The sequence below is a fragment of the Dermochelys coriacea genome, chromosome 9 (assembly GCF_009764565.3).
Source record: "Dermochelys coriacea isolate rDerCor1 chromosome 9, rDerCor1.pri.v4, whole genome shotgun sequence".
Taxonomy (NCBI): domain Eukaryota; kingdom Metazoa; phylum Chordata; order Testudines; family Dermochelyidae; genus Dermochelys; species Dermochelys coriacea.
The window spans coordinates 35,988,904-36,277,261 of NC_050076.1; the positions used below are offsets into that span (position 1 = coordinate 35,988,904).

The 288,358-nt window shown below is 41.0% G+C and overlaps 4 long non-coding RNA genes across 5 annotated transcripts; 3 read left to right on the plus strand and 1 right to left on the minus strand.

Moving 5' to 3' along the window:
* Nucleotides 1–270: 270 nt before the first annotated feature.
* Nucleotides 271–48,019, plus strand: LOC119861525. Its single transcript, XR_005294923.1, has 4 exons — nucleotides 271–365; nucleotides 38,247–38,358; nucleotides 41,832–41,924; nucleotides 45,627–48,019. It is a non-coding gene; the product is annotated as an uncharacterized LOC119861525 (long non-coding RNA).
* An 18,025-nt stretch (nucleotides 48,020–66,044) lies between these two features.
* Nucleotides 66,045–220,676, plus strand: LOC119860968. 2 transcript variants are annotated; one of them, XR_006274224.1, is made up of 5 exons: nucleotides 66,045–66,481; nucleotides 67,968–68,159; nucleotides 69,835–70,146; nucleotides 87,334–87,461; nucleotides 220,118–220,676. It is a non-coding gene; the product is annotated as an uncharacterized LOC119860968 (long non-coding RNA). The 2 variants fall into 2 exon arrangements; XR_006274223.1 differs by lacking the exons at nucleotides 69,835–70,146; nucleotides 220,118–220,676 and having other exon boundaries at nucleotides 87,334–87,561.
* LOC122455766 lies at nucleotides 115,560–124,393 on the minus strand. Its single transcript, XR_006274225.1, has 3 exons — nucleotides 124,303–124,393; nucleotides 122,208–122,211; nucleotides 115,560–115,571 (listed from the first exon to the last, which is right to left on the minus strand). It is a non-coding gene; the product is annotated as an uncharacterized LOC122455766 (long non-coding RNA).
* LOC122455767 lies at nucleotides 195,633–213,447 on the plus strand. Its single transcript, XR_006274226.1, has 3 exons — nucleotides 195,633–195,716; nucleotides 197,815–197,880; nucleotides 212,445–213,447. It is a non-coding gene; the product is annotated as an uncharacterized LOC122455767 (long non-coding RNA).
* Nucleotides 220,677–288,358: the final 67,682 nt, after the last annotated feature.

Genomic DNA, 288,358 nt, shown 5'->3' on the forward strand with positions numbered 1-288,358 from the left:
GGTTCTCTGCTAAATGGCCTCTCTTCATAATAACAGTACACTAGAGAGTTTCCCCACTGAAAGTAGGAGAAGCAGGCCTGAAACACCCTGCTACTCCCAAGGACCCTGAGCTTATTTCCCCTACCTGTAGTTCTGATGGCCCTGACAACAAAGGTAGACTGGACGCTTTGAAAGGGAATTGTGCCAGGCCATCTGGGCCTAATTAACAGCCGCCCAGTGGACCTGAGAGGGCAGCTGGTCTCTATAAAGAGCCAGAGAGAAACAGGAGGAGGAAGCTATGGCAGAGTGAGGCTACAAGAGGGTTAGGAGGTGCTTGCAGGCTTCAGAAGAGCCAGTTGCTTTAGAGACCAAGAGACTCCTATCAGGTATGGCTGATAATGGCTTGTCAAAGCAGGGAAGAACCAGAAAGGGGAGGACTCACCAGGACTGAGTTTGTTTTGAATTCTACTAATTAGAGCCAGAAGGGGAATGTGTTAAAGATTCTGGATTAATGGAATTTACTTAGAATCCTGAATAGGGGAAACCAAGGCAGGGTGCTGCAGAGCCACTCCTGGCAATAAGGCTGGGCTCAGGAGGCAGCTGACCCTGTTAGATCACCCAACAAGCTATAGATCAAAGATTGAGAATGAGACAGCATAACTACAAAGCTTCTTGATTTCCCTTTGGAAAGCTACTGCATCTTCTATGGATATTTTATTTTAATCAGATTATTTAAATTAAATAATTATTATTAATTAATAATAATAATAATTAATTAATTTAATTAATTTTAATTTAATTTTTATTTAATTTATATGTGTTTTGTGTAATTGTATGATTCCTTCATCATATTAATGCCTTGGGCGGGGGGGGGAATCTGTTTTTTTCATAGCTGTAAGTTTGTATGAATTTTTTTTTCTTTGGGTGAAAAATAAATCTTCCAGAAAATGCATTTTTGAGGTGTTGGGGAAGGACCAAAATTATGATTGGGGTTTTTTTTGTTTGTTTCCCTGCAAGTTCAATCAGAATGGTTCATTTTGGGGAAAAAAAAGGTGTTTTATCCTTCTCAAAATAAAAATATTTTGACTTTTGTTTTAAAATTTAGTTAATTAAAAACAAATGGCAAAAAACCCACCCAAAACATAATGAAAAACATAGTGGTGGGGGGGAATTTCTAATGAAACGTTTTTGTTTGACCCAAAATGATTATTTTTCAGGGTGTGTTTTTTTTGGGGGGGGGGGAGGCAGGAAACTGAACCCTCCTCCCAAACTTTGATTAAAATGTAACAGATTTTTTTTCTTCAGTTTTTTCGATTCATCCCTCAACTTGAAAAATTAGCTATTAGCTCAGCTCAAATCAGGTGTTAAACCCCACTGTCCAAGCAGCTTCCTTTGCTAGTTACATGCTAAACATAGACATGCTAAATCTCATTACATTACCAATGTCCTTTCATTGTCAGAACGAGGGACAGATCTGCGCTTACCCTTTACAAACAAATCTTTCTTATTCAACTTCTGTAGCAAGGAAAGTTAATCTGATCAGCTAACGCTGTGTCTCCTGGCCTCTATGCTGTTTCCAACAGCACTGTGGCAAGCAGGAAACTTCAGCTGTGCATTGCCTTCCTGTCAAGGGGCCACTGAGAGGGGATTCAGAAGACATTTTTTTTTTTCTCTGCTATCCATGTGAATGTTGGGTCTCTTGCTGAATTCCATGTCAGGCTCATATGTTACTCTCCATGAAATTGCTGAGTTACTGGTCTGACAGGGAACAGAATTCCATCTGTGTCCTGCTAGGGTTATGAAATTGTGCTGAGAAGTTGGATGATGTACAATCGCAGACATTAAGCCAGCCTATACTTGTTCAAAACATACCCAAGATTACTTTTGTAAAGTTTGATGCATGGCTTCTACGTTCTCAATCTTGGCTCTGTATAACTCACTGATGTTTAAGGGAACACATGATTTTAAAGGGAACCTGCATCATAATACATCAGTGATAAGGCTTGCTACACTTGCCATGAAACACATAGTAGATTTTTAAGTGTAATGCCAATTAATAATTTGCCACACATGGTACTGAAAACTAGCCCCTTGATATTATTTAACATTTGTTTTTGTTATGTTTTTAGGAATGAATTTACATATAGAGTTATGTAATGAAAATTGTGAAGAGATGGTAAATTGAGCTTATCAGGATTCAAAAAGGGTTAAATATTTATAAGGATAACTGGGAAATCAAGAATTCTATTAGGTAGGATTAAAAACAAAAGGGATATAAATCCTCATGCTTCAGGGGATAAATGATGGAGTTTAGGAAGGAATTTTCCCTACATGTAATTACTCCAATTGCCTGCTACAAGGATTCTTGTACCTAAACACATGATACTGGTTGCAGCTGGAGACTAAACTTGATGGACCATTGATCTGATCCGGGATGGCAATTCTTTTGTCATAACGAACAATATTTTGTTCTGTAGACTTATTACTTCACTGCAAGGTAAGAAGCACTTATAATACCTTGCGACTCATATAGCACTCCTCATGTGTAGCTCTCAAAGCACTTTACAATCTTATTATCCCCATTTTACAGGTAGAGAAATTAAGAAAGAGAAGCTTATTGTCCTGGGTTATTGAGAACTGAGAATGAAAAAGCAGGCTCGGTCCAATGCCTTATTCCCTGGACCAAACTACCTTTCCTACCCAGAAGCTTCTATTAAAACGCCAATTAGTTTCCCCCTGAACTTCCTTCCCCCCAAATCAATGGATCTGTTGTCTTGCATGTCATGAATCTGAGGGGGCAGCAAAAACAATCCATTATCTTTAGGGAAAAATCACTACACTGGCAAACTTCCAGCATGAGCAAGTGGTAAGGCTGCCAGTTGCTAGGCAGATGGGGCAATAGAAATGCCCAGACAGAAATTATATGCAGTGTTGCTGTAGCCGTGTTGGTCCCAGGAAAGTAGAGACAAGGTGGGAGAGGTAATATTTTTTTCATTGGGCCAACTTCTGTTGGTGAGAGGGACAAGCTTTCTGGCATACACAGAGCTCTGCTTCGGGTCTGGCTCTGTGTAAGCTTGAAAGCGTGTCTCTCTCGCCAAAGAAGTTGGTCCAGTAAAAAAATAATTGCCTCACTCACCTTGTCTTTTGAGACAGAAACTGACTTTGTTCCTAAAAAAGGAAATCTTAACTCATCTCTTTGTATCAATCACCCAGATCAGGGGTGTTTGTGCAGCAGAGGCTGGGGGCGTAGGGCTCCAAGGGCTGGCCCTGAGTTAGCACAGGGAGATTTTTTCCCATGTACAAGAGTGTTTTTGTTGTTGTTGCTCTGTCATGATGATGGCAGTACCTGGGTGATGAACTTGGTATAGAGTCAAAGCAGAGGGAAGACTTTTTTTTTTTTCTTTTCCATTTCCCTTTCAATAACCTAACAAGGCATCTGCTAAGAGCTCCCTGGGGTTTCTTTTACACAGAGCCAATATTGCTAAAAGCCATATTACCTTCTAAACACATAATATACTTAATGTGAATCATTTTATTTCTTTGAATGTGAGCCACACATAAGCAATAAACACTTGCATTTGCTGTATAGTAAAGACAAACTACCAACACTGCTTATCAAGCCTCCCTCCCCCTTAAAATGATCAAACACGGGGCCTGATCCTCAGTCAGCAAGCTGGCTTGAGCTGTGCTCACAGCAGGAACTGAGGAAAGTAATCTTAAGCCTTCGTGAGCTTTAGCACGTGTATAACTGATCCATGGCTACTACTGCTGGCTATGGGGCACATGGCTCACTGCTTTCCCCTGCATGTGGTTTTGATTATATGGATGTAAGTAGTGTGCACCCACCGACCACATAGCTCCTTTTGTGTGGATCACATTTACTGTCCTTCCTTCCACATTTATCTGCTGTGATCCACCATGGAAGTAAGTTCTGAAGTGTGCTGAGAATATGTGGTAGTCCCTCCTTTGTGGGTTCTTTAGTCCTCCTCATAGCAGAAACAATATTTCTGCTTTAGGCCTTTACTCAACTTTCTGAATAACCTCAAGATTGGACGCAGTGAAAATATTTTTATAAGATTTAAATGTAACTGGGTTTTTTTTATTAATTTCTGAGAGCTTTCAGTGAAGGAATTTAATTACCAAGGACCAATGATTGCTGGTGATGGTACCCTCCTGAGTGATGCCTGGCATGGTACTAAAGCAACCTGGCACAAATGGTGGGACCTAACCCCAGTTCTTTGTGACAAAAAGATAGAGGTGTATAAAACTGTAATTTGACCCATTGTAATGTACAGACCAGAAACTAGCAACAAGAAAGGAGATCAGTATGCTCTCTACCAAGAAATGAAGTTGAGATTGTCAAATGGTTGGATGCTCCACGATAGGAAATGAAATGAGATTGTAAGGGGCCTAATACAGGTTGCTCCAAATGAAAACAAGTTGAGGGAAGGTAGGCTACATTGGTATTGGCTTGTCCAGCAGAGACTGGAGTTGTGATCAATAGGATGGCTTTCAGTGAGCATGGATGGAAGATGACCCAGGGGATCCCAAAGACTTGGTACATGGACCAAATATCAGTGGACCTCAGAGAGATCAGTCTGCATGACAGCCTGGAGTACACTCAAGAGTTTTAGAAGAAGGCTATAAAAGTTGCTGATCCAGAACAGAGGAATGGCGAAGAAGAAGACGACGACAACTTAACTTCTGTACCTATGAACACCATAGAACTGGCAGTGAAATTGAACCCTGAAGTTCTGCATTTAATTACAGGTTAGACGTAATTTTAAGCATCTAGAATGGGAACTTTCTCACCCTCGTTCAGCAGTGATGTAAAACCTGGCTGTGAAAGATTCCTTTAGTGAAGAGTGAGAAGCTGAATAAGCCATACCCACTGATCGCTACTTGTCAGTTCCATCTCTGATCCCTCACTATCTTATATTCCAAATAAATGCATTCATTCCAAAAAAAATGGAAGCACAGCATAGCACCTTGCTAATGCTTAAAAAGGCTCTTAGTCTAGTTGTAATCAGTTCCTGTGAATAGTGTGGTTTCTGTATTTTCTCATATGTACACAAGTTCCCCTTTCACAGTCTCTTTACTAGAAAGATGCACCCATCCCATAACCTCTCTTAAGGCAACTTGTAAAATATTACAATCTAAAAATATGATAGGTCTGTGTGTCTGTCTCGGAATAAAAATACTAGGATCTTTCCTCAGAATCAAACTTTCTCATCTGGTGCGCACTGATGAAATAATCAACCTTGAAGCCAGGTGAAATTTGCCTGGACTGCCTTCTGTTACAAACCTGAAAAGTGAGCCAGGTTTGCAAGGCTTGCCAAGGTTTGTAAACCTTTTTGATGAGCTTGAGGTTGAGTGAACCTGTACTGGATGTAGGGTGCTTTGGATTTGTGACTTCAGGTGGCAGGGATGCAAATCAGCTGAGTGCCACATGGCTTCCTTCTGAAACCATGAAAACTCAATGGCTTTGGGGACATCTTGCTCTTAGATTTGGCTTTCCCTGTGATTAGGGTTGTGAATGAAAATGGACACCCACAACCCCCCATTTTTACTCACAACTGCTGCAAACCACAGCAGAATTTTGCACAGGGAGGTCATGTGGCTGAAGTGAAGATGGCTGGAATGTCCAAAATTAGCTTTGTGCCTTTGTTCCTTCATGTTAGAAGTGTAGCCTCTTTGTGATTACAGTGAAGAGTGCATCCATTGGTCCCATTTCTGGCTGCTAGTAGGCTGGGCCTACACCTAAAATATAGATCAACCTAGCTATGTCACTGAGGGCTGTAGAAAATTTCACACCCTGTGTGACCTAGTTAGGTTGACCTAACCCCCATTGTAGATGCAGCTAGGTTGATGGAAGAAGTCTGCTGTCAGTTTCGCTACCATCTCTTGGAGAAGTGAATTTACAACAGAGATGGAGGGCGGGATTGGGTGGGGGAAACACCTTCCATTGCTGTAGGAAGCCTCTGTGCTACCACAGCACAGCTGCAGTAGCTGTTGTAGTGTAGCCATACCCATAGTCTAGTACAGAAGTGTTTAATTTTAGATTTGCTTTTCAAATATCCTCCATGCAAATCCAATGAAAGGGGTAGGAAGAATAGATGGCTACCAAGGGCACTACAGTCCTGTCCCACCCCTCCACAGATGGCCACAGTGGCTGAGCAGTGCTGCAGAGATCTACCTTGACCCCAAAGCAGGTGAATGCGCCACATCTGCATTGAACTAACAACCCTTCCCACACTGCAAAACCAACCGGAAATTAAGTGGTGATTCGCTCTGCCCTTTATACAGTCATCAAAGAGTCTGTCATTAGACCAGAGCTGGCCATTTTGTTGGTGTGAGGAGACAGTCTGCCATCTCTCCATTTATGACAGTTAAGTGAGCAGCTCTGACTCAAACACGCAGGGAGCAGGGGTGTTTGAATAGAGGTGCCATTTTTACATGGTTATTTTTGGGACCATCATTGTACTTCACTGTGTAACACAGAAAAGCAAAAGGAAATAAATATGTTGACAGGGAAAAGGAAAGTCACTCTTCTCCTGCCAAGGAAAACAAAGAAAAGAGGCAGTTAGACAACTCTACCTTATGTTTTTAAAAAAAAAAAGAGAGAGAAATGTGAAGGGCTATAGTGCACCTGTGCATTTTACCCATTTATTGTAAGTGTTTCTAGAACTATAATTCATTGGCAAAAGTCTGTGTTCAGTGACCATCACACTCCAGCTCTAGCGTGGGGATCTAGTGTTAGTGCTCTCGCTTGTCACATAATCATGAAGGGATCCTGGCTGACTTAAGGCCTGTCACACTTGCCCTCTGCTCCCACTGCATCTTTCTCTGTTATAGTTGTGTGTCCTAGTTTCTCTAGTTATAAAAACAGAATTTTTTTTATGCTGTGTTTTCAGATCCTACAGGGAAGCTTTGCACAAGTGTGGAGTGATGCCTCTATGACAGAGTGGCTCCTGCAGGAGTCATGCAGTCTGACGAAAGTAGGACTAGTGGTGGAGGGTAAAAGATCTGCATGGAGAGCCCAGCTAGGGGGGTCTCCTCCTTGGCTCAGTGCTTAGATATGAGTTCGATAGACTGATTGTCCCCACTTCCCCACCCTGGATCTATGTGGGTTGTGAGGCTGCATCCTCCCCCTAAAGCCAACAAAACAGTTTCCCCATAGGCAGCTTTTCAAGACACTGTACAAGATTCACTTCTGTATTTACTGCTTCATTACCCCCCCTCAGGTGGCTATTTGTGTGGAATGGACAGTTTGACCCTGAGGGACTGATCTTATGCTCATTGATGTAAACAGTGCAGGATCAAGTCCTAAGTGACTTGCCAGAGTCTGCAGCAGAGCTGGGAGCAGAACTTAGAAGTCCTATCTCGGTCTTCTGTTCCTCCTGCAGCAGAACAGTTCACACTGTCCAGTGGGTAGAAGTTTTATTTCTTGCATTCCAAATTAATTGTTCAATACCTGTTTATTTAACAACAAAACTATGTGGTTTGTTTCCCCCCGGAAAGGGGCAAAACAAACTTTACAAGGCTGATTATGAACTTCCATCCATGATACTAAAGCTAAGTACGTTACTATTTGCCAACTATCTGCATATGTGAACAGTTGAAGGATGTTGGCATTTTCTTTTAAGCAAAGATAACATGGTGAGAGTTTTTGGTGCTGGTGCCTTAGTAGGTCATAACCATCTCCTTCCATCAAAAACATGATGGTAGCAAGTATGTTGATTTATCTCTTGAGGGTAAATTCAATGTGGGGTGGTGGTGCCATCTCCCTGTTTTTTCTGTACAAGTTACTTAGAGCTAAGTGTGTTCTCTCTAAGTCCTCTATATTAGATGAATAGCATGTCGCTCAAAGGAGTGCTCAGGCTCAGTCCACTTCCCATTTCTAACTCAAAACAGTTAGAAATGAGCATAATTAGCACAAATTTAATTTTCACTTATAACCATAGGTTAAGTAAAAAGGACAGGTGGTGATAAACTGTGTGTGTGTGTGTGTGTGTGTATGTATGTGTGTGTATACACACACTTGTTACACAGGAACACTTCGTTTATAAGAAAAAAACAAATTTTATTGGTCTCTGGTGCTTAATTAAATCTTTGCTGTCAAAAAATATTATGAACTGATTTAAGGTGAAATTGCAGCTCTATTGTAATCACTTGGAGCTTTGTTGTTGACTTCAGCAGGACCAAGATTTCACCCTCAGTGACTGTAATCTCTCTAAAGATTTCCCTGTGGTGTACACTTGAATGAATTGGGCTTCCTCCAACTATCAACTTTTTTTTCTCTTTAGCATTATCAGGAAGGAGTTTTGTGAACTTTGAATTCCATCCCCTCTATTTCTTCCATTATGAGCCCAAGAAACCAAATCTTTTTCATCATATGTGGACCGTAAATCCCATGGTATCTCTGAGAAAAGGGCCTGGACCCAAACCCCAAGATCTGAACACTTTGAAGGTTGGTGGATTTGAAACCTTGATGTGAATAAGAAATTCTGCAATATTAGGGTTGTTTGCGCGGAGCAGCTCCGGAGCAGTGGAGCTGCAGGTTTTTGCCTGGAGCTGGAACAAAGCTGGAGCACAGCTCCAAAGCCCTGTTTGCATTTGCTCTTTGTAGAGAGAGGTTCATCTGCAAATTAGAGCTGGCTGACAAAAAAATGTCAAAACAATTTTCTGCCAGAAAATACCACTTCAGCAAAACCTACTGTTTTGTGAAATATAGGGGTTTTTTTCCTTCCAGTTTTTAAAATGTCAAAACTACTCATTTAGAAATCTTCAGAATGAAAAGGGTTTTTTTTTAAAAACTTTGTTTCAAAATGAACTTTATATTGAAAAATAAAGGGATTGAAATAGAAATGAAGAAACACTTTCAATTTTTTTTGAAATAAAACATTTCAATTGACACCAAATTTTTGTTTTCAGAATCTTGTTTTGTGTAAAATTTTGATAATCCTGGCTTTTTTGTATCCCTATTTAGAAGAATTTCTGTCTCTCTTTTCCCCACCGCCAACAAAATCTCAAAATTTTGCACAGAATGGAAAATCTGCTTTCTAACTAGCTGTGCTGTCAATCTAAACCTGTGTTTGGGCTTTGGGTATTTGGTTAGGGCCTATCCCTACCTCATCCTCCCTATATTGGCTCTAGCATCTCATCCTTCAGAAATGGGCACCTTTATCCTATCCATGCAAAACTAACTGGCTGAAGAATGTACTGACACTTTGTATACAGAAAGTGTTACCTTTTCTTTTTTTAGTCCGTGTAGCCTGTGATGTGAAAACATCTAAAGTTAATATCTTATTTATTCAGTACTTATGATTCAAGTAAAGGGAGTAGTGAGAGGCATGATAAGAGATTGGATTGTTTGTAGAACTTAACTCTGAATTTCCTGGCTCTTAAACACTCGATTTTTCAAAAATAACTGCAATTTTATTTTTAGAGTAATTACTATTTACTCAAAACTGTATTTCTAAATTTCTGTTATGAGAATTTTATATGAAAGGCGCCATGTATTCCACCATTCTGCAATTCTGTTGTTCACAACATATCTACCCTTTACTGCAGGATCATGTTCTAGTTTTAGGGCTTGTCTATGGCACAGCAGCAACGTTGCAGTGCTTCTCCTGTTGGCTTAGGTAGTCCACCTCCCTGAGAAGTGGTAGGTAGGTCGATGGAAGAATTATTTTGTGATCTAGCATGGTCTACTCTGGGGGTCAGGTCAGATTAACTATGCTCCTCAAGGGTTTGGATTTCTCACACCCCTGAGTGATGTATTTAAGCTGACTTAATTTTCTTGTGTAGACGTGGCCCAAGGTGTGTGATGGATTACAGACTACTATACAGTGGAGAACAATGTATTTCAGATAATAACAAAGGGTAGTCTGGGTCAATATATCTTAAATTAGGAAACACCATAAAAAATTTTTGTAGTTTCTTCCATAAAAACTCCTGCATATCATTTTAGAGTTGTAAACAATACCGTTAATCAGTAAGCAGAGAATAAAGAACATAGGAGTCGTAGACATATATGGGAGGAGCAATGGGGCAGGGGAGGAGATGTAGGGTTATGGAAAGTCTGTTCTCCATTTTAAGAGCTGCAGAGGAGAAAGCTCTTGCACCGGCAGTGGTGAGTTTGAAAGAATGGACATGGAAGAAGCCAGTGCTATGGGAGCAACAAAGAGGTTGTAGCAAGTCAATGGAAACCTTAGGGCTGTCTAGGTACTGCTGTAAGGAGGGACTGGCTCAGAGCTAGCTCATCTCGCATGGACCTTTTGGGAGGGACTGTACATGATGGCACAGCCTGTTCACAAGAGTGCGTAGCCTGCTCCGTCAGAAAATGAGGCAATCCCTGTCCAGAAAAGAAGCTTCATGTAACCATATTACAAGTGGAAGATGTATCTGAGGGGAAAAAGCATGTGTAAATTAAAGTCTCTCAGGGGCATGTCTAATCTGAGCTGTAGCCAGTTACGCAGCAACAGCTATCGCTATTATATGTGTATTAGCACAATCTTCTTGGCAACATCCCAGAGATCTGAGAGGTGGAATGCAAAATACTTTCGTGCATTGCTCTGATGATTGTGAGCATGGATTCAAATAGCTAAACAGCTTCCTGTAGCTGGTTTTAAGCATTTCTTTAATTTTTGTGACAAATCTCCATTATCATTTTATTTTTCTGTTTTTAAAATACAGATTCATCTTTTATAGTCATGAACATTAAGTGCCCTCTAATGAAGTGTTTAGAAAGAACCTTAGTAATAATTAAAAAATGTAATGGATGTAGAGTTAAAAAACAAACAAACCCAGAATAAACTAAGCTAAAATCCTGTTGGCTTTTCAGGTATCCATGCACCTCCAGAATACAATCTTTAATATGATTTACCCCTTGTTCTGGGTGAAATAAGTTGGACTTCTCCATTCCACACTTCTGGGAACATGCTCACCCACTGGCTCAAGGTGAGCTGAGGGTGTTGCCAAATCACAGTGAGATGAGGAACAATTTGAGGAAGGAGAATAAATGGACAGCAGTTTCCTGTTTACTTACAACTTTGGGCTTGTCTACACGTCACGTCAGTCAGTCTGTGCAACAAGCCAAAGCATAAAGCTACAGCACTGTAACCTGCCACACACTAACTGGCCATGTGGACCCTGCTGCGATGCACTATAGGTTCTGTAGTAGGCTTTGACAGCAGAACGTTGAAGCATGCTATGGAACTTCTAGTGCACAGTAGCAGTGCCTGCATGGCCAAGTTAGTGTACTGCAGGTTCATGCCCTGGCTTGCTGCTCACTAAGTCAGTGTGGACAAGCTTTGTTGGCAAAACAAATGCCATTTTGTGGCTGCCTGCTGTAGGGATGCACAAGACAAAAGGTACATGGCTTTCTACCTTCCTCCTCTCCACACTCCTGATTCAGCCACAATTATAGTTGTGAGCATCTGAAAATCAGGTCATCAGTGTCTAAAGCTGATTAATCAAAAACTGAGTTGGCCAAAATCAAAGGCCATTAATGAAAATTTGGGCCCAAAAAACATGACCCAAGTCTTAAAAAATCATCTGCAGAAATGAGAATGGGGAAATGGGTTCAACTCAGAACTCTGGATCTTAAAGCCAGTGAACTTTCTATCATAGGTCCATATGCTGAGAGTCTTGGCTTCAAAACCTTCTCTGGTCCCCAGAAAATACCCTCTCCTATTATTAAAAAAAAAATAAAAAAAAAAATAAAAAGGAGGGAGAGAATTAGTTGATTAGAGAACCTGTGGTAGGGAGTTAAGGATGAGAAGTTCTAACTCTTGTAATTCTTTGAGTGACAATCATTGCTGACCACTCCCTTTTCCTTCACCTCATCCTGATGTGCTTTTTCACTCCATCCCATACTCTTCTAACTGATTGACTAGCTTGACTCTTCTGATTCAGCCAGCTCCCTCTTGCAAAATATTTCTGAAATCCCACCAGCTACTTGAAGCATTCCTCCTATAATGACCACATGCCACATCGTGCCTGATTCACTGGCTTTACATCAGTCAAATTCTACTAATTTCATTGGATTTGCACCTGATTTATACCCCTGTAATCAAGAGGAGAATCAGGCCTGCTCTGTTTGGCATAGGTGCTGGAACAATGGATGCTGGGGGTGCTGCTGTATCCCCTGGCTTGAAATAATAACAACCGAAATACATGGTTTCTGCCTTCAATACCCCCACTATAAAAATTGTTCCAGCACCACTGCTGTTGGGTCTACATTGTACCCACTTGTTAGTTTAGACTGTACGCTGTTTTCAGCATAGACTTGTTACATGTTCTTTGGCATGCTTTACCTCCTGTACAGCTCCATGTGTCATAATGCTATCTAGATAAATTAAAACCTGTTTTTAAGGATAATGAGCTGTATTCTGTCCCCATTCACATCTATGTAGTCCCATTGACTGGAATGGAACTGGTGTAGCTGAGGGCTGAATTGGGCTCAAGTTGTGAAAGAACTGGGCCTGAACACATTTAAATTTATTCAGGTGGCAAAATGTACCTCTGATTAAGCAAACTGAAGAGCTATCTGTGGTCAGGGCATAAGAACAGCCAGACTGGGTCAGACCAAAGGTCTGTCTAGCCCAGTATCCTGTCTTCTGACAGTGGCCAATACCAGGTTCCCCAGAGGGAATGAACAGAGCAGGGGATCCTCAAGTGATCCCATCCTCTGTCACCCATTCCCAGCTTCTGGCAAACGGAGGCTAAGGACACCAATAGAGACTCAAGGACTTCTAAAGAATGATGCAAAAGGTGTGGAGCATTTGCTTTTTAACAGGGTTAAATCTGGATTACTCAAAATGAGATCCTTACCAATACAATAAAGGAAACTCGAGCACAAGCTGCTAGGTCTTGAGGAGAATGTAGATTGCCTTGTTCTACTTGGTGGAACAGCCCCCTGACCCAAAACATGTCATTCCATCTGTCAGCATCTAGGCACTAGAGGGGAAGAAAAATGAATGCTATGGCTTTAGAGGAGTTACTTTTAGAAACATTTACATAGCAGCTAATCTGTACCTTATATTGAAAGATAAACAGTGGTGGTGTTTTGTTTTTTTTTTTTTTTTTTTAAACCTTCCACCAGGGTTAGGTTATTTCTTAAATCAAAAGAGGCTAAATAAAACGAGCTGTTATGGAAATCTTTACCTTAGTTTCTATTTTTACTACCATGATATTTAATCACCAAATGGGGTAGAATAACCAAGTTAGTAAATTTAAATCCATCATGGGCCAGACATGTTTTAGGCCAGGGTGGGGAAACCTTTTTTCTATCGGGGCCACCGACCTACAGAAAAAAATCAGTCATGGGCCACACAGCCTGGATGGGGGGTGCAGAGGCTTGGGGCTTCCCCTAGGCTCTGGGGTGGGGCTGAGGGGTCTGGAGTGTGGGAGCAGGCTCAGGGCTGGGGCAGAAGGATTGGGCTCTGGGAGGAGGTTTGGGGTTCAGGCTCTGGGAGGGAGTTTGGGTGCAGAAGGGGGCTCGGGTTGTGGCAGAGGGTTGGGGTGGGGGTGTAGGGTCTGGGAGGGAGTTAGGGTGTGAGAGGAAGTTCCGAGCTGGGGCAGGTGGGTTCGAGGGTGTGGGCTCTGGCTGAGCAGTGCTTACCTCAGGCAGCTCCCAGTTGGCAGTGCAGTGGGCTAAGGCAGGCTCCCTGCCTGCCTTGGCTCCGCCCTGCTCCCAGAAGTGGCCACCATGTCTGGCCCCTAAGCAGTGGGGTCAGGAGGCTCTGTGTGTTGTGTGCTGCCTGTGCCCACAGGCACTGCCCCTGCAGCTCCCATTGCCGTGGTTTCTGGCCAATGGGAGCTGTGGAGGGAGTGCTGGGGGCAGCACGCAGAGTTTCCCTGATCACCTCCATGCCTAGGAGCTGCAGGGACATGCCAGTAGCTTCTGGGGGCTGCATGGAGCTGACCGAACTGTCTTTCCCCTGATGGACGTATTTTCCTTGGGCAGAGGACAGTGAAGGGACCTCTCTTGGGCCTGGGGGTTGAGGAGCTAGCTGAGTGCACTCTTAGTCCCCAACTTCTATTTCTGTATGCAAGAACATGTGCCGTGTGGGAGAGAAGTTGGGGAACATGTGCTAAGGGGAAGTCCAGAGCAGCAACAGCCTGAGCCTGAGAAGGAAGAGTGAGTGGCTCCTTGTAGGGGTTGAGTGGACTCCGTGTAGCACAGAGCAGCTAGTGGGTGTCTCCATGGGCATCTGGGGACAGCTGGGCTCCCTGTAGCACAGAGCAGTGAGTGGGTGTCCCCATGAGGGTCAGGAGGACTGCCTGCACTCTCACTGCACAACAGAGCGAGAGCCCGTGTGACTGGGGGGCAGCCCAGTGTGGCAGCATGTACAAAGCATGCTAGGGCAGGATGACTGGCTGTGCTCGTCTTGCCACAGAGTTGTGTGGCTCCTCCTGGGGAGGCAGTGGGTGGGGGGCAGGGGGAGTGGCTGGCTGCGTTCTTCCCACCATGACAGAGCTGGGGCAGCACGGGGACATTCCCAGAGTTTGGAATTTCTTGTCTGGGATTCCACAGGTCCTACAGCCCAGACACTAGGCACTTTGCAGCACCCCATAGGCACTCTGCAGGCTATACCAGGCAGCAGCCAGCCCAGTGTGGGTCTCCCAAACAGGCAGAACGTTACAGAACAAACATCCTTGCTCCTGTTAAGAGAAGGAACTTAGGGACGGGCCAAAGCTCATTGAGAGAACTCCTTGTATGAGAAGGGAGCATGCAATATAGTGAGCACCTCTGCGTGTAACTAAGACAAGAATCTGGTCTAAGATGTCAAATAGAGTTGCCTGATTGTAAAGGAAGAATAATAATTTTAATATACATTTTATCCCCCAGTTTCCTTTCTTTACTTGTATGAGAATTTTCCATAAAGATACCCTTTGGTAACACAGCCTCACTCATAGGGGTATATATACACTTTTCCTTTCCTCCAAATGAACCAGAAATCATGAGAGGATTATTTTCCATAGAAACTTAAACATGTGCTTAATTTAATGGAAAGTTAAGTGCTCTGCTGAATAGAGGCCATATTGTACACTAACAGTTTCAGCAGCTATTGCTTCTGAACAGGACCTACCTACCAGCGAGGAAAAACAATAGAGGATTTCCACTGGAAGTGTTTCTTAAACAGATAACCACTCCTTGATACCAACAGATCATACAGCCATAAATTCTGAGCACTAAAAACCTAGACAGATGTTTAAGGTGGACAATTAATGAAACAGATGTAAATGTTATTGAACTTGGGTTTTATTGTTTAGGATGAAATACCCTATTTTTCAAGCAAATGTACAAGCTCTGTAGTCTATTAAATGTATCTCTTTCAAAGCCCAAATGGCTATTTTTCTAAAAGAATAGTACAACATATTCATCAACATCATATTACAGAAAAGAATGAGAGGTTCACCTAACATCTGCTGCAGATATTAGCGCTGGAAAGAACTGAGCCGATCAGCCCTATAATATTTCCTTTGTACTGCTCTGAAGTACAGCATCAGGCTTCCAAAAGTATATCTGTGAAATATAACTATCTCCTTTGTGGAGTGAGTAGGCACTCTCCAAAGTTTCAAGTAACTAATTGCACTTGTTGTATCAAACAAAGCCTGGAGTTGAAACTATTTCTGAAGTGGGAACTGGTAGGTTTGTTTTTATAGAGGTGAGTAAAATATTGATAAGGGAAAGATAAAACTACTTGAAAACATTGTGATATTACAGTTCATTATGAACTCAAAAATAGTCCCACTTGCATGAAAAATCTGGCAAAGATATGCAAGCACTCTAAGCCAAAATGGCCTCTTTTGTGGAAATGGACCCATATCTGACAGAAAATTCTTCTATTTTGAGTGAAAACAGAACAACTAGCCTGCAAAAACAGGTAGATTTTCATCAAAAACAGACCAGAAGTGGCATTTAACTATCCTTGTTTAAATGTAAGTTTCATTTGCTTGATATTTTGCCCAAAGCAGATTGTGGTAGAGTGCAAATACACATAATGAAATGGCAGATTTCTGAGTGCATAAATCCTTGCAAAATTATTCTGAGTAGCTGGATGCTTCAGATTTCTGGTATCAGATTACACACTACACAACAACCTACTCCTGGACTTCTCAAAGGAAGGAACAGTTGGAGTTTCAATCAGTTTGTGTAACTATAGCACACGAGAATGAAATGTTATTTCATAAGAGTGGTGCTGAAGATGTTCCAAAGTGCTGTCAGTGGGGTGACATTGTATCTTTATTTGCCTGATCTGGATCTTTCATTTAGTGTCTCCTAAATTTAAGATCCATACTTGGACTCAGAACCTAAGAGATTAAAGGATTTCCTGAGCTCCCTGAACAGTTTTATTAGTCAGATGACAGCAGAAAATAATTCTGGTTTTATTTAACTTTATATTCTCCCCCCCCAAAAAATCTCCAATGCTGTGTGTTCTTGAGTTAATAATTCTGTAATGAAAGAGTACCAGCCACTTCACTTCTGATCTGAATTGTACACTCTAATATGATAAGACTGATTTTAATTTGTGTATTGGTAATAACTCTGCCTATATAAACCTTCCCTTGGAAGTCTGCTACAATAATTTAACAGGTTTCAGAGTAGCAGCCGTGTTAGTCTGTATTCGCAAAAAGAAAAGGAGTACTTGTGGCACCTTAGAGACTAACAAATTTATTAGAGCATAAGCTTTCGTGAGCTACAGCTCACTTCATCGGATGCATTTGGTGGAAAAAACAGAGGAGAGATTTATATACACACACACAGAGAACATGAAACAATGGGTTTATCATACACACTGTAAGGAGAGTGATCACTTAAGATAAGCCATCACCCACAGCAGGGGGGGGAAAGGAGGAAAACCTTCCATGGTGACAAGCAGGTAGGCTAATTCCAGCAGTTAACAAGAATATCAGAGGAACAGTGGGGGGTGGGGTGGGGGGGAGAAATACCATGGGGAAATAGTTTTACTTTGTGTAATGACTCATCCATTCCCAGTCTCTATTCAAGCCTAAGTTAATTGTATCCAGTTTGCAAATTAATTCCAATTCAGCAGTCTCTCGTTGGAGTCTGTTTTTGAAGCTTTTTTGTTGAAGGATAGCCACTCTTAGGTCTGTGATCGAGTGACCAGAGAGATTGAAGTGTTCTCCAACTGGTTTTTGAATGTTATAATTCTTGATGTCTGATTTGTGTCCATTCATTCTTTTACGTAGAGACTGTCCAGTTTGGCCAATGTACATGGCAGAGGGGCATTGCTGGCACATGATGGCATATATCACATTGGTAGATGCGCAGGTGAACGAGCCTCTGATAATGTGGCTGATGTGATTAGGCCCTATGATGGTATCCCCTGAATAGATATGTGGACAGAGTTGGCAACGGGCTTTGTTGCAAGGATAGGTTCCTGGGTTAGTGGTTCTGTTGTGTGGTGTGTGGTTGCTGGTGAGTATTTGCTTCAGATTGGGGGGCTGTCTGTAAGCAAGGACTGGTCTATCTCCCAAGATCTGAGAGAGCGATTTCAACAATTTCCATCCCACCATCAACCTCAGCCTGGACCAGTCCACACAAGAGATCCACTTCCTGGATACTACGGTGCTAATAAGCGATGGTCACATAAACACCACCCTATATCGGAAACCTACTGACCGCTATTCCTACCTACATGCCTCTAGCTTTCATCCAGATCATACCACTCGATCCATTGTCTACAGCCAAGCGCTACGATATAACCGCATTTGCTCCAACCCCTCAGACAGAGACAAACACCTACAAGATCTCTATCATGCATTCCTACAACTACAATACCCACCTGCTGAAGTGAAGAAACAGATTGACAGAGCCAGAAGAGTACCCAGAAGTCACCTACTACAGGACAGGCCCAACAAAGAAAACAACAGAACGCCACTAGCCATCACCTTCAGCCCCCAACTAAAACCTCTCCAACGCATCATCAAGGATCTACAACCTATCCTGAAGGACGAGCCATCGCTCTCTCAGATCTTGGGAGATAGACCAGTCCTTGCTTACAGACAGCCCCCCAATATGAAGCAAATACTCACCAGCAACCACACACCACACAACAGAACCACTAACCCAGGAACCTATCCTTGCAACAAAGCCCGTTGCCAACTCTGTCCACATATCTATTCAGGGGATACCATCATAGGGCCTAATCACATCAGCCACAGTATCAGAGGCTCGTTCACCTGCGCATCTACCAATGTGATATATGCCATCATGTGCCAGCAATGCCCCTCTGCCATGTACATTGGCCAAACTGGACAGTCTCTACGTAAAAGAATGAATGGACACAAATCAGACGTCAAGAATTATAACATTCAAAAACCAGTTGGAGAACACTTCAATCTCTCTGGCCACTCGATCACAGACCTAAGAGTGGCTATACTTCAACAAAAAAGCTTCAAAAACAGACTCCAACGAGAGACTGCTGAATTGGAATTAATTTGCAAACTGGATACAATTAACTTAGGCTTGAATAGAGACTGGGAATGGATGAGTCATTACACAAAGTAAAACTATTTCCCCATGGTATTTCTCCCCCCCACCCCACCCCCCACTGTTCCTCTGATATTCTTGTTAACTGCTGGAATTAGCCTACCTGCTTGTCACTATGGAAGGTTTTCCTCCTTTTCCCCCCCCTGCTGTGGGTGATGGCTTATCTTAAGTGATCACTCTCCTTACAGTGTGTATGATAAACCCATTGTTTCATGTTCTCTGTGTGTGTGTATATAAATCTCTCCTCTGTTTTTTCCACCAAATGCATCCGATGAAGTGAGCTGTAGCTCACGAAAGCTTATGCTCTAATAAATTTGTTAGTCTCTAAGGTGCCACAAGTACTCCTTTTTCTTTTTGCGAATAATTTAACAGAGAATGTCAATAGACCCCATCAAATTTTTACTTCTAATATAAAATTATGGATTTTGAATGGATATCTTATTTGGGTGTTATTACTGGAAAAATCCCATAAATTAAAATCAGACCCTAAGTCCCTAAAAGCCCTTGAAGACTATATAACATGCAGGCCTGAAGAAGTCATCAAAGCTTTCAAGTAAAGGGATACCTCAGTTACAGAGTACAAAGTTTAAGCCATGTTTGTTTGCCAGTTCAAGGGAGATTTTAGAAGCTACCAAAGACTTGTTTCATTCTGGCACAGTGAGTACAATCTCAAGTATGTATAAGAGCCCAGAGTGAATAGACAAATTTAAAATGCAGGTTCAAATGGGAAGATTCCTCTTAAAATAAAGATAACCAATATCCTGCTGTGAGGCTATTCTAGATTAGAAAAATGAGTGGTGTAAATTAACATATTGTAAAACACCACATACCATCTAATGTAGAAAAACCCAGTGATATTTAAAAACATATTACCTGGTTGTGGTTTATACTAGGAGGGGTTTTTCACAGTTTAAACAAACCATTAAATGACCTTCCACTTCCAACAGGTGACATTCATTTTCATCCATTTCATTTTCGGTGACACTCATTATTTTTGTTGCACAAGTCTTATGCTGTTTTTTTTTCTTTTTTCCTTTTGAACAGAAGCTGCTATATATACAGAAGCCAAGATTTCTGAATATATGTGGGCCCCTCCTGCTGACTTCAATGGGAGCCATGCTTGTGCAGCTGACGGCAGATTTTGGCCTTAAAAAGGGGGTGGGGGGCGCAGCAGCATGTTGACATATCTGTAGGCAGAATGTCTCTGTATCCTAATGCACCTCTGCACAGCCTTCAAGTAAAATCCTAGGGCCTGATCCAAAAGCCCATTGAAGTAAATGGAGAATCTCCCATTGATGCCAGTGGGCTTTGAATCAAGGCATTAGGCTCAGATTCTCAAAGGTATTTAGGTGCTTAACTCACCCCCATTGATTTCAATGGCAGATGCCTGAATATCTGGACCCTAGTGATCAGCCTGCTGCAAATATGAGCAACAAGGGGAATGAAGAAGAATCCCTTTGATCACTAAAATAACCTCTCTGTTTACATGGGCCTATATTCATCATAGGTGCCAACTCTATGGGAGCACCCACTGCCAGCCCCCAATCAGCTCCTCCCCTCCCCCCACATCTCCTCCCACCCGCTGGCAGGCCATGTTAATCAGCAGCTCCCCTCCCTCCCCATGCTTCCCACCCACAGTAGTAAGCTGCTTTGTGCATGCAGGAGGCAGTGGTGGGGGAGCAGTGAGGGCACAGTGTGCTTGGGGGAGGGCAAGGAATGGGGCAAGAAGAGGCAGGGTGGGGTTGGAGCAGGTGGTGGGAAGAGGTGGAGTGGGAGGGGCCTGGGGCAGAGCTGGGAAAGTCGGCACCTGTGGTGATCATTTGAATGGAATCAGAAAATTTTTTTCAAAGTTCTGTGATGCAACTAAAGTGGAGCTAACTGTGCAGGACTGATGATGATAATGCCAACAAATGCAGGCCTGAATTCACTCCTTCCTTTAAAGAAAACAAGAGTTTGCCACATTTCCTCTTAAGAAACAGAGTGAAGGTTCAGAAATAGATATGTGCCTTAATCTAAACCTCGGATCCAAATGCCCCATGTTTTAGGACGTCCTTCAAAGGGAGGGAGGGGGGAATCTGGGGATGGAGGTGTGGAGGAGCTTGTATATTTTATACCAATTATTGCCAAGTGAACATACTGGTCAATCTAAATTGCTTTGTTAAAGTTTCATCACCAGAAATGTTTTACTGGCAGTGAGATTACATTTTTGGAAGTAACACTTTCTAGAGCTTGGCAAGGAAACAGGACTGAGGCAATTTAATACCCACCCATTTTGGAGAATGTAAAAACATTCAACCAACTGAGTTTGAGTGTTTTCTGGCTTCTTTCAAACACTGTTGGTATTTTACCCCTCACATAAGGAAGGGATCAGACCGAATGAGGACTGTCTGCCCTTATCCCTGAATCTTTTCCAGTTTTTAGATCCCAACTCAAACCAATTATTGTCAGATTCTGAAATACCTGGATAAGAATTTCTGAAATTCTGATGACTGGAAGTGCAAACCCTCCACCGCTGCAAGACAAAGGGAGTTCTGCCATGGAAGTCCATTGGCGAAAATGCTCAGGCAAGTTTCAGAACCATATCTGAATTGGGAGGTTTGACTTGCACTCATCAGACTTGCTTAAGTATCAAGCACTGTGTGTGTGCAGTTCCAAGGATTGTACTCCTGTGTAAGCATGGAGGACCCAGATTTTATTTGGTCCAAAACACTCAAATATTTTCATTTTAAAGCAAAGGAAATGCTACTTAGGACTGAAATTGAATTGCAGGATGGATGGATTACTCTAAATCAGTCTAATCAGAGGACATGATTTTCCCCTCCCCCATCCCCAAATTGTTTAGGAGAGGGACAGGGGCTATTCAGCTTCAAGCTCTGTAGGAAAAATCCAGACTTAACTGCAAATATATTTCAAATAATTTGGGGACCTATTCCACTCCCCACTGTGATCCAGTGTAATGACTCTAATGGGCTTTACTCTGGAGTCCCCATGTTTACTCCAGCTGCACTCCATCCCATGATAGCAATATTGACATACCTAGAGAGGGATGCAAGGGAGTAAATTAAACTCTTGCTCTTAGAGGTGCATGTTTGAGGCATATTGCCAGGGCAGAGTGAGGAAGCTTTCATTGCTATCAGCTGGTTAGTACCCAGTCTATGGTCAATAGAGAATGTCTGTCTCAGGAGTTCAGTGCTTTTTGTGACCCCTAAATTTTCTCAAAAAAAAAAGTGACTACCTCCTAACTCCATATAATCTTAAGAAGTTCTGTTAACCAGGGTAGCCTTTTAAGTGGCATATTTGTTTGTACTGAGATGTGCTAATTTAAATGATTCTGCTACACAGCAGTGGGATGATTTAACTTCCATGAATATGTGTGGAGGTTGTGTTACACATTTCTCCCCTTTGCCCATGCACAGAGGATATGAGCTGTTATAGTTAATAGCTACAGAAGCTTGGCTCTTTATCTCAGGCTATAGCATGCTTTTTAAGTCTTGAGGTCCCTGACTCAGTCCCCAGTGTGTCACCCAAGATGGTGGTTGTCACAATAGCAATCACATTGAGTTGTCCACATCCATGCACAATTTTCTCATGTTAGCCAACAAAACCCACATATAATATGGTAGGACAACAATAACAGTCCAGTAGTCTCTCACCAGGACTTTTAAGCATTTGCTATGTATCATGAGGAGCTGAATTTTGAAGTGGTCCATCACATTAAAATTCTGCTTTACAAGACTTGCATTCTGAGTAAGTATCCTGATTTTTTTTTCTCTTACATCTGGTAAGCATTTGAATGCAAAATAAAGACTTGTTTAAATTATGGGCATGGATTAGCACCTACATGGAATTAGGTCAAATGTAGGTACTTATTATTTGTGTAGGGATTTTTTTTTCCACAAGATCTCAAATATTTAAATGATTGCTGGCATGTGCAAGGAGCTACATACTCAGAACATGGTTAGAAAGTAAGCCATCTGACATGGGAGTGGTTTAAAGGAATCAGCTTGCTGTGTAGCAGAGGCAAGAGTCTATGCAGGCTGTAAAGAAAGTAGGTCTCAGTTTTGTTTATAGTACCCACAGATAGAAGACTTGACTTGAACAAACAGGATTCATGGCTAGGACTGGGTGATATTTTTCATTCAAAACCTTTTTTGCCGAAAAATGCAGATTTGGGTCAACCAAACAATTAGTTTAATTGCCAAATTGTGTGTGTGGTGGCTTTTTTTTTTTATAGAAATGTTTTGTTTTAGCTTGTTAGAGATGAAACATTTTATTTGATTCAAATCATTTTTGTTTTGAATTTTACTGCAATGTTATGTATACGTAAACAAGGGTAAGCTCCCAAAACAATATGAAACATTTTGATCCAACTAAAACCTGTGTTTTTCAACTTTTTAGGTTGGTTTTTTTTTTTTTTTTTTTTGGTTCAACCACTGAACCACTAGTTGTCTGCAAAGCTCTGTTCGTGACTACATATCTAAATAAAGACTGAAGAACAGTCTTGTAACTGGCACTATAAAAATCAAATAGATGGGAATTGAAGTTCAGAAGGAAAGATACAAATTATGGCCTTGGTTTGACATAAGGTAAAACCTTGGCAGGGAACAGAAAACTGCTGTATGATTCTTCTGTGCCATTCCTTCAAGCCAGAATCCCACAAACCCCATAATCTTTGAGGATCAGCCATGACTGTCCTCCTGGAAGCCATCATGATACTGCCTTCAGACTACCATGGGTTCCCCCTTTTCCATTCTGGAAGTGTAACACCATTTGGTTTGGAACTGTATCTTCTACACAGTTCAAAGGTATCTGGATCTAAACCCTAGCTGTAATTTGCAGATATGTAACTTGGAACAGAATTTAGGAACTCTCCAAGTGTACTGGGAGCCCATTTGCATGTGCTTGTCTGCTGCTGCTGCCTACAAATGGAAGTAGTAACAAATACAGTGGCTTCCTTCTTTCCATTCTGTGGAAAGATTTATTTATTTATTTATTTATTTATTTATTTATTTATTTATTTATGGGGGGGGGGAGTTACTGATTTGCAGCATTAACTCGTGCTACTTAACTTAGTTTATCATTATCTCTAACAAATAAATAACACATATTGGTATTGTTTGCCTTTTGCCATTTACCTTATTGGATTTCCCATTGTATCTCCAGTCACATTTGCCTCCAGCTCTGCTACGATGCTTGTAGTAGATTTCCCTCTGATTTGGCTGCAATTCTCATATTCTTGAGGCTCCTGTTTCACAAATAAGGTGATGCTGGCAGTAGATTTTATGCTGTTTTCAAGTAATATTTTATTCTGTGTACATTCCAACAAGTCTGGCCAAGAATATTTCCTATGTGAAATCCCCTGCTACTTTATCCACACCGTCTGCTTGCTTACTCCTACTGCTTTTATTTCTTTATTTATATCTACTGCTTTTTGAACTACTCTGTGGATTGTATCTAGTTTCTCACTAGCTATTAATAAACATCACTAATGTTTTCCATATATCCTCATAGCCTTCTTTCATGGACCATACTAAATTATATTGCCTCAAGAATCTCAGTAGCTTTGAACATCAGCTACCTCTTACTGATCCTAATGACATGGGCCAAACCTTGTGATGTGCGAGGGTCTTCCACACCCATTGCCAGGATCAGGCATTCTTTATCATGCAAGAGGTACTCAATATGTTTCAGGGTCAGCCCCACAGAAATTAAAGAAAATGATTTGTGAGGCTACAATTGCTAATATCTGTGTGTGGCATTTAAAAACCCCCCAAACCAAAATAACGCTTTGCAAAACATGATGGTTTGAATATTGTGGCTCTTCCAATAATAATTAATTAATTAATACTCTGTTTGATGATGTTCTGTTTTTTTTTTTTTTTTTTTTTTTCACCTGAACTCCTTGGTGTCTTTGCTGCTTTGGACTGTTTCCACAATGAATTCCTTAGGCAACAATGATGACCGAAAAGAGGTACTCACTAGAGCGATCAGAAAGTGCAATTTTCATTCTGCAGAAAATTCTACAGACATTTCAAAATTATTTTCATTCTAAATCAGAATGAAAAGCCAATTTTTTTAAAAAAATCCTGTTTCTTTTTTAGAAACTTTGAATTGCTTCATTTTGCTAATGTCAAAACATTGTTATAAACTATATTTAAATCAATATTTTATTTCATAATGAAATAAATTGAAATAAGTTGAAAAAACACTTAGCACACTAAAATGAAGTACTGTGATACTGTCAAAATGATTCATTTTGACTTTTTTCCTACATCAAAAACTTAATTAAAATCCACAGATTTTTGTGAAATGTTTTGGTTTTGACAACTGCATTTTCTGACAGAATATTGCGATGTTGAAATGTGTTTTTTGACTACTTCTAGAAATTACTGGTAAGTGGTTTTTTTCTTTTTTCATTTAAATGGCATATATTTGGGTATGAACCCTTCCAACCAGTAGAAAGTCAGGGACGATACCTCACCATTTGCATTAGTCCTGCTAAATGCTGGTCAGGAGGGTTTTCTGTAGGTTATGCTATTACACATTTCTGTTTGTAAATTGAATAATGTTAAAGGAAAAAAATTCTCACCTCCAGCCAAATGAATGGTGAAGTCAGTTTTCATGAATGCATTTAATTCCCCCTACCCCCAAAAAATCTACTCAACTTTATGCTCAGGAACATAGGAATTACCTACCCTGGGCCAGTGGCTAAAGTACTACCCTAGGACTTGGGAGACCTGGGTTCAGAAGTGCTGGAACAATTTTTATAGTTGGGGGCACAAAAGCAGAAACCATATATTTGGTTGTTATTACTACTTCAAGCCAGGGGGTACTGCTGCCCCAGAAGCCCTAGTTTCAGTACCCCTGCCAGGGTTCTCCTTCCTGTATTACCTTGGGCAAGTCACTTAGCCTCTCTGTTTCAGTTCCCCATCTGTAGAATGGGGATTATAGCACTAAATTACCACACAGGGGTGTTGTGAGGAAAATACATTAAAGATTGTGAGATTCTTGCATCCTATGGAAGATCTTGCATCCTATGCCACCATTCTTCATCCTATGGTGACAGGAGCCATAGACAGACTAGTCACTCATCTAGTCCAGTAGCTTCTCTAGCCACAGTCTTTAACCAGCTCAAGATGCTTCAGAGTACTATGCAAGAAACGTTATTATAGTAGACAAGTGTGGAATAACATGCCCACAGTGGGAGTTTCTTCCTAACTCCTCAGTTAATGGTTGGTTAAAATAAAAATTTACTTTTAAACTTCATCTAAAGTAACCATGGCTGTTCCCATTATCCATCTAAAATATCTAATCTTAAAAAGCTCTTGGCCTCAAAGATAATTTGCTACAGAAAGTTCCACAGGTTAATTACACATTGTGTTTAAAAAAGTGTTTTATCAGTTTTAAATTTCAGTTTAAGTGAATATCCTCTTGTTCTATTATGGGAGTAGCAAATAGAAACATCTAACTTGCTTACTCTTTTTTTTTTTTGTTTGTTCATGTCTCCAGTCTCAAATTTTTTTTTTTTTTAAAAAGGCGTGCTCATGTCTTTTGCTGCACAAACAATCTTTGCATTGTAAAAACCTATAGGAACTTGAGAAATGGTGACTTCCACATATGAAAAGAATTCATGAAAATGTGGGATTTTGCTGGGAAGGATTTCCATGGCAAAAGTGGTATTCACTGGCAGCAAAGGGAACATTTGAATCTGGATTAAATTAGAAAATATTCATGGAAATGTTAATGGTCACAATGCTTGTGACTCTAAAACTGGTAGTTTTACACTACTTTCTTTAGAATTGGAAGGGAAAAGGTCTCCCTATCTGGCACTATTCCTTTTCTCTTTATACTTGCTTGGATGTACACTACAAAGTTGACTGTTATGGTCAACCTCTGAAGTGCCAAATGGCATGCCCAGATATTTCCTTAATTTGTTCAGTTTCCTCATCTGAGTTTGGGCATTTCCCAGTAGCATTTCTACAACCATTTAATTGGTCTCTCTTGTATATCTGACAGTTCTTTCCATCAGTTCAAACTTCCTGCTTTCATTATTGCTCATGGTCAGTAACAGTACACTCTACCTGCATCTCACTTCCTAAATTTTCTTAGGAACATACAGACCATCCAGGCAGGGGCAGTGAGTTGTATGGGCCCGTGGTGCCCGGGCTCCAGCAATATTCTGGGCCCGTGGTGCCCGGGCTCCACCAACATTTGGGGCTGGGTCTCTCCCCCAGCCCCACCTACCACCCCCACGCACCTCCCCCAAGTGTCCCAGCCTCTCCCCTGCAGCTCCACTCTGCTGGTTCCTGGCATCAACTGCTGCCACAGGGTCCTAGTACCCCCCCGTCCACTAGTGGCACGGCAGGCTGCCCTTCCCCTTCAGACTCTTTCATTTTCCAGCAGGACCCTCCACCAGCACAGGCGCCCCCCTTCCCTCCGCCTGCAGTCACTGCTCCTGCCCCATGCTGGGCAAGGGACAGCCCCTTCCCTCACCCCCAGTGAGGCTACAGTGAGGGGCAGCAGCAGGGGAGGAGGCACACATGTGATGGCAGCCCCCCACCCCCAGCCAGCACCCACAACAGAGAAGGTGAGGGACCTTCCTGGATGTGAGAGGGGCCCTAGGAGCACGTGCAATGACAGTAGTGCGGGGTGAGTGTGCTGCTGGGTGGGAGAGGGGGGCCCCCTCCCCCAGAGTTCACTGTTGCTGGCAGGGAGAGGGCTGGGGGGAGTCCTCTCTGGCCCCAGGTCAGCCAGCCTGCACCCCAGACCTCCACCCCCCACCCAAACTCCCTCCCAGAGCCTTAAGCAGGTGAGGGGCAGCGTTTGGGGGGGAGGGGGTTCTGGGCACCACCAAAATTTCTACAAACCTGCCACTCCTGCATCCACTTTTTTTTTTTACACAACCCCTCGCATGTATCATTTTTATTCTGTGCTCCATCCCTTCACCCACAAAACCCGCAACCATACCATATAGCCCCAAATCCACTAATCCTCCCACTTGCACCTATATCTTCTTTCCCTTCTCTAGCACTTCCTATAGGTTCCTTAAGGTGTCTCCATACTGGCAAGTTGTTTGCAGCTGCAGTAGCAAAGATAGCTGATGAGAGTATCCTGCAGCCTCTAACTGGAGGGTGGGCTCCCTCTGGTGATAAGCTGGATGGTTGATTGGGAAATGAGTCCCATAAGACTTTCAAGGCAGGCTTCCACTGATTGGTGAAGGTCTCCCCTACTTTGTGAGCATGTTCGTCTGGTGTGAGAATGAGTCTCCTTGGCTTCTATAGGGACTAGTATAGGAGCAGCTCTCTTAGCTTGGGATATGTGGGGGGGTGCAGCTGAAGGAGAAACAGAGCTCCAGGCTCACTCCCAGTCCTAGTTGCTTGTTCCCTCAAACCTCAATGCTCAGTTTGCACTAGAATGTACTAGTTTGCAGCAGTTTACACTTTCAAAGCTCTCTTTAGAAAGGATAATGTTAGAGAGATTTCCCAAGGCCTTATGACTCTTAGTCCCATTGAATGTCAATAGAAGGGGGGCACTTAGCTGACATTTGTTGCTTTTGAAACTCTCCCCAGAGACTTCTAAGTGAAAGGTGGGATTTTTTTCAGTCCTGAGTCCTAGAGGCCAGCTCTGTTAACGCAGTGACCATGCAAGCCCCCTCCTGTTGACAATGATCTAGTCAAAGAATTTTATCAAACCTCTGTGGAGAGGAAAGAGGATTCATTGCAATGAGGATAGAAAGGTTCGCTGACTAGCTACATCTAAATGCTGTACTGTGCTACTACTCCTTTAAATTAACTTGGCAAAGATATATGATCACTATTAGGTCAAAATTATGTGAAGCAGCTGTAGTGACAGATAGTTAACCTTATCTTTTCTGTTGCTGACATTAACCCTACTTATAATTGGGGCTGCTGGAATGTTGCTATTCCCCCAAATTGGTAATTTTGTCAGCACTTTTATTACCCAAGAGTCTATTTTTAAAAATATTTAGAATTTGGTATCTGCATTTTTATGACAGTTTGGTGGTGATGATCCTCAAAAGAAGGGTGTTAAAGTGAAGAAGTTAGAGGGTTAGCCCCATTTTAGACGGAGAAACTCCCAGCACAGAGGTAGAGACAAAACTTTTAAAACATTGGTGTCTAAAGTCAGGCACTGCCATTGATTCTCAATGGGATTTATGCACCATTTTGGCATTTTTGAAAATCCTACTGCTAATTAATATTTAGGCACATAAGTGTCTTGATCTTCAGAGATGCTGATACGTGCAAGTTTTGGCCTTCGTGACTTGCCCATGGTGTCATAGTGAATCAGAGTGTCATGGATGGAACCTGTGAATCTAGAAAGCTAGTCCCACCTTGAACTACTAGTTGTTTTCTGTAGTGATATTGTAAAGGCTGACATGCAAGGAAGGAGGCTATCCTTTTCATACTTCTAGCTGAGAGATGTCATGGGAGAGCCTATTCTTATGAGACTTCTGGCCCAGTTCTTCAAGATATTAGGGTGATAATCTAGAGTACTAATTAGTAAGCAATGTTTTGGATAAACATCCAATCATTTGCACGTTTATCTGAAGCTCTGAGCTTGTCCACTACTGAGAACCATAGCCTGGATTGTGTCCACGCACAGAAAGGCCCCTTCAAATCTGAGCTGCCCTCGTGTGTGAAGAAGTGAGTGTCTGCTTCCTCTGAGACACTGTCTGCCTGGCACTGGACCCCATGGAGGGAACTCTATAGGTCTAGAGATCCATGCATGCAGAGGCGGCAGGGCTGAAGGAGTGGGGATAGGCATCACTTTCCCCCCCCCCCCCATCAGCTTCATAGGTATTACCCTGGGACTATAATCAGCATTCCTGAGCATTAACTTTTTGGTTGAGGCCCTGCCACTCCATAAAGGGAGAATCTACTGGCAGCAGTAAGCTGGGGAGTTCCCAGCAGCATGACTCCAGTGTAGATGCTCCAGAGCTGGGAAGGGTGAGAGGGATCAGTGAGCCAGTGCAGGGGCTCAGGGCCTCCAACTGGATGGCCTAATATCTCCAGGTTCTAGGGACTGAACCTCTTGCTTATTTCATGGGGTGGCAAAGCACCTCCCTCAGTGGAAACATACCAGGGATTTCCCCTCCCCCCCCCCCCATTTTCTGGATGTTCAGTGCTGGGGTTTGGACCCAGCTGTGCATATAAGATTCCCCTCCCCCCAGCAATCCTCCAAAGCAGCAAAAAGGATTCAGGGCAGTCTCTGCTTGGATGAAGACAAATAGAAGATGATGTAATATAATTTTACATAAAGAGAAGAAAAACATTTTGTGAGCCTGTCTAGAGACAAATAATTGTCCAATGTTTGAGACTAAGGGTAAAAAAAACCCACCCATAGTCTGCAATGCTAAATTAGTTTAGAAAAATGAAAGCTGTGAAGAAGCATAAAGTGTTAACTGGATTTAATTTGGAACTGCGCCACACACCTGTTCTTCTAAATATAAGTGAATCTGCAACATGACCCGTTACCAGTAAGAGGTGGGTAAGGCATTGAAAGCTCACAGTCTTGGCTCTGCCTTGTTGGCTCTCAATCTGTGAAAGCAGATGAGCTGCAGAAGAGTAAAGCCTGTGAGAATACTTTTTGGCATTACTTCCTGGTGGTCACAGTGACCTTAGATATTTCACTTTTCAAATGTGTACAGTCAGCTCCAATGGCTCGTTGATCCAACCTAAACCCTTTGACCTGGCTCTGCTGTTCTGGTTTGTCCTGGTCTAGTTGTTCTGTGGGTTTAAATTTACCAGAATTTGCTTACTATATGCAAATAAATTCTAATAGTGATATGTAATATTTATGGTGATGGCTTTGGAAGTGGTTCTTATTTATCACACTTATGCTGACAACAACTTTCACTTGGAGCAAAACTCTGCCAAGCAGACTACTTCCAGATCTTATCCACAAAGTGAAGGAGGTGTCTCACAAAAGCTCATTTAAACAACTTCACACCATCCCCCTCAATAGGATTGAGTCTACATAATCCACACACCTCTTGATTTAAACACTGAATCTCAATACATCGCTGCTTAGAGAGTGACCGTTGCCATCAAAGTACTTCTAATTAGCTTTTTATTTAAATGAGTGCAGGCACTAATGTTTTATAAGTGGGGGCATGCTTTCCAATTTCAACATGAAGAAAAACTATAGTAGGCTCTTGTTAATTCTAGATGTGCCTCTTAACTATCTTTTATATCTCACTATCCTTAAATATCTTTCTCTGTGCATCCAATGAAGTGATCTGTAGCTCACGAAAGCTTATGCTCAAATCAATTTGTTAGTCTCTAAGGTGCCACACGTCCTCCTTTTCTTTTTGCAGATACAGACTAACACGGCTGCTACTCTGAAACCTTTCTCTTTTCTGCTATTGATATTCTAAAAATATTTATTACCTATTCCACTTTACTCTTATCCTTTTTCATTGGATGCCCTGACAATCTGGTATTTAAATTTCTGTTGGTGAAGCAATGTTATCTCACAGCAGAGATGCTACAATGGTGAGTATTCATACACCACCAGGCACAATGGCTAGCAGACTCTCTTTTTTTTTTTTTTTTTTTTTTTTTTTTCTTTCCCCAGGGCACTAATTTGAAGAAGCAACCCACCCTCAGACGGTAGGTGGTGGTGGTGATGATGATGATATAGCAGCTTGGATGCTACTTGCTATTTAATGGCATCGTTGGCATGGAAATCATGTCTTCAGTCCAACTAGATGTATATATGACATTGGTTACGGGATTAAAAATTATATTCCTAATTACTTTCACAGCATTTTTGAAATAGATGCATGTATTATATAAATATCAGGACTTTCAGCTGGGAGATGATTTATATCTTCCAAAGTTGCAATAATTTCTTAGTGAAATATGAGCAATCCTTAAAATGTATTTTATTTTTAAATATTTTTTTCTTTTATCTGTGTGTGTGTGTGTGTGTGTGTGTGTGTGTGTGTGTGTGTGTTTGGAATTTCACTGTTAAAAGTAGTGAGGGAATGGCAGCCCTAACCAGAAGTGCCAGGTATGATGCAAGGAGCAACAGTTTGAGGTTCCGCTCCCATGCCTTTGCCAAAACACCACAGCTCTAGTATTGAACACCCTTGCTACTCTAATTGTGGACATCTAAACCAAGACCTGGCACACAACAATGAACTTTGCCAAACACTCTACATTGTGGTGATTTTATGACATAGAGAAATTCCATTAGAGATTAACTTTTTTTTAGAATATCAAACTCATATCTGACTGAAACCAGGTATAAATTCTAGTTTTGAGATATGAATACAACTTCTGCACTTTCTATTCTCATTTATGTTGATGCAATATTTATTGTAGTAAACTGGTCATCAAGGAGTTACTGGGGTTTTTCAGGGTATTATGGGTTGAAGCTCTACTCCAGCCCTTCATTTCCTCTTGTGTTAATGTGTGTTTTCTCCCACTCTGTACCTAGTTGAATAAAGCATCGTCCCCTGCAGTACTAGAAGTTTAGTGTTTTCTTCCACTCTGAATGATCCCTGTACAAAACCTCTGACATCAAAGGGCCAACACCTATGTAATTGAGAGCAGAATTTGGCCCATAGCCTTGTTCCATATTATGTAAATGACAAACTCCTGTTGTCATCAGGCAAAACTCTGACTGTACTGCACAATAGATAGAAGAAAAGTTAAGCAGTAAAAGCGAGAGCTCTTCTTTCTAAAATCCTGTTGCTTATTTCTCCTCTATATATTAACCAAATAAAACCTACTAATATGAAAGTATTTTGACTCTACACTTCATTCCAGAAAGGAAGTATTTTTTTGACTTCCCAAAATATATGTGCAAGAGGTGCCAGTCTGTTAATATTTTCTCTAGCATTGGTTTGAGTGTTTTGGTGTCCTCTTTACCAATCTGTGCTGCACTATCCATGGAAAAAGAAAAGGAGTACTTGTGGCACCTTAGAGACTAACAAATTTATTTGAGCATAAGCTTTCGTGAGCTACAGCTCACTTCATCGGATGCATTTGGTGGAAAAAGCAGAGGAGAGATTTATATACACAGAGAACATGAAATAATGGGTGTTACCATACACACTGTAAGGAGAGTGATCACTTAAGATAAGCTATTACCAGCGGGGGGGAAGGAACCTTTTGTAGCAATAATCAAGGTGGGCCATTTCCAGCAGTTGACAAGAACGTCTGAGGAACAGTGGGGGGTGGGGGAGAATGACCCATCCACTCCCAGTCTCTATTCAAGCCTAAGTTAAATTGTATCCAGTCTGCAAGTTAATTCCAATTCAGCAGTCTCTCATTGGAGTCTGTTTTTGAAGCTTTTTTGTTGAATAGCCACTCTTAGGTCTAAAATCCAGTGACCAGAGAGATTGAAGTGTTCTCCGACTGGTTTTTGAATGTTATAATTCTTGATGTCTGATTTGTGTCCATTTATTCTTTTACAAAGAGACTGTCCAGTTTGACCAATGTACATGGCAGAGGGGCATTGCTGGCACATGATGGCATATATCACATTGGTAGATGCGCAGGTGAACGAACCTCTGATAGCGTGGCTGATGTGATTAGGCCCTATGATGGTGTCCCCTGAATAGATATGTGGACAGAGTTGGCAATGGGCTTTGTTGCAAGGATAGGTTCCCGGGTTAGTGGTTCTGTTGTGTGGTATGTGGTTGCTGGTGAGTATTTGCTTCAGGCTGGGGGGCTATCTGTAAGCAAGGGATTATCACTACAAAAGGTTTTCTTCCCCCCCCCCCCCCCCCCCGCCCGCATCCCCGCTCTCCTGCTGGTAATAGCTCATCTTAAGTGATCACTCTCCTTACAGTGTGTATGATTTCAGAGTAGCAGCCATGTTAGTCTGTATTCACAAAAAGAAAGAGTACTTGTGGCACCTTAGAGAGACTAACAAATTATTTATAAATTATCAGATGCATTCGATGAAGTGAGCTGTAGCTCACGAAAGCTTATGCTCAAATAAATTTGTTAGTCTCTAAGGTGCCACAAGTACTCCTTTTCTTTTTGCAAATACAGACCAACATGGCTGTTACTCTGAAAACTAACAGGAGTGTAGTTTGTAAGACACGAGATGTAATTGTCCCACTCTACTCAACACTGGTGAGGCCTCAGCTGGAGTACTGTGTGTCCAATTCTGGGCATCACACTTTAGGAAAGATGGACAACCTGGAGAGAGTGTCCAGAGGAGAGCAAGAAAAATTATACAAGATTTAGACAACCTGACCTATGAGGAAAATTTTTTTTTTTTAAAGTAGACATCTTGAATCCTAAGAAAAGACAACTGAGGACAGACCAGATAAATCTTCAAATATGATAAGGGCTGTTTTAAAAGATTAGCTGTCATCAGTTGTTCTCTGTGTCTATCCAAGGTAGGACAAGAAGTAAGGGTATTAAGCTGCAGCAATCGAAACTTAGGTTATATATTTGGAAAAAACTAACAATAAAGGGCAGATAAGCGCTGAAATGGGCTTCCAGGGGAAGTTGTGGAGGTTTTTAAGAAGAGGTTGGTCAAAAACCTGTCGGGGATAGTCTAGGTTTACTTAGTTGTGGCTCAGCACAGGGGTCTTGACTTAATGACTTCTTGAGGTCTCTTTCAGTCTTACATTTCCATGATTTTATACGTGGAATTTAGAGGCTTTCAGTGGATAGCCAAATGTTCACAAAGATTGCAGTGATCATAAGATCTAAAGTTATCATATTAAAATAGAAACTGAGACAGGACCTATGCATAACAATTGGATATAAGACATAAAAGAAATCAAGACAACTGAAATATTTCTCACTGTCCATCATTATAATAGATCTTCAGTTTAAACAGTTACTCCATGGATATTGACAGGTTCCAGAGTAGCAGCCATGTTAGTCTGTGTCCGCAAAAAGAAAAGGAGTACTTGTGGCACCTTAGAGACTAACACATTTATTTGAGCATAAGCTTTCGTGAGCTACAGTTGACTTCATCGGATGAATGTTAGTATGCCCCAACGTATTAGTCTTTTTTGAAACTGCATCACATCATTGACTTATATTCAATTTATGATCCACTATCACCCCCAGATCTTTTTCAGCAGTACTGCCATCTAGCTAGTTACTCTCCATTTTATAGTTGTGCATTGATTTTTTTTTCCTTCCTAAGTGAAGTACTTCACACCTATGTTTACTGAATTTCATTTTATTGATTTCTCCCTCCAATTTGTGACTGTCATTTTGAATTCTTATCCTGTCCTCCAAAGTGCTTGCAACCCTTCTGTAAGGGACTGCGGAAGACTTTGTTACGGCCTAGCCAGGGAACTTCTGCTTTCTCGAGCAGAGAGGTTACTGTGGGACATAGCTGCTTTGTTGTTGTAGGAGAGAGTTCTTGAAGGACACAGCTGCTTTGCATGGCCCTTCGCCAGGTAGTAGAAAGCCCCCCTTTAAGAAGCACCTAACTTTATATTCATGAGCTGTTTTTGTGTAATGCTTATGAATGCTGACTGTCTGCCCCTCTGTCGGACTCTGTCCCAGGCAAAGCTCCGGTGTGCTAGGTTCCCCGCCTCTGTGACTGCAACGCTTGGAGTCCCCGTTGCAGGTGGGTCACTAACCTTCAATAAAGCCAATAACTCACAGCTGTCTGTAAATCTCATTTTTCTCAGAGTACTCCTGCCAGGCCTGTGGTGCTTTGAGCACCTTGGCCCAGAACATCTTCCCAGCATGGTGTCATCTGCAAATTTTATAACCATACTCTCTACTCCATTATGCAAAATGTTCAATAGTTTTAGTTATGAGGAATACTGCTGCTACTAATAGCAGTCTGTGTTTTATTTATTTTTTTAAATTTAGGAGTACTAAGACTCAGTAGATTTGTAAATATTATATTTAATATTATTTTATGGTAGTGCCCAGGGGCCCCAACTATGAATTCAGGGCCCTAGCATGTTAAGTATTGTAGAAATACCTAACAATAAAATGGTCAACTTCAACAGATAATAGTCTGGGAGTTGCCATTTGTGCTTAATTTCTTCTAATGATAGACATAGAAGGATGGACTCTGATCTCAATTATGCTGGTGTAAATCTGCAGTGGTTCCATTGAAGTCAAAGGAGTTACTGCAAATTTACAACAATATAATTTAGACTCTGAGCTATATTGCCTTTATTTTTGCTCATTGAGCTTTTGTCCATTTAATTTTTCCAATATCCTGATTTAGGGCATGATCCCACAGCATGCTTAGTGCCCTCAACTCCCATCAAAATAAATAATTTGTTCATGGACCTGTCAACAACAGGGTCTACTCCCATGTGCAGGTACTTCTCTCCAAAGGGAAGAATAGCCAAATTGACTACCTTTTTGGTTTTTAAACATTGCTTATTATAGTACTGTAGTCCTTATAGACATCTGTTCAGAACCATGTTACAGGGGACTCTATGTATATGTGTTTGTGCGTGCGTGCATAATATATCTCAAATGGAGTCAGTTTTTGGCCCTCAGCTATTCCCATTCTGGACCAAATTCTGCTCTGCACTACACAAATGTAACTCATCTGAACTAATTGGATTTATAGGTAAGAATCCATAGCATAATTCATCTCTCCTTACCTCTACCCAGCATGCATTCTCAAGGTTTAAGTGCAAATACATTAAAGTTATGAGTTGTGATTTTTTTTGAGTAATAATCTGATTTTTGAATACTAATCTCAATAGATCACCTGCATAACATTTTAATTTGAGTTTTATTTGGCCTGTCCCACAAGCAATTGTAAATAGCTCTTTCAAATAAATATACTTTTTTTTTTCAAGCTTATGCCAGTGTAGAAGTCCATCCTTACATTCTCCAGTCTTCACCCATTTTACTAGAATGCTTTGGGTAACACTGGTTTTATCCAATTCAAACACCTGACAATCTTAGCTCAAGGTACTTTGCATCTCCATGTGGCAAGCTAAGATCTTGGTATGATTTTTTTTTTAATCTTTTCTCCCCAAGTCTGTAAAGGCTTGAAGGAAACAGAATTAAGGAGTATTTCCTGAGAGCACAGTTGCTCTGAGAGATGCTTGGGATTTTCCCTGAGAATGTGGCAACCCAGTAAAAGTTGATGTCACTTGAAGCAGCCTAACAACTGACTCTGGCAATTCTGCAGAACAAGGCAGGTTAGTTAAGTAGAACAGTCTACACTGCAGAACAGAGCTCACCAAAGCTTGCCTCTTCCTTCCATATTCAATGGAAACAATAAAAACGCCATCTGTTTTACTTCAGATTCTGGTGCTGAATCCCTACCAGGAAAATGTGCTCAAGCTCTCTCGTTTGCAGAGAACCTCGGCAAAATTTGAACCAGTGCAGAGTCTGAATCTGAAGTGCTGCCCAAAATATGAGAGGGACAGGGTGTGGAACATGCTTTTAGAAGTTCTAAAAGAGCAACACTGTGATGTGGAAAATACAGAACCCAAACCACCAAAAAAGAAAATGAACCCTCTGCTGGTGGCATCTGACTCAGATGATGAAAATGAACGTGTTGTTTCATTCCACTGCTTTGGATTGTTATCAAGCAGAACCCATCATCAGCCTGGAAGCATGTCTTCTGGAATGGTGGTTGAAGCATGAAGGGACATATGAATCTTTAGTGCATCTGCGCACAAATATCTTGCAACAACAGTGCCATGCAAATGCCTGCTCTCAATTTCAGGTGACATTGTAAACAAGAAGCAGGCAGCATTATCTCCTGAAAATTATAACCAACCTTGTTTGTCTGAGTAATTGGCTGACCAAGAAGTAGGACTGAGTGGACTTTGTTTAGTTTTTGAATGCAGTTTTTTTTGTACATAATTCTACATTTGTAAGTTTAACTTTCATGATACAGAGATTGCATTACAGTACTTGTATGAGGTGAATTGAAAAATACATTTTGTTTTTTACAGTGCAAATATTTGTAATAAATATAAAGTGAACATTGTACACTTTATTCTGTGTAACTGAAATTAATATACAGGTATTTGAAAATGTAGTAAAAATCCCAAAATATTTAAAATAAATGGTATTCTGTTGTTTAACAGCACGATTAATAGCGATTCATTTTTTCAATCGCTTCACAGCCCTAATATAAAAACGCACTAAAAGATTCTGGTGACAGCATGGTAACCATGAGAATGAATTTCAAGTAGTTTGTGATATTAGCAGAGATCTGAGGGATGTGCATCACTTTACTCAGTGTTCCATTTTGTTTTTATATTGTAACAAATCCCTGGTTGCTTAAGAGGTGGTTGTTTCCACTAGAGGTGTTGCTAGCAAATAATTTATTCCAATCATTTAACACCCCCCTTTTTTATTCTTGCTGTACTCACAAAAAGACTTCATATTTTATAATTTTTTAAATGTATGATGCAAACAAATTTCACCCAATGGATTGCTCACAAACTATTGAACACAATGGGACTATTCACAAAAGTAGACAATCACTCTGTACCACGTTTTTGCAAGATCAGACACTGTTGTGCAGAATACAACTGGATGTGAAGCTTTGTGTAGCTTTGTATAAAAGAGGCATTATAAAAACAGGCCCGAATTCTTTTCCTATTGAAGTAAGTGGAAGTTTTGCCATGTCTTCCATGGTAACAGGATCAGGACCAGAAATTTATATTTCTCTCAAGCATTCATCTCTTTTCAGGTTTCCAGTAAGAAATACAGTGAAGTGTTTACCAGAGATTTCAACTCTGGAAAACCATCCTCCTCTTAACCTTGTGAACTCATCATTTGCCTTTCAGGAATGGATTATGATAAATGGACAGTGAAACGCCTATGCCACAGACTGAAAATTTCAAAGGGCTGTAAGCAAGGCATCCAGCAGAGCTGCTGAGTAGAGTGGCATAAGACTGGGTCAGTTCCGTTCCTATTGGTTTAATCAGAGTCTCTTCGGTGATTTTTTGTTCATACCAGATGAGTGTGGTGTGTTTTTTTTTTTTTTTTTTTGGGTTTTTTTGGGTCTCTTCCACTAACTCAGTTAATGTCAAAGACAAAACTTAAAAGGCAATTGTCAAATTTGTTTCAGTTCTGTCATTGCCCTTGGGTTCATGAGCTCTGACACAACGAAAAAGCTAAAACTTCAGTGTGACTGGATGTCTCCAAAAAAAAAAAAAAAAAAATCACAAAGACCAAACTGGGCTAGGAAACTGAAAGGTCCTTTGTTTTGGTGCAGCAAAATGTTTCCTTTTGTGGATCAATGAAACACATTTGGATCTGAAAATATCTATCTGAACCTCCTGCCATGTCATAAATAAAGTTTGCAAAAAGAAAAGGAGTACTTGTGGCACCTTAGAGACTAACAAATTTATTAGAGCATAAGCTTTCGTGAGCTACAGCTCACTTCATCGGATGCATTTGGTGGAAAAAACAGAGGGGAGATTGATATATACATACAGAGAACATGAAACAATGGGTTTATCATACACACTGTAAGGAGAGCGATCACTTAAGATAAGCCATCACCAGCAGCGGGGGGGGGGAGGAAAACCTTTCATGGGGCCAAGCAAAGTAGGCTATTTCCAGCAGTTAACAAGAATATCTGAGGAACAGTGGGGGGTGGGGTGGGGTGGGGGGGAGAAATAACATGGGGAAATAGTTTTACTTTATGTAATGACTCATCCATTCCCAGTCTCTATTCAAGCCTAAGTTAATTGTATCCAGTCTGCAAATTAATTCCAATTCAGCAGTCTCTCGTTGGAGTCTGTTTTTGAAGCTTTTTTGTTGAAGGATAGCCACCCTCAGGTCTGTAATCGAGTGACCAGAGAGATGGAAGTGTTCTCCAACTGGTTTTTGAATGTTATAATTCTTGACGTCTGATTTGTGTCCATTCATTCTTTTACGTAGAGACTGTCCAGTTTGACTAATGTACATGGCAGAGGGGCATTGCTGGCACATGATGGCATATATCACATTGGTAGATGCGCAGGTGAACGCGCCTCTGATAGTGTGGCTGATGTGATTAGGCCCTATGATGGTGTCCCCTGAATAGATATGTGGACAGAGTTGGCAACGGGCTTTGTTGCAAGGATAGGTTCCTGGGTTAGTGGTTCTGTTGTGTGGTGTGTGGTTGCTGGTGAGTATTTGCTTCAGGTTGGGGGGCTGTCTGTAAGCAAGCACTGGCCTGTCTCCCAAGATCTGTGAGAGTGATGGGTCGTCCTTCAGGATAGGTTGTAGATCCTTGATGATGCGTTGGAGAGGTTTTAGTTGGGGGCTGAAGGTGATGGCTAGTGGCGTTCTGTTATTTTCTTTGTTGGGCCTGTCCTGTAGTAGGTGACTTCTGGGTACTCTTCTGGCTCTGTCAATCTGTTTCTTCACTTCAGCAGGTGGGTATTGTAGTTGTAGGAATGCATGATAGAGATCTTGTAGGTGTTTGTCTCTGTCTGAGGGGTTGGAGCAAATGTGGTTATATCGTAGAGCTTGGCTGTAGACAATGGATCATGTGGTATGATCTGGATGAACTTTGTGACTTTGTCCTCACCCATAACTATTTCACATTTGGGGACAATGTATACCTTCAAATCAGCGGCACTGCGATGGGTACCCACATGGCCCCACAGTATGCCAACATTTTTATGGATGACTTAGAACAACACTTCCTCAGCTCTCATCTCCTAATGCCCCTATGCTACTTGCGCTACATTGATGACATCTTCATCATCTGGACCCATGGAAAAGAAGCCCTTGAGGAATTCCACCATGATTTCAACAATTTCCATCCCACCATCAACCTCAGCCTGGACCAGTCCACACAAGAGATCCACTTCCTGGACACTACGGTGCTAATAAGCGATGGTCACATAAACACCACCCTATATCGGAAACCTACTGACCGCTATTCCTACCTACATGCCTCTAGCTTTCATCCAGATCATACCACACGATGTGGATGAAATTGGAATTGGAATTAATTTGCAAACTGGATCCAATTAACTTAGGCTTGAATAGAGACTGGGAATGGATGAATCGTTACACAAAGTAAAACTATTTCCCCATGTTGTTTCTCCCCCCCACCCCATCCCCCACTGTTCCTCAGATATTCTTGTTAACTGCTGGAAATAGCCTACCTTGCTTGTCACCATGAAAGGTTTTCCTCCTTCCCCTCCCCCCTGCTGCTGGTGATGGCTTATCTTAAGTGATCACTCTCCTTACAGTGTGTATGATAAACCCATTGTTTCATGTTCTCTGTGTGTGTATATAAATCTCTCCTCTGTTTTTTCCACCAAATGCATCCGATGAAGTGAGCTGTAGCTCACGAAAGCTTATGCTCAAATAAATTTGTTAGTCTCTAAGGTGCCACAAGTACTCCTTTTCTTTTTGCGAATACAGACTAACACAGCTGCTACTCTGAAACCTATAAATAAAATTGACATCAAATTTAGTGCTGGAGAATGGGTTCCCCCTTTAGCTCCTGGAAACCCTGGCTGGCAGGCCCTCTTTGTGAACTGAGCAGCACTCACAGTCCACCAGGGTACCTCTGCCACATATCTTTATTATTGTTTATGCTCCAGGTGCATCACAGCAGAGCAGCAGTTATATACAGCCCCCTTCCTGCTCCTTGGCTTTTATATTGCTTGCTTGCTTCCCAGAGCTATCCAGCTGGTGAACTAATTACCTCAGTAGCTCATCAATCTCCCTACAGGTGCAAATGATCTCTTCCACCCTTCCAAATCCAAACTACCTAAATCCCTCCTACTGTAACTATACCCAGTGCCCTGGGTGTTTTAAGTGACCAGGGTGCTGGCTTCCAAAGGGCTCAATTTATAGCTGCTAACAGCGCCCTGCATGGTACCTTTCATGTGATTTGTGGTTTTGAAAGAACTAAGCTTTCTACAGGACTATGCTGACATCATGAGCCCAACTGGCAAAAGTTTTTCAGAGTCTTGTTAAGTAAGGTATACAGGATCTAAGAGACTTCCATAACATCTGAGAATGGGAGGCTTTTGCAATTGAATAGAACAGGGTTGCTTTCTCTTAGGACCACATGGAACAGTTTTAGCAATTGGGACAGGGACTATTTATTTGTTTTTGTTGGGGAAAGGAATTCCTAGGGGTTTGATCAGTAGAATTAGGGCAGGGAGGGGTTTGTGACTGAGAAGTAGTTGGACCTTTACAACTCTTCCCTTCCCCTCAAAATTGAAGTGGTGGTCTAGGTGGGCTATTGAGTAGACAGGGGATCCATCTTAGGAAGCGGTGTGATCAATACAGTCACCCTAAAGATCAGAGCACTGAACAGCCACACAGTTGATATGCTTAGAGGCAACCTTGAATACAAAGTAATATTCGGCATCCCTCTGTCCCCATCACATGCTCTGTCTAAATTTTTTTAGAATGGAAAAGATGAGTGAGGAAGGCTTGATTTTGCACGTGGGTCTCTGCAAAACGGAAAGACATAGTCCGTACTACAAAGAATTTATTACCAGGTCAGCAAAATTTATTATATTTGTTTTTTGTTTTCTAAATCCAGTTACTTATAATATGCTTTTTCCCATAGTTTTGGAGTTTTAGGTTATATTTTCAACAAAGTAGACAGATTTATGTCAAAATCACCTTAGACATCATGATGAGAAACATAGTCCTCTGTTTAGGTATATTTATTCAGGAAAGATTCAGTGGTCACTAGAGGTGGTTAAAATTTTTCAACCAAAGAATTTTCCTGCTGAAAAATGGGATTTTGTCAAAAATGAAATTTTTCATGGGGAAAACTTTTTTTTTTTTTTTAAATTTTTAAAAATTCTTCTACAGGAAATCTTGGATTGAAATGAAAAACATCATTTTGTTTCAAACTGAGCTTTTTGTTTGTTTTTAAAAACTAAAGGAAAATTTCAGTTTGAATCTCTACAAAACAAGTAAGCTTTATTTTGTTTCAATCAGAAACATTTCCAGCTGAAGATCTGGCCCATTCTAGCCTGCAGATTTTGGATTATATATGTATGAATGAATGAACAGTCAGACTTAAACTCCCTCTCAATATTTAGGTGCCAAAGTTCATTCCATATGTCCATGAAGAGGTAATTTTCCTGTAGTTGCGATAGTCACAGATTTCACTTACAACCTTAATGTCACAATAATGTGGCTGTTCTTAAATACACAGTTCCTTGACTGTTAAGAATTGTTTGGAATCACTAGCAGTTCACCTAAAGCAAAACAAACTAAAACAATGATATTTTTAAATTGACGTATCCCATGAGTAAAACGGAGCTATCTTTTCTCTTTTACTAGAACATGCCAAGGGACCTGGTTGGCTCAGGGAATTGTTAATAGGCTATCCTCCATCTCGGGGTCACCAGGTTGAATTCAGCCCAGCTTAATAGTGTCTAAAAATTGTACCATATGAAGGCTTTTTTGGTGGCATATGTGAAATAAGTTGGTGGTCTCAGTCTTGTTCTTATTGGACAGATTTCCACATTGTAGAAACTACATTCACGATTGGCATCTTGCTGGTGCTTTCATCAGAGGCAAGGGATGAAGGGATAGGAGAATGAATCGCCTGCCTTCTTCTAGAGGTGGTCCTTCTGGGTCAGCTGTCTGACATTGGTGAGGCAGTGGTGTGGAGCTCCCCTTGCCAACTGCCCACGCTGTACCTGTTCTCTGAACTTCTGTTTCCAAGGCCCTCCAATCAAACTCTTGTCACGAGGACTAAATTCACTTGAAGTAGAAACTCCTTTCTCATGTGGGAATATTGCAGTTACAAGAATCCAGGAGGCTGAATAGTTAAAGAAAATTACAAAGCTGTTGACAAGACTACTGATTTTGTTCTCTTCCAGATCATGGCTGGTTGGCTCGCCCCCTCTCTCCGAATAACAATATCATGATATAGACATTCCTATCCAGTTAGATTCAGCTCCATCTATAGAGAAAAAGCAAAGACAGTAGCATCAGCAATTAGACAGCTTTCTGTTTGTCAGTCTGCTGGTATTTTTAGGAAGCTGATGGAATTTGGCTTGTCACATAATGGCTGACTCTATGCCAGGTGTCAGGTCCCCTGACCAGCAGCCCAAGTCACTTCACCAACTGTCACCCTCCCTGGCAGAGAGCTGAATGCACTGGAGTTAGCAACTTGATGAAGAACTAACAGCCTCTGCAAGCATCCTCTAATTAAACAGCTATATAGACAACATCTGTGAAAAATTCATCAATCACAGAATGTTTGTTATTGGAATTAAAACACCTCATAACTAATGCATAGATTTACATTGATTATGCAGGAAGGAACAGACTGTTCCAGTTGACTTGCCTGGGCATTTAGAACATCTCTCTTGCTTGCACTACAACCCTTCTGCCTCCTGATTGTGAATTAAAGTTAAAGGGCTGGTCAGCTCCTCTGTGGAAAGTCAGGGCCTACGTTTGTATTGATGAGGGTGGCAAACTCAAATATAAAAAGCAAACCGTATAGACAATATGGTAAAATATATCCCGGAAGTTTCAATAACTGAATGCAATCTTTCCATCATATGAACAATGGGCCTGATTCTAATTTCACAAACACCAATTCAAATTGGAGGTAACTCAGTTGAAGTCAGTGGAGTTCTACTGGGGTAAAGGTGAGAAACAGGACTATAATATCTTTCTTCATTTCAATTTTGCCTGCCTATAATGCCATCACTGTCATCTAAAAATATTTTTATGGACTTTGAATAGGCTTCTGCTCCCCTACAATATATACTATAAATGAGCTACGACAGGAAGATAGCTAGACATACAGGGCAAGATTTCCTGAAGACCATTATTGGTAAATATACAAAAATGCACACTTTTGCATGTGAAGTCAATTCAATAGTGCATGTAATTGTAACCACTGTGTATTTGCTGAGTTAAAAGCAACTTGGCCACCTTAGTGCACAATTACAGGGACTTGTGCAATGTGAATGCAGAAACAGTTCTGAAAATTATAACCACCAGAATATAGCTGGTTTGGTTTGGCTCATTCAGGATGGATTTTATCTGTGTGCACAGGGCCAGAACAAGGCCTATACTCCACTTAGGCTGGCAAAACGTGGTGCATTGCAGTGTGCCAACCGTCTCCACAGGGCTGAATTTCACCTTTTAATTAATTAACTTCAATTGAAAAAAATATAATACAACATCCCTTTCCTCTGAAGCATTAAAAGAGGGGGAGATAATAGACAAAGATTTGAATCTAAAGTCTTGAACCTGCAATGAGCTCTTCATGGCCAGACCTCTGCGCCCATGCTGAGGTATTTCCAATGTCAGGGCCAGCTAGCATAAGGATATATCCTTTCCTTAAGTTATGAGGGGAAAAGGTATGAGTCATTCATGAATGGCACTGATGGAATTTTTTTAATGTAACAGTAGAAACAGATATTTTTAAAAGGGGGTTTGTAAGGGAGAAATGATTAAATTTAAATTAGTGTGTGGTTTTTTTTTAAGATTATTTTGTCTGGGTTTTGGTGAGATCATGTTCTCAAGATGTGATAAAGTGTGATGTTTGTGTTGGGCTGTACTGTGATTTCATTTAATGTGGTCGCCCAGCAGAAATGTGAATGTCTGCAGAGGAGGTTTATGATGGGTCTTTAAATTTACAAAACTAAAAATGAGTAGTAAAAAAGATATGTTGTAGAGATCAGAGTTTTATGTTCCTGCCAGGTGGGTTTGCCAGTAAAGACAGTTCATAGCTGTGTGCTAAACTGTGGTTTTTATATTAAATAAACTCTTCAGACAGATTTGAGGATTTCTTATAGTATAGGGATACTTGATGAACTACTTACACTTCCCAAAATATTATTTGGGCAGCTATAGATCTTAATAACCTGAGGGTGTACAAATACACAGAGAATTGTTGTGGTAAATTTTTCTTTAATACACAAATGTCTGAGACTGAATGATCATAATGGTCCCTTCTGACCTTAGTATCTATGAATCTATAAGATGTTTTAGATAAAAGGTTTCAGCATAAATGTCATGGTCCCCTGACGTGGCCAAGGCCTTTTTGATGCAGCTAAGGGATGAAGAATACATAAATCTGACCCCTAGTGCAGTGGAGAATCTGGGCCTATATCTTACCAGAATTCATCAGGACTAGAAGAATTTAAGGAATAAGGTTTAAGCAGATTTATGCATTTCATACAGCAAAGTCTAACACCTTTTCAACTTTCTTTTGACAGGAATTTTTTTGCATAATGAGCATAGCTCAGACCTCTGTGAACCACCTGTCTGCTGAGGAAATAAAGGGCCCTTTCCAATAGAGCCAGTAGTTCAGAAGTTCTTCTCAATCAACATTTTTTCACCCCTCTCAAAAGCTTGATCCTGAAATTACTATTGACCTCTGTATGACCAACACTGGGCCCATTTTTTTATGCTGGTGAAAAGCTTAACTGGGCTTTTTACTGTACTTTTGGATTCCACTGCCTCTCCTATGACTCCAGCCATGCTGATATGGGGTGATATTGGAATGGTCAGAGCACAATCTATCGCCAGTTCTCCTCCTTCATGGTGGAGGACAAGGTAAGAATAACAAAGGCAGTGACATGCATAGTGAGACAACATGTAAAATGCCTATAAGTTAAGCTTAGTGATCTTAGTGACAAATCCTGCTGGCCAAACTTCCTTTTATATCAATGGGACTTTGGACTGAGTAAGGACTGCAGAATCTGGCCCCAGGTCAGCATTTTTTTTATTATGTATGTTTCACCATTTCTTAGCTGATTAGCCACTCTGTTTTTTTTCCTAGAGATTCCCATGCTCCTCCTTACTCTTCACTAGACATTAGTTCTGATAACCATAGGATATTTCTTGACTCGGATAAATGTGTGTCTCATTGCAGTATTTGCAATATTTCTTCTATTTAAGTATAACAATTACTGCACATACAGTGGTAAAGTTAACTACCACAGGCTTTAAATGTTTGTTTGCTGTATTATGGAAGTCTCCCGTGTTCATATATTGTAAGGCCCTTCTGCCAGGTACAGAAAGCTGCAACAGAGTTTTCGCATATGAATAGCTATTCATATGCAGCAAAGGAGGATGTAATTCACTTTTAGCTATGGAATGGCTGATTGCACAACCTGTAATAAACCAGCTACCCTGTTTCAAATTGGTCCCAGGATCTGAGGAGGTAAGAAAGATGTTTAATTCTTTTTGCACACACAGAACTTTCTCAGATCAATTAATCCATTCCTCCCCTTTATTCATTCGTTTGTTTACTTTATTCAGTTGTTTGTTTCACCAGATGTTTGCTTCTCTAGATTCTTCAGATTCATAACACTATTTTATTCATAAATTTGCATTTACTTTTTCACACTGAAAGTACAAGATGGTAATTGCTTACAGACCCTCAGAACTTTATTTCTAGCCCCATTACCATCTAGGCTTCTTAAATAAAGTATAGAAAATTGTATTTTTAAAAGCTAACCTATTGTGTATGATTTTACATATATTAATGCAAAATTGATAATATAGTTCAAACAAATTGTGAGACAATTGTAAATTGTATATGTTTCTAGTAATAAGGCTGGTTTTTATAGCATTGTAAAGGTACCCAATGTTTTGTAACCTGAGTTATATGCCAACTGCAATTGAAATAACAAAATCCGCTTTAATTCACCCCTTTAGTTACTTTGGTTCAAATCTGAATGTGGCCCATCTTCTTTCTGATTCATTGTGTCCTGTTCTGTTATAACATTGTTTCTTTACAATTTACGATATGTCAAAATAGGACACTATGAATCAGAAATAACATGCAAGTTAGCCCTGAAATAACTAAAGGTGTGAATTAAAAGCAATGTAGTTACGTTGTTTCCAGTTTGTGGGTCTACAAGCCCTTAGAGTAAGACACATCCCTTGCCTTGACTGCTTTTCATCTATCTGGACTAGACAAAAGTACAAATAATAAAACAAAAAAGCCCAGAACAACAACCATTACCACTACCAAATGCAAAATCTAGACACACTCACAAGTCAATGAGTAATCGGTGAGGAGCGATTATTGGTGAGAGCAAAGAAGGAAGATTTTCGTTGAAGAAGTAGATTTTAGGGAAGGATTTGAAAGAGGAGAGAGAGAGGAGTGGTGCACCAGAACTGGGTGACTCTACTGGGCGTAGAGAATAGCTTGATAGAAGTAGAGTGTTAAAAATGACCAAAACAAAGTAAAGGGAGAAGTAAGGCAGGAGGCTGGGGGGCAAAGGGGAGTAGAAAGGGGGAAGGGAGTAGGGAATTAGGGGGAAATACAGTTAGATGAATGTAGCCCAATGGTAAAGTAGGAAACTAGGTATTGGGATAGAAAGTGTAAAGTTGTTTTAGCTTGATATAACTATAAAGAAATTCTGTTTTACATGATCTTTTTAGCTTAAATTTTAAATACATTCTGGCATTAGATGATCTAAGAAATAAGTATCTGCTTTTTAACACACTGATGAATGCAACTGTTTTCATCATCTGCAACCTTTTCAGATTTGATCACTAGACCAACTTTATTGATCCACTTGTTAAAATCTAACTGATTAAGTCCCCCCCCACCCAATTTTCCTGGATTATCTTTAATAAAGTGAATAAACCATTATCTACGAGTCTCTTCAATGGTATTTCCTTATAGACTTTAAGACCAGAGGATTTGATGATGATCAGGCCGCTAGTTATGCCATCAGCTATTTTGGCCAGTTTTTTAATGAAGAAACACATCTGTGATCTCAAAAGGTTTATTGAGGGGGGGCCATCTTATGGGGGTTAGAGGGCTTCCTTGTATGCATTCATATATTATTTTGGAACTACTGAAATGCCATGTTATTGACAGGGTTCTATTTGCTTTTAACACCAGGTACTTGGCCTTTTGTTTTTCTATGAAAAACCAGTGCATTTGCAGGAAATTTTCAGTGCATATAGTCTGAGTGAATCTTGATTTCAAGAGAGTCTGTTAGTTTGAGTTCTAATATACATACATAAAATGTTCCTTAGGTTAGCCGTGTACAGGATCTGTTTTTTATATATATGACACAAGCTTTTGAAGAAGTTCCCAGTTCACTCTAGAGAGCAATAATTACTCTTTTGTTGAAGAAATGCTCTCTCAGTGAGGGAAAGTCTATTTATTGGCTACTCTTCACATTACCCCTTTTCATTAAGGTACCAGGAAGAGTCATATTGGATAAGCTGATCCAATACACTGGAATAGCAGGTCTGGTCTAGCTCCTAATGAACCCAACTGGAATCTTTTCATTGACTTAATTAGGAGTTGGGTCAAGCCCTTAATTTTGTGTATTTAAAAAAAAATACAAAAAACCTGTTAAATTCTGCTGTTGGCATATCAGGGTAGATCCAGAGGTACCCTGTTGACATCAGCAGAGTTACACTGAGGTGGATCTAGAGTAACTGAAATGCAGAATTTGGCCCTGTGTATTTCACAAATTTCAGTATTGCATTAGTCTGGTCAAAGTCACCAAAATGGCATTAGGGACATCCATTGATTTGCCTCTATGGTGCTCGTATGCTCTCTAGTCTAGTACAGAGATATTTATACTGTTTTGCCTCCATGGAGCTATTTAAAGTTGATGTGACCATGCGTCTCCTTCTTCCCTCCTCCCCCTCCCTGCAGCAGGGCACCTTACCTTTAATTATTTCTCATATATCCCTCATGGGAGTTCAGCAGTTCTAACAATTTCTGTTTGGCCAACTGCTAATTTTTTATTTCATACTCTGAGATCCCCTGCATTTAAGGTGTTACAACAACTTACATGTCTCTGACTGAGCGAAGCTCTGGAGGCTTGTAAGATTGAAACACACCAGCCTGTCCATTAGCAATGCCTGCTGGCATATGTGCATGTTAGCAAATGTAAGAGGATGGGGGAGTCCTGGAGTGGCCCTTCATCAGAAGGTGGTGGATACTCATCCAAAACATAACCCACATCCTGGGCTGATGTTCACCCATGTCTGGCATATTTGGTACTCTACTAGAGAACTACACTACAGGCACTATTTCCCCTCTGGGAGGAGGAGAGCAAATAAACTGCATGCAACCGATGTTAGTCACATCAGTTAATGCAGTACTGGAACGCGCTCAGAAACTGTGGTGATGAGGGTGGTACAAGAATCTATACAGAATAGAATAGAATTTTCTGAAAAATCAATTATGATTGAAATTAAATTTCTAAATTCCATTCCTTTTATATGATTTCAAGCCTGTCTATTTACTTTTAAAATAATATTTGATAACAAAGGCATTGCCCCTCCCAGGACTATGAGGGATGATCATGCTTGTTCATTTAAGGTTTATGTTAATACCGTATCATCCCACCTTCTTTTCATCATCTTAAAAATATTGTAATGGGAACAATTTAATGTGCAAATAGTATGTTTATGACTTTTAAGATTGGTTACTACAACTTTGCTTGCTGGCCCTCTTGACAAGCTTTTATAGCATGTGCAGATGGTACAAAACCCTGCTGTCAGGATGCTGCTGCTATTCATACTCCATTGTCTCAACATATTAGGGCAGTTTGCAATTGCTTCAGAATCTTCTTGTTAATCAATGTATTGATGAGAATATTGCTTCTTTACTTAGTAGTCTCCAAATGTCCATTCTCCTCCCTGACAAATGGAATTGCTCTCTTTTGGGCCTGAGCCAAACTACCCCAAAACAATCCCTGGACTTTATCAATTGCACTAATAGTTATACACTTTCTTGCCTTGTATCAGTGTTCCTAACTAGAGGTCTGCCTGTACTTTAGGAATTACAATGGTAAATCAACATTTGATGAGACTTTTAATATGAAATCTACACCCAATTATTTTTTTTGTCTCCCAGCTCTTGGTTAGATGGTTAACTAGCTTTAGCAGTGTTTCTCTTAAGCAGCCCTGACAGCGCACAACATTTAAACTTATTCAGTCAGTTCCTCATAATATTTAGTTCTTAAGTTTTTTATTTTAAAGATATTTTAAGAAAGTTCCATCATACATGATAGAAACTGGAAATGAAATAATAAACAAATTTAAATGGTAACACATACATAAGTATATTTTGCTGCCTAAACCCAATTTTAAAAAGAATGGCTATTGTAATAGACTGGAAAGACAAAAGAATATAACTCTTAAACCTATTGCTATTGAAATGTAGGCCTACATTTTCAAAGGCAGATCTCCTGTTATATACACACACGAATGTGTCTGCTTTTTGCAAGAACAAGCAAATGCACATAAATTAAAAAGTTTCTAACATCTGTGCAAGAGTATATTAGAATTTGCACCCACAAAATCCATTGTTTTTGCATGTTTCTGTGTAAAGTAGCCATACAGGCATTCATATAGTGTCTCACCCATATAATTTCTTTTGTAAGGAGAAAGATGCTGTTTCTGATCTCACGCTAATATAAATCTAACATATCTCAGTGAAGTTGTGGATCAGAATCCGGTTCAATGGCTTCCATGACTCTTTCCGCTCTGGTCAGGTGGGAAATGATTACTTTTTATTGCCATTTCCGTCACTTTCTGGGTAAAAGAAAATAGATAGCTTTTAAACTTAATTCTTCTATGATGGAAAGGCCCATTGCATGGGTGACACTATGTATTTTTTTTCTCAATTTCCCTTCTAATCAGGGAAAAAAATAGATTCAGTGACTTGGTTCCTAAATTGGGTCATATCTGAAGACTTTAAATAATTTACAAGGTGTTTTTTTTTCCACTGAGCTAAAGTTTTAAATATTTCTGCCTTAAGACATCAAGTACAGTGATAATTTAATACAATACTATTTACCCTCAGTTTCTCATACACTGGAATCTCTTAATTCATCACTGGAATGTAACCGTATCTGAGATTAAACATTTACTTAATCAACAAATGGACTATTCTTCATTTGCTAGGGACCTGAGGAGCCATGTCATAATAGATAGAGATGCCAGTCCCTTGGGAAGTTTGGAGAAGAGTGTTGATGATTACACTCCAATAGGTTACCCTTTTCCACCTTGATTTTGACCATTTTTAGAGATGATCTGAATGGTCAGGTGGATTTTTTCCCCCCTCATTTCGTAAAAAAGACATTGGCATGACCATGACAGAGAACTTCACATCATTCATTGTGCCTTTCTTTAGCATTTTTTATAAAATCTACTGCTTCCTGATGAAGCTGAATGATATCGGATCTCATGATCTGTTTGTTCAGGAGGTGTTTCCGCCTTCTGGCTCTTCTACCGTTAAAGGCATACTGTGTTTGGACTGTTTCTTGCTGCCTAGGCTTACCAGCATGGCAGGCAACAGCTGAGTGGCTCTTCTCTTAACCACTCTCTTGTAGTTACTGGGAATTACCTTTCAAAGCCATTTGTGAGGATAATGTTCTAATAAATCAAAGGCTGGATAAAGCCAGCTGGTCAACATGTAGCTTTGGGATACTGAAAATAGAGTTTGCAAAGCATGGTCATGCTTACTAATATAGCTGGAAAGTAGCAGTAAGCTAAACCTATTCTTTATACCGGAAATGTTTTGGTGAAAACACTCTGTTTGATAGTTATACTTTTAGTTAGATTTGTCCCCTTTTACTTGTATGTGTCACCAAGATAATGCCACAAAAATGGAACACAATCTATATTAATTTCCCTTTGTGTAGTTATCAAGTCTTATTCTGAATTAACTTTATTGACTTAATGAAGTTACTCAATTTTTGACTGACATAAGTGAGAAAAGAATATGCATATTGTATACGGCTCGAAGGAAAGAGAAAATGTAAAAAAACACCTACACATGGCCCAGATTTAAATTTCTTTCTGTTAACAGCAATTACTCATAGTGTCTAGCTAACCTTGTGTGCTGAAGAACTAGGCTGTGATGTCACAATCAGAAGGCACTTTCTGGAATGGTTCTAGGGAGACATTCAGTCAATGTTACCCATGCCACACCCAGTATAGTACCTTCATGGATATGTACAAGTTACAAAGGAAAAACATAAGAATAATGGAAGAAATAAAGTAGAGGGCAGTATCAAACTTCTCTGGGTTTAATTGCAAGTTAAACAGTTTCGTACAGTTCATCTTAAAAAGTTCTTACATTCTTAACACAAGGGAGAAAGGGTGCTGTATTTATTGGAGCTGGTGATGGAAGGGAATGGATGGGGTAAACCAGGAGGAGAGAACCAAAGCCTGAGCCTGCCCAAATCCTACAGCCCCAGGCAAGAGGGCCTAAGTCTGAGCCCTACTTCCCCGGACAGTGGGGGACTTGCCCTTGGACTTCAGCTTTGGCCCCAAGCAGTGTGGCTCGGGCTTCAGCCCTGGGCCCTGGCAAATCTAAGCCAGCCCTGGTGACCCCATTAAAATGGGGTTGTGACCTACGTTGGGGCCCTGACCCACAATCTGAGAACTGCTGCTCTAGCAGATTGCATGTGCAGCACTTCCATTCCCTACCAGGCCATACACTCATGGATCAAAACGTAGGGGTCCTCTGCATGGCAATGGGTTCCATTGCTGGTACTACAGGACTACAGCTAGATCCCAGTAGTGTTGTGGTTTAAGATTGAGAGATCACTCAGCAAAGTCAGTATAGGCTGCTGTTGATATCTCCACCATGTGGAAAAGTGACTTTCACTCACTCAGGGAGGTGCTTTAACTTTCACTCAAACTAATGAAGTTTACTTAGGTTAGTCAGACTGCTCAACAGAGCTAGAGGTGAGAGAGAACTGAATTAGCAGAAAGAAAAGGAGTACTTGTGGCACCTTAGAGACTAACAAATTTATTAGAGCATAAGCTTTCGTGAGCTACAGCTCACTTCATGCTTATGCTCTAATAAATTTGTTAGTCTCTAAGGTGCCACAAGTACTCCTTTTCTTTTTGCGAATACAGACTAACACGGCTGCTACTCTGAAACCTGAATTAGCAGAGTCCATCTGAGCAGGTGGAGGTTTAGCCCCTGGCTAGTGATTGAAAGGTAAAGTGCTCTTTGCCTTAAATAGTGAATAGTTTTATCTTCCATTTAAAAACTGTATAGACCAATCCATCAGGCTCTTTGACAGAGAAATTAAATTGGATTGCAGCATTCCAAGGAGCCCATGTTATAGTCCCACTAGGCAGTAAGAAATCACAGAGATTTCCTTCTACTAGGTTTCCTTCTGCCTTTTTACAAGAATAACAGAGTCTAAAGTTAGCCTACGTGTATTGTTCACCACTGACCACAACAGAGATTTGGGAGCCTTTTGGGAAGATTCAGTGCTCCTCACTTAAACAAACAAACACACAAACAAACAAACCAACCCTAATAAAATCTTAGGCAGGAACTTTATTTTCTTGCCCATAGAACCACGTGGTTCTCCAAGCCCTTTGTATCGTCCCCTTAAAAGCATTTTACCTTTAAACCCAAGAACAGCACAAGGACCTGCTTCACCACTTCATTTTGCAGTATATAATATAAACATTGTCTTTGGTTTCCCTGCACGTAGGTTTCTCTTGTTTCCTATTGTGCATGTGTGCGTGTGCGCACATGTGCCTGTGTGTTTAAAAAAAAAATAGCTTCCATTAAAATCAGTAACAGTTTCTGATATGCCATGGCAGCAGGGGAATAAGACCCTGAGATTTACTTTGAGTTGAGGATCTGACCCCAAAATTCAAATAAAAACTCATTTAAAACCATTTCAAGTGTCCTATGCATTTCAGTGTCTGTGTACCATGCCAAATATCGTTTGATTTGGAGTGGAATCGAAGTGAACATCCATGATTTGAACACCTCTGAACTGGGTGAAGTTCAGATACAGAACCAAATCCAGTCTTTGCATTTGTCCCTTATCTCATTTATGGGAGCTTCAGGAAAGTTCAGACCCATGTCTAATCTCAATGCGAAGCTAAAGTTGGCTTGAAAATAGGCCCAGGCTTGTTTGCAAACTTTATGAACCTCAGCTAACCTTTCAATGAACCTGAGTTCCAAGTTTGTAGCAGAACCTGAGACCAGGACAGTTTTACATGGTTTCAGGTTCCTTGCAAAACTGTCCTTTTAAAATTGAAAATTAATGTCAGTTGTATGCACAGTATTGTTTGTGTGTGCTTAGGTATGGATGATTAAATAACAAAGCCTTTATTGTTTGCGATTACAAGCGTTTTAGCAAAGGGGAATTAATTTCCTTTGTTAAATATTCATAAATTCTTACACAATTGTAGCATTTGAATAGATTGTTCTATTCCACAGCCATATTTTAATGGACAAAGAGGAAGGTCTTTGAATGGAAAAATAACTGTCTATTTTAATGTTACTGTTACAACTTTGGAGTTAAGTCATAGCTCTGTTGATACCATCTTTAAATGTACGTTAACTGTAGCTTTTAGGTACAGATTCGAATTAATAAAACTGAAAAATTAAATAAAGGGGACAGTTTACTAGATGAGAAAAGGTTAACTATGTTTAATGGAGTGCAACATCTTGATCTGTTTTCAAAGCGATGTTCCTTCTTAGGGCATGGCTACACTTACAAATGTAGAATGGTTTGAGTTAAACCTGCCTTTGGAGAGCACAGTAGGGAAAGCGCTGCAGTCTGTCCACACTGACACCTGCAAGTGCACTGGCATAGCCACATTTGCAGCACTTGCAGCAGCATTGGGAGCGGTGCATTATGGGCAGCTATCCCACAGAGCACCTTTTCCCATTCTGGCACTGTGGCTTGTGGGAAGGGGGCAGGAAGTGCGGGGCATTCTGGGTCCTGTCCCAATGCCCCATGATGCATGGGTTTGCATCCCAGCAATCCTTGTGCTTCTGACCACATTTGGCGCCATCTTTCAATATTTTTTGTACTGCGCTGTCTTCCCTTTCGGACTGTGGAAATGGAGCCCAAACTGCTGAGCAGTATCCTGACAATCTCGCCAGCATGTCATGTTTGGCAGTAGAGTTATTCCTTATGATCCAAAGTGACAGTGAGGGCTCCAACGATGATATCGATTCTAGTAACGCATATGACACAAGTTTGCTTGTGGCATTCATGGACATGCTCACCACTGTGGAACACCGCTTTTGGGCGTGGGAAACAAGCACTGAGTGGTGCGATCACATCATTGTGCAAGTCTGGGATGATGAGCGGTGGCTGGAGAACTTTTGGGTGAGAAAAGCCACTTTCATGGGACTGTGTGAGGAGCTTGTCCCCACCCTGCGGCACTAGGACACAAGATTGAGAGCTGCCCTGCTGGTGGAGAAGTGGGTGGCTATTGCAATCTGGAAGCTGGCAACTCCAGACAGCTACCGATTTGGTTGATAACCAGTTTGGAGTGGGAAAGTCGATCGTTGGAATTGTGTTGATGCAAGTTTGCAGGGCCATTAATCACATCCCATAGAAGAACCATGACTCTGGGTAACGTGCATGATATTGTGGATGGCTTTACACAAATGGGTTTCCCTAACTGTGGAGGGGATATAGATGGCGCACACGTTCCAATTCTGGTACCAGCCCACCTAGCCTCTGAGTACGTTAATTGGAAGGGGTATTTTTCTATGGTTCTCTGGGCACTTGTGGATCATCGTGGGTGTTTCATTGACATTAACTCAGGCTGGCCCGGAAAGGTGCATGACGCATGCATCTTTCAGAACACTGGCCTGTTCAGGAAGATGCAAGCTGGGACTTTTTTCCCAGACCAGAAGATCACCGTCGGGGAAGTTGAAATGCCCATTGTGATCCTTGGAGACCTAGCTTACCCTTTAGTGCCGTGGCTCATGAAACCCTACACAGGGAGCCTTGACAGCAGCAAGGAGTGGTTCAACAACAGGCTAAGCCGGTACAGAATGACTGTGGAGTGTGCTTTTGGCCATTTAAAGGGCCGCTGGCGCTCTCTGTATGGGAAGCTGGACTTGGTCAATGACAGGATCCCTGCAGTTATATCAGTGTGCTGTACCCTTCATAACATTTGTGAAGGAAAAGGTGAATGATTCACTCAGGCATGGAACTTGGAGGTTCAACACCTGGAGGCTGAATTTGAACAGGCTGAAAGCAGGGCTATTAGAGAGGCCCAGCGCGGGGCTGCAAGGATTAGGAACATCTTGAGGGAGCAATTTGAGTCTGAAAGCTACCAGTAATGTCTGATGTCCTGCACAGGAGTGAAGTCCAGTGGTTCCAATGTTAGTAGGAAAGTTATCGTACTCAGCCTTCCTGTCTGGAGTGTTGTGCAATGAGTGTTGCACCTCAGGATGGCTATACTGCATAGTGATGGGGGCTGAGTGCAGTGGGTGAGGGTCATAGTTTTCAAGGCTGGGTGGTGAAGCTACAGATGTTGGAGGCAGCTGGTGGCAGATGTTGGGGAAAAGTGGGTTGGAGGTGACATGAGGGCATAAGGAAAAGAGTTTTGGGACAAGGACTGCAGCGGGGGTTGGGCACGGCAGTGCTCTGCCTGCATGGCTATGAGCACCTGGATTGAGTCTGCTTGGCACTCCATTATGCTTATCAATCTGTGCTTTGCTGCTGGAGCACCGTGCTTTTGTGCCAGTGCTCCTCATTCTGCTGGCGAATCCTCCTTTCACTGTCCTGTCACTCCTGCACTTTTTGATTTTCATTACTTGAATGCTGCATTACTTCATGCAACGTGTCTTCCTTGCTTCTTTCTGATTCTTTGGAGTCTCTTGGCCCGTGATAACATGGACCACTGAGATCTGAAGGTTGCATCTGTAAAGGCAAAATGCAAAGCTTAATGGAGGCAGCATTGTTCACACCAGACAGAGCAATGATTCCCCCATACTTAAGGGGACGGACAGTCTACACAATAGCATAATTTGCCCATCCCAAAGCAAGTGCACATAACCCACGGGAGCCCCAAAATGGTGAGTAAGCACAGGGAAAAGCATGACTGACTGATTGATTGTTTCACGGCTGTACTGTCCTCTGGGTGTCTGTGCCTTGGGGAGAGCCAACAGTGGGCGGGGGGCCCCTATATTGAACAGTGTCCTCACATTTTCCACAGGAGTTCATCCTGGAAGACATCTCGCTGCTGAGGGTGATCTGGGAAGCAAGGGAGGTTCTTCTAGTGCAATGCGAATTCTGCCCTGGCCCATATGCAGCTTGCCTGTGTGCAGCAATGGTCCCCCACCCCTCCCAGCACAGTGGCACGGACATGTTAGCCTTACTGGGACAAGGACCACTGTGGTTCTCCTGAGAAACCTGCAGAAGCGCATTGCCCAAGTTCTGGATGAGACCTTTGAAGAGATCACTGTGATTACCACAATGTGAGAGAGCACATCAACACCCTATTCTGCATGTAGGCATGAATGCAGCCCTAACCCTCCTCGCCCCACGAGCCCACACCAAATAACTTTCTTCCCAAAATAAAAGCCGCTTACTGGGAACCTCCTCTGGTGTTTGTCCTTCCCCAAGCACTGGCCGCCGCGCCTGGTCACCTTCCTCCTGGCTTGAGAACAACTCCTGGCTGCATGCATCTAGGAATTCCAGGGTGTCTTCCTCCTTCTCGCTCCCGCTTTGCTCTTCCTCCTCCTGCCTTGTTGAACTGGGCTTTGAAGTGTCCATGGTGGTATTCGGAGTGGAGGTGGGGTCACCCCCAAGTATCGTGTCCAACTCTTTGTAGAAACGGCAGGTCACGGGGCAATACCGGAGCGGCTGTTTGCCTCGTGGGCTTTGCGGTAGGCATTCTGCAGCTCCTTCACTTTAACCCTGTACTGCAGTGTGTCCTGGTCATGGCCCCCTTTCCATCATATCCCTTGATATCTGCCCGAAGGTATCATAATTCCTATGGCTGGAGCACAGCTGGGACTGGACAGCTTCTTCCCCCCAAACACTGATGAGGTCCAGCACCTGGCCATTGCTCCATACTGGGGATCACCTGGTGCATGGAGGCATGGTCATGTGGAAAGATTCATTGAGAGCACTCCATACCTGGCTGAGCAACAGGAAGGGGATTTTCAAAATTCCCAGATAATTTAAAGGGTGGGTCTGATGGTTGGTCACCTGAGGGCAGGGCAGTAGAGTTCAAAGTGATGACCAGAATGGCTAGAACAGGCACTGTGGGACACTTTTGGAGGCTGATCAGAGTGCTTTAACAGACCAGGGAGCACACACCAGGATCGTGGCACTCCAGCGGGGGCGCATCAAACGTTATTCCACTCACGAAGGTAGAGTACCAGGAGCGCTCTAGCCGCAGAGTTGGAGCGCTCTACATGCCTTGCCAGTGTGGACAGGTAGTGAACTAGTGTGCCCAGGGCTCCTTTAATGCGCTCTAACTCTCAAGTGTAGCCAAGCCCTTAGTAAGCAATATGGTTAAAAATGTTTATCTTAGTGGCTTCTGCCTTACACATCATACATTTACCTTCAGGGATTCAAAAACTAAATAAACCTTAACACACAGGATGGAAAAATGAGGTTTTTTTTTTTTGTAAATGGTTTAGGAGCTGTTTGTTTATTTAACAAGCTGGTGCCCTGATTTTGCCACTCTCACACTTTGACAAAAACCCTCGCAGGCATTCAAGTTGCAATAAAAGAAACAATTAGAAGGAAAGATTTGACTCAATACTCAAAACTCATAGATCTGCTGCTGATGTGGGTTTTAATATTTAATGAAATATACACAAATTCCAGAGCTAGACTGATCATCGAGGCTAATGTGGGACATTTTGATATAATAAAACAAAAGGGGGGGGGGAATAAGAATACAAGGTGTGCTATGAAATGATTTGCAGTGATGGGAATTATCATACACTGAAACTCACTTTAGGGTAAAATTGTCCACTGTGCAGAATCTCAGAACAAGGTCTATGCTCTAAAGTTCCAGTAGGATGAAGTGGAACTTAAATAGTGCTTAGGTGTTAGTGCGCAGAGGTGAATTTCATTGTTGGATAAGCAGCTGCTTAAGAACAGGTCTCTTAACTCACTCTGCTTGGGGAGTTAGCCTGTGCCTCATTCTAGGAAATTGATGGGCGTTCTGGGTGGAACTGGAATGAAGAATCAGACCTCTATTGTGGCTTTAAACCTTCTGTAAAAGCCTTGAAAAGTAATATTGCATAACAGGGTGCTAAAATATTAAACTTTATTGCTAGAGGTGATTGGAAAAACCCACATTTTGTTATGGAAAATTTTATGAGGGAAAAATTCCCTCTTTGTCAACCAAAACATTTAGCCTTTTCTTCAGGAATTATTGTAACTAAACAAAGGTTTTTGTTTAGATCTAAAATGTCACTTTATTTAGGATTTTAAAAATTGAAAAATTGAGCTTTTCCATTTTTGCATTGTGGATTTTTGTTCCCCCTTCCCCCTCTTTTCTCTCTTTTTATTCCTCTTTTCTATCCCCCCTTCTTTTTTTTGGCTAATGCCAGCCCTGGTGACCCCATTAAAAAGGGGTCGCTACCCACTTTGGGGCCAAAAAGGTAGCAAAAAGACAACTTTTCCCCCATCCTCCTTGGTCCGGGACCTATGATAATGTAACTAGACACAAGGATCAGAACCATTGTTTCTGAATGTGCCATTTCTTCACCTATTTGTCCTTTGCTTCCCCATACCATTCTCTCTCTCTCTCTCTGGTTTAAACTTTCCTGCTTTGGTTTACCTTACTAACTATGGTAGATTACTTTGTACTACATTATGATTGAAGAGAGGATGACTTTTTTTTTGAACAATTTCTTTTGCCCAGCAGGGTGACTCAGATTAGGATGACTGATATCCTCCTAATATACTTAAAATCTTTGGAATAATTGATCTGAAACTTGAGCTGTGTCCCTTTCTTCATTCTGATTAGATCTTAGCACAGGAATAAATTTGGGTTTATTGGAGGACTAAGCCTGAATATACTAGTCCATCTGGGACCCGATCCAGCAAAACAGGCTGTAAATGAGGCCGTAAGAGGCAGGATACCCCTAGATGGCTAGGTAAACTTGACGCTTATGAAGCAACTGTACTGAGGGATGGCTAGTCCTGATGCACAACCTAGGATGAAGGAGGTTTGATCTGTAACTGGGAGCTGCCAAGCTGTTTAGGAGTATGGGAGCATCATGTATGTTAACTCTCTCTGTTCCCCTCTCTCATTCCTGCCTACAGCGTAGAAGATGCTTTTGCAGTGATGTTTATCTTGATTTAATACTAAATGAAATGTCAATGGAAATACTGATATACAGGAGCTTAACAACATGTATAAATATTTGCAGGATTGGAGCCTGAATCAGTTCGCTAGTCCGGTTATTCATCGGGCTGGTTGTTGATGATATCAGACTCTTATTTTGACAGTTAATTGTTAAACATTCTCCATGGTCTGAAAATAGGTTTTTAAACCATTAATTCTCAGTCTTATTTAACTCTTTTCCTTTAAGTTCATTCATTGTGATGTTCTTAAAAAATATATGCTCTATGAACTCCACTGAATACATAACACTGGATATTACCTTCCTCTCTCAAGTGGGTGCTGGAGCTTTGTTTTGTCTTGGAGATATTATTTGGGCCTTTTTATTTATGAGTAGTTCAAAAACAAAAAGAAATGCTCTGAATGACGACATGGCTACAGCTACATTGCATACATAGGGAAAAGATTTGTTTCTAGTGAAATCCTGGGTGGAGCAGTTAATATTAAGTGTTTTATGGCTGCAGAAATAATCTGTGAGGTGCATGTATTCCTGTGCTGAGGTAAAATTCTCTTATAGAGACTTCTTCAGTGGGGAAAAAAATTATATTCATTGATCCTCATGGTATCAATTTGACAGCAGTAAAGATACAGTTATTTTCCCTCACCCCTCTTCCCTCCTCCATTTGTCCCATAAGACAAAAGCTATTGAGGTGGAACTAATATGTATTGAAGGGGAGGTCATGTTAGTAAAAGCTTGTGAGTTGACTGAGCATGCCTGTGTCCTTTGGTACCCCATGTTGTTGAGGGGTTGCTCAATAAACTGAAGAGGAGGGTTGGAGTTCAGTTGGTATTTAGCACAAATGACATCATATCACCTACAAGCTATATTTACACAGTGATGCCAAGAGCTTGGATACTAAGCAAGTATTGATGTGTATCCCTCCCATGCACTAAATTTACACACTGTGACTGACAGTGCCGTTAATAACATACTTTGGATCCACTAGTATCAAAATGTTTTGTTTAGAATTATTTAGCAAATGCACATACATTCTGGCACTTAATTTCCTAATACATTTCATAATATTCATTTAGTGGAAAGGTTTCAGAATATAGTTTCTCCATGACAAGCATTCTTCATCAAGATTCCCATACTGTGATTCCTTTCCTTCATTGCATACGTTAGGGCACTGGTTCTCAACCTATGTAAGGGGTACATGAAAGACTCAGTCTAAAAGTTGACTGAGCAGAATTCAACTATATATACAGATAATAGATTCCCAAAGGGGTCCACACCTCTGTTTGAAATTTCCAAAGCGGTCCGCAAATGAAAAAAGGTTGAAAACCACTGCAGTAGGGGATGTCTGTATTGTGTATTTGTGGAGAGGTAGAAGGAGGGAGGGGGTAAAAGAATGGAATCATATGAAATAGAATTGTGTTGCCAGGCAGTATGGCTAATCTGTGTACTTCATTTTTAAAAAAACCAAAAAACAACCTGGAACAGTTTGTCTAAAGGAAGGTGCTGCCTGTAGGCAGCTTCAATTTATGTGCTGACAAGTTAGGCAGGAGTTTGCTAGGATAATTACTCTGCTATTCAACAATAGCAAGCAATTACCGTAGCACCCTTGCTATCACATGCCATACGCCCAGCCCCAGCCATTAAACAAGAAACCCAAACACCATTCCTCTCAGTAAACGTTTTCATATTCCTCTAAGGACTGCCACATCCACTCCACACATTCCTTCTGCTTGAGCCATTATGTTGACAGCCTCTTTTATTTTTAATATGCTCTCCCAACAACAACAACAAGAAAGCAATGCAGCGTTGTTTAGGCTATTTTCCAGGAGATGCTGGAGAGCAGGGGCTCACTCCACCCCAAGAATAGGTGACAATGAAGAGTGTGCAGTGTATGATTTTTATGGTATTTGAATCATGTTTAGCCAGCTTACAAGAGTGCATACAGACAAGAAAGATTACCTTAATTAAAGCCTGATCTTGAAAGGTGCTAAGAACCTGCAATTCTCATTGACGCCAATTGTTCCGGATCATGTCATTAGACTGGGGCATATTAGTACATTAGTGGTGGCTAAATACCAGGTGTTCATTTTTGTTTTTAAGGTAGTTTTTTTTGGTTTGTTTGCATGTAAGTGCTAGTCATGTCTATTCATCTGCCAGGGCTTAAAGGGAAAATAAAAATCAATTTAATGCCTAGTGTGAATTTTTTTCTTTTGACTTCATAAAAACAGTTTCATAACATTCCCATTCATGAAGTTACATTAATAGTTTCTATAAGAAAAAAGAGATACTCTATGCCTATCCATGCATAAATCCTGCCAAGAGAGATAAGCGTACCTACATTTATTTATATTATTGTGACCTCTTTCTTTTTCTCTGTCTCTCTCTCTCTCTCTTGTGACTTCTAAAATCACAACCCATACCAAAAAGTGCAGCAGAATCCACATATAGAAAGCCCCTGAACATTTCAAAAAGTTGGTCATGGCCTAACTCCTCAGCTTCTGAAATTGTACGTCTTTTCAGTAGGGTTGGAAAAACTGGAAAAAATTAGAACCTCTGTAGATTCATTGGCAAACCTGAACCTTCATTAAGGTTGGGATGGAAACCTCTTCCTTCCTGATTTCCAGCCTGTCTAACCTATTGCTATATCACACACATCCTATTTCAGGGCTCACCAGGTCAAGTTTCTGCTATGGTTGGCTGAGTGTTCTCTTCCAATCTGATGACCTCTGAGGGCAGAAGTACATAATACATTCCGGTGTGTTTCTAATCCAAAGAAGCTCAGAGTAAGTGAGGTTTGAAGTCAGCAGCTGGCCCCATCAGAGACTAACAGATTTGCTGAGAACCTGTGAAGGACTTGGCAGGAGATCAACAAAGATACCGCAGGGCTTTCGGAAGCCAGAAATGGAATTTTTTGGGTTGTAAGCATTTTTGATGCAAGGGTATCAAAGCCTTTTAAAAGGGTGGGCAAATAGTGCCCTATGTTTAGCAGATGGTGAAACTGAAGCACAAGGAAGTGAATTAACTTGGCTTTGGGGATAGATAGTCAATGTCAGAGCCAAGAAAAGAAGCAGGACTATTTTATGAATTGTGCTGGAAGGAGGGACGGATAGAAAGGAACAAAATTAAGTCTAGGGATAGGGAAAGGATTTAGCTGCTTTGAGAGGTGGGAAGGAAAAAGATGGGGGAAGATGATAGAAGATTCAGATAAACTATAGATAAGTATTTGGATGAAATCCTGGCCCTATTGAAGTCTGGGTAAAAACTCTCATTAACTTCAATGAGGCCAGGATATCAACCTTGGACATCCTGAGAAATAATATCAGTGAAGCCTTCTAACCTTTTGAGGTCTATGGTAGCAGGAGTTTCTAGTGTGCTATATGAAACCACAGTTTTACAGCAAGTATCACCAAGCACATACTAGTGATGTGCCTTTGAATTTGAAAGTTGTATAAGGTTTTAATTGAAAGATGCAGGTGCTGGAAATCCTAGCAGGCTATTTTCCTGATCCAGCATAATTTATACGCACCACATATGCTTGACAACTATACGTATTTGGAAGATCTCAGGTCAATTTGCAGTGAACCTTGTGTTTGATCCATTGTGCCAATATGTTTCTCCTCCCACATCAAAGCATTAGTGAAAATAGTACTCTCCAGAGAGCCCAGCCAGCATCAGGATCTTACTGATGCGAAATTGTGGCATTTAAAGAGCCAGCTTCAGCAGGAGCAAAAAGGAAGCAGATTCTTATCTAATTTGCACATTGAACGTGACACAGAGATTAACAGTCATAATGAGGAATGCCTGCATAAAAAATTCCTGCCCTTGATGATAGATTTGATGCAGTGTTCCATCAATTCAACATAAATTATTCCTGAGATATTCCCTCTGCATTTACCTTATTAGTAATCTCAATTATGTCTCACTGTTCCTAGGACCTAATTAAATTATATCCCTTTCTGATTACTTTATCAGGCCCAGTTTTTATGGATTATTGACAGTTCTCTGTTAACTAGCTGCTTTGTTTTTTTGGCAGGCTGCCAGTGGAGGGGAAAAGCAGCTGTTCCTTGAAATGGGAATAATAAAAAATGCCAACTGATAGTCTTTCTGACTTTTGCAGAACTGAAAGAGGCTGTTAGCAGTTCTTGGAATTCTTCAGTTGTTTGCATATTTGTGTTCCAAGAGAAATAATGTGGGAGGCAAGATACCACTGAAAACATAATACAGTGGGTACAATCGGAAATACCAGAGCCAAGGGAAAAAAATCTAAAATGCAAACCAGCAGGAAAATACATGGATGACAAGACATCTCCTGTAGATAGGTGGGTCTATTCCTAGTCAGGAGACAGTGAGGCTTGTTTTTTAAGGCTATCACAGTGGGCCAAATCCTGGGCTTCTTACTCAGAGCCACATTCTGCCATCCTTACATGTGCTGAGTAGCAGCTTGTTCAGCGAATAGTCACTTTAAACAGTTGTTCCTACCTCTCTTACCCTTCACTAATTTAGAAACCCATAAAGAGTCACTCGCCGATCTGTGCTTCCCCCATGTCCCCTCACCCCCCAAACCAGCTATATTTGGCAGATACATTTCAGCCTGAACATGGCTTTTAACTCCCTAAATGAGTTCAAGGATTGGGAGGGCCTAGAGATGACATAGGGCACTGGAGGAGAACAACAGCTTCATTAAGGGATTGTTGCTGACAGTGTCTCAGCCCCCATGCAGGAAGCCAGTCAGTCCCCTCAGCCCCCACAAACCTATCTTTCTCAAGAGTCCAGAAAAACCAGATGTGGAGACCCAGAGTTGAGAGACATAGCAGGGCAGCCAGTGCAATAGGGAGAAGAATCAGCTGCTATGGGTGACAGTCTGACAGCTCTTATATCTAGGAGCCCAGTCCCAGCAACTGGGAGGCCCTAAAAGGTGGCCTTTTTGCCTATGATCTAGTTCAGCTAAAAGGTGGGTGAGAGGAAGCCTCCTAGTCTTGCCAACAAGAACAGTGAATGTGTAGATCAGCACTCCTTCTGCTGGGAAGGGGGTGGGGTTTGTAGAACCTGGTGCTTGTAGTATTGGACACCAGCTACTCCCAGTCTATCCCACTGGCATTAGCAGAAAGGAAGGGACAGGAACTTCCATTGTTTATCAGCAACTTTGGACTAGTTGAAAATGGGTATGTATGGAGGCAAGATTGCTGCTTCGGTGAGGGGCAGGGAGAAGAGGTGCAGTCACAAGAGGAGCATAGAGATATTTTCCCTCCCTTCCTGAAGAGCTCCCAGATGAGAGCATTCCCTCTCAGATCCCATCAGCAGGATCATCTCTTTCTTACCCTTCCCACTCTCCCGGTAGCAACTCTTCCCTCCCGACCCTTACTCATCATGCAAATATCTCTTCTCTCTCCCACCAATTTCCCTGGCAACAGCACCTTCTCTCCCCCTTCCACTGGTGATAGAAGCTCTACAGTTGGGAGAAGTCATTTTCTTTAACAGCACCACTGCCATGGGATAAAAAACCAAGTATAACCCACTCATTAGCAAAGGGATAGGGTTTTCTGTGCTTCAGCTGCACTTGCAGTTGGTGGCCTATCATCCCCAGCTGAACTGGCTCTCATTTACTGGCTGGTGTTTATTTCTCCCCAGTTGCTAAAACTGAGCTCTCCCCATTTCCTTTCCTTCCTCCCAGCTTGCAGGAGCCTGGAATGTATTTTGTCAGGCATGTTGTATGAGAGTAGTCCTTACAAGACACTTGGAAGCATATAACCTGTAGCTGCCTCTTCTCTCCTATATCATTAGGACTGAAGGCTCTCCCTGATCTCACTCTCTGTAAGAAAGTTAGCACCCTTAAAACCAACATTCAAACTAAAATTTGAACTTTAGTATCTTGAAAGCTAAAAACTGAGTGTGAACACTTCAACAGAATTGTTCTATTTCACGATAAGAGGAATTATTCTCTTGTGCTTTGAAGATGTAGTAATGAATTCTGAAATGCAAGAAGACACAAATGAGATACTATGAAAGCTTAACTTGGTATGTTTCCATTTTTTGATTCCTTTTGATGTGTGGGATAAGATTCATTTGTACTGAAATAGGAAATCCAAAGGAAAAGCTGGAGTGTTCAGGGATCTAAAGGAACACTGTCTCTGTCAAAGAGGTTGGTAAAGTGGAGGAAATGTTAACTAGATTTAGATACACAGAATGCAGTATCAAACCCATTCGTATTGCATCGTTAGCTTTGTTTTAATGATTGGCCAGAGACACCAGAAATTTAGAATAGCATTTAGACTTCCCTACGGTTTGGTGTGTGTCTAGATCTGGGATTTTTGCATAGCCCATCATAAAGTCATAAAAGGGCCAGTTGCAAAGTTTTGAACTGGATTTGGCATGAAGTTTCCATATGTGTATGGAAAGGACAGGGAAAGGGGAGTTTGAATGCGGGGGTTGGTTTGAGCTCCACATTAGTTAACTCATTTTTTAAAAAAATCCCATGCTTCTGATCTACCTGGTTGGGAGAGAGGGGGAAGCAAGTAATGGAGGAAACAGAAGGGAGAGGGAAGACAGTAGGGAAAAGCCAAAATGGGAGTGAGAAAAGGGTGAAACGAGGCTTACAGGAATTCAAAAAACTTCATATCAGAGGTAGGCCCATATCCGAACATTCCATACTTGGATATCTGGGTGTTGGAACCTGATCTGGATTCCAGATATTGCATCTGATTCCTATTTGTGTAATCACGCAACCCCAAAGCCCAGTTTTTAATGTCCCAAAACACTGGGTGGATGGGTGGGTGCTGAAATCTGGGTTTAGTTTGTAGCTGTGGCCCATATCTAACTCACAATGTCCTACAATATGTTCACACTGGATGCAAGTGAGCTGTGTTCCTGGCTTAGAATGGCAAAGATGTCAGGTCTTACTCAGGCAGTTACGTGTTTCTGTGCTATAGTTTTTCTAGCTTTGGATGCTAAAGATGGTGGGTTCAAGTCCAACCTAGGTCATCTTGTAGTGTCTAATTCAATTATGGTTACACAATAAAGAATATCAATTACAAATATGTTTATTTATTTTATTTAATTTTTATATCTGAGATTTTTGTGGAGTGTTGAATTAAAAAAGCTGTTTGGATGTGGTGTCGCAGTCTGGTTGTGAAAAGGCTTTATAGTGTAGATTTGTGCATTTGTTTTTCAGATAATACCATGGGTGGGTTCTGCATCTCTCCAGACAAACGGGTCACAGCTCACAGTCAAACTATTTTTATGAGTCCCCATTTGAACATACAATTGCCTGATATGCATGCTTAAGTACCTCTTGTACTTGCAAATAGAAGGTGCTCTCATGCAAATTTTATGGATACAATTTAGGAAGCCCATTTGAAATTTGGCCTTAACAGACATATTCTTCAGTCCTTAACTGATCAAAACTCCCATTGAAGACAAGTGGGAGTTTTGTCCAGTTAGGGCCTGAACTCACTCTCACTGATGTCAATGACACAATTCCCAATAACTTCCTGCTTCCAGTTAGGTTGTTCCTGCAAAATATCTACCAGCAGAGGCATGGAATCTCAACACTTATATTTCTGATCCTAGCTGGTTGACTCCAAGCTACCTGCAGGGGAAAAAGGAAGGGAATGATGAAGAGAAATGTTGCAGCTGCTGGAGGAAAAAGCTAGCTCTTGCCAACAACATAGACCAGTATCAGTCAGAACCATTCCAGGTATGAAAAATATTTTCCCCACTCTCCGTATCCTTCTTTAGCCCTGAAGTTGATTCACCAGCATCTTACATCTGCTACAGGGATTTGTTCTAATGCTCAGTTATTTTTATGCTATGACTTGATCACTTCATCCTCCCCAAGCTGGATCTCAGTGCAGCAGAGGGAGATCGTTGGCAGAAAATCGAACAGAAAGCTAAGAGGGAGCTTAAGGTGGAATTTTCTCCCCTCATGGTTCAATGTAGCCCACATTCATTGACCTCCAGGGCATGTCAGAAGGCCAACATGTTTTCTCAGGCTTTTGAGGAAGGAGTGGGGAGGAGACGAAGGTCTTGGAGAGTGTATTAATAGTCCAGTTTGGGATATTAATGATCTCACTGGATCAACAAAATTAACTGAAGAGCAGATCTACTTTTTCCATTGATCTCTTTTGTTTTATAATGCTTGTATCTATTTTCCTGCACTTAGAATATAGATACATTCATTTAAAAGAAGTCTAAACAAATGCATTAACTGTAAGTTAACTGATGTTATCCAAAGAGCACTGACCTAGTCCAATCTTCAGTTATGATTTTATTACTATATAAATCATTCACATAGCACCATAAATTCCCACCTAAATATAGATAAGACACATCATCTACCCTGAAGAGCTTAGTCTAAATAAGACAAATGCAAGAAAAGACAAAGGCTACCAGTTCAAAAGAAGGAGGTTGTGTGAGGAGAAGGACTCAGGAGGGATCATGTGGAGAGGTTGTGATTACAAGGAGGGATTTCAAAGTGGAGAATGAGGCTGCAGGAGGACAAGATGCCTGACTGAGGCAGCAGGAGAGCATTCACCAATCCAAAAGGAGTAATGAGAGAGACTGGGGTAGAGCATAGGGGAAATGAGAGCGAAGATACAGGTGGAAACAAGAGCATGTAGGGCCCTGTAGATGTGGAAGAGGGGATTGGATGTGATCTTGCAAGAGCTAGGAAAAAGAAAGTGGAGATGTGTTAAAAGGGAAGTAGAAGGCAAAGGTGAATTAGACAATTAAAAATAAATCAGCTTAGGTTTTTACTGCAAAGGATTCTCAAAGGACAAGAGAAAAACAGTACAGTTGCACACTGTGACTTGGTCACCACCTAATAGCCTTTAGCCTAATCAATAAACTCATGCTATACACGGACTATACATAGTGGCTCAGCAGATTTGCCCCAAATATATATTCTGTTCAAACACAGTTAATAACACCGTGTATTAATAAGAGAGCACTTACTGCAGCAAACTAGGTTTTTTGCAGATTTGATGACTCAGGAAATCAATAATGGAACACAGAGCTTTTCACATCTAGGCTATTGCTTCAGATTAGGTTCAGGTCAGTAGTGCCCACAAATCGTTACAGAATAACAACCCTTAGATGGCTCTACTGCATGTGAACTTAAGGTGGGTAAAGTCCAGCTACTGGTCGACAGGTATCTACATAACAAAAACCTGCACAATCACAACTGGTTCTTTTTTTGGCCATTGTATCAGAGGCCAAGAATTGGCTTGGCATGGAGTTTGAATCCTGCTGCCGGGGTGATGGAGCAGATGTTGTTGTTGCTCCTGCAGAAGGCTTTGATAAGTCACACCTTTATTTTTTTTAATATTTATTCAGTGCTGATTAAACTGAACTTTCGTCCTCATTTTCCTTAGATGTGGGCACTGTGATCCAGAGTTGCTGACCACAAAAAGGGCAGAGGCCTACCCTGTGTTGTATGAGATAAAGCCGGTAGAAGTGGGAGCAGGAAGCTTCTCCTTCCATGCTCCGCACATCCATGTGGGTGTGGGGCAGAATATACCCCTAATACCGTGAACTCTAGAAGAAGAGTGCAGCTACTATGCCTGTAACCTCACCACTGCCTCGAGAGCTGCAATCAATCTCATTTGAGGCATGGACTAGCTCCTGGCCTCCAGCCTTCCTGTGAGCATGCTGCAGTCAGTAGTAGCAGCAGAGGGTGGCACCAAGTAAGTCTATTTCCCTCAAGTGTTCCTTGACTCATCCTAGTCTGTATCACTCAGTTTGCTACAGGTCCGCTCACCCCACCACCCAGTATTGTACAGTTGGCAAATCAGAGCAGGATTTTGTCTTTGAACTCACCACACCCATTTTGGGAAATCGGATCTTGACATTATAATACCCGAAGGAGGTGAAGCCCAAAACACAGACTGGATCCTCACATGGTGTAAATATTGGAGATGCACAAATCTACACCACCTGAGGCATTGGCTGATTGTGTTTTTATCCTTTGGATTTATCTATTTGACTGACTAGTGGTTCTGTCTATCTATTGATTTTTAAAAAAAAAATCATAAAGACGCTACCATTATGATAATCTAATCTGAGCTCCTGCATGCCAAGGAATTTTACCAAGTGGTTCTGGTATCAAGCTCATAACTTTTGGGTGAACTAGAACACATCTTTTAGAAGGACATCCAGTCTCAATGTATCTGTGTAATTCATAATGCAGGGTGATTATAATAAAAGAACAAACCATATTTCAGGAGCTAGATTCATTGTATTTTAATGCATTTGACCCTAAATAGCAAAGCATAAAAATCAACAGAACTCTTAAATGTACACTGTAGTAAATTGTTTGCAAAGCACTACAGGATGACTATAAGAGAAAGCAGGGAAGAGTATGAAACCATATATTTTGATAGTTGGAAGTTCTTTGTGCAGGCACACTCCTACATTAAGGGAATATTTTTGGTTGTCCCCTGAAATGTGTATAATTTCAGATAAACCATGTTGATACAAAACTAGAACATAACGCCCATGGGCAGAAATATAAGCAAAGGCATTTACACTGTACCACAGCATTACTTAGTTGTCTCCAGCTGAACTATATTATAAATGAACTATCACAAAAATCTCTGGAGAGCTTCTGGTCAAAAAGTCAGCATGACAGAGAGAACTGCTTTTTCTTGGTTGTGTTGTAAATGTGACAAACATTTCACAGAAACTGCACTGAGAGAAAATTAATCACAAAACAATCTGTACCTGCAACACAAAAATACCACTGACACTGCAATGACAAGAAATGCTCATTATGGGAAGTTCTGAGAAGTTCTGAGTGCCCATAGAAGTCTATGGGCCTCATTCTCCATTGCCTGTCACCTTGTGTGGTCATTTATAGCAGTGCAATATATGGAAGGAGGATATGCTAATTTTGGTAACATTTGATATGTATTTTACATAGGAACAAATGACTACTGTGGGTTCAGGGCAATGGAAAGCCAGGCCCAATGAGAGCTTAGGTGCTCATCACCTGTCAGCATTGGTCCCAGTATTACCCAATTACCAAATGTCAGAATATTTTAAGAAAAATTGTTGAATGAGATCTGAACATTGCTATCTCAGAGGGAATCCCAACGTCTTCATTTCTCTGTGCCTTGATCTCTTCATCTGAAAAATAGTACTTCTGTGTATCCACAGGTGCATGTTATGCCAGGCTGTTATGAGGGATAATTCATTGGTGTTTGTGATGTGATCAGATATTACAGGGACTGGAAATGCCTGTAATAAGTTAATATATTGAGTAACATTTTTATCATATGATTCTAAAATATCATATAATTAGTAATATTTTTGCTACCAGTATTTCCCCCATTATTACTACAAGGTATTGTGCAATATTTGGCATGAAACAGTCATGGAGGAATTAACTATTAAGACACCAAAGAGCCTCTGCACAGAAGAAAACTTCCTTGCTAGGATAGCCATTAAGAATTGAGTTTGGTAGGCAGTTTGAGCATAATAATACCTAGTAGTGCAGTTGGGGTGAGTCAGACCTTCAGAGGAATAGAGCAGATAGGATTTAATATTTCCCTTGAAGAAAGAAGGTTACTTTGGGATTGGAGCAGGAGAAGGGAGTAATAGCAGAACCCTGAAGGATGGACTAGAACAAGGTTTGGTTAAGCACCTGAACATTACGAACTAGTAGAAGCTAAGCAGAACCTGAGCATGTGATGGGTCAGTGATAGTAGCAGTACAATAACTAAGGAGCCTGGCCTGTCAGGTTGTCTGTACATCAAGAGGGTGCTTCCCATCAAAAAGATCCACTCAGTCTCAGCTAGTCCATCCTTAGTAATTTGGCTGGATAAACACCTTGGCAACAATGTTAGCAAGAACTGTGCTATGTGGATACACACCTCAATGGGCTAGAGTGCTGTTGTCCCTGGAGTGGGTGCATTAGAATGCAGAAGCTGCACAAGGAGTCTTTTTTAGCACCAAACAAAGGGACTGCTCTGCTTCCTCCTAGCCCCCAAAAGAGGCAGGGAGGAGTGGAGGGGAGCTGTGGTTATGGATGCCCTTCTCCACTTTGACTAGCAGAGCTGACTGGCCTCAGAGAGGAGAGAAGGCTGCATTGATGTAGGATTATGTATTTGCTTTGCACACTGGAGGACGCAAGGAGACACAATCTTTCCTGAGTCTCAGCCTGATTGGGTGCTGCTCTGTGTTGCCCTGCTGTATATGTAATTTATACAATGGAGACCTCTCTGAAGTGAGTTAGATACATAGGGAACATACCTCTTTGGCAATAAACTCAATAGGGATCAGAGGGACAAATGGACTAACAATTGGACAGGGGATGTTGAACAAATGAGTATATATGAGAGAGAGAGATTGCTCTGTAAACCAAAGTGACACACTTAGCTCCCCAGAACTGACTCAGCACTTATCCAAGAGCTGACTATGGGGAAAGGGAGGCACTGTCCAGAGCAATGATGTAGTTGAATGCATACAGGTTGAGATTTACTGCTCAAACTAGCTTGCTGACTAAGTTAATTCTTTGTTCATTTAAAGGGAATCTATTTTATTCAGTTAATCCAAAGATTGAACCTAATCCTTCTCAAGTCACCTTGATATAAAGCTTCACTCAGTTTTTTAATTTATCATCTTTTTAGTTCTCTTCTAACTAGTAGGAGTTTCTGTATTTTAGCTGACGTGCATACAGTTCATGCATTGTAACCTCTTACTAAACTTTGGCAGCTAAACCAACACTTTTTTTTTTAACGAAAGAGTTGCTATACTACAGCAAACTATTGGTCTATCTAATCCTGTGTGCAGCCTTCTACAATGAACAGCAACTAACTGTTCATGGAAAGATGAACACTTCTCAAAATGCACTTCACCATTTGTACATTGTTACTCAAGGTATTGGGCAGGAAGAAGCAAATTTTCTGTTTCCTTCCTGATAAGCATTAGATACTGGCTGTACAGTCTGAAGCAAGAAGAGATTTTTTAATGTCTTATGACTGATTCACCATGCTTGCTCACATTGTGTAGTACCTTACTCCATAGTAATCCCATTGAAATCACAGGGACTCCTTGTGAAATAAGGTAATACTGAGGGTGACAAATAGAACTGGTCGGGGTTTTGTTTTTTGTTTTTTGGCATAGAGTATTTTTCCAATCCAAAAATTAAATTTAATTGAAACCAACCTTTTTTTCACAGGTAAATTGCAATTCCAATAAAAAGTTTTGATTTGATTTAGGAAATTTCAAACAACTTTTTCCTATTTTGTTTTATTTTGACTTAAAGATTTTCATTTTGTTTTTTAGAAACTTTAAAATTTGTTTTTCATTTTCACTTTTTGGATTTTAGTGTGTTTCCCCGCCCCTGCACATTACTTCCTCCCTTTTCCCAAAATGCAACATCTGGAAAATAGTAAGAAAGTGTGAGAAGATAGGGAAAATCTGGAACTGACAGTTGAAAGCTTGTCCTTTATTAGACTTGGACTATAGAACACAAGTGTAAGGTTAGTTATCACAGACATGTGATGGTTATCATGTTTTGACCTGTAAAGCTTTCTGGTAGTTACCATTAAAAAGTCAGCAGTTAACTTGATAACATCTGAAATATTCCACTTTGCCTTTATTCTTAAAATAGAAATAACAGCAGTGCCTTGTAATCTATGATGTGGCAATTATGGATAAATAATGAATTTTTAATGGTGACCTCTGGTTTTATAGACCAAAATCATGATCTTGAACTGAACCTGAAAACACATGGGTGGCCAGTACAGTCTAAGAACGGATATAATAAACTTGATACAAGAAAAACATTACTTACTCAGGTCACCTTACTTTGTGGTAGTTTAAGACTCCAAGTACTTTTTGTGGTATGCATTACAATGATTTCAGAAGGCAAAGTCTATATCTTAGAGGAAAGCACAAATGTCTAGCTAGGCATGGATGGAAAAACCCCCACTCTGGACTACTGATGCTACCTAAGAATCTGGGAACAACTGAGGACTCAGAAAGACCCCCATGTTGTGAACCTCAGTAATAATACTAGGTCCCTTATAAAGAACAAACATTATTCTAATCTTCTCTAGATGTTTCAGCTTAGTCTACCTTTTCTGGAAAAAGGAATGACAAAACACAAATTCATACACTCCTTCCTCACCGCAGTTTAAAATTCACTAGAATGGATTTTTTTTGCTTTTAGAAAGACCTAACTGTTTTGTGCTTCCTTCAAGTGGAAGTTTAATCCTCATGGTAATTTTTCAAGATTTCTTGATTATTGGGTTTGTTTTATGGCTGTTTTATGTAACAAAACTGATCTGATGAGAGAACTTTGCTAGTAAATAAAAGAGGTTAATATTAACCAATGCAGCAGATAATTTCTTATCCAGTTGCATGCATGATACTTTTTATTAACATCCTGCAGTACATGACACATTGTGGTTTGCCTTATATATAATATTGATTATTAAATGTATAATTGAAAAATGTAAGATGTCCTGTTGTTACAAGAAAGAAAGCTATTAAGTAAAAGTGTACTAAAATCTAGAGAAATCTTTGTGGACCTAAGTTATCTGTATGTCAGTGATTTTTCTAGAGAAATAAGGGGCTGCTAAATAGAAAGTAGTCTATTTTGCTGCAATTCTCTAAACCAGTCCTGCAAACATTTATTCTGATGAGTTGTGCTACAGAAGTTCAAAGGACAAATCAAATGAGTAAGGATTTGAAGGCTTGGCTGTTATCATTTGGTTGCAGTTTACATTCATACAAAATAACTTGTTTTCTGCAGTCTGTTAGCAAAGACTTCCATGAATTACTATTGTTTTCATATGGATAGCAAAATTCTCTGTCTGTTTTCCCAGTCATAAGGATGAAAAGTCTGACTGGAAAATGCAAACATGCTAATCTAACACAGAGGAATTTTCACAGAGGTGTAAATAATCTAGTTTTTGGCCATATGTGCTGCAATTTGGGAAAGGTAAAAACTCAGAGTGAAAATGTAGCGTGCTCTTTCTTCTGTCTGAAACTGTAGAAATAGACAGGCCTTGTGCTTTGACTCCTTATACATCATTGGTGCAAATCAGTTGCAGAAAGCATCAAGAAACATCAATACTGACATTGTTTCAGAGGCTTCTTGTGTGAGCAGAATTCAGAAATTTAATTGGTTACAAAACCTATTACACAGTGAGTGGCACTAAGTAATTACACTATAACTGCTGCACAACTGTTATAATTTTTCATGCAGCTATGTTACACGATAACTCTGATGCTAATGCTGATGTTGGGTTAGGCAGCTAAAGAGGGGATTATAATAGAGAAGTGCTAATAGTATGATGTTAGGAAGTTGGCTGCCAGGGAGCCAATGGAAATGGGAGTTTAGGAAAATAAAAAGAAAGATGGAGGAGGAAATTGGAAAAGAGAGAGGGGCAGAGAATGCTGTATCCTTTAACCTGGGGATGTTTTAACTGTTGTGCTGTTGTTGTTAGAGTCTTTAAATCCTTGGAGGGGGGATAGACTGAGAAGTCAAAGAAATCATGACTATGTGAAAAGAATGGGAAGCGACGGGTTTGGGAACAATCACTTCATTTGATGGCTGCAAGGAGTCTTCTCAAATGCATCTGCCAGGTTTGTTAGATTTCTCCAGTGGAAGCAAGTGGACATTTTTTCTGAAAAGAATAAATTGATATTCCTAAAAATACCAGATATTCTCTGGAGTAACATAAAAGAAAGCAAAGGACTCCAGATAGCGGTAGTAGGAATGAAGAGATAGTGATAGATAGTGGTGACATTTTTGTAGTGTCTGAAAATGAGGAAGGTCAAAAAGTTCCTGATCTGTATGAATGAGAGGCCTCCTTATCAGGCACATGGCAACATCCCTTTCATGGTAGATCTAGCTTCTTAAAGGGATATATATATATAGATATATATATAGCTATATAAATACATGCACATAGATAACTGAAAGTTGACAATAAGTTATTTACAGTCACATTAGTTTTATGTTACATCAGCACAATTATATATATATTAAATATATGTACGCGTATATACACTTTCTTAAGTGTTAGCCAACTTGTTTCATACTGCACTCACACATGCTCTCATAGATGGGAGTAGTGTCAGAGAATGGAATGGACAGTCTGTTAACCAAAGGACTCACAGCTGAAGCAAGACAGGCATATACTGGGAAGGCCAGAGGCTGCAGAGCAAATTGTGTAACTTACAGGGGCAGAAGTCCTGGAGGGGTCTGGTCCACACGAACTGCACACAGAGGTGTATTTGGCCTACTTCAGGGGCTGGAGTAGAGGGGGAGCGCCATGTACCCACAGGAACGCTCAAGAGGGAGGTTTCCTGAGCACAGGGGCTATAATTATTTAGCTGCACATGTTTAAGTGTTAGAGGCTCCTTATGTGCTCTTCCTCCCAAGTACACCAGCACATGGACATATCAGAATATAGCTCAAAATACAGGTAAATTGCAGTGAGGTAACAGTAAACTTTGTCAATGTCACACTTATACATATTCTTGCATTTGACCACGATCAGTTCAGCCATAACTAGGTTTCTAATTCTGCATGTGTAATAAAACTTAAAGAAAATGAGACATTTTAAAAAATCAAATTGACTTTTTGAAGACATCCCAACCAACAGATTATATTATCCAAATGAAATGAAATTTTATTATAAAGCCATAGTAGATGTTAAGTTAATCATTGCACACTACATTGGCTGAACATTTCAAATACAGAAGCATGAATTGGTTCATTAAAACCAACCAACCAAAGAATCTCCTAACTGGTTGGAAGATAATTTTAAAATGAAATCAAAAAGATTACAACACCATATGCATGTATATAGCACATTTCAGTTAAAGCTGGCAAAGTACTTTACCAGTTAGGGAGAAAATCCATCCCATAGAATCTAGCATGAGTTTTTCTGCTGGGCACTTGGGTTTCCCTAGCTGGAAGTGGTGAACGACATCTGTTCCCTAAATATATTCCCTCAGGAATATGAGGAATGCAAAGTCTGCTTTTTTCTATTTATGCGGGGAACCAGTTGGAGGTCTCACAGCACATTTATTTGTAATTTTTTACACCTTAACTGAAATGGCAGGATGCTGAATCTTTAATAAAGACTTCCTTTATCTGAAATGTTAATTAATCATTTGTAGTTATATGTGTATCAACAAAAGCAAATCTGTTCTCCTCTCAACTTTTACTTTCTTGGCTTTGGTCATGTCTTGGTCTTTGGTCTTGGCTTTAGTGATGTCACCATTCCACTACTTCTTTAGATATCAGAGCCTTCCAGGGTGGGCTGGCAAGGCTCGATTTTCAAGCAGACAAAGAAATTCTCAGGCCTTTTTCATATGCTGCAGAGAAGTATGAAAGGGCACAAACTCTTTTTAAAATCTCTTTTTCAGATTACCCTTTAAAATTAATGAGTTGTTGTGTCCTATTGCCCTGTGTGTCTAATTCATCAAGAGGTCTTGTTTTGAGGTGAGGTGTCTAAAGGGTTTCCATTTACTATTTATGTCCAGGTCTTTATACTTTTTAATCAAAATAACTTTTGTCTTGCTAAATCACAGTCCCATCTGTAGTGTAGCTGTCTGATAAGAGGCTTAGACTGGTGACTTATTCAGAAATTATTGCTGATTCTGCCTACTCTTTTCCCCTTTCTTAGTTGTTTTTTTCTTTAGGATGATGGTGGGATCTATTGTGCTTATAGGGCTGGTCACACTGACTGTGGTTAAGGCTGCCCAATACTTTCCATTAGAAGACCCTGTTTAAGTTACTTATAACTTCAGCCATTTGGACTGAAAATTTCATGCTGGGTTTCTTCCTCAGGCTGATTTTTTTTTTAAAGTTCCAGCTAAAGTGCTTCAGCCATTCCCAAGAACAAGATAAAGGGGAAATATGTTGTTTTGTTCACATCAAAAATTTCTTTCAGCTCTTTCGTTGGGAAGATCTAGCACCTCCATGCTTTGGATCAGGGACTTGAAAATTGGCAGGAGGGTTTTCCTGCTGTCGGGGATATGCCTTTTGCTGTTCCTGTGAAATATCACACAAATTTAGCCAAGTTATCAGCCAGTAAAAGCTTAAATTCAAATTTGCTCAGTAGAGATTTGTTAGAGTTTGGCAGCTAAGTTATCAAAAGATTCTGTCTGTGCTGGGCATGCTCCAGCCCAGGAATGCAAGGGCTGAGCAGAATTTTCCCTCCAGCTGCAACTTGTGGTTGCTGTGCGCTGCTGTGCCAGTAGTGAAAGCAGGGAGATTCTCTCCTGGACTCTTAGTGCTTCTCTTGTTGGATTCCCAGCAATGTGAAGGAGGAAGCATAACAAGAGCTGGCCTGGGATTGAGGTAGCATTGGAGGAAGTAGATTGGGACAAAGAGTCTGTTGGGGGAGTAGACTGGGAGTTGTGAGATGGGGAAGAACTGACATTATTTTAATGTAGTTTTTTGTGTGCAATAAAATGTAGATTTAAACATTTTCTTATAGCAGTTAGTATTCACAGATACAGTATTAATGTGTAACACAAATTTCTTAATCAGAAAAAATATGAGACAAATGCTGGTTCCATTGAAGTCAGTAGGAGTTTTTTCTTTGACTTCGGTGGGATCAAGATATGGCCTTATAGGTATAGATTTATAACCATCCAGTAGATGTTAGTTCTTGTTGAATGATAAATATTATATTTGTAGACTAGGAAATACTTTCACATACTTATGATAGTCGATATAATTGTTCTGAACTGGCTATTAGAAAATAGCTCTTTTTAATAGTTTTCGGTAGGTGGGTGAAATCACTTGGGATTGATGGGGTGGAATTCCATGACAAAAGCAGTCCTGTCACATGTTTTTGTCTGTACATTAATGAATACTACTCTTGGTAATTCAAAAGACTGCTTCATTTGTTGTATGACACAGAGTTTGAATGCTTGGCACTGGAGTTCTTCTTTCAGTTCTTTTAGTTGTTTCATCTATGCATTGTCATTACCACAGATGTATCTCATTCTAGCATCCTTAGCTGTATTGATAATAAATTGATATATTTTCTAATGTTATAATATAGGGCCAGATTTTGATTTCAGTTACACAGACCAAAGAGGCATTCCTTGCCTCAGAGAGCTTAGAGTGTAACTATAAGGTCCACATTTTGCTTTCATTTACACCAGTGTAAAGTCAGTTCAAGTCTGCCATAGTCAACTGAGTAAGTAAGAGCAAAGTTTTATGTGACTGCCTTAGAATTTGGTTTTATGCTGTTGTTTCATATATTTATTTTAAAATACTTAAAAATATTTCAGCTAGCCCAAAGGTTACAGCTGCAATCTAACAATAAATACTAGCTAATGAAAATACTATCACTATCGCTAACATATCTTCTGTTGGAACAGATATATGTATTAAATAGGGCATAGGATCTAATTTTCCACATTAAATGCTCCAATTTAGTGGCTTTCTGAGGAACTAACAAAAATGCTTCATGTCCACAAGAAGCTTCTCTGCTCTTAAAAGCACCATGGATGGAAGCAGTAGAATACCACAAAATTGTTAGTCTTGCTATTTAAATGAACGCAAAATAGCAACCAGTCTTTTAAGAACATAATTTATGGTATTTCACAATGAGAGTACATTGCTGTTCTTTGGGAAGTTATTCTTAGCTACATTATGACATACTTTGCATGTCATAACAAGGCACTTTTAAAGAGGAAAATGTTTCCAATAGCCTTTTGCAAGTTAGATGTTGTAAAAAAGTAGATGGATAAAATCAGAGAATGTTAGGTGACAAACAGTTTTAATGACCAGTTCTTAAAACAGTTATATTTATCATAATAGTTTTGGACTTTAATATATTTTTATTCAATTAATTTCAAAAGTATCAATTGAATATTTTTGACATATGCTTTTCTGCTGGTCAGATAATTTAGTGAAATTTTGTTTCTGTGAAATTATTATAATTAAATTTGCTCCATTATATATTTGACAAATATCTTTTCTGCTTTTTCATTGGCCCTAATTATCAGCCGAGTCTGCAGTTCCACAGAGTGTACTTGCTAATTTAGTCACTTCAGGAATGTACCTAACTTTTGACCAGGAAAACAGCAAATGCACACTAGAGTTTAGATATCATAACAGGTAGGGGTTGGCAACCTTTCAGAAGTGGTGTGTTGAGTCTTCATTGTAATTTTTTTAGACGTTTTTAGAAGGTCTCTTTCTATAAGTCTATATTATATAACTAAACTATTGTTGTATGTAAAGTAAATAAGGTTTTTAAAATGTTTAAGAAGCTTCATTTAAAATTAAATTAAAATGCAGATTTTATAAGTTTAGTGTGCCTTGCCCTTACTTTTCCTTGTTGAGTTTGCCAATGTCTGGCACATATTTTAAGCTGCACACAGGCTTCTGAGGACAGGTCTTCACTACCCGCCGGATCAGCGGGTTGTGATCGATCTATTGGGGATCGATTTATTGTTTGTCGTCTAGATGCGATAAATCGATCCCCAAATGTGCTCCCCATTGACTCTGGAACTCCAGCTCGTGAGAAGCGGAAGCGGAGTCGATGGGGGAGCAGTAGTGGTCGACTCACTGCCGTCCTCACGGCCAGATAAATAGACCTAAGATACGCCGACATCAGCTACGCTATTTGCGTGCCGAAGTTGCGTATCTGAGCTTGGCCCCCCTCCCCCCAGTGTAGACCAGGGCTGAATGATCAGTTGTTAACTGGCTCCGAGAGGGACAGAGGACAGACTTCATGTGTGAAAATACCTGTTCACACAGATATGTGGATCCAAATGCTGAGAGCATTTGCTTCAAACGCAATTTTCTTCAAACAGTTAAATTTCACTGGCAGGAACGTCCAGCAGGTCAGAATAGAGGCTCCATGATCTCTCTTGGTAACTTCAAGTGCAGTCCGCAGATCTCCAAACTTTGATGCCCACAATTCTGAGCTTTATAACTGAATGAGCTGCATTTTGAAATCTTCAACACCTATCCACTGAAATACAGACAAATCCAAGTAGCTTTCATTGAACTTTTCAGATTTAATTAGAAAAGAAAGCATTGGGCCAAATCGCTGGACATTTTGAAATCTGTCAGAAAATTCTGATTCCAGTTCTTGCTTGTGCATTCAAATCTCAACGTCAAATGCAGTGGGTTGTTCCACGTGGTGTGATAATGCTGTAAGCAGCAAATCAGGACTTAAAAATATCCCAGTACAGTGGCGCAAGAACAATTTTTAAGGTGGATGTGCTGAGCTGTGCCCCCTCTTGCCCCTGTCTGCACCCCAGTGGCTGGGGCTCAGGGTTGGCACTGGGCTGAGCGGGGCCGGTGGATGGAACCCCTGCTGGCAGGGGGCCAGCGGCCGGTACCTCAGGCCAGCAGTGGAGCCCCCAGGACCGGTGGCCAGGACCCGAGCAGTGTGAGTGCCACTGAAAATTGAAAATCAGCTTGCATGCTGCCTTTGGCAAGTGTGCCATAGGTTGCCTACCCCTGATCTAAGGCATGATTTGAACCTAAGCCTCCGTAGATGACAAGTTAGTGTATGAGTTCACTGGATCACCTTTGATTCTTGATAAGTATTGCCTCTGTGACTTTCTAGAATATCACTAAAGCTATTAACAAAATTACCCGTATTCAGCACAGGAAATATACATACGGGGGCTAGATTTTCCAAGTGCTCAGGATCTAGAATTGCCAATTTTTAGAAGAGCTGAACTCCCATTTAGGGAATGGCCAGATTTTCAAAACTGCTTATCTGTTTTGGATTCATTGATCCCAATAAGAAGATTGGATCTTGAACCCAAACCCTGAATCTTATTTTTATACTAATTTGAATCAAGTACCTTTTCTGTTTATGCTATACTACAGTAAACTTTGGATTCGGGTAGCACAAGTCACCTCCTATGTAGGACCAAGTCAATGGTGAATTATTCCATGTTCACACTGGTGTAGCACACAAGTAAGTTTTAAGCACTAATGGTTACTCTCTTTGGGGGAGATTTTCAAAAGGCACAAAGGTGACTTAGGCAGCCAAATATCACTAACAATATCAATGAGCCTTTGAAAATCTCCCCCCTAACTGTCAGTGATTGAATAGTATAAGAAAGTGCTCACAGCATTCGTTCAAATCTCAAACTCCTGTTCAAGGCAACTTTGTAGTGCCCCCATCATAATCAATATCCACCAACATCTGTTAGAATATGTTTTTGTCCACAAAGTTTAGAGAACAGCTGCTTTTCATTTCAATATGGAATGCTGAAAAGAGGATTCATGAATGAACAAGAGTGTTTTTATTGGTTATTCATTTGTTGCTGTTCAGTCTTCCCTTGTCTCCTGTTAAAAAATGTTCCTAAATCCACTCTGTAGCATGAAACTTCTGAGACTCATCTCCAGGAGCAGTACCAGGAGCTAGGCAGGATGTCTGTCATACTGTGTGCTGTACCTTCATAAATATGTGTGTGTTATAACCTCACCTTGACCTGCTGCCATGTGTGTACTCCCTGCTGACACAGTGGATAACTTTTTCTGTAGCAAATAAGACCTCACTGCTTAGTTCCCTTTTCACTCATCTGAGTAAACACAGACTATCATTCTACTTGACAGAAACAGACACTCCAGAACAGTTATGCATGTGGTTAAACAAGAGAGTTGGAAGAAATAAGCCAAAGATGGTGCTTTAATGGAATGTCATGAAGCAGTATCCCTCTTCAGCTCTTTAGTGAATATTTCTTGGATGATGGAGAGTCATTTTCATCAGTGTTTCTGAGAGTCTTCAGGCAGAGACACAAGTGTTTGGACATTTCTGAGTGCTATAGCGAGAAACATGGGGACATATTCCTGTAGTTTATTATGAGACAGGCTGTACATGTGCTGGTTTATGTCTTTAACAAGTAGCCAAAAAACTGTATAGCATCTTGGAGGGTCTCTCTCCCCAAAAGAGTATCCAAATCTGCTTGATGCTTTTAACAGCTAATATTTGCTTTTGACTTTAATCTTAATAGAGCTATAAGTGCATGGACTTTATCTCCCGCAAAAATTGCTCATTATCTCCCTATCTGCAGAGGCTGTTGAACAGAAATTAATCTATCTGCAGGAACATTTTTGCTAGATGGGGCTCTGATTTTTACAAATATAATGATGATAGAATCTGTATAACTAGGGTGGTTGGCTCCTTCTCAGCCTGTATGGGTTATTTTTTGGAGATCTACTGGAGCCATTGCAAATATGTTGTCTTTCTTGGGAACATGGAGATATGTAGACAGGGTCATTTCTGCATTGCATCCCAGATAACGTGATATATCTTCTGCTTATTTCAACACTACCCCTTTAATATCATGAGATTATGTAGCATATAACCCTCTAAAATTTTCAAAAGTACATATGAGTTTTAGGATACTAAATACCACTAAAAGTCAATGGGACTTGCATAGATTCATAGATACTAAAGTCAGAAGGGACCATTCTGATCATCTAGTCTGACCTCCTGCACAGTGCAGGCCACAGAATCTCACCCACCCACTCCTATGAAAAACCTCACCCATGTCTGAGCTATTGAAGTCCTTAAATCATGGTTTAAAGACTTCAAGGAGCAGAGAAGCCTCCCTCAAGTCAACCATGCCCCATGCTACAGAGGAAGGCGAAAAACCTCCAGGGCCTCTCCAGTCTGCCCTGGAGGAAAATTCCTTCCCGACCCCAAATATGGCAATCAGCTAAACCCTGAGCATATGGGCAAGATTCACCAGTCACATACTACAGAAAATTCTTTCCTGGGTAACTCAGATCCCACCCATCTAATATCCCATCTCAGGGGATTTGGCCTATTTACCCTGAATATTTAAAGATCAATTACTTACCAAAATCCCATTATCCCATCATACCATCTCCTCCATAAACTTATCAAGTAGAATCTTAAAATCAGATAGATCTTTTGCCCCCACTGCTTCCCTTGGAAGGCTATTCCAAAACTTCACTCCTCTGATGGTTAAAAACCTTCGTCTGATTTCAAGTCTAAACTTCCTGGTGGCCAGTTTATACCCATTTGTTCTTGTGTCCACATTGGTGCTGAGCTGAAATAATTCCTCTCCCTCTCCTGTATTTATCCCTCTGATATATTTATAGAGAGCAATCATATCTCCCCTCAACCTTCTTTTAGTTAGGCTAAACAAGCCAAGCTCCTTAAGTCTCCTTTCATAAAACAAGTTTTCCATTCCTCGGATCATCCTAGTAGCCCTTCTCTGTACCTGCTCCAGTTTGAATTCATCCTTTTTAAACATGGGAGACCAGAACTGCACACAGTATTCTAGGTGAGGTCTCACCAGTGCCCTACGGGCTCCTATGTCACTTGGGCCTAGATTCCAATGGGAGTTAGGCACCTAAAATCATTTGAGGATCTGGGACTTAGGCATTTATGAAAATTTTACCCTGTGGCTCTTTCATTTAGCAAAAAAACTTAAATAAAAATAAAAATGAAGCAAATCACAAAACTGAGAATTTCTCCCATTCTGTTTCTCATTTTAGGAATGGAAAACTTGGAAAGGAAGTACTCACTCTGGACTCTTACTTACTCTGATCTTTTTTTATATCACACAAATCCAGTCTTTATGTCATGCTCTTCAGTAAAGGTCCCAAACTATTGTTGTTCAGAAATGGAGGAATTCTTGAAGGGCCCTTTGCTCCTTCCATCTGTTTGTTTTAGTCACCTGTTGTCTTATACTTAGATTGCATGCTCTTTGGTGCATCGACCATCTCTTTGCTATGTGTGTGTACAGGGCCTAGTAACTGATGCTGGGGTTTCTAGAAGCTACAATGATACAAATAACTAAAAAAAAAGATAGCAGAAATAAAATTTAGCTAATATCAAACTCATCTGTTTTCATTAATATTTTGAAAGAGTGAAGATTTCATCTGTGTATTTTGTCTTTATGGCAAATAATTAATATCTGAGTGATGGGCTGTTTAATCCACTCCAACTTTGAAAGGGATAAAGTGGCTCAAAAGGGCCGATTAACCTGATAGGTTGCACCTGGGGGAGACTCAGGCTAGATTGACAAACCCTAGTTGCAGATGAAGCCCAGAAGGGAAGGAGCTGGGAGAGGATTATAAAGAGAAGAAGTTTGTAGGAGAAGGAGGCTGGATGGAGGGAGTCTGTAGTCACTCCTTGGGTACAGAGTTGGGTAGGTAGAAACTTAGTGGGGAGCAAAAGGCCTGAGATCTTGTTCCTGATGGAAGAGATTACCCAGAGACGTTATGGGGAAGAAAGCCTGTGAAAAAGTAGAGGAAGAAGAAGCCCAGGGAAAGAGCAGTGAGAGTTGAGACTGTGTAGGCCAGTGGTTCTCAAACTGTGGGTCAGGACCACTCAAGGGCTCACAAGGCTATTACATGGGGGGGGCGTGAGCTGTCAGCCTCTACCCCAAACCCCGCTTTGCCTCCAGCATTTATAATGGTGTTAAATATATAAAAATGTGTTTTTAAATTATAAGGGAGGGGGCGCACTCAGAAGCTTTCTATATGAAAGGGGTTACCGGTAAAAAAGTTTGAGAACCACTGGTGTAGACCTTGGCTGCTGATTATAGGTCTCTGGGCTGGAACCTAGAGCAGTAGGTGGGTGGGCCCAGATTTCTCTACTAGCCACTAGGCAGTGGTGCAGGACTGGTGAGGACTGCATCCAGAGGGTTGGTCTGGTGAGACAGTGATACTCCAGAAGGGGAGGGCTATATAATCTATGCAGTTCTTCATCCTCAGCTGGTGTAAATTGTAATAGTTCTGCGGAAGTTGATGCAATTGAGCCTATGTTTACCAAATAAGGACCTGTCTCTCTCTGACTTTTGCAAGTAATCTTTTTTTTAAATTTCCCTTTCTAGAAAATAATCTAATCTGAGGCATACAGCACACTTAAGTAGCCCCCAATAATAAACCAGTATTTATAAGCAAGTGAGATGGTGAGGAGAGGAGTCGAAATTCTGTCAGGAAACAGATTTCAGTTCACTCTTGCAATAGTTTATAATGCAAACAACTGTGAGGAAAAAATGATTTAAAAAAAACCTCAACCAATTCCGAAACATACCCTGAGAATGTCATTTTTATCTTAAGAAAAGCAACAAAGTTGATGTAACAATTTGCATGTGCTCATCATAACAATGGTGCCAGGAAATGTAATTTAATAAAACAGATAAATATGCAAGAATCCTTTTTGTGGTCAAAGTGAAAAAACAACTGTGGCATAAATGATAAATGCTTGAAGATATTTACAGTGAAAGACCTTAAAGCTTTTGCTAAGGTCAAAAATGCCTAAAGAAGGCATTCATGGCCAGATGGCCTAAGGCTGCAACTGTACATGGCAAGCTTAAATTACATACTGTATAGGGCATAATACATTTAGTATGCAGACTATTAAAGTGAACAGTCCTATACAACAAAAAAGAAAAGGAGTACTTGTGGCACCTTAGAGACTAACAAATTTATTTAAGCATAAGCTTCGTGAGCTACAGCTCACTTCTTCGGATGAAAAGTACTCCTTTTCTTCTTTGCGAATACAGACTAACACGGCTGCTACTCTGAGTCCTATACAACCTGATTTCTCTCTGTCTCCTCACTCCTGATATCATTGTGAGTTATGTGTAATCGGCCCATTTGTCATAAATTAGCTTCAGGTAAAACTGAAGAAAAGGGTCTTGCATAAGCAATCACAATGGGTCTTTACAACACATTATTAACATAATTTCAGGATGTGACCGATTATTTCCATCCCACTTAAAATTACTTTCAAAACACCTGCTTGTAACCTTTGCTATCTTTCTCAACTTCTTTAATAGAAAATATCTTTACCCAGGATGGGTGAAGCTCAGCAGTTGTGGTTTGGGCTTATCTAACCACAAAGTTACATTGATGCCGGATTTTTTTCTTGCAGGTTGCATGTTCAGGGTCATCCAGCACTGAATTTTTCAGGATGGAAGCACAGTACAATGAATTTTGTTTTGCAGTTTGAAGTCATGATGACGACATGATACCTTATCTGCTGAACTCTCAAAAGTTCAGGTTTGTGGCTAGATTCAAGTGGTCAAAAGAAGGTCTAGATGCCTGCCTGAGTGGGTGAGTTACACAGCTCCAATTTGTACTTCAATTGACATGGAATAGTAGGTAGCTTGAAAAAAAATCTATTTATAAAGATCGTACAATATGTAAATATCATAGCTAGTTTATATTAACTATATTGACCCACTTAAAAAACAATAGCTGGTTTATATTGACTATACATGTAAAACCCACTTTAAAATATTCTGATAATTCCTAGAAAACTTGACAGCCTTCACATTAATCATTATTCATTTTTTCTTTAAACGAGAAAGCTGATCTGCTACTGATATCCCTGATGATGTAGATTTTTTTACTAGACAATCAGACTGTCAAAGTTGTCATGGAAATACCCAGATCTCATGATTCATGTATTTGTCAAAGAAAGATCATCATCATCATCATCAGAATATTATTGATATAATGTGTGCTCTTTGTCTCCGTAGATGTTTGTCACAAGTCTCTTCATGTCAAAGGAATGAAAAAGAAAAATGTTGCTGTAAAATTGTGGTACAACATGTCGTTAGTGTCCTGTCTCAGTCTAGATGACCAATGATCATTAAGATAAGAAATGGAAGTTTAAAGGGCATGTACTCCAAGCAAAGAAACACACACAATTTTAAATGTTCCTGCATTTAAACAGTGTGATGATTTTGGAGATCTTAGCTGTTAAGAAGTAGTCTCTTGATCGTTTCCAATCTTAGGCTTATTTTAATCATAGACATTTTTATTCACTTTCCTTAGATTTGATTTGTTTTTTTCCTCCCAGTCTATGCATTTTTTATGCACAAACACTGAAAAATAACAAAGGGTCGAATCCATTGTTACCTATTGGTAAAAGATGTAGTAGGCTTTTACTCCTATTGTTACTATGTAGCAAAGTGATACCGTGTCCTACCTTTTCAGGATTCAGAGGCACATCTACAGTTGTGGACCCAAAAGCACTATTGAGCTGCTGAAAGCTCCTCCCTGTGGGCCTGAATTAGGTCATGATTGGGCCTCAAATTTGAAGAAGTTCATATTGACAACCAATTTACCCTCCTCTTTCTTTGTTTTCTGTAAAATAGGATTTAGATACTTTATTGTTAGAGCCCTGCATGGATACAAAAATTTGGATCTGCAGCTGATCTGCATCCACAATAATTAACTTGTATCCGACCTGAGACCCTCACTCCACCTTTTATATGTATCTGCATCTGCACCAGCACCCTATCTCGCTGTTAAAGCCCAGTGCGGATACAAGAATTTGGATCCGCATTTGATTCACGATGCGCAAAGATGGTAAACAACACAACCGCCTCTGCATCCGCAGATGCAGATATCCACAGCTATAAAGTGGATATTCATGGATGTGCAGGGCTCTACTTATCATCCTTTACAGTTGTTCTGTTTCTCTGATTTGTTTCTGTCAGAGCTCTTCACTAAATTTGCACGGGACATTTCAACTTCACAAAGTGCAGACACCATAAGAGCAAATTATTTGAGTACTAGAAGTGATATAGAATATTTGGATAAAGCTGGACCCATTACAAGATGCATCTGAAGTAACAAATCCTCAAGGGAAAATATTAACAAGATTTGCTCCACAAAAGATCCAGGAACAAGATCACTTGCATCCAGATTATCTTTTGGTACTTGTGAAATTGTGGTATAGTGATAGGACAACCCAGAAACATTTGTGGACTCCTCCACCTGGTTTGGTAATGGAGAATTTGGAGCTAAAATTTCAAATGTATGTCTGATTTCACAAGACACAATACTGGATTTAATTGCCAATAAATGAATCTCAAGCTTCTGAGTTTCAATTCAGATAAGCCCCCCAAATTCTGGATGTTTATCTGAACTATTCAAACTGCTTAGGGCTGCAGAGATGGACTAGATAGCTGCAAAGATCAATGGGCTGAGATTTTCTAAAGGAAGTAATGAATCTGGGTGCCTCCATTGTTTTTGGTCATCCAACTTGAGAAATCTTTGAGGGGATAGATTTTCATAGGGTAGGTACTTAGCTTTTTCAGTTAATCAAGCCTGTTTCAGGTATCTCAAGTTGAGGCACCTCTGTTCATTAGTGACTTTTAAAAATCTTGGCCCAAACTTTCTTGTTAGCAGTTTGTCCAGAAGGAAGTATCAGAAACTACAGCAACCTATCTTGTGTTATTCAGCCAAGTAATACCGAGATGGGTTTTGTTTTTGTTTTTGTTTTTTTTTGACTGAATTCAGAATGATTTTGGATATTTGGGTTTTGTTGAAATCTGGGCAATTGTTCAAGTTAGTTTTATTTTAGTTAAGCCAGTAGTCCCATACCTAATTCTAATCAAATACTTTTGTGATTGTTACTACATTTCCTTTCAGTTCTGCTCTAGAGAGGATTGCCATGTGAAATACTACCTGGAGTCCTGGTCTTAATTTTTTACTTCATTGTTCATATATATTAGTGATCAAGAGCAGATGTATTGAAAGCTCAGCCTACTGTCTTATCTCTGGCTGCTTTTGTTACAGTGCTGAGATGGGAGGATATAAGATTATTTCTCAACCCAATGAGTAATCATAGATAGGGATTTGTATCCTCACTTTTTTTTTTTTGGTTGAGATCCTTTTTTTCTGCATCTTTTTCAGTGCAGAGATTGGCCCCAGATGCTGGTTGTATGAGCTGGTGTGAATACCATATCTTACAATTAAAAGACAAGATCTAATTCCACTGTACAACCTAGCTACTTGTTATCACAGTTGTCTCTCCTTAATTAATTGTCATTCAGGGCAGGCACATTATATGCAAACAGATCATGACTTTCTGGAATTAGTTTGTTTTCCACAGTTATTCACTAATTCTTGGTCTGAAGTTGGCCAATGTGTGGTTTGTTGCAGCTATTTGATAATGAAATTTCATTGGTTTTGATTGGATGCACAGATCACATGGTATGAGCTGTTCCCCTGATTGTATGAGTATGATTCTGAGAATCATGAGGTTTCTGGTGAGAATACTTGCAATTACCTTTCCATGAATACTCTGCAGTGCTCACCTTAGAGCCACAAGTACTCCTTTTCTTTTTTGCGAATACAGACTAACACGGCTGCTACTCTGAAATCTTTTAGTTTGCCAGTAAGTTTGTTTTCTAAAATATCTGGGGGAAGCAAGCACAACGTTCTTTGACTGGGGAAGCAGGTTTTGCCCCTGTGCAGGAGAAGTGAGGGATTTGAACTCAAATTCTGTGGGATTATCAATACCAGTTTCAGGGCTCCACCAAAGGAAAAGGACCATCTGTGTGGGCATCTATGTCTCTGTACCAGCTGTCACATCTGCTCCCATCTCTCCAGTCACAGCTTCTTTGACTTGCTGACCCCGTTCAGCTCCACCGGAGCCACACTGCCAGAGACTCCTCAATCTTTAATATGAATTCCACAGCATGTTGCAGGCTTCACAGGAAAAGCAATAAAAAAGCTTTAACTTTCCTGCAGATTTCTAGCATTGCTGGGGAGTGTAAGGGAGTTCCTTCCCCTCTGGCCCTGCCTCACAAAGGGTCCTAGATTGCATGGAATCACAGGGAGTTCAGAATGGTTCTCCAGGAGGAAGCTGACCCCAGCTGTCCCTTATGACCTATGGGATGTCCATGTTCACAGGATCCCCTCCTTGCTCAGACCAAGGGGAATGATCAGGCACCATGTGCTTAAATGTTAACTCCTCAGTCATAAAGGTCATATACTATCCCACCACTGGAGGCAGCAAAGGGAACCTTGCTGCCAGATGACAGGAAGAAAGTGGGCGAATGATTGATTAGGCCATATGTATAGAATGTATTTGTGGGGGAAAGAGGCACCTCACGGGGCACTAATTAAATCTTCACTCCTACTGCTTGGAGAAGTGCTCAAATTGTGTGGGTGAGACTCACTTCCATGGGTGCTGGAGGATGTAACTTGCACCCCACTATACCTGCAAATAAGTGGGGGGCAATTGACAGTGCAGGCATTATTCCTCAGAAATTCTGCCTGGGGAGGGGCTTCTTCTAAATTTTCACCTTAGTTCTTTAGGGGCCCTTTTGACACTAACTTCTTGGGAAATGAACTAATTCAGTGCACCTTGGGTTTGACCTGGCCCCGGTCACCCCCAGGTCTCTCCCAGCAGAGTGGGGTTGCTGATAGCGTGTGCCATGCTGTACAAGACAGGAGCAATGCTGGTTTCTCTGGCAGGATCTAAGAGGGTGTTCCCCACCCTCTGTGTGCAAGAATTCAACTGGAATAAAGCTGCTTCCTTTTTCACTCCTCTGTGTAATTAACACCTTACTTTGCTTGGGGGCTTTCACCTCAGACTTCTGCAGTCTGTTGCCATAGTAATGTTTTGTTGCTGTTTGCCATTCCTAACTAGATAACCTTGGGAGGTTCCCATTACTTCACATTGTTTATGGCTGCCCAGAATTCAGTTAAATTGTTTCCCAAGATTTTCGTATCTGTTTACAGCTTTTGAGCTCTCTTGCAGCCTTGTCGGATGACATTCCATCTCAACTACTCCCTCGAGGTTCTCTAGTTTCCAGGCTACCTATAGTATTTGCTTTTCTTGGTCTCCTTATTCCTACTCAGGCAGCACATTGTATGGAATTGTCTTTATTTTCAGTCTCACAATAAGATGGATCCATTGGAACTTTGTTTCTGTTATCTCAGAAGGCTTATTCAGAAAGTGGAGCAAGATTTGTGCTCTAGGGCTAAAATGCTTCTTAGTCAAGTGTTTCGCAATCATCTGGTTGCCCCAAAGGTGTCATTCAGTTCATCGTTATCTCCTACAGAAAGCATTTGCTCTTTAGGGTGAAATTTACCCAGCAGGCCCCCAAAACAATGGACCCACAGCAGTTCCACAGTGCAGGGCTAGGGCAGATGTGGAACAAGCAGACTCTGTAGCCCTCACACATGGTGAAGCTAAGCTCCATACTAGCTCTGCCTGGGCCAAAGTGAAGGAGGGCTGTGGTAGGTGTGGTTAAGTTTGAGGGGAGACTACAATTGGCCATGAACCATAGGCGCTGATTTCCTCTGTTCCCGAGGGGGTGCTCAACCCCCACTCTGCCCTAGGCCCTGCCCCCACCCTGCCCCACCCCAGGCCCTGCCCCCACTCCACCCCTTTCCCCAATCCCCCACCTTGCCTCACCTCTTTCCGCCCTACCTCCTGCATGTCTCTGAACAGCTGATCTGCGGCGCGCGGGAAGGGAGGGGGAGGAACTGATGAACACGGCTACCGGTGGGCAGGAGGCACTGGGAGTAAGGGTGAGGCATTGATCCATGGGGCTGCTAGTGGGTGCTGAGCACCCACTTTTTTTTTTTCACCTATGCCATCAACCCTTGTGCAGTGAGATCATCTATCTCTTGAATCTCAGGGGATGGAGTAACGACTTTGGAGAGGCATCAGGGCTGCTCCATGCACTGCTCACTGTCCATGGGATGGATTCTTTCCCCTCATTTAGTCAGGCTTGGAAAGGAAAGGGTGAATTTCACCTTTGATGAGTGATCTCTTAGCAATGGTGCTGTTGTGCAGTGCTAATCATGGATGTCTGTTTTCCACCCACTGTTGGATTACTCGTGAGTATGCATGCAGCATTTACTTATACATTTTAACGTTTACATTAATTCTTTCCCCTATATTTACATCCTACAGTAATTACTTAAAGTGCCTGCATCTGGTTCTCCTCTCACATAAGTTTTACATTGGTGCAGCATCATTGATTTCAGTGGGGTTAATCTTGATTCTCACCAATGTGAAAACAGAAACAAGCCATTTGCTTTCAAGTGGTATTCACTTTGCACCGAGTTTTTTTTTAAAAGGATATACTGTATCATGATTATAACAGGTCCCTCTGTTTGTCAGTGACACTTCCCCCCACAAATTCAGCATTGCTTTTCCAGAAGCATTTTTCAAAGTACTAACAACAGCTTGTCCAGTTATTTGATAAGGTATCCCTTTAGAAGTCCTGTTGTCAATGTAAATTGAATGGTACTCAGGGAGCCTAATTCTTCCACTCTTACTCACATCATGTAGCACTTCATTGCTTGAGTACTCTCACTGAAAGCATAAGTAACAGTGGCAGAATCATGCCCTTGGTGTGTAAAACATGGCACAATGCCAATTCTTGTTTGGCACTTCTTAGTACTCAACAATATGGTGTCATGTCTTGCAAATCTTGCTCATGTGAGTAATCTGTACTCATTAGACTAGTAGCAATGAACTAGCTTTCTGAATACTTTGATGTCAGTCAGTGATGCAGGATTAACACCTATGTTTTGCCCTTTTTGTCATATGCCTTTTTCATTTCAAAGAATTACCATGCATTTGTCTTTTCAAATGGTCATACAAAATTAATGGCTTTAATCTAGTACTTAACATTGAAAATACACAGTAACTATTATTGATATAAACTTTAACAATCACATTGTCTAAGTTACATGAAGTTGGCACTTGGAAAATGGACGGTGACACACTGAAACTGTACTGGCTTTGTGTAGCATCACTTGGAATCTAGCCAGTAAATAATACACATCAAACTGTTTATGTTTAAGTGATAAACCATAACAACTCTGAAACAGCTGTATGGCCTGTCAGCACTCAAACATTTTCATGAGCATGTGGGCTCCTCTTGTGCATTTCTTGTAAAAGTAACCATAAAAGAAGGGAGTTAAATGCAAACAGATAAGCTCTAATAATGTTTGTCTGATTTTAAATTAACAAAAGCCAGGAAATTCAGAATTATGGAAGGTTCACTGTCATTAACATGGAGGCTAGCTAATTGAGCATACTGTATGTGGCATCTGAAATCATCCGCTTCTGCGATACCTATGGTATGCATAATGGATCGGGTAAGAGACAGAATTTCAGCCTCCAATTTGCACGGTCTGGCTTTTATCATGTTAATCCTTATTCTTGAGTTTATGTTAACATAGGTTTTGGTATTTAATTTCCCATTCTGAACTGCATGTGTATGTGGTAACTGTTACACACACGTGTGTCTTTGCAGATATGTTACACATACCGGCATAATTCATAATTTATAATAAATACAAAATGTTGTAAGAATGTGTCGAATAGGCTCATTATATATAAAAACATCTTAAACTACCAAGTACCATATAGCTAGAAGTAAAGTTTGTAAAGAAACTCCAAGTGACTCTGTACCTTCCTATGTGCTTTAGATGCGAGCTCTGAACTGGTGCTCTCCTAACAACTGTGGGTCAAATCCAGCTCCACTTAAGTCAATGGGAGTTTTTCTATTGACTTCAAAGAAGGGTGGATTGGTCCCTATGTGTAAGAAGCCAAGGCAGTGGGAGAGACAAAGCACAAACAGCAAATTCAGTATATCCACTGACTATAAAATTTGCTTTGAGCATTGTAATGGACTGTGTCCACGCCCTATCCTAGCAACTACACATCGGTTGCACCATACTGTTTATAACTAAGGGTATGTCTACACTGGCAGAGTTACAGTGGCACTCAGAGAACACTGAAGGGAAACTGCTGTTGTGTGTTCACACTGTGCAATAGCATGTTCACACTTGTGGCACTCAGAGAACACTGAAGGGAAACCGCTGTTGTGTGTTCACACTGTGCAATAGCATGTTCACACTTGTGGCACTTGCAGCGGTATTTGGAGCGGTGCACTCTGGGCAGCTATCCCACAGAGCATCTCTTCCTCTTCTGCTGCTAAGAGTCGTGGGAAAGTGGAGGCGGTCAAAGAACATCCTGGGTCCTGTCCCAAGGCCCTATGATGCATTGCTTCACATCCCAGCAATCCCTGTGCTTCCGTCTGCATTTGGCGCCATCTTTCAATGGTTTGTGTACTGCGCACTCTGCTCTGCCTCTTCGGTCTGCAGGAATGGATCATGCACAGTTGGCAAGTAGGCTGTTTGCTCTCATTAACACGTCATGAGTGGCAGTGGAGTTATTCCTTAAACTACAAAGGCAAGAGCAGTTCAACATTGATCTCACCATGCATAGTAGCTACGACATGAGATTGCTTGTGGCATTCACGGAGGTGCTGACCATAGTGGAACGTTGCTTTTGGGCTCGGGATACAACCACTGAGCGGTGGGATCAGATCATCAGTGGCTGCAGAACTTTTGGATGAGGAAAGCCACATTCAAGGGACTGTGTGATGAGCTCGCCCCAGGCCTGCGGCGCAAGGACACAAGAATGAGAGCTGCCTTACCGTTGGAGAAGCACATGGCGATTGCACTGTGGAAGCTGGCTACTCTGGAGTGCTACAGATCAGTCACTAACCAGTTCAGATTGCGAAAGTCGACCTTTGGACTCATGTTGATGGAAGTGTGCAGGACAATTAATTGCATCCTGTTCCGAAAGACCATGACTCTGGGCAATGTGTGTGACATTGTGGATGGCTTTGCACAAATGGGCTTCCCTAACTGCAGAGGGGGTGATAGGTGGCATGCATATTCCAATTCTGGCACCAGACAACCTAGCCACCAAGTACAATTAATTGGAAGGGGTATTTCTCAGTGGTTCTCCAGCCACTTGTGGGTCACCATGGGCATTTCACAGACATTAATGCAGGCTGGTCTGGAAAAACTCATGATGCTTTTTTCGGAACACTGGCCTGTTCAGGAAGCTGCAAGCAGGTACTTTCTTCCCAGACCAGAAGATCACCATAGGGGAAGTTAAAATGCCTGTTGTGGTTCTGGGAGACCCTGCCTACCCCTTAATGCTTAATACACGGGGAACCTTGACAGTAGCAAGGAGCCCTTCAACAACAGGCTGTGCAAGTGCAGAATGATTGCTGAGTTTGCTTTCAGCCATTTAAAGCCTCGCTGGCACTGCCTATATGGGAGGCTGGACCTGACAATATTCCTATGCTTATAGCCATGTGCTGTACACTCCATAATATTTGTGAAGGGAAGGATGAAAGCTTCATTCAAGGCTGGACTGCTGAGGCTCAGTGCCCAGAGGCTGAATTTGAACAGCCAGAGACCATGGCTATTAGAGGGGCACAGCGCAGGGCCATAAGGATCAGGGATACCCTGAGGCAGCAATTTGAAGCTGAAAGCCACTAATATTTGTTGGTATGCTTGGGAGTGCAGTGCTTGTAATGCTAGGAGGTGATTGTGATTGGTGCAGACGATGCACTATGAAGGTGTAAGAAAATTGCCTGTTGCTTTGCTGGGCTGTTTGCTTTCAATTAATGGAATAAAGATTGGTGTTGGTTTGAAAGCATTCTTTTATTAAAAAACAACAACCGGAGGAGAGAGACAAATGAAATAAAACATCAGCACTGAGGGGAAAGGGGGGAAGGAGGGTCCCGGGAGGAAGTGGGGTCCTGGATGGTTAAAGATTTGGGTAGGTCCAGGGATATCATCAAACCTTTTCCTTTGGAGTACAGTGCAGCGGGTGCTGTACTTCAGCAGGGCTAAACTGCAGAGGGACAGGTGCTGCGTGCAGTGGGTACTGGGAGTCCGCAGTGCAGGACTGTGATGGGGGAGGAGTGGAATGCCGTAGGTACAGACTGGAGCCAGGAGGTGGATAAGAGTGTGTTGGTGGTGTCTGGGGGGCACATGGGAAAGAGTTTTGTGACAACGGCTGCAGTGGAGGTTGGGTGTGGAGCTGCTCGATTAGCAGTGCTAGTAGCGCCTGGAGTGTGTCTGTTTGGTGCTCCATAACATTTAAGAGCAGCTCCATGGCTTCATTCTGGTGTGCCATGTTCTTCTTTCAGTCCCTCTTCTCGCTGTCCCACCACTCCTTCAATTCTTGTTTTTTGGCCGCGGAGTGCATAATGACATCATGCAGAAAGTTCTCTTTAGTTCTTTGTGGCCGCTTTCTAATTCTGTGCAGCCATTCAGCCGGCGATAACAAAGAGGGAGGCTGGGTTCCCAAGGTCATCTCTGTGAAGCCAAAATCCAACATTTTACAGAAACAGTATTGTTTCCAACACAGAGACCACTGATTCAGTGATTTAAAACGCATCCACTATTCACATACCTGTCACTAACTGTCTGACACCAGGCAAGCACACATGAGCCACAAAACCCCCAAAATGGTGAGTAACCACAGGAGCGGGGGAAATCAATATTCCATGACCATACTGTACACTGGGCACGTGGCTCCTGGGGAGGGCCAGAACTGTGTGTGTGTGTGCGCGCGCGGGGGGGGGCTTATAATCATTCCTGTCCCCACATTTTCCACAGGCTGTGTTCATTATGGAAGATATCTCGCTGCTGAGGGTGAGCAGGGAATCAAGGAAGGGTCTTTTCCAAGGCTTCTGCCCTGGCCTTATGCAGCTTGCCTCCCCATGATGGCCACATGGCAGGGGAAAGTTACCCTTAATGGGACAAGACACAAAGAAGTTCTGCCAAATAACCTGTGGCAGCGGGTTGCCCAGTATCTCCATGAGTTTCATGGAGATCTCTGAGGCAGATTCCTGTGAAGTGAGGGAATCAATCAACACCCTGTTCCACTGCTCAGACTAGGCATATGGTGCTACGTGCATCATATAGACACAAGCCTGCTTTCTGCAACCCTCCTGCCCCCAACAACTTGCTTCAGCAATTTCCAAAATCAAAGTCACTTACCAGGGGCCTCCTTTCCTGTTTGCACTTCACCAAGCTGATAGCTGTCACCAGCTAGCCTGCTCCGGGGTAGAAAAGAGGTCCTGGCTGCATGCATCTCTGACCTCTGAATTGTCCTCTGCCTCTGGGTCCCCCTCCACATCCTTGTCCAAAATTTCCTCCTCCTGGCTCTGTCTACTTTTGACGGGGATGCAAGCCAACGAAGTATCCACAGGGGCCTTTGCAGTGGAGGTGGAGTTTCCACCAAGTACTGCATCCAGCTCTTTGTAGAACCGGCAGCTCGTGGGCGCAGCACCGGAGTGGTGGTTTGCCTCCCGCGCCTTATGGTAGGTGTTCTGCAGCTCCTTCACTTTGACCCTGCACTGCAATGTGTTCCAGTCATAGCCCCTTTCTGTCATGCATCGTGAAATCTGTCCATAGATTTCATAATTCCTATGGCTGGAGCGCAGCTGGGACTGGACAGCCTCCTCTCCCCAAATGCTGATGAGGTCCAGCAGCTCGGCATTGCTCCAAGTGGCGGATCGCCTGGTGCATGGAGCAGGCATGGCCACCTGGAAAGATGGGCTGAGACCACTGCATGCATCACTGAGCAAAGAGGAAGGGGACTTTCAAAATGCCCAAGGAATTTAAGGGGTGGTCACCTGAGGGCAGGGCAGTAGAGTTCAAACCAATGACCAGAAAGGCAAGAACAGGTATTGTGGTACACCTCCCAGAGGTCAGTCGCAGCACTGTAATTGACCCAGGTGTCTACACTGGCACCACAGCACTGTAGCCCTGGCACAGAAAGCTGTACGCCTCTTGTCGGGGTGGGTTTTTTACAGCGCTGCAACTGTGCAGTTTCTGTGCACTAAGTGGCTTGGCAGTGCATACACCTTGGGAGTTACAACACAGAAAGCTGCTTTACTGCAGAGAAACTTGCCAGTGCAGACAAGACGTAAGAGGGATTCTATTGGTCAGACCACATAATTGGTTACTTGAGCTTGTACTCATTACTAAGCTTTAGCTCCTTGTTTCTATCCTTGTTCCTGCCATCATTTGGAATGTCAGGGCCAAAACCAGAATTATTCTGAGGTTTGGATACCTGTAGAAAGTGTTTATTTTTACAGTTCTTGCCAAAAGTTTCTGCCTTACTTATCGTGAATCCAAATACACACATACATGCTTGCTTATACAGTGCAGACTAAAAAAAGAGTGTTTTTCCCACTGTTGAAAGCATTGTGCTTATGCAGTAGCTTTTCAGAGACTCCTGTCTAAAAGATCTTAAAAATTAATGTTAAGGGTTAATTAATGCATTCGATGAAGTGAGCTGTAGCTCACGAAAGTTTATGCTCAACTAAATTTGTTAGTCTCTAAGGTGCCACAAGTACTCCTTTTCTTTAATGTTAATGTAAAAGGAAGGTGGCTGTGAATTCTGTGCATAGTTTAATGGAAACTCAAAACAATGTTTTGCACTAAAGTTCAAAGCTGACCTACAAAGGATTTTAATTAAAAAAATGAATATGGGCCCTTTTTTGCTATTTTATGACTTTATAAAGAAGGTCTGAAAGGTGTTTAAATATATTGTTTTGTTGTTTGTTTTTACGTTAGAAAATAGTCTGGTCTTCCTTGTTTTGCTGGGAGAAAGAGGGCATCTCCTGATATTTATTGAATTTTCCCAACCTAACTGAAGAGGTGGGAGGTTGAATCTTTGAGACAGTCTCTATGTTCATTACTTACCTAAGCTGTAAACTCTTTGGGACAAGGACTTTTATTCTTCATTCTGAGAGTGTACAACACCTAGCAAAATGGGATTCCAGACCCTGAGTGGGACCTCCACATGCTACCACAATTGAAATATTGATTATATAATGATAACAACAAAAAGTCTCTTTCCAATAGTACAAAGAGTTGACTTAGTCAACAGGGAGCTAGGTAGTTCAGAAGCAGCACTGCTAAGATTGCAATTCAGAGTCAGTATAAATATTTCTCCTGTTTGTATTGATACCAAATTAAATACTTTACTGTAAAAATAATTCTCACTTTAGCTTTTAGGCTTAATCTGAGTAATTTCCCAACTTGCTGTCAATATTAAAACAAGTGGCTCCCAGAAATATTTACTTTACTACAGAAGATTTAATGAGCTCCATCCACAGCAGAGAAATCATCCCAATCTTCCCTTCGGTGGGTGGAAGAATTTTAACACTGCTCCTGGGAGCCCACTTCATAGGGTTGCCAACCCTCAGGATTGGTCTGGAGTCTCCCGGAATCAGCATCAGTCTCCTGGTGACTATTGAAAGCAATCCCGGAGATTTTAAGAGGATATTTTAAGAAAATGACATTACATCATGTTGGGGGGGGGGAGGGGAGAAATATCCCTGAATAGCTTCAGTCAGAATTGGCAACCCTACCTCTTCGTCATGTCACTAAGCTAGATATGTGGAAGTGTTAGAGAGCTCAGATGCAGAATGTGGCATCCTAGAGGCAAAGTTTTTGAGATGCAGTAGTTGCTTTGAGTTTTATTTGAGGCTTTCTTGTTCAAAATGGCCTTTTCTGGCCCATACTTTTAAATATCTGTTTTCAGCAAAGTGGCTTTTTTTAAACTTAAAAGTTAGACTTGTTCATGGTATTTTAAAATATCTTTGGATGTGGCGGCTATGCAATTAAATTACCACTGTCACAGCAGCTCTTTGGTTCTGCAAAAAGGTGTTATATGTAAATATATTATACCATGACTTCTAACAGAAAGGCTATCCTGAATTTTTGAGAAGGGTAATGAGTATCCATAATTATGCTTATTCTGCTAGTGTTGTCTCAGGGTTCAAGCATTCATTATACATGCTGAATATCCACAGTTAGTGGTGGGCGAAATACAAGCCAGAATAAAACAGAAAGGATTCAATTTCAAATATCTGCAGGGGAAAATCCCATAGATCCCAAGCCATCAACCAATTTGTATACCACAAGGAATTTATATTCTTGCACAGAGTCAGAGTTGAGGTTACAATTAGGAGTTTCTATCCACACTGCTCTATCATTTCCCCAAAAAACTCCATTTCTGTTCTATTTTTAAATATTGCTATCCAAGATAAAGTATCCCACACCAATCCATGACATGCAGGAATGATGTATTTTTGAAAGGCTGTTATTGTGTCAGATTGCATTTCACTATAATGTACCTATATGTTTTAACGTCACTTTGGATGCTTTCCTAATTTGAATCAAACCTTTCGAGCTTTAATAAACTAATAAATATCAAGGAATGCTAGAAGTGTGCAGCTACCCAGCACAGCAGCATTGCCTCCTCTTTGGCAGTAGTTTTTGGTATCAAAAAGGGATTTTTTTGAGTGGTACGTCATCAATTGTTCAGCCTGATAGGTCAATTCATTCTGGGCCATTTGCCATTGAATTCAGTAAGAATACGATTGGAGTCTACATGCTTTGAGGAAAAAACTACAATTAACATTTTCAAATGTGGGTGTCTAAATCTAGGTGTAAGATCCTAAATAAATGGTTGGATTTTCAGAGGTCCTGAGTATGCTTGGCTCACGGTGAATGTGATGGGAGTTGTGGGTACCTAAGTCTTTTACTTATGTGCTTAAATGTGGATTTGTGCTTAATTTTAAAGATGCACAGGTTTGAAAATATTGATCTGTAGCCTATGTTACAGTGGCAGCATGCACTGAATCTCACTGACATTAAATCCCCCACATTTTCCTTTATCAAAAATCCATTGTGGTTATTATGTTCAATGAGTGGTGATGCATGAAAATGGTGTGCACTTAAAGATGGGAACCTGAATGTAGAGTGCATGGGGTTGCTTAATAAGGTAATTATTATGTCTGTAATGCAAATCTTACAACTCAATGTGGTTCACTATGGTCAAATTGTAGGATAATGTTTTTCGTGAACAGTCATCTGTACTCTCAAAAAGACAGAATTTGTGGCTGTAAAACTGTGGATACAAGTTTATAAACTAGGTTGAGGCTTCTTCGAATCCTTGGCTCTGAGATTGTAATGGGTGACCCAACTTTCTGACACATAATTTAAACATCATTTATTCACCTTGTATAAGCTACTACTGATCTGTAGCCGTAGCTCAGTGAGCACTCATTTGAATACATGCACAAGTGTAAAATCTAGCCTAAAAAGATGCTCTGAATACATGAAGTGTCAGCCTTTCATAGGAATTCTGGCATTAATCTTGCTATAGGAACTTAGTGCCCTGACTAAAGATAGGCTTTTCAGCCTACATCAAAGAAGTTGGCATCTGACAAAGAAGAGCTGATGTGATGAACAGTTGCATCTCTGAGCCAGTTTTGTGAAGCAGGCTTTATATTGAACAAGCCAGAATTACATTCAGAATGAGTTTGTTTGGAACCAAGTACTCTTCTAGCAACTCTGGTCTTCTCATGTGTTCCCAATACCATTCAGCCAGAATGATCCCCATGAGATCTAGGAAATCCATAAACAAAAGTTGTTGATATGCTATTATATCTCTCTAAACAAACTTAATTAGCTGAGGTTGTCTAAAGTGCATATATCAAGAGAGGCAGAAAAAATATACCAGGAGTAGGCTTCTGAGTCTGTTTTTGGAAGCATGGCTGCAATACAGCTATTAGGAAATGGCCATGTGATCCTACTCCATTGTTACCATGCCTGGTGTGGATCACAGCTGAGAGAGCCAATTTCATGTCAGACTGACAAAAACTGGGCAGACACTTCAACGCTGGCGGTTTATTCTATAATCCAATTTAACCAAACCAGTAACAAATGTGTGCTCCTGGATTGCTATACTAGGTTAATATGGAGCCACAGGCAGTCCCCTTACACCCTCTAGCCCAGGGATCAGCAACGTTTGGCACATGGCCCACCAGGGTAAGCCCCCTGGCAGGCCGGGCCGGTTTGTTTACCAGCTGCGTCTGCCAGTTTGGCCGATCGTGGTTCGCCGCTCCAGGCCAATGGGGGCTTCAGGAAGGGTGTCCAGCACATCCCTCAGCCTGCGCCGCTTCCCGCAGCCCCCATTGGCCTGGAGTGGTGAACCGCGGCCAGTGGGAGCCACAATCGGCCGAACTGGCGGACGCGGCAGGTAAACAAACCGGCCTGACCCGTCAGGGGGCTTATCGTGGTGGGCCACATGCCAAACATTGCTGATCCCTGCTCTAGCCCATATTACCACCCAGACAAACTGGACTGCTGTGATGAAAGGTTATTAAAACCAAAAATCACTACACATTAGGTTCTCCCGCCCCAGGGGCCTGGTGACTTACCCAGGCCAATGGATGCTCAGGACTTTCACCAAAAACAATGTTGTAACTAATTCTTAGTAAACTATCTAAAGAGTTCTTAACTAAGAAGAGAAGTGTGCCTTATTAAACCTTATTAAAAGGTTAAGGCAGATAAAACACATTACGGTTGGATCTGAGTATGTAGTAGGGATGTTAAATCTGCTAGTTTTCTATAAGTCTTTCTGGGTTGCCCAAGTAGTTTTGGGGACCTCAGTCCTTTTTGTTCAAAACTTCCCTGTTAGAATTCACAGTCCAGAGATGGGGTTGGAAAGAGATGGCCAGGGACCTTTGTTTTCCATTTTTATACCTTGACCTGTTTTGATGGAAAAATCCTGGCTGTGTTACAGGTCAGGCGGTTCCATGATGTACGTGCTCTGTCATCCATCCTTCATCTGAATTGCAGATTCTAGCTTTCACCTTTTCCTACCTGCTGTCCGAGGTGTCTTTGGGGATGATGTGCAGATGCCCTTGTTTACAACTCCTTTGTTATTTCTAAAGAACTAACCTATGGGTGTTTCTCAGACCCATAATATGTTTGAGTTACAAACATATAGCAACATTTCATGTTTTCTACACATGTTGATATACACATTGTAACAAGCAGATTACAGTTTTTTCTAGTGATACCTCACAAGGCATACTTTGCAAGGTAAATCACAATTTTGTACAAGTGGTGAGCATATTAGTGTAGATGGTCACCTTCCCCTTTAGACTGCATCACACCCATGATCCAAATTACTTCAGATTTTTCAAGCTTGTTTAGAGTCAGTTTTATTAGCACAGGGCCTAGTTCTGCCACCATTATTCACAATGAGTAGTTCTTTACTCCATAAATGAGGCCCATTTGAATCACGATGTCTACGGCTGAGGACAAGTAACGCCTCTTAGCCCCAGACTGAACTTTCTTGTGTGCACTCATAGAATCCCTGTACCAAAAAGATAAAATTTTCAAACTCTAGGAGAAGTCTCAGGCATCTCCTCTCCAGTCTGTACCCTACTTACTCCACCCCCTGGAGAACATTAAAACCACTATGGCCTCTGGACACAAGAAACAACAAGGGACAAAGAAGGTCTAAGTAGAAAGCCCCCCTCCTGGAATAGCTGATAATAGCTGTTAGTGACTGATCAACTCCCTGGCTGGAAAGGGAAATTAGCTATGCCTCAACCAGAAAGGGCACTATACAAATCCCTAGGAGTTGTCTAGAAATAAAGTAGCTCTGGCATTGATAACAGGCATTAAATTAGAGATGATGGATCGGTCAAAAGGAATGACTCAAATTGTGGCAGTTTCCATCCAGATCCAGTGATAAGGTTGAACCTATGGCCAGCTCTAAGGGAGCTCCTGTTGATACTGTGGGCAAAACCCAGAGACTGTTACTTCCAGGAAAACAGGTACCAGCCATCCAATATGACATCTGTCCATTGGCTGAAGTCCTCCAATATAAGAGCTCCAATGAGAGCTCAAAGAATTCAAATGCAAAATCCCCAGTCTAACCTAGGCACTACAACACGAGAAACAAATAGTTGGAACTGCAGCAGGATCATTTGCAATAGCGACTATTAAGAAAGACGTCTCCACAGTTAACCATACTGTGCATTGCAAATTAAATGAAAATATTGTTGCTTCTCCTCCACCTCTTCACTCTGCTCGAAGCTGATGGATCCCTAAGTACCCAGAAGATAGCAGCTGTGCCAAACAGGCTGATGGGATCATGCAGTTGGGTCTCAGTGATACATCTCAGATCTGTTTGGCCCTCCCATTCCCACTGATAAAACTGTCAAATGCATCAGCCTTATTTAAAACAGATCTAGTATTTCCCATCCAAAACCTCATGCAGAAGAAATCTGAATTACCTGTTCCCCCTAGGCTGTGAGACTATTTTCCAACCGCAGCCAAAGAAGCCTAAGATGAAGTAACTTGTGTCATTCCTAGCATTCTCTATGTGCACTCAGCCAACCAAGTATCTTCAAACTCACTAGCTCGGCTCCTTGTTTGGTTTCATCTGTCCCATAAACTCCCCTTATGTAGCCAGTTCTCAGTTCATACAAACAAAAGACCACACATAACAACAAAAGGCAGACACAGAAATGTTTTATATTTCACTTTGCATTTAAAATGAATTGTAGTGCATATAAACTCCTATTTAGTAGATGGATTTCTTATTGTGAGAAAAGTTTTATTGTGAGTAGTTTCTCAAGTTACACTGGGGAGTTTACATGTGTAAACTCATTGATTAAACTACCAGAAGCAGTGTCTGAAAAGACCTGAATGGTAGTTTTCTTAATTTTCTTTTGTACAGTTTAAAGCAAATGTGCAGTACATAAAAACTTCAGAACATACAGATGTACTTCAAGTATGACTGTGTATTCTTGGTCTAAGTAAAGTTACAAGAATCCTGTGTTAACAGCTCACTTTTTCTATAAGATTTTGATCACACTTAGTACACGTCACTCCAAACTGAAGTGACACAGAATATAAAATAAGTCTAGCATGACTTATAGGAGATGTATCAGTTTTAGTCAGCACTTGTAACTCAAGTTCTGGGGGTCACAACCTGTTCTCAACTGACTTGTTTACTACCTGTTTACTGATGGAGGAGGTCAGATTTCAAAACTACTGAACAGAGCAGTATCCATTTAATAGGGTAGACCTTCAATGATGGGGAGAAAAAAAATCACTCTGTGAATAATGTGTAAACTGATTAATAAGATTCTTCTCATAGGAAAATCAGAAATTTGCTAATACCTTTTCCACTTCATGTTCCATTCCTATTACAAAGTGAATTTATTTTCGGACAATGCATATTAAAAGCTAGGAAGACTATTCTTCAAAGTCTTTACCACTGCACTCTCCCACTCCCCTTTTTATTCAAGTATGTTGCCTTCAGTGAGAAGGTAGACACAGTATTCCCAGGGAAGATGACAGCCCTGGTTATTTGTGGATTGATTTGCAGGGCACAATAAAAAAAATTACTTGTACAGTATGTTAGGTTCCTAGTCAACAAAAACTAGTTTTGTCTCCTGCTGCACAGAGGCAATGAGAAATCACCCTGATCAATAAGCCACACATGATTTTTGATGAATCAAGCTGTAAGTGATGTGCTTGATCTCTGTTGGCCAAAGATTAGAACCTTAACGTTCTCCCACATTCAACATGCTATGGTGATAATTGAATGCCCCGAGCCTTTGGTTCACTGGGGACATTTTTTACTGCTCCCTCAGTGCAAACAAGCCCTAAAACTGGTGGATCTGGACATAGAAGGATTCCTCATGCACAGGGAAATCTTTGGTGATAGAGAGTTCTCATGGTACCTCCTATGATACACCAGTGCTGGGAGTTGGCAGGGTTCTTCAATGCCCTGGTGATCCCTGCCTGACAGAATGCTCCCTAGTGGGCCTTTGGCAGCTGGCAGTTTAGCTTTTACCTTTAAATTCACCCACTTCTCCTCCCTCTCTCATGCATCTTGAATCATGTGATCCAGTCAGTTCTTACAGATTTACTTTTGTTTTGGAATTTCAGTTGCAAAAATGTGTCAATTGTGTGTAGCATATGAGGACAAAGTACTGTTATAATGATGAATTTGCTTGAATGGCTCCTTCTGTTATAATTTCTATCCCTGAGCTGTTGCTTAATAATTTTAACATAAATGTTAGCTGCTTCTGGTTTCAGAGTACCTTTTTTCATTTGCTTTTTCATTTGCTGCAATAATATCAGACAATCTTTTTGGCTTATAAATATATTACATTACACGACAGCAACAATTTTATAGTATATAGTCAATGCAGGTCTTTTAACATACTGCTGGAGTCCTATAACTAACTACAAACAGAAAAAGCTTCAAAAAGAGACTCCAAGGAGAAACTGCTGAGCCTGAATTAATATGCAAACTAGATACCATTAACTTGGGTTTGAATAGAGACTGGGAGTGGCTGGGTCATTACACATACTGAATCTATTTCCCTGTGTTAAGTATCCTCACACCTTCTTGTCAACTGTCTAAATGGGCCATCTTGATTTTCACTACAAAAGTTTTTTTCTCCTGCTGATAATAGCTCATCTTAATTAATTAGCCTCTTACAGTTTGTATGGCAACTTCCACCTTCTCTGAATATGTGTGTATATATATATATATCTATATCTTCTTACTATATGTTCCATTCTATGCAAATGATGAAGTGGGCTGTTGCCCACGAAAGCTTATGCTCTAATAAATTTGTTAGTCTCTAAGGTGCCAAAAGTACTCCTGTTCTTTTTACACTCACTATGTTCGTGATCTACCAGATCTCTTCAGCTATCTGTCTGATGAATAAAGCTCAGAGTGGGAATCTGGTACTTGCTTCTACTTTTAACTTGTTTAAGTTCAGCTCTAGACACATTTAGGCCCTGATCCTGTGGGATCTGATCTGCATGAAGACTCTTATGCCTGTGCTCTGCATGGATACAGGGGTTGGCCCATGCAGAATGGGTTGCAGGATATGTGTCTTAGATTTCATCACTAGCTGTGTTTTGTTCAAACTTTTCACTAACTATGGACTCCAGAATCCCTGCCACTTAGCCTGCTAGCTAGGATTTTTTTCACCTTCTGACCTTTAAAGGTATGGTGTTGCAAGAGACAGGGTCAGGTCCTTTGATACCATCATCATGAGTGTGATATTGATAGAAAATAACAGATTTGTTGTTTCCTCTGTGATAATATTAATGGGTTCCAATCTGAACCATGAAAAGCACAGTGATAATCACCCTACTTATAAATGCTTCTATAATCATAAATTATTAGGAATAAAATATGTTTAATTATATGTCTTGGGGGAATGTGGGAAAACTGATGGCAGAGTGGGATGTTTTACAGGGTTTGGCTCCCGTGTATAAACTCCTTACTCAAACTGCTACACAGGGGCAGATTTTCCTCTGTATTATTCATTCAAGTATTGTATCTACCCTGCTGTACTCTGAAACAAATCTGACAAGAGTGCCTCAACTGCAGTACATAGAGACTAAATTACACTGTCAATCCTAAAAGCAACTACCTCAAGGTGAGACTTCATAGATAGGGCAGTGTGCACAAGAGACTTTTTCAAAAGATTTCATTGCCCTGGCACAGAAAAGTGCAGTTTATCAGTGCTCCTATGTGTGTGTAACTAGTCCTTTGGAAAATCTGTCCCATAGTCTCCTTTCTTTCTATTAAACATGAGTGAAGAAAAGTGGGTTATATTCTTTTTTTGATAAAAGCCATAGAATATTGAGCTTTTTAGAAAGATCCTTTCATTGTTAGTAATGCTGGCTATAGTCATAAAGATATGCACAAAGGAAGCACTTGCTCCAGCCAAAACCAGTACAGAATGGCAAAGTTTGCTAAAACTGTCCACTTTAGGCTTATCCACTCCCCCCTCAATAACAAAAGTGCACAACTTTTCTGTAGTTTGAAGTGTGCCATCATCAAAGATCCCTCACAGCACCATAGGCAGAAGCTGATCTCTGTTGGCAAGTTTATCACTTTCTTTAATATTTCATAGATCTTATAGTTTTGCAGTGTTTTGAGGGCAGTGTTGTTAGCCTACTTGACAGATTTCAAGAACCAGCAAGATTATGTCTCTAATCTATCTTGTAGGTTGTTTGTTGTTTTTCAGACTTCCACAGGGAAGGAGATATGAGTTTAGAGGATTCCTTGGGACAACCATTTTAAAATCTTAAGGGCATATCTTCACCTGATCTAAATTGTCATAGCTGCACTGAAGTCAATTGAGCTATGAAATGAGGATCTGTCTCCTGGAAACTTTCAAGAGAATGCCACTGTGAATAAGAGATATTTTAGTCTCCCTTATTCATACAAACCTTTCTCTCTCTCTCCCCTTTGATTTTCACCAAAGGTGCCAGTTAACTTATAAGTAGAGGGCATTGGACATTTTTATTCCCCAAAATAAAATTTCTACAAATACAAATAAAAGTGTCCTCCTAACATTTGAAGCTAGTTGTTGGCTAATGGCCTGAATCATCTCTGGATCTCTCTTATAAAGGGGTCTGGCTGAAAATTTTCCAGTGAAAATTTTTTCCACGAAAGAAATTGGGGTTTTGACTAAATTTGTTGTTGTTGTTTGTTGTTGCAAGTGTCTATTTTCTTCTGAAATTTTATATTTTTATTAGAAAATCAAAAACTCCCCAACTGAATATTTTTAGCTGAAAACTGAAAGATATTGTGGTTTTTGGCAGGCTAAAAATGTTTTGGTTTTCAAAAGTTTCCAGATGAAAATCTTTTGGTTTGCAACTGAAAAGTTTTGGATTTTGGTAATTTGAGGGTTTTCATTTTTTTTGACAAAAAGTAAAAAAAATTCTACTTAAAATTTTGATGAAAACAAAATATTCTTCCATAGGACTGTTATTGCATAATTGTACATGAAGAAGGTTTTATGTCACCCTCAGAAACTTCTTGTACTAGACATTATTAAAGACAGCTTAGCAAAGTAGATGGATCAGTGAGCTGATCAGGTATGGCATTTCCTCTGTCAGTAAGATTTCCATTAAAAGGAATGCAAATGTGTTATTCTTCTATAGCTCCTTCTGTATGAGGACTGAAAGAATATTGCAAACATTAGTAAATTAAGCCTTACAAAGTATTACAGATGAGAAAATTGAGTAACAAGAGGGCAAGTTACTTGGCCGAGGGCTACACAGGACATACGAGTCAAAGACAGGAATAGAACTCAGTTCTCACTCTTTGTTCTGAGTGTTAATCATAAGATATTCCTTCATCAGCACCTTTTTATGACAAGAATAAGCTCTCTTGTAAGCATTTTAAAGCACACAGGGCTATTTTTAAATTCCTTGCTTTTTCATAGAATAATGTAGTCTTATACATAATGTTTCCTTTTTATTCTTGCATTGTTATAGAAAGATTTTATAGCCCTTCTTGTTGGCCCATATTTAGCCCTTTTCGTTCAAGAATGAAATCTTTTTAGGTCTGCTAAGGTAAGTAATTTTATAATTCTTCATAGACTTGCTGCAAACTGTGTCAATTGACTCAAATCTCTTCTCAATCTATTCATTTAAATATTTTGTTTAATTTGAAGACTTCACATCGGGCATATTCTCCTTTTGATGTGAACTCACAAATCTTATTAATGCTGATGGAAATTAGAATAGGCCTGATAGAGAGAGACTATTGTGAAGAACTACAAGAAAAAAATCTTGTATTTTGACTAAGGAAGATAAAGATGCCTGTAAATTTGTCTTTCTGTTTGTGGGGGGATATTTTTCCTCCGTGAATTAGTTTTTCTATTTTGTTAGGTCAGGAAGACTTGGAAACAATTTAAGAAAGAAAGGAAAAAAAAAAGAGAAAGGGGGAGAGAGAGGTTGAAATTCATTTCTCCAGTTGTCATAAATGTTAGTAGTGCATTATTAGCACAAACAACAAAACATGAAATCTGATCTTTCCATTGCTTGTGCTAGCTTCTATTATTTTTAATTAAAAGGTATTGAACAAGAGGCTAGGAGGAATCATCAGTATCTCTCACCTTTTTTCTACTTATTGCTTGCAATGATTTCTGGAGTAAATACTAATGGGCTACTTGATAAATATGAACATTATTATGATTTTACTGTTCATTAATGGCCTGCTTGGTTCCAATGATAACATGTCAGTTTTTCCAATAGCAAAACATTCTTGATGTACCTTAAATATCTGGCATTGCATTTAAATATACTCAGTGTGGGTACGTGTACACTGCAATCACGAGGTGGGATTGCTGCTCATGCGACAAACCAGTTAGGTGTAAAATCTAGCTTGCTTGAGTACCAGAGTAGTAAAACCCATGGTAGTATGGTCTTCCCTGAACCCTGGGTAATCCACTGGGTGGCTAGTCCATACTGCTGCAGCTGCATTGCTTCAGTGCCTCAATTAGCTAGATTAAAGCTAGTTTGGGTATGTTTATAGGAGTGCCAGTCATACCTCTCAATTGCATGTAGACATACCCTGTGTAAATCAGGAGTTAGTTTGTTTCATTTACTTTCTACAAAGTCAGATATACACAGATTAAATGATACATGTGCATGGCGCTGTGGAATGTGCGTATACTCCTGTACTTTGAATCAAGGAATTTGGGTAGCACTGAGCTGTTTTCAAAGATTAGGTAAAATTTTTCAAAAGTGATGAATGATTTGGGGTGCCTCCTTTTTGTGGTGCCCAGCTGGAGGCCCCTGAAAGTAGTGAGCACCGACTCTCAGAAATCTGCTCTGTTTAGGCTGTCTCAAGTTGGGTGTTCAAAATCAGTAGTCACTTTTGAAAATAGTTTGTACTGACTTTGCTAGTGCTTTTTATGTAGTCTGTTGTAAAACTAGGCAAATATCTAGATGAGTTGATATACTGCCTGGAAGACCTCTGTGTATCCCCACAGTGTTGAGAACCATTGCTCTAGGTAAAGTTGTTCCAGTGCTTAACCACCCTTATAATTCAGAAGATTTTCCTAATGTACAACCTATATCTCTCTTGCTGCAATTTAAGCCCATTACTTCTTATTCTGTCCTCAGTGTTTAAGGAGAACAATCCTTCACCCTCCTTTTTATAACAACCTTTTATGTACTTGAACACTGTTATCATGTTCTCCCCCTCTAGCCTTCTCCAGACTAAACAACCCCCCTCCCCCCACACACACACTTTTTTCCAATCTTTCCTTGTAGGTCATGTTTTCTAGACTTTTTTCATCATTTTTATTGCTTTCTTCTGGACTTTCTCCAATTTGCCCCCAACTTTCCCAAAGTGTGGTGCCCAGAACTGGACATAGTACTCCAGTTGAGGCTTTATCAATGCTGAGTGGAGTGGAAGAATTACTTCTTGTGTCTTGCTTATAACACTCCTGCTAATACATTCCATAATAGTGTTTGCTTTTTTAGTAAAAGTATTACATTGTTGACTCATATTTAGTTAGTGATTCACTACAACCGCCAGCTCCTTTTCTGCAGTACTCCTTCCTAGGCAGTCAGTTCCCATTTTGTGTTTGTGCAATTGATAAGTCCTTCCTAAATATAGTATTTTGCATTTGTCCTTATTGAACTTCATCCTGTTTAATTCAGACCATTTCTATAGTTTACCAAGCTCATCTTGAATTCTAACTCTACACACAACGTGCTTGCAACTCCTCCCAGCTTGCTGTCATCTGCAAATTTTATAAGTGAACTCTCCTTGCCATTTATCAGACGGCTAGCCATGTTAGTGTGTATCCACAAAAAACAACGAGGAGTCTGGTGGCACCTTAAAGACTAACAGATTTATTTGGGCATAAGCTTTCGTGGGTAAAAAACCTACTTCTTCATTGAGTGAAAATTACAGATATATATATTGGCACATGAAGAGAAGGGAGTTACCTTACAAGTGGAGAACCAATGTTAAAGGCCAATTTAGTCAGGGTGGCTGTAGTCCACTCCCAATAATTGATGAAGAGGTGTCAATACCAAGAAAGGGAAAATTGTTTTTGTAGTGAGCCAGCCACTCCCAGTCCCAATTCAAGCCCAAATTGATGGTATTAAGTTTGCAAATGAATTGTAACTCAGCAGTTTCTCTTTGAAGTCTATTTTTGAAGTTTTTTTTGTTGAAGTATGGCTACTTTTAAATCTGTTATTGAGTGTCCAGGGAGATTAAAGTATTCTCCTATTGGCTTTTGTATGTTACCATTCCTGTTGTCTGTGTCCATTTATCTTTTTATGTTGAGACTGTTCGGTTTGGCCAATGTACATGGCAGAGGGGCATTGCTGGCACATGATGGCATATATCACATGAGTAGATAAGCAACTGAATGAGCTTCTGACGGGGTGGCTGGTGTGGTTGGGTCCTGTCCAACATGATAGTGTTGCTTGATTGCTAGTCCTTCCAGCTTGACTGTGAACCATTGATAACTACTCTGTGTCTGTAGTTTTACAACCAGTTGTGCTTCCACCTTATGGCCTCCTTTTCTAGGAAGAGGGGGGATGCTAATGTACTTCCTCTGTTTTCAGCCTTTGAAGCCACCCCGTGGGGAGGTGTGCATATATTAGTTCAAACTGGATTATCCAGGCACCACAGGCACAGAAAGGATTTTTGGATAAATAGCCTGGTTTTAAATTGGCTCTAGGCCTTCTCCTGAGCCAGCAAATGGACAGGACCGCTGATCCGTGGAGGGCCCCTATCCTTTGGGTAGAGTTGAAAGGATTGGATCTACTGAGCCTCATAAGACTGGGTGCTTGTTCTGAGCAGAAGCTGTGATGAACTTGTAACCACAAGGAATCCCCTGGGGTGGGGATTTGAAGGACTGCTCCTGCCAGAACCCATGTTAGAGTTGGTAAACTGATTAGCATGTGTGTAGGTTCATTTATTGTTTTTAATATATTTTCTCTGTAGTGGTATCACCTTAAGAATAAAATAGAAAGAACTGGGTGGTAATTTAACACTGTAACAATTACACATTGTGAAGGGTCAGGCCAGATGGCTACAGGAGATTGTTAGAAGGCAGATATATTAGTTCCAGATTAAGCAGGTCCATTTTCCCTGGGTAAGGTAACAGGGGAAGTTCTAGAGCAAGAAGGAACTTGCTGGAACAAATTCAGGCAGGCAGGCTAATTAGGACACCTGGAGCCAATTAATAAGCTGCTAGAATCAATTAGGGCAGGTTGGCTAATCAGGGCACCTGAGTTTAATAAGGACCTCACTTCAGTTCGTGGCATGTGTGCAAGGAGCTGGGAGCAAGAGGAAGGAGCTGAGACTGAGAAGATATACTGCTGGAGGACTGAGGAGTATAAGCATTATCAGACATCAGGAGGAACGTCCTATGGTGAGAATAAAGAAGGTGTTGGGAGGAGGCCATGGGGAAGTAGCCCAGGGAGTTGTAGCTGTTGCGCAGCTGTTCCAGGAGGCACTCTAGACAGTCACAGTGCACAGGGCCCTGGGCTGGAACCTGGAGTAGAGGGCGGGCCCAGGTTCCCCCCAAACCTCCCAACTCCTGATCAGACACAGGAGGAGTTGACCTGGACTGTGTGTCGCACCAGAGGGGAAGGTCTCTGGGCTGTTCCCCAACCCACATGGTGGATCAGCAGAAACTGTGGGGATTGTTCTTCCTTTTTCCCAGGCTGGCTAGTGATGAGGTTAGCTGAGTGAATGGCAGGGTTGAGCCACTAGCAAAAGTGGCCAAACTGAGGGTTGCTGTGAATCTCTGAGGCGAGCAAATCCGCCAATAAGTGCAGGACCCACAAAGGCAGAGGAGAAACTTTGTCACAACATGTTAACTGTCTATGAACAGAAAGCAAGGTGTGCTTGGGCAGTCCATTTCTGCTGGGGATAACATCCTGAAGACAGGGAACTGTGCAGCCTAGAAATATCCCAGTCAGATGGGAGTGAGACATGGGTCTCTAGCCAAAAAAGGCAACAGCTGGGAAAATGAAAGCCTGAGTGGGGGTGCCCTCGCTGGACCACCGATGGGAAATACAGGTGCGGTTGCCCTCAACTATGACAACAGGCTTGTGTAATTTTTCTTCGCTGGTGCAACTCCACTAGGTTAGACGATATCATGGGAACACAGTGATATTAATCCTGGTGTTTCTCTGCACTACAGCTTCCACTTAATAGCACCACTAGAGCTGTACTGGTGCAGAAACATGCAACAATTTTCTCCCTTTGATGGACCACATGTGGGCAGAGGTCACACTGGCTGCTCAACAGATTTTCTGGTAATAGTATCTGTTAGGATATAGATATTCAGGCCTGTTTGCAAAGGCCTATACTTTAAGAATTTAGGTGTATTCTTATCACTTAGCTAGTTATAGAGGTATAAAAGAGAATCAAAATCACTGTCTGCCTTTGTAAGGGCCTTCTCTCACTGTGACAGTCTGAGGCCCTGTTCTTTAGCTAAGGCCTTTGGCTAAGCAGTGGGAGCAGCCATAAACTGGGAAGTGTATGGTCACATCCTCACATTCCAAACTAGTCATATTGAAATAAGGCAATCTGGGGCTGTGATCCGATCTATCACCTCCAGAGAAAGGTAAGAGCCTAGAAGATATAAAAGGAAATTTAGTTTGATCGTTTTCTGTTTGGAAAGAACTTACTTATCAATAGACACAGCTGGGAAACCCTTATGTCTTTATAGATGTAGTTGTAAAATCCTCACTTCTGTATTGTTTTGTCATTATAGTTCCCACTTTGCTATTGTTTATTTGCATGGTCTCTGTCTGGTTCTGTGATTATTTCTGTCTGCTGTATAATTAATTTTGCTGGGTGTAAACTAATTAAGGTGGTGGGATATAATTGGTTAGCTAATCATGTTATAATATGTTTGGATTGGTTAAGTAAATTTCAGTAAAATGATTGGTTGCGGTATAGCTGAGAATATTACTATATAAATTAGAGGCAAACAGGAAGTAAGTTGGGATTCAAAAATGAGGAAAAAGGAACTTGGATTTAAGCTTGCTGGAAGTTCACCCCAATAAACATCAAATTATTTGCACCGTTGGACTTTGGGTATTGTTGCTCTCTGTTCATGAAAGAAGGACCAGGGAAGTGAGAGGGTGAGGGAATAAGCCCCCTAACAGTATCAGCAACAGATATTTAATAACAGCATTTGGCAAGCAAATGCCATTATCGCATTAGATGAATAGTGAGGATAGTATAATGGAAATTCAATTTAAACTACGGATATGCACACTTTGTTTAAGCCGCCAGCCTCTTTCATAGATGCAAAATATTTTGTTATTAGGAAACAATAGACCAAGTAATGCAGGCAAAACAAGCGGATACATGATAAAATCAGACCTGGGTTTTTAAAAATTAGATGAAATAGATGTCTGATATTTGGCCAGATATTGATCGTTTTTGTTGTGGGTCTCTGTGTCTTGTTCCTTGATCATATAAGCGGAACTAATTCATACAAATATGTTTGCTGTAAGTTAAATCAGAAAGCATTTTACAGCTAAGTTGGTGATAAGATACATAAGAGTCAGTGGGAATGGCAGCTTAATGACTTCCACTTTGATAACCCTGTTATTTTGCAGAGATATTTAATGGCAGTACTTTGAGTCCTGTCAGAGGCCAATTTAGCAGATTTATTAGTTTGAAGATGTTAAATATGTTAAATAATTATGCAAAACCTTTCAGTACAGATTAGAGGTTCAATGTAGGATTCCCTCCTAGCACTGATAGCAGCATGAGGAATCATACACTGTTTTGAACAAGTGTTACAATTCCCAGCAAATTCCGTGAATTCATGAGTGAAGCAGCAAAAATATCTTGTATCTGTTAATTTTGTTCCCTCACTTAGCCCACTGCAATGGTGTGTCTAAGGTTATGTAAGAAAAGGCAAACTTTACTTTAAAACAAGAACTTTTAATGAACATCCTGAAGATCAGAGTTTGACTGCAAAGTCAAGTCTTCCATTTAGATTCCGTATTTTCTGCTTCTTTGTCGTGTTCTTTGATGACTTGAGAGAAAAAGTTAGGGGAAAGTAGGCATGAGCGTCTCTAGTCTCAGAGGTCTCAGCCCTGTGGTCTTTTGCTTGAGAAATTGGCCTATTGTTTGCTAGATATTGAGCTAAGTTTGGTAACAAGAACCATATGTTTAAATCCTGAGGGCAAACAAAGGAGTAGTATGCCTAGTTACTATAGCTACATTTTGGTGTAACGTAGTTAACACTGCATTCACAACAAGGGTGTGGCTTAGCTTGTCCTGTGTACTACGGGCTCATTCCTACACAACCAAGCAGCTAAGTTGGTCACTAAGGTAGGGAAAAAGGGTGTGCTGCTCCATATACTGTACTTGGATAAAGTCTAGTGGGGTAGGTGTAATGAGTCCCAAAGGATTCTCCTGCCTGAGATACAGAAAATCATGAAATATACAGGAGCAGAACTATTCCCAGTGGGAGGCCACTCAGAAAATAACTACTGCAGCTCAGTTGTATATACCTCTGTGAACCCCAATCAGTGGGAGATAAGCATTTTTTTGAGACATAGGGCACAGCATAAAATGTTGGCAGTATCAATGAGCCCAAGTGACCATTCATAGTCAGGGCCACTGCCTGCAACCATTGTCACTATGAATATAGTCTTCAGACTCAACACGGTCATTTAGTCCACTTCAAACAAGTAATTTATCAGAAGTGTGCAACTGTAATTGCTTCCTACAGACACGAGCAGAGTGGCAGGAGAACCTCAAGATCACTGAATGAGGGCAACTTGTATCACTACCAATTTCTGCCATAGTCAGCCCCATTGTACAATGGTTTTTGGTGCACATGGAGTTTTGTCCATTATGTAAGGGAACTGTTGCCTCCTTACTAACATTCAGTGGGGGTGTTTTAGTTGCTAGCTCCCAGTACTCAAAGGGGAAGGGTCGATGGGGAATCAGGACCCTGAGACTGACAGTCCCCAGGAACAATGGGGAGAGGCCAATGCTCCAGGTCAACCTGAATGACAGGGCGGGCAGGCTAATCAGGGAGTCAGAAGGCCAGGGAGGTCCCATCCTCCATGTGAGCTGGAATTGCCTGGGTCAGACAGAGTGGGGCTGAGCTAAGGAGAAAGCAGGGGACCAAGCTGAGCTGGAGAGCAGAGCTGTGCCAGATCCAGAGGGACCAGAAAAGCAGCCCAGAGAGAGCAAACCCTGTGCTGGGAGTAGATCTGAAACCCCAAAGCCAGAGGCACAGTCCAGAGAAAGCAGACTTGCCCTGGGAGAAGAGCTGCAGCAACCAGAGCCAGAGGGTCCAGAAAAGCAGCCACAAAGCAGGTCAGTGCTGGGAGCAGAGTCACAGAAGCAGCCTGCAGAGCAGACCTGTCCTGGGAGCAGAGCTGTAGCAACCAGAGCCAGAGGGGACAGAGAAGCAGCCCAGGGAGCTGGAGGCAGAGCAGCAGCCATGCTGAGGCAGAGTGGGGCTGGGGCTGGGGCTGGAGCAGTCTGGAGCTGGGTGTCATGAGCAGCTCAGGAGAGCCGGGTGTCGTGAGCAGTGGGCCCAATTCAGGGAGACGCCTCAGCCAGGAGGCTCTGCAGGCCAGATTTGAAGGGGGATTGGTAACCCTGACAGGGTGGGGGCAACGCTGGGAAGAAGGGCCCTGCCACCTAGAGCCTGTGGCCATCACCAGAGCAAGTGGCCAACCCACAGCATCCCTGCAGTACAGCCAGGGCCTGAGAAGAAGGCCTGGGACTTACAAGGAACAGACTGTGAACTGCCCTGACATTCCGGAGACACTGATGTTCACTGTCACAGAGCAGGGTGATGTGTTTCCTTTAACCTTTCCCATTTCCCCTTATTCTTTTTAAAATTAATTGTTGATTAAATAACTGGCATTTGCTTCAAATTGTATGTAATAATCATTGGGTCAGAGAAGTGCCCAGTGCAGAGAGAGTAACCCGGAGTGGGGACACCATAGCCCTTGTCCTAGGTGACCACAGCAAGGGTGGGGGTCAAGCCCCCCAGGAATCCTGGTCCCAGCCTTGTTGGGGTTACGAGGACTCTGCCAGACAGGAGAGTGGAAGGGGAGTCCTCAAGGTCAGGGAAGCCACTGGGTAAAGGAAGTGGGAGCGAGGACTCTGATCCTTTTGCTAGCCCACTTCAACGGGTAGTGCAGAAGCCAGGAAAGTTCCCCACAATAGCGGGACTATTCCCCCGCTTACAATTAGGAGTACCTAAAAGGTACTTTATTTGGGCATGAGATGTATATTGCTCTTGCACCTTCATTGATTCTTAAATGTAGTCCGTATTTTTAACTTGTTACTCCTCTCCCTACCAAAGAACAGCTACCTGGCCACCATTTGGGAAGTCAGTATTCCCACCAGCAGCTATGCAAGCATCTGCTCCAACAACTGTTTCTGCCTCTGCATACCAGCTCTTGCTGCTGTTGCAGAATGGCTGCCTGCACAACTATCTATTAGGCTTGATTGTGCAGGAGGTACTGAATTGTCCATGAATTCATACTGCAGAGGCAGAGTTAGCTGATTTGCCTGTAGCACTGGCAGCTTACACAAGAGCAGAAATTGATATTTTGAATAGAAGAAATTTTGAATACAAGAATAAAGGCATTTTATTAATTCTTTTTAATATGGTGTAGCCACAGGGCAACATTTCATTGTATATAGAATGGTAATGATGTTACTTTAACTAGCCTTAAATAGCATTTCATCTGAAAAAAATATTGCAAACAAAGTGCTATGAGAGCAATACCTTTTATAGAGGAAAACTTTTAAAATGAAAAATGTAACTTAAAATGATTTAATCAGCTTAATCTAGGGCCTTTATGAGGAAAAAGATGTGGTTTTAAAAAGGTATTAGCTAACACCTGTTAAATACATGTGTTAAAATCAGGTAGAAAAGGCAATTGTAATTTTCATACATGTTAACTGGTCAAGGTGAACCTGAGGCTCTACCTTAAGCTTTAACTTGACCAATTTAGCACCTTAAAAGGCACTGTGCCTTGTTTACCATAGACTTTTAAAACGTGTTAGCGTTTGTTAGCTAACATACCAACGTCACCCCTTTAAATTCTAGTCTAGATGAGGCCAATCATGTTTTGTTAATCCCTTGCAAACAGGGACGGAGGTTGGATTGGATATAGAGAAGAGACTGATTAGGAGTGCTATAGGGGGCATTCAATGTAACTGAGCCTCTGTGAAGAGAATAGATAATATTAGTTGAAGAAATTACTAAATTTAAAGGAGAACAGTAAACAAAAGGATCTGAATTTAGAGAAGTACCAGTGAACAGTGAGAAGGAATGCATACAAAATGAAAGCAAGCCGAAGACACAACTCGCAGAACAGGTCAATGGTTATCTATCTGAAAGAGACAGAGAAGGCATTGGAGTGAAATGATATCAAGAAATAATGCAGAGGGACAATCAAAGGTGACCAAAGCAGCAGCGACTGCAGTACCATGTATTTCGGATGTTAGGTGTGAGATTCTGAGAGGCACAGCACAGAAATCTCAGGGGTGAGGTGGCTTTAAGCTTCTTTTGTGCCCTTTCAATCCTGGGATGCTCCAGCCCCTCTGGCATAATTGAGATAAACATAGAGACCTAAATTACAAAAACTGACTGGGATTGCCCTGTCTGGCTGCTGGGTCTTGCCCATGTGCTCGGAATCTAACTGATTTCTGTATGTGGGATTGGGAAGGAATTTTCCCCCTGGTCAAATTGGCAGAGACCCTTGGGTTTTTTCGTCTTTCTCTGCAGCATGGGGCACGGGTCACTTGCAGGTTTAAACTAGCGTAAATGGTGGATTCTCTATAACTTGAAGTCTTTAAATCAAGATTTGAGGACCTCAGTAACTCAGCCAGAGATTATGGGTCTACTACAGGGGTGGGTGGGTGTGGTTTTGTGGCTTCCAGTGTGCAGGAGGTCAGACTAGCTGATGGTCCCTTCTGGTCTTAAAGCCTATAAGTTTATTTGTAGTCTCCTGTCCCATATATTTAAGGCCAGTTCCTCAGTTGTTGTAAATCATGGTAGCTTCACTTACTTCATTGGGGCAACAATGATTTACCCCAGCTGAGAATCTGGTCCTAAATCCTCAGTGGTACCACACTATATTGCTTAGTTCCTTTGTAACTTATTTCTAGGTTCCTCAGAAGTGTTTGACATTTGCAATGTCGCATCAAATCCTGTACTGGAGAAAATGTCATTTAAGCCTGAATCTCCTAAATGGTGGTATGTTTTCCTGTGTCCTGCTGAGCCATAAAACCCTAAAAGAGTAGAAAAAAGAGAGTGGGCAGTAACCTCAGATGAGTTAGACACGCTTGCTTACAGTTACAGTCCACAACTTAAACTTATATCAACCAAGCAGAGAGGCCACATGACCTAGAATAAAATTAAAACATCAGTAACAGCACTCTATTTTAAAGCCTTCGACATATTACACAAATATGCTTCTATTTCACATTGCTTCTCTCAAGAAAAGCAATGAACAGTGGCATTAAAAAATATGAAAAGTTAATGTTTCAGCTACAAGGGCATTTTATTAGGCACTCCTCTTTTTCTGCCCATGCCATTAGCATATTAATGGCTGTGTATTTTAAGAACAGTAAAATAAGTGTCTCTGTACTGTATAAGATAATGTGAGAAATTAAAAACAGTGGGTTCTCTGTCTCTCTCAGGTAGTATGCAGTGTGTGACCTTATTTTGGGTCCATAGCTACTAAAATATTCCCTACTTGCAACATTGAAATTACCTTGAGTAACCCATCCTTACACAGAGCTATATTGCTAGCTTTCCAAATCATACAAATTACTCTGAAGTGAAAACCACAATGAAAATGTTCCAAAATCACATTCTTGGCCCAACACATTGTACCCATGGTTAATTGCCAGTTCCCTTTTCCTTGAGCTTTCAGGGTAATTTATAAAAATGTTGCTAGATGTCATACTGAACACTGGCACTAATGTTATTTCCTTCATATTCATTGCTAATCGCTACCAAGATAGTATCAGGAAGGAACAAATTAATGTCAATCTAATAGGAATTCTATAGATTCATTGGTTTCAGAGTAGCAGCCGTGTTAGTCTGTATTCATTCTCCACCTTAAGGAGAGGCCTGATATTATCATTTGTATTCCTCTTGTAGTAAATATTATGATCCAAGGCTTACATGAAGATATGCAGGAACCAAAAGAGATGGAAAACATTGCTATGTGATGTGCCACAGTGTCTTTTGTGCTACAATACTTCAAGGCCTTTGCTAATCATTTTAGGAATTCTAAGGTGCCTAATACCTTGGTATTTAAGTGCCTGGGGCTTCTATAGCCAAGGGATATCTATGCAAGACAACATAAGAATAATGAAAATAACTGCTGGTTTGTGATAGATGTATCTGAGGGCAGGGACTTGTGAGGAAAAACAAAAATCCTTAAACATCTGTAACGTGGCTAAGTGATGATAAAGAGCAGGACACCTCTTCTGCTTGTACTTTTGCTTAGTAGTACAATACTCTGTGTGTGGCCCCATGAAAGAGAAAATCTTGGTCTGTGTGAATGAGTGTGTTGGAATCTTGTCTCAGTCTTCTCTCAATATTTGAAAGGTGGGAAGCCAATACGGAGAGAAGCTAGGAGTGGTGGGATGAAATTAAGAATGGCTGTGTAACCAGGGAAACTTCCTGACAGTGAGACCTGCTAGGCTCAAAAGGAGGTGGTAGAATCCATATTGCTTAGGCCAGGTTGGGCAAACTTTTTGGCCTGAGGGCCACATCGGGTTTCTGAAACTGTATGGAGGGCCTGCATAGTGTATTAAATTGCTCCCCATAGGAATGTGCTACTTATGGTGTACGACTTATGGCTGCCAGTCCTGGTGTTCTGAGCAGCATGGTAAGGGGGCAGGGAGCGGGGGGGAGGGCGGGGGGGGGGCGCTGTTGGATAAGGGTCAGAAAATCCCAGAGGGCAGTCAGGGGACAGGGAGCAAGGGACAGTTGGATGGGGTGGAGGTTCGGGGAGGGGGGGCGGTCAGGGAACAGAGGGCATTGGATAGGGCATGGGAGTCCCTGGGGGCCTGTCAGGGGGCGGGGTTGTGGATAGGGTTCGGGGCAGTCAGGGGACAGGGAGCAGATGTGGTCCTGGGGTGGCAATTAAGGGCAGGGGGTCCCGGAAGGGGGCAGTCAGGGCACAAGGAGCAGGGAGGGTTAGATGGGTTTAGGGTTCTGAGGGAGGCAGTGAGGGGGCAGATAGGGGCGGGGGCCAGGCGCGGGCTGTTTAGGGAGGCCAGCCTTCCCTATATGGGTGCAGTGTATTAAATTGCTCCCCGTAGGAATGTGCTAATTACGACATACCATAAGTAGCATATTCCTACAGGGAGCAATTTAATGCACTACACCCACCAGCTCTCGCAGCCACACTGCCTGGCAGGAGCTCGCAACTCCGCCACCCAGAATGCTGGTGGCATGGTGAACTGAGGCTGCCGGGGAGAGGGGACAGCAGGCAAGGGATTAGGGGCTAGCCTCCCCAACCGGGAGCTCAGGGCCAAGCAGGATGGTCTGCGGGCCATAGTTTGCCCACCTCTGGCTTAGGCCATATAAAAGGAGACTGAATGATGCATGATAAAGAGCAATCTAGCATTGGCACAGGGCTGGAGAAAGGCTAGATGACTATAGAGAGATGCATCTCAAATTTCTATGGACCACACAGTGCTCAGGTGCGTCAGGGTTGCACAGTAGAAAAGTTGGTGCAAGAAGCCTCCATCTTCACAAAACATGAGCACAGGAAATGCTCTGTCTTTACTCTGTGGAGTAAAGGGGCTGAAGAGGAGGCTGATAGTGCTGGCTAGGTATATGGGAGTGGGGAGTATGCTGCAGCTTCTGATGGGTTGTAGCATTATCACATTCTCCATGAGCAGTGGAGAGCTGCGGGAAACATTTTGTCTCTGTTGTCCCTTCCAATATTTGGGCCTTGCTGGATTGTATGAGTATATGCTTTAGTACAGTCCTGTTTGTTTACATAGAATGTACACAAAGTCCTGTTTCCCTGAACATCATAGGAACAAAGAACAGCAGTAGGCAGTTTTCTTACTCACAGTTTCCAAACCTGCTTTTCCAGCCAGTCCTGTGTCCCAAGGAGCTCTACATCTGCTCCCTCTCAGAACTATGCTCACAACTGTTTCTCAAGGATTTTGCTTACTTTCTCTGGTTTCCTGTTTAATTCTGCCTCTGAAACCTACACAGACAAACAGAGCTGCAACCAATCAGTCAGTCCCAGGGGAAACCCCTTTTATTCTCCCTGAATTAGTTCTTGCTCAGGCCTTCCCAATGGTCCAGTGCCTTGGGTGGTGGCTTCTATTGCTTTAGCTATCTTACTCCATAAAGCTTAATTGCTTCCATTTTTTCTGTATGAATGGATCAATGCCCATCAGTTTTAACAAGGTCTGTGACTGCCTATAGATCAAAATACATGCTTTGTGGCAGCCATTCACATTTTCCAGCGTAACAAACTCTCGTGGGGTAGTTTAGGTTGGCACCGGTCCCTGTTTGGGACAGTGCTTATAGAGATGTAGTAGTTACTGCTCTGGCATGTGTTCTTTTAGTTTTCCTAGAACAGAGGTTTTCAAATGCCATTGCACCATGACCCCCTTCTGACAACAAAATTTACTACATGATCCCAGGAGGCGGGACCGAATCCTGAGGCTGTCCAAGTACTGCCACCCCAGGCGGAGGATGGGGGCAAAGTCAAAGCTCAAGCCCCACCACTCCAGGTGGGGGAGGAGGGGAAAAACCCAAGTGCTTCAGCCCCATCAGGGGGCCTGTAACCTGGGCCCTACCACTGAGGGCTGAGGCCCTCATGCTTTGGCCCTAAGCAATGGGACTCAGGCTTCAGCCCTGGCCCCAGCAAGTCTAATGCCAGCTGTGGCAACCCCATTAGAACAGGGTTGTGACCCACTTTTGGGGTCCTAACCCACTGTTTGAGAACCACTGTCCTAGAAGCACATTGGATGCTTCAGCCAGCCACAAAAGAATTTCTTTAGCAACACATTGTGATCGTGAAAGCCACAACCTAGCCCACAGCCTTTCTGAGCCATCTCCCTGTGATCACCTCTGATCCCAGTCTGATCAGGTGGCTGCACAATGCAGCAAGGTAGAACTTTTCAGAAGATGGTAAAATAAGTTAGGCTTACATTGGCACCAAAGGTGCCCATACTTTTAGTAGCTGATTATTATTAGTCATTATCTACTGTGGCAGTGCCCAGAGACCTCAATCAGGATTAGAGCCACATTGTGCTAAGTGCAATGCAAACACAGCGGGAAATGGTCCCTCTTACGTTAATAAATGTATAGCCATCCTCTTGGCGCACACAGGGGATTGACTAGTGTCCTCCATAACTAAAAGCACAAGTCTCCACAGCTTCACCTATAGAGCCAGGCTCAGTACGTGGGGGCTGTCATAGGCACTGACTCCGTGGGTGCTCCGGGACTGGAGCATTCACAGGGAAAAATTAGCTCTGCACCCACCGGCAGCCAAGCTCCCTGCTCTGCCCCACCTCCTCCTCACCTCCGCCTCTTCCCCGAGCATGCCACATCTCCTCTCCTCCCTCCCTCCTAGTGCTTGCTACCACCAAACAGCTGTAGCAAGCGTTGGGAGGGAGGGGGAGGAGCGGGAACGTGGTGCGCTCAGGGGAGGAGACAGGGCCAGGGCGGATTTGGGGAAGGAATTAATAGGGGCAGGGAGGGAGCGGAGTTGGGGCAGGGACTTTGGGGAAGGGGTGGAATGGGGGAGGAAAGGGGTGGAGTCGGGGTGGGGCCAGGAGCAGGGGGGGGTCGAGCACCCACTGGCGCCAGAGAAAGTCGGCATCTATGGGGGCTGTTACAGACTCATTGTAACTTGCACTCACTCTGGTGGGTCACACTTGCACTCTCAGAAAGGGTGTTTGCAGGGACCCCTTTACAATACAATTCCCATGCTTTGAAGCCAGACACATTTGACTCTATTCCTCTTCTCCCCCCCACCCCTGCATCTTTTATATGCATTACTGCTCCATGTAAAGACACCTCCCCCAGATGGGGAAGTGCGTGTTGCAAATGGTTAGATTTATTTACAGATTTCTCTCTATCGGCACTGCATACAAATACAGAAACATGCCAGGGAAGAGCAGAGCTAGCCTTGAAAGAAGAATAAAATCAAAAGAAATGCCACCAAGAAGTAACACCTAAGCCTGATGGGAAATCCACCTACTTACTCATCTCCCTATACTTTTCACCTTCCTCCTGCACAGCATATTTCTCTTCTTCTCGTGTGTCACTGACCCTGCCATCTCTTGCTTGTCATCCACCTGCCGCCCTCAGCTGCTAACTACCTTTGTGCCCACACTCATTTACATCCTCTCTCTTAACTGCTCACCCTCTTCTGGCTCCTTCCCCTCTAAATAAAAGCATGTTTTAGTTTCCTCAAACACTAACCGTGACCCCACCCATCTCTTGCTATTGTCATCCCTAAGTCATGAAGGATCAGATTGCAATATCTTCCCTCTGGGATAAGTGTTACATTAATCCTTGAAGTCTCATTGAACGCCAATGAAACTACTAGGAGTAGGCACACAACATGAGGGTATTGCAATCTGGTCCTTAGCTTGTAAATTCTTTGAGGTATGGAACATCCTTTCTAAGCACTATAGAACAAATACATATATTAATTATTACTATTACTAATATTAGAAAACTAAAATTGGGCTGAATCATAAAATGTAACTTCATCCCTATATAAGGCCATTAAATAGGTCATCTCTTTGCCCCAGCCTCTGTCTTTAAGAACTGAAGCAGCTAGTCAAGTCCACTCTAGTCAAGTCCATTGTTTGATCTTCCATTCACTCCCTGGGAGGAACAGATGAACCTTTAATTTTAACACTCAGTGCTTCAGTCCATTCTCCAGTCAATTCTAGGACTTTACTTCTGTCCCACAGCAATGATCCTTGAAGTGGTTGATAGCTGAAAAGCAGTGTTATTAAATATTCATTTTAATTCCAAATCACTGTTGCCTTTTGTTACAACCTTTTATTTGGCATTCACAAACATTCAGGTGTGTTTTGTTCATACAAATTTTGTGGGAAAGCCTGTTCTTCAGTAGAATAGCCATATTTGCATCAGAGCAAAGCATTTACATGTGAACAAGAATATTTGTTATTGGCTATTTAACAATTAATCTCTTGATTAAAAGACTTCAGTCACCTAGTCCAGAAGCCCACCATACTGTATGACTTAAGTGACTGCCTACACACCACAAATGGGATATAGTACAAGTGAACACTTCATGAACTTTCTGACTGAAATTTGTTCACACAGGGCCTGATCCAAAGCCCACTGAAGTCATTGGTAGTCTTGGGCTTTGGATCAGGCCCTTAAACAGTTCATTGCACTATCACAAATAGAAAATATATCCGTGATCAACAGTAGTCTGTTTGTAAACAATTTGCAAATAGAAAAAAGTCTTAATTTGTCAGCACATGTATTCACTGCCAATAATTTGACCAGCTCTACACATTACCTTAAATGACATTTCTTCCCTTTCTAGACTATATATTCTACTAGTTTCCTTGGCAACTGGCAACAAGAAGCATAATGTTCTATGGTACCAACCCATTAAGCACCCAACAGCATATGCTGTTTGTGATTCTGTGTATATATAGGGCTTTTTCCAATTGCTTTATCAAAAACCAGTTCTGCTAGCAGAGGGTGTATTTGTTTGTGGGAAATGTGTGTAGAGCAGCTCTGACCGATTCAGTGCTGTAGCATAGGAGATGTTAAATGGCCCTACTAAGCAGCAAGACGATGACATACTTGCAAACATAGAAAACCTAGTCCAAGTTATTGGTAGCCAGTGAAGCTTTTTTTAAATTTAATTTAAGAGCTATTTGCTTTGTGTAAAGTAGGTTTGTGAGTGAGTAATTAAGTGAACTGGAGAATAACTCAACTCAAGCATCACAAAGCACAATTCCCTCTGACAGATATCAAACCTATGCGGTAATCACTGAAGCTCAAAGAGTGGCTGATTGAATTCCCATGCCTTTTGACATCTAGTTTTCAAGTTCAAATATCTCATCTGGATTTATCTGTGTTTCCAAAGCCCTGTTTCATGTTTGCCTGAGAACTGCTCTAACTCCCTCTTGCTTTATTAGTTGCACTCCAGAGTGATAGCAGAGACACCTCGTCTGCATATGAGATTTAAGGTGCTGCTGTTCTTGCACTTTCTCAGGCCTCCCTTTTAAGGTAGCAAGTACCAGGCAGCTATCACTCCGGCTCAACACCACTCTCCTGTTTCCCACACTGAATATATATATATCTTTTGAGGGGGAAGTTGTGGGAGAACACATACTGCAGTCACCAATTGCATTTGTAAGCTGAGCCGTGACATTGTCAAGACATGGTTCTTTTCCTGGTATGAGACTTATGTTTCCCCTTCTCTCCTTTGCTTTTGAGGTCCACAGGCTCTGATACCAAGTACTAATGCTTGACCTGCAGGAGTCCTGGTTATGGGGTTCATGAACCTTTCCTTTCTGCTCACAGCATTAGACCTTTCCCAGGGGAGTTCTATGGCATAGCACCTCATAGCAAAATGTACAATGTCTGTGCATTCTTTATAAAATCTTCCGGTTTTCTTTATGGCGCTCTGCTGATCTGGGGATACTTCCTGGTGGGAAGGGATTGTTCTGATAAATTTCATGACAGCATTGAAATGTGTTGTTGTATCATTTCCTTTACATAAGTGGCCATATTTCACACTTCATCTTGCCAGTATCTTTCAATCAAAGGCCTAGTGCTCACTTTATGTGGAATGTCAGAAAGTCAGAAAACATAGTGCTGCCTATGGCAGATAAAGGCAAAGGAGACTCAAAGGTCATTGGTGATTAACAAAAGCTTTAAAAAAACAAACAAATATAACCTGAATGATATGAAGGGGTTTTGTTACACTATTCTTCACACTCCCTGTTCTCCCCCGCCACCCCCCGATAATGTGAACAGAAGGGAGCCAGGAAGATGGTAGATTCCTACCATGTGCAAAGAAGTGCAGAACATTAACTCAGCTTCATGTGTGTCCCATCTCTCAATCACACAAACTACTGCATGGAAGTTAGGAGCATAAATATCTTTGAAGATCAAGGCCTTGGTAATCTGCCCCATTTAAGTTAAACATCACCTGTTTTGGCATCACACAGGGAGCATGTGTCATGCTGTTGCAGCTTCCAAATTATCGTAGTTACCATGGCTTATTACCTATCACATATGCAGGGGTTTTCCTCCTCATGACTTGCCCCAAAGCACAGTGCCACTAGTTTTTGCACCTTGGCTATTACAATGAACTTGAGTGGTGCAATGACTTGAACTGGCAGCATTGGAGCTGGTTTACAAGAGATACCAGCAATCTGAGGACAACTGGTCTTTATTCTTGGTTTCTGACAAGCAGTAGGCCTAAATTTTTAAGAGGGATTAGTGATTTTTGAGTACCTCAATTTTTGAGAGGCAAGCTTGAGACACCTTAATGGGGTTTGATTTTGAGAACAGAGGCGCTTGCCACCTTCTGAAAAATCAGACCCATTTGTAGATGTGATTTCAGGTGCTCAAATTGACATGACTAACTTTAGAAAATTTAAGATAATGATGTATTTCCTGCTACAAAGGATATCTAGCAGCAGTGAAAAGCTCACGAAAGCTTATGCTCTAATAAATTTGTTAGTCTCTAAGGTGCCACAAATACTCGTTTTCTTTTTGCGAATACAGACTAACACAGCTGCTACTCTGAAACCTAGCAGTAGTGAATGCATATCCTCTTCACTCCTATATCACTGTTCCTTCATCCTGATACTCTGTATGATTTTTTTTTAAATTTTCCTGTCCGTTTTGGCTTATTGGGCTTTCCCTTGGGCCACAGTAGTTAATATTTTACACCTATAAACCTTGCAAAATCAATAGAATGTTTCAATCAACAAACAAATCAATGAATCTAACCTGATGGACACAGCTTAATCTGATGCCCCACAAGGAAAAACACTTCCTGGGATATCTGAAAGATAAAACCAAAACAGAATGATAGGAAAACTGCAAATGAAATGATCCCATCTGTACGTACCCCCATTATTTACCAAATGGATGTTGGTTGTATATTTGTTTGTTGCATTTTTTTTCAACCTGTAATCATCAAGTTAAGAATGAAAATATTCTGTCCACAGGGAGCTGGTCGATATTATGGGTTTTTTTTATACTTCTGTATGCATGATAAGACTCCTCTCAGTCAGCTTGCTTATCACCCTGAATGTTTCTTTTGAAGTAAGGAACAGGTAGCAGTGTGTGTTTGTAGTAAGTGCAACAAAAACATGCCAGCCAATTAGGGAGATTTCAACTGACTGGAAACCTGGATCCCTTTCCAGTACTTTGCAGATCTTGTTGTTTGGTTTTTTGTTTCGTTTTTTGGTCTGTTTGTAGGGGAAACTTTTTTATTTACCATTTATTTAATAGAATCATAGATATTAGAGACGAAATATATGTTCGGTCAACAAATCTCCGGCAATCATCCTTGAACCAAAGTAGTGAAATAGAAGTGATTTTTTTTTTTTTAAAAAAGGAAGCAATTTTGCAGTATGTCATGCGATTCAAATAACCAAATAGACTTCTCTGTGTAAACCTAACTCCCCATTACGTTGCCTGACATAGGCTATTCCTGCATCCAGTCTTGTGTATCTCACTTTGGGCCTAATTCTTCCAACTCTTACTCACATAAGTAGTCCTTCTTCACCAAGTAGTCCCATTGCTAAAGGTTTGAAGTGATATAAATCTTAGATTGTAAGCTTTTCAGGCCAAGGGCTGATGATAGAATTTTCAGGAAGTGTTAATAGTTTTGAGCATGCAATTTGAGATGCCTAGGGCCTTTTTTTTTTTTTTTTTAAAGAGGTGCTGAGCACCTACAGCTCCAGTTAAAGTCAATGAGAGCTACAAGTGTTTAGCACCTCTCAAAATAAGGACCTTAAATGTCTCCTGGGATCCCAAAATTAGTGACCATTTCTGAAAATGTTGGCCTGTATCTTTAACCTCTCTGCAGAGAACCATGCACATCTGTATTGCTTACTGCTATAAATGTTAATTGTTATTGATGATGATTGTGATAATAAATGGCACTCCATCCCCATACCAATATATGATAGTTCATTATTTTCTAATCTAGTACTTTGCCTAGTTTAATTTTGAATGTCCCATTCCATTTCAGGGACACAATCTAGGAGATTTCATTGTCAGGAGTTCCTTTCTTGATATTTAGACAAACTTTTCTTTTGTCTTCAATTTGTTCTGATACTTTGTCACGTTGAATCATTCTTTGCCATCCTTAGCATTACACTATTTAAATGTCTGACACAGTACAATACTCAGAGTAACTTAGAGCAGAATTTATACTACTGTATTTAAAAAAAAAAATGTACAAAGCCAACTGGTTATTTTTTTTGTTGCTCCCTTCAAAAAAAGCATCGTCCTTGCATTAAAGTGCCTTAAAAGAAACAAAATATTCCAGGAAGAGTCTCATCAGATCCTACTAATCTAAAGCAAAGCTTAAAAGTACTACCATTAACTTGGGATCATAGATTGCTTGTTGTTACATTAACTGGATCCTTAGCCAATGTTCTGTCGACTGGTAGGTTCAAATTTTGCCTAGGTTCTACTTGGTTGGTCTTGGGGGGGGGGGGGAGGGCAGGGATAAGTAATGGGCTTCTTGTGTCCTCTTCCTTTCAGTGCATCATTGTAAGACTTGGCAGACTTTTTTCCCATAAAGTCTATAGGCCAGATTCTCAGCTGGTATAAATCATTGTATCTCCACCAAAGTCAATAGAACTTTTAGGGTTCTTTGATTTGGCTTTATTACCATCCTACTGGAGGATGTAACGCAGTGCACAACTCTGCAGTGATAATATGGCATTGTCTTCAACAAAGCTCCACTATCACAGGCTCCTGGGAGATTTTATGTTTTGCAAATTCTCCTCCATCACAGTCATTTTTGGGTAGAACATCTGAGAGGGGCAGGCTTCTCAGAGGCTTGCACATCTGTTGTAGTAGATGCAGTTTGTTCACTGGCAAATCATCATGAGCTGTATTGGAAATTAGCTAAACATTCCACCTTTAGTAAGTGTTGAGTTACCATAGAAGAGGACACATTCTGCTTCAGACTTCTCACTCCCAAGCAATGCTTAAGGAGGCATATCAGCTCCTATTAGACATGGGCGGCTGTTCCTAAATGAAGATACTTTGTTGTGTGTTATGAGTGAATATGGGCCAGAGTCATTTTGGGAAGCATTTGGAGGTAGTTAGGAATTGTTCTTCACAATTAGAAACAACTGGTAACTGCAGTTATGACTTAAATTTCTTTTAAAAATTCTTTCAAACCACAAAGCTGTGTGTTGCTCAGTGATTTAATGCATTTGTACGTATAGAACTTTTCATGTAATGCTGTTCTCCATTGGTTTTGGCTGAGACCCAAGCCTCACATCTTCTGGTTGCAAGATTTCTTTCTCCAAACTCCATCATTTGCTGAGGACTCAGTGTAACATAACACTATCCCCATTTCCCAGCAGGCAGCACATTAAAGATCTGCATGTTGACCAGCTGCAAAGACAGGTGTTCTCCTTTTCTTTATGCTTCTCCTTTTACTTGCAGTTATAACTTCCCTACCAGTACTATCAGGTCTTGAAGGAAATGGGAGGACTATATAAACTTAAAAAAGGCTATTAATTCACATGCTATGGCAGGTTGGATTTTGGTTTGAAGCAGCATGCTCTTAACCCATTGAGTACCATGTTTCCCCAGGCACTCCGAGGGTCTGAGCCAAACTCCATACCCATCCCACAGTCCATACAACCAGGCAGGATATATCTGCAGCAGTCTACACATAATGCATCTTTCCTTCCATGCCATTTAGCAGCAGCAGCAGAGCTGTTCCACAGTGCTGTTGAAGTCTCAAGGTTGTGGTACCTAGGATGGTGGTTGTGCTCCTCTACACAAGGATGATAAATGGACACACGTGCGAGTGAGCACTTATGGAAGTATGTATGTGTGTGTCTGAGAGATATTTATACCATCTAGATCTCACACACAGCTCCTACCTAGAGTCTGATCCAAAGCCATCTGTAGTCATGGAAGTCTTTCCATTGAGTTCAATAGGCTTTGCCTCAGTCCTTGCTTCTGGTATGATGCTGGACTTTATGTTCTATACAAATATATAACAATGAAAAATGAGAACCAAGAATGCAAATACAAAACAAAAGTTCTATGATCATTTATTGCAGAAATCCTTCTCCTCCTGTCTCTGTCACTAATATGTGTTGTCATAACTCTGTTTTTTCTGTTAGATTGAGCTTCTCAGGCAGGACCACTTAGGTGTCTGTAAAACTTCATGTATGCCTGTGGTATTGTACAAATAGTCCATAATATTACTCTTTTGGAAACAGATTGTTCCTCAAAGGAAAGCAGCAGCTCTATGAAGAAAGGGGCAACTCAAACACAATTCTTGTCACCACAGAGATAAGGGTTATTCACTAACCCTTGAAAACAGCTAAGTCCCCTAATGTCCTACCCACCAATTGCCAACCTTCTACTGACTATTTGCCAGTCTACCTCCCTACTGTGGGCCTGTCTCATCCATTCAGTCCCACAGTTAAGTACCTCCTGGATATCTCACCATCAACTTCAATTTATAGCTAAAACTAAACTACTTATTTTAACTCCAAAGTCTCTGATAGCTATTTATTTATATTTCTAAAAATACTTTTACATTATTTCAAAACCACCGAGTTATGTAAACACCTGTTTTCATCACTTTATCTTCCTCCCTTTCCTTGTATTATATGTTATACTCATTTTTTGTGTCTTACATTGTCAGATCTTTGGACAGAGCTTGTTCCCTGTGTTCCCTCTAAGCTGTGCGGTTGGGTGGCCGCCCAGGAGAGATTCAAGCGCCACACAGATGATTAGTAGAGCACACACATCCAGCAGTGTGTGTTCAGGTGCCACTCCCTACTTTGCAGCCACGTTGCTCCTGCAGCTGCTCCAGGACCCTCCAGCTAGCTGTGCAGAGCAGGGAGAGAAGGGGGTGCTGATGTCAGGGTATCCCCCTTCCCCTGCCCCTGTACTCCATCTCCACAGAGCAGGGGAGAGGGGACAGCCTGCCTTAGGACTCGGAGTTACTGCAGTCTGAGATCTAAACAACTCCAGCCTCCAAACAGTGAGTGAGTGCCTTTCTTAAAGAGACAGTGCACGGTCTCTGAGACTTCCCCAGCAGCCAGCTTGCACTCTCTCTCTCCCCCCTCCCCCCATCCATGTATCCCATCTCTGCAGAGCAGGGGAGGGGAGACAAGGTCCAGGACAAAGTAGGAGACCTTTCAGTGAATGCCTTAAAGAGAGAGTGCATGGTGTCTTTCAGAAACTTCCCCAGCAGCCAGAACTCGCTCTCACTCACTCTGTCACACATATGCACTGTCTCTTTCACACTCACCTCCCAACACATACTTTGTGTTTGTTGTTGTTGTTACTTCTTGGTACTTCCTGCAATGCACATTTATTCTCTGTAATTTTATTCTTTCAAATTGTGTTATTTTAGTGTTTTGACTGGTCTATGCATTTCATAATTTTTTCTCTTACACTTAAATTTAACTATTTGAGTAGTGAGTTCTAAAATGCCTAACCTGTTCTTGCCTAACTGGGCCTAATTATCCCTATGGTAACTTTTTAAAAATATATATTATATCTAGGTTTTTTGTTTCTACCGGTAGCGCACATCCACACATACCTTGGTGCACATAACAAAATTTATTCTGCACATGGATGGAAAAAATTAGAGGGAACATTGTTTGTGCCATCCTGTTCGTTTGTACAGCACATAGAGCAATGGGACTATGAGAGTCCAGATTGATGATGATAATACTAGTCAGCACAGGCTGGAAAATCCACTTTGCCACTTTTGAAACTTTTTTTTACACTGAATTTTCTGCGTTCGCAGGGAGATGAACGTGGTGGTATATAATTCCGTTCCATCTCTTGATTCTACAGCTTTCCATTATTACTTTGTTTGGCTTGTTTCTAGTTAATCTACAGAAAATATATCGATTAAAAACTTAAATGATTTCTTACCCAGTAACTCACCAAGAGAAGGAATTATAATTCAAATAGTGTCAGGTGGCACTGATCTCACTTACTAAAATAAGTAAAACTACAGAAGTCCCACGTTTCATTGTGCGATCCCGAGGCACTGACTAAACTAAAAATTATGTGAAAAATGTATCTGCAAAAGAGAATAATAACTTCACCCATCAACTAATAAACCATACTAGTCCCACTCCATTCTATCAAAATAGTTTAGGCAACACCGATGATGATTATTAGGCAGTTTTATCAATTTTTTAAAAGTAAAACAAATAAATCACACAAATACCAATGGTGAGATAAATCCTGAAATTCTTACCACTGTTTTACTCTGTCCTTACTCAAGCAAACCCACAGTAAAGTTAGAGGGTGTTTTTCCTAAGGAAAGCTTAAGTAACATCTGAATAAGGACCTCAGGATCTGATTGAAATTGTGCAAAACATATTTACATACTAGCAACCAAGTGTTAATGCTAACCGGCAAGGTAATGCGAGACCTTTTGCTTTGCTAGTGATGACTGCTCATAGCCCAGCTGTGGCCATGCTTTGCTGTGTCTTTACTTTGTGAGTTATGAAAGGTCATTTCTAATTTATACAAATGTTTCTTAGCTCACACTGCCTAAAATTACACATATAGTGCCCAGTTCTACTTCCATTCTGGTCAACAACAGAATTCCCATTGACTTCAGTGGGAGAAAGTTAGAAGGAGGAGGATGGCAAGAGCCATTTTGAACGGGTTGTTATGTTATGCAGAGGCTCATGTTATGCAACACTGCTCAATAAGAGCTCAGACTCTGAATGAAGCACACTTCTGTTAGACCCCTTGGCTCTGCATGGTTACTGAATGTCACCGCAGGTGACTGTTGCATTAAATCTTGTGAGATTACTTTTTGTAAAAGAGAAAAGAATATAGCAAGATGGGGGTAAAATGAGTTTTCACAGAGCTTAAGTTGTGCAAAGGCTTGCTGGGGCCGAGTCCTGGCACCCGTAGGCTTGGCAGTTGATAGCCACCTCTGGGCTTGCCACGCCTGTTATGAAAGTAAAAAAATTGCTTGAGCCTCAGCACCTCTTTCATTACAGATTAAGCACGGGATTTGTATTATGTAGATCTGCCCCAAGTAGCTGTAATTTACAATCGTACTTATTGCAAATGGCTTTCCTGTGAATAGAGGAACCTAGTGCAGCGTTTCCCAAACTTTTTTGGCCACCGAACACTTGGTATATATTTACGGAACACTTCTAATATTTTGTAGTAGTTTGGTTTTCAAATAAAACATTGCTTTATTTATGCTCAAATATGTTTCAAATAAAACACAGCAAAAATACAAATTTAAAATAACTTGAACTAACAATTTCTAACTGGAAAGCGCATATAAAGTAGTACAAAAATCAAGCGCAAGACTTTTTTTTTTTTTTTTTTAATTACAATTCTTTCATGGAACACCTATTCACGTCGTGCGGAACACCAGTGTTCCGCTGAACACAGTTTGGGAAACGCTGACCAAGTGAATTTGTTCCCTGGGCTAAATTCCCTCCTTTTCTGCTCCCTTTGTGTGGTGGTAATTTTCTTAATCTTTCATATGCAATACAAGCCAGGCTGTAATGAGATTTTATGACAGTAGCATTATGAGCTTGTATACTTTTAAACCCAGACTCTGTTTTGGATTTAAAGCTTTGAGTAGATAAAACATTGGCGATGATCCCCACTGCTATGCACTTTACAGAGTCACCCACACCTGTGCACAGTAGATTAAAAGTCCAGCTCAATCAAAATGGCAGTGTTTGACACCCACTCCCTTTGCACTGATGTAAATAGCTACCCAATGGGCACAGCAGTGGAGAATCAAACCCTAAGGCCCTGATCCTCTTGTTGGGAGGTAGGTGTCTAAATACCTTTGAGGATCTGGACCCAGGTCTCTAATCTGAAAAGATGAAGGTCTCTAGTCATATGACTGACTGTATATATAGGTGATGGTGGCAGTAGTAGTGGGAAGTGGGTTAATTGAGTATGCTTGGTCATATTTCAGACAGCGCTGCATGATATTCTGAATGATTTTCAGTTAGACTCCATGAGGCTTAATCAATTCTTGCCTGGGTCATCGGGAATAACCACATTCAGATCTGATAAAATATAATGACATTTGTTATTGGATTATGACTATCTAATTTGATAGGTTTCAGAGTAGCAGCCATGTTAGTCTGTATTCGCAAAAAGAAAAGGAGTACTTGTGGCACCATAGGGACTAACAAATTTATTTGAGTATAAGCTTTCGTGGGCTACAGCCCACTTCATCGGATACATGCAGTGGAAAATACAGTGGGGAGATTTTATATACACAGAGAACATGAAACAATGGGTGTTACCATACACACTGTAATGAGAGTGATCACTTAAGGTGAGCTATTACCAGCAGGAGGGGGGGGGGTGGAGGCGGACCTTTTGTAGTGATAATCAAGGTGGGCCATTTCCAGCAGTTGACAGCAACATTCTCAAACTGGGGGATAGTTGGGGTCTGAATTCAGAAACAAATGTTGTAATTTGGGCCCATTTCTAGTTCTGTTATGCTTGATCAGCTACCAACACATTATTTTCCAACTTCAAGTGAAAACATTGTCTTAAAGAGAAACATGTTTGATGACTAAAATACTCGGATACCCAATGCAACACAAGTTGTCAACTGCTGGAAATGGCCCACCTTGATTATCACTACAAAAGGTTCCCCTCCCTCCCCCTTCCCCGCTCTCCTGCTGGTAATAGCTCACCTTACCTGATCACTCTCGTTACAGTGTGTATGGTAACACCCATTTTTTTCATGTTCTCTGTGTATATAAAATCTCCCCACTGTATTTTCCACTGCATGCATCCGATGAAGTGATCTAATTTGAAGCTCTCAATCTTTGATACTATTGCATGACTTCATTTACTAGCTGGAGCCATTTTGAACACAGTTATGTTCGCTCTTTCCCACTGGTCTGCTTTTAATAGCCAAACTGCAACTTGTTTGTTACATGTTAGCCTACTTCGGTGTTGCACTGGGTACTTAATATTTTAGTCAACAAACATCTTTCTCTTTAAGACCATGTTTTTACTTGAAGTTGGAAAATAACGAGTGTTGGTAGCTGATCAAGCATAACAGAACTAGAAATGGGCCCAAATTACGACGTTTGTTTCTGAATTCAGACCCCAACTATCCTCCAGTTTGAGAATGTTGCTGTCCATATCTCATGACTGTCCACCACATTATAGTGAAAGGGGATTGTTCTGAAGTTTGAATTTCCCCCAAATCTAGGGGTCTGATTATCCTATTTGGTGCATTTGATGTGAATAGTACATGTAGCACCTAATCAATCAATAACACAGAAAAAGATATTGTTTAATGATTTCCAGGAAGCACAGGGGGCACAGTGTGATGCCCAGGACTTGCTCACTTTTCTGGTAAGCTGTAGCAAAAGTGGCTGTGGCTTTCACAAAAAAAAAATAAATTAATTTAAAAAAAAAATCTCACTCTGTATCATTATAACCAAAAGCGACATATTAAGGGAACTGAGAGGGAGCAAGTTAAATCTGCCCATGGCATTTGTAACTTTTATTTTTGTTGCTCTGTACATGGGATTACAGTTGATATTGGTGCCAAAGAGGGGTCCCTTTGTTGGTCTTTGGATACCTATGGGATGATTAATGTAAGACGCACGTCATATGGATGTCTTCATGACAATACATGTCTACTGGAACTTGTATATTTTGGGTTGTGGGCCATTTGGTGTTCAGATCTGTGCAATTCAGTGTGAGGGCAGATTTGTCTCAGAATGGATCTCTTACAGCTATGATCCCTGTTTATTTCACTGTGTTGCTGAAGTTTTGATTGAATGTAAGTATACAGTGCCTTTCCAACAACATATTTGTGCTGTATGTTTGAGCTCTGGAGTATTGCTTTCTTCATTGTATGGTGAGGAGAACAATTCTCCAGAACTCACAAACAGATACAGCACAAATAATGCTGTGTATGCAACATTGTTTATTTAAATTGTTATGGGTTATTTTCTCTCGTGGGAATCCAAGCTGCTTTCCCATTCACTTGTACTGTCTGTCTATCTGGTTCTCTGATGCAATCAACTGTCACTGTCTCTGTGCTATGTATAACTCTCACAACTGAGCTGCTTGATATAGTAGGACATAAATAAAGTACTTTTGCAGAAATTGGGAAAACATTGCCTCTTCCTTATATGAATCATCCACCCCTAATGACACTACACCTACTGGTTGCTACTCTTTGCAGATTCAGGTGGATTTGATAAGATGCTGCTAAGATAGAATTTATACTTTTCTGTTCTGGAGTAAGTTTTGGAGAGTCTTTTCCAATCACACCCTTCTTTTACTTCAAAGGAGATGATAGAGCCTCTCCAGGGGAAATTTGTTTGGCCCTGTCCCAGCTCTATGTGTATATAATATGCATTTTGGAACACATAGCATTATACTTAACTGCTGAAATGTATCCGCCAAGGCAGAGCCCAGAATAAGATCATCATGAGATTATGGAGCCCAGAATGAGATTTTTTTTTTTTTACAGGATTTCTTATTAAAAATGAACAGAGGAATCACAGAATAATTTTGCTCTGGCCCTATGAGACCCCACTGATGTGAAAAGAAATATGCAATTCTCATGAAAAGTACTGGGTTAACTGTCCTCACAAAACAAGTAAAGCACAAGCAGCGACAGAAAACTTCCCTCTGCTGTCCTATGAGGAAGCCCAGGCTGTACCTCAATTCTGTTGTGGAAGGACCAGCTTGAGAGATGAAAAGGAAGTTCATTCTCCAGACCCATTTAGTTCTTGTTCTCTGCTGAGACTATCAGCAATTGTTATAAATGTTTTTGTGCTGTGCGTACTAGTCATTGGGACTGAGGCTCCAAAACTCACATTATGTAAGCAACTGGCACTGTGGTATTATTGGATCACTATAGAAGGACGTGTTATTTGAACAAATACCACTGAGTCCATGGAAAATTTTAAAATGTATTTAAACATCCAAAAACCATTTAGTGGGCCTGATCTCACCCCATTTCACTTCTCTGTAGACGAGAAGTATATTTACTCCCACTTTAAGATCCTTGCTGTAAACGAGAATGAGGCCAGCTGACCTTTAGATTCCTTTAAGGGGTTTTGTAAGAATGAATCACAAAGAATAGGAGTTTTCCAAACATTATTGCTGAGATATTTTTCTAAGCTGCTGTTCAAACAGCAAAGTAAATTATCACATTCAATTCAATCAATATTAAAACAGTTGTAAAAGTTTGAGTGAGACTATTAACATAGCAAGAAATTGTAGAGTTAATGTTTCCACACTGACTTTATTTAGCCTTGTTCTGCTATGTCTAGGTATCACAATGGAGATAAAGTCTGATACTCTTTTCATAACTATTCTTTCTCACTGAGTTGAAATCATTCACTCAAGGTTCTAAGGTATCCAGGATATTTCTCCAAGTCACATCATATTGCTTTTTCGGAAGATCCAGAGACACATGTGTTGATAGCTTTGGACTTGATTCTTTGTGGTGGCTAATTGGATGATGCAATACTACATACCAGTAAATTATTTATTTCATCCATATGGGCTGAGCATGTGGAGAGAGAGAATTACTTTGTGCACCATTTATTATGGCCCACATGCAATATGCAAAAACACTGAGTGTAGATAACATCATCTAGCATTTTGGAATGTCAGGCTAAGGACCATGTGTTCTTTCATGATTGTAATGCCGTTTTGCTGTATTTGTCTCCTATTCTAAGGAAATCTTGCCCTTTTTTGCTATTGAAAATAAGAACTAAATTAATGAATGCAGTACCAGCTTGAAAGAGAATCAATGCACATTTAAAAATATTCCCGACTCTTCTCATTACATAATTAGTCAGAAATGATAGCCCAGATGGAATTCCTGAGCTAATTTTTTACATTTCCCATTTCTTGATGGGTTCCTATTTGCATTGGCAATTAAAAGAGCCTTGTGGACCAAATATGTTGTCTATTTTTGGTTAGTTTTCCTTCTCACTGAACAAATAAAATGGATATAAAAATTTTAAAATTAAGAAAAAAAAATCTAGCTTTTTCAAGAACTCAGAAACCCATCACAGCTTCCCCCCCCCCCCATGTACCTATTTTAGGAACAGTAGTACTAGTAAAATCTAAACTAATCATTTTCTTTTTAAAGTTTCAAAAATTACACTTTTTCCCCATGGAAAACCAGATGCCATTGAGCAACTGGTGGAATAATGTGTCCATTTTCACTGAAAGGATTTATGAAAACTGTTTATATTTGCCAGACTTGGGTTCATCAGAATTTTCAGTGCTGTTTACTGGTGTGTTCAAAAGTAATGATATTATGAGTCAGTAAATACTTACTCATTTTGCTCTAAGCTACAAAAGGGTGGTTAGCAATTTGAAACTTGTACGGAGAATGACTGACTGACTCTTATCTCCAACCTGTTCCTAGAATACTGAATCAAATATGACCACTGATATTTAAAGAGATCTATTAGTGTATTAAAAGACCTGGGATAACACTTTAAAAATGCCTGAGGCCCAGATCCCCAAGGGTATTTCGTGCCTAAACTGCTACTGCAATCCATGGGAGTTAAATATATTTAAAAATCTGGGCCTACTGACTCAGCCGCTAAATCCCATTTTCAAAATTGACGTTGGCACTTTGGAGTCTAAGACCCACTGACTTTCAATGAAACTTAGACTCCTAAATGCTTAAATGATTTTTGAAAATGAGACTTGGACTACTAAATCACTCAAGCGATTTTTAAAATCTGATGAACACAAAAGAACCTGCTTGTTACCACCAGTTGTATCAGGAAATTAAAAATGTATTCCACTGAAACTGCCCACCTATTAACACCGGTTCCATTTAAATTTAGGGTGGGATTTTAAAAATAATTCAGTTTTGGCTTCTACTCTTCTTGAAGTACAGAGCTAAATATGTGATATATGCAAATCTTTAAGAGGTCTAATGCAATTGATTGAGAAAAAGAGGGCGGAATTAAAAAATATATATTTTGCTATTTTTTAAATGTTAAGATTTGAAATGTAATCAACACTTTGAATTTAATTTTTTTACTAGCTCTTTGATAAATTGGCTGAAAACCTCCAGATTTCACCCCCGTACTATTCTAATCTTTTATTATCTTTTGAATTCTGAAATTCAAAAAAAAATTCAAACCTGCTCTAATTTCTACTAAATATGTTGTCTGCAATCTTTCTCTGCGCAGGGCTTCAGTGTCGCTCTTGGGTTACAGAGTAGTTGGCAGTCAGTGGATTTGGTCATAACAGGAGATCCCCTGCTGCCATTCCTATAGAACTCCATCTTGGCTGCTGTAGTTGGAGGTGTGGCTGAGATCTGTTTGTGTCTTTACTATCCCTGGCATTCAGAATAGCTCCTTGAGCAAATTGGCGGCCTACATAAATTAAAGCAACTTTCAGGCAAAACTTAGTGAGATCAGTGGAAATCTGACCTAAATAAGGATTGCAGGATTTGTTTAATATCAGCTAAAGCAGTGTAATATGCAAAGTCAGCTGCTTAAAAAGAATGTATTAATACAGTACTTAGTTTTATGCTCTGTTCAAATAAAACTTTGATTTCTGAGGTTTTGGCTAGGGATCCTATGCCGGGCTTTTCCACCTCTACATTCAGGGATTCATAACTTGATTCAGGAACCAGAAGTTTCTTGGCACAGTTTCTGCTGAGATTAGGATCAGGATTTTCCTTGTTCCCCCAGCAGCTCAGCTAGCAAGGAACAAGAAGTCATGCCTTCTCCCCATGACCGTATGTGGAAGCAGGCCCACAATGCGGTTATATTGACTCCAAGTCCAAACAGCTGTTCATCCTATTCTTAATGTGCAGGAATATGCTTGCTCCTATCCGGGTTTAGGCTCTATTTCTCCTTTTTCTTATATTGGGTTTGCACTGATTTTTGTGGTGGTACCCCTCATTTACTCCTATGTAACTGAGAGGAGTATCAGGCCCTTAACTCTTAAACATGAAGGGAAAAAATGTTTCCACAGTCCCAAAGTGTAAGTTTTTTGGTCGGCATTAATCAAACATGGATAGCAAGAGAGAGTGAGAGATATGAGGCCTACATTACATTAAAGTCTCCACCCTTTTCTCCTCTCTATGGGAAGTTTATGTAGACTGCATTCTGTAGTGTAGTATGAGCCAATGCAGGCTTCAGTGGACTGGCTGAGCTGTGTGTGAACAGGTCAGCTGGAGGGGAGAGAGCTGTCCCATGACTGGCGGCTTGTGGAAAATACTGTGGGTTTAAAAAAAAAAAAAAAGCTTGTGAAAGTGAAAAGCTCAAGAACATATAGCCATGCTCCCCATTAATATGACAAAACCTATCAACCTCCTCCCCTGCCATGGTCAAAACTGCTAACGTTGTCAATTCTATCATTGTGCTCTCAGCTGCTAGCTTTGTTTTGTGTCTCATTTTACGTGAAAACACATACATAGTCAAAAGCACTGGTGCTGATAGCTGCAGGTGAATCCCTGATTGTGCAACTGCAAGCTTCAGTTCAGTTTAAAAATAGAACCATTTATTTAGGGAAACAAAAGCAGTTGTGTGTAGATAAAATCAGCTAGCTAGCCAAGAAAGAGGGTGTTTCCTTGTGGATCTAGCAGAAAAGAGGAGTAATAATACAGCACCTCTCAAAGAGTGAGTTAACCTGCAAAGGAAACACAAGGCCATTAGCTATTGTGACTATGCCAGAAAGGCCCAGATAAAGATGCTCAATAATAAAGATAATTTATGAGGCTGCATTAAAAAGCAAAAAGACATATGTTTAAGTTCCAGAGTGGTTTTCCTTGAGCATTTATCAAAAATGCAATATTCGCTAAATGTTAGAGATGGACTGAAACCACAGATTTGGTATCCAGATGTGGATTCAGATATCAAAGTTTTGAGGAGTTTGTGGTGTCTACGGGTTTGGTTCATCCCATTATAAACATGGACACCATTAATAACATTTGTACCTGGATTCAGGTTCAGACTATGAGTACACGTTAAGCTTTTGTTTTTGGATGTGGAGGGAGATTTTCGGAGGCACAAATTCTCATTGACCTGTAGTATGTGTTAGGTGCCTAATTGTCATTTGTGCCTTGGAAATCTTCTCCTGGAGAATTTTGGTTTGGGCCCATTTCTACAGAAAATATGAGAAGCTATTGTTTCTGGGGGAAATGTGAGATTATAGTGTTCATGCTGCAGAAATAACTGCTCATAAAGGGCCCACTTCTGCAACCCTGATTCACAGTGAGTAATACTGACTCACTCAGGTACCCTATGGTCTGTAGCAAGACTGGTCCAACAAGAGTAAGAGCTACTCAACATGAATAAATATTGCAGCATCAGGCCCTAGTGTTGCATAAAACCTGGACTCCTGAATGACTCTGATTTCCTTTTTAGTAAATCATTATTTTCTCTTTTCTTTGCGAGCAGGCTCTTTGCCATTTGATTCAAAAAGGGCTCATTTTTCAGAAATATGATTCTCAGCACAGTACAATGAACGTAATCCAAGCATCAGCCTTACCTGATTTTATATTTCCTCATCCAGCCACGTCAGTAGTGTAGAGGGATTTTCTCTATTAAATTATATTAGATTAATGTGAGGTATCTTCAAATCACTGGAGACTTTGCTGCAGAAAGAACTCTGCAAAGCTGCATATCCATAATGGCTCCCCTCCAAAATCTGGAATTCAAATCTCTGGCAATTGGTAGACGTATATAATTTTTTTAAATATGTAAGGATCAGTGGGATTGTGGAGGGACTGATTTTGGAATACTCGTATAATGCATTTTGATTTATTGAAATATTAATTCATATATAAAAGGAATGCTTTTCTAGAATAGTTAGTAGTAATCCGGCATATTGGACAATAAGATTGTTTTGATGTTTCCTCAAACACCAGGTGTCATAGAACATATTTGTTGTTTTGCTGTCAGGTCAGCAAACACTTAGTTCACCTGGGATTTTTAGAAGTGCTCAGTATTGCCTTAACTCTGCTCCAGTTAAAGTTAATAAGAGGTACCTTCAGGGGAGTAGAATTGGCCAACCATGAGTGATTTTGAAAATCCCACTCTTAATAATTTTACAGGGCTAAGGTTTTCAAAAATTAAAAGCGTAAAGTTAGGCTGCTAAATACATGATTTTCAAAAATCCTATGCTAACATCTCCATTTTTGAGAACCAGGTAAGTGCCTAAATATGGATTGAAGAGCCTAAATGTAGGCTCCTATTTTCAAAAAGTCTTGCTGTGACTATTATTTGAAGACTTATGGCCAGATTCTACTCCTCGAACTGATACTGAGTAGCAACTACTCATGGTGGCCAGTTCTAATGTCCTTATTTGACACTAAAATGTTACTCAATATGAGTAAAGGATACAGTAGGATCTGTTTTAATTTTATATCATGGTAACTGCTGACAATTATCTTTAGTAACAGCTGAGATTTTGTGTTGGTTTGAGGGGCTATTGATTCATCTGAGTGAGTGTTTTACAATGTGTACATTATAGATGTGCTCCTTCTCAACTGAAGTCAATCAGAGAAGGAGCAGGCATTATAAGTTTCCTTTAGAGGAACAAATTTCTATTCTGATGGAAAAGAAGCCAACTGAAGTATATCACTGTGAATAACATCCCTAAACATAACTGAGGGACTGTAAGCAGGTCATGTCAGAGATCTAGTGGAGTTAGAAGACTTGGATCCTATTCTTGGCTTTGTCACTGACCACGGGCAAGTCAATTCATCTCTCCATACCTCTGTTTCCCCTCCTACACTTAGTTTGTCTTGCCTATTTAGATTCTTAGTTCTTCAGCACAGGGACTGTGTCTTGCTATATTTGTACAGTGCCAACACAATGGGGCCCCGGTCTTGGCTGCAGACTCTAGGTGTTATCATGGTACACATAGTAATAATGTTACCATAGTTATTCCAGTTCATGCTGGTGTAAATCCATTTGCTTTAGTAATTTACAGTGGTGTAAATGAGATTAGAATCAGTCCCCATGTATTCAGACAAGGGCATTGTTGATCTCCAGAAATAAAAAAAAATACTAATAACAAAGAATCTGTTGGAGCCTTCGATGCAATCTTGGCACCATTTGGTTTGTAACAACTTTCTTTCATCAGACTGAATCAGTTTCTGTGTAGAAATTGTAATTCATTGAATGAAAGCCACAATCTCTGCAAGAGACCAAGTGAACTGTACCAGGCTGCGTCACCGGGGTCAAACACCTCTTTCTGCAATCAATATGCTTGTTGGCATTCTCAAGAGAGGTCGTGGGCTGTTCGTGCATGGAAACTAAGTTGTCCTATCTCCCCTATAAGCAGAAGGGGACCCCCCACTCCTCTAGACCTTTCTGTTGGTAGTAATGTGTATAGGTGGGAATACTAAATTAGGGATTTCAGAAGAGGGATAGAAACTGAACTAGGCTGTTAAGAGAAAGCATGACAACCTTAACTATGGAATGGCTACCATTGCCCAATAATAAAAGATCATGGAGAGTAACTTTAGAGATTGAAACAATATCTGTGACACACTGCAACAGAGGAGTGTGGTAAGACATGCGAGCTATAAAAGAAGCAATTTCACAATAGGAATAGCACCAGTGGGAACAGTTTGGTAGATAAGATGAAACATCTGATTTTGGAAGATTTAATTCCCCTGAAGAAAATCTAAACTTTTTACTTTAACATTAAGAGTCAAGTGAAAGCCTCTTAGAGTGGCAGCACAAGAATAATCCTCTTCCTTTGCATTTCTGCTGCTTTCTTCTTGGGTTAATCCATGTGCGTCATCATTGCTATTATTTCTGTAGTACTAAGAAGACCCCATATTCCAGGTAGCGTACAAACACATAGTTCCTGCCCAGAAGAGATTACAGTCTAGATAGATAAGACACACACAGCTTGAGGGGAAACAGAGGCAAAAATAGCTTGCCTAAAGTTAGTGGCTTTGGTGGGAATAGAACTCTGGTCTTCTAACTGCCTATTCGCTGTCTCTGTCACAGCACCACCACATGCCCTATCCTAGCTTTAAATACAGAATCTGTGGCATGGAGAAACGGGTATATCAATTTTGTATTTCTAGAGCAACGAAAAAAGGCTTAGCGACATGACTTTATCCTGTGGTAAGAAACATAGTAAGAATAATGTGACTACAATGTTTTATCTATTTATGGAGACGAGTGCCCCAAAGCAAATGGAGAGAGAACAGGTCATAGGGATATGCTTGCTTAGTATTTTCCTGACTTAATAAACAGGGAGAAAACATGTCCTTCTCCCTGGCTCCCACCCTCCCTCCTTCCTAATTTTACAAATATGGGAGCAAATCTTATGGTCTTAGTTTAGGCAAAAGTCCCTTTGTGGTCAATGAAGGATATGTGGCCTGTTCTGTGAGCTCTACCATGTACCATAATATCTGTAATGCCGCTTGCATGGAATACTTCTATATAGCTACATCTCTGTAAAGAGCCAGATTTTGCCTGCCCATAGTGCAGGGTTTTGAGGAGGGTACATGGAGTTCAGTTCCATGAAAAGACCAGGTGCTATAGCAGTCCCTATGCTTCACAGGGCACAAGACTTGCACTTTACTGGCACCTTGAGAGTACAAATCACTGAAAAGCCAGAGGGGCAGAGGTATGACCATGGCCCACGTCACAACAATCTTCACCTGTTTGCAGAATTGGTCAACTGCACTAAGAGAGCACACAGCATCTGTAAGATGCAGAACTGATTTTGCCATTGACTTCAGTGGGGCCAGGATTTCACTGCAGAACTCTCCCTGGGTTAGTGTGGCTTCGTACCAGCCCCTGCTCAGGATTGTGTCCTAATAGAAACAACGAAACCTATAACCTTGTTTATCTCTCAGAAATTTGGGGAGGAAAAATAATCTCATGTTTCTCTCTCCCTAGTGGAATAAGTCAAAAACCTCCTTTGTTACCTGATAATGTACATAGATTTGGCCTCTATTGTTTTGGATCTTTCTAGACTCTATGATGAACTAAAGCATGATAGCATTCCACCCACTGGCATACTATCTGTGTGTATGGGCAGAGATCTAGTACAGTACTGCTTTCCAGCCCTCAGTGATGTGTTAGGAACATTTAGTTTATTAGTTATGTAGTGTTCATGATTCTGAACTTTCTATGCATGTTCATACCACGCATGTATATTTAGGCAGTCTGTCTAGTGATGATCCCTGGGCTGAGAGGAAGCATTATTAGTAGCATTGTCATTTTCTTCATTGGATGATTTGTTTTTATTTGCACTTCCTACTATTGCTGTCATTTATTTTTGACTAATTCCCATCTTCCTATCAGTGTTAGCTCTGGAAATTCTACCCCAGCTCTTCATTTCTAGTTTTCTACTGTGTCTGTCATCCTTTAAAATACAAAGTCTAATTTGTGAACACAATTAGAATTTGTGACTGATGTGTCTTCTGTGAATCAGCGCCAACACTCAATTTTTAATGACTCTTCATGATAAGTTTAGTGAGTTTCGGGAACAAGTTTCTAGGAACGTTCATGCACTATTGATGAGACCATTTGTCATAATTTGTGAAGTCATTGGTTCTGTCTCAATTTGAAACCCTGTGGGGTCCCACCCATGATGTACAACTGCAAAGCTCTTGTTTTAACATGCCCCTCTTTTCATATCCTTACAAATAGTAGCTTTCCTACCTCATGGTGAGGCAGCTCAGCTCCTTTCAATGGTAAAATGAGCATCTTTATAATTTGAGTTTTCCTGGAGCAGTATGGAGGGCTACATTCTCTGCTATTGCAATTTAGTATAGCCAGGTATGGATTAAGGATAGGCATTATCAGTCCGGGTTTAGGGTCCCAGCTCCTGGAGTCAAATGATTACTAGAGCTGTGTGGGAACTGGAATTTCCATTTCATGGGAACTCCCATGATTCTGAAATTTGTTTTCATTGATCATTGGAACAAATTATAAAGAATTTTGAAATTTCCCATTAATTTTTTTTATAATTTTTGTTTTTTATCAGTCAAGATTTTTCATTTTGATTTTAACTTTTTATTTTTCTATTATAATCTAATGTAAAAATTCTAAAGGAAAGATCATTTCAAAATAAAAACTGAAACATTCTGTTGTGCTAAGGTCAGTTTTTTGAAAATATGATTTGGTCAAAATTGACATGTTCTTGCAGAAAACTTCAGTATGATATTGGATATTTTTGGACCAACTCTAATGATTAGAATCTAAGCTCTCATTTTAAAGAAGAAAATAGGCTTTTAGCCCTAACAAAGAAAAGCTTGAATATGTGACTGATAGGTTCCAATGCAGTCATGCCTGCCTGAGTCTGTGGGCAGCCTGAAACAAAAATTCAGAGTGGTGTGAGCAGCTATTCCATATATCTAAATATGGTGTTAACATCAAACCCTCTGGTCTGGGTGATCTTGCCAGAATCAACCCAGCAGGGGACTCTAAGTATGGAGAAGAGTGCAGAGGGCCCAGCTTCACACCCAAGCAGTCTACATTTCTGTCACTCCTGCCTCTGAGAGACGAAGAGAGCGCTGCTAACACCATTCTAAGTGGGTGAAGACACAGTGCAGGGTTGGGCCATGGAGGTAAAGTTTTTTGGTGGCCCATGTCATAGTTTTCCTAGAACTCCAGATTGTCTTTAATACAGCCCTAAGTGTAGCTCCATTGGCTTCAATGCATCAGTTGACCCGAATTAAATTAGAGAAATTGGAATTGTATCAGAAACGAGTTTGAGTCAAAGAATTTTTTTTATAAACTTATCAAAAGCTTACAACTTAAGACCCTGATTCTGCAAAAGTGCATTCACATGCTTGCCATTAGGCACATGTGTAGTCCCATTGAAATCATCATGTGCTAGCCACAGGATCACTCACATGTGTAAAGTCAAGTATGGGCATAAATCTGTGCAGGATCAGGCCTAAAGAGATTAACAGCATAAGATCACTAATAATAATGACAGGTTGCAAAGGAACAGCCAGAGGTATACAGCAAGGGCTAACTGGGATCCTCAGATGTGTATATCAGTTTTCTTGTCATTTTAAAAAAAAAAAAAACCCTAGAAAATATATTTGGGGCAAAATTCTACCTGTTTTGTGTGAGGGGCAGCAGCACTCTAGAGACTCTTTTCTGTGCACAGAACACCCGCCCAGCAGTAAGACAGCATGATCTATTGTATGAAGAGGCCCCGTTATCATGTTTGAAAAAAATTTCTTACCTCACCCAGGGGATTGGCGAAGTGCTAGGTGCCCCTAGCCCACCCATGCAATTGGCAGCAGGCACGCTTGAGAGATTGCACACTATTCCTTTCTGAAGCAAACAATGAGAGCTGCTAAATGCATTGCCTCCAGATTCCCTGAGCAGTCCTGAACTGTACTAGCAGGTTGACTCTTTGACTTTCCACTGGGTTATGATTCATCTGCTTTGCTCCCAGCCCTTTCCACTGCCTTGCACCTTTGACGAGTTAGATATCTGCTTCTATCTCAAGGGACTTCCCATTTTATTATCTCTTTGACATCAATAGGATATGTACAATATGCCCTGGAAAGCTCTTTGAGGCAGGGACAGTCCTTTTATTGTGTTTGTACACTGCCCAGAACAATGGGGTCCTGATCAATGACTGGGGATCCTAATCACTAATACTATATAAATAATAGTAACACAAATGGGAAGGAATAATTTGTCATGAATTCAGAGGGCCCCCTGAATACAACAATGTATTTGAATGGAATCTGCTGCTAAATAGTTTATTTGGGGCTCAATTCTGCATGGTGCTGAGTGCCTGCAGGGCTGCCTGGAGTTGCTCAGGGTTGAGCCCTTATTGCCTAACATTTTCCTCTTAATGAAACTGTTGATCTTCACTCATTTGTGACGGCAGCTTGGAGTTCTCTGAACTGGCAAACGTTTTGGAAGAGATGTTACTGTCGTCTTTCATAACAGTCAGCACTTTGGAAACATTCCCCTTGAATGATGTCAAAAACAATTTCAGTTTCTATAATTTAACTCATCCATATCATGAGCACCAATAAACTAAACCGCTACAGATTCCAGGTCCATGTCTTGCCAAGAACTGGCACTATGTTCTGAGCCAAGTAACTCATTATAAACAATGAGTATTTCAGTCCTACGAGTGTGCACATTCTTGCAGGGTGTGTGTGTGTGTATGTATGTAGCTGGCACTGGAAGTGATGAGTTTTAGGTCCTTGCATTCTGAATGACGTCAATAAAAATAGCTACTAAAGCTGTGCTGTTAGAGAAAACCATGCATTTATGTGGGGTTCAGTTGGGCATGATCTATGATAGGGGTGGGCAAACTACGGCCTGTGGCTGTATCCAGATGTGGCCAGAGGGCCGAAAAGTTTGCCCACCCCTGATCTATGAGAGCACATATATCAAAAAAGGCAACACTTCCCTGCACTCAGCCATAACTTTTTTACGAGAGGATTCTTACTGGGAAATTCGGTCAACAAGACAAATATCTTTAATGGGACTAAAGGCCAGCACCTCTGCTGGTGCAAATCAGTATAGTCACGTTGACTTCAATGACCTGTGCCTGTTTACATCAGCTGAGAATCTGGCCCTGGAGGAACTGCTTTCTCAGCCAAAACAAGAGGATTATAGTAACAAGAATATCAGGTTCTCCACTTCTGTGTACCCCTAGCAGTTTCTGACAGGTGCCTCCTCGCCTCTGTTTGTGCTAGGAAAGGAGAAACCATTGCTAAGTGCTACATAGGGTGCAATGACACACCTTGCAATGACACGCCTTCTTTTTTTGTCCTTTTTACTCCTACCCAATGCAAATCACATGATTGTTATAAATCTGATGAAATGCTGCCAGACAAGAACCCCGAAGTAAATACAAGTCACTAGATATGAAGCTATAGTTGCTCATTTAACTCCCATCAGCTTATTCTCTTCCCTGCAAAACCTAAATGTATATCATCAAGGAGTCTTCTGCTCCTCTTCCTTCAGGACTACTGAGAGCTCTTCTTAGGGAAATGGGTTTCCATACTCTTTACAATGGTGAAACCCCCACGGAAGCTAATGGAACTTCAAGTTTTGCTTGAGGCCTTGTCTACATTATGAAATAGCCCAATCTGGCAATCTATGGCCAGCAATCAGTACTGCATTGGTACTGCTGACACTTAAGAGTAGACAAGGAAATGTTAGTGTTTGCACTGACTGAACTAATAGGGATGTTCCCCTTTCAAGTCCTTTTAGTTTAATTGTGCAGACTCCAGGTAGCCTTTGTCTATGCTTAGGGGGTCAGCAGATACACTGATCACGGCCACCAATAGCTGAATTTGACCGAAGACAAGACCCGAGTAAGGAATGAAGGATGCTTGCCATGGAAAGAAAAAAACACAGCTTACGGTAACCCATCCCTTTTGCAGTTTGAAGTCATCCTGGCCTAGTCATGGTACAATATTTAGGGCAGGGATTCTCAAACTGGGGGTTGGGACCCCTCAGGGGGTCATGAGGTTATTACATGGGGAGTCGCGAGCTGTCAACCTCCACCCCAAATCCCACTTTGCCTCCAGCATTTAAAATGGTGTTAAATAAAAAAGTCTTTTTAATTTATAAGAGGGGTCGCATTCAGAGGCCTGCTATGTGAAAGGGGTCACCAGTACAAAAGTTTGAGAGCAACTGATTTAGGGGAAGAGGGAAAGCAGAGAAATTTACCATTGTATTTTAAAGCTGATCCCCTGTGTTACTGTGTCTGTTCCCAGTATTAGAGCCTAAATAAGTAACTAAACAAATGGATAAAGCTGTAATTGTATCCTTGATTTCATATTATACAATAAGATTTATATAATTTTTTCAAGTAAGATACTTTATATATCTTTCCAAAGTGTCTCTGCCAAGTTTGGCCCCAACAATTGTTTAATAACTGAGACTGACTAAAAGGCCACACAGTCGTCTTTAGTAATTTAGCCACGAGATGTGATCAATCATTTGGATACTGTCAAAGAATGTATTTTACACTTCACTGGCAAAACGTTTGATCCCAGCCCTGGTTACTGGGCTCTGAGCACGTTGTTGTTTACTGTGGGTTTTTCAGATGAATTTTGCTTTTTAAAAATATTCCTGAGAAATCATTTTTTTTCTAATAAAATTATGAAGGTACAAAGCAAAAGTTTGGCCTCATTGGGAAACTAATTATGTGGAATGACTGATATGTTGCTGGAAGAATCAAAAAAATAAAACACAGCATTGCTTGTCTACATCTGACAATGTGGATTTCTTGTGAAAAATTGCTTGAAGTCCTGGATAGCACCCAAATGTGAAATCTTGTGCTGGCTGGAAATGAGATTCTTAAAATGACTTCATCTGAAATGTTACAACTAGGATTCTTGGCTGGTTAAAATGGTTAAAAAACAGTATTATCCTAGGAAAAATTGGAGTGAGATGGTGAACTCCTAACTCATGTTGGTGAGGAATTACATAAATACCGTAGTCTCCTTGAATATTATAGATAAAAAGGGCTTGTTTCTTCTTTAATACCAGCTTTACATTGGGGTAACTCATTTAACCTCACCACTGATTTTCACTGATTCTGTTCTCTCTACTCCCACTGAAGTCAGATCTTAAGCATACCGTAGAAAACTCACACAAAATACATGCAATGTATAATTTTTGCACTGTGGAAAATTGTTTGTGAAGAGGGCCAGCTTTCCCAAAGATAGGGTGACCATATTTCCCTATGCTGAATACGGGACACTGGGTAAAATTACTCATATTCAAGCAAGTTCAACAGCAATCAGTCAGAACTATGCAGTACAAAGATTCAAATTAACATCAAGTTGACTGAGCCCCCATTAAAAAGAAATACTGCATAGTGGGATTCCTTTTATTTACTTTCTTATCTTTAAGGCTCACAAGGGGAGAGGTGACATACATACTCCCGTACTCCTCTCTCACACGGGGCTGGGAGGGGAGGGGGAGGGTGTTGCTGACCAACCTGACCCTCCTTGCCCAACAGTCTCTGCTTCTCTGCCTAGCTGGGCCCCCGGGCTGGACCTGCCTCTCCTGGTACTTGGCGCTGTGTCTTCGTGAGGGAACACTTGTGGAGAGCATGCAGGGTCACATGCCAGGGTTCACACCAGAATGGGGCCAGCAGCAGCCTTTTGGCACTGTGTGGAGGGAAAAGATGGGAGCTGCTTCCAGCCACAGGGGAGGGAGATGGGAAGGGATATTCTGGCCCCTGTCTTTGCACAGCTCATCTCTTTCCCACCCCCTCCCTTGTGGCTGGAAGCAGCTGCCATCCCTTCCTTCATGCACAGTGTCGAAAGGCAGATAACACTTCCTCCGGGCTGTTGCTGGCCACTGACATAACCCAGCCACCTCCTGATCGCCTCCCCACCCCCTGTCCTGGTACAGTGTGGGCAGGAAGGGATTAAGCAAGGATACATTGTGCACCAGGACTCAGGGAACTTGACTGCAGGGGCTTCAGCAAACCCAGCCAGAGAGATGGGTCAGCAGGAGAGGGTGCCTAGGGGACAGGGCAGCCCTGTGTTCCCTGGGGGCATGACCTGGGTGAAGAGGGTGCTAAGCCTCTGCCTGGGGGCTGCTGTGGAGCCTGCAGGGTTGGGGCTTGAATAGGATGGAAATCACTTCTATTCCCCCCCACTCCAGAGCTTAGCTGAGAGGCTACTCTGTGCCAGCGCTGTGCAGGGCTTTGGCACATGCAGGGCGTGGCTCCTCCTGGCCAGCGCCCTGGACCAGAGGGTCTTGGGCTTTCCCAAGGCACTGCCCCAGCCAGAGGCAGTGGGGAAAGGAGCCTGCTGGCCAGGCTGCTGGGTGAGCTGAGCACTCGGACCAGGGACTAGTTCTCCACGCAGCGCTGGGAGCAGGATGTGCCCTGCTGGGGGAAGAGGGGGTTATGGAAGAGCAGCGGGGCTGGGGATGGGGGGTGAAGGGGAAAATCAGGGATAGGACTGTGAGAGGGGGAGCATGTAAAGGGCCAATGGGTGGGCAGCAGAGGTGACACATAACCGGCCGCTGCCTAGTGTTTGCCCACACTCACCGGCCACCGCAGCGTGCAGCCAGCACTGTTCGAAAACAGGACGGGGCAAGGCCCTGATAGCCGAGAGCTGGCACACAACAGGGGCTGTGCTGATGGACTAGTGGGGGAGTGGCTGGCCCAGCGTGCTGCAGCTTTGCCTTGCCACCAGCCTTGAACACCCACCCCCATTATCAACCACTGGACCCTCTCACTCACTGCGGGTGGGCGGGCAGCTGGCGAGCAGCAGGACCCTCCAGTATTTATGCAGGGAACACAGAAAATATGAGACAATTTGCCCATCTTTAAGAAAAAGTCGGGCTTAAGTACAGGACTGTCCCTTTAAAAACGGGATGTCTGGTCACTCTATCTAGAGATCTCCCACATACAGGCTTTGTCTTGACTAAAATAAAAGTTGTGTTGATAAGATGTGTTAGCTAATGCTATAATACCATGATAAAACCTAGCTGTTATGAGGAGTTTGTCCCAGGAAGTTTGAGAATTAAGATGAGTTCAGATTTTTAATGTAATTCAAGACAAACCATTTTTAGTGACTTCTTTTATGGCCTGAGAATGGGGCCTATTTAAAAAAAGTAAATCTATGGGCATGCACAGCCAGACAGTAGATAAGGCCTGACAAAGGCTACTCGCATAGGATCATAGAAGTGTAGGGGACTTTGGAAGGGGCCTTGGGAGGTCTTCTAGTCCAGTCCCCTGCACTCAAGGCAGGACTAAGGATTATCTACAGTGACCATCTCTGACAGGTATTTGTCTAACTTGCTTTTAAAAATCTCCAATGATGGAGATTCCACAACCTCCCTAGACAATTTAGTCTAGCGCTTAACCATCCTGACACAACCATCTGGCACAACTTAGTAAGTTTTTTCTAATGTCCAACCTAAACCATCCTTCGTGCAAGTTAAACCCATTGCTTCTTGTTCTATCTTCAGAGGTTAAAGAGAGCAATTGTTCTCCCTTCTCCTTGTAACATCTTTTTTTATACTTGAAAACTGTTATGATGCCCCCCCTCCGTCTTCTCTTCTCCAGACTAAACAAACTTGATTTTTTTCAATCTTCCCTCTAGGTTGTGTTTTCTAGACCTTTAATCTTTTTTTTTTCTCTCTCTTTTCTGGATTTTCTCCAGTTTGTCCTCATCTTTCCTGAAATTTGGCGCCTAGAACTGGACACAATACTCCAGTGGAAGCCTAATCAGCACGGAGTAGAGCGGAAGAATTATTTCTTGGGTCTTGCTTACAACATTTCTGCTAACACATTCCAGAATAATGTTTGCTTTTTTTGCAACAGTGTTACATTGTTGATTCATATTTAGCTTGTGATCCACTATGATCCCCACATCTCTTTCTGCAGTACTCCTTTCTAGGCAGTCATTTCCCATTTTGTATGTGTGCAACTGATTGTTCCTTCCTAAGTGAAGTACTTTGTATTTGTCCTTATTGAATTTCACCCTATTTACTTCAGAGTAGGGCTGTCAAGCAATTAAAAAAATTAATCACGATTAATTGCGTGATTAAAAGTTAATCGCATGATTAATCATGCTGTTAAACAGTAATAGAATACCATTTATTTAAATATTTTTGGATGTTTTCTACTTTTTCAAATATATTGACTTTAATTACAACACAGAATACAAAGTGTACAGTGCTCACTTTGTTTATTTTTTATTACAAATATTTGCACTGTAAAAAAACAAATATTTTTCAATTCACCTAATACAAGTACTGTAATGCAATCTTTTTATCATGAAACTTGAATTTACAAATGTAGAGTTATGTACAAAAAATAACTCCATTCAAAAATAAAACAAAGGAAAACTTTAGACCCTATAAATTGACTCAGTCCTATTTCTTGTTCAGCCAATCACTCAGAGAAACAAGTTTGTTTACAATTTCAGGAGAAAATGCTGCCCACTTCTTGTTTACAATGTCACCTGAAAGTGAGAACAGGCATTTGCCTGGCATTGTCATAGCCAGTGTCGCAAGATATTTACATGCTAACTGTGCTAAAGATTCATATCCCTTCATGTTTTAACCATCATTCTGGAGGACATGTGTCCATGCTGATGACTGGTTTTGCTTGATAACAATCCAAAGCAGTGCGGACTGACACATGTTCATTTTTCATCATTTGACTCAGATGCTACCAGCAGAAGGTTGATTTTCTTTTTTGGTCGTTCAGGTCGTTTCCACATCGGAGTGTTGCTCTTTTAAGACTTCTGAAAGCATGCTCCACAACTCGTCCCTCTGAGATTTTGTAAGGCACTTCAGATTCTTAACCCTTGGGTCCAGTGCTATAGCTATCTTTAGAACTCTCAACTTGGTACCTTTTTTGCGTTTTGTCAAATCTGCGGTGAAGGTGTTCTTACAATGAACAAAATGTGCTGGGTCATCATCCGAGACTGCTATAACATGAAATATATGGCAGTGGGTAAAACAGAGCAGAAGATATATAATTCTCCCGCAAGGAGTTCAGTCACAAATTTAATTAACGCATTCTTTTTTTAACAAGCATCAGCATGGAAGCATGTCCTCTGGAATAGTGGCCGAAGCATTAAGGGATATACGAATGTTTAGCATATCTGGCACATAAATATCTTGCAATGCCGGCTACAAAATTGACACATGAATGCCTGTTCTCACTTTCAGGTGGCATTGTAAATAAGAAGCGGGCAGCATTATCTCCTGTAAATGTAAACAAACTTGTATGTCTGAGTGATTGGCTGAACAAGAAGTAGGACTGAGTAGACTCGTAGGCTCTAAAGTTTTACATTTGTTTTGTTTTGGAGCGCAGTTTTGTAACAAAAAAAATCTAAATTTGTAAATTGCACTTTCACAATAAAGAGCTTGCACTAGTACTTGTATGAGGTGAATTGAAAAATACTATCTTTTGTTTGTTTTACAGTGCAAATATTTTTAATAAACATAATATAAAGTGACCACTGTACACTTTGTATGCTGTGTTGTAATTGAAATAAATATATTTGAAAATGTAGAAAAAATATTAAAAATATTTAACAAATTTCAATTGATATTCTATTGTTTAACAGTGCAATTAAAATTGTGATTAATTTTTGTTTTGACTTAACTGTGATTAATTGACAGCCCTACTTCAGATACTTTCTCTAGTTTGTCCAGATCATTTTGAATTTTAACCCTATCCTCAAATAAAAAAACATATAACCCCTCCCAGGTTGTCATAGTCTGCAAACTTAATGATTTAGATATAGATAATTATAATGTAAATCATTGATGAAGATAATGAACAGAATCAGAACCAGACCTGATCCCTGCGGGACCCCACTTGATATGCCCTTCCAGCTTGACTGTGAACCACTGATAATACTCTCTGGGAACAGTTTTCCAACCAGTTATGCACCCATCGTATAGTAGCTCTATCTAGGTTATATTTCCCTAGTTTGTTTATGAGAAGGTCATGTGAGAGAGCATCAAAAGCCTTACTAAAGTCAAGATATACCACATCTACTGCTTTCCCCCATCCACAAGGTTTGTTACCCTGTCAAAGAAAGCTAGTAGATTGGTTTGACTAGATTTGTTCTTGAATGAGGACTTTTTACACAAGGAAGGGTGAGAACTGGCATCTTTCTCCTTCCTCAGGAGAAAATCCCATTGAAATTAAGGCTGACTAAAGTGTTAAGATTAGTTAAATCCAACCCTTTTATATTATACTAGTAAAATACTACTTTGGTAGCAATTTCCAGCATGGAATTACTTCATAATTATGGAACTAAACAGAAACCCTTGATATAAACATCACTGAACATTAGTAGCATTCAGAATCTGGTCCAGATTTTGCAAAGCCCCCTCAATTATCATTGTGACATGCTGAACAAACACATCACTTCCGAACAAATCCAGAAATTGTGAGTGCTTGAAATCTAGACCTGAATTTTTCACTTTGTATCCATCTTTACTTAATTTAGTAATTATTTGGAACCCAAATATTTTTCCTGATTCCTCTGAAAGTCTTTGCTTCAAATATGAAATATGTCACTTTTCTAGACTGCATGTATAAAATGTTGCAGGTTTTGATACCTCCATGCTATGTGGACTGTGGATTCTTTTTGGTGTGTCGGTATGCACATATGGCACATAGTTGATGAATTCTAAAGGAATGGCCTTCAGCACTGACATTCTTCGATATTTCTATGTTTTTGTCATGCTGTGGTGGGTTTATTCATTCTTCATCTCCTCTGAGTGAAAAACTCTGCATTCATCCAGCCAATCTCTCTCTCTCTCTCTCTCTCTCTGTCTCACCCTCCTCACTCATTCAGTCACACCATCTGTTTCCAGATTACTGATTTCTCTGCATGAGTTCCAGGTAACAGACGTGACTTCTCCCAATAACTACAGCAAAAAAGCTTTCACATACTCTCCACAATCTGTGAATATACGACCAGTCTAGGATAAGATGTCATGCCAAACACACATCGGAGGAAAGAATCCTGAAATCTGACTGAGTGATAGCATTTGTAATAAGGTAATTAAGCAGATAGGTTGATTTTTTTTTTGGACTGTTCTAGTATTTATTCAGTTATGATTCTGCAAATTTCACTACACCTAGAAAACTGTGCTCAGCAGTATTATGAAAAACAGTGCCTAAGAGTTAGTGCAGAGGTCTAGATTCTGAAGTTCTGGGTTCCACTTGTTGAAACTGCCTGCTGTGTCACCTCTGGCATGACTAAATGACTAAATAAGTCTAAATGACTTAGTCAACCCTGCAAAATATTGAGGGTCCTCATTTCCCAGTGACGGTAGTGAGAGTTGAGGATGTTCAGCATTTTGCAGAAACTGGTTTTACTTTCTTTGTTCCTGTGTTGCAATGGGAATAATACTAATCTCAAAGGGGTGTGGTGAGGTTTAAATTAATGTTCGTAAAATCTTTAAGATCCAATGATGAAAGGCAGTGGTATATAAACACAAAGTATAATGTATTATTATTAGCTAAGTACAGGGACATCTTTATGTTCTGACTCTCTCTGGGTGGAATTCACCAGTGTAACTGCACCAGTGGACAGCCTCTAAGCCCACAGAGATTCATACCCAAATATCTGAAGGCAAAATTTGGTCACAGGCTAAGTGAGAGGATTTGATTTTTACATGATTCCTTCAGTGTCACTTTTTTCTGAAAAATCAGCTCAGATTTGAAACTAATCCTTCTTTATTAAGGATACCCCTTTCCTTTTTTGTTTTTTGAGGGGGAAAGGAGAAAGCTTATATACACACATACACATATATATAATAAAATTTGCTTCTTTATGAAGGTCAGAGTGATATGGGGATGCTCTTCTCAATGTGCGAAGTTTACATCTTCAGCATCAGGCAAAATAAGTGTTTAAGTGTAGATTTTAGGCTCTTTCATTGCCCCCCAAATAATACACATTTGAGTTCTTTAAATCAGACAGATACTTTTGTAGTTTGGAGCAAGATCTTCCTTCTCACTTTTTTTCTTCTTGTTCAATTTTGCTGCTTCATCCACATCTTCGAGCTTTAAAGATACAACTCTCTCTCTGTGTGTGTGTGTGTGTGTGTGTGTGTGTGTGTGGTTATTTACTATGTTTAGAAAAGAAATAGGCTGAATTAATCTTAAAGCCAGATACCTTCACTAGACAAAGTGAGGAAAACATGTATGATTTGCAAGCTATTTAGGTGAAAAAAAAAAAGCATTATAATGGCCATATAACTATTTTAAACCAATAATTGTCTTGAAATGGTTAACTATTGTGGTAAATAGCCACTGCAAGCTACTCTTAACAAAGGAGTTATCTGCTGATAATCAAGTTCTAAGCCATCATGATACTCAGCTATATTTTCTTCTGTTCTTTCTTCTTTGTTGCTTTTCATAAGCAATAATTCTTTTTTTTCTGTAAAACAGAAGGACACATTCCCCAAGAACAATGGATTACATGTGTATTTTATTCAAGCTGCTGAAAGACAAACAGAAACAGGTCCCCTGAAAGTTATTTAGATTAAAAATACATAAATACAAAAAAGCACCTTTTTCATCTTTGTGATAATACTAGTGCACAAATACCATTAATAAAATTTGAAATGGAATGGAACCATCTGTTTACTTTTCTGAAGAGGGCTGTCTATCTTATAACTATATTCAACAAGGAGGTGCCTGGCAGATACTAGCACAGCCTTGGATTTATTCCTTGAACTATTTTTTCCCATTTATTGTGTATGTTCTCTGAATCCTGAATGACACACATTGCAATCCTATTTGTTCACTAGTGTCCTGTTCTACATTCCTCTTTTTTGCTTAAGTTTTTACACTGATTTTCTTAGTTAACGTATTAACTTAACTTCATGTTAACATATGGATCGCTGCCCTTCCAGGCGAGAAAGGAGTGTGAGACAAATGCCTGATTGGATCAAGGACCCTACCACTCCCCAATATTGTAGTCTAGGGCAAGACAATAGTATCCAATTCAAATCAAAAGCCTTTCATACCCTCACTCTGCAGATCACTTCCTTCTGGGATGGGAAAAATTGGGCCATATCTCATGCCTGTGCAATTTGCCCTTGGCTTCTCCCCAGGCCATGTGATTGGATATTCAGTGGATCTGTGGAGAAAACGGATGGATTATGTCAAGACCATATTTAAATTTAAGCAGAAGTGATGCGTGATTTTATCCTTCTATGTACCCTGCTCTGGTACACTTGTCAGCACGAGGGAAGTAGTAAAACTAGCACTAAGCACAGTATTGAGCCCCTTGCAGGCTCAGGCTCAGGCCCCAGTTTAGCACAGTTGATCCTCACCTGTAACAAACTTAGGTTGGGATTCACAAAGATGAATTAGGTGTTTAATAATGGGAGCTGGCATACAACACCCATTGGCCCCTTGAAAAATCCCAGCCTTAATGTTTAATGAGACAGGATGAGTAATATCTTTTATTGGACCAACTGGTGAAAGAGACAAGCTTTCAAGCTCTTCTTCAGGTCCGTTTTTAATGGCAGATACTGTCTCAAACAGCAAGGTACAGCTATAGAGACTTGTGTGCCTCTACCGTATGCAAAATTTCAAAGGGAAAAATCAGTGCGACTTCAGCATGGAAATTAATTCAATCCTGATTTGTGTGAGTGCAAGTGCAGTAAAGAAACACTCATGCATCCACTTACACCTGGGCTGACTTTACTCCATAAACCATATTCTCATTATATGAGTTAAAGATTAAAGAAGAATTTTGAAAAATGTTGTGTATTAACAATAACATACATCCTGTCAGTGCGTTTATGTGAACCCCAATTCGGGCTATACCCTGCACCATGGATATAAAAGGGCGATTTGACTGACTTCAATGGGATATTATGTTTTAATAGAAACTGATCTGTTAATAAACCAACAGCTGCTCACTTGTACCTTAACTGGACTTCATGTTGTATCTGCCATACCAAATGTAGTACTATTTTAGTGTAGGCTCTAAAAACCAGACATAACTTTATCAGTGGGGAAACCTGCAACAAACAGCTGGTATGGAGATGATAATCTGAAAAATATGCCCTGCTTGCCCATTTACCTCACCTTCGATTAGGATTTTTGTTGTTGGCAAGAAAAGTATATAATTTAGGCTTTTAATACTCATGTACTAAGAATCTGTTTAGAGTATCTCAAGCTTTCAGGAGTAAGAGCTGTAACTACAGAAGTAGTAACAGCCACTGTATAGACTGAATGAACTTGGAAGTCAAAAAAATACTCATTGTTCCAACTTGAGAATGAAATTGATTAAATTTAGAAAAAAAGCAGGGAAAATAATCATTTTCCTAACAAAGAAAGAAATCAGATAACAAAAAAGAGAAGAAAAGTATAGAACTCAGGATAATCCAGTTTAGAAACTCTTCTTCATGAAAGAAAACATGTGTGTTGAAGTAAAATAAATGATTAAAAAGGAATGTGGAGACAGAAGGAACTTCCACTGGACTTTGATTGCCATCAACATTTTAGGTAATGAAAGTGACGCCGACTGGAGCTATTTTAAAAAATTTCAGGAGCTGAAATATTCTGGGTTCTTGGCCAGTATAGGATTTGTAGATTCAAAAATTTGAAGGCAGAAGGGCCCATTCTGATGATCAAGTCTGAACCCTGCATAGCACAGGCCATAGAATTTCACAAGGTGATTCATGCATCAAGCCCCTAACGTCTGGCTGAGCTAGTGCATAGTTTCTGGAAAGATATTCAATACAGAAAGCACAGAAAGCTGCATTATTGCAATCCGACTTGATCTCAAAATATGAGAAAAGAAGAATGCTTGAACAAGCAAACTACAATGCCAAATAGAGGTGAAAATATCTTGTAAGATAAGCTGGACCCAATGCTCTTCAAAATCAATGACTTCAATGGGCTTTGGTTCAGGCCCATGAAGCATGTACCATATAGTAGAGTAAAATAAATATACATAGAACACAATCTTCCACCCACTTGTTTTCCTGCCTGTATAGTATTACTTTAGGTATTTTTTTTTAAATGTGCTCCTTTTCTATACTTAAGATCAAAGAACTGCTGGGAACTAACTACAGGCGTTACAACCAGAGCTTGAAGTTATTTATAGTGAAAATTGAGACTTGAGCTCAACTACTTTGTTTGCTTCAGAATGGATTTATCTAACTTTAATAAACACGTTGTTAAGGAAACCGAAATAGTCCAGAGCTCATGTGAAACTGCTTGACAAAGGTTTACAAACTTGCTCCATGGAGCTGGGAGCTGTGCTGAGGTGGGAATTTTGTCCATGAAATGGCTAATGTGGCAGTTCTGGTGAGAGGGGGGAACCCTTTGAACAGACTCTCCAATAATTAAAGCCTTCTCTTCCTTTTGATGGTGTTTTATCTTTTCTGTTTTATTTCTTTCCCCATACAGTTTAATTAGGTTACTAGGCTGCTTTATGAGATCTAATTGAGTCTGTAGCTGTTAATACAGCACTTCACAGGACAAATATATGTGCAGGTAGAAGGAATTATTATCTTGAACCTCATTGCTGTATCCTTCTGAGTAATAGGAAGGGATTTCTTCAGAGTTTGGCTAAATACAGTCTCATTTCCTCATTGCTCCACTTTAAACTTCTGTGCCACATTTAAAAGTGAAATTTCCGTACCATTCTCTCTCTCATTTCTAGTACCTACTGTAGGATGTCAGTTGGAAATATGTGGTAGGAAACAGGAATATTATGCACACTAGCAAAATAATGTTTCAAGGATGGCAGACTTCAAAGTTAAAAAACCCTGCTTTCAATGAAGCTCATAATGTATGAGCTGTATTAGGACTGTAGATACTGGGAAACATTTGACTTTAGTGGATTGGATCCAAATGAGAATTAAAGTTCAGTTTAAGCAAATGTAACTCAATTCCTATCCCTTTGTCACATAAAAAGCACTGGGTACTGTGGACGTTAATTTGGGGACAAAAGGGACTTAGACTCAGCATTGGAATGCCTGACTTTAGATGCTTTGCTGCCCAATGGATTCTCAGCCCTGAGTTGGGTGCCCAAGTTCCTTTATACAATGCATGGAGAGAGTTAGGTGCCTAAGAATGGGATTCACAGAAGCCCGCATACTGAGTGGGGAGCCACCTAGGCTAGCCAGAAGGAAATGCAAAGGAGAGGGGTGTGGTCTAAGCCAGTGCTTCTCAAGCTATCTGATGTGGGGGACCGGCAATTTTTTTCCCCAATGTGCGTGCAGACCGGCAGCCGATGGCTCGCGGACTGGCGCCGATCCGCAGACCATCACTTTGAGTAGCACTGATCTAAGCCAGGACCCTATCAGAAAGTTAGGAATCCAACTCTGGTTCAGATAGGGTAACCAGATGTCCTGATTTTATAGGGACAGTCCTGATTTTGGGGTCTTTTTCTTATATAGGCTCCTATTATCCCCAACCCCCGTCCCAATTTTTCACATTTGCTGTCTGGTCACCCTAGGTTCAGAAGCAGGTTCTTCCTCCCATTCATGATTCACAGCTATGAACCATCTCTTGGAATTAGGCACCTAAGCCTGTTCTTGGAAAAAAAAATGTGGAAGGGGGATGTTTTACTCAGTACCTAGGTCTCCCATCTCCAGGAAAATGTCCTGACCCCCAGGCTATAGAGTCATTCTCTCGCTCTCTGGCATAATGAATATTTAATTACTTATACAAAATAGTAGAGCTCCAATACGAGAGACTTAACCCCAGAATACCCCACTCTCTTGCTATATGGGGACCTAGATTCAAGTCCCCGCTCCATATCAGGCAGAGAAGAGACGTGAACTGGCATCTTCCAGGTGAATACTCTGACAATTGGGCTATTGGGGATCACCTCTGACTATGTTTTATGCAGGGCCTGATCTAATAGGTTTGCTATCTTAGGTGGCCTTTGAGAACTCTCTCTATTTCCCCCCTAATGGGCTAGATCCCACAGGTGAGATAGGCGGGGAAATGCCTAATTTATGAATTCTGCTGGGATTTAGGCACGAATTAGATGCAGAGCAGCTTGTTTTAACTGGCTTTGCATGTGCCACTGGCAGACTTCTTCAGGACTTTATTGATGGAAATTCAGGCACCTAGGGGATTGAGGTGCCTTCAGGGTTGGGGAACAGCTGTTTTGAAAATCTAAATTTTGGGTTTAGGCACTTAAAATGGCAGCCTAAGTATTTTTGCGAATCTAGACCTTTGCATCAGAAAAGAATAGCATCCCTGGCCATTTTATTATCATTCTCACATGCAAGACATCCCAATACAAATTATACTTTCACAATACCTGAAATATTTCTCTGGAATTCATCTGCTTACAATATGGCTGTTATCATCAAGTTGGAGAAATGTGACGGTATGATGATGAACACTATTGTAGGCTGCAAAAAATCATTTTTGTGAGGTCACTGAAAAATGTTAACGTTGTTACACTAACACTGTAGCTTGAATCCATTGGCATTTGTAGGCCTGATTCCCCTTCTACTTCCACCAGTTGTACTCCCACGTAACTCCATTGGATCCACTGAAGTTACTTCTGATTTGCGTTAAAGTGAGCGGGGACTTGGGATTAGCTGAAGTCCTAGTTTCATAGTGAACAACTAGAAAGTCAGAACATTCATGTGTAAATAGTACAATGTTCAATAATCTAAACTGAATACAAATGGCACCTTTAAAGCAGCCATGATCCCTGTGCTTCTGTGCAACAGAATGTTAACAGCATAGAGCAAAGTCAAAAGACTGGAGAGGGATCACCTTTTCCTGAACTTCCATGCATCTTGTATTATGTTTTTTCCAATGTTTGTGATTTTCCTGAAGGAAAGACTGATGAGCAGGTTTGTGTGGTTTGCAAAGCATAGTTAGCATGTGAATAACATGCAACTGCATTTTACTTTTCATGTGCTGCCACCAGTTTTTTAATGCTACTGGTGGTTAGATGGTTCATAGCAACATACAAAGACCTACAACGTGTGTGGGTGTGGTGGGGAGAAGGTTTAAGGGTTTTTTTCTGCAATATTTTTCACTAGAAATTCAGACTTTGTCTACCCTGGAGAATTCTATGAATAACCTGAGAACTAGGTAAGTGAACTCTGATGATGTACCCAAGTCTAATATATAAATGTTTTACAGGATCTTTATTTTTCTACATAAGCATGCCCCTGCATCTTTTGCTCACATGACTCATTCTTAGTCATATGACTATCTGTAATGAAGACAAAGGTGCACCATCTTTAGTCAGGATTTTCTCACGATTAAAGCTTGAAGGATCAAGTCCAAAACTTGCAACCAAGTTTTGCCCTAGGATTCAGATTTGATTAGTAGATAAAATTTATGGATAAATGCTCGGTTAAAATCTCACTATGAATCTGAACATAAATATTCCAAGACATCCACATAAATTACCATTTTGGCCATTTAGCCTCAGAGTGATTATCTCTGCAATAGCAAAGCATGACAAACCTCTACACAAGTCATACCAAACAGGTCTGTCCACTTTGGAAGTATGCACATCTTCTTTACAGTTAAAAATAGCTTAATTTAGGTCCCAGTGTAACGTTTGTTCTTCAAAAATCATATGCAACATGGCATTCAAGCCTGTTATTCAACACACATAATGACAAATGATTTCACCATCATTATGCATCATTATGAATGTCAGTGAACAAAACAAGTATGTTTCAAGATAGCATCAAATACACATGATCCTGAAAGATATCAAACAGCTTTTCTGATAGACCCTGTTGGTACAATGGATAACATTTAACTTGTAGGAGGATTAATATAGACATGATATGATATGTTGTCTCTGATTCTTTGACCATTACTGAAGCACAATACTTTATAGTGTTGTTCTTTGTCAACCATGTCTAATTGATTAAGCTACTGTAACATTTTTATTCTGCACATGAGGTTCCCTCCTCAATAGTTCCCCCCCCCCCCCCAAAATGTACATGCATCATTAATTACAAAATCAATGGCAGAGATGGTCTGGAGCAAATGTAATTGATAGCTTCCTTTTCAAATTAGCATAATCTGCCAATTCATTATGAGGAGTGAATAACATGTTTATTGCTAGTTTGAATAGGGCCAGGTCACTCTCTGTAAACTCCTTGACAAAGTGCTTTTTCATTTAAATAGGGTTTACTGAATACAGTGTACATGGAAAGAGACTTTTTCCTTTTTTTTTATGCCCAGAGTTGTCTGCTACCTTTTGGTGAAGTGGTGATCATAAATTCAAAAGAATTAACACTTAATATTGAAAGAATGGGAGATTTCTATTGCTATCTGAAGTGCTTAAATTCTGACCAGCATAGAGCTGAGATTACAACTGGGAGTAGGATATTAAAAAGCATGTAACGGGCCAAAAACTTGGTTCCCTCATGTTTTCTAATTTCATTAAAACCAAGGAGACTATTTGCATGAGCAAGGTGAACAGAATCTGGCTCAACAAGTTCATCCCATTATACATTCAGATGGTTTTTGTAAAAGTACTTTAGAAACAAATAAAACAATGAAATCCCCTAAATATTTTTTTTTTACAGTACATACCATATCAGTATTGGATTCCTCCATTTTTCTTTTTTCATTGGAAACAACTTTCATCCAAATTTTCCAAAACGAGCCTCTATAATTGCTAATCGACTATGTACTTTTCACACTTACTTTCTTATGCACACACTTACATTTGTGCGCACAACTGTCCAATTTGCACTAGCAAATATAACTTCAGTGCACAAATACTAAGTGCTGGATATGCAAAGATTGTGTGAAAAATTGCATGTGCAAAAAAGTCTGCTTTTTGAAAATCTGAGCCATTGCATCTTTCAGCTGAAGATCTCAAAGATTTGCAAAAATACATTAAGTCTCATGATACATCTATGAGGCAGGTAAATGTTATTTTACCCATTTTATACATAGGCTGATATTCACCCCTGATTAGAGAGTGAGCACCAGGTGTATATCAGATTAATTCTTCAAAACAAGTCTGAAATTGGATTTAAGGACTTGTGTTGACATTGGGAATGAATTTCATCCAGGCAGTTTACCATAAAATAAGTGCAAATTATTATTATAAAGTGATGTAATATACCAATAAACATTTGACAGGTTGAAATCCAAGTTAGGTTGTTGATGAAATAAATGTTGCCTTCCCCCCCCCCCCCCCACCCATAAAAGCCAGGAACAGAATTAACATTAAATTTATATTGCATTCCTACACAAATCTAATCATTTTCCTATAGCTGAATCTCGCTTGGTAATGATACCCAAGGACCAGATTCTGATACCACTTCTAATGTTGTAGCATTCCATGAGTAGTTCCATTGAAATCAATGGGATTCTTCATGGAGTAAGGTGCTGCACAATATGAGACTCTGTTAATGAAATAGAAATATTTTTGTGGAACATAACACAAAAGCATAAAAATCAAATATATACAGTTTGATTTTCTTTCAAAACATCTATTACCTTTAAACTAAATACAAAATATTGATATATTGAATATGTAAAGAAAATGTGTATGTTCACAATTCACATAAACATTGATGGAAGTTGCAATGAAGTTTAAGGGCCTTATCTAATTCAATGGAAAGACCTCTATTGGCTTCAATGGGACTTAAGTGATTCCTATCAGCTTCAACTAGTTTTGGATTAAAGCCTATGAGAATTTGCCCCATAATATTTAAGTTGTGAATCTGAGCCTACGTGTGTGCTGAAGTGAACTGAAGATACAGTAGCATTATTAGGAACTCTTAATTTAAAAGGAAATAAATTAGGGAAAATGTCTGAAACTGGGCTAATACTAATATATACAATAAAAGCCAAGCTGGGCTATTAAAAAGAATGATGGCAGTTTTGTATATGTCAGTAAACTGTACTATAGTGTATCTTTGTGCTAGAGGTGAACAGTATATACAGATAGCTATAAATAGGCTGTAAGTCCTAAAGACTTTATCTAGTTTGGTATGACAACAAATTAACTGTCTGCTTTTATTAGCCCCTTTGAACTGCCCTGTGGCTTAATTATGTGATATTTGTAATTTAACTGCCATTCATAGTCTTTTATTGAGAACCAGATCATGCAAGCACTAACATATGTCTTTAAGCTTAAGCACATGAGTTGACCCATTTGAGGTGGCAATTGGACAGTAGTCAATGTGATTAGATTATTCACATGCTTAAAGTTAAGTACGCACATAAGTCTTTGCAAGATCAATGGTTTTGATTTTTATTTGAATGGTGTTCTGATACGCTTGGGGGCAGGAACTTGGCAGGGATACTGTTTTTCCCTCTTCTATATATTCTGCTTCACGTTTTCCCTTTGTCAGCTCTTAAGCCAAATAAACTACATTTCTGTGTGACTTACCAGATAAAAATTAAATTCACAAAGGTAATTTTTACAATCGAATCCCCCGATTTACACAAGGGTGAAATTCACCTCCCTGTGCAGAGAATCAGAGCAAGGCCTACGCAGCCTTTCAATCCCACTGAACTCCTCAGAAGAAGATGCAAGTGGTGCATTAGCCTTGGTGCTAGCCCTTTGCATGGGGTGAATTGCATAACACGTGCTTTCCTTTAAAAAGAAAAACACATTTTTCATGGAATCTCCACAAAACTCAACATGTGTTTAAAATTTATGGAGAAATGAGGTTTTGCAAAACTAATAATCATTTTGCATAACCCAAAGCATTTGTAAAGTGGGACCAACATAGCCATTGACTTCCGTAGAAGCAGAATCAGGCCCTAGTTTATGCAGCTGCCAAAACTTCAAACTCCCCCAAATTTTATGCATATCTAATTTATTATTCTGAAGTACATTTTAATTAGTTAAGAGCTTGAACCTGCATTTTTAGCACATTCAAATGTCTCACTGAAGTCCATGTGAGTTTGAGGTTTGCAAGGAACGCAGGGTGAGATCCTGAATGATCAAATCCCTTCATCACTTTTATTCCTTTTCAAAACCATGACCACAATGAGTATATGACTAATCATTGCTGGACTCCAGATGCCAAGCAGCATGTGACTTAGCTGATTCTGTGGTATTATAAAAACAGTCAGACCTTGTTAATCCAAATTCTTTTGGAAATATTGTACCATGTTCACATTAAAAGAAAATCAAATGAATGAATCAGTGGCACATAGACAATCATAGAATTTCTACTTTCAGCGCCAGTCCTGAAAACAGATGCACACAGGTGGATCTTGAACTCAAAAGGAGCCATACTAGCTTCAGTTGGGCTCTACATGGGCACAAGGTGTTAGATCTGTTACATCTAGACCCAGGAACTTGCCAATTAAGACACAGACAGAGAGCTAAGTAACCTGTTTGTTTCTTCAGCTTCTTGCTCTGCCACACTTCTTGCTTTGCTATTGCTTCTTGCTCTGCCACACTCTACTGCTCTGCTATTAAGGATCTTAATACCACAAATACTCTCCTGTGGATAGGCATGGAACATGTACAATTACATCACATACATTACAGTCCTCCCCCCTTATTGAGTTGTTACCTCCTCAGACATGTCTAACCTAACATTACATATTGCAAATATAACTAAGCAGGTCAAAATAGACTATCTGAGCACTCCAGATGAAATGAGAAGATTATTCTGCCTCTGTACCGCTCATCAGCTGCAACTATCAACTATTTCAACTACAGATTGAGTTGCTCAGGTTGTTTCCTTTACGCATAGGTTAGCATCTCTCAGGTTATGGAGTAGACACTTGAACAGATGCTTCATATGACAATTCAGGTTCTGGTCACTCTGTGCCAGGAATCAGTGGAACTCCAGTGTCTGGAACTTCAGAATTTTGGATCAGTCAGATCAGGTACAGATGGTATCACGACACTTTGTTTTGAGGGTAAATCCTGAATCTCCTTGATGTGGTGATGCCATATTGCATCAGGGTTATTGCAAAGGCATAAGAATAAGGTTCCTTTTGAGCCTGGATAGTGCCAGGAACCCACTTGTGGTCACCTCTATTATCTCAAGCAAGACCATGTTGTCTGGAACTCTCTAATTGAAGAGTGTCCCTAGTTCTTTGCTTGAGTGGTCTGCTTGCTAATTACCTCCATTTGCTGGTAACAAATCAAGGTGAGGTCAGTGGCTGTGTCCTAGGAACAAATTTTGCTGTCACATGCAAGGTGTTGCGATATACCAACAAGCTTTTTCCAAGTTTGGCCTATAATGAACTTGGTTGTTTTGTTGCAACTCTCAAAGCTTGTTTCGTGGTTTGACTAAAGCATTCTCTGAAACCATTTGATGCAGGATGGTATGGTGCAGATGTAATGTGTTTGAGATTACTTTTCAAGAAAGTTTGGAAATCATCTGAAACAAGTTGTGGATCATTGTTGCTTACAACTTGTCTTGGCAGTCCCATGCAAGCAAAAAGGCTCTGTAGACCTGATATGGCACTTGCAGAAATCATGGATGGCATGTAGAATGCTTCAAGCAACTTGGACTATCCATCCACTATTACTAGAAAATTTATACCCAAGAATGGGCTTGTGATATCCAGTTGAAATTGTTCTCAGGGAGCAGTTGGCTAGTTCCAAGGATGAACTAGCCAATCCAGTCATATTTTTCACCCTCTGACAGCCGGAAAAATTCTAACTGCTCAAACTGTCAGTCAATACCTGGCCATCAGACATATCCTCTAGCCAATCTTGACTAGGTACCCTGTATGTAATTCCTCCAAGATCCTTGCCTGGAGTTTCACAGGAACGATGGCATGAATTCCCCACATCAGATAAACTTGAGCAACTGTGATTTCATTCCTCCAGTGGAAGAATGTTTTAAGCTCTCCACTGATTCTCTCTTCCAACTTTTTAAGGTAGCATTATATACCTTTGCTAAGATAAAGTCCTTGCTTATTTCTTGTTTCAGCATCACACGAGTATGTCAATTTATGCCACGTTGAACATTTCAACAGCTGTAAGTTCATCTTATTGCTGCGTGGAGCTTGTATCCAACAGTGATAGTTGTGATAACCCCTCAGCATTACAATGTTGAGCAGTTCTCTGAAACTTGACATCATTATTATGGGCCCCATAAAGAATAAAGAAGAATAAAGCCCATCTCTGAACATGAGCAGTGTTCATTTCTGGAATGCCCCTTCTGGGGTTAAAAATGGACAACAAGGGCTTATGAATGGTCACAAGCATAAACGTCCCTCTGTACAGGTAATGTCCAAATTTCGTAACTCCCCAGACTAGACTCAAGGTTTCATAGTCTAGCTGAGCATAGTTGCATTCTGCAGGACTTAGGGACTGGAAGTAAAAATGATAGGTCATTCCTCACCATCAGACCTCAAGGGGATATTGTTTCTCCAATTCCATAGAGTGATGTATCACGTGCCAAGGAGATTGCTAGCTCTGGGTTGTAATGTGTTAATACTTATTGGAAGTAACTAGTTGCTTTGCCTTCTGGAAAGCCTCTTTGCCTTGCTTAGTCCATTTACAGCATTTCTCTTTCTGAAGCAACTGATTCAGTGGGTACAGAACTGTTGCCAGTTTTGGGAAGAATTTATGGCGCTACTTAATGAACCTGATGAATGAACGAACTTGTGACACTTCTTCAGAGTGAGGTGCCCTCATAACTACTTAATCTTTCTCTGAATCTTACGTAATTCTCTAGCATCTATGACGGGTGGCCAAACTTACTGACCCACCAAGCTGTATACAACAATCTCCAGAAGTTCTGGAGCCGGGCACCCCTGCCAGAAGTTGGGGCTTCAGCACCTTCAGAAGTGCCTGCCAGGACTTGGAGTTTCAGCCCTGCTCCTGTTGAAGCCCCAAGCCCAGCAGGTGTGCCTTGTGTGGCTGAAGCCCTGAGACCCCCATCCCCACTGGGCAGAAGCCCCTACCCCATGACCCTGCTGCAAGGCAGAGGTCCTGAGCTCCCCTTCCAGTTTGGTAGGTGGAGAATGGGGAGAGGTGGGGCTCCGTGAGCCACAGTTTAACTGTAAAAGAGCCACATGTGGCTTGTGAGCTACAGTTTGGCCACCCCTGATCTATGATGTGTGCACAGTATGTAACTGCTTCCTTGAACTCACACCTATAATGATTTACCTGTAATACATATTCTTCTAACCTTTTGAAAACTTGTGCCAGATTCTTCAAATGATCCTTATCACTGGATCTGGTGACAATGATGTCATCTAAGTAACACCTACAACTTGGTATTTCTTGGAGTATCTGGTCCATTGCCCTCTGGCAGATAGCAGGGGCAGATGCCACTCCAAATTCCAGTCCATTCAACTGGAACAACCTTGTTCAGTGTTGATGATGAGGAACTTCCTCAACCCTTCTCCAACTTTCATTTTCACATAAGCCTGAGCTAAGTCCAATTTGCTGAATTTCTTCCTGCTGGCCAGCAATAAGAAAATATCTTCAATGAAAGGTAAGGGGTATTGTTCCATGCAGAGCATGGGATTAATGGTCACCTTAAAGTCACCACAAACCCTTATTGCACCATTTTTCTTCATGACAGGAGCAATGGGAATCACCCATTCACTCCAGTCGACCTTGCTTATCATACCCTTACCTTCTAGAAGTTCCAGCTCCTTGTCAACTGCATGTCTGATGGCAAGTTGTACTTGTTGAGACTGAAGAGCTCGGGGTTTGCCCCTTCTGTCAGAATGATATTGGCTTTGATGACTTTCAGGTGCCCAATGTCCTTCTGAAACACTGGCGCAGCTCTAGATAGAAACTCTTCCATCTGCTTTGGTGAGGTAGCACTTTGAGGGACTAGAAGAGGCTTGCTGGCTTGTCAATCCAAGTGAATGCTCTTCAGCCAACTTCATCCAAGCAATGCTGGTCCTCCTATTTTTACAATCTGAAGGTCCAGGTCATAGCATTTATTGTGCATACTCCTAATGGTGATTTTCTATCCTGTGAGCATCTTCAACATAATGTCGGTCCTGTACAATTTGCAGTTGCTGAAGGTTTCCTGGAATTCTTTGTGTGGAATAACAGATGCAGCTGAACTCATGTTCAGCTCCATCTTAAGGGGTTTCCCATTTACTACAGGTGTCACCCAGGTGACTTCTTTGCCTTTGTCCTGCACACAAACCACTTCCAGGCATGCAATGCTAAACTCAGCTAAGTCGGTTTCTGCTTGCAAAGCATGAACCTTATGGTATGTTTCTGGTCTCATCTTCTTATCATTTGGTGTTTTGTTCTTTACGGAAGACCTGGATGTTCCCCTTTTGGCCAGTACTGGCAGTCCTCATGCTGGAAATGGCAATCAGTTGCACTGTGTGCACCCTTGCCACAGTGTAAGAAATTTCCCTGTGATTCTCTTGTCTTTTCACCATAGAATGTAGTGTAGTTTGTATGTAGAGTGTTTACTCTTACCCATTGATTGAAGCTCATGTGACTCTTGGATGTCAGCCTCCACAGAGGTAACTAACCCCATAGTTCTCTTGAACGTGAGGGTGGTTATTGTCAGGAGATGCTTCCAGGTTGCTTCATCTGATACCACATCCTAGTTGATCTCTTGGGGCAACTTGAGGGTATCTCCAAATTTGCAGAATTCTGCTAATCTTTGTAGTGCTGCTCCACACATCATGATGGTTTCACCTTCCTGCTAATTGCATTTATGGAATCTAAAGCGCTCAGCAATCTCCAAAGGTGCAAAATGCTCGTGTAATATTGTCACTAACTCATCAAAAGTCTTGATGTATGGCTTGTCTGGAGATGTCAGACTATGAAGCAGGCGGTATGTCTTGCTACCCATATAATTCATCAACACAGGCACTTTCTTCACATCTGGCATGTCACAGAATGCAAAATATTGCTCCAGTGTACATAGGGCAGTTTTGTGCTGTGCTGCCAGACACGTCCATACATTCTTTCTGGGGCCCCATGATGTCACAGCCTGCAAAACTATGTTTTCAATGTCAGTTGTGAAACAGATGCTGCCTCTTTAAATCTTTGTGAGGCTGTTGAGGCCACAACTCACAACCTTGTCTAGCTATAGGGATTTTTGTGTGATCCCTTCCTTCCCTCAGTAAGGCCTGCTGCTGGGGAACCGAATACTGCACCAGGCCTGTGTCATCTCCCCCCAACCCATCAGCATGTCCACTGTCACTTATGGGCTCCTGGTGCTGGAGGAGAATTAAAACAGCAGATACCTCCTCGTCACCTCTGTTAGATCTATTACATCTGCACCCAGGAACCTGCCAGCTAAGACACGGACAGAGAGCTAAGTAACCTGCTTGTTTGTTCAGCTGCTGCATTGCTTCTTGCTCCGCCACATTCTACTGCCCCACTACTAGGGATCTTGTTACATACAAATGCCCTCTAGTGGTTAGGCGTGGAACATACACAATTATGTTGCAGACATTACACAAGGGCCCTCTGCTGAGGATCCAGTTACAGGTAAAAGGCTTGGTTTTTGGACATATAGTATCTTTGAAGACTGAAAAGATGTACTGAGTCATCTAGGCCATGCCCACACTAGCGAGGATAATTTCCTGCAAATTATAATTTTCTGATATTGTGCTGAATGTAATTTTCAATGTCCCAGATGATGGGTTTTCTACCACTTCTCCAGGGAGATTATTCAGCAATCTAACAGATTCCCGTGGCAACTGGCTTTCCTTGTTAATTTTCGATATTATTAAATTGATCACATTTCTATGACTGTAGCTAGAACTCTTTTGTCTCTTTCTAAATAATTTATCTCCCATCTTACAGTAACTGTTCAAATTTTAGAAGTCATCTATCATATCGCCTCGCTCTGAGCCAAGCTATGTATATTTAGCTCTTTCATTACCACGACACATAGAAAAAAAGAAATACAGATAAAACAGATCTGATTGTTTCTGCATGAGTAAGGTTTTCTTAGCTAAACAGAGGGTCTTTTCATGTGAAAAACTGCAGATTATTGCTCCACGTAACTACATTTATGAAGTTTTCTAAAAGTGTGTTGTTGACTCATTAGACTGCAATGCAGAGTTGTTGCACTTTATTATACAAATATATACTTAGGAGCCTCTATAAAATGCAGATTATTAACCCAGTCCTATAATTATTTAATTACAGGGTTTTAAAGCCCAAATTATTTGACGTGATTGTTTAACTATTAATTTAATACATTTCTTAAAAATTCACTGCAGCAAATATGTATTTGGAGGTTTTAAAAGAGCTTATAATTAAGGCAAAGATTTTGTCATGGATATTTTTAGAAAAATTCATGGACAGATCACGGGATTAATGAAAAATTCATGAAAACCCATGACGTGTCCCTGACTTTTACTAAAAATATCCCTGACAAAAAGGAGAGCCTGGGCAGTTGGGAGCTCAGAGCTCCAGTGTCCCCCCTCTGCTGTCCACGGCGGTTGGCAGCAGTGGAGGTCCGCTGTGCCGTCTGCAGTGCTGGGGAGCAGCAGGGGTCCCCCGTGCTGCCGGGGCGGCCAGGAGCTGCAGGGATTCCCCCATGCCGTCTGTAGTGGCGGGGAGCAGTGGGAGTTCCCCCTGCCACCCATAGTGCCCGGGAGCTGCGAGGGTTAGCCTGGGGCAGAGGGGTACCCTGCAGTTCCCTGCCTCTGCAGGGGCAGAGGTGCTGGCTGAAGTCACGGAAGTCTTTGAAAGTCATGCATTTGGTGACTTCTGTAATCGTTGTGACTAAATCGCAGCCTTACTTATAATTAACCAGATAGGATGTTAAGAGTACTTCTGGAGTAATTTCAAACGCTATATGATGTGAGTCTGCATGAGAGGTGAATGGCTAGCAAAAAATTCATTTTAAAAATACAAACCTGTGTTTGAGTTAAAGGAGGAAAAATATTATATCTTTTCCAGTCCTAAACTTGTATGCCAAGTTTCAGCCCAAAGCAAAAATTTTTATGGCTGAGTTACAAACCTCTGAAAACAGGGATTTATAACGGAAACACTGACACAACTTTAACTATAGTGGGACAAACAGTGCAGCTACAATATACACTAGAAATAGACAACAAGATTAGAGATGACATTTAGGACATGAGGCCTTCTTCAGGCTGTGGGAAGAATAACGGCATTCTATTTTTTCCATAGCCTGAAAAAGGCCTCCTGGTGTAAGTGTCGCCTCTAATCTTATTTTCCATTTTCTACCATATATTTAATTAACCCTTTTGTTTGTTATTGACTGCAGCTTTTATAATTTTAGGTACTCTTGGGGCCAAACTATGGTTTCCCAAACTACAGTGCATCAGGGTTGGTGGGAGAGGGTCCAAGAAGACCCATCACCATCATAGTACATCTGTGCATAAAAGGCCACAATGATGCAGCCAGCCGTCCCTGAATACTGACACTACCAGCAGAGAATACTGCCATGGGCAAGGGTGTGGCCCTGGCAAGTGCCAGGAGGATGAAGCTAGAGGGGTGTGTGTGTGTGTGTGTGTGTGTGTGTGTGTGTGTGTGTGTGTGTGCATGTGCCATAGCAAAGGTTGCCAGTTAATACTCTAACCCCAGAACTCCTGGAATCATTAAATGCGCTACTGCACTACTCAGCCATAACGACTCCAGCCATCACTCATTAAGCAGGACACATCCTCCCGCACAACCTGGCTCTGCCTCTAAGAGCCCTTAGGGTTGTAAGTTGAGAATTTCATTAAAGAACAATAAATAATATGGTAGTTTGTGGAGCTCTCCTTACTCCATAGGTCTGCAGGTTGGCTTTTGCCATCTTGGCAGAAACCAGCCCTTCCCTCTTGAGTTATGGTTGGCTATTGGCTGGGAAGTCTTCACTCCAGAGCCCTGATTAATTAGACAGGTGTCAGGAAGGCCCTCCTCTGACTTCCTGCATCCAGCCTTCCTTTCATAGTAGGACTTAGAGTTTGGGACTTGCATAGCACAAAAGCATGGATTGTCATCACTGCAAGAAAAAGAGGAACCCCTAACTTGGGAGTAATGGATCAAGTGTGGAGGTGCAATTATGATAGTTTGTCCACTGGCTGAGTTAGAATTCTCCTGTTAGGCCTCAGAATTTAATGCGGTTGTTAGCCAGCTCCGTATCGAGTCATAGGACTGGAAGGGACCTCGAGAAACTCTACAAACTACATATAGTAGGGAGGCAAATAGCATTCTTCTCCTCAATACAGGTGACTGGAAATTTGAGACAATTTAGTAACCCTGGGGGCCCTCCACAACAAATTTGATTATAACTGAAGTCAGAAGTGTGTGTGTGTGTGTGTGTGTGTGTGTGTGTGTGAGAGAGAGAAGTGTTCATGCAAATGTAAAACATATTGTCTAGCAGAGGAAAGGGTCTGTTTCAGTAATGTTTCAACAGCAATCTTTTGCTTTCTGCTCTTCTTTTCCCATGGCAAAACATGTGTCATTGTCTATTAAAAACAACAACAACCACAGCAACAAGGCAGTAATAGAGAACGCTTCACAGAAACCGAGAATGAATATAAGCACTGCAGTAGCATGCCAGAGTTTCAAAGCACAGCTATAATTGGTGACTGAAAATCTAAACATTCATTGAAACACATAGCTTAAAGCTTCAGTCTTAGGGCTACTGTAAGTCAAAACTATATTGTGATATGGATCAGCCCTGTTTAAAGTTAAGAGAGATCTTTATCACTGGAGTAGTATGCTGTGAGTATTCAAGCATAAGGCTCATGCTCAAGATTTCCTCAGAAATTTAGTTTCAGTTGAGAGTTCCCTCCTGAACTTTGTATCTCTCCATAGTCTCTCTCCAACTCATACTGCCTGTCCAATGGCTTATCTATTGGACCACACTATCTCTCTACCTAGCAAGAAAGGCTCCTGTAGTATTACAGTGATGCTTTAATGTTGTCTTGCTGGGTTCACCATCAGATAGTTGGAGGATGAGTGTGTAAAAGACCAATAAAATAAGATGTTTTAAGTCACCACCAAAAAAATTTAACCCCATCACCTACCACCCACAGAAGCAAAATTTGTAGGATATCCATATCCTTAGGTGTATCAAATAAATATGATACATCCACATCTTTTGTATGTATCTAGTATAGGACAAATTGATAGACTGTCCAATAGAAGGAACAGGGACAGTTGCATTTGGACCTACTTTTCTAGAACATCCATTACATTATTTTTTATTATTTATTGAGCACTTACATACAGTATGTACAGACACTGGAAACCACAGTCTATGCCCCAAGACTTAGAAACTGGGCCAAATTCATTCCTGGTTTGTCTCTGTGACTGTTGCAATCATGGTTGCATGCTCTTATTCAACTGGGAATTTGGTCTAGACAATGCAGTTCTAGCCCATTGAAAGTCAGGATAGCTGTTACAGCAGGGATACATTTGGTTTACTCTGTTCCATTTGCATAGGTAGATGTATAATGATGTATATTTCAATTGAATACACAGTATTTTCTCAATAGGTAGTCAATAGTCAGAAATTACCATCTGCTTAATGTTCATGGAAACATAGTTTACATTGCTCTCCAGATTGTGGGTGAGTGGTCCAAAGACCACTAAACTAACACTAATCAGTATGCTTCTGTGGACAATAATATGAAAAAAAAAAAGGTTGATTTTATCTGCAGAGATAGTTTATGGTCTTGGGTTTTTAGGAAATGAGGTGGTTAATGATGACACTCATTTATTTACTGACAAGAAACAAAATCTCATGGAAAATTTGGAATCGAATGATTTGGTACTTGTGGGTGTTCAAAGATGTTGATGTGTCTCCTGGCAGAAAAACCAAAGCAACTTACTTTTGCAAAAAAAAAAATAAATAATAAAAAAAAAAAGGTGGGATCATTGACTTTCACTATTCACAACCAAAGTGTGAACTTGTTCAACATTTCTCTTACTAGTGGTTAATCTCAGTTATGCAATACTTGTGTGCAAGCCAAAAATATAGGATAGTCATCTGAAAAAAGGCAGTACAAACTGTAGTTATTTGACCACTGTTGCTGTAGCAAGCTGGTAACCACAACAATAATTGCTAATATGCAATTGCTGGGAAACAAAATGTTCTCTCATATGCATTCTTGTTCAAATACAGTAGTACTGTGAATGTGGAATGTGCAAGGGTATACACAAATCCATGCTGGACAGGCAATACCCTCCAATTTAGGACCTAATTGTGTATATCACTGCTTAAGCATGGTAAGTAATAAATTATACCAAGGGACATGCTGACTGTGTCTGACACTCATTTCAGAACATTTTGTTACATTAACTAGCATGTTTTACCTGTGACAGTCACTGATAACATTTCTTGCTCACTCAAAGTGGATTCTAGGTTTGCCCTAGAAAGAGGGATTTTTTTGAGGAAAGGAGGGGAATGGAAAATGGGTCTTAACAACCAGTTTAGTTAAACAGGTACAACTTTGTGTGTGGACACGCTTATAGATTCATAGATAGATTCATAGATACTAAGGTCAGAAGGGACCATTCTGATCATCTAGTCTGACCTCCTGCACAGCGCAGGCCACAGAATCTCACCCACCCACTCCTATGAAAAACCTCACCCATGTCTGAGCTATTGAAGTCCTTAAATCATGGTTTAAAGACTTCAAGGAGCAGAGAAGCCTCCCTCAAGTCAACCATGCCCCATGCTACAGAGGAAGGCGAAAAACCTCCAGGGCCTCTCCAATCTGCCCTGGAGGAAAATTCCTTCCCGACCCCAAATATGGCAATCAGCTAAACCCTGAGCATATGGGCAAGATTCACCAGCCACATACTACAAAAAATTCTTTCCTGGGTAACTCAGATCCCATCCATCTAATATCACATCTCAGGGGATTTGGCCTATTTACCCTGAATATTTAAAGATCAATTACTTACCAAACTCCCATTATCCCATCATACCATCTCCTCCATAAATTTATCGAGTAGAATCTTAAAGCCAGATAGATCTTTTGCCCCCACTGCTTCCCTTGGAAGGCTATTCCAAAACTTCACTCCTCTGATGGTTAGAAACCTTCATCTAATTTCAAGTCTAAACTTCCTGGTGGCCAGTTTATACCCATTTGTTCTTGTGTCCACATTGGTGCTGAGCTGAAATAATTCCTCTCCCTCTCCTGTATTTATCCCTCTGATATATTTATAGAGAGCAATCATATCTCCCCTCAACTTTCTTTTAGTTAGGCTAAACAAGCCAAGCTCCTGGAGTCTCCTTTCATAAGACAAGTTTTGCATTCCTTGGATCATCCTAGTAGCCCTTCTCTGTACCTGCTCCAGTTTGAATTGGTTTAGTTTCCTCCTGTGCACTAATACCAGCTGGATTTAAATCAATATAAGAGTGCCCATACACAAAGTTGGACTGGTTTAATGAAACTGGAATAACTTCAATACTTTAGTTACCTTGATACAACTTTGAGTGTAGGCCAGGTCTGAAAGGAACCATCTTCTCCTTTGCTCACAAAATCTCTGATTTTTGAATTAACATGCCTTCAGAAGTATTTGGGCAGATCCTCAGCTGGTGTAAATCGGCATAACTCCAATGAAGTCAATGGAGAGACTCTAATTTATGCACTGAGGATCTGGCCCACTGTTTTTAGTCTACACATACACTGTTTCTTTCTTAGATGATGTGTTCAGAAGCCTTCTTTGGGACTTAATTAATTGTTCCGTTCTCAAAGCGTCCTCTACCATTCTGATAAAGTCACTAATCTGGTCCCATGTTCATCACCTGTAGGCAAAAACAGGAGGGAATTGCTGCCATATTTACTGGCATGAAGGACAAATATTTTATTTTTATGAACAACTCCTACACAGAAAGCAATAGGGCCAAATTCTCTATCACTATCACCACCACAACTTTACAATGTTTAGTACCGTTGCATTAGTGTGAGTGAGAGGAGAATTTAGCCCACAGCTCATTAGAGTAAGCAGAGAGTTTCCAACTGACCTATGACACTGCACAAAAGTCAAGAGAAAAGTCTGATCCTTTGTAAGGAAACGTCAAAACAGAAATGCATTTCCTTAACTGAAAAATGGACAATTGGAGCAAATTTATTTATTCTTGGATCATAATCAGGCTGAGAAGTGCTGCACAAAATACTGAAAAATTTGAGGGATAAATATAATTTAGAATCTGGGAGGGTCAGATCAGACATACTTTCTAATTATAATTGCAGAAGGATCGTTGCCTTATCAAGCATCTTTTTTTATTAACAGAGTTAATAGAAATGTTGCCTCATTTTCAGAAGTGCTGACTGTGTAGAATTGTAATGTAAGCCATCTGGAAGTGTGAGTGCTCAGCTCTTCGGAAACTCAGGCCCATAAATAGGAGAAAGGTTCTGGATTTCCCCCTATCAGACTCTGTGGCACAGAGGTCTATGCACAACATGATTCTGCTGCCACAGAACGTGGTACATATTTTGAGGGAGAAATCCCCCTTCAGGGCTAGAAATGTCCCACCAGATCCTGTCCCCTGATCAGCTAGCACAAACTGTTCCTCAGCCCTGGGCTCTGGAAGCACATGAAGAGAGCCTTTCCAACTCTGCGTTGGTGGGTCTTTCCTCTCTGTAACTCATTGACAATCAGCCTTGGAGGATTTTGTGATTCCTGAATGGAACCACCATCTCTGAATGGGCTACTGGGCTAGTGGAGAAGGGAGAAAAATGGAAGAACATACTCACACCTAACTCTCCCAACACGCAAATACATTGAGACCCATCTTGATCCCCATTTTGCCCCGGACATAGCTCCGAAAGGATTACTATAGCCGTTGTGTTGTGAGAGGGGAGGACGAGTATTCACGGAGGAAAGCTGAGAGCCTGTGGGCATGAGTCTGCAGCTTTAAGGACCCCATCACAATTTCCCCATTTTCCTACTGTTGGGAGCCAACAAAAGTAGGCATCCTTCCATTATCTCTCAGGGCAGGTAAGCCACCTCCAAAGTAATGCAGCAAGCCTGCACTGAGTCCATTCACTTTCCCTTGGCACACTATGTGGCCTGAGATGATTCTGAATGTGCTGCACAGTAATACAGTAATACGTAGGCCACTGCTTCCCGTACAACCTAAGAGAACAGCAGGAAATTAAATGTGTGCAAGGGAAGAGGGGAATTAACAAAGCATGGCCAGTTTTCTATTTGCTTTGTGTTTTCAAATTCCTGTGAACCTGAAACTCACTGGTGAGAAACTAAGCAAAGCAAACCAACCTGCTGGCAAAGTTTGTTGAAACCTAGGCAAACCAAAACTGGCAGCTTTTGCACAGCTCTCTAGATCTAACACATTTGACTATTACCAAACTTCATGGCTGTTTTTCTCCTTCTGAAAGTCAATGTTATTATTTCCTGAATGGGTTATTTCTATCCTGAGTAGAGCAGTAACTGGGCTTCCAGCCTTATAACTCATATAGCTATTGCACTACAACTGCAGGCTCTTCTGTTGATTATTTCTTTTATATAATACACTGGGAAGAGTGTTATTGGGTCATAAATTGCAGAGATTTATCACAATAGTTTTCAGTGGTGAACTCAACTTTGTTTTATGTTAATTTCAGAAGAAGCTAAATCAAATCAGTTGCAAGTATATTGTCTAAATATCACATTAACACTAAAGACCCTTTGGGAAGTAAGGGCCAGATTGTGCCCCAAGATCCGCATATGAAGGGAATCCTCTGTGCATGGATCTCACCCTTCTGTCCTGTGTGAAAAGAGGATGGGTCAGTAGCTGCATAGGCATAGAGGCATGAACCAGAGCAGGCCTAAGGGATACGCACTGTCTTTTCTCTAAGTCTACCAGTACCCGCTGTGCAGTGCATCCTCTCAGTATCCACCCCCTTTCAAGTAGCTGCCTGGGGAGCTGCAAGCAGGAGAGCCACTGGTGAAGAGTGCGATTGGAAACATGCTGCAAGGGAATGGTAGCCATGGCAGAGACACGCTGCTAGTGAGAATTCACAGGGCCTCTGCACAAGGGGACTGTAGCTTCCCATTGTTCTCTTTTGGATCAGCTTCATCCACACGAAGCAAACCCTGCCTGTAGATGGAACAATATGGAGGAAACTCACAAGGACACCTCTATGGAGAGACCCTACCTTTAGCCTGGCCATGGAGGTTTTGGGCAACCCTGCCCTAATTTTTTCAGGATTATTGGGAGTGGTGATTGTGAAGGGGCAGTTCTACAGAGGCAGCTGGTCTACCTCTTTAGGGTCCCCTCTGTGTTCAGACATGGAGTAATGATCTGGTCCTTTATTTTTATATCAAAGTCTGGTGACATGAACAAACAATTCAGTCTTGATGTCATCATTGATACTGTCATGCAAACTTTAGCAGACCGCACCTTCTATTTTACAGTCAGTACCTGTGACTAGTCAGCAGCATTACAGGACTAGGTTCTTAGTATCACCTCTGTGGGCTGCTGCTAGTCGTTTTTATCTTGCTGCTGAACTTAATGATACAGATTTCAATTAATAAAAAAAGTCTCAATTTTGCACAGTCAGCAATTTTTAAAAATTGACACTTGAAAACCTAACTCGGGATTTTGCAATCCTTGTGATCAGAACTATGAGTCCTGATGTTACACCATTAATTCTTACAGTGAGATTGATTTACTGCTGTTATATGAATAATAGATTATAATATATTACCTAAATAAATAAATGTGTGTCTATATACAGAAGTGCCAAATCCTACAGTCCAGTTTCAGGCAAAACTCCCATTAGACTTTTATATGGGTCAGGAAAAATGATTCAAATCAAGTACAATGATAACAGCTACTGTTCAGTTTAACTGAGGCTATTTTGCATAACATTTTAATATATGGAGAAGACTCAGCAGTTTGTCTGCTAATAAGGAAAGAAGAATTTCAACAATAAGAATTAGCGCTATGTTAGTGAAATCTTTCATGTGAGGGTGCTGCATCTCAGCATGTGTTTTAAAACAGGAGACAGATACCTAGAACTACCTTCATCCTACAGGTCAAACTCGTTGAGTTGGATGAATGGCTTGTATTAGCAAAACTCTGCTGTAACCAGTTGTCAAGCAGTCTCAGAGCTAACATGCCAGCTAGAATTTGGTCCTGATGAGAATGATGGATTAAATCAGAGTTTTGGAGCAACTGCATCAAATGTTACCCCTAAGCAGTCAGTGGCTTTGTGTGTCCTTTAGAAATAGTTTGGCTTATCTGTTGGTGTTTCATTCTCCCTCACTGGAGAATAACCATATCTGGGAATAAAATATAAGCAACACAGATGGTTATTCTCAGGACTTGATCTTCCAAACCCTTATCACAGGGAATTACTACATTGACTTAAACGGGGCTACTCCTATGAATACAGATATTTTTAGAGGAGTAAAGGTTGCAGCAAAATACTAATTCTCTTATTATTGTAATATCCTATGAAATACTGATTTGCTGCCTTTTTAAAAAAAATACATTTTTACTTTCTTTAAAATAAAATAGCCTGCACTGGATGTACAGCCTGATATACCATTAGTAATTGTTGGGATCAACTCTATTGTCTGAGGATTTAAAATGAGTAGGATATAAATATTGAAATGTTATTCAAATGGATGTCAAAATGAGAAGGCCTGATTCTGATCTTACTTAAGTGTTAATTTGTCACTGAGACCCATGAGTGTAGTCCCCTGCACTTGTCTGAATTCCCACTCATTCTACTGAGATTTCACATGGGCATAGGGGCATATACTTGTGGGTGCAGTATCAGGGATTATGCTGTAATCAGGAGTAACCCTGAAGTAAAACTGGTGTAAGATCATAATCAGGTTTACCATTTTCCTTTTATCTACTCCAAATTACTTTGTCTATTACAATGAAAAATCTCTAACTTCCTGACCTGTTAATTGTTTTAATATAAATCCATTTCTGGATGTTGTTTCTGTTGGCAGGTGAGCCTCTCTTTTCTGGTTGAGACATGTTTGGGAGCAGAAGACCATATAGTTAATCCAATTTCCCTAACAAAACATGCCATTTTTTGAAATATATTCTTTTTGGCCTTCACTAACACAGAAATGAAAGTAACAGCAGAGTTCTCTTCAGATAGAAATCTCACACCCAGTGGAGCCAATTTCTGATCTATAACTTCATTATGTGTTAAATGAAGCCAGACCCTAAATAATTAAATTAGAAAATATCACTTTCTTATGCTATTTTAATGTTCAACATTGTAGCTAAACTGCTGGAAGAACTTTTACCCTAAGCATCTATTTCAAAAGTTACTGGGGAAAAATGTAGTTTTGCAAATAAAATTACAATTATTCAAGCTCTTTACAACAAGTCTCTCTACTAGTTCCCTATGGATTCATTTAGCAGCAATTGATGGTTTCATCGCCCGATAAAGAACCACACTTTCTTAACTAATTCCAAGATGACTAGATTCCTGAAGGGACTTACTATCAGATCCTTTACACCATTGGTGAAGCCAAAACCTCAGTGGGTCCTCAATCTCATTCTTTCATCTCCCCTCAAACTTCTCTTCAAATCTTTAGCTACATGTTCTATGTCCCATCTCTCAATGAAAATTGCCTTCCTAGTCACTATCACATCAGCCAGAAGGGTCAGCAAGCTGGGATCACGCATGGTAGACCCACCACATATGACATTTCATAATAAAAACATGATATTTCTTCACTCCCACCTAAAATTCACTTACCAATATTTTTTTCCAAAACCACACACCTCTGGTGAGGAGATAAAGCTTCATTCTCTAGATGTCCAAAAAGCACTAGCCTTTTATCTACAAAGAACAAAAACCATTAGAAAGACACCTAGGTGTTTTGTTGCCATAGCAGAGAGATCAAGCGATGAAGCTGTATCTCTGCAGAGACTTTCTAAATGGATCTCTGGCTGCATTATCCTTTGTTACCAATTAGCTCACATCTCTCCTGTGGAGAGGGTGAGGGCCCATTCCACCAGAGTTCAAGAAACCTCTGTTGCATCTCTGCAAGATGTATCTCTACTAGAGATATGTAGGGCAGCTCTCTGGAGCTTCTTACACACTACACAAGACTGCACTTTGATTCAGTCTTCTGCCACAGATACAGCTGTGAGGACAGTAGTATGACAGACATCACTTCTACATCCTCACACCCACCTCCAGTTTGACATCTGCTTGTTAATCTTCCATGTGTGGAATACATATAGGAATCACTACTTGAAGAAGAAATGGATGTTACTTACCCATTACTGGAGGTTCTTTGAGATGTATGGTCCTTATCTGTATTCCACTACTCACTTCTTTCTCCTCTGCTGCAGATCACGCCTAGATTTGTGGTAGGAGGAGGAACTTGAAGAGGTGCCTGTCCACACCACCCTTTATACCTTGGTTCAGAGCGCTAGGAGAACAACTGCACATGTGCAGACCAATGGCCACTGCTTTACTAAAGATCTTCAGACTTGTGCACATACACATATCCACGTGGAATACAGACAGGAACATATATCCTGAAGAACTTCCAGTTACAGATAAGTAAATTCCATTTCTGAGTGTTGGCATTTTCTAACAGAGGAATTCTGCCTGCAATATTCTGTCCCCTTTTTGAAGTAGACAGCAGCAACATGATGACTTGTATTTTAATCCCCTTGCTGCTGCTTAAGCATCTCTCCAGCAATCTCCTTTAGCAGTGGGAGAATATTTCCATGTTAATTAGTGCTGTGGATATTGTACTGATCCTGTAGACACAAGTATAAGTGCCACAGAATAAAATATTAAACCAATTTCATAAATAACAGACCAAGCCCATGCCTCTCTTAAAAAAGATCAAGAGATTTTCCACATCTAACTAAAAAAATAGAGGCAGTCCATTTGTTTTATCTTTTCTCACAAGCACATTTTTGCCTTCAGTATAATGGGGAATTTATCACTGACCCATGTCTCAAAAAGCCAATCCATATCAGTTGTTTGGTGTCAATTTTCTCAAACTCTGGATGAGTCTTCCTATGTGTTTGGTATTGGTTTGGTAACGGTTTGGTAACTGGATAAAAGATTGGAAATGAAGGGTAGGAATAAATTATCAGTTTTCAGAATGGAGAGAGGTAAATAGTGGTGTCCCCCAGGGGTCTGTACTGGGACCAGTCCTATTTAACATATTCATAAATGACCTGGAAAAAGGGGTAAACAGTGAGGTGGCAAAATTTGCAAATGATACAAAACTACTCAAGATAGTTAAGTCCCAGGCAGACTGCAAAGAGCTACAAAAGGATCTCTCAAAACTGGGCGACTGGGCAATAAAATGGCAGATGAAATTCAGTGTTGATAAATGCAAAGTAATGCACACTGGAAAACATAATCCCAACTATACATATAAAATGATGGGGCCTAAATTAGTTGTTACCACTCAAGAACGAGATCTTGGAGTCATTGTGCAGTGACAGTCAAAAAAGCGAACAGAATGTTGGGAATCATTAAGAAAGGGATAGATAATAAGAAGACTATATCATATTGCCTCTATATAAATCCATGGTATGTCCACATAGAATCATAGAATATCAGGGTTGGAAGGGACCCCAGAAGGTCATCTAGTCCAACCCCCTGCTCAAAGCAGGACCAAGTCCCAGTTAAATCATCCCAGCCAGGGCTTTGTCAAGCCTGACCTTAAAAACCTCTAAGGAAGGAGATTCTACCACCTCCCTAGGTAACGCATTCCAGTGTTTCACCACCCTCTTAGTGAAAAAGTTTTTCCTAATATCCAATCTAAACCTCCCCCATTGCAACTTGAGACCATTACTCCTCGTTCTGTCATCTGCTACCATTGAGAACAGTCTAGAGCCATCCTCTTTGAAACCCCCTTTCAGGTAGTTGAAAGCAGCTATCAAATCCCCCCTCATTCTTCTCTTCTGCAGACTAAACAATCCCAGCTCCCTCAGCCTCTCCTCATAAGTCATGTGCTCTAGACCCCTAATCATTTTCGTTGCCCTTCGTTGTACTCTTTCCAATTTATCCACATCCTTCCTGTAGTGTGGGGCCCAAAACTGGACACAGTACTCCAGATGAGGCCTCACCAGTGTCGAATAGAGGGGAACGATCACGTCCCTCGATCTGCTCGCTATGCCCCTACTTATACATCCCAAAATGCCATTGGCCTTCTTGGCAACAAGGGCACACTGCTGACTCATATCCAGCTTCTCGTCCACTGTCACCCCTAGGTCCTTTTCCGCAGAACTGCTGCCGAGCCATTCGGTCCCTAGTCTGTAGCGGTGCATTGGATTCTTCCATCCTAAGTGCAGGACCCTGCACTTATCCTTATTGAACCTCATTAGATTTCTTTTGGCCCAATCCTCCAATTTGTCTAGGTCCTTCTGTATCCTATCCCTCCCCTCCAGCGTATCTACCACTCCTCCCAGTTTAGTATCATCCGCAAATTTGCTGAGAGTGCAATCCACACCATCCTCCAGATCATTTATGAAGATATTGAACAAAACGGGCCCCAGGACCGACCCCTGGGGCACTCCACTTGACACCGGCTGCCAACTAGACATGGAGCCATTGATCACTACCCGTTGAGCCCGACAATCTAGCCAGCTTTCTACCCACCTTATAGTGCATTCATCCAGCCCATACTTCCTTAACTTGCTGACAAGAATGCTGTGGGAGACCGTGTCAAAAGCTTTGCTAAAGTCAAGAAACAATACATCCACTGCTTTCCCTTCATCCACAGAACCAGTAATCTCATCATAAAAGGCGATTAGATTAGTCAGGCATGACCTTCCCTTGGTGAATCCATGCTGACTGTTCCTGATCACTTTCCTCTCCTCTAAGTGCTTCAGGATTGATTCTTTGAGGACCTGCTCCATGATTTTTCCAGGGACTGAGGTGAGGCTGACCGGCCTGTAGTTCCCAGGATCCTCCTTCTTCCCTTTTTTAAAGATGGGCACTACATTAGCCTTTTTCCAGTCATCCGGGACTTCCCCCGTTCGCCACGAGTTTTCAAAGATAATGGCCAAGGGCTCTGCAATCACTGCCGCCAATTCCTTCAGCACTCTCGGATGCAATTCGTCCGGCCCCATGGACTTGTGCACGTCCAGCTTTTCTAAATAGTCCCTAACCACCTCTATCTCTACAGAGGGCTGGCCATCTCTTCCCCATTTTGTGTTGCCCAGCACAGCAGTCTGGGAGCTGACCTTGTTAGTGAAAACAGAGGCAAAAAAAGCATTGAGTACATTAGCTTTTTCCACATCCTCTGTCACTAGCTTGCCTCCCTCATTCAGTAAGGGGCCCACACTTTCCTTGGCTTTCTTCTTGTTGCCAACATACCTGAAGAAACCCTTCTTGTTACTCTTGACATCTCTTGCTAGCTGCAGCTCCAGGTGCGATTTGGCCCTCCTGATATCTTTCCTACATGCCCGAGCAATATTTTTATACTCTTCCCTGGTCATATGTCCAACCTTCCACTTCTTGTAAGCTTCTTTTTTATGTTTAAGATCCGCTAGGATTTCACCATTAAGCCAAGCTGGTCGCCTGCCATATTTACTATTCTTTCGACTCATCGGGATGGTTTGTCCCTGTAACCTCAACAGGGATTCCTTGAAATACAGCCAGCTCTCCTGGACTCCCTTCCCTTTCATGTTAGTCCCCCAGGGGATCCTGGCCATCTGTTCCCTGAGGGAGTCAAAGTCTGCTTTCCTGAAGTCCAGGGTCCGTATCCTGCTGCTTACCTTTCTTCCCTGCGTCAGGATCCTGAACTCAACCAACTCATGGTCACTGCCTCCCAGATTCCCATCCACTTTTGCTTCCCCCACTAATTCTACCCGGTTTGTGAGCAGCAGGTCAAGAAAAGCGCTCCCCCTAGTTGGCTCCCCTAGCACTTGCACCAGGAAATTGTCCCCTACGCTTTCCAAAAACTTCCTGGATTGTCTATGCACCGCTGTATTGCTCTCCCAGCAGATATCAGGAAAATTAAAGTCACCCATGAGAATCAGGGCATGCGATCTAGTAGCTTCCGTGAGTTGCCGGAAGAAAGCCTCATCCACCTCATCCCCCTGGTCCGGTGGTCTATAGCAGACTCCCACCATGACATCACTCTTGTTGCACACACTTCTAAACTTAATCCAGAGACACTCAGGTTTTTCCACAGTTTCATACCGGAGCTCTGAGCAGTCATACTGCTCCCTTACATACAGTGCTACTCCCCCACCTTTTCTGCCCTGCCTGTCCTTCCTGAACAGTTTATAACCATCCATGACTGTACTCCAGTCATGTGAGTTATCCCACCAAGTCTCTGTTATTCCAATCACGTCATAATTCCTTGACATCACCAGGACCTCCAGTTCTCCCTGCTTGTTTCCAAGGCTTTGTGCATTTGTATATAAGCACTTGAGATAACCTGTTGATCGCCCCTCATTCCCAGTATGAGGCAGGAGCCCTCCCCTCTCAGACATTCCTGCCTGTGCTTCCTCCCGGTATCCCGCTTTCCCACTTACCTCAGGGCTTTGGTCTCCTTCCCCCGGTGAACCTAGTTTAAAGCCCTCCTCACTAGGTTAGCCAGCCTGCTGGCAAAGATGTTCTTCCCTCTCTTCGTAAGATGGAGCCCGTCTCTGCCCAGCACTCCTCCTTCATGGAACACCATCCCATGGTCAAAGAATCCAAAGCCTTCTCTCCGACACCACCTGCGTAGCCATTCGTTGACCTCCACGATTCGACGGTCCCTACCCAGGCCTTTTCCTTCCACGGGGAGGATGGACGAGAACACCACTTGCGCCTCCAACTCCTTTATCCTTCTTCCCAGAGCCACGTAGTCCGCAGTGATCCGCTCAAGGTCATTCTTGGCAGTGTCATTGGTGCCCACGTGGAGAAGCAGGAAGGGGTAGCGATCCGAGGGCTTGATGAGTCTCGGCAGTCTCTCCGTCACATCACGAATCTTAGCCCCTGGCAAGCAGCAGACTTCTCGGTTTTCCCGGTCAGGGCGGCAGATAGATGACTCAGTCCCCCGGAGGAGAGAGTCCCCGACCACCACCACCCGCCTTCTCCTCTTGGGAGTGGTGGTCGTGGAACCCCCAACCTCAGGACATCGCATCTCATGCCTCCCAACCAGCGGGGTCTCCTTCTGCTTTCTCCCCCCAGACATATCATCTGGTCCACTCTCCGCATTGGTACCTGTGGAGAGAACATGAAAGCGGTTAGTTACCTGTGTCTGTGTTACTGGAACCCGGACATTCCGCTTACCTCTTCTGGAGGTCACATGTTGCCAAGCTTCTTCACTGGCCTCTTGGCTCCTCTGTGCAACCTGCTCTATATCTTTAGAGCTTTGTGCCCCTAGAAGGCTATCCTGAGTTTGGTCCAGAAAATCCTCAGTCTCTCGTATACAACGCAGGGTCGTTACCTGTTGCTCCAGACCTTCAATCTTCTCTTCCAATATGGAGACCAGCTTGCACTTTGTACAGACAAAGTCGCTTCTGTCCTGTGGAAGAAAGACAAACATGGCACATCCAGTGCAGGTCACAATAGCTGAACCCCCCCCTTCCATATCACCTACCTACTATGAGCTTCCTCAGAGACGTTGGCAAGATGTAAGCCTCACTGGGCTCACTCCAGGCGAACTCCCAGGCAAACTCCTGCTGTGAGCTGCTCTGCTGTCCCCGCTGCTCAGCTGGTTCGCGGGGCTCTGGCTATTTTCAAACAGCCAGGCTTCCCTGACGCAAACACACAGACACCCTAATGCCCGCCCCCTGCAGGCTAGCAGCCAATCAGACACTCACTCAGGCTCTCTTGAATCTTGAATACTGAATGCAGATATGGTCACCACATTTCAAAAAAGATATATTGGAATTGGAAAAGGTTCAGAAAAGGGCAATCAAAATGATTAGGGGTATGGAATGGCTGCCGTATAAGGAGAGATTAATAAGACTGGGACTTTTCAGTTTGGAGACGACTAAGGGGGGATATGATAGAGGTCTATAAAATCATGACTGGTGTGGAGAAAGTAAATAAGGAAGTGTCATTTACTCCTCCTCATAACACAAGAACTAGGGGCCACCATATGAAATTAATAGGCAGCCGGTTTAAAACAAAAAATAAAAAGCATTTTTTCAGACAACGCACAGTCAACCTGTGGAACCCCTTGACAGAGGATGTTGTGACGGCCAAGACTATAACAGGATTCAAAAAAACTAGACACATTCCTGGAGGATAGGTCCATCAATGGCTATTAGCCATGATGGGCAGGGATGGTATCCCTAGCCTCTATTTGCCAGAAGTTAGGAATGGATAACAGAGGATGGATTACTTGATGATTCCCTGTTCTGTTCATTCTTTCTGGGGCACCTGGCATTGGCCACTGTTGGAAGACGGGATACTGGGCTAGATGACCTTTGGTTTGACCCAGTATGGCTGTTCTTATGTTCTGATGTTCATGGAAAGCTTCATCCATTTATTCACTATTTCTACTTGTAGAGGTATTTATGTATTGTACAAAGTTTAAAAACAAAAAACCCAACACAGTACATATCTATACAATAGCGCTGCTCAAACATTTTATGCAGGATTATCTAACTCTCATAACTGTTTCTGAAGCTGCAGTTACCTTGCTCACTACTAATACCATAAGTCTAAACATTAGGCAATAAAGTAGATGATCTAATGTATCTTTTTTTCCAATCTCTAATTTCTATGACTATTATTCCCTGCTGTAGTAATGACAGTGGAGTGCTGCTCTCAGAATCTTGCTTCAATCTCCTCTCACTTCTTGAACATCTTTGCCTCCTCTGATGTGCATGCCATGTAGCTCTTAGGGTTACTCTCACTTGACATCACTACACTATATCATCATCCCTGCCCTCTCTGATTTCAATGCTGTACTGTTTTTCTTGCTTTCATTCCAATCCCTCACCTTCATCCTGCGTGATATCAACATCCATGAGTTTCCAGGTTTAGAACAGCTCACACGGTATTCACTGGTTTGGTCTTGTCTCCACCTTCCAACCTCTCTGTCCTCATTTCTGATCACCGCCTGATCCCCTGTAACATTGTTCACTCTCCCTTACACATCCATCATGCCAGGCTATCCTTTCAGTGACCTCTTATCTCCCAGATTTCTCTGTAGCTCTCTGTTCCCTCCTCCTTCTCCCCACACACACCTCCATTGACTCCATGATTTCCACCTACACCGCTACCTTCTCCAATACCATGGACTCTTTTCTTCCTATTCATTACTCTGTGTACACCACAAACCCTCATTGTGGGGGTAAAAGGAATTCAGTGAGAACAAGGCTGCTAAATTAATTGTGTGTGTACATTGATTTTCAACCCATACTGTGGGCAAATGGGATCATACTATCAGTGGGTGGGAAGTAGCACCCAAAGGAATATTGCAACAATCTTACCTGTTAGGTGCCATAATATTTGAAGATATGAGGCTTTTTCTGATCAAGAACTACCCGCTTCATATCAGACACCCCAGTCTTCATATGTAAAATGTTTGGGATTTAAACATAGTTTTATGGAAAGATTTTGTTATGTTTTATACATTTTTATTAGTATATTCTATATTCTTTATTTAGGCAAAATGATCACTGAAGTCAATAGGTATTTTGAGCCATTAGTGCATTACATTTGCTAATTGAATACACATGCAAATTAAATTTTCTGATGAATGTCTTTGATTAAATTTGATTTAAACCTCAAAAATCTCTATTTCATATCAAATATCTCTAAAGAGAATGCTTGAAAAGGATTAACAGTGAAATAATAATATTAATGAGCTGGGCCAAAGTAAAGACAAGTGTTACTTGAATAAGCCTTGAGACAATCATAAAATCTGTAAGGATGTCAAGCCCAAATCTGGAAAGCATTTATAAAGATGACAGAAAATATTTGAGGAACAGTTATCAGTACCTGCCCTTCCTTTTTTATTTTTTTTTTAAAATCTTTCGACTCTGATTTCCTACATTTTTAATCAAATAACCAGGGCCAACACAAATATGAAGAGAAACAAAGGGGCAAAGATAGTTTTAAAGCTATCCCCATGGAAGTGTGAAAAGCTTTGTATTCAATTTTACTTTCACACAGACAACTACATTCAATTCACTGAGAGACTGCGTTTCAAAAAAATGTTGTGGTTCTGGTTAAATCCACAAAAGAAAGGAACTTCAAAGTTAAGGATCAAACCTCCAATATTTGGCCACAATATGACACAGTTGGGTAGAATTAAGGATTGCATCCCATTGTGACTAGACACTGGGAAAAGGGTTTGATCTGTGACCCTGAATTTCCTTCCTTTTACAGACTGAACCTTAACAAACTCTGAATGCAGTTAGGGAAATTAATTTTTGTATTACTATTTTTCTTTTGGTTTTCCATTTTTAAAGCTCTGTTTTTTATGGTCAAGGTAATAAAAATAAATTTTTGATTACTTATAGCTTATGCAATAAGACAAGAAGACTCATTCTTCTTTTCTGTTGACTTGGTCTGTGACGCTCATCTCAGCAAAATCCTGGTAAGTTGTTCTTTTCTACTGGCTGACCTGAAAATGTGATCATAAAGTCCAGTGACATACATTGACATTGTATCACAGTGTAAGTCAGTGGTGATGCAGAAAGACATTCTGGACAGGAAGCTAAAACCCACTTATAGTAACATCTTGTAGAGCTGGTTAAAATGTTTCCATCAAAATGGTTCTTCAAGGGGAACATTGGGTTTTCGTCTAACGTTTTTTCACAAAAGGCATTTGCTTTCTATGGAAATTTTCAACTTTTCATCAAAAAATTTAATGTCTGAATACTTTGATTTGGAAATGCCACTGCAGCCTCTCATGGGAATTCTAAGGGTCTCGTCCCGATTTTCCTCTGTGGGCTGGACTCCCTAAGGCAGTGGCTCTCAAAGCTAGTCCGCCGCTTGTTCAGGGAAAGCCTCTGGCGGGCTGGACCGGTTTGTTTACCTGCCGAGTCTGCAGGTTCAGCCGATCACGGCTCCCAGTGGCCGCGGTTCACCGCTCCAGGCCAATGGGGGCTGCGGGAAGGGCGGCCAGCACATCCCTTGGCCCGTGCCGCTTCCCGCAGCCCCCATTGGCCTGGAGCGGCAAACCGCGGCCACTGGAAGCCGCGATCGGCCGAACCTGCAGATGTGGCAGGTAAACAAACCGATCCAGCCCGCCAGGGGTTTTCCCTGAACAAGGGGCGGACTGGTTTTGAGAACCACCTCCCTAAGGGACTATTCCTCTGAGGATGTACCCTGGCCATATGACTCTAATGCTGCACCACAGCATTTCAGCAGGTAGGGAGACCATGGACCCTCATGGGATATGTAGTACAGACAGCCAGCCTGGCCTATGCAGTAGAATGGGGGCATGAGGCATCTGAACTACAACTCCTATGAAGCACTGCAGGGGCATTTCTGACTAGAAATTTTCAGCTGAAATGGTTTGGGTTTCAGTTTTTCATTGAAAAACTGAAATTTTCCATGGAAAAATACATTCTGACCAGCTCCAATATCTTTTTAAACACAATGGGTCTGACCCTGCTCCATCTGACATCAATGATGTGTGTTTGGGCTCTAGGGCCCAGATCCTTAACGCTTTTTAGACTTTGATTTCAATGGAAGTCAGTAGCCTAAATATCTTTGAGGTACTGGGCCTAAATTACTCAGAATCAGCTTTAAATAATGGGCTAGAATACTTTATGGAAGAATTAACCTGATGCAACTAAATTTGTTACTCACATTAGTAATGCTATTATTATTGAAATGGATAAAAAATTGAATACCAAAAAAATTAATAGGGAATACATTTGTAGATTCCCATAACACAAGAAGACTTGGAGAATTCTTGTGCATTAAAAAAAATATAAAATTTCAAGTACAACAATCTCTTTACTGGTGACCCTTAATGGACTAAAACAGTCTCAATAAGGACATTCAAAAAAGACTTTTATATCAAGGGTCCAATTCTGTAGCTTCACTCATGTGGGTAGTCCCACTAAATCTAAATGGGACTCATGTGAGTAAGAACTGTAGGATCAGACTGTAGTACAGATTATTTTCAGTTTACTCTGAACCATCTTTCTGGCTCTTGATTAGAGTTCCATTTATGCCTTAACATGAAAAGATGACCCCTGAAATTGTTTAGTACAGCAAATTGGCATTTCTGATTAAATTGCTTCTCCCACAAGCTCACAGGTGAGGAGGCTTTATTTGGGTCAGCAGGGAAGAAACCCTTGGTTCCTTTAAGTATTGCATCTTTCTTACCTCATGGTGGGCACTCAACCTCCTTCTGGCCTGGAGGAGGTTGGGGCTGTGTGGCTAATTGATTGGACAGAAGTGTGTGGCATAAGCCTATTGGCTACCACACACCCAAATGAGTGGCAATTTGCACCAGGAAGAAAAACTCTATCCTCCCTCTTGTTGGGTTTAGATTAGAATTGGATTTTTGGGACTTGCTGTCTGCATCATGCTAGTTTCTTTTTGGGTACTGGGAAAGTATTTTTCACTTGTTTCGAGATTAGCCTGGGCAAGGGTCACTTTTTTCACCTGTCTCTTAGCAGCCCAGGGACGTGGTGTGTTGGTTAGTTTATAAAATTCATTTTGTTGCTACTTGGCAGGTGCCCAGGCTTTCCTTGATAAACCAGAATCGGAATTGGATTAGGAAAAGGCCACTCCTAAAGAAGGTAGAGAATGGGGTTGGGGGTTCTAATGCCTGGTATTACCCTCCTCTTCCCACCCCTTAACTCTTGTACAAAGGAAGGTCTCTGGGATCCCAGCAATAGTACTGGGACCAAGTTAATGGGGTCAGCCCTCCCCAAGGTGGAATGGATTACAAAGAGATGACTTGCACTGGAGGAGTTATTGTCGAATAGTACCCAGATGTGTTGCATACAAAAGTTGCATCCTAATTAAACTACTTTTCTAGTGCCTTGTTTTTTTTTTCCTGAAGGGTCCGGGACAAGAGATGTGTGCCAAAATATTACCCAGCAGCAGTTCAGCCACTCTGAAAACTGCCATGGCTTACTAGCTACAAAATGCGCTGACGGTTTTGTGTACTCTTTGCTTTAGTCTGCTACTGAACCAAAATTTATAAATCCCTGCAATCTCCAATTGATTGTGTAAATGAGAGGATTAACTATTATTTGCTATTAGAGATCCTCTTTCAAGGCCAGTTTTTGACTGGTTCTTTTCAGGGTCACAGGATGGGTGTGAGTGATAGAAACGTTCAGTGGAGTACAGAAAACACTGTATGCCCTCATCTCTCCTCCCAAAGAGCATGAGAAAGGACAGGATCGTTACACCACCCTTCCCTGCACTGACTTATAGAGCAGAACCAGAATAATAGGAAGAGTACGTTGCATGCCAGAAAGAACTGTAGTAAGGGGTGTACTCCCTGTTCACACTGTGCTACATGCAGAGATACCCTCAGCAATCTCTGACAGTACATTTCAGGAAAGTCACTTGAAGTTTGGGGGCTCATCATTTACTTGCAGGATTGATCCTCTTGCGAAAATCAGGATTTTGCCTATTACATTTTCTGAAGCACTAATCTGTTGAGATGTGTAATCAAGTTGAGTTGATTTCACTAAAAGTCATCAGACTATCATTATGCCGAACATGGGCAGAAATATAGCAGCATGCATGCAAGTGTACATCAGGAAGAGAGTTAGGCACCTGTGTTCGCACCCCTGTTGTGTTAATTTTCCGTAAGGGTTCAGGCAAATGAATTCACTGTCAGGAATGTTCATGGAACCAGCAAATAAGTGAATATTACACAATATTCATGGGAAGTGAGTAAATGATTATTTGAGCTGGGGAAAAGTGATTTTAAGAGGCACTGTGACAGGGTCTTACCCAATCCTGCCACTGCCTCCATTTTCCCTTGTTGGGCTTCTCAAAGGCTGCTCTGTCTCTTGAGTGTCAAATAACACCCCTTGTAAGGGCCTGGGGTATTAAAACAACACCATTGTTCACATGTTAGCTTAAATCAAAACCTCTTTTCCCCACTGCACAGTATTTTTAGCCCCTTGCTGGGTTCAACAGATTTTTCCCTAAATCCTAGGTCCTGTTGCTTGGGATTTCCTCAAGCCTCTTGCTTTTTAGACTTACGCTTCTTCCATTCACTGCAGGTAGCTCCGGACAGCCTTTCAACCTGGTTGGTGTGAAGAGCCACTTCCCAAGCCTTCTCTGATACTATGTCCCCTCTGTATTCACTGCAAAGCCTCCCTGCAGGTCTCTTTCCTTCTGTCTTTTTTCTTACTCTTGTATCAAGGCTTCAGACCCCAGTTCTTTTTCAGCTCCTCCTGCTCCAAGCAGGGAAGCTGTGCCAGGCCCACGCCAGACTTCTCCAAAGCACTCTTCCCTTAGATGTTTCCTGGGCCCTCATCATCTTCTCCCTGAGAGAGAAGGCTCACTCTTATTGGAAGCCTCACTCCTGACCTATCATCATGTGATGCCTGGTCACCTAATCCAACTACCAGATGAAAAACCACAGGTGGGATTGAACACAAATCTCTTAAAGAGCTAGTCTGCCCTATGACAGGTATGCTCAGGAAACAGAAACAATACCATGTGGCCTATATGTTTAATCAAAATTGCCAACAGAGCTTTTATTTTGGATATTAATGACTCAATATAAACAATTTTATGCTGTAATACGTATGTTGTAATAACATATCTTCCAAGGTATTACAGTACGAGTCCTTCCCTTAAAACTTCTAGTAATAGCTGCCAAAGGCCAAACCTGAGGAAAGCAAGGAGGGGACAATCAATAGACAAATCATTATTCATAAAAAATCTTTCTCAAATAATTGTGAATAACAAATAATGTTAGAAAATTGTACACTGATAATAGACAATTTAGGAACAAGAGAGAGGCTACATTAATCTAATTTCTTCTTTGATAGGACCTATTTGCTCAGTTCTGGTCAAGGAGCAGCATGATGGATGTCTGTAACAATGGATCTGATCCTAAAAGGTGCTGAACACCTCCAATTCAAATTGGATCTAATTCAGAAAACCCTTGTCAGTTTTTACTCAGTTCTTATTCAGGCAAAATTTCCAGGACTGTTCTGTTTTTCCTATTGACTTTGATGGGAACAGTAGGTCCTCAATATCTCACCAGTTCAGATCTGAAATAAAAAAGTGGGTATCAGAGAGGCACTGAAGTAGGAAAGAACAGAAAAGAGTCATAAATAGAAGAGAGGTTGGTGAACCTTTTAGTTGGAGAGCTACAGAGGAACAGGTACCTAGAAGAGGATTGACACAGAACATTTCAGTAACGGCAACAGAACTTCCCAATGGAATTATTGTACCATATCATTGCTTTCCTATTTTAATCATTAGAGCTGAGCTAATCATTGGCAAGTGTTTTCCTAAAATATATATTTTAATTCATAAACAAACGTTGAGTAGCCTATGTTCATTATGATCCTTTCATGTTTGCCATCTGTGAACACGCAAACAGTTAAGCTTACTCACAGAAATATTTGTGAGTACTAAGTTCCAGCTTGAATAGTTTAATATTTTCCAATTTTAAGTGTAGTACTCAAAATTTACATTGTTAGTTACGTTAAGCTAATCATGGTAAGGAAGCATCATGTGATAGACGTAACTGGCTACAGCTCTGATCATACAGTTGATAGCCTAATGGAAGACAGGAACCAACACAGCACAAAGTTTGAATTTCACATTCACAATGAACTATTTGTGAGCTATTCATATAAAGGAAAAAATAATGAAAAACTTTGAATGACAAATAAGAAAATGTTTACAATCTGCTAGTAAACATAACAAAACAGCAAAATTTGAGGAGTGGATTATTAACTGTTCACTCTGTTTTACTTGTAACATAGACTATTTTGTAAAATAAAGGATATTTTAACTTTGGGGACAGAAACTGAATATTTAGTTATTTACTGTTGTAACCAGAAAATTGGACTTTTGTATAAGTGGATATTACATTTTTCTTTGTGATTTATCATAGCTGTAGTGATGTTACTTATTTTTTTTACTTCCCAATAATGAAAGCTTAGTTTAGCACGCTAAAGTGCTTTACATATTTTTCAAAGGCCATTCACCTGCATTGGGATTAAATAGCTGGCATACAAACATTTTTGTCTTTGCAGGCTGCTCAACTTCACTAGGGCTATTCACAGCTTGCACTTTAGTAAGGTCATTGGTATCACTATTACACATTTCCTGTGTTACATGAGGATCAAGTTCCAGTAGTTAACACGTTAAAAAATATTCATAGGGCTAGGGAAGGAACTAGGTGGATGAATACTTTACACATGTCTGCTTTATTTCTAGAATGTGATAAATAATTGTGATCAAAAATAATTTTGAACGGCAGTGCCCCAAATCACTTAAAACTGTTTTAACAGGCTGCAGTATGCATTTTCTGATTTATGGAGGCAGAAGTATGATGGGACCCACACCTGCTTGCCACCATTAATTGCAATAACTTCATGTTGAATAGTTACTGGGCCAAAATGTGCTCAGTTACACCATGGCAAATTGGAAGCAACTCCAGTGAAGTCAGATACTCCATATTTAAACCACTGCTACTCAAAAGAGAATTTGGTCACTATCTGAATTGATTCCATATGAAAAATAACGGCCAGATTCCTTTCTCAGTTACATTGGAGTAAATGAGGATTCATTCTTTTGCAGTTAATTGTGGTGGATTCTCATCTCTCTTATACTGGTATAACTCTTTTGATTTTAGTAAAATCCTAATTTATATCAGTGTAACTGAGATCAGAATCTAGCCCTCACTGTATTGTTTAAGTTATGTTGCATGGGTTCCCTTCCAGGATGGAAACTAGTTGCAAACTTTAACAATGACTTTCTTAGTACTGAAGGTGGTCCCCGCTGAAATTATCTGAAATTACTTGGGGAGAAAATATAAATCCATCTGTGTGCCCAATGATCCCTAGTCTGTGAATAAATAGTAGTCTCTTATCGCCATACCCTAATTTAAAGAATATACTTGGAATGTGGCCAGTAAAGTTTCTAATCTAAAGGGAAGAAAAAAAAAGCTTTAGAAACTTCAAAATGATAATGTGAAGATTTTGTTTGTCTTTCTTCTTATACAAGCTTTCTTGCTAATAGATTTTCCTTGTCTCTGCAGCTTCTGTTTTTCTCAGCTTTACATATTATGTTTCTCAAGCATATGATGAATGGGATGCTGTGTAGCTAAAAGATCACAAGGCTCAAATGGCTCACTCTGCATTCTTGTAGTGAAGTGGCTGGCTGAGAGTTGCAGCTGAACTTAAACTAGGGGAAAAGTTGCCTCCCCCTCTTAGGAAAACTTTGTTAAATGCAAAGTGAAGGAGGCTTCACCTTGCAAGCTTTGCTGAGGGCAGATCAGCGCCTCACGCTCACACCACGCACACACTCCTCCACCCCTGCCTCACTGGAAATATTAAGTTTGTTAGGCTGACTTTTTTCCCGTTAGCAATGAAAGTTGACCATAAGTCACAGCACGCCACAAGAAATCGAGCTGTGCCCGCATTAAGCATGAATGGCAAGACAAGGTTATAACATGTAACACTATGCTGTGCCTGCTGTCGTTAGTGGTTGGGAGGTGGGGACAGAGAACTTTTATTGCAAGCTAAGCTCAAACCTGCTTCAGTCATTTACTCTTGCAAAAGGCATTTAGCAAGAATTTTTTATTTTGAAAACATACCACTTTTCAGCTGCAAGTTTTGTAGCTGGGCAATACAGAGTCAAACTCGAGTACTCCTTAATTTTACCTTCAACTGCTCCAGTGGCATACTTGAACATATTCTAGGAACAGTGGCTTCTAAAGCTTTTCAAAAGCCTCCTGGATGAAGTGTTTCCTGTAAATAGGTTGTCTGAATAAGATGGTATGTTATTTAAGTCACGCATCTGAAGTGCAGCACTATTATCCATTCAGTGTCTGCAGTAGCATGGTGGGCTTATGGATCTTTATTGTGATAGACTGTAGAGTAACTCTCCTCAGTATGAGGTTAAGCATTCGGCTAATGGGAAGAAAAATCTAGAGGCAGATGAATTCTTTAACCTACTCTAGGAGCCTGCCTCTAAAACTTTCACCTTATGAGAGCTAGCTGTCCCTCTGTTGAATGACTTTCAGCAGCTCTGTTAGCATCAGATGTAAACACAAATAACTGTTTGATTTTTGAGGCTGACAATTGATAACTTTAGTCAGACAAAGTGAGTGAGATAATATTTGGTGTTGTATATAGTCTGATTTACCGGGACTAACATGGCCACAACACCCTGCAAAAAATTGATAACTTTCTAATTTACTTGTTCATTGGTTTTGGTTTTATTTACTATTTTTTTGCCCTCATTTACTCCTTAGACTTAGTGGCCCAATAGGATGGAGCCAATTTACCATATCTGGCCCAGTGTTTTTTGGCAGGGTGGAGCAGTGACTGGCCTCAAACAAGACACAGTCCATCAGTCAGTTGCCAGGAGTTCTTCAAACTGTGCTGTGAACTTTTCTTTGTGGAGTATACAGAGAGTGCATAGCCTCCTACCCCTACCTTAAATTAGAGAGGGAAACTGGCAGAATGACTAGAAACGGAGGCTATGAAAGCATTGTATTGTCCCAACCTTTTAAAACTGTGGTTGGATTTTAGTGATGTGAAACATCCTTTCACTTACACTGACGTAAAACTTTTGTGTGGAGTTGCTCTTGATTTATCCTACTATAAGTCAGAGGAGATTCAGGCCCTATACAACTACTATCTATCCACCTGTTCTCTGACTCACTGAGTTAGGACTTATTCCAAAGTTCATTGAAGTCAATAGAAAGACGCCCATATGTGACATCAATGATTTTGGATCAGATCCGAGTGGCTACCTTATTATAAGAGGAATTATAGACAAGCAGTAGGACAACAGAGACCATATTAAATAAAAAAAAAAATTGAAAAGGGATGAGTTGAAAAAAAGAAGGGCTAGACACTCAACGGCTCTAAATTGGTGTAGCTCCATTGACATGTATGGAGTGATGCTGATTTATACTAGCAGAGGACATGGCCTTTAACAGGTTTACTATATGCCCTAGCATTAAAACATTCATGCCTCCTGATCTATTACATTGAAATTGCCACCTCCGCCAGGCTAGAAGTTGGAATTATACCATCTCCCTTGGATTTGGATCTGTAAATCTAAAGCTGCTACACTGTTGTGATGGATATAAAGCCCTGGTTTATCAATGATTCATGCTCACCTAATTCGTGCCAGTGGTTAACTGGACACAGTTGTTGCAAACCATATGAAACTGATATTACATCCAAATACGGCTGCCTTTTAAGGTTTGTAGGTACAAGTGTTTTGAAGATTCAGTAATTAAAAGATTTTATATATTGAGTTCAATTACATTAAAAATGTATCAATAGTATCAAAAGTGCTGTCAGGCACTGTCTACTGTGAAACAGCTGACAAAACAAACAAACCCCAAGACAAAAAAAAGTCTCACTGAATTACAGTTTCAGAAAATGATAATCCATTAAATGATCCCAAGTAATCATATAATTTAAGTTTACAGGTTCAATTTATTTCAATGCCATAAGATTATTAAATGTAATGATTGAATTTAACTAATTGGTTTTCTAGTTAAACCTCAATAAATATTGGTGATTGGTAAGTTTTCAGAAATTCAAGTGTTCAGCAGCTCAGTTCAGATAAGGCCTGCGGAAGTCTGGATACTAATTTGAAAATATCCTCTTCTTTGCACATCTCCCTCCTTCCCTAGTTTTTCCTATACTCTGTCCTACTTCCTCCAAACCATCATTGCTTTCTCTGCTGCCCTCCATCTCTCCCTGTGCTGATACCTTTCATTAGGACCTAATGACTCCAGTGTACTAGGAGTTTGGAGTTAGTAAGGAGGGTAGGATCAGTCCACTTATGTGATATACATGTGGCCCTAGAATACACTGCAAAGTTCTGAACTAGGGGAACTTAAGGAAAAGCTAGATTTTCAAATGATATTTGACTTTAGAGGAACGTCCAGACTTCAAGATGCACAGATACCCCCCACAATAGGTTTTAATCAAAGCAAAGGAGGGCAGTTGTGACCTTAAGCTAGATTTAGAGGTACCTACACCATCTGAACTTGATATGCAGAGGTTCAGGTTTGATTTGGTATTTGGGATGAAAAAAACAAAACAAAAAATATTAACACTAATTGAATAATTAATAAGACTAATTGAAATCTGTGTCTTAAGGTTTAACAACTAAGACATTGATGAATGTTGTTAAAGTGTGTCATGCTGTCTGGAGTGGCTCACAACTGTGAGTGTCTAGCTCAGGGCAGACTATCAGAAAACAGGGCAGAGACCCCCAAGCTGGTGGTGTGTTCTATAATTAGATTTCATCAAGCCAGTAACACATGTGAACTCCTGGATCACTATACCAGTCTTACCATGGAGTCACGACAGTCCCCTTAGACTGTCCTTGCCACTCAGACAAACTGAACTTAGTGATAAAAGGTCACTTAAACCAAAAACCACACCACATCAGGTTGCTCCCAGTCATTTACCCCAGATCAATTGATACGCTAGGTCTTACACCAAAAACAGTGCTGGGGTCTTTGTCCCACCTCTTTTGTACCCCATGGGAGGGGAAAGGAGTGAGGTTGTGCTATGGTCAGGGGCAGGCATTTCTCTGGCCTTTTAGTGTTTTACCTTCCCCCCATAACCCCTTGACCCTTCCACCTGGTTGCTTGACCTTGCCTTGAGATGGGAGTTGAGGCAGTCTTAAAGTATTTTGTTCATTTAAAAAACTATTTGGCAGCTGTATTCATCCTTCCACCTTTGTTGGCCATGCTCATCTCCCCACGCCCAATCCATTTTCATTCTTAGGCCCTGATCCTGGGTAACGCTTTGGCAAACTTTGTGTCATTCCACCAGCAAAAAGCAGCTCTAAGCCTGGCAGATCTTCCCTGCACAGCACTGTGAGGTGGAGTTATCTTCCTTATGTAGCAGCTAGAGAGCACTGTATTAGTCCTGGGTCCTGAAGACGACACACACATTAAACTTTCAATTCAATGGAGCTGCTCATGTGCATAAAGTTAAGTATATGCATAAGTGTTGGAGGCATCAAGGCCAAACTCAGCCACTGGAGTCTGACTCTTCCACTTTGCACTAGAAAAACAGAGACCAGTGGATAGTACTATTTGTTCTCCCTCACTGTCCTAATTAATTGATCAGTCCAACTGAGAAGAACAAGAAACAGGTTCTGATTGACACTATATTGTTTTCTTCTTTGCTTGAAATAGTTGGGCAAAGTATCTACTAATGCAACAGCTATAAATTAAATAAATTGAAAACATTTTAAAAAGACAATTTCCACTACTTCTTTCTTCATCTCAGCTTTGCAGGATTATTGTATTTTGAGTAGTCTCAAATGCTGCTTAGATTTCATATGCCGTCTTGGAATTTAGAATGAAATCCTGGCCCAATTTAGGTCAATGGAAATACTGCCATTGACTTCAATGATCACCCTCACTCTCCAGATTTTTGCTGTCATATGAATGGACTAGATTTAATTCAATAATAGGGATTTTCTCAGTAGTATACTATCTTCTCTCCAGCATTAGGAAGTTTTATTTAAGATATTTTGGCCCTGATTCCCCATTGCTCTGCATCTTCTGCAGTCATTTACCCTGTGCAAAATTAGTATAAAACACTAGCAAATCAGAATGGAAGCATTTTATACCCACTTTGCACAAGTATAAATTATTATGCACGGTGTAAATGAGTGGACAATCAGGTCCTGTGCATCAATAATGCATTTGGAAATCTCTATTAGTAGTATACTACCAGCCAGCTTTCTGCAGCCCTTGAGAACTGCAGCATCATAGCAAATGACTATTCTAATGCAAAGAGACTGCAAAATAAGGACATACAAGGCTAAGAAGGGAGTGAATCCCTAATTTGCCTTGTTCCTAGGCTTCTATCTGGTGGATACTTCAACTCAGTATAGCAAATCCTTTAAAATTCCTAGGAGGTTTTTTTTTTTTAATGCCAAAATTCAGCATTTTGCTGGATTTTTACGCTTCACCCTTTATTTTGGTTGCATACAGGAAAACATGAAGGATAGGAACAATTTAAAAATGAAAATAACGCCCTTTCCAGAGTTCTTTATTTCTTCATGCAGTATAACATACTGTATATTACCATATATACTGCCATTCACTTTGAATGGAGTTGAGTGGGGTAACAATTTCCCCTATAAACAAAAATATCTGCTCTATAGATTGTAATATTCACTTTAAAATTATTTTTATTATGTCTAAAATGGCCTTCCGGTTCAGGAATCTACTACTGAGGTGTCACTGTTTTAGCTCTAATGGTCACATGATTGCTTTAGCCACTATGAAAGCTCCAGCAGTTGCAGTACCTTAGACGCATGGAAATGAAAGCCATCCTGACGTTCAGTATTTTCTGGTTTCAGAGTAGCAGCCGTGTTAGTCTGTATTCGCAAAAAGAAAAGGAGTACTTGTGGCACCTTAGAGACTAACAAATTTATTAGAGCATAAGCTTTCGTGAGCTACAGCTCACTTCATCGGATGCATTTGGTGGAAAAAACAGAGGAGAGATTTATATACACACACACAGAGAACATTAAACAATGGGTTTATCATACACACTGTAAGGAGAGTGATCACTTAAGATAAGCCATCACCAACAGCAGGGGGGGGAAGGAGGAAAACCTTTCATGGTGACAAGCAGGTAGGCTAATTCCAGCAGTTAACAAGAATATCAGAGGAACAGTGGGGGGTGGGGTGGGAGGGAGAAATACCATGGGGAAATAGTTTTACTTTGTGTAATGACTCATCCATTCCCAGTCTCTATTCAAGCCTAAGTTAATTGTATCCAGTTTGCAAATTAATTCCAATTCAGCAGTCTCTCGTTGGAGTCTGTTTTTGAAGCTTTTTTGTTGAAGTATAGCCACTCTTAGGTCTGTGATCGAGTGGCCAGAGAGATTGAAGTGTTCTCCAACTGGTTTTTGAATGTTATAATTCTTGACGTCTGATTTGTGTCCATTCATTCTTTTACGTAGAGACTGTCCAGTTTGGCCAATGTACATGGCAGAGGGGCATTGCTGGCACATGATGGCATATATCACATTGGTAGATGCACAGGTGAACGAGCCTCTGATAGTGTGGCTGATGTGATTAGGCCCTATGATGGTATCCCCTGAATAGATATGTGGACAGAGTTGGCAACGGGCTTTGTTGCAAGGATAGGTTCCTGGGTTAGTGGTTCTGTTGTGTGGTGTGTGGTTGCTGGTGAGTATTTGCTTCAGATTGGGGGGCTGTCTGTAAGCAAGGACTGGTCTGTCTCCCAAGATCTGAGAGAGCGATGGCTCGTCCTTCAGGATAGGTTGTAGATCCTTGATGATGCGTTGGAGGGGTTTTAGTTGGGGGCTGAAGGTGATGGCTAGTGGCGTTCTGTTGTTTTCTTTGTTGGGCCTGTCCTGTAGTAGGTGACTTCTGGGTACTCTTCTGGCTCTGTCAATCTGTTTCTTCACTTCAGCAGGTGGGTATTGTAGTTGTAGGAATGCATGATAGAGATCTTGTAGGTGTTTGTCTCTGTCTGAGGGGTTGGAGCAAATGCGGTTATATCGTAGCGCTTGGCTGTAGACAATGGATCGAGTGGTATGATCTGGATGAAAGCTAGAGGCATGTAGGTAGGAATAGCGGTCAGTAGGTTTCCGATATAGGGTGGTGTTTATGTGACCATCGCTTATTAGCACCGTAGTGTCCAGGAAGTGGATCTCTTGTGTGGACTGGTCCAGGCTGAGGTTGATGGTGGGATGGAAATTGTTGAAATCATGGTGGAATTCCTCAAGAGCTTCTTTTCCATGGGTCCAGATGATGAAGATGTCATCAATGTAGCGCAAGTAGAGTAAGGGCATTAGGGGACGAGAGCTGAGGAAGCGTTGTTCTAAGTCGGCCATAAAAATGTTGGCATACTGTGGGGCCATGCGGGTACCCATCGCAGTGCCGCTGATTTGAAGGTATACATTGTCACCAAATGTGAAATAGTTATGGGTCAGGACAAAGTCACAAAGTTCTGCCACCAGGTTAGCCGTGACAGTATCGGGGATACTGTTCCTGACGGCTTGTAGTCCATCTTTGTGTGGAATGTTGGTGTAGAGGGCTTCTACATCCATAGTGGCTAGGATGGTGTTTTTAGGAAGATCACCAATGGACTGTAGTTTCCTCAGGAAATCGGTGGTGTCTCGAAGATAGCTGGGAGTGCTGGTAATGAAGGGCCTGAGGAGGGAGTCTACATAGCCAGACAATCCTGCTGTCAGGGTGCCAATGCCTGAGATGATGGGGCGTCCAGGATTTCCAGGTTTATGGATCTTGGGTAGCAGATAGAATACCCCAGGTCGGGGCTCCAGGGGTGTGTCTGTGCGGATTTGTTCTTGTGCTTTTTCAGGGAGTTTCTTGAGCAAATGCTGTAGTTTCTTTTGGTAACTCTCAGTGGGATCAGAGGGTAATGGCTTGTAGAAAGTGGTGTTGGAGAGCTGCCTAGTAGCCTCTTGTTCATACTCTGACCTATTCATGATGACGACAGCACCAGCCTTTTTGATTATGATGTCAGAGTTGTTTCTGAGGCTGTGGATGGCACTGTGTTCTGCATGGCTGAGGTTATGGGGTAAGCGATGCTGCTTTTCCACAATTTCAGCTCGTGCACGTCGGCGGAAGCAGTCTATGTAGAAATCCAGGCTGCTGTTTCGACCTTCAGGAGGAGTCCACCTAGAATCCTTCTTTTTGTAGTGTTGGCAGGAAGGTCTCTGTGGGTTAATATGTTGGTCAGAGGTGTGTTGGAAATATTCCTTGAGTCTGAGACGTCGAAAATAGGATTCTAGGTCACCACAGAACTGTATCATGTTCGTGGGGGTGGAGGGGCAAAAGGAGAGGCCCCGAGATAGGACAGATTCTTCCGCTGGGCTAAGAGTATAGTTGGATAGATTAACAATATTGCTGGGTGGGTTACGGGAACCATTGTTGTGGCCCCTTGTGGCATATAGTAGTTTAGTTCATATAGAACATATAGAAGTGAGCTGTAGCTCACGAAAGCTTATGCTCTAATAAATTTGTTAGTCTCTAAGGTGCCACAAGTACTCCTTTTCTTTTTCAGTATTTTCTGTGACTGATTATGTTCTGATATACCCAGTGTAACTCTATTGGAGGCTCTGTTTAAGCCTAACCTGTCTGGCAGAGTATTATGGAACAAAGAATATTTATTCTTCCTATACCATATTTTACTAAAATCAGTGGGGCAGGCATTATATTATTATTATTTAACATTTATATTATGGTAGCCCTAAGAGGCCTCCATTAGGTTATGGCTTTATTGTGTTGGCCACTGTGCAAATTTATATGCCCATATTGGTAACCCCTTATCTCAGACTGGTGAGTTATAACTCTGCCAAATCAATAAGACAATGTGGGTGAGTAACTGCTCACCAGTGGGAGCAAAGGGCTCAAAGGGCCCACAGTAAATGCAGCTTCTGCCCTAAAAACCTTATGGTGAATTATTCTATGTAAAGAAAATAATCTTATATAATAATGTAATGTAATAACCATGAAATCTGAAAGGTAATTTTTCCTAGTATTGCAACCAAGGTTTTAAAATTGGATTATAAATTTGATTTCATGATAATCTGTTAATATCCTTGCTAGTTACACTGGGCATTGCTAATATAGCCTTCACTAGCCCATGGCACTATGTAAGAACACTGCAGCCATATTTTCAATATTAGCATTTAAATTGTTCCAGTTTTGAAGTTCATATGTCATTGAGGTGAATGGGATGAGTGGGTGTACACTTGAGTGATGTAAAGGGAATATTTATAGCGGTGTATTTATAGACACACTAAAACTGCTACTATTGTTTGAATGTAGGTTGTTTTCCACAAGACTAGGTTAACAAAGCAGCTGCTCATGAGTTTGTATTATATTGACTGTATCTTGGGAAATGCCTGAAATGTTGTTTTCAAATGAAAATGCAGACTTTACAGAATATTGCAGAATACAACAAAATTATAGAGAGACCCTACAGTCTCAAAGTGTCTGCAATTTGTCGATGGTTAAATTTTTCCCCTGTTCCTGATGTTATAGCAGTGGTTCTTAGAGAGATGTGTGTTTCATCTGTTTCTGTTCTGTTTCCATCATGCAAACTGTCCCAGCAGCATTTGGAGATCAGCAACTCTTGTGCTTGTCAGGCTGCATGGAGAGAACGTGCATTGATATGTCACAAAGAGTTTTGATAGGCTTAGCTAAAAATCTTAAGCTCTGATCATGAGAAGAAAACCATGTGGGCAGACATCTGTGTCCATGCAGATCTGTGCAGGTGAAAAGGTCCATTCAGATAGTTATCTTTGCTGGATCAGGGCGTTGGTTACTTACTTAATAATGCTCAAAGAAATGTTGTCAATCTCTAATTACTTGATTATGATACAACCAATGTTTTTCTCAAATATACTCTAAAATGAATGTTAGTTACATGACCAGTTTCAAAGATCAACTGCATTTGAATTAAAAAGACAAAGTGTGGCAAAGTATTTTACAGCACGGAAAGAGATCATTTTCTCAACCTTGCCTCACTCAGAAAAGGGTAAATGAGTTTTCCTTAAATTTTCATCAATAAATAATGACCTTTCTACTAAAGCCAAACATGGGAAACTTCAAACCAAGAGGAAATCTGTTTTGGAAAGTGAATGAGTGAGTGAAAAGAGGGGTTATTGATTTAAGCTGTTTTGCAACCATGCCAAGTGAATACTATGACATCAAACACATCACTGTGTTGTTCTCCTTTCTACTGCTGTTCTCATTCTGTTATGCAATATTACTGACATAGACTGTGCGCTGGGTACTGCTGTTGCCACTCTGGCATGTGCTCTTCAGGGCTCCCTGAAGCATTCTGTGCCTTGCCAGAGACGCATCCAAAATACCTCTTGGTCATGCTACTACAATGGAGCCACTCCACAGACACCCCAATGTTGGCTGTGCCATTGACAGCCACAACAGAAGCCTAGTTTCTTAATGACAGAAGCTGGCACTCTGCTGCAATAAGGAATCGTGTATAATTCTGATAGCGAATTATAATCTTATAATAATAAAACGATGTTATGAAAAGCAGCTCTTCTGGTGAAGCAGGGACTATAAAGAGTTTCTTGACATTATTCTGGGAACTAAACTTGAATGGATATGTGTTTTGACATTTAGGGAACTGTGACACTGATGGAAACTGATGGAGCCAATGTCAGAAAGACACTAGCTGCAGGAGGATACCCAGCAAATTAATAGGCTGATTTTAAGAAACCCCATCCCCAGAGGCAAAGGATGTAAACAGAAGACTGGAAAACAGAAAGAGAAGACAAAGGGAAAAAATCTTTCCAGTTCTTTCTTTAAAAAAAGAGGTTCACGTCCTTTAAAGAAGCCAACAAGAGAAGGTCTATAGGTGGAGCAGATGCAGCCTGGAGAAGAATTTGTTTTTAAAGTGAAATGTGAGCATTCACCTTGTCTTCCATTCCTGTTATTAAAAAGAATAACCTTGTTAATAACATTGAATAGTTCATTATTAGTCAATCTCCATGCAGGATAATTGATTTTTGCTATATTCTTAATCTCCACATCCAGTTGCACTGTGATCTGGTTAGAATACACAACACAATTGCCTGTATGTCCACCGAGCAGTATTAGAAAAAACAAAAATATAAAATACAGATTTTTACTATAAGAGCAAACACTTTTCCTGTATTTACCTCAAGCATTTTTCTAAGCATGTTCTACCTACATATTTATAAAGTGTGTTTATACACAACTGTCCAAATAAAAGGGCTATAGTAGGAATTCAACCATAATTACACACTTGTGTGTCTAATGGTTTGGCCATTTTGAACTGTGTCAAATAACATTATATTTGTCCTTAATACTTGATAGGTAAAGGATTGATGATAGTTGTGTAGCTTAAAGCTTTCTTAAATAATATAACTCTCTTAAATAATTCAGTGCCAGAGCTTCAACATTACTGAGGTTTATTAGCTTTTTCTTCACCAAGTAAGTTATAACATTTACATATTTTACTACATGTCATGACTGCCTTTGTACTGAATGAAATAGCAAAATGCCTGTAACGCTAGTCATGGGAGCCTTCACCTCAACTATGGTTTGGTGCAAAAACAAAATAAAAATCTCACAATCCTCGCACAAAACCAGAAGAAGCTATTGTGGAAAATAAAATATTGAAAATTAACTGGAAAGATTTTTTTTTTAATTAAAATGACTTGGCTCTGGTTTTTTTGCGGGGGGGGGGAGAGTTTTGGGGTTTTGTTATTTTTTGGTTATTTTTTGGTTCTCTGTTGGAACATTTCCATTGATAGCGTTGCTAAGTGTATTCTATTTACAAATATAAACACTTGGTTTTGATCAGCAAAAATGCATCAGCACACTTGAACAGTGTCAATGATGACATAATTACACTTGCAATTTCCTCTCTGTAATGATTTTTAAATGTCAGCAGTCATTTTTTGTCTAATTGTAGCCTGCATGTCAGCACTTCCTCTTAAAACAGCATGTTCCTCTCTGCTGGAATTTCACACCTCTCCACTCACTTACTTACTTCACCAGTGAAGATAATGAGGATGATATAGGGCTTCAGGATATTTTCACTTCTGCTCCGTTTTACCATCTAACATCAAACAGGCACAATGAGATTTTTTTTTTTATATACAGAGTTTTAGCATTTAGCCACTAAATAATATTTGATTTACTGAAGCCAAAAAATAGTGTTCTTTTTCTGGCTCCTTGCCTGTGCTTGCTTAATACTCCATGTGGTGGGGCGAGTGTCCCACCCTCCTGTGAGAGTGGGCAAAGACAGGCCAGAGAGGCTGCGCAAAGTGGTAGCCAATCAGGGAGGGCCTGTTGGAGAGGCAGTCAGGGTTGGGTAAGAGGTGGCCAATCAGAGCCGGACTCAGTCCTCTGTAAAGGCTGCCCATGATAGCAGCAGTCAGTTGCTCCCAGACCTCCAGCAGGGACGGTCTGTCTCCCTCCTGAGCAAGAAGACCAGCACCTAGGACAGCACAGTCTTGGGCAGACTCAGGGGAGCATAGGAGAGCTCCAGCCTGTTACCGGCTAGGCTGTGGGCCCTGACCAAAAGGTCCTAGAGGGTGCAAAGGGGTCAGAGGGGAAGTGACCCAGGGAGAGTGGACAGATGAGGGGAGAGAAGGAGGGCAGGGAGGCTGTCACTAGAGGGTCCCTGGCTTGGGACCCAGAGTAATGGGTGGGCCTGGGTCCCCCCCCATTATCTTGCAGCTGGCTGTGGGAAGTAGCCATAACAGACTGCACCAGACCCCTGAGGGAAGGGGTTAGACTTTGGGGTGTGGTTGGCCACTGCAGCAGGGGCGAACCAGGAGACTGCTGTTAACCTTCCCCCCCCCCCCTCCTGCCAGAAGGGGGTGAGCAAGGACTAAGGGACGCTGCTGGAGGGCAGTGTCCTGAAGAGGATGCTGCCAAGCGGGGAGCAACGTGGGTCCAGACACCAACGGAGGGTGAAAGACAGACGGGACACCAGCGGTGGAGGGTGCTCCACATGGACTGAGCTAATTCCCATAGTCACCAGTAGGAGGCGCTGTGGTGGTGAGTTCCAACCCCCATCACACTCCATTTAAAATCATCCACTGATAGTTAGAATATTCTCATAAATCTGTACTGTAAACTAATTCACAACAGAGGAGGCTTTTCCTAGGATACTTGCTGAACTCTGCTTGATCTGTTTAAAACTGGCTGACAGCAGGTTACCTTTGCTTTGAAAAGGGTTTTGTGTTTGTTTTGTTTTACATTGGTTAACACTGTGGCCCTATGCTCTGGCTCTCTAGCTGGTACCAGGCCTCCAGAGTCCATAACATAATAGAACAATAGGGTGTTGCTGGTATCAGACTTTGTGCCCTTTCCATAGCTGAGTCTCCCCACTGTAACACCTTCAAGTGTATATCACTTATGCAGTGAACTGGAAGCTCTGAATCTAGGTTAGCAACAAATGATTTCCACTCATCTGCCCATACACTAGAATTGGAAACGAGACCTAAGAGGCCTACTACAAACCATTTGCTTACAACTCCTCTTCAAGTTTCTGATGATGCTTAACACCAGGCCTTTAGGAGGCAAAGCAGATACCTTACTGGCACATGTAGTATTAAAATAAGTGAAGAGCCATGAAGCACGCACACATTGAAATCAAAATTATACAACAATGCAAGTTATCTGATAAAGGGGAAGGACGCTATTGTGTAGTCTCAATTGAGTTTTTGTGCACACACCCATGTATCACTGATACTTGTATGTTGGCATGAGTCCCAGAGACATGTATCAGTAGGCAAATTGTAGGTGTGGGATCAAAGGTACATGATAAATACTTATAATATGGCTCTACAATTTATCACATGGCTATCTATCATCACCACATACATGACATCTGTCCCCATCTGCTCACTCACATGCCTGGTTCTTTTAAATTCTTCATGTCCTGCACTGGATTTCTTGCCCTGTAGGGTGGATTTCATTTGACTAACATGAGTTCCTGTAAAAATGGCATTCCTTTCCCATGAGACAGGAGGCAATTTAGAGGGCCAGGACTGTTGATAAAGAATCACATCACATACAGTATCTAAGTCTGTGCATGAGTAGAGAGAATTCAGTATACAAGCTAAAAAGATGCACATCTGTGTCATCCCACTCTGGAGAGCTCCGAGGCACAATTCAGGTCTCAACCCTGCATAAGAGAAGGAAACATCACCGCGTACTCAGGTCTGGTAAATGCTCCCTGCAAGAGAAAAGGAATAACAAAGAAATAAGACTGTCCAGAGACTTTCAAGAGCCAGTGACTGCTGCTGAGGCCAGAGGAAGGACTGCCACATAGAGAAGAGTGGGTGCACCTGACCTGCTTGTGAAACTACTAAAGAAAAAAGACAGGAGAGAGTCAAGAACAGGGAATCCTAAAAGCAGAAGGAACCAGGGAACAAAGGAAGACGGAACTGGAGCTTTCCCCTGCCCCCTCCCCCCTCCCCCCCCGCCATCTTTTGTATCTGAGGGAAAGGGCAAAGACACCAAAACTTTTACTAAGTTTGGTAAATGTGCTTTTGGTGAACTCAGGTACGCTGAAATCTGCTTAGGCTGAAGTGGAATTTAAAGTCCAAAATTACATTAGTACAATTCAAGGGACTTTCATTCTGCTCACAGTAAAGTTTCCTTGACCTATAACCCAGCCACACTCGCAAGTGCTGCATTCCAGAAAGATTAACACATCTTCCTACTCCTATTGCTCAGCTAGAGCAATATGGGAAGAGGAAAAGAAGTAAAGAATTTTTTCTGGAATCTGCATGAGTTCCAGGTGGTAAAGAGAAGGCCTGTACAGAGGTGAAGATGTTGTGGCTGGTAGGGTGAAGAGGATGCTTTAGGGTGCTGGATCAGTGTGCTCTATCTTTTCCCAGAGGGCAATAAAATAGAGCATTGTACATCCTGGCTTGACTCAGAACAAATATCCATGGTCCTTTGAACTGTGTAAGTCCTGTGGTAAGGCCTTTCATTACATGATCACATTTTCTCCCCCTCACGACCTTTTTTTGGGTGAGGGGAGGAAGGAAGGAGGCTGCTGAGTTTATTATCGGTTGCATCACTGATTTCAGTTTTAATGTATGGCAAAGGTAGCTAGAGCTCTGGAAAGGTAACTTTTCATAAAATCCTAGAAGATCAGTGTTGGAAGAGACCTCGGAAGGTCATCTAGTCCAATCCCCTGCTCAAAGCAGAACCAATCCCAACTAAATCATCCTAGCCAGGGCTTTGTCAAGCCGGGCCTTAAAAACCTCTAAGGAGGGAGATTCCACCACCTCCCTAAGTAACCCATTCCAGTGCTTCACCACCCTCCTAATGAAATAGTTTTTCCTAATATCCAACTGCGACCTCCCCCACTACAACTTGAGACCATTGCTCCTTGTTCTGTCATCTGCCATCACTGAGAACAGCCGAGCTCCATCATCTTTGGAAACCCCCTTCAGGTAGTTGATGGCTGCTATCAAATCCCCCCTCACTCTTCTCTTCTGCAGACTAAATAAGCCCAGTTTCCCTCAGCCTCTCATAAGTCATGTGCCCCAGCCCCCTAATCACTTTCATTGCCCTCCTCTGGACTATCTGCAATTTGTCCACATACTTTCTGTAGTGGGGGACCTAAAACTGGATACAGTACTCCAGATGTGGCCTCACCAATGCCGAATAGAGGGGAATAAACACTTCCCTCGATCTGCTGGCAGTGCTCCTACTAATGCAGCCCAATATCCCTTTAGCCTTCTTGGCAACAAGGGCACACTGACACATCTTTTTTTAATGTATTAATATACATATGTATTATATACATTTACATTTTGAGCATAGCATATAAACATGTTCCACTCATCTTTTTTCTCAGACATTGAAAAGTGGGGAAGAATTTGAGTTCCTCAGTTACCTGACCTACTCGGTTATTTTTATATTGTATTTGCTGCACAGAGGATTTATGTGGAAGTTATCCCAAGGGTACTTAGAGCATATAAACAGGCACGCTCTTTAGCATTTCTGCAAAGCCAAACAAATAAATAACACTGGACGATATGTTTGCCACATACAGTATTTAACAAAGGTGAATTCAGCATGTAGAAGCATAGCAATGTTTTCTATGCCAACTATAGATGGTTTCTTGTGTGTGTGTGTGTGTGTGTGTGTGTGTGTGTGTGTGTGTATAAATAGACTGCTATGGATTATGCCACTAGGCTGGTTGTTTGTTCATGAGGCATAGCCATATGATCTATTCATCACATACGAGGCCATTGAAGTCAGTTGGAGTTGTAGGTGCCCAGCACCTCTGGAAACTCAGGCCTGAGGGGTCTCAAGTTGGCTGCTCAAAAATGGAGACACTCAAAACTAGAGGCTACTTCTGAAAATGTCAATGCCTTTGCTCCCTATGAACTTGAATTGAACCCAGACCTTACAAAATTGGGGATGTTAAAACAAAAAGACATCTGAGTGGTAACCATGACAACAATATTTCCAAAAATGATTTGTATATCCAAGACTTATACATTCAGGGAGAGAGAGCACATGATGGTGTGCACTTATCAGCATCCATTTGTGCTGTGTGCATTAGCCAGGAGTTAGTTATGCAGGTCTTCCCAAATACCCTACTAATTTGTCGGACATATTTGTCTTCTCACCTTGGGCTCCCACTTCCAAGTAGAGCTGGTAAAAAAAAATTCTGCATTTCATTTTTAAAATTTTTTTTGTCAACATTTTGGGGGGGGGGGAGGAAAATTTTTTTTCCCAAAGTTCACCCTATTTTCCAACAAGCCATAGAGCTGGTTGCAACATTTTGAAATTCGATGCAAGAAAGCTGGACGAATTGTTCACAAAAAAAGTTCTGTCTGAAAAATAAGAACGTTTTTCACAACTGTTTGTTAAAGGAAAGTTTAGTCTCTCTACTCCAAGTATTTGATCTCTTTCCTTGAACTGCCAATACAGTTGGGAGCTAGGAGGAGAGGGTTTGTAATGCAGGTCCTTGTGGACACGGAGGTAAAATGTTTTATATCCCATTCTTGTGTTCTCACCCAGGACATTGAGAAACTGAACCCTTACTGTCAACTTAGACAGAAAAAAAAAAATCTCATTTTCCCAACCCCACCCCAATACCTTGCAAATTAGCGTTTTAAATAAGGGTTTTCTAATCTTTAATTAGTATCACAAATACTCCATTGCATGCACATTCCTCCAGTGAAAGGTTGTATAGAATGAGTCACTGAGTTCTGTATGTCCTGTGGGACTGTGTGAAGAGTACATGCTACCCTTGGATATATTGAACAAAGGCCAAATTCTTGGCTGTCATTTTTCAGGGCTGGAGTACTTTTAATAATTAAAAAAAAAAGTAGGTGCAGGGCTGAAGTCTGCATACTGACAAGGCTTCTTGGGTGGCAACAGGGGTAAGGTTTTAGGTAGCTCTAGAATGTCTGAAGAGTTAGGCTAGTGACTGTTAATACTACATTGCGTTTAACACCACCTTTTGTTTTCATTGTGAAGCATCCTTACTGCACTTACTATTTCTGTTGAGCTGTACTTTGTCACTGTAAACACAATGTTCATGCTTCCCACAACAATTACAGGGAAGAAATGATTCTGATAGAATCTGGAGTAAATTTGCTTACATACATTAGTCCAGTCAAGAAGTCTCATTCCATTAACTAACCTCAGCCCCTCTAGTTAGAATGAGCCCTATTTTATTAAAGCGAACAGATAAATGATATGTAGACCCTAATCCTCAGGCTGCCCCAACTATACTTGACATAAGATGCAACCCCAAGGGTTGAAGTAATCTTTGTTTCCCTGATTCCTAAGGCTGGTGTGTGACCCAGAGTCACTTAGAACAGCCTCTGTGCTGCTCTCTGTTACATTGATTTGTAATGGTACCCTGGGGATAATTGACGAACAGAGCATTACACCCACGTCCCTTTCTTTATCCCACACATCCTTACTCTCGGGGATTCTTCCAGGTTGGGAACTAGAGAAGCTGTATATCTGGAACAACACAAAGGGGCCATATCAAGGCTGAGGATTTGACACAAAATCCCACAACTATACAAAATTTGTGAGGATGAAAATTGTTTGTGGAGGAGAGCTGTGGCCTCTAAAGATCCTGTCTTGCTCCCTTTCTGGTTCGTTCCCAATGTAACTTCTCAGCTAACTAGTTATGTCTAATGTGCTATTAATGTGGGTTCTGAGCAGCATACTGCATACATCTATAGCACCTTTTACCTGAAGAGCTCTATGAACTGTATGAACATGAATTCATTTAGTCTTGGAATATGTCGAATTCCGTTTTACAGATAAGGAAACTGAAGCAGTGAGAGTAAATGACTTCTCCAGAGTGACACAAAGCATTTATGGCAGAGCAGGAAATAGAAGGTATGCCCCCCTCCTGCCCTTTTGTTTGAAACAGAAGCCCATATTTCCTCCCATCCTCAGGAGTGTGGTACCTCTGAGAGGAAGGTGTGGGTTTTTTTGTTTTGTTTTTTAAATTTAATGGTTCAAGCTGGATAAGCTCTTAAATTAGAGATCTCTGGGGAGCACTTAGATGGGACAGGGAGCTAGCTTTGTTGGTGCTTTAGAAGGAGTGATGGAGACTCTTCATTTTATCTGGATTGTCCCAAATTACCAGCCACTTGTCTTGGAGTGAAGACCATCCTACAGCTGTTGGAGAGACAGGAATCTATACCAGGATACTAAAAAAGTATCTCAGTATCTTTATCAGGTACTTGTGGAGCTAAGAAAACCAGTGTTAAAAGGCACAATTAAGGGGACTAATGCATATGGTTAATTAGCCATAGAAATTATACCATGAGACCTTAATGCAATAAGTCCTGGATACTTTAACCTACAAAAGAGCCTTTTCTTAACCAGTGGAAGACCTTCCAAACTACGCTTCCATCCTCCAAATGTAGCTTAGGGCCCTTCCTTTCTTTTAGCCACGAACCCAAGTTGCTAGCCGGGCTCAGGCTCTGTTGTGTCTCTGCAGTAGAAGCACATGCCCCTGGCCTGTGGCCAATGACATGAACTCTCCACTTGAGTGGCATTCACATCCTCCAGCGGGAAGAGAGCTGGCAGCATGATGTCAGGGGTGGAATGTCTTACCAGCTCTCTAATCGGTCTGAGGGCAAAGAGGGCAGCTATTGCTCTCTGTCTGTCCCCTCATCAGCTGGGGCTCAGAGGGCAGGTCTGGCCTCTTCTCAGCTTTGCTGCTGCTAAGTGGAGTGGGGCTTCACACCCCCCCCCCCGCTGGAGCATAACTGTCCCCAGAAAGTCTTGTTATCATCATTATTTGACATTTATGTGGTGGTAGTGCCTGAATATCTATTAAGACATTTGAACCTTAATCCAGTCTCTGGTAAATTTTGGGGCTGCAGAACCCTAGTAAGGATCACTCCTCCCACAAGCCATGAAGGTTTTTAGGGGACAGGAAGCTGCCTGACTTCAACACCTACTCCTCCATGGACAAGTAAGCCTGGAAAAATGCTCCTTTTCTGGTTCATTCCCAAACTAAGCATAGGTAGACAGATGCCAATGAAACCTTAGAATAGTAGTTGGCTAGGGAACTAGGCTGCCCTAGCAACCACATATGAGCAGGGATGCTGCATAATGTCTGCATGCTGCATAATGCTGCATAATCAGTCTGATCATACAACTGATGGGGCATCAGACTGATGGGGCATCTATACTCCTGTCCTTTCCATAGGAGCTGCTGCTGCAGGGGTGAAATGTTTCCACAGTCTAGCTGACCCAGTGAGGGAGGAGGATTCTTGACCCCTTAAATATTCTTTAATATCTTTGTTGGAGCAGTGGCCTTTTCCCATGTCTGCCTGAAGCTACAAGATGGGCAACCTGCCCCATAGAGAACTGAAGCTCTGTCCAAAGGAGTATATATCAAAAGTCAGGTTTAGGGAGGAGTGAGGGAATAGGGGGCTAGGGACTGAGGGCTAAAAATCATACTGGGGGAGCAGTTCCAGTTGTACAGAAACCTTCTTGATCCATGGTTTGGTTTGTAGCCACCACAATGCACGTGTTTTTTCTATTTTAATATGCATGTATTGGTATATGTGAAGGTTAGGTCACGTGTTGTATACCTTATGTCCCAAGGTGAATTCTTTTCAGATGGCTGCTACAGGTCACATGATGCCTGCAGGGCCAAAGGCTCTTGGAGATGTGTTGTTCATTAACTTGATCATAAATGCTACAAACATGAATTTCCAGGAAAGCCAGCAGGGAAGGCCCACTCCCAGCCCTTGAAAACAAATGCTGCAGGATTCAGTTTGCATAACCCCCTTATGAACTGAACTCTGTAGAATCTGTTCACTAGGTCTGATCATTAATGATCCCTAATCACAGCTACCAATCCATGGCTCTCTTTTTGTAAAGTATGGAAGTTAACACTTAGGGGGCAGATGGGGGAGGGTCCTCGTGAAATCAAATTAATCATACTGTCTATGCTTTCTACCAGGGAATTCTTCATTCCTGTCCCAAATTACTGTGGGATGTTAATGTTGCTGTTAAACAGCTGATTTGTTTCACAGTAGAAGTGGCGAATGAAGTGCTCCTTAGAGTGAACCTTGCATACTTCACAAGAATGGTGTGAAATGTATCTTGTTAATATTTGTAAAGCGCTTTGACATCCTCAGAGGAATCACAGTAAAGCCAAACAATTATTTATTACTATTATAATCAACAATCTGCTTTATCTATATAAATATTATATAATTTTTGTTAGTGCAGCTTAAATGAGTTTATGTGAGAGTGATTGTTTGCTGCTTTTTCCAGATTATTATGATGTATTTTTTCCCATGTATTCTCAGTTCTCCAGCAAATTCATAAAAAGAAATGATCTGAGATTTTAATGGTTTGAGGTCTTTTTTTTTTTTTATCGTGCATATTTTTATACAGTCTTCGATGGAGCATGTATTCATAGTGAGCACACTTCTTTGGATTCAACCCTTGAAGCTAGGGGCAAAGATCAGTGCAATGTAGAATTCAACTGTGTGTTTTTTTTTGTTTTGTTTAAGGAGAAAAAAAAGGACTGCTGAATTTAAGTGTTTGAGTATATCTGGTTGACTGAACTATTTCCTCAAGGAAGTATTCATTCAGTCAATGTCCTGAAGGGTTAAGAAAACAGAAACCCATAGTTTTACTGAGTTATGTATGTTGCCCAGGGAACCATAGCTGGAATGTTTAAAGGTGTTGTTTCTCCCCAAACCCACAGGAGTGTAGCTTGAGTGTCCAGTGTGTTCTAATCCTTGCAATTAGCTGCTGTGTGGTGGGGCTTATGGGGCTGGATCAGACTAAATGACTGCCAGCGGTGCTAGGTAAAATTCCCACCATGCTGGATGGATTTAGCTTAGCATCATACTCATTGCATATGTGAATCAGAACCACAAGAAAAAGGGATCTTATTAAAAATCTTCCCTTTCCCTTGGCCCCAGGGACTGCTTTGGTAAATATAGCTCCATGTAGTTAATGAATTTCTACAATACATCAAAATTCAGTTTAAAGCAACATTAATGTTGAGGAGGTGCTTAGCAGCTGTGCCACCTAGCCTATTACAACAGGTCAAATTCTATTCAGAGTTGCTAGTGTAAACCCAGAGGAAACTCCACTGGTCCAATACAAGAGGCGATTTTAGTCTTATATGCCTCTTTCTTTCATTTTAATGGTCAGGCTCACCATGTTGCCTGTGGATTGGCAGATTTGCTTCTCAGCAGCTAAAACTAAATGACCACTTCTAACTCTGACCACAGACCACATGTGGAGTTTTAGTGTCACCTGAATCTTCCAGGAGCTTGGGAGCAACAATAACAAACTCAATTTCCTCCAGATTGTCTCATGGTAACATCCACTCTTGACTGGAGGTCAGAAAATATTGGGAAAAAGTGAAAACTGCCAAAAGCCAAGCAGAGTTGGACCTTGTAAAGGAAATTAAAACCAATAGTAAAAGGCTCTATAGCTATATAAATAAAAAGAAAACAAGGAAAGAAGTGGGACCACTAAGCATTGAGGATGGGGTGGAGATTAAAGATAACCTAGGCATGGCTCAACACCTAATTGAATACTTTTCCTAACTTTTTAATAAGTGTAATGAGGAGCTTGGGGTAATGGTGGCTAATGAAAATGAGGATATGGAAGTAAAAATTACTACATCAGAGGGGAAGCCAAACTCAAACAGCTTAATGGGACTAAATCAAGGGGGCCTGGGTAATCTCTAACCAAGAATATTAAAGGAACTGGCACATGAAATTGCAAGCCCAATTTCAAGGATTTTTAATGAATCTGTAAACTTGGGGGTTGTACTCTGTGACTAAATTATTAATATAGTACCTATTTTGAAGAAAGTTGATCCAGAAAACTACAGCATTGTTAGTTTGACCTCACTTGTATGCACGGTCTTAGAACAAATTTTGAAAGAGAAAGTAGTTAAGGATATAGAGGTAAATGATGATTGGGATAAAATACAACATGGGTTTACAAAAGGTAGATCATGCCAGACTACTCTGATAACTTTCTTTGAGAAGATAACTGATTTTTATTTTATTTTTTTTTTAAGATCAGTGGCTCCCAAACTTGTTCCGCCGCTTGTGCAGGGAAAGCCCCTGGCAAGCCGGGCCAGTTTGTTTACCTGCCGCGTCCACAGGTTCGGCTGATCGCGGCTCCCAGTGACCGCGTTTCGCTGCTTCAGGCCAATGGGAACTGCTGGAAGCAGCATGGGCCAAGGGGCGTACTGGCTGTCACTTCCAGCAGCTCCCATTAGCCTGGAACAGTGAACTGCAGCTACTGGGAGCTGCGATCGGCCAAACCTGTGGACACAGCAGGTAAACAAAGCGGCCCGGCCCACCAGGGGCTTTCCCCGCACAAGCGGCAGAACAAGTTTGGGAACCACTGTTCTAGATAAAAGAAATGGAGTAGAGCTAATCTACCTGGATTTCAGTAAGGCATTTCATACTGTTCCACATGGGAAATTATTAGTTAAATTGGAGAAGATAAGGACCAATATGAGACTCGAAAGGTGGATCAGGAATTGGTTAAAGGGGAGACTACAATTGGTCATACTGAAAGGTGAACTGTCAGGCTAGAGGGAGGTTACTTTTCGAGTTCCTCAAGGATTGTCTTGGAACCAATCTTATTAATATTTTTATTAATGAACTTTGCACAAAAAGTAGGAGTGTGCTAATTAAATTTGCGGATGACACAAAGTTGGGAGGTATTGCCAATACTGAGGAGGACCAGAATATCATACAAGAAGATCTGGATGACCTTCTAAATTGGAGTAATAGAAATGGGATGAAATTTAATAATGCAAAGTGCAAGGCCATGAATTTAGGGACTAACAAAAAGAATTTTATCAGTGGGAAGCAATAGAGAAGGAGAACGACCTGGATGTATTGCTTGATCACAGTATGACTATGAGTCATCAAAGTGATCTGGCCATGAAAAAGGCTAATATGATGCTAGGATGCATCAGGCGAAGTATTTCCAGTAGCGACAGGGAAGTGTTAGTACTGTTTTACAAGGCACTGGTGAGATCTTATCTGGAATACCATGTGCAATTCTGGTCTCCCATATTTAATAAAGATAAACTCAAACTGGAACAGGTGCAGAGAAGGGCTACTAGGATGGTCCGAGGAATGGAAAACCTACCTTATGGGAGCAGAATCAAACAGTTGGGCTTGGTTAGCCTAACAAAGCAAAGGCTGAGAGGAGATCTGATTGCTCTCTATAAATACATCAGAGGAATAAATACCGGGGAGGGAGAGAAGTTATTTAAGTTAAGCACCAAATGTTGACACAAGAACAAATGGATATAAACTGGACATCAATAACTTTAGGTTTGAAATTAGACAAACGTTTCTGACCATCAGAAAAGTGAAGTTCTGGAACAGCCTTCCAAGGGGAGTAGTGGAAGCAAAAACCTAACTAGCTTCAAGACTGAACCTGATAAGTTTATGGAGGGGATGATATGATGAAACTGCTACAATAGCATATAGCCAATCTGTGATAGCTAGCAGAAAATATCTCCAATGGCTAGTGATGGGACACTAGATGGGGAGGGCTCTGAATTATTATTACAGAGAATTCTGTTCCAGGTGTCGGTTGGGTCTTGCTGAAATGGTCAGAGTCCAACTGACCACCATACTTTGAGTCTAGAAGGAATTTCCCCTGGGTCAGATTGGCATTGACCCTGGAGGTTTTTTTGCCTTCCTCTGCAGCATGTGGCCTGGGTCATTTGCAGGTTTAAACTAGTGTAACTGGTGTATCCTCTGCACCTTGAAGTCTTTAAATCATGATCTGAGGACTTCAGTCGCTCAGCCAGAGGTTAGGGGTCTATTACAGGTGTGGATGGGTGAGGTTTTGTGGCCTGAAATGTGCAGGAAGTCAGACTAGATGATCATGGTGGTCCCTGCGAGCCTTAAAGTCTATGAGACTGTCAAGGCAAGGCTGCTGCTATGCTTCTCCATAAGTGGTATGACACTTCTTGATATTTGAGCTAGGGTTCTCCGCAGTTAACTCCACTACCATGTCAACCTGTCTGCGCTTTGCATGGTTTGTCTCTTTTTTTTTTTTTTTTTTTTCTTCCTCCTCAGGTGGAAGGACCCAGGGTATATTAAAGTATAGAGTCCTTACAGGCAGCCACAATACAGTGCTCTTGAACATAGATTTCAGAGTAGCAGCCATGTTAGTCTGTATTCGCAAAAAGAAAAGGAGTACTTGTGGCACCTTAGAGACTAACAGATTTATTAGAGCATAAGCTTTCGTGAGCTACAGCTCACTTCATCGGATGCATTTGGTGGAAAAAACAGAGGAGAGATTTATATACACACACAGAGAACATGAAACAATGGGTTTATCAAACACCCTGTAAGGAGAGTGATCACTTAAGATAAGCCATCACCAGCAGCGAGGGGGGGGGGAAAGGAGGAAAACCTTTCATGGTGACAAGCAAGGTAGGCTAATTCCAGCAGTTAACAAGAATATCAGAGGAACAGTGGGGAGTGGGGTGGGGGGGAGAAATACCATGGGGAAATAGTTTTACTTTGTGTAATGACTCATCCATTCCCAGTCTCTATTCAAGCCTAAGTTAATTGTATCCAGTTTGCAAATTAATTCCAATTCAGCAGTCTCTCGTTGGAGTCTGTTTTTGAAGCTTTTTTGTTGAAGGATAGCCACTCTTAGGTCTGTAATCGAGTGACCAGAGAGATTGAAGTGTTCTCCAACTGGTTTTTGAATGTTATAATTCTTGACGTCTGATTTGTGTCCATTTGTTCTTTTACGTAGAGACTGTCCAGTTTGGCCAATGTACATGGCAGAGGGGCATTGCTGGCACATGATGGCATATATCACATTGGTAGATGCGCAGGTGAACGAGCCTCTGATAGTGTGGCTGATGTGATTAGGCCCTATGATGGTATCCCCTGAATAGATATGTGGACAGAGTTGGCAACGGGCTTTGTTGCAAGGATAGGTTCCTGGGTTAGTGGTTCTGTTGTGTGGTGTGTGGTTGCTGGAGAGTATTTGCTTCAGATTGGGGGGCTGTTTGTAAGCAAGGACTGGCCTGTCTCCCAAGATCTGTGACCTTGCTTGTCACCATGAAAGGTTTTCCTCCTTTCCCCCCCCCCCGCTGCTGGTGATGGCTTATCTTAAGTGATCACTCTCCTTACAGTGTGTATGATAAACCCATTGTTTCATGTTCTCTGTGTGTATATAAATCTCTCTCACCAAATGCATCCGATGAAGTGAGCTGTAGCTCACGAAAGCTTATGCTCTAATAAATTTGTTAGTCTCTAAGGTGCCACAAGTAATCCTTTTCTTTTTGCGAATACAGACTAACACGGCTGCTACTCTGAAACCTGTCATTATGCAAGGCACTGAATTTAGCCGTATAGAGTGGAAATCTGTCAACTTCATGAAAAAACTCGCACAGATACAGACAGACATCATCTTCCTCTCCAAATGCAAACAGATGGACATCATACCGAAAGGACTGAAGGTAAAAAATCCATTACAATCTACATACCACACAGACTATGCTGACAGCTTGTGCCACACACTCTCAAAGAAACTGCGGAACCACCTGATCAACATCCTCTACAGCAAACAGGGAAAGATTAAGAATGAGCTCTCAAAACTGGATACTCTCATAAAGAACCAACCTTCCACACAAACTTCCTCGTGGCTGGACTTTACAAAAACTAGACAAGCCATTTACAACACACACTTTGCTTCTCTACAAAAGAAAAAGGACACTAAGCTATCTAAGCTACTATATGCCACAAGGGGCCACAACGATGGTTCCCGTAACCCACCCAGCAATATTGTTAATCTATCCAACTATATTCTTAGGACAGATTCTTCTGCTGGGCTATCTCGGGGCCTCTCCTTTTGCCCCTCCACCCCCACGAACATGATACAGTTCTGTGGTGACCCAGAATCCTATTTTCGATGTCTCAGACTCAAGGAATATTTCCAACACACCTCTGACCAACATATTAACCCACAGAGACCTTCCTGCCAACACTACAAAAAGAAGGATTCTGGGTGGACTCCTCCTGAAGGTCGAAACAGCAGCCTGGATTTCTACATAGAGTGCTTCCGCCGACGTGCACGAGCTGAAATTGTGGAAAAGCAGCATCGCTTACCCCATAACCTCAGCCATGCAGACACAGTGCCATCCAAAGCCTCAGAAACAACTCTGACATCATCGGATGCATACTCTGTGTGTGTGTATATAAATCTCTCCTCTGTTTTTTCCATCAAATGCATCCGATGAAGTGAGCTGTAGCTCACGAAAGCTTATGCTCTAATAAATTTGTTAGTCTCTAAGGTGCCACAACTACTCCTTTTCTTTTTGCGAATACAGACTAACACAGCTGCTAGTCTGAACTCTGACATCATAATCAAAAAGGCTGACAAAGGAGGTGCTGTCGTCATCATGAATAGGTCGGAGTATGAACAAGAGGCTACTAGGCAGCTCTCCAACACCACTTTCTACAAGCCATTACCCTCTGATTCCACTGAGAGTTACCAAAAGAAACTACAGCATTTGCTCAAGAAACTCCTTGAAAAAGCACAAGAACAAATCTGCACAGACACACCCCTAGAGCCCCGACCTGGGGTATTCTATCTGCTACCCAAGATCCATAAACCTGGAAATGCTGGACGCCCCATCATCTCAGGCATTGGCACCCTGACAGCAGGATTGTCTGGCTATGTAGACTCCCTCCTCAGGCCCTTCGTTACCAGCACTCCCAGCTATCTTCGAGACACCACTGACTTCCTGAGGAAACTACAGTCCATTGGTGATCTTTCTAAAAACACCATCCTAGCCACTATGGATGTAGAAGCCCTCTACACCAACATTCCACACAAAGATGGACTACAAGCCATCAGGAACAGTATCCCCGATACTGTCACGGCTAACCTGGTGGCTGAACTTTGTGACTTTGTCCTCACCCATAACTATTTCACATTTGGTGACAATGTATACCTTCAAATCAGCGGCACCGCGATGGGTACCCGCATGGCCCCACAGTATGCCAACATTTTTATGGCTGACTTAGAACAAGGCTTCCTCAGCTCTCGTCCCCTAATGCCCCTACTCTACTTGCGCTACATTGATGACATCTTCATCATCTGGACCCATGGAAAAGAAGCTCTTGAGGAATTCCACCATGATTTCAACAATTTCCATCCCACCATCAACCTCAGCCTGGACCAGTCCACACAAGAGATCCACTTCCTGGACACTATGGTGCTAATAAGCGATGGTCACATAACCACCACCCTATATCGGAAACCTACTGACCGCTATTCCTACCTACATGCCTCTAGCTTTCATCCAGATCATACCACTCGATCCATTGTCTACAGCCAAGCGCTACGATATAACCGCATTTGCTCCAACCCCTCAGACAGAGACAAACACCTACAAGATCTCTATCATGCATTCCTACAACTACAGTACCCACCTGCTGAAGTGAAGAAACAGATTGACAGAGCCAGAAGAGTACCCAGAAGTCACCTACTACAGGACAGGCCCAACAAAGAAAACAACAGAACGCCACTAGCCATCACCTTCAGCCCCCAACTAAAACCTCTCCAACGCATCATCAAGGATCTACAACCTATCCTGAAGGACGACCCATCACTCTCACAGATCTTGGGAGACGGGCCAGTCCTTGCTTACAGACAGCCCCCCAATCTGAAGCAAATACTCTCCAGCAACCACACACCACACAACAGAACCACTAACCCAGGAACCTATCCTTGCAACAAAGCCCGTTGCCAACTCTGTCCACATATCTATTCAGGGGATACCATCATAGGGCCTAATCACATCAGCCACACTATCAGAGGCTCGTTCACCTGCGCATCTACCAATGTGATATATGCCATCATGTGCCAGCAATGCCCCTCTGCCATGTACATTGGCCAAACTGGACAGTCTCTACGTAAAAGAACAAATGAACACAAATCAGACGTCAAGAATTACAACATTCAAAAACCAGTCAGAGAACACTTCAATCTCTCTGGTCACTCGATTACCGACCTAAGAGTGGCTATCCTTCAACAAAAAAGCTTCAAAAACAGACTCCAACGAGAGACTGCTGAATTGGAATTAATTTGCAAACTGGATACAATTAACTTAGGCTTGAATAGAGACTGGGAATGGATGAGTCATTACACAAAGTAAAACTATTTCCCCATGGTATTTCTCCCCCCCACCCCACCCCCCACTGTTCCTCTGATATTCTTGTTAACTGCTGGAATTAGCCTACCTTGCTTGTCACCATGAAAGGTTTTCCTCCTTTTCCCCCCCCCCGCTGCTGGTGATGGCTTATCTTAAGTGATCACTCTCCTTACAGGGTGTTTGATAAACCCATTGTTTCATGTTCTCTGTGTGTGTATATAAATCTCTCCTCTGTTTTTTCCACCAAATGCATCCGATGAAGTGAGCTGTAGCTCACGAAAGCTTACGCTCTAATAAATTTGTTAGTCTCTAAGGTGCCACAAGTACTCCTTTCCTTGAACATAGATACAGCTGAGGTGGTGGAATTCTGTCAGCACTATCCCGTGTTGTTGTTTTGCGTTGTTATACCACTTAACCATACATATTCGTTTTTCTTCAATAGGAGATCAATGGAAAGATCTTTCTCATGGCATTGTCAAAGGGCGTCCATTTGCAAGACAGAGGGCAAAATCCTGGCCCACTGAAGTCAATGGGAGTTTTGCCATTGACTTCAATGAGGTCAGAATTTCACCCTGTCTTTATTTAGTGGGGAAAATGGACAGTGGAAAATACTGTCTTTGTGGACTCATGTGGGTAAACACCCTGGATATCAGTCCATGATGAGGGCATAGAATTCCACCATGTCATTACATCCTGCTTAATCTGTTAGCAGGGAAGTGTTTTCAAAGAACATAGCATGTATTTATCACCAGCTGAACAGGGCACAGATTTTCCAGGCTATGCTCAGACCATGGTTCAGTGTATCATTACTGGCGAGGAAGCCCTTCACTACTATGATGGGAGAATGCAAGAAGCAGGATACCTGTGGGAAATGGCCACCACACATTCTCTAGATTATATTTTGCTGCTTGCCTGAAATTACAAGCCCAGGGTAGGGGGGGGGAAGCATAATAATGATAACATTTAACATTTGTACAGTGCTGTACTTTTTCAAAGCACTGTGCCTACATTAATGCTTATCCTGGTTAACTCCAGAAATGTTTTGAAAATGAATTAGTTGTCCGCACACTCTTTAGAGCCTAGGAAACAATGACAGAATGGTGAAGTGCTTTATTGAAGGTCATACAGTGAGTTAGTTGCAGAGACCAAGGCTAAAGCTCAGACTTCCTGACTCCTAATCCAATGCTTATTTCTCCAGACCACACTGCTTACATCATCCACCTGCCCACCAGCAGGGGGGGGTCAATCTTGGGTCCAAATATGCAGATGTGCATTTTTGTGCAAAAGAAGGCAAGAAATGTTCTAAAATTCTCTAGGCATCCCTCTCTCTCTAACACCCTAAAATTCCCTAGGCTTGCTCATCTTCTTTTTCTCACCTCCATCTTCCTCCTTCTCTCAAGTGTTCCCTTTCACAGTCCAACCTTGCCAAAACCCCAACAGTTTTCTGTAGCCCTATTTATAAAACTTAGGAAACAGAAACAGTTCTCTATTATTTAGGTAACCAATCACATGGCATGAAGAAAGAGTTTGAAAAAAAACATATACCAACTCTGAGCAGTTCATAAACAGGCCATAGGTTGAAAATGGTTCACAGAAAAGTTTTGTAGATCGGTTACAAATAGTGAGCAAATCAGTAAAATTCATAATCTATTGATGGGCATATTTGCAAACACAGAAAGGCACCAAATTCACTGAATACATTAACTGTTGTGACAGGGCAAGGCCAGATGGCTATAGGAAAGTAGTGAGAAAAAGGTATGTTAGCCCCAGGCTAAACAAATCCCTGTTACCATGGTAACCAAATGGCAGTTGCTCCAGGTTAATCAAGACACCTGGGGCCAATTAAGATCCTTCCAGAAAGCAGTGGAGACAGCTAGGTTGATTGGGACACCTGAAGCCAATCAGGGGCTGGCTGAAACTAGTTAAAAACCTCCTACTTAGACAGGTGTTGGGGGGGAGGGGGTGTCAGGAGCTGTAGGAGGAAGCCACACTGCTGGAGAAATGGAGCAGTACCAACCCTATCAGACACAAGAAAGGAGGCCCTGAAGTAAGGGTGACGTAGATATTGAGGAAGTGGGGGCTGCTGTGGGGAAGTGGCCCAGGGAATCGTACTTGTCCTGTTTCGAAAAAGGCAGCTACCAAGAGCTGCTACTATCAGGGTCCCTGGACTGGAGTCCAGAGTAGAGGGTTGGCCCGGGCTGCCTCCTCCACTCCCCGACTAATCACTGAGCCTGGAAGACGACAGAGCATGTGCGAGGGAGGATAGCTTCTCCTCACCTCCCTTGCTGGCTTATGATGAAAATAGCTCAGTAGGCTGTGACCCTTGCTTCTAGAAAAAGAAAGGCTACATGGAGGGTCACAGTGAGCCTCTGAGGCTAGCATAATCTGCCAGGAAGCACGAGACCCACTGAGGCAAGGTTGGAGCTTTGTCACACTGTGGATTGTTCACCTAGCTTTGTTTCAGAGGCAATGACATGTAAACAACAAGGAGCAGAATTTGGTCCATAAAGTCTCTTTCTGAGCCACTTGTCTCCATAAGTCTCTCAAAGAGATCTCTGACAAAGTTGATCATTTAAAAAGGAAAAAAAACAAACAAAAAACCCCAAAACAACTGTTCTGTTCCATTCTGGATTAATGATTCCTAAGTTTTTTAGAAGATCAGTTACTTACTCCATCTCTGTTTTTGTCAAGGATCCACAAGCAGCAAGAGAGGAGCAACCCACAATACTTGCAAAAATAACTTTGTGCAATGGTTTTACGATGCACAGAAATAGGCACTAGGATAAAAACAAACAATTTGGTATGACTGGCAGTCTCTGCTCAAGTGAGGCCTAGTTGTGGAATAGCAGAGTTGCTGTAGAGGTTGGGATTGAGGTGTACTGGCAGGGTCTGTAAACCTTGCTCAAGTGAGTGCTTCATCACTCTCAGATTAATTTTTTTTAAAAAATAGTCTGCTAGAATTTCCCTTCTCAGCTGAATCAGCAAACATCAAAACAAAAGCGGTTACGTGCACTATAACTGGTACTTACAATATGAACGTTAAGGGCTAGTCCCTACAAGATGCTGAGTAACTGGGACCCAGATCCTCAAATGTACTTAGACACCTATCTCCAACCGATATCCCCGTCTGTTGAAGCCAGCCTCTTTTAAGGTGAGGCCCTATGAAAACATTTGGCATTAGAACGGTAGTGCCCTGTGCATGGCCATCCTTGCCTACTGTAGCTGCGGTTAGACATGTATTAAATATGCAGGGTGGGATTGAGGACTTGGGGAATGGCTCTTTTATTCCACTGACTACACTTTTGGGCTTGACTATGCCTTTCAGTCACAGCCACCCAACCCTGGTGCTGGGACAACTTCTGCTGCAGTTCACTTTAGCACCCACCTCTCTTCAAGGGTGCAGCATATGTTCCCCCTGCATTAGGCAATGCAGAGAGGACAGTGAGGCCTGCACCCTTTGGGAAGGCTAGTAGTGCCTATTGGTGCTAGATCTGCATGGTCCTTGCCTTCTTTGAGCAACAGACAGGGAGTTTCTTGTGTCATTCCCTTCCTTACTTTGTCATGGTGAGCAAAACCTGGCCCTTTCATTTTATTGCATGCAGGGAATGCTTTTGTTATGGTCAGTGCACTGATTTATCATTCAGAAGGTTTGTGTTGTCTCTAGAGCCGTTTGGGAGATTTTTATTTCCTGCTAGAATGTTCAGGGAAAAACTGTTCTTATTTGTAGGTTATGCAGCCCTTTGAGTGCCCCTGGATTACACCATAAAAGGAAAAGAAAACTCTGATGTTACTGCCTTATCCATAACTGCTACAATATATAGTTTGTCCTGACTAAATATTGCCAGAACAACAACTATGAGGAGTTCTTGAACCTCTGTCTGGCATAATACTGAAGAGAATACATGAGATTAGTAATAGGCCTGAATCCAAGCACCCTTACAGTTTGGGCAAAAAATTTGGTTTTGGATCTGAACAACGTTGACCAAGGTGTAATCTCTCCTTTAGATCTAATTATTTCCCAATTATTCTCCTTTGTTCTCTTTCATACTTGAAAATGATGTACTCTGGAGCCTTTTAGAATTCTCTTTAGTGATGGTTGGAGAACTTCAGATATTTTAGCCAAGAGCCCCAAAGGTCAGATGCTAATTTGACCTTTAGCCAAACAACTTGCAATACAATAGGTCTGCAAAATGGAGTTGAATATCTTGTAAGAATGATCTTTCTTGTATTGTGTTATTGCGGCTTTTTCCACTTTAAGTCTCGGAAGTGCAGAGAGATGTCAACCTGGGAAAAAGTACATTCTTTTCAAACCTCAAAACAGGTTGGGTTTGCATTTCTGGTTTGGGGGTGTTCTTATTTTATCTAAGTCGCCCATCCTCAATCAATTGATCTGACTATTGTAGATGTCAAAGGTGAGGCTGAACAAAATCTCTGGATGTAGTGTTCTCCCAGGACTGCTGGATCAGTTGTTGCCAGTGATACCCATTTTTATAAAGGGCTGGATCAAAACCCCACATCCAAATTGTAGGTCATTTTTGAAATTTGAGCGCAAATTTGAATTTGGTGGCGTGAGTTGTCTGTCTATTTGTCAGTATTTATTGCAGCCAGGCCCAGTTTGTTTAAGTAACTAATCTTTGAGATTCGACGCATCTCAGAGTATGTTTGTTTCCTCACAAAGCACGGTGCCCTCTTTAAAGTTGTCAAAACCCTTTAACACTAATGTGCCTCAGGCAGCCAAAGCCCCTTGATGTAGTGTGAAATGCTTAATGGTTGAGCGTATTTAAGTTAACATTTTGAATGTGCACAAAACCCTCTGCAACCAGTAGGATACATGATTTTAACAGCATTTAAAAAAAGATGTCCATTAAATGCAAGCATTAGCATTAGTATAGCAGCGAGGATGTTTCTAAAGCAGGTTTGTCAGAGAGAAATGGCAGTTCAGTTTGTTAGTAATATTATTGCAAACTGAATTATGCTGTATCTACCACCCCTACAGTTGATAACTCTCTTCCTGTTAGTTCCAATTAACTAGTTATTGAAAATCCACCAGGATCAGCATCACAATGAATCAAACCTTTCAGCAAATTCAGTTGCTGGCATACATTTTTCCTTTCTGCTAGGCAGTAGCTTTATAGAACAACAACAACAAAAACATGGCCTTTGATTAGCCCCTGCATTTTTACACTAGGATTTGTTTAGCTGACATAAAATGGTAATTCAGGCTTTCAGAGTCAACTCTATAGGGGGCCTCTAAAGGGGGAAGCTCAGACCCCTCAACATGCATTCCCTGTGCCCCCTGAATTAGTTTCAAACAATGCCATTTTAACTCCCTTTAGAAGAAACCCCCACCAACCTTTATACAGGCCACCCTATGCCATGAAACCTAGTCCCTGCCCTGAAGGCATTCAGGATCCTTTGAAATGGAAAATTTATGCTATACTGAAATCATTGGTACTATAATAAACAACTAGTGCCATCATTCTGCTGGTATTCGGAATGCACTTAAACCTGAACCTCATGTAAGTGCAGCGTTTGAGGGGGCGGTGGTGAGGGGAAATGGTCTGATCAAATGTTCTTCTGCAAAAGGTTATGTTGTGTTCCTTTTTTCTCTCACTGTATTGAAAATCCTCCTCCCCACATTCAACTGGGGCCACAGGGCCTTGTGGGTGATTATATAACTTGTAGGTCAGTTTGTTGTTTAGGCACAAGTACTACAAGAATGTGGTATGTTGGCTGAAGCTGTTTGTTTGCTTAAGTTCTCAGAGTTCAATGAGGTCATTTTCTCATCTTCCCTGTGTTTTCTTGTATTTTCCACAGACCCGCCAGCCTCAAACAACACCCTCTTTCTTCGCATTAGAAATGGAAACACGTCCTCTGCAGGAATTTTCCACTTAATAGCTCCTGCTTTCCTACCGGGGGCCTCAGCGCACCACCACTGCAATGCTGTATTTCTTTCCACTGCAGTTTGACATTTTGCAGCCAGCACAACAAGCGGTATTCACTCAATCCTGATTTTAAAAAAAAAGCAACCGTATTCTATATACATGCATATTGCACCCAATGCAACAATTATGGGGGCAAATGACAAAGGTATTTAAACAGGATTTTGTGCCATTAATGGTATGATGTTGTTGAAGAATAATGATCTTTGATATGCTTTCTTCTACCCCCCACGCCTTTTTATATATATACTCTCTTTCTCTCTCTGCCTTACACTCCCTTTCCTGGTAAACATTAACAGCAAATCTCATATTCTATAAATTGATTGTAATTGTTTGTCTTTTCCTTTGCATAATATTTGCAAGCTGTACATCAGTTCCTCACACTCTGATAAGGAAGAACACAGATTGTTTATAACCGCAGCAGTACACAAAAAGCCAGTTTTACAATGTGCTAAATGACCTCTCTGAAAGCAGCAATATTCGCAAACTGTTTACTGCTGCGATGTTTTGATGCGCTCCTAACTGCAGCAACCTAACAATTTGATCAAAACCAGATCTCCGAGATTCAGTTTGATATATATATATATATATATATTTGGTGGGTGGGGCTGTTGTAAAATAATAATAAACTAATTTCCAGGGATCATGCTGCTGCGTCTGATAAGGAATTTTTTAGTAAAATGTAGAGCGATGCCTTGAAGCAAACAATTTATTGATAGAGCGGAGGTTTCCCCTGTCTGCACAGAGTGGTAGAGTCTCAGACAGCAAGGTCCCAGTAGGTCAGACTGGCACATTGAATTGCGTATAAAATAGAACTGGGATTCTGGAGACAGGGCGGAAAGAGGAAGAGGGATGGTGGTGGGCAGGTTGTTCAGGCGGGGAAGTTGGGCTGCCTGCTGGGGGAAATAAAAAGAAAAAGGATTGATGATTTGCAGGACACCTAGGTATTTCTTTCAGGGGGTATTACTTCCACTTTTAACCAGGAACAAGAGCTGGGAGAAAAAAAGCAGCAGGGGCTGACAGCTTTGTGTTGATCAAAGGGACATAGCATTGAATGCCTTGCCTTGCTAGCTATTTATTAGAAAGAGAGGAGAGCTCCTTTGCTATTCTAGTAGGGAGAGAAGGGATTAAAGATCAAAAAAAGAAGGGGACTCGCCTGACTCCTTTGTTCAGAAAATATTTTTTTTAAGAAGCTGTCCACTATAAGACAAAACCCCCTTTTCTTTCCCCAGTGGTACCGCCTCTCTTTTTTCAGTGGTTGAAATTTCTGATGATGAACAATTCCGTCAGCATCTTTTCTTATGTAGAGAAGTCCCCCTTTGGGAAACTTGGTTAACTGTCTTTTAGCCTGATTAACCTAGGAAATAAAGTTTAAATGCACTGCTGGGATTCTATTGGATAACAGGGAAAGGTGTTAAAATGCCCTTCACTGGTGCAAGTGACCTCATGTTGTAAAACTGATTATCCCCAGCAGTACAGGGAAGGATAAAGCGGCCACATCGACATATGGGAAACTCCATGTTTTATTAGCATTAATACATGTATTGATCATGTAATAAGCTAAAATAAATAAGCCCATCATGATGGTAGCAATTGGCGCAATGTTTTAAATGTACTCCCTTAAGTCAGTGAAATGTGATCTTCTTAATTCCTAGAACCGCAATAAAATTATTAAGCAGTTGAAATTGGAAAAGCCTGTTATCTTCATTTTGCGTTGCCCATAATGTAAAAAGAATGAGTGTTACCAAAGTAAGATCATATCATTGCAAAGACTCTGGAGAATGCGGACTAAATTTAGTCCTGGTGTAGCTTCACTAAATCAGTGGAATTACCCCAGGGATGAATTAGGCCTTAATTGTCTAAATGCTCAGTTATATTTTGTGGATTCTCAAGCTCTCCATATGGTATATTAGGAGGGAAAAGGTTATATAGAAAATCCTCTACGTGATTACCATGCTTCCGTTACCTTTTAATTTTTTCTTGGTTCAAGTTGTTGCTCTTTAGTTCAGGTGGGAGTGGAGGCTGCATGTAGGCACAAGGAAGGTTAAGATGAAAGCTGGTAAACATAAATGCTTTTGGACAGAGCCGTGAGAAGTTCAGGAGTTTGGATTTGTAGCATTTGATGCTGACATTCTGCATGGTTTTGTTCTGTGTACATTTGCAGTTCCTGAATTTTGCTTTAAGTTCAACTGAACCCCAAAAATCAAAGCAAAACTCAGTGAAAATTGTTGAGTTTAAAATTAAAACCTCATTAACCTGCATCACTAGAGCTAGGCTTCAGAACTGTGCACAGACTTTCAAAAGTATCTAAGTTACTCTAGGCTTTTAGGAGTCTTAGGAGCTTAACTGACTTAAATGCTTTTGGAAAATAGGACTTAGACTCCTAAATCGCTTAAGTACTTTTGAAAACGTTACCCAGTTAATAGTGTGGTCACCATTCAAGTACTCAACATTTATCAATAATTACCATACTGAGATGTCTGAGAAAATAACTGCGGTGCTGCATCTCACGTACTGTGGTTTGGTAACTCTTGGTAAATTACTTTTTCATGATGCCCACATAGCAGATAGCAATTAAACCACAAATTTAATCTATATTACTAATAAAAATGGTTGTACTGACACAAGTCTGGGTCTTGGCTAGTCTTGGCCTACTCCGTTCTTACTTGTCTCTGTATGAATATTTGGATTAGCATATTACCTCCATCATCTCTTTGGTGGCTCCTGTTATTAGACCATCCAACAGCTCAACTCATCATTTTAAGGGAACTGGGATCAGCTGTCAGGTTTGGGGTGCTTGGTTGAATCACCGAAAGGCCTCAATTCTGCAAATAGATGTGCCGGTGTAGACACACAGACATTTACACTGATATAGAATCCCATTCAAGCCAAGCTTCCCTATCTGCAAAGTAAGGATATTACATCACATAAAAGGGGTTTTGAGAATTAATTTCATAAAGTCAAAAAAGTTACAAAAGGAAAAGACCTATTAAACCAGCTAGTTCATTCTCCCAACAATGCAGGATTGGTCCTATTGTAATGTACTGTTTGTAAAGTGCTTTGAAGATGGAAGGCTCTGTATGTATTAAGTATTATGAATACTGTAATATTCTTGTTTATGGATTAGTGGGAGAATTGGCATTGCCAAAAGCCTAATGCGAGGCTTAACAGGGGGCATAGCAAGTAACCAGGTGACAAAAGAGACAGAAAATAAAGATGCATAGATAAGTCCAAGGCAGACAACTGGGCAAAGAAGAAATGAGAAACCCAATCTATAAATTTATAGACAGGCCTCTATAAATGACATCTTCATGATAAATGATCAAGAATGTTTCAAATGCACTGCATTTCTCTACCCATTCCTGAGTAGATCTTAAATACCCTTCACTGCTTTGAAGTCAGATTTCGTGCCAAAAGGTCTGTTACTAGTTTTGCAAGTGGTACCACTAACTGAAGCTACAGTGTTGCAGATCTGAAACAAGACAGCCATGGCATCCCTGCTGAAAAGCTACCCAGCGGGACAAACCCTTTGTTCTCTTTTAAAATGAACTAATTCAAGGAAAGTGCTGTCTAGATCATTACTGCTTAATGTATGCAGCATTCCTTCCCTGCCCTCACTTCTTTTTACTATAATTTTCCTGGTTAGATATCAAATGACTTGGATATTCTTGTAAACTGCAGAATTGGTTTTAATATGTAGACTTGTCATTTGTAGGTGTATGCATCTCTGCATTAGCAAGAAGTTCTACATTGATCGTATAGAGATCATCTGTGGATAGGCTGACTAATTAACAGAGACAGAGCCCTATTTCATTCCATTTTTACCAGAGTAATTTAGATCTGGGTAATCACTGCAACAGTATTCAATAATTTAACCTCCCTTTCAAGATTATTTTAGCAATTATAATCTTGGTGAACATGTCAGTGAATGCTTCTACTGTTTCCTACTCTGCTGCCTAGTTTTCCTGATCTCTGCATCCCATGGCTTGTCTGTCTGTGTTGTGCCAGTTGCATTAGTTTAAAAAGCTAGAACTAACGTGACTACCATTAGTTGGACATTCTTCAAAGTCTATAAAATGTGGAAAGGTTCCTTGGTGATTTCAAGAGATGTCCATATTATTACAAAAGAGATTGAGAAAATAGCCTAGTCACTGATCACCTTGGCCATGAAGCGACAGAAAAGGAGAATGGACCAAATGTTTATTAAAGCTGGGATTTTTCTAAGAAACTTGGGCGCTGGATTCCCATTGAGAGTCAATGGGATTTGAGCATCTGTCTTCCTTATGGTCCTTTCAGAATCCAACCTAAAATGATTGTTTGGGAATAACATCATGCACTTTCCAAAATTATTAACTCCAGATGAGATATTTAAAGCAGTGCAGAGCAGTTATCCACACACATTCAATAAATGTTAATGGAAGAACCCCTGTACAGCTTTGAAAATTCCCACATCTGAGCATGTACTCCATTGTAACGAATGGTAACATTGATAGCACCATCTACTAGTCAAAAGGCAAAGCTGTAAATAGTTTTTGTTAATTTGCATCATGATGACGAAAGGCATGCTAGCTCATTGCCCCTTTGAGGTTTTAGAGTGTAAACAGAGTAGATCTATCCTTTGGCGCATACTTCTGAAGGGAATTGAGATTTGGGACTTCACAATTTGCTTGTTACTTTTTGGTTTGTCTCTCTCTCTCTCTCTGTTTCTTTTATTTATATTGAAACAAAACATCTTAAAGGAAAAGTTCATAAAACAGCAACATAGTAATTCTAGAATAGTATTTTGTTGTTCTTTATACAACTATTACATGACAATGAAAATTCACTTTTAGCATGTGTACTAGAAGATGCATACTAAGGCCCCAACCCTTTAACCTTTACTCATGTTTAAACTGATTTCTGTTAGTTTTCTTGACTGAAGATTGTAGTTTAATCCAGCTACATAACCTGCCTTTATGCCTTGGGGAAAAGTCCTTCCTGACCTTTCAGTTTAAATCCTCTGTGTGGGATTCAATAGTCACCTCAATTTTAATTTAGAAAAAAACTGGTGTCCCACCCACTAATTGTTCATTTTCAGAAATCCTTGGATTAGATCAGACTCCACCAGTACCCTTGCAGACAGAAAATTCCAATAATTGATTAGCTTTGACATAGGGGACCTTTTGTTGAGTGTTTCTTTAATGCAAGAAAAATGTACATGTGTTTATGACGGTCCAATGACTGCACACTGAGTAACTAACTTACATGAAGGGAGAATCAAAGGAAGTTACACCAGTGTAAGTGAGAGGAGAATCAGGTCCGGGGGATAAAAATACTGGTCATAAGATCATCCTTTTTCCTACAGAGCCAGGAGCTTGGAGTGCTATTGTGGCAGCATGCCCAAATCCCCAGTGCAGAGAGAGCCCATCACATTGCTTTCAAACAAGTCCCTCTAGCGGATGTGCAGAACAGAGCTGATGGTTTCTGAGGGGTGATCCAGCTAGCTATCTTGGGCTAAAGAGTGATTTATCAAAATGCAAGATCTGTGTCACTAGTGGGAAAATTGTTATGGGTACTATGAGGGTTGTGAAGGTCCTCCCAAACCTGAGAAAATAAAGAGTGAAAACATCTCTGCTTGTAATATTTTCTGCTAGGAGCGGAGGTGTCTTCGGCTGTTACCGATCTGAAAAGCAGAATGAATAGATGCAGAGGCATCTTAGCTTCAGATGCACTTCTTCATCAAATAATGCCAACAGGAACTCCTTAACAATCCTCCGGTGAGGTCAGTCTCAAATTAGCTACACAGACAAGTTTTAGAGCAACAATTTTGTCATTTCTATTTATGGGAAAGCTGTAGTATGTATACCCACCACAATACTGTCTGCATCACATGACACACATGATTTTCTTATTGAATCACTCGCTATATTACTTCATACACCAGTCCCCTTGGAGTTTTTGTTAATTGTAGAACTCAGTGCAGAGTATGTAAAGAACTGTTTGCAAGAACTGCTGATGGCTAACTTTTGGGTGTGAAGAACAACAAAGACGAGCTTAGTATTTCTTGGTGCGTGACATATATATTGTATGAAAGAGAAATGATTAATTAACCTGCCTGTTTATTGCATTATTCAGAGTAAGCAGTGGCAGAGTAGCCAGATCAGAATTTGATTTTATATAGAATTTTTCAAATGTAAGTTATCCCAGCGGACTTTATAAAATAATGAGTCCTGTTAACACTGTCAGTGTGTTTACTGTGTAAGCAAAAAAGAGCAGCCAAGTTCTGCTTAGCAATAACTCACATTAAAGCACTAGACAATGAGAACTTGTTTTAGTGGAAGAGGGAAAAAGTTGTTCAGGACATCAGGGGAAGCCTCAATATTTAAAAAAAAAAAGCCACAGGATCTTTCATTTTCATCTGGTCCGTCATCAGGAGTGGTTAAAGCAACCTCGCTTTAATTCCTCATCTGAAGGATAGCCCCTTAACATCGCCTGCTCTCCCCCTCCTCCCCGACACGTACAAAATTGCATGACAGGCTCTTCCATAAGTATGAACATAAATCAGGGGTGTGGATTTAGGGCCAGATTTTTATAGGTACTGAGGCACCCAAAACTGCAATTTGGCACTTAATGGGATTTTAAAAAGCGACATCAGTAGAAGATAGGTGCCTTAGTGCTTTTGTACTTGGGGGGCAGATTTTTAAAGGTGTATATAGGCACCTCTCTGCAACTTAGGTGTGTCTAAATCATTTTTAAAACCCGATCCTTAGTGCCTGCCTGCTGCTCTCATCAAAGGCAATGGCTAAACTCCCATCCCCCCATTTCAGTGGGAGCAGAAGCAGGTCCTTTATCAGGGAGGATAAATTAAGAACTGACTAAAATTTTCACCCTAGCACTGCTGTTCCCCTCCCCTCCCTTCCCCTCCCTCCTCCCCCCCCCCACCCATGGGCGTGCTTTGGAACCTTCCGTTTAAATCTGGAATTGAAACTCCATGAAAGGATCTGTTTTCACAGGATTTCTAGTCATTGCAGAATTCAGAAACCACACCAGGATCCTATCCTTACTACGTTTCTAGACAAAACCATTCAAGATTAGTTTTGGATAAGCATCTGACCAGTCAGCCGCTCCTCTAAATGTGACCCCGTAAATCTTTTGACATATGCCCATCACTAACTTTTGTGCAGGATATTCTGGTACACAGAGAAGAGTTTTACCAGATAAGCTATACTGCTACATCCATCCCAAAATTATCATATCAAAATCAGGAGATGAATAGTTAGGTATAGGAGTTAAATATAACTAGGCCTTTGAGAGAGGGATGAGTTAAGAAAGGCAGGCTGTTTGGGACAGAGACTGCCATTCATTACACACTTAGAGTTATAAAAGTCCCACTCAATCTCTTAGTCTGAGTCCCTACTTTATATTTTCCAGTGGATGGTCCAGTATGGCCAACCCAAAGCATGCAAAAATCATGAGTCAGCCCTGCCATCCCCCCATTAAAGATATTGACTTAAAAATATATATATATATTTTAAAATGGGAGTTGTGTGGGGTTTTTTTATTTGCCTTATGGCTTTTGAGCCTTTATGATTCAAGTTTTTGAGATTTCTCCACTTTTTTAAAAAAATGAAAGCTGAGATCTTCACATAATCCCATCACTCCAGCAGCCCTGGCTGCTACAGCTGTGGCTGTAGATACCAAAATAGATAGATAAGAGTACAAGCATTCTTACAGCTGGTACTTATCTGGGCCCCATCACTGTGGTATCTGAGCTCCTTAACCTATTTAATGTATTTCTTCTCACAACACTCCTGCAAGGTAGGGAAATGCTATTATCCCCATTTCACAGATGGGGAACTGAGGCACACAGAAATTAAGTGATTTGTGCAAGGTCACGCAGGAAGTCTATGGTGGAGCAAGGAACTGACTGTGGGTTTTCTGCATCCCAGACTAGCCCCCTAATCACTGGACCGTCTTTTCTCTTTGATGGTAATCCTGTGTAATTTGAAAAGTCTCAAATAATGAGGCTTCCATTAGTACACAAGGAGTCTTATGTAGCCCATCCATTTTATTACAGTATAAAGAAGTATTTCCTGGTATTCAGTGCAGAACATTCCACTCCTATAGTACATCTAGGCAGGATTTCTGACGGGATTCCAACAGAGACATTTATGGTAACCTGACCAAGGGGCAGTGGTGGCTAAAAGTGTGCTAAGAATTTTATCGGATTTTTAAAAAATATTTTGAAATTTAAATAAGAGCTACTAACAAAAGGTGTCAGAGTGAGTCACTCAATGCTCCTGACAGAGCAATCTGAGGGAAAGCTGAATTTAAGTTGTTCAGTATGCTCTCTCCAGCACTGAAACCAAATGGATGGCTGCGGGTCAGATGCAGCACTTGCTGAGACGGAGGCATATTTTAAATTGACACATCTGAAAAAATAGTATCCTTTTGCCCTCATTCTCCTCACTCCCTTCCGCCATTCACAATAGGTGGCTCCTTCATTATTCACAGCCCCACCCTCATTCCCCACTTTCAGCCATGATTAGTACATATTTTAACAATAAAAATAATCCTCTGCCTTCCCAGCTGTATATTCCCACCCAAATTCCTTTTATGAATCATGACAAATACATGTGTTTAAAATAATAATAATAATAAAAAAAATCCCTCTGCCCTCCCCCCACTTACTGCCTATTCCACCCATGGCCTCATCTTCACTGAGCTATTTCCTAGCGGGCTCCAGTGTTTCCTCTGAGCTGAGGGCGCCTCTTTCATACCAATTTTATTTGTCTGTTTTCAGAGCAGGACATGACCGGAGCACTTGGCAATGATGTCACACTCATTTAAAGCAGTTAAATGAAATAGGCACAAAAGGGCAAGGAAAACTGGTCGCAGGCTTAATCAGTGAATGGGGGGGGCCAACCCATGCTTTTTTCCATACATGTCTACAGGGGTTTGTACCCCAGAGTTTAAATTGCTGATAAACAGCCCATTGCCATGAGCGCCTCTTATGCATATTAGATATTCTGAAGAATGAACAAGAGAGAACCTGGATAGAGATGCATATACCACATATTCTTGAAGTAGTTAAAAAAGGCAAATTCTTCAAAAAGTTATCTCCTAATGTTCCTTAGAATTTAATAGAAAATAACATTTTTTTAAAGTTTTTTTGGAGCATCTAATAGAGCACTAGACCTGCCATAAGGTTCTACAGAAAGGTTGCAAACGCCTATAAGAAGTTTCTCATTTGGTACTAAATCCTACAGATTTTTGGAACAATATATCCTTGTTGCTTCAATCCCTATTAAATTCGATAAGGCTTTCCCACATAGGCTTATTCATATTTGTGTACCATCAGATATAAAGTAAGTAAAGCTATATGAACTGTGGACATTTCAGTTTTGCATTTCATTTAAATCCAGCTGACCCAACACATTTTATCTGCTTTTTCCCTCAAACAATACAGCATCTCTTTTCGTGAAACCCTGCCCAGGCATATTCAAAACCAACCCTTGTTTGACAGCCTCAGCAAAACTGACCTTAATTTCAGGCTTGTAACCAACTTTCTCTGTGGATTTAAATGACAATGAAGTTTGAACCTAGAGCCACTTGGACCATAGGCAGCAAGTGTAGCTGGCGACCTAAACAGAAATGACTGCCTGGTTGAGCTAGTCTCACCTGGCTCCTCCTCTTTGCACCCCTTTAAATACAACACTTTGTAATTTTTCCATTTGAGTGCACTGCCCAATAAAATACGATTCACAAAAGGTAGTGTCATATCGCAGGGTTTTCTCATCCCAGTACTTTACATGAAGGTTGGCAGATTGATGTGAGGAAAAAAACAGTTTGTTCTCTAAACCATGGGATCGATCTGGTAGGTTCATCTCATGTTGTCGCCGACTGGGACAGGGAAGTGACAGAATCTTCAAAACATTCCATTGTGTAAAGCAGTCCCGGACAGTCTATGTCAGAAAGATCCCTTGTCCTAATGTCTGATGATGGGATGTGAGATTACAGCCCTTGCTGATGAACTTTCCATTGTGGTCATGTGTGTCACTGTTGCGGTTAAGTCCCTGAACTCTGCTAAATTTGTATGAGCCGTAAAGGCTATGGATGTTTATTCGCAATTTAGAACTTGATTGTGCATGCCTTTAACCATAAGTACGGACAGCATTTGAATCTGGGCTGTGATTGTCACCTTTCTAGCTATATGCTTTGCAAACTCCCCAAATTTCATGTGTACAACTAGATGTGGAAATACTTGCACAAAACTGGGCATGCAAGTGGGCCTTTACTTTTTAAAAATAAAGTTCTGACTCTGAGTTTCTGAAACTAGAAAAGATGTATGCAGATTTTTCTCCATTATTAACTATAATCATTCATAGGGCTATTGCTTAACACGCCAGCAGAGACAGATAAAGGATGAATGACTATCCTTGTAGATATAGTGGTATTTCATTGCATATTTAGCCTTTCCATTGCGCTGCACGTCTTGGACAACTTAGCCAAACTATATTTCTTTGTGCAGGCTTTTGTTAGGTTTCTTTAGTGGGATCAGAGAAGGTGAAGTAATGGGGGTGAGGGAAGGGGGCTGGGTGCCTGAACAACATACTAAACAGTTCATGATCTTTCAGTCCTCCAGTTTGTGGCCTAATAGCCACCCACCCTGCGTGACGTCCACCTCACTTTGAACAGTGCATATTGGGGCAAAGTAGGACCCTGACCACCTGGAAAAATGTGTTGAACCCTGGGTTGGTCCATGTTGCTGGTTTTCTTGTTTTCCCCCAGCTCACACTGAAGGGATGGAATCACTGAGAATATGTTTCTTTTTCTGGACTGTCAGTCTCTTTTTCCAGTGAATGCCGCACTCTGGGCTACATAGGCTCTGAGATAGTTCACAGACTTCCCTTCTGGCCAAGTGCCTACAAATGTTGTTGGCCACCTCCACTATGCATGCCAACTACCATGGAGTTAGGATGCCACCTAAAAATAAAACCCTCCAGATTCCCCACTCGCTGAAGGAGGGCTCAAAGCTGCCCTCCAACCCGCAGTGTGGTTGCTGGGTTGCTCCTCTCTTTCATTCCTGACTCAGATTACCAACAGGCTCTCTCCCCTGCTTGAAAAGCATGGAGAGAGAGAGTGATGTTCAGTGCCAGGCAGTGAAAGCAATACTCTGTGCAAGGATTGCTACTTTTTCTGCTCCACACTTGGCTCCTGGTTCTGGCCATGTGGTTCAGGCAGAGTGGAAAGAGCATTTATTATTTGAGCAGCGACTCAGAGGAGAGGTGGCTTGGCAGAGTGGCACTCTGCCAGCAGGTGGGGGAGTGAAATGGGCATGGCCGGGAAGAGGAGAAGGAACAAACACCCTTGGAAGGAAGTTGTGTGAGTGTGGAGCCCTGTGCAGCTGTACATGCTTAGAGCCAGCCATATATGGTGTGCAAGGTTTGTAACAACACAGTATTTGCAAAGAGCTGGAATCCATTATTAGATATGGTTTCTTCTGGGACTCTGTATTATACAAATATTGGGCTTAAATTAATCAGCTTCGGCAGAAGACAACATGGTCCCAGGTAGGGTGACCAGATGTCCCAATTTTATAGGGACAGTCCCGATTTTTGGGTCTTTTTCTCACATAGGCATCTATTACCCACACCTCCTGTCCTGATTTTTGATCCTTGCTATCTGGTCAGCCGAGTCCCAGGGCCCTCAGCGACAGATTGACTCCCTCAAAGGATGGGGAACCTGAAACCCCCGATTCTGATGTCTGGAGTTACCCAGGGCTACTTTGCAATGTCTGTCACTGGCTGGAAAAGTGAGACACAGGGGCACACTGAAAAAGCCCAGGTAGCTGATTCAGTTGAGCCTCCAGGCAGCCTTCAATGGGAGGCTCTTCGTGAGCACTGATCATAAAATATTATTGCCTGCCAGCAAAACTGCCAGGAAAGCCAGGGGTGCAAGGACTTATAGGTAAATTTCTTTTTTAGGTGCAACAATTCCCCTGCTGGCATAAAAGGTGGAAATTAGAGCTGGGTAGGAAATGGTTTTCCTGTGCTGCAAAATTTTTTCAAGATTTCAAAAAAAAAAATTTCCATTCCAAATCAGGCAGAGAACCAAATTTTTTAATTTTTTTTTTTTTTGCAATCTTAAAATCTCCCAACCCAACCCCTCTAAACAAAAATGCAGTTTGGATCCATTACAGTGTTTCACTTTGATCACTTCTAAAGGTATTTTTTCAATTTCAAATAGAAAAATTAACTTAAATTTGAAACAAAAAGCCATTTTGAACTGAAAAATGGAACTTTTCATTTAGAATAGATCAGAATAGAATGTTTTGACCATTTCAAATGTTCAAGAACCAGAAATTCATTGAAACCAAATGTTTCCTGTGAAAAGTTTTGGTTTTGACAGTTGTCATTTTCTGATGAAACAAACTTTTATCAAAAAATGCCTGACCATTTCTAGTATAAATTGCATTCCCTGAACTAGCAGGCGAACCAGCCTGTGTACTTTATATTTTAGCTATTTTAATATTTCAGATTGGCTGGAAGCCAACCTCCCTTTTTGTGTGTGCAGTTTGCCCCTTCAAAATTGACCATTGGCACAAATTGCACCTGTAGAAAATTTGGCCCAAGTGTTTATTATCTGTAATGTAGCAATGCTCAAAATGTGTAAGGTGCTGCACAAACATAGGGGAAGACACTGGGCAGAAAAAAATAAACAAGAAGGTAAATTGAATCATTCACTGGAAACAAGCTGGTGCTGACTTTCTGCCAAGGTTAATCAGGCAGCGGACAAGGAATTAATGGCTCTGCACCGTTAAGCCTCTCTTTTGCACACTTGTCATAACCTTCCACCAGCTCTTCAGTTTCTCACTAAAACCTGGCTACCAGATGGAGTTTTTTGGCTTTGTCTATGGATTTTGAGATACTCTGGTATCCTCCTGTATCCTATCCAGAATCTCTTGGTGTGTTAATATACACAGTTGGGAGAGCCTGTCTGGCACCTTTCATTAAGCCATGCAATATATAGCATGAGATCCCCAGGAACAAGTCAATGCAGTTTTAATGCTCATTTAAGTCAAGCGTGTTTCTGTTAAACCTTCACTAAATTTTAATTCATGAACAATTTAATCATCTTCTCTTTTATTGCCTAAGGGCATTTTTCTATAACGGGAAAACTATGCATGAGCCTGATTCTTCTCTCACACTAGTTTTATACTGGTATGATTCCACTGGCTTCAGTGGAGTTATTTGTGAAGTTACTGGTGCAACTTAAAATAGAATCAATATGCAAAATGGTTCAGGAGGATTTTTTTAATAGTTCCTCCCTCTCCCCATAGTGAGACCTCTTGCAGCTTATTTGACCCAAGCCATGAGACTATGAAATTATGGAATTTTATACAATATAACAGTAACCAAAGTGCTCATGGTGGCAGCTATCTTTTAGTTCTATTTATACCCCACTCTGTGCTATTAAAGAGCTTTTGAGCTATACTTTATGCCCCTGACTTCCCCTGGTTATCACCACTTCGCTTGTGAATTTGAACTAAATTTTGTCTGTTAGCTATTGGAAGTGGCCATTATGGCTGCATCCAGTTTTTACATAATTCAGAGCTATCGGTAGTGGGCTATTCAGTTGTTTTTTAACAATTCTGAGGAACAATTAGGTCTATTACATAGATTTTAATGCCGCAAATGGTCTTTTAAAACTTTTGGATATCAGGTTGCCTCTAAATTTGTCCATCAGGGGTTGGAGTTTGGCCCCTGAGGAAGAAGGAAGGGGTTCGGCCTTCAAAGCCTCTAGATCCCTGAAGAGCCTTTTAGATCTCTGGGTATCCACATGAAGCCTATGAGGCACTCAGTGTTGAGCTGAATGCAGTAGTAACTGGATAACATTCTATGGCCTGAGTTATACAGGAGGTTAGACTGATCTAATGGGACCTTCTGTCCTTAAAATTGATGACTGTGACCTTTTGAACAGAGGCCTTGTGCCTCTACATAGACTTTTTGGGGTTGCGCTTCATCTCCAGCTCCTTCCAAGTGGTGTGGCTCCAGTGGAGTCACATAACTAGGGCTTCTCCGAGCAGTGGCTATACCTAGAACCTCACTAAGCAGTGGGGCTGGAGGCCATGGAAAAGCTACATATCCGCTCAACTCAACATTAGGAAAATCCCTCCATAAGGAATCTGAAATAAATCCTTATTATTTCATTGCATGGTACTATTACTGACTGTCAAACAAATAAATCCAACAGCTTGTGCAGGCATCTGCCTATTACACATACATGCCAAGGTAAACTTTTTTTCCAGTGCTGCTTTGACTTGTCAGTTTTTAGTTGCTTTGGCCAGGAGTTGTGTTATTTCTAATAATAAATGCATCCAGAAATGGCTTAATCATCCCAAACTATGGAGCATGCATGTGGCTTCTACATATATTTACCTTTGTGCCTGATGCACAACTTTCTGTAGCCTGAGTTCAAGAACCATTCAGAATATGTCGAAATCCACCCTACATTTTCTAAAGCTTTACATGGAGTTTTACCCCATTATTTGGCAATTCATCCCAGCTAGTATTAAGCCTTTAAGCTAGATCATGTCTATGTAAGTTGAGGAGCCATTCGGAATTTTTTGAAAATCAAGCAATAAAATGTAATTGAGAGGTCACTGCACTTCAAATCACATAATATTTTCATTGGGCACTTGCTCCAAGACATCTGTTCTGGTAAATAATACACATGGACAAAACAAATTCCCAGAAAAATACCAAAAAATACCTACGCACAATCCTGTATCTCCCACCTACTCTTGCATTCTCATGAGGACATTAAGGGAACTCTGGTGATATGAAAAGTGGAAACAATAACAAAAATATGAGTCATGCTTAATTTAGTATGTTCTGTGTATTTATTTAAGGCCAGGTTCTGCCACCCTTATGCACTTGGAGCATGGCTTTACTCCTTGAACAGTGGCACTACTCAAGGCGCAAGGTGCTGCTTCAAGTGAATAAAGGCAGCAGAATCTCGTCCTTATTTATCACTACACCTCTCAAATGCTCTGGGGAGGTGCCTGCAAAAAGTTCCCCTATATTAGTACCACCAGCTCAGCTCCACTAATGGTAGCAAGGGTGGGAATGCTAGCGCTGACAAGGCTCCAAGTGACTAAGAGCATTTTAAGCACTACATTGCTTAACCGCAGAGCAGGTTTAGACAATGTGGTAGTTTAAATACCAGCAGCACCTGCCTCATATACATGAGTGCTCCCTCCATTATTAGCACAGATGAAGCCACTCTTGAAATATTACACAGTTTAGAACCCTTCCCAGTAAGCAGTGATCACAGATGTTTTCTTTTTTCCTCCCAGCAGATAGTGCTGAGTTGTCTTTTTCTTCCTTCCAGGTGAATGTGTAATAAATTATCCTTCTGGTTCACTCCTTACATAATTTAGACCAACTTCATTTTGATGCCAGGTAGGAATAGCCCAATGATAAATTAGACCAATTGGTTAGAGCTGCTCAAACGTGTTTGTTCAGGCACCAGCCATATTAGACTATTTTTACTAGATTCCTCTCAAGCCTACAAGGTATTGCATGCTATTACATGCAACAGTGACTATTATTACACTTGCCCCCTCTTTTTTCTTGCTTGAAGCACTGTACATTCCACTTAGGAACATGAGATGGGCCTGAGGTGCACAGTAAAGTTCAGATCAGGCTCCTTCTCAGAACGTTGTCAGGTTCAGGGTATTGGACTGGAATTCTTGTTCAGAACTGGAATTCTTGTTCAACCATTTAAAAAGAGAAGGGTCAGCCCCATAATTCAGATCCAGATCTGGATTTCAATTTTTCCACTGTCTGAGGCAATCAGAGTCAAGGTTTTGGTTCAGCCCATTATAGAGTCAGGGGACAGCCACAATGTTTGGATCCAGCTTTGAACATTCCCCAAATCCAAGGGTGTTCCTTGGAGCTAGGTCCACCTTCAGTCACAAAAAGTTTTAACCGTTTCATCAGCATTGCAAACATTCCAAGTAATTTTACATTTTTAAACTATTACCTGTTTAGATCCCTACAATATACCTGAGATTCTTCCCCACCCTCCGCCCCTCCTCCCTCCATCCTGCTGTCAAATTAGAAGAGAGACAATTGACAAGCAAGAGCCACATCTAGGATTTCTCAAATTTCCAAATGCATTGGCCTTTACAGGGAATATTCTTTCTGAGTCTTTGCACCTGTTGGGGTTAGATTTTCAAAGAACACATTTTTAGGGCCAATCATTTGTTGTAGGCTTTGTGCTAGAAGTGGGTTTTAAAGGCAGGCTTTAGATGGAGAGAGGATGGTGAGCTGATGAAGCACTTAAAAAAGGTTCTGTTCATATGGGGTGAGATGAAAAAATACAGAGATGGCTGTGGGAGCCAGATCAATGGGGCAACGTAATAAGAGATGGTGTCGAATAAGCCAGGAGGATCAGCTAGGCAAGACCGGACGATAAGATCAAATATGTAATCGATGAGTATTAATTTTGCGAAGCACCTAGCATCTAAGTCACTATCAGATCAACAGATACAGCCTATAATTCCTATGCTACTAAGTAAGAGGATTTTCTTTTTATTTATATTACATGCTCGGGTTTGAGGAAATGGTTTTCTGTACATACATATGTTTTGCACATGTGCATGTGCACAACTACAAACCAATAAAACAAGTCTCAGACCAAAATCTCTCTCTAGAAACCATAAAATTAAATATTTGAATCTGAATTTGCTAGATTTTTTTATGGGCCTGATGGTGCAACCCTCCCATCAGTGAATACTTTCTCACACTAGTAGATCCAATATGAGAAAGGACTGCACAATCAGGCCCAGAGCTGAGCTAAAATTTTGTTAGTCTCTAAGGTGCCACAAGTACTCCTTTTCTTTTTGCGAATACAGACTAACACGGCTGCTACTCTGAAACCTGTGAAAATGACCTGTGAAATTCAGCAAACAAGCCCTACCACTTTGACTCACTTTAAAAATGTGGATCTACTCCATCGCATTTGTCTCTCACAACAATTTAAAATTGACAGTTTCTCTCATCATGCGACCTCCCACAGGGAAGGGAAAAGCCTGATTTGCTGAAGAGATACACAAACCTTACTTAATGATCTGAAAACGACAGAGGGCCCTAGAGAGAGAGACTCTTTAACCTGAAAGCCTGACACCACTGAGGTCAATGGAAATCTTCCCTGTTAGTAGGTTTAGCACTGAGCCAGATGAATGTGTCAAATGAGGCAAAAAACATCATGGGGGAGATGGATAGCTCAGTGGTTTGAGCACTGGCCTGCTAAACCCAGGCTTGTGAGTTCAATCTTTAAGGGGGGGCCATTTAGGGATCTGGGGAAAAAATTGGGGATTGGTCCTCCTTTGAGCAGGAGGTTGGACAAGATGACCTCCTGAGGTCCCTTCTAACACTGATCTTCTATGAGTGTGCAAATAGTGAATTTTTCAGTTCACTGACAGTTTTGAAAAAGAATCAAAACAAACATTTTAGATTGAACAGAAAGCAATTCTTTTTCAAACTTTTTGGCAAATTGAAAAGTTTTTTAAAAGAAGTTTGGAGTTGAATAAAAACATTTAGGTTGGATTTTGAGTTTTTCTCCACTTAATTTAATTTTTTTATATAAAATTAAAAGTAATTTTGAAACAAAAGTTCATTTTGAATCAAAAGACAAAAACTTTCATTTCAAAAATGTTGAAATGAAATGTTTTGATTTTTTTTTGAATTTTTGTTTGGTTTGTCCCCCCCCCCCAGCCCCCAAACTGAAACAACTCACCCTAATTTACATGAAGTCATAAAATGTTCTGGTCGAGCTAAATCTGCTTCCCCCCAACAAAAGATTTGGTCACATTTTTTTGCCCCATTCTAGCAATAAATACAGCTACTGGGTCAGAAGTGCGGCTATGTAAACCTTTGATACAACCAGGGATCAGTGAGTGCCAACTCAGCCTTAAGAGTATAGATTATGTATTTAATTTACTGATGTTATTATTTTAAGATAGAGCACATTTACTAAGCAAGCTTTGCAAAGGTCTAGCAAATCTACATTTTCCAAAAAATACATTGAATAGGGAGCCACATACCCAACATCTTTTAGTGAGAGCTATAAGCAAATATGCAAACAGAGGCTTCAGAATCTGCACTGGTTGAGAAACTTGTCGCGAGTAGCATTTACTGCACCTGTTCCAGGGAGCTACTTTGGGCCTGTGATATGTGCCAGCAACAAAAAGGTCAGAATGAAGATGACGGTATATAGAACACCAGGAACATATCTTAGCATACAGTACAAGCATGCTAATATGTCAAACTTTTGGCTCCCTTATCAGTCTGAATTTTGGGACTGCTGCTTAGGTCAGAAAGTGCAAAGAGCAGCAATACAGCTAATTTTCTGGCACCACTGAGTTATATTATGGTCATGTTTACGTACCTCTGTTTGTCAGTGAGTGGGAAAGAAGGGTGGACATATGCTGAAGAAGAAGAAAGGTGTGTTCAGTACTGAATAGGGAATGTGGGGGCAGAGACAACTTGAAGACAGAACTTGCTCTCACAGTATTGAATGTTACTAACTGAGAACGTCTGTAGCATTTTTACACCTATACTCCTGTCAAGGATCATGCAGAAGTCTTAAAACCCCCTGTGAATATGCACAAGATAACACAATAGCATGATCAGCCTAGAGATCTGAACTTCAGATATCAAATAGGGGACATGCTTGGATTTTCAAAGTTCTGACACGGCAGTGGTCGCAAATTTAATGGGAAATTGTACATTCTAGCATACACTTTAGTGAGCAGGCTACATTTTGCTAATAATTCATAACTTGTATGAAGAGAATTTTCCTGGAAAATCATTCAGCCCCTTAAATCACAACCTGATATAATCGACACGGTAACATTGCAACAAAATGTGATGGATAAATCAGGGAATGGACTAGCAAAATTAGAAGGTAGCACCAGGAGATCTCTAGAAAGCCTTCCATATAAGCAAGTTTTCCCTGATGTTGAAAGAGACTTATTAAGAAGCACAGCTGGTCAGGACATTTTTGATTAAATTTATTTTTATTAAAATATGCTGTTTTGTCAAAGCTGAAACACTTTGTAGAGATATCTCTATTTTGACAAAGTTTTTGCCAGGAAGATTTCTCAGGTCCAGCATAGACTCTCTGGTCTTTTCTGACCAGATAGAGACTATGACAACCTGTACCCCATACGATACCTTGTACCCCATGTTCACCACTTTTATATGGTTATAATATCTTTTGTACAAAGTATGGCTTGTGAGGTATCATTTGAAAAAGCATAATTTACTGAATGTCATTGTCCTGTTAAAATGTGTGTATCAACATAGTATATGGAGATATGAGATTTTACTTATGATTGTTACTGAAATATACTGTAGTTCTGGGTAATGCCCAAACCATTTTCTCAAAGAGAATGATATACTTGCATGCCAGCAGGATGCTAAAGAGTCATTATCTGCTTAATCAAAAATTCACCAGCAGGGGAGTTGTAAACAAATAAATTTACAATTCATCTGAAAGACATTTAGAATCTCACATACACAAGAGACTATTTTGTCTATACCTGGGGAGGGGGTAATCCTCAAAGATAGGAGGAGGATATAAAATAAGAGACAGGACCTCACAATTACCTCTCCTCTCCATCTTACATCTCTCTGCCCTTAAAATCAATGAATACTTGAATAACACTAAACTAAGGGGAGTGGTTCCAGGCTGAAAGGAAATCCAGCCTGTGAACTAAAAACTGTGAATTGCTTCCAGCATCTAGTGTGGTGAGAAAGATGTTTGCCTCAAATCTTAATTTGCTTAGTACAGTAGAAACACAGAGTTATGAAACTCAGAGTTACGAACTGACCAGTCAACCACACATTTGGAACCAGAAGTACATAAATCAGGCAGCAGCATAGACCCAAAAAGAAGAAGAAGAAGCCAATAGAGTACACCACTGTGTAAAATGGAAACTACTAAAAAAAATAAAGGGAAAACATTTTTTTCTGCATAGTAAAGTTTCAAAACTATATTAAGTCAATGTTCAGCTGTAAACTTTTGAAATAACAACCATCACATTTTGTTCAGAGTTACAAAGATTTCAGAGTTATGAGCAACCTCCACTACCGAAATGTTCCTAACTCTGAGGTTCTACTATAAATTTTAGGTAGTAGCTTGCGTGTTTATCTTTTATTTCTTTTGTAACCAATTCTTTCCTTTATGTCTTATCACTCACAACCACTTAAGATCTAGCACTCTCTAGTTAATAAACATGTTTTATCTTTATCTTGTTTAAACTTGTTTTATCTAAACCAATGTGTTTTGGTTGAAGTATTTGCGGAATCTCTACACAGGCTCATAGAATCATAGAACTGGAAGGGACCTCGAAAGGTCATCTAGTCCAGTCCCTGCACTCAAGACAGTAATAAGTATTTTCTAGACCACACCTGACAGGTGTTTGTCCAACCTGCTCTTAAAAATCCACAATGATGGAGATTCCATAACCTACCTAGGCAATTTATTCCAGTGCTTAACCACTCTGACAGTTAGGAAGCTTTTCCTAATGTCCAACCTAAACCTCCCTTGCTGCAATTTAAGCCCATTGCTTCTTGTCCTATCCTCAGAGGTTAAGAAGAACATTTTTTCTCCCTCCTCCTTGTAGCAACCTTTTATGTACTTGAAAACTGTTATGATGTCCCTGCTCAGTCTTCTCCTTTCCAGACTAAACAAACCCTCTTTTTCCAATCTTCTTTCATAGGTCATGTTTTCTAGACCTTTAATTATTTTTGTTACTCTTCTCTGGACTTTCTCCAATTTGTTCACATCTTTCCTGAAATGTGGTGCCCAGAACTGAACACAATACTCCAGCTGAGACGTAGTCAGCACAGAGTAGAGTGGAAGAACCATTTCTCCAGTTTGTCCAGATCATTTTGAATTTTAATCCTATCCTCCAAAGCATTTGCAATCCCTCCCAGCTTGGTATCATCTGCAAACATTATAAGTGTACTCTCTATGCCATTATCTAAATCATTGATGAAGCTATTGAACAGAACCGGCCCCAGAACCGATCCCTGTGGGACCCCACATGTTATGCCCTTCCAGCATGACTGTGAACCACTGATAACTACTCTCTGGGAATGATTTTCCAACCAGTTATGCACCCACCTTATAGTAGCTGCATCTAGGTTGTATTTCCCTAGTTTGTTTATGAGACGGTCATGCAAGACAGTATCAAAAGCCTTACTAAAGTCAAGATATACCACATCTACTGCTTTCCCCCTATCTACAAGGCTTGTTACTGTGTCAAAGAAAGCTATCAGGTTGGTTTAACATGATTTGTCCTTGACAAATCCATGCTGACTGTTATTTATCACTTCATTATCTTCTAGGAGTTTGCAAATTGATTGCTTAATTATTTGCTCCATTATCTTTCCGGGTAAAGAAGTTAAACTGAGTGGTCTGTAATTCCCCAGGTTGTTCTTATTTCCCTATTTATAGATGGGCACTATATTTGCCCTATATTTGCATAATCATTTCTTTTGATGAAATGACAGCGTGTTAATCACTTGCATTGTTCAATAGTATGTTGAACAGTACAAGATGCAAATTTCTGGGGGGTAAGTTTGGGACTGAGGGATCTGTGGGTGTCACCCTATATCTATTCATGGATGGTTGGGCACAGCATTCATATATTCAGCTGGGTATGACTTTGCATACTGGCAGTTGTGAGTGATCAGTACCTGGAGAGGTTTGTTGTTCACTAGCAAAGCAGGGTAAAAGGCACCCTAGACTGGACAGTTAAGGGGACACAATGATTCAACAGTCCATTTGGGTTTCTGTGACAACCTTTGGGGATGTCACAGAGATCTAAATAGAAAACCTGCTCTTTTTAATCTAAAATCGGATGTTTTGACACAATTTCATTAAAAAAAATTTGAAAGGTTTTTATTTATGTTCCAGTGCAGAATGAAACCCAGAAACCTTGAAAGTTGTCAGGAAATGAAATTGTCATCCTTTGGCCAGCTCTAATAAGTAGGCTTGCAAGCATAATAAAGGTCCAGAGAAGTGAGAGACAAAAAGTGAGTGCATCAAGAACTGAGAAATATACGCTACATATTCCAAATTATTCAGGAAAACAGTGGCCTGTTGTCAGCTATAATTGATTCAGATGATATATTAAAGTTTGTAATCAAAAATAGATCTGTGCAAACAGGCAACCTTTGGGAGAGTTACCCATGGCACATCTAATGAACTTAGGAAAGGGATATACAGGACCAGTTTTTTTAAAAAGTTCCCTTCATGTCTGTACAACTTTGCAGATGCAAAACCCAGCTTTAAAATATTTTCATTTTTCTTAAGAAAGCCATTATGATATTTTTGGTGATCACCAGATCACTAGTTTTAGATTCATTGTCCCCAGTTCACCATTGAGCATACTGTACATCTAGCCTTCGAATGAGGTCAGGGCAGGGGACTTGTTTTCTTACTGCCTGTAAAGTGTTTGTTACATTTTTGGCTCTTCATAAATAAGAAACCTAAATAATAGATTATAATTCCTCTGCCACAGGGTGACTAGCTAGGGTTGCCAACCCTCCCGGATGGCTGGGAGTGTCCTGGAATCGATTGCCCAGTGGCTACTGAAACCAATCCGGGCGATTTTAATAGGCCAATAAATGTCTGGTTGGTGGCATAGCAGGGCTAAGGCAGGCTCCCTACCTGCCCTGGCTCTGCAGCTCCCAGAACCTCCTAGAGGCAGGGCAGCCAGGTGGTCTCTATGCGCCCCCCCCAGCACCATCTTCGCAGCTCCCATTGGCTGGGAACTGTGACCAATGGGATCTGCGGGGGTGGTGCATGCAGGCTGGGGCAGTGCACAGAGCTGCCTGACCACCCCTGAGCCTACGAGCCGGACATGCTAGTCACTTCTGGGAGAGGCCCGAGGTAAGTGGCGCACCTCCCTCACCCCCCATGCATCCCAACCTCCTGCCCCAGCCCCGAGCCCCTTCCTACACCCAAACTCTCTCCCAGAGCCTGCATCCCCTCATGCACCCCACCCCCCTACTCCAGGCTAAGCTTGGAGCCCCCGCCCACACTCTGAATCCCTCAGCCCCCGCAAGCCCAGAGCTCACATATCCTCCCACACCCCAACCTCCTGCCCTAGCCCAGTGAAAGTGAGTGAGGGTGCGGGAGAGTGAGCAATGGAAGGCGGGGGATGGAGTGAGCAGGGGGTGGGGCCTTGGCGAAGGGGCAGGACAAGGTTGTTTGCATTTGTGCAATTAGACAATTGGCAACCCTATGACTGGCCCCTTTGAGGGGAGATGAGGGAAGCCACACTTTGCCACAATTAATCAACTGTTTCCTAGCCTGAAGGGGCAGGGCCAAGGGGGTTAGGTAGTAGCTTAATGGACACCTAGGCCTTATAAAAGGCTGAAGTGAGGTCAGTCTAGAGTGGAACCACAGGGCAGCTGTGGAAAGCTCTGATCCAGGGTCTGCAGGAGACTGGGTACTCCAGGGAAGCCAGGGCTCTATATGGGGAAAGATTCTCAAAGCTAACCCAGTAAGGATCTGGGAACAGGGCCCAGAGGGTGGACTGAAGAGAAGCCTCACAAAGCAGAGGAATCTTTTTTTGTTTGCCTGAGACTTCTTGACTGGACATTTACTAGCCTAGAAGGGGTTAAGTTTGTTTATCACTTCGCTGGAGGGCTAAGCCACATCTCCAGGTCTGCTCTGTCTGTGGAAAACTGAGGAGGCCAAACTTGAGGAGGGAAACTGAGGCAGGGAGTGGCAGCCATGCCACACTCAGCCAGCAGAGGGTACTATGGGGCAGCCATGCCCTATGATAGCATCACAGATTAAAATGTCTATTAAAATTAGCTTAATTATGTAGTTTAAGTGACTCTCCTACCTGATTTTTCTCATATAACAAAGTGCCTTGCCCTTTTTTTTGATAATACTAAGTGTTGCTGAACAGCAGGTAAGCAATTCTCGCAACTGCCCAAATAGTAAATGAAAGCACTTCAGTGTATATTTGCTGGAAGAGTCTGGTCAGGGAGCCCTTATAAATGTATTATCAAGTCCTGAAAAATAGACAAAGCTATGCAATTTGAACTTATTTTTGTGACCAGAAGAAACAATGCTAGTTATTTTAACTTTTCCTTTGAGTTTCTGCTGCAATGGAATGTGCTAAATGATGTCTATTTCTCATGTGTCTATTTGAATATAAAGATGCAGTAGCATGAGGCAGCATCTGTTCTGGGGAAAAAAATCAGCATTTAGCATGTTGAGGTGCATTGTGCTGCAGTTCATCAAATTCCTTATTATATATATAAAACTTGACCGACATTTTTAATAGTGGGGTTTAAAGGTTCTTCAGATTGTAATCCATACCCATAGGCACTTAGAATCACTAGTATTTGAAACGTAGATTGATATATTTAAATTGCTCCCTATCCCTCTTCCCTGCCACCCTTTTCTTTTCTTATTTTGTACAATAGCTGAGCAAAAATCAGAATATCTGTCCTTTAGGAAATTCCCATATTTTAACATTTATTTTTAAATGGAAATGGGAGGAAAAGTTGAAAAATCGGGTGTTTTGGGGTTGTTGTTTTTTTCTGTCGGATTGAACTGTTCAGGAAAATTTCTGTTTGGAAATGATGAAATATTTAGTTTAGAGTCAGGGCAACATTAAACTGCATCTACCTGTGGTGCTGTTGTGCCTTATGGCTGTTGTAGTTTGGATGCCTGAAGATCTCATTCTTCCCTATGTGCTGGGCTCCCTGGTGAAACTACATTTCCCATGATGCACCCACAGTCATCCCCCATTGCACCAGGACACCCCCTCCCCACACAATGCACCAAGAAGCTTGGTCAGAAGGGAGACTGTGTGTTATCATGAGAGTTGTAGCCTGGCCCTGGATAGTGGGGGCATGAGGCATAAACTACAATGCCAATGAGGACTCACAGCACCATAGACAGATGTGGTTTAATGTTGAACTCACTTGATACAAAACATTTTGGTTCAGCTCAACAAACTGAAATATCAATTTGGGTCAAACTAACCCAAAATGAAATAATGAGGAGTCCAATGGCACCTTAAAGACTAACAGATTTATGTAGGCATAAGCTTTCATGGGTAAAAAAGCCACTCCTTCAGATGCATGGAGTGAAAATTACAGATACAGGCATAAATATATATTGGCACATGAAAAGAAGGGAGTTACCTTACAGCTGGAGAACCAATGTTGAAGGCCAATTCAGTCAGGGTCCAATAAGTGATGGTCACATAAACACCATCCTATACCAGAAACCTACTGACCACTATATTTATCTACATGCCTCCAGCTTCCATCCAGGACACATCACACAATCCATTGTTTACATCCAAGCCCTAAGATGCAACCGCATTTGCTCTAATCCCTCAGACAGAGACAAACACCTACAAGATCGCTATCAAGCATTCTAAAAGCTACAATACCCACTTGGGGAAGTGAGGAAACAGATTGACAGAATGAGACGGGTACCCAGAAGTCACCTACTACAGGACAGGCCCAACAAGGAAAATAACAGAACACCACTGGCCATCAAATACAGCTCCCAGTTAAAACCTCTCCAGCCCATCATCAACAATCTACAATCTATCCTGAAAAACGATCCACAATTTCACAGGCCTTGGGAGGCAGGCCAATCCTCGCTTACAGACAGCCCCCAAACCTGAAGCAAATACTCACCAACAACTACACACCACACCACAGAAACACTAACCCAGGAACCAAGCCCTGTAACAAACCTCGTTGCCTTCTCTGTCCCCATATCTACTCTAGCGACACCATCATAGGACACAACCACACCAGCCACACCATCAGGGGCTCATTCTCCTGCACATCTACTAATGTGATATATGCCATCATGTGCCAGCAATGCCTCTCTGCCATGTACATTGGCCAAACTGGACAGTCTCTACATAAAAGGACAAATGGACACAAATCAGACATCACGAATGGTAACATACAAAAGCCAGTAGGAGAACACTTCAATCTCCCTGCACATTCAATAACAGATTTAAAAATAGCCATTCTTCAACCAAAGAAACTTGAAAAACAGACTTCAAAGGGAAACTTCAGAGCTACAATTCATTTGCAAACTTAATACTATCAATTTGGGCTTGAACAGTGACTGGGAGTGGCTGGCTAACTACAAAAGCAATTTTCCCTCTCTTGGTATTGACACCTCCTCATGAATTATTGGGAGTGGACCACATCCACCCTGACTGAATTGGCCTTCAACATTGGTTCTCCACTTGTAAGGTAACACCCTTCTCTTCATGTGCCAATATATATTTATGCCTGTATCTGTAATTTTCACTCCATTCATCTGAAGAAGTGAGTTTTTTACCCACGAAAGCTTATGCCCAAATAAATCTGTTACTCTTTAAGGTGCTACCAGACTTCTTGTTGTTTTTGTGGATACAGACTAACACAGCTACCCCTCTGATATCCAAAATGATATGTTTTGTTTAGAATTTCCTCATGGAAAAATCAAAATAAATGAACAAAATTTCAAATTTCAAATTTGCAGAAATTGTTTTTTCCATTAAAAAATCATTTTGACAGAAAATTCCTGACCAGCTCTATTTTGTAGAGTACAAAATAAGATTGTGGACATGCCAGAATACAATACCTAAATTCACCATTTCAGAAGATACTACAAAAACTGCATTCTCAAAGACAGCCACAAGATAATATAAAGAAAAAGTGGTTATGTTCTTGAAGGCTTTTAGTCTCAGTTTTGTCTAAGTAATTGGTAAAAGGCTATCCATTGATCAGACATCCATTAGCTAAAGCCTCGTTTGAAGAAAGTTTCTCTAGATTGAGAAACAATGCAAATTTATGCAATATTATTTAGTGGCAGCTAATCAGAGTTTTGCCATTGTGTTCCTATGCCAATTCTGGCAGCGAGTAGTAAATACAGAATTGGATTTTGGTATGCCACCTTCATCCAGACTCAGGATAGCATAAAGAATTTGCTTCAAAATCAGTGGGAATGTTCCCACTGATTCCGTGGGCTTTAGGCCATGCCCCAACTTGTGATATAACTAAATTATTGACCCACCCTTTCAGAATAGTGCTTAATAACATGATATTAAGACAACTGTTGTTTAGGACATTGTAGTAATCACCTACTGTTACATCTCAACCAAAATTGACTTAGCATTGTTCAGTGCATCTTATTGAACTCATGAGGGGTAAGATAAGATATGAAAAGTTCTCAGCTTTGATTCTGGAGCTGCTTAGTAGATACTGAAATTCTACTGATACATTTGATTATGGTAGACCAGAATTTTTCTGAATGTTGAAGGGGCTTGGAATGTTTCCAAGTTATTAGATGCTCAAAGTGCTCTTGTATACTTATCGGGTGATGTCATGAAAATTGAACCAAAAGTGAGGTTTGAATTTCCTATATAGTACAGTGAGCAAATTACAATTCCAGAGAAAGTCAAGCAAGAGATACTTTATAAATGTTTTCAGATGAATATGAAAAAGTCAACAGCTTTTTTTTTTTTTTTTTTTAAATCAACTCCTTAACAGCCGGTACTTCACAAAAATCACAGAGAGCCAGGTTCTGGTAGTCTTGCTCACATTGAGTAGTACCTTATTCCATGAGTAATCCCATTGGCTTCAGTTTCAAATCACTGTAAGTAGTGTTGGTGAAAGTCAGGATTTACAACAGTGCAACACATCTGTACTGCAATGCAGTAAAAAGCAAAATATAGACAAGGCCTCAAATTAGGAATTTAAGCACAAGCCTCCATTGTGGGAACCACCCTGCCTCTCCAACACCAATTTCTAGCATATTACAAAAATTGTCCCTGGCAAACATTTCCATCTGTTAGCAACTGACAGGGAACTGATAAATATAAATTCATAATGTTCATGCCCTGGGTGCATTTGCTTTAAAGGGTCAGCTGTGCACAACTGGCAAAAACAGTGGTGGGAACTGATTTCAAAGTTGAATCAGTTAACATTTGTGGAAACCAAATTTTATATTTGCATATGCAAGTACTCGATTTGCTGTAGAAGTGCTTGTGTGCTTATTAAGTCAGCAAACACAAACAACACCCTGTGATCAGAGTAGCAGCCGTGTTAGTCTGTATTCTCAAAAAGAAAAGGAGTACTTGTGGCACCTTAGAGACTAACAAATTTATTAGAGCATAAGCTTTCGTGAGCTACAGCTCACTTCATCGGATGCATCCGATGAAGTGAGCTGTAGCTCACGAAAGCTTATGCTCTAATAAATTTGTTAGTCTCTAAGGTGCCACAAGTACTCCTTTTCTTTTTGAGAACACCCTGTGACTTATCGGATGACTCAGAACTGAGCAACAGAGCTTGAACTTCAAATATTCATTATCTATCAATAGACTAAATATATGAAAAGATATTCCTTGTATAAGGAAGTATTTGAAGCAATTTGTGATCACGAATATTCCACAAGCAGAAAGAGAAGCTAAATGATGACTCCGAAGTGATCTTTGAATATTTTTTGCAAGAAAAATCTCATTGTTTAATGTACTTATTACTTTTTTATTGCAGTCTGATCTAATTTAAGTGAACTTCATTCACTGTGAAATGTCTAATAGTAGGATTCTAATGCTACTAACAACTATTTGCCAGACTTGGAAAAACAGGAGTTAATACTACTACTGTCTGTGTCTGAAGATGTTATTCTTAACACTGAATTAGACAATGTTGTAACCATGTAAATTTATACATTAACACAATGGAAATAGAAGCAAGGTGTCAGAGAAAGCTATTTAATGTTTCTACATAAATACTGACTCTCACAGATGTCAAACAGTTCCGGATTTGAGATCAAGACCCTGAGAGATTCTGAAACTAGAAAAAATGTCCCTAAAATTGCAAAGGCTAGGGCATATAAAGTAAAAAGTCAATACATCAAGTTCCTAATTAGATTGACTTGCCAAGGACCTGCCTTGAATTGCTAAATAATTTCCACAGGTCAGTGACCTAATCTGACTGGATGCACTTTAATTCCTGTTTCCAGAGCCTAACACCTCTATTTCTTTGTGATCCACAGGTCTTAAATGATCGCTGCTAAAGGCCACCAGAATGTTGAAAAGAAAAATCCTTTTCCTGTATGAACAGCTTCTGAACGAACCCAGCATGTCTTTTATTATGGCTGATCCTCCAACGTCTTTTTGTTTACCTTGGTTTTAGGATTGATAGTAAAAATTGCCTTCAGAGCTTTATTTAATTTTACCTTGTGTTTCAAGAATGGATATTTGCCACTTTTCATCAGCTTAGCATAATCCAATTCAAGGCTACTAACAATAAGGAAATCCTCCCATAACCACACCTTTGAAAAGTTATGGGCAAATCACACTCCCATCTACAGTAACCAATGCAAACAGTTAAGATTAGCAGAGGTTTTACTAATATGTTAATCTTCTCTTTTGTACATTTCTCAAATTTTGTTGTATTCTTGATAGAGAGAGACACAATGAAACAAAAAGCATGCACGAAGTGATACCAAGACAACACATTAATAAGCAACCAAGGATATCCCCCCTCCCCACACACACATCTAGAGGACTAAGTGAATTTAAGGAGTCACGGATGCATGACTTAAGGACTACTTTAATGCCCAATACTAATCATTTCTCAGTTTTCTGCTATAAAATAAAATTCTAAGCACAGCTTAAGAGGTGTAGTTCCAGGATAATAATGCTTTTATGAACAGTGGGATGCGAGATACATCCGTTTCTTTACAGGAAAGGTAAAGCTCACCCACATTTGCTGCACCAGTGCCCTCAAGTCTTAGCCTTCCTCTGCAAGGGTCACCTTTTCTTTAAGTGAGATGAGGCAATTTGATTTCTTTGCCAAGACTTTGACTGAGCCAGGCCGATATTGTAACAGCTAACCAAATACTTTTCTCTCTACATTTCTTCTCAGTGTGGAAAAAATGCTGCTAATTTTATTTTTATCTTATATTTAAAATATGGCAAATACTGCTTCCACAATAAGGAGTGTTCCCTGTGAATAGGATGGTGTTCTTCCGCTGTTTGAGGGTATGGGAGAGGGCAGGATTCTAGGGAACCATTCAAGGCACTTCCCAATGCTGTGGGTCAGGAGTTTTACTACAAGGTATATTCTATCATCCTCCAATCCTCACCCCATAGAAGGAGTGTGTAGAGGCTACAGTATCTGCCACTGAGTGGCTCTGTGGCCAAACTGCCACTTAGGAGGGGGAGAGAAGGGAAGGCCCCAGGAAAGATTTATAACCCCACCTCCCAATGCACCACAATCTAGTAGGATGTTTTGCTGAACGTCTTTTGAGTCTGGGCTTTTGAGTTTAGATTTTCAGCAAGTTGCTAACCACCACTTCACTTTGCACCATTCAAGCCACAGGAGTTCAATAATGCAATATAGTGAGCTCTAGAAAAGGTCTGCTGGGTTAATCCTAATGTCTCAGTATCTGATGGATTTAGCAGCTAAAAGAACACTTAGCACATATGCACAACTGGGTCTTAAATCTGAAGAAAAGAGAGTTTACAAACTGAGCTGCGTTCATTCAGCAGCCTGGCTTTAGAAGGGGCACACTTAAAAAATTCTGCCATTTTTGAGAGATTCTAGTGACATTCCCTATCACTATAATGGGAAAGTCTGCTAGAAATGGTAGACCCTTTCACAGCAGTAGTCCTTTAACTCCAGTACATTTTCAAAACGTGTCTGTCTTGGGCACTACAAATAATGCATTGAGAAGGTAAGTGACTAAGTAGGTATTTGACTGTATCTGACCTTTTGTTACTGAATCATAATTGTCCTTGGTCACTAATATTTTACAGGACAAGGGCTAGTCTTGGTTGTGATAAGCTTACAGTGCTCATCTCTTCCCAAGCAGGGAAAAAAAGAGACTTTTCTAAATATGGAAAGGCTGAACAATGCTGAACACTTTATTCAGCATGATGGGATGCTACCAACCAGGTCCAGGCATTTTATGAAAACCCATAAAGTGCTGTTCTGTGAGCAGAAAAGCAAACTAGGTCACTGACCTTTCCCATGACCTTCACACAGATTCCAGCTTGCATTGACCAGCAGAAGGCAAACATGAATGGGACTTGTCCTTTCCTCTTTTTCACCATGCCTCGTTCATTTCGAAGTGACAGAAACAGAACAGAAAACCATAGTTAAGATGAAAAAGGATTTCTTTTTAATAACAAAACCTTCTTGGGGCCTCCCTTTCTTCATGATTTGAGCAAGCTGCGTTAGTTGAGTCTAATACTGATACTTAACAATGTTGACAGCTTTAATACCTGTTAGATCCTTCAGATCATATTGTTAAGCCGTCAACATATAACTTTTAGGAATTAATCTTAAAAAGACATGCAGTAGAGTCTGTATCTGGTAAAGACGGATGACAATTGTGCTGGCATTTCAACACACTAAGTAAACCTCATTCTGAACTATGCAGCATCCTCTAGGTCTAGCACACCTAAACTTTTTCATGGCAGGGACCACATCTTAACAGAGACCCTGGTTTGTGACCTAAGCTTCTCTCCTACTCTCCTACAAGGTCACCTTGCCTCCCTTTGACGACTAAATAATTGGCCCGTGGCAACTGTAGCAATTACTTGCATGGAGCAGTAATATTAGGAAAGTATTTAGATGGGGATTTTCAAAGGGCATAAAAGAGTCACATGCTCAATGCCTATTGAAAGTCTTTGTAAATTGAAGCCTGATTCCCTTAGGCTCCTTTGAGCATCCCACCTGTAGTGCTACTATATACATGCTTCCAAGTTCTTTTTCTTAGCATGCAAGCAAGATTTTAGTCTTGGGAAGGCATGGTGCATTGTTGTTTAGTTTGGGTTATTCAAGGTTCTAGAGAGAGGAAGCTGTGAAAGCAGCAAGAAATTTTGCTCTCTGCTCTGATCTGAGTCAATTTCTGAGGCAGAGTTGCTCTCTGGGAACGAGGCATTGGTGTTGGGCTGTGATTTCTGAAAGAAAGGATTGTCCTGCATGCTGTTTGACCAGGTATGGTTCCAAGACTGAGGTATATGTGTAAATAAAACAAGTTACATTTAGAATATACCCAGACTCCAAGCAACTGATTTCTCCTCCTCTAGGAAGCCAACCTGAAACACCCTGGGATTCTGCTAGCATGTCAGAATGGGACACTGGTGTTAGGAGAGGGGCAAGGGTATTTTTAGCTGGCTATAACACAGCTTAGCAGAGAGAAATGAGGAGTAGGAGACAGCACCATGTGATTGGTCACAATTTTCTGTACCTCACAAATGGTCTTTAGGCTACTGGCAGTTCATGAACCATACTTTGAGAACAATCTAGTGATTATCAGGAAAGGTGGGATTTTCAAAAGCATGCAGCACTGGCCTGCTTTGCTCTCACTGAAGTCAATGATAAATCCTCTTATTGATTTCATCTGGAGTAAAGCTAGGGCAATACTAAGTGCTTTCGAAAAGCCCATTCTAAAATTTTTAATGGACATTCATATATTGTTTGGGTCCTGACTGTCTAAACTGTCTTGACATATCCTGCCAAGGCATGTAAAAATGCATGAACAATTGCACATGCAGTTTCAACATGGAAGAACAATGATTGTTGAAACTAATTGAGTAGTTTTGCAGGCAAATGTTTGGGATAGTTTTGCATGCAAATAGTCAATTGGATGCCTAGCTTGCCCTTTGTACATGTGGTTGCTTGATTTTCGTGCATGACCAATGTAAGCATGTACTCAGATCATTCAAGAAGGAGTGCAAGGAATAAAACATTTGTTTGTCCTTGAGAGGTTTGTGATTTAAGAGGAGAAAGAGAAGATGCTTCTTTAGCCACTGTGCCTCTGAGACATGGAGAGCGAGGGTGTTAGTTTTACTGGCCTCTCCCCATGAGCTTTGGACTCCCTATTATTCTATCTTGATGCTTACTTCAAGCCTTCAAAATGATCATGCTGATGACTAAAAATACAATCCTACCCCAAATAGAGTGTTTATATCCCAAGAAAGGAGACGAGGCAGAGGACTTCGTGAACTCCACTAGGAAGTTCACTATTGCTAATAAGTTTGACATGGAAGGTACTCAAATGCTATAATTATGAGTAGCAGTATAAAATTCTGTGACAGCTAGATAAGCAAGAAGGAAGTTCATAAATATTAATTAGCAGTGGAGTTTTAGATGAACTGGATGGTTTTTAACAACAGGAAAGGAGAATGGGATAGGGAACATAGAGCGTATGCTGCTGGATTTCTGACAAGCAAACTCTATCAAGATGGATGATGGTCCTGGCCAAACTACAGCAGCAGAACTCATTACTAGTGCAGAATTTGGCAGCCAAGTAAAAGACTTGTAGAAATTAGTGGAAAAATAGATTGAAATAAAAATGTGTTTAAATAATGAAATTGTAAGTCTGTCTGGATAGAGCCTTGGAATCACACTCCCTCTTAGCTACAAATCCATGTCTCTGGTCATATATTGTCTTTGGTCAGTAGAAACCTGGGCTAAGAGGCTCAGCAGTGGCTTCAGTTCCTTCTCCTGTTCTATCACTGCATGACCTCCTACCTCACTTTTTTCACATCAGACCTTCTCATCGGAGCTTTATTTCTTGCCAGAAGGTTGAATGACTGCTTCCTCTTTGACTCATACTAATGCTGTGTCATACATCGTTCATTTGGAATGCATGCAAATCACCTGTACTTTAATTTATTTCAAGTATTTCACCGAGAGGGCACTAGTTTATTCTCCAGTCATATGTTTCCTATATAGCAGCACAGATGGTTCCATACACCTACAGTGCTTTACTTCAGGCCTTTCTCCCTCCTATGTCATACATACTTTGTAAACATTTTCAATCATCTAAGCTATAAAAAAGTGAAGCATTATATTAACAAAATACTTATTTGTCTACTTAAGTGTTTGTCTGTAATTCAGTTTAATAATGCAGCACTTTCTTGTGGTCTCTCTTTGCCTAGAGGGTAGTTTGTATTGATTTAGTCATTGTGTTAGTCTCAGTAAAAAAACCAACCACATAAAACAGACTGGAAGTGGAAAAACTTTCCATAGGTGTAAAAACACATATCACCATGATGAACTTTTGATTCTGAGCAGCATTTCGGGAAAAAAAGAAATCCTGACACTTAAATAGAAAGCTTTATGAAGAGGAAAGAGCACTGCACATTTATTTTCATAGTCTCTCTCTTCCTAAATAGAAAGGACCACTTTGGATCCAAGTTCCCATGATGGGAAATAAAATACAACTTTACATTTACAATATCAAACCCAAATTCGAGAATCATAGAAATGTAGATTTGGAAGGGACATCAACAGGTCATCTTGTCCAGTCCCTTGCCCTGGGGCAGATCTAAGTATTATCTAGACCCTCCCTGGCAAGTGTTTGTCTAACCTGTTCTTAAAAATCTTCAAAGACAGAGATTCCTCAACCTCCCTAGGTAATTTATTCCACTGCTTAACTACCTTTACAGTTAGGACGTTTTTCGTAATGCCTAGTCTAAATCTCCCTTGTGGCTATTTAAACACATTACTTCTTGTCCTATCCTTAGTGGATAAGGAGAACAATGTATTACTCTCCTCTTTATAACAACTTTTTACATACTTGAAGAATCTTGTCATGTCCCCTCTCAGCCTTCTTTTCCTCCAGACTAAACAAACCCCCTTTTTTCAATCTTTCCTCATAGGACATGTTTTCTAGACCTTTCATCATTTTTGCTTCTCTCTTCTGGACTTTCACCACATCTTTTCCAAAGTGAGATGCCCTGGACATGGTACTAAAAAATGGAGGCCTTATCAGTAGAGCGGAAGAATTACTTCTCCTGTCTTGCTTACAACACTCCTGCTAATACATCTCAGAATGATGGTCACTTTTTTTTGCAACAGTATTACATTGTTGTCTCATATTTAGTTTGTGATCTACAATAACCTCCAGATCCTCTTCTGCAGTACTCCTTCCTCGGTAGTCATTTCCCATCTTGTGTTTGTGCAACTGATTTTCCTTTCCTAAGTGTTGTACTTTGTATTTGCCCTTATTGAATATATATATAATTTATTAATGGGAAGCATAAAAATGTTTATTTATCATTGACTCACTTTTTCAAATTTTAAAATGAAGCCAAAATTGTCAACTGTGAGTAATGATTTTGGGTGTCTCAACTTTTGGATGGTTGGCTTAAAACACTTTAAAGGGCTCTGATTTTCTGAAAGTACTCATCCTCTGAAGATCAAGCCTCTTTAAGGTATCAGGATAGGCACGCAAACACTAAGGCACTAGTTACTTTTGAAAAGTATGGCCAATGTCCTTTTCTGATGTTCATCCATCCTCTCTTTCCTTATGGGCTGAGATGGTATATCATTTGAGGATCTGATATATTTTCTACTTGGGAACTTGATCCTACATTCTCCCCGCACAGCTATTGAGCGGTCTTATTTAAATCCGATATATTATTTTACAAACCAATACTCTCCTTTGAGCCTGAATTGTCACCGAGTTTGAGCACCATTTGAGGAATACTCACCCATATCCAAAATGAGCCATTTTTGTCCAAATCACATTCAATATAAAAATATTGACGATGGGCTTGTCTACACTGTTCCACATTTTGGACTACTGGAGTGGGAATAGCAGTGTGTACCAAAGTGCTGCACTGTAACTCTTGCTGTGTGGATGCTGCAGATGCAAACTGAAAGATTCCTAACTGGCATTACATGTATTCATCTTCAAATAAGATTACATTAATGTGAACTAGGAACCATTTAGTTTGCACCAGCAGATTTCACACAGGATGTTACAGAGTGTTATTTGGTGTGCACTGCTACTCACACCTATCTAGTCTGAACTGCAGGGCAATGTTCATGCAGCCTTAGTTGCATTTTGAATGTATTTATTTTCAGGCAGGAAACTCAATAATAATAGACTACGATTTAACTGAGAAACAGCTGTAAGCGATCAGAGGGAACAATCAACTATTATGCTTAAGTACTCAGGGGATAGATTGTTGGTCAGAAAAGAGGACTGGGAGACAGGTATCTTCATTTTTATTCCCAGCTATTCTATGGATTTTGAACAAGTCATTTAATATGTGTACCTCAGTTTACCTGTATAACAGGTGGAACAATTTAAGCACAGGAAACAGTGGTATGGAAAAATTATATGTTTTAAAGAGGTATCTTCCATTTTTTAATCAAGATTACCAGTTTCAGCAACATTCCCCATTTTAAGAATAAAAAGAAACTCTCTCAAACTGGCAGAATCTTACCTAATAGAATGAATACTTAAATGGTCACAGTAGAAACATCACAGAAAGGCAAAGAAAAAGATAACTAGTTCAAGTACAGCGGACTCAAGCTTTGAAACATTGGCATTTGGATCTGGGTTGTAGTTTGGCAACTTGTAGAGATGGGGCCAGATATAGAGCATGTGGTTTCAAACTTTCTTAAGATTTCAGGATTACCAAAAACTCCACTCTAGATTGAAAAAGGGGATAAAAAGTGGAGGCAGTTAAATGATGCTGTGTGACAGACAGCTGCAGCGGCACAGGAGCTAGCAAACAGAGCTCTAAACAGGGGAGTTTGAGTGGGAGTTCTGTTGGAGAAGAAGGTAGTTGTACTTGGTTTTGTATTTTTAGTATTTGTGTGTGTGTGTAGGGGGAGAGCAGCTGAGCCTGATTAGGGGGTGGGGCTTTGTGCTGAGAGAGCAGCTGAGCCCTGCTTAGGGGGTGGGGCTTCTGACTAGGGGCCCTATAAAGGTAGCCAGCCAGTGGCACAGGAGCTAGTAAACAGAGCTCTAAACAGGGGAGTTTGAATTGTGGTGCTTGTTTGGGGTTTGCTTTTGCTGGGGTGTGTGTGGTCTTTTTGGTGTGGCTTGTGTTTCCCAGATTAACAGGATTTAGGTGGAAAGGAGATGACAGATACAGAGGCAGCTGTGGGAGTGACTCCTGTAGTGAAAGACACATTGAGGATGACTGGATGGGGAAGCTGTGGTATGTACATGATCCTGGAGGGGGGAACCGGTAAGAGTTTTTTCTGCATGAAATGTCGTCTGATAGAGCTGACGGAGGAAAAGATCTGAGGTTTGGAGATGCAGGTGGAAAGTCTGGTTGAGTTTAGGAAGGGGTTTGAGCAGATGATGGAGCAAAGATATGAGGTATCTGAAGGGAAAAGCTCAGACTCACAGATGGAAGCAGGGCTGGGGAATTTTGAGGAGAGACTGGATGAGGAAAGTGGTCAGTGGAAACATGTGACTCAAAGAACCAGGCAGTGAAAAAGATGGGCTAGTGAAGGAGAAATAGAGCTTAGGAACAGGTTTGCAGAGTTGGAAAATGAAGAAGGGGCTCAGCAGGTACTTGTAGAAGGTGGAAGGGTAAGGAAGAGGAGAAGAGAGGCTAGTCCTATAGAAAAAGGGGAAGAGTCAAGGGAGACTACATCAAATATGAGCCCCAGGAGGATACAGGATGGGTTGAAGAAGATTGTAAGGGAAAATAGGAATGGAAAGAACTTGCAGCCTGAGGGAACAGGGGAGAGACTGGAGAATAGCACTGTCACCAGGAAAAGGCAGGTCTATGTGATCGGGGACTCTTTATTGAGAAGAATAGACAGGCCTGTAACTAGAGCTGATCCTGAGAATAGAAGGGTGTGCTGTCTTCCAGGTGCTAAGATACAGGATGTAGACCTGAGGTTGAAAAGGATCCTAAAGGGAGCGGGAAAGAATCCCCTAATTATCCTTCATGTGGGAACAAATGATACAGCTAGATTCTCGCTGGAAAGTATTAAGGGAGACTATGCTAGGCTGGGGAAGACGCTTAAGGAAATTGAGGCTCAGGTGATCTTTAGCGGGATCCTTCCTGTTCCTAGAGAAGGGCAACAAAGGTGTGACAAGATTATGACTGTCAACAGATAGCTTAGGCAGTGGTGCTATAAGGAGGGCTTTGGGATGTATGGCCACTGGGAGGCATTCACGGAAGAGGTCAGTTCTCTCGGGGTGGACTTCATCTGAGTAGGGAAGGAAATAGACTTCTAGGATCGAGGCTGGCACAACTGATAAAGAGAGCTTTAAACTAGGAATTGGGGGGAGATGGATGGGAGATGTCCAGAAAATCTCCACGCCAGATTTTAGCATTGAGAGGGAAGAAGATGAAGTAAGAAAGGATACAGCTATGGGTAGGAGAATGTATATAAGGAGCGAGGGCGGTGTGGATACTAGTCTAATAGGTTACACAGGCTGCAGAATGACTGTGCCTAATAGGGTACAAAATGTGAGCGAGTCCAAACAGCAAAAATTAAGATGTTTGTACACCAAGCGAGGAGTCTAGGTAACAAAATGGAGGAACTAGAGCTACTGGTGCAGGAAGTGAAACCAGATATTATAGGGATAACAGAAACATGGTGGAATAGTAGTCATGACTGGACTACAGGTATTGAAGGGTATGTGCTCTTTAGGAAAGACAGAAACAAAGGTAAAAGGGGGGGAATAGCATTGTATATCAATGATGAGGTAGAATGTAAAGAAATAAGAAGTGATGCAATGGATAAGACAGTCTGTCTGGGCAAAAATTACATTGGGGAAGAAAACTAGTAAAGCCTCTCCTACGATAGTGCTTGGGGTGTGCTATAGACCTCCGGGATCTAATTTGGATATGGATAGAGCCCTTTTTAATGTCTTTAATAAAGTAAATACTAATGGAAACTGCATGATCATGGGAGACTTTAACTTCCCAGATATAGACTGGAGGACCAGTGCTAGTAATAATAACAGGGCTCAGATTTTCCTAGATGCGATAGCTGATGGATTCCTTCATCAAGTAGTTGCTGAACCGACTAGAGGGGATGCCATTTTAGATTTAATTTTGGTGAGTAGCGAGGACCTCATAGAAGAAATGGTTGTAGGGGACAATCTTTGCTCAAGTGATCATGAGCTAATTCAGTTCAAACTAAATGGAAGGATTAAGAAAAATAAATCTGCAACTAGGGTTTTTGATTTCAAAAGGGCTGACTTTCAAAAATTAAGGAAATTAGTTAGGGAAGTGGATTGGACTGAAGAACTTATGGATCTAAAGGTAGAGGAGGCCTGGGATTACTTTAAATCAAAACTGCAGAAGCTATTGGAAGCCTGTATCCCAAGAAAGGGGAAAAAATTCATAGGAAGGAGTTGTAGACCAAGCTGGATGAGCAAGCATCTTAGAGAGGTGATTAAGAAGAAGCAGAAAGCATACAGGGAGTGGAAGATGGGAGGGATCAGCAAGGAAAGCTACCTAATTGAGGTCAGAACATGTAGGGATCAAGTGAGACAGGCTAAAAGTCGAGTAGAGTTGGACCTTGCAAAGGGAATTAAAACCAATAGTAAAAGGTTCTACAGCCATATAAATAAGAAGAAAACTAAGAAGGAAGAAGTGGGGCCGCTTAACACTGAGGATGGAGTGGAGGCTAAAGATAATCTAGGCATGGCCCAATATCTAAACACATACTTTGCCTCAGTCTTTAATAAGGCTAAAGAGGATCTTGGGGATAATGGTAGCATGACAAATGGGAAGGAGGATATAGAGGTAGATATTACCGTATCAGAGGTAGAAGTGAAACTGAAACAGCTTAATGGGACTAAATCGGGGGGCCCAGATAATCTTCATCCAAGAATATTAAAGGAATTGGCACCTGAAATTGCAAGCCCATTAGCAAGAATTTTTAATGAATCTGTAAACTCAGGAGTAATAACGAATGATTGGAGAATTGCTAATATAGTTCCTATTTTTAAGAAAGGAAAAAAAAGTGATCCGGGTAACTACAGGCCAGTTAGTTTGACATCTGTAGTATGCAAGGTCCTGGAAAAAATTTTGAAGGAGAAATTAGTTAAGGACATTGAAGTCAATGGTAAATGGGACAAAATACAACATGGTTTTACAAAAGGTAGATCGTGCCAAACCAACCTAATCTCCTTTTTTGAAAAAGTAACAGATTTTTTAGATAAAGGAAATGCAGTGGATCTAATTTACCTAGATTTCAGTAAGGCATTTGATACCGTGCCACATGGGGAATTATTAGTTAAATTGGAGAAGATGGGGATCAATATGAACATCAAAAGGTGGATAAGGAATTGGTTAAAGGGGAGACTGCAACGGGTCCTACTGAAAGGCAAATTGTCAGGTTGGAGGGAGGTTACCAGTGGAGTTCATCAGGGATCGGTTTTGGGACCAATCTTATTTAATCTTTTTATTACTGACCTTGGCACAAAAAGTGAGTGTGCTAATAAAGTTTGCAGATGATACAAAGCTGGGAGGTATTGCCAATTCGGAGAAGGATCGGGATATTATACAGGAGGATCTGGATTACCTCGTAAACTGGAGTAATAGTAATAGGATGAAATTTAATAGTGAGAAGTGTAAGGTTATGCATTTAGGGATTAATAAGAATTTGTTATAAGTTGAGGACGCATCAATTAAAAGTAACGGAAGAGGAAAAGGACCTTGGAGTATTGGTTGATCATAGGATGACTATGAGCTGCCAATGTGATATGGCTGTGAAAAAAGCTAATGCGGTTTTGGGATGCATCAGGAGAGGCATTTCCAGTAGGGATAAGGAGGTTTTAGTACCGTTATACAAGGCACTAGTGAAACCTCACCTAGAATACTGTGTGCAGTTCTGGTCTCCCATGTTTAAAAAGGATGAATTCAAACTGGAGCAGGTTCAGAGAAGGGCTACTAGGATGATCCGAGGAATGGAAAACTTGTCTTATGAAAGGAGACTTAAGGAGCTTGGCTTGTTTAGCCTAACTAAAAGAAGGTTGAGGGGAGATATGATTGCTCTCTATAAATATATCAGAGGGATAAATACAGGAGAGGGAGAGGAATTATTTCAGCTCAGCACCAATGTGGACACAAGAACAAATGGGTATAAACTGGCCACCAGGAAGTTTAGACTTGAAATCAGACGAAGGTTTTTAACCATCAGAGTAGTGAAGTTTTGGAATAACCTTCCAAGGGAAGCAGTGGGGGCAAAAGATCTATCTGGCTTTAAGATTCTACTTGATAAGTTTATGGAGGAGATGGTATGATGGGATAATGGGATTTTGGTAAGTAATTGATCTTTAAATATTCAGGGTAAATAGGCCAAATCCCCTGAGATGGGATATTAGATGGATGGGATCTGAGTTACTATTGAAAATTCTTTTCTGGGTATCTGGCTGGTGAATCTTGCCCATATGCTCAGGGTTTAGCTGATTGCCATATTTGGGGTCGGAAGGAATTTTCCTCCAGGGCAGACTGGAGAGGCCCTGGAGGTTTTTTGCCTTCCTCTGTAGCATGGGGCATGGTTGACTTGAGGGAGGCTTCTCTGCTCCTTGAAGTCTTTGAACCATGATTTTAACCATGACTTCAATAGCTCAGACATGGGTGAGGTTTTTCATAGGAGTGGGTGGGTGAGATTCTGTGGCCTGCGCTGTGCAGGAGGTCGGACTAGATGATCAGAATGGTCCCTTCTGACCTTAGTATCTATGCATCTATGACTAGTGCAGTCTTCCATCCTATGAGATTGGGCAAGTTCTGACTGTCAAAGAAAACCGTTAAGTCCTATCACCATTCTCCTCTTGAAATAATGGCTGGCTACACTATAACTTTCACTCTAGGACTAGATCCAGATTACTTGAATCTTATGCACATTTTTCACCACACATACAAATAACAGAATTAAGCCAGTAACCACTACTGTAGGTTCTTCTTCTCCCATCAAAGAAAACCATTATCACTTTTTAACTTGACCGCATTGGGGTGTCAAAGTTTTTGTCTTTCGTTTGCAAAAATCAGGCATTACGCTGAAATTCAGGAAATGTACAAAAAATGTATAAAGTAAGTTCATTCATTATGGATAATGAAAATTATATCCGTCTCAGAGAACTTAACCTCCTATTCTGGAGAACATTAATAATAGGTAAAAATTCTCTGTTTAATTCACAATTTTTGTATGTGCTAGATAACTGCTCCAAAACAGAGTCAAACCATAGGGTCTCTAATGATATTTGCTCTCTGATACCATGCTACTGGCCTGATTTACCCAGACACCAAACTTTTAGGCAGAGGATCACTGTGTGCTGCGCCACATTGACACATACTGTCCAAATATCATTTAGAATTGCTTTATACTGTGCGGAAATTACCAACTCTTTCTGCATTAATGAAGTGGCTGTTTTTTTATCTGCAGCATTTAGTTATAGGAAAATAGTACTAATTCATTCGGGAAATTACATATTGGCAATCATTTGAAGTGCTGTTATCTTATGATGAGAACATAAAAGTTTCAGAATGAGAGGGTAACCAAACCAAACCCACCATTAGAATCATGTTAAAGTATTTCTATAGGTTACTTTCCCAAAGTAATAGTCTAGCATTACCTACCTTCACTCACTAGAGACAAAGCCTGGCCTTGTGTGTAAGTCATGGGACTGCTCTTTATTATGATAAAATTCACAGCCCTAATCCTGCACATGCTTATGAATACTTAACTTTTAGCATGTGAGAATCCCACTTGGGACTACTCATGACTACACGTATGTGCTTGAAGTTAAGCACATGCATAAGTGTTTGTAGGATCTGAGCCCAAGATGGAAGGTCAGAACTGAAAAGAAAAAAAGAAAAAGAAAAAGTGATGTTTTACGTAAGTCTAAATCCTTGCTTTTTTAGAAAAATATTCTTTGTTGCTACAAAATAATTGTGGGACCTCAAAAATGGATTTTGTTTTTATAAAGTCATGAGTTGAACCTACAAAATGTTTTGTATTTTTTGTGAAACCACAAAATGTTTTCCCCCCAGCTAGCTTTGTGGGTGTTTCCACAGAGTTCTAATGAGGGGTAAGTATTTGAAAAAATTGTTACTGAAAATTGCATTTTGGAAGATTAATTTCAGTAATACACTTCGACTTTTTGTAATGCATTTACAGATGCCTAAACTCATATTTAAATGGATCTATAGTAAACACTTAAAATGAATCCATTTTTTTCAGAGTAGCAGCCGTGTTAGTCTGTATTCGCAAAAAGAAGAGTACTTGTGGCACCTTAGACTAACAAATTTATTAGAGCATAAGCTTTCGTGAGCTACAGCTCACTTCATCGGATGCATTAATGAATCCATTAAAAACTATATTCCTGAAATAAAGTTATTTTTGTAAGAATTCAAGGGTTTCTGAATGTATTGTTTTTATTCAATCTACCAGCAATAAATATAATAGTTATATAAAAGGTTACATGGAACATTAAAACTATACCACTGGTAAAGAGAGCTTGAAATAATTTATGGCAGACAAACAGCACTGGAGGCATTTTCTTTTACAATTTGTAATAAACCAGGAACTTTGTGAGGACTTACAGAAATCCCTTTTGATGTATAATACTTTACACTCTTTTCAATTGGTTTACAATAGACTAAGAAGGTCCCCTCCTCCAAAACTGAACTTTTCACTATGGGTTAGAGGGAAATTATTTCGATAAACATCCTTCAACTTGTACTGTTCAGCAATGTATTTCTTGTTAGTGAGAAACTATGAAGTATGGTTCCTGCAAAGTGAGATCTCTATCTATTTTAGGTTTCCTGCCATTGCTGTCTAAATGTCATACAGTTAATAATAGTGTAACCACTGTGACCTTACCCATCACAGGGCATTTAATCTGGAACCTCCAGAGATAAGAGTATGAGTGTCTACAGCTTGAGATAAAAGGACTAAGGTCTTGAGATAAAAGGACTAAGGTGCAGCTCAAAGGTATTTAGATGCCTCAGTTGGAGGTAGGCCCAGGTGTTCCAAAGTATTTAGACACCTAAGCTCCTAGTTGGCAAGTGTAGCAGACATGTACCCTTTGTGAATCAGGCATAGATAGACAGGCATATACACTGATCAGTGGTTCACAATAGCAGAGTATGCCTTAAATTTGAATAGTCCCATGAATTCCCTTGTGTGCCTCTTTCCCCCGTCCCCTCTTCCACATTATCCTTTTCTTCTTGCTTTCTACAAAGATTTCCCCTTCCATTTCAACACTCATTGGTTGTTGGGAAGCTGGGAAGCTGCTATATTACTCTGAGAAACCCTCATCAAAGAAGAGCAAGTGGAGATCTGTGCACTGCATCTTTAAATCTGTAGCAGGAAGCCAGACAAGAGCGGGTGTAGGGGAAAGAAAAAGTTTTAGGAGAAGCTTTGCCATGAGGCTTTAGGGATAATATTATTTTCCATTATATCAGTGTTGTATGAAAATGACTCATCCGGTGATTAACTACATGTTCTCACATAAGAGTGGGTCTGGCACTTAGGCCTGAACATGTCAGAGCTGGTTCCATCTGATCTTCTCTGGCAAGAAGTTCCACAGTTGGGGTCATAGAGTTTAAGATCAGAAGGGATCATTAGATTATTTAGTCTGACCTCCTGTATATCATAGGCCAACAATACCTCCCAGCACCTGGAAACTAAACCCAGCAATGGAAAAAAGAGACCACAAGGGGTCTGCCCTTGAGAAGTAGGGATACCCCTCAAACAATTAGTAGTGACAACTGGTCGATAATGACAATGAAGTGGCAAGGAAGTAGGCAGAGGTTGGAAACCCAGTCTGAGGCATAGCCACATGACTTTCTCAGCACTGCAAACCCCAAGCTTTTGATTTGATGTGAGGAAAACATTTAAAAATGAATAGGTCCCAAAAAGAAGTTTTCCAAAGCTTAGACTTCAAGCACTTAAATCTAATACACTTTGGGTGATCCTCTCTGTACACCTCCTTTAAATAAGGAACTCCAGAAGCAGCAGGTACACAGCAGAGGGTAATATTGTACCTAATGTTATAAATTCAATAAGGGAGCAATGCATTCTGGGGAATATAAAGGAGGCCTTCTTGGAGGACAGCTTCTCATTTCCTTAGAATTCTAGAAAAAGGAATAACGAAACTAACTTCCACCAGTGATGATAAAGGTGGGTATGAGAGTGTCGACCAGATCAGTGTCTCTGAAAAGCTCACTGGATTTGAGAAGCCTTGGTATTGTGGAAGAGACACCTGTGACAGTTCCACACTAGATTACTAGTGGAGCTGGTTCTAGACAAACAGTGGACAATTTCTCACAAATAATCTCATTGTAGGTGCAGCCAATTTTATCAAGTCATCAGAATCCCTTTGATATACAGCTCTTAAATATAGAGCGAGATGGGTACCCAGAAGTCACCTACTACAGGACAGGCCCAACAAGGAAAATAACAGAACACCACTGGCTATCACATACAGCCCCCAGCTAAAACCTCTCAAGCACATTATCAACCATCTACAACCTATCCTGGAAAACAATCCCTCACTCTCACAGACTTGGGAGGTAGGCCAGTCCTCGCTTACAGAGAGCCCCTAAACCTGAAGCAAATACTCACCAGCAACTATACACCACACCACAGAAACACTAACCCAGGAACCAATCCCTGTAGCAAACCCCTTTGTCTTCTCTGTCCCCATATCTATTCTAGCGACACCATCATAGGACACAACCACACCATCAGGGGCTCATTCTCCTGCACATCTACTAATGTGATATATGCCATCATGTGCCAGCAATGCCCCTCTGCCATGTAGATTGGCCAAACTGGACAGTCTCTACGTAAAAGGACAAATGGACACAAATCAGACATCAGGAATGGTAACATACAAAAGCCAGTAGGAGAATACTTCAATCTCCCTGCTCATTCAACAAAAGATTTAAAAGTAGCTATACTTGAACAAAAAAACTTCAGAAACAGACTTCAAAGAGAAACAGCAGAACTAAAATTCGTTTGCAAATTTAACACCATTAATTTGGGCTTGAACTGGGACTGGGAGTGGCTGGCTCATTACAAAAGCAGCTTTGCCTCTCCTGGAATTGAGACCTCCTCATCTCTTATTGAGAATGGACTACATCCACCCTGATCAAAATTGGCCCTGTCAAAACTGGTTCTCCACTTGTGAGGTAACTCCTTTCTCTTCATGTGTCAGTATATAATGCCTGCATCTGTAATTTTCACACCATGCAGCTGAAGAAGTGTTTTTTTACCCACAAAAGTTTATGCCCAAATAAATTTGTTAGTTTTTAAGGTGCGACCAGACTCCTTGTAGCTCTTAAATACAGTTGTTTAACCTGAAACAACCATGCTCTCACACATACAAGTCATTGTTCATTTCCTCTAGTCAGAAAGGAAGTGTAAAATAAAAAAAACAGACAAGCTACTTATCAACTGGATTTTCACTTGGATCAAATTCCTTTTAATTGTAGTTCATTCATTTTCTTTGCTCTGGTGATCAGCTCATAATTCAAGCAATTGCTGTTTGAATGATTTTCCAACTTGTTTGTAACATCATGTGCTGAATTTCTCCCTGGTGTAAATCCGCTGACGTCAGAGGACTGACACCAGGGATTAATTTGGTCCAATATGTACATTTTCTGCACAGCCTAATTATCTTCACATACCTGAAATTTCATGTAGCATTTCCACTCACTGCATGGATACTTGTTAATAAAAACTGACGTGATGATCAAAGTAAGGAACCCCTTGCTGCTAACAGCAACCAACAAACTGCTTTTGATTCCATCAGCCTTTTTATGCTTTGTTTTGTTTTAATTAATGAAAAATTTTGTGAATCGTCTCTACCTCCCTTTCTCTTAACTGGAGCAACATCCTAGGAGCCCTGAAGGAGAAACATATTTTGCCTCATCAGAATCGTAACACTGACATTAGTAATAGCTTTGTGTTAGTCATATAGCTCATTAAAAACATCTCTTTTAGAAATAAATTAGGAACTTCAGAGTGCATCCTGGTAGGTCAGCTCCCATATTTTCATGACAGGTTTCAGAGTAGCAGCCATGTTACTCTGTATTCGCAAAAAGAAAAGGAGTACTTGTGGCACCTTAGAGACTAACAAATTTATTAGAGCATAAGCTTTCGTGAGCTACAGCTCACTTCATCGGATGCATATTTTCATGGTTCTTGCAGCTATGAGGGGACAGAGTCAATGGTGAGAAAAAGATAATGGTGCCAACAATGATTAAACCAGAACTGGGACTCTGAACATGATGGAACCATGGCCTAGCGGTCTGAAGTTACAGTTCCAGGTACTGGATCAGTGATTCCAACTTCCCCAGGAGTACATAGGAAGCTTATGAGGAAATGCAGGTTTGAATGAAACTATGGCCTGGACAACTAATGAGGTAGGATCCGAACAGGTCATGTTGACTTGTCGTTAATTACCTTTGAAAGTTGAGATGGTCAAAAATAGGGTCTTGTTTTTCATGAAACATGTGTCCCCCTGACCAAATCTCATGGCTGAAACATCAAACACCAGAAAGTAAGTAAAAACAACCCAACATTTATTATTTTTGACATCTAATGACTTTGAAGCCAATCTCATGATTTTGGGCGACCTGACTCATGAGGTTTGAAAGATTGGGGTTGGCAATACTGCTTAAGTCTAACTTTGCCAGAATTCTTCATATTAACAGTTACTTAAAGTCTTGATATTGTCCATGTGAAACTGCTTGGCAGTCATGCTTATTTATAATAGTTTTAGATTTAATACTTGTCAATAAATGGCCAGTAGGGACCATAAATACAGGTCCAATCCATTTACTCTTAATGGTTCCCTTTCTTTTGCACCATTTCGAAGACGTGACTCTACGCCTTCCTGGATTTCATCTTGTTGAGCTAGAGAGTGATGCGAATTCCTTTTTACTGGATTAGAACTGAAATACAGTTTTTCTCCTTTGATGCCTACTGACAAACAAACAAATATGGGCTTTAGGCTTTTCCAGGTTTGAACGCAGAACTGTAGTTTATTCTTGCTATTAATAGAGCTGCCAACAGTTTATTTGGGCAGGACAGTCCTGAGATTTTAAAACTGAGAATACATAACTATCATCCAAGGACTATTCACATCTGTTCTAATCTTTGCTCTGAGCACCATCCTTCTCCCACTGACTGCGAGCTGCCATTATCCTGTAAGCTTCATTCTCCCCATGCCCTGACAGTCCTTTGATCTGCCACTGGGTAGAGGAGAGAGGTTTTGTGATTGCCCCCCAAACCTCCCCCACATTAGGGCAGCCCTTTACTGGTGCAACTCACAGGCCCTGTCTCCTCTCCCTGCTCTGCCAGCAGCAGATCAATGGGCTGCTGAGCTTCCGTTGACATCAGAAGGAGGTTGCTGGTGCTCAAGCCCTGCTCTCTCAGGATCAGGTTCTCAGTAACCAAAAACAGTGAGCTTCCTCCACCTTCTTTTCTTTTCTGCTTGGCTTGTGGGAGTGACCATTTCTGCCATAGATTTAAAGACGTTGCTACTCTTCACTCCAGATATGGGGTTTTTAAACAAAAATGCTGGCTTTTCTAAGAAGGAAATGTCCCATCTGTCTCTTAAATGCATCACTCTACATGTGATCTGTCTCTCCTGCACACATTCTGAGGGGCCCCAAAGACATTTTACATCAGATTAAAATGAAAATGAGGATGATATTGAAATCTCATCTCCAGTATGATTGAGTTATGGAATCTTTAACTTTTGGTAAGAATTCACAACAAGCTTATCAGAGGCATAGAGAGTAGCTTATTTTAATCTAAACCTCAACCCTTTCCTCCACCCCTAGAAGAATCTTAATACTTCATTTATCATTTGCTTTGTTTCACAGAGGAAACTTGTATTCAGTCCCAAACTGATCAGTTTTAGAAAGAATTTTCCAGATAGATCTTTCAGGCTTCTGAAATTGTACCGAACGTAGCACAGTGGGGTCCTGGTCCATGACTGGGAATTCTAGGTACCAGCATAAGACAAATAAATAATAATACAGTATTGTTCATCTGTGTAAAATCCCAATAGAAGACAAGAAAAAAGGAATAGAGCAGAAAAACTTTAAAAATTAGATGGAATTAATTTCTTTAATGTCAATTACATTTTCTCTAACCTCACTATCATGATTCATCATTTCTAAGGTAAATAATTTACAGCAAAAAAAGCAAGATTGTAGCCAAATGGGTGGGGGGACAGATGAAAAATTGGGTTTGAAGTTAAGGGCAGCTCTCATAATGAAATACTTTAGAAGTATGGGTATAAATACAGTGCAGTAATTAAATGCATTTTAGGAACAGCACATTTTGCTAATGACGAAATGAAACATTGTTCCGTCTTCAATCAATTTAAAAATTTATATAAAAGAAAATAGAATCATTTCTATGGCCGCGCATCCTTGAATTCAGATGTTAGTTTACTCCTTGAAAAAAAAAAAAAAAAAGAATTGTGCAGCATAACATGTAACTCTTTTAAAATCCTTTGAAGAGCCCATTGCTATGAATGAGTTAATAAGGTAATTCTAGAAGCCCAAGTTTGTTTCCTTAGCTACATAACATTACACAAACATTTTGGTTGCAATTTTGTGGCAATGGTTTCACAGTTATTTGATTAAAATGCAGTGCCTTGCTGATTCAAGCCTGGAAGCATTTGATATCAGTGAAAGCTCTTTAAAAGTGTTACAATTTAAAATTACAGCTTACTCTGTTTGTTGAGGTATTTTTAGTCTATTTATTGCAAGTATAAATTTAGTCCTATACATCACTGGTTTAATGCCATTCTCATGAGCTGGTCAGAAAGACACTTTAGCCAGCACCAAACAAAGATCAACAAATGGGTGTCTTAAAAAAAAAAAAGCAGCATTATGTGCTTTAGATAGCAAAATATCTTGTCAGCAAAGCCTGCATGTCTAACCTCTTTATTGCAATGACCTACTTATAGAAAACACTCCCATTGAAAAGGGCTTTTTCTAAGATCTAACATTTCAAACAAAAACATATCTAAAGTTAGGTGGAAAGTATTTGTGAGATCCATGAGCAGAGATAATCAACAGAATTAAAAGAGCAAGAAAGGCAGGAAAATAGTGATGAATCACTATGTAACCAGGAAGAATGATGTAATGCATATTTCTATGAATGGGTATTCTCTGGTTTTATTATCAATAGCATCATGAGTTATTTATTTTTGATTATTTTGTTTGGGGTGCCAGGAGATGTTTGTGCCTGCAAACCCCTGGAAACCAAAGTTTTCTGTGTATATATAAAAGGCATAATAGCTACAGTGCAGGCAGCTACATTATGGCTCAGCTGTTGCCCTTGACTTTGTTCTAAACAGACCCTCTCTTCTCACCTACAGCTCTACTGCACATATTCATTTTCAGTGTTAACTTCGTTCTCCAGGCATTTCCTGAGCTAAGTTTTCTAGTTGTGTCAAACTGCAAAAAATTCTTCTAGGAGCATTGGAAGTGGGATGTTTTCAGTTTTCAATGTGTGTGAGGGGGGAGTGGGAAGGGTTGAATTCTTCCCCACTAATGTCTGCCCCCACATTCCAATCCTCCCTCTGGAATCCCTCCAACTCTTAGTCTCACACTTACACGTCTCAATGACTGCACAGACTCACCAGTTAGCCTGTCAGTGGAGTTTCCCCAAAATGGCAGCAGAGCTACTTCTGGGTTTCCCCAAACAGCTATGGAGGCACAGAACCCTACTGTTTTTCAGATTTCAGACTGGAAGGGGGGAAAACTAAGAGGTGTCCCTATGCAGTAGCGGTTATGAAGGTAGTTGAGAGATCTGGGAAAGAGAGTGGATGGGTGAGTACTGGAGAGTGCATCTTGCCTGTGAGGTGAAGGCCAAGCACAGACATGAGTTCAGCATCTGTAAGGGAAGAAGCTGGGGTTGGAAGCAGGAGGTACAATGAAAGTGCAGGGGTGGGCGTACAAAACAGACTTTCTGTAAGTGTCTAGTCTGCACAGCATCTGTATTTCTGGGAGCAAAGTCTTAAAATTTGTCTCTAACTTCAGGGTGGTTGTTCAGAGCTAGACTCTGAATCTGCGTAACACTTTTGTACTGGGCATATTTTTATTATACTGGGGTACTGTCTCACCTGGACCTGTAGGTCTAAAGGATCCTCCATGCTTGGATCCACCTCATGCCACGCACAAAGGGAAGTGAGGTTCAGTCACCACCTCTTTGGCCCTCTCATCCTAGGACCCGGGGAAGCATTCTGTGGGTCCAGGGTTCACTGAGGTAGAGGGTGGAAACATGGACTGAGGTGCAGTCATGGCAGGCATGCTGTCCCTCTTCTAGTTGCACACATTTCCTGGAAAAGATCATGAAGCCTGATCCAATAAAAAGCCAATAAAAGATCTGTTATTTCTTCTGCAGAGCTCTCTGCCCCTGAGGCCTCTGCACATAGCTGTGGCAGTGAAGAATCACTGGTAGCAGAGCTCCAATGAAGCCACACTGTTAGGGAGGTGGGGCAGAATGATGTGGGGCCAATTAAGAGACAGAGTGGCTCTGTGAGAATCATGTTGGGCCCCCTTGGATTCCCTGGGGTTTCAGTAATTTCTTTATGCAGCAGCTTTCAATAAATAGGCAAGTCATCTGCCAAGTTGGGGCCTCATTCTGTACAGAATATTTCTTCTGGCTTTTTTGCAGTGGGAAAAAGTTCCTTTTTGCATCAGTGCACCAAGAGAGGAAGGGATGGTTGTGTGGTGAATGTGGATTCTATTCCAGCTGTGCCACAGACTCCCATGAGCCTGGGAAAGCGATATGATTTCTGGGTGCCTGGGTTCCTCCCCTGTGAAAATTGGGCTACAAGTGCTTCCCTTCATCACTGGGGCAGTATGAGGGTATATTGATTAGCGTTTGCATAGTATGCAGGTGCTATGATGATGAATACTGTACTATGAAAAGGGGGATCAAATTTGCAAAATCTTCACCTCATCTTTGTAGACCACAGGAAATGGAGATTTTTTTTTAACTTTACTTGCACTTTAATAGGCAGGGTAACAGTCTAGAAAAATATTCTCTGCCCCAAGCTGCAGTGCATAA